This window comes from Amblyomma maculatum, chromosome 1 (genome assembly GCF_055883805.1).
Source record: "Amblyomma maculatum isolate TAMU_Amacu chromosome 1, ASM5588380v1, whole genome shotgun sequence".
NCBI lineage: Eukaryota > Metazoa > Arthropoda > Arachnida > Ixodida > Ixodidae > Amblyomma > Amblyomma maculatum.
Window position 1 is genome coordinate 172,585,615 of NC_139344.1, and position 288,358 is coordinate 172,873,972.

A 288,358-nucleotide genomic window follows, 5' to 3' on the forward strand; every position below is an offset into this window, starting at 1 on the left:
GTAAGGCGAAAGGGTAGGTAGCAGGGCTGGGCGGCGTGTGACATCAGCATAAGTCATCCGCTGGGTGAGGCCCGGGGGTGGTGGTGGAACGACTGTACTTATCGGTGGCGCTAGTGCGTTCTGGACCTCCTCACAGATGATGCTGGCCAGGGAAGCCGCGCCAGGAGTAAATGATTCATGAAGTTGCTGGAGCTCCTCGCGAACCACGGTGCGAATGAGGTCGCGAAGGGAGCTCATATCTGCCCCGGGATTGTAGTCGGTTCGGTCAGACGGCGGTAGTGTTGGTTGGTTGGTTTTGTTTGTGGGATTTAACGTCCCAAAGCAACTCAGGCTATGAGAGACGCCGTAGTGGAGGACTCCGGAAATTTCGACCACCTGGGGTTCTTTAACGTGCACTGACATCGCACAGCACAAGGGCGCCTTGCTTTTCGCCGCCATCGAAAAGCTGCCGCCGAGGCCGGGATTCGATCCCGCGTCCTTGGGAACAGTAGTCGAGCGCCGTAACCACTGCGCCACCCCGGCGGGGCAGACGGCGGTAGTGTGGAGATGGAATTCATCGGCCGAGCGTACTGGCTGCATCGCTGCTGTAGCAGTTTCTCCATGATCACAGCTTCAGCCAGAAACGCCGCGACAGTGGTGGGCGGGTTCCGCACGAGGCAAGAAAAAAGCGGGTCTTTGACGCCGTGCATCAGGTACCGCACCTTCTTCTCCGCACTCATAGACGGGTCAACGCGATGGCAAAGGCGCATGACGTCTTCAACATACATTGCAACCCCTTCGTTCTGACGCTGAACTCGAGAGGTCAGGGCATGCTCGGCGTTCTCTCGGCGGTCACTGTTGGCGTACGTACCGAGGAGCTGGCTTCGGAAGGCCGGCCACGTAGAGAATGTGGCCTCGCGGTTCTCGAACCAAGTCCGAGCAGCGTCTTCAAAGCTGAAGTAGACGTTCCGCATTTTCGCAGCATCGTCCCAGCCGTTAAACGACGCGACCCTTTCGTAGTGGCCTAGCCAGTCCTCGGCGTCTTCAAACTGCTCACCGTGAAATGGCTTAGGGTTACGAGGGCTCTGAAGGACGTGGCAATCTAAAAGACTACTGGAGAGATGCTGCCAGCGGTCCTAGCTTGGGAAAGGAGAGTGAGGTGCACAAAAAGAAGAAGAGATGATGCGGTGGCGCAGCCGCCGACGGGTGTCGTCTAATACGCTCCCGGGCAGGGTACACGCACGTACATAGGCCCGGTCCAACGTTAAAATGGCGTGGAGTTTCTGGCACAAATTAAGGAATGTGTTTTCAAGCGCTCCTCACATCAGAATAATTCGTTCAACGCGGAGATCACAGTTGTCATTAAGTGCCTCCACTAATGCGCGCCATTTCGTGTCTTTACACAAAATTTATACACCCCCCACCCTTTCCCCCATCTAACTGCTGCACCCCCCTCCCCCCCTCGAGTGTTGCACTGGTGCGGACCGCACCCCCCGCACCCCCCTCGCGACGCCACTGCTTCCACCCATCAGTCGCCAACGGAAGCACGCGGCAAGCCTCTCTGCTCCGCCTTTATAATACTTTACTGTGCCCCGCGGCCTTCGAAAACTTTCACCCTTCGCCCCCAAACAGTTTTGTGATTGAAAATTTTCGTGCCACCCAATAAACAATTAAGTGGTGTATTTATCAACACCTAATAGGTTTTCGTGACAAGATTCAGATATGTTTGGCATGCAATGGGCCTGGCTATCCTACCCTGCTATCCCACGTAACCCGACCCTACCCTGGAGGACTGGGAGATGACCCTGCATGCTTGGCTGCTCTGAACTACAGGCCCAGAAGGCCTTGGTGGAGCGCGCCCAGGCGCGTATTGCCGAACCATATCCCGTAGGAGCACTCGAGCGGACGATGCTCTTAGCGAGTTAAACGGCGACTGTTGCTGAAAGGTGTGTCTGAACGCAACCTATAGGTAACATATACAGTCACTGAAAGCGCAATTCTTGCTGAAAGGTGTCTGTGAACGCAACCTAAAGCTAACATACACTCACTGAAAGCGGCGATTCTTGCTGAAAGGGTTGTGCGAACGCAACCTAAAGGTAACACGCTCACTGAAAGCGGCGATTCTTGCTGAAAGGTGTCTGTGAACGCAACCTAAAGGTAACATACACTCACTGAACCAAAAACCTCACTAATGCAACCTAAAGTAGAACACATCCAAGCAAAGTTGTTAAGTTATTTTAACCTTGGGAATGTAAAAAAGAAATATTCAGGAAAAGAAGTGCTACACAGGATTCGAACATATGTTTCAGTGGCATTAGTGCTGAGATGAGCAGTGTGAATTCGTTGGCTACAAATCTCTTTTTTTTTTCTGACATGGTATTTATTACACTTTGTTATGTACAGAAAGGGTTATGTACACAGACTATTTACGATGCACTCAGCCGTTGCTGAGATGCACAACAGAAAACACAACTAAAAGGCAGGCAAAGATAAACACCGTGTCACCAGCGGAAACCACTCAGGTTGAAAATATATTTCATCATAAATGACCTTAGGTTGCAGCATCCTTCTGTTAAAATGGAGTCTAGGTGGAACAACAGGCTCAGCATTGCGATCCAACATGCGTGTTTTCCAAAAGCTATGAAGTCCAATAAGGAAAAAACATGTCATATGGTTCTTAAATAAATTACACACCGAAGCTCTACCTGTTAATACATGGCTCCATATTATAAATATTTTTGTATCTTTTGTAAACTGCCGTGTGTGTTTTGTGCCTGAAACAATTGAGCACTGTTTCAATAATTGCAAAGACGCCATTCTTTTTTGGGATGTGCTGCAAGGAATTCTAAAGAAAGACTTTGTTCTTAATTCGTACAGTTTGCGGTATCTTCCTGTTACACAATCTCATTACGAACCAGTTGCGCTACAAAACGACGGGACCAGCTGCCTTTAAATGAAATCTTATTCGTTTTGTAAATATTTCTACTATTTGTCGCCAGGTGACGCTCCTCATAGGAATCAGACATTACCAGGACTAATGTATGCAGATGATATTGTACTGATGGCTGACAACAGGGTAGATTTGCAGGAGTTGATGGATATCTGCAGTACAGAGGGAGATAAGTTAGGTCTGCAGTTTAGCAAGAAAAAATCTGCAGTCCTTATTTTAATGATAATCAGGCCGGCGAACAGAGGATGCAGGAGGACATACTGGAAGTAGTGGATAAGTACAAGTATCTGGGGATGTGGATAAATAATGGAGCTGAATATCTAACGGAGCATGAAAAATATTTGACAGCTAAAGGAAGCAGAAAGGCAGCCGTCATGAAAAACAGGACACTGTGAAATTGCAATAGGTATGAAGTGGTGCGAAGGATTTGGAAAGGAGATGTCTAACTTTTGCCAATGCAGTCCTGTGTATGTGAAGTGAATCGACAAGTGGCGGAGAACGAACGAGCTTTATTAAATGTTAGTAGTATTTATAGCCGTTTGGCTAGCCACGTCACCGCAGCTACTGTTGTTGACATGTGGCTTGGCCATTATAAGCACGTGTGCATGCTTCACAACAATTCTGTCCCCTTAAGGAGTGAAGCGGTCGGGGCGTCGGGTGTTCCTTTTTGACCCATGCAGTGTCACTCCATCGCTGCCAGTCACCGGTGTCTCGTTTGTACTGTCCTCAGCTTGTGCGCCTGACGGCGTTTTCATGTCAGCGCCCGCTTGACACTTGCTCTCGCTGCTGCCGTGCGTTTGAGACTGCGGCTCTACCGATAAGCTTGGGCTTTCGTCAGCCATTGATGCTTCCGTGGGGGCCTCGGGTTTAACCTTCGCTCTTTCCACACTGGTTCTCCTGGTCTTTAGCTGGTCCAGGTGGCGGCGATGTTGCTCCCCATCTGCGATCTTTACGGTTGTCATGCGCGAGCCCTCGGTGAACTCTACCACACCTGGTTTCCACTTGTCACCTGCTCCGTAGTTCTTGACTATAGCCAAACGGGCGAGTTGGTGGAACATATTGGATGGAAAAACAGCGCGACAGACGAACGCCACAGCAAAGGAACACAAGACGAGCGCTATTTGTCTTGGTTTCCTTTGCTGTGGTGTTCGTCAGTCGCGCTGTTTTTCCATCCAGTAGTTCTTGAACCATACTTACTGGCGGAGCGGTTTGCTGTTGTTGCATGCACATGCAGAGTGAAAAGTTTGTGACACGATATTGCGCAGTAAACAGCGCGGCTCGTAACCGAGAAGCATGGAAGCCGAGGTTTTCCCGTTTAGATGGGGTTTAAGCCGATAATGAGAAAGAATGTGGTCGAGGCGAGCTTGCAGACTCCCGCGCGTGTTCTGGCTTAGTCCTTGCTTCACAGTACGTACCGCCTTTTGCACCAGGCCGTTAGATTGTTGCTTGTAAGGAGCTGTCCGCAAATTAATGATGCCATTGCGCATCACATATGCCCTGACCTCCTCGCTACTAAACTGCGGCTCATTATCAGTCACAAGAGTCCTCGGCAAGCCGAATCGGCTGATCATTGTCTGCAGTGCTTCAATTGTTTTCGTTGAAGTGGTAGTTTTCATAGCAGCAACCTCGATTCATTTCATATGAGAATCGACCACAACCATCAACATGCGACCTTCCAGCGGCCCCGCAAAATCGACATGGATTTTAGACCAGGGCTCTTCCGTTTTCGGCCAAGGAACGGGCTGTTGGGCAGCGGGCATGCTGCCCCATTCTATGCATGTTAGACAGCCGTTGACAGGCTTCTCAATGTCCCGATCGAGTCCTGGATACCAGAATACAGACCGAGCCTAGTGGTTCATGGCCGTTATACCTTGATGCGCGTCATGCAGCATAGGCAGCATTGGTAGCCTCGCAGCAGTCGGAATTACCGCACGATGACCCGAGTATACAATTCCATGGCTGCAAGTCAGTTCCTCCTTCCTGTGCATATATGCGCGTAATGGCTCCTGACTAGGCTGAAAGTATCGTGGCCAGCCTTTGTGAATGTATTGGCGGACTTGCGCGAGGTCGCTATCACTGCCCGTCATCTCGGCCTAATCACTAGCTTAGAGCGGACCAGAATTTAGGTGATCTGCTAGAAGAACGTACACACACGCATCATTTTCTGCAGTCTGAGCGTCGCACAGGCAAATGGCTAAGGGTGTCGGTAGGAATCGGCGACTTTCCTGCCTTGAACTGAATTTTGTAGTTGTAGGCGCTCAGCAGGAGAGACCAACGCTGAATACGTGCCGCGGCCATGGCTGGAACGGGCTTGGCGGGGTTGAAAAGGCTCTCGAGAGGTCTGTGATCGGTGACGAACGTGGACTGATACCCAAGCAGATATTCCCAGAACTTTGTAACACCGAAGACTACCGCCAATGCCTCTCTTTCAATATGCGCGTAATTGCGCTCAGCAGCTGAAAGAGTTCGCGATCGGAACCCGATTGATAGATCTTTCCCATTTACTCTATGGTATAGTACAGCGCCAACGCCACACGATGATGCATTGGTTTCCAAGAAAGGGGGCTTACTTCGATCGTAGTGTGCCCAGAACTTCGCTTCCCCTAGCAGCCGCTTCGTTGTTCGGAAAGCGTTATCTTGTCTCGCCCTCCCCTTCCAGCGTGAGTTCTTTCTTAGTAGTTCATGCAGCGGCTCAAGAACCATAGCCAATAGTTTCCCAGAAATGCGTTGTAATAGGTTACAAATGCCCGGAGTTCCGCAACACACGTTGGCTTTGGCATCTTTGCTGTGGTGGCAGTGTTGTGTCTTCGGTAACAACCCTTCCGCGCTTATACGATACCCCAGAAATTCAACTTCTGCTTGCCGAAACGTACATTTCTGGGGATGCAACTTCACACCATGCTGCCGGAAACGCCTGAAAACTTCACGCAGCGTGTCAGAGTCCCCGTGCTTTTCCGCGACTACTGCGTCGTCCAGGTAAACTTGAACGCCCGGAATGCCTTGCAAGATGCCTTCCATACGTCTCTGAAAAATTGCAGGAGCAGAGAACCAAACGGAAGTCGATTGAAGCAAAACAGGCCTTTTGGGGTGTTTACGACTAAGAGCTTCCTGGTTTCCTCGTCAAGCGGCAACTGATTGTAAGCATCTTTCAAGTCGATAGTGCTGAAGATTTAACCCCCGTTTAGGTTGGCGAAAATATCCCGTATTTTAGACAATGGGTTCTGCTCCGTAACGAGTGCAGAGTTTGCGGTCACCTTAAAATCGCCACACAACCGAATGGAACCATTGTTCTTGATCACGGGAACCAGAGGCGTGGCCCAATCGCACTGTCAATAGGCGAGAGAATGCCATCTGTAAAAAGTCCTCCCGCATTGCATATGGCACAGAACGAGCTTTACAGAAGCGCGGATTCGCATTTTATACAACTGCAGATGAACAGCGGGACCGTTAACGCGCCCTAGACCTTGTGTAAACAGATCACTGAACTCTTCTAACAGTGCGCTAACCGAAGGTTGGTGCGACAAATTTTGCTTACCAGGGGTTTTATTGCTGGCAATGCTGAGGACGGGTCTTCCGCTTTGCTCAAATGCGCTTCTGATATCACGTCCGCACAAGTCCGGGCCAGCGCGCTGGAGCACGGTCACCGTCGCTTCCAAGGTTTTTCCCGCGTACGAGACAGGAAGCTTGAGCTGGCGGCCCTTCACGGGGAGCTTGCCCAGAAAGCAGGACAACTGCAAAGACGTCTTGAGTAGCGCAGGCCAGACATGTCGATGATTGCAGTAAGTTTTCCACGTAATGATGGAGACCTGCGAGCCTGTGTCTACTTGCATCTTGATCGGAGTCTCGCTCCAACGGAATGTGCGAATAATGGTCGCGGTCAAGTTAACAGACGCAGTGTAAAAACTAAGTAGACAAAGCTCGTTTCAGTCACTTGACGAGGAATGCTCTTCACAAAGTGCCACTCCTGGTTGTTTCAAAGCGCACATTTTAGCTAGGTGCCCTTTACGTCGGCAGCGAAAACACTCCGCCCGGCGAAACTTGCACTTCCCTGCCTTGTGATCTGTGCTACCGCAACACGGGCAAGCGTCACCTGGGCTTGGTTTAGATGCCGTGTGCGTACGAGTTTTGTGGAAATACGGTTGGCCACGCTGATTTCTCGTCACGGCATTATTATTGTTATGATCCTTTGTCTCATCCATGTGGTCCACGTTAAGGGCTGCCATTTCTGCCGCTAACGCCGCATACTCGGCGTCTTTCAGCGTTAGCGATGCTTTCGACAAGAGTTTCCGCTGAACGCCGGTGTCGTGCAGACCGCAAACAAGTTTGTCTCGTAACATCCTGTCTCTTGCATCGCCAAAGTTGCACCTACAGGCTTGCTTCTGAATTTCGGCAATGAAGCCCTTCACTGTTTCGTGCGGACGCTGGCATCTTGTGAAGAACTTGTAGGACTCCGCAATTTCATTCCCTTGCAGCGCGAAATGCTCAGTCAGCAGCAGAACCAGCTGTTCGTAGGTTAGCTCTTGAATCTTGACCGGCGCGCAACGTCCCGTTATTATGCCGACTGTTGCTGTACTTAAAGCTGCCGTTAGAATAGCCCGTCGTTTCTTCGAGTCATCCATTCCGTACGCTTCAAATGATTCCAGACGCACCTGGTAGGCTTTCCAACTGTCTTCCGCTTCGTCGAAACCCGGCGGCCCGGCGTGGGCCGCCATGGAGCAGACAGTGCCCGGCTGTGGGCAGCCTCGTCGCCACTGAAGTGAATCGACAAGTGGTTGGCGAAGAACGAACGATCTTTATTAAAGGTTAGTAGTATTTACAGCCGTTTGGCTTGCCACTTCACCGCAGCTACTGCCGTTAACATGTGGCTTTGCCGGTATCTCGGAAGATAAGCACGCGTGCATGCTTCACAACAGTATGAGATTAAGCAGCGCGGGGTGCGTAGGCTTGTTTTGGGAGCTCATGGGAATACGCCAAACCAGGGTGTGCAGGGTGACTGGGAAGGTCTTCTTTTGAGAGCAGGGAAGCTGGCAGCAAGATAGCGTTTGAGCAACGATTGAGAAAAATAGGAGAAAAGCGGTGGGCTGAGAATGTCTTCAGCTACCTCTACATGACTAATGTTGACGCAAGATGAAGAAGGCGGACAAGCAAATTGGCAAGCAAATATTTGGACAGCAGTAGGGGGACCAGTCAGGAATTATCAATTAAGAAAAAGGTTAAAGAAACAGAGAGGGGTAGGTGGAAAACAAGGATGGAGACCAAATCAGCATTGGAAATGTACAGAACTTTGAAGCAGGAAATACCCAAGGAAATCATTTACGATATTTCTAGGGGCAGCTCATTGTTGTTCGAGGCTAGGACAGGAGTGTTGCAGACTAAGACGTACCGAGTCAGTACCAAGAGATAGACACGTTGTGCAGGGTGTGTGCGGAGGTTGAGGAAACGGCTGAACACTTAATTTCCTATAAAGGACTCCATCCTATAGTTCAAGGCAATGGGGCAGATTTAGCCAAAGCATTGGGGTTTAAAGATAATGGAGGAAAAATAGACTTTAAAAAGGTAGAAATAACCAAACGAAGGTTAGCTGATTAGTGGCTGAAAGCAAGACAAGAATAGGTACAAACTATATCACCAAACTATATATCCAAACTATATCACATCCCATGCCATCCCATCCAGTCCCATCCATCCATCCATCCATCCATCCATCCATCCATCCATCCATCCATCCATCCATCCATCCATCCATCCATCCATCCATCCATCCATCCATCCATCCATCCATCCATCCATCCATCCATCCATCCGTCCGTCCGTCCGTCCGTCCGTCCGTCCGTCCGTCCGTCCGTCCGTCCGTCCGTCCGTCCGTCCGTCCGTCCATCCATCCATCCATCCATCCATCCATCCATCCATCCATCCATCCATCCATCCATCCATCCATCCATCCATCCATCCATCCATCCATCCATCCATCCATCCATCCATCCATCCACCCACTTAGGATGGATGGATGGTAGGAATATATGAGCGTCCCCTTTGAAACGGGGTGGTAGCAGTAACTATCATGCTCATTTTTCTCCCTATATATTAATTATTGTTTTAGATTGGTTAACTATACCATCATTCTATTTATTGAATTTTTGTTTCTACATTACTAACATTACGTCACTTTTCTGCTTTTAAGCCACAAATCTTCCAGTCGTTTTTTGCTAGCTTAAACAGCCGGTTTATTCACCCGGCCACTGGTACCTCTAAACCCCAGAGCTTCAGAAAGAGTGACTGCGCCTGCATCGACTTCCGGATGGATACCATTATATTCGAGTCAATTGTTTCACTGGAGTTACTACATATAGCACATGCATTATCTTCATTGTTAAATTTCTTAGTGTGCGTCGATACCGTAGGGTGCCTCGATACCAGTGCCGCGCTACATCGAGGCACCCTAGAATTACGTGCCTGAGCGTCGTCTCCTCTAGTCTGCATGGGTGCTCCTACACCCGGGCAGCTGCCCACGCCACTGGGGTCCGGTACTAGTGACCCCACCTAGTGCTTGTGAGGACCAGCCACTAAAGGGTTGATTCAATCGCGCCTCCCTGTACAGACTAATAGACTAATACGAATTATTAAAAATCTATAATCATAGAGGTGAGCGACAGGGAGAAAGGACAGTTTAGGTTGAGAGGTAAATGAGTATAATACAATATTGTAAACTCCACACAGTATGAGTTTGTTTGAGGACCGCCCGCGATTTACTTAGCACGCTGGAGCACTCGGCACTGCTGGCGAGCCTCCACAATGTGCATTACGTGAATAAGTACAAATAAACACGCCGGCCGCACGTGTGCTGTGTCTGTCACTAAGAGGTGAAACACACGCGCACGGAGCATTGCACTTGACGGCCGGAGTGGGGCGTCCAGTCGTTACCGTCCGAGATAGCACGCACGGAGCGTTCGGTCACGACGCGCACTACCTGGCAAGGTGAAGCAGACTGGCCTCCACACCCGACTGCTCGGAAAAACGCGCACAGGCTCACTTGGGTTCGCTCGCGAGTGCGCGCACTGCCTGGCGGCCACAGGAGCGTTGTGATGCTGTCCGCGATTACGGCCTGCGATCTGTAGGCCGGCAGGCCTGCATCTCGCCGCGTGGCTCAGATAGCGCGGCACAGTGGAGGAGCGGATGCTCGAGGGTTTCCACCGCACAGCAGCCGTCACACGCGTCGCTTGTTGTGAGTCCGTGGCGCAATCGTCGTTCTCCGGGCCACATGATCAACGATCGGCCGCTGACGCTGTGTATGCGCTCACCTCGTGCGATGTAGGGGTCGGGATGCTGCTTTCGGAGGTGGTCGTTGATGACCGCGCGCACGTCCTCCGGGGCGAGGGGCTCGTCGCTGGTAAGGAGCTGGTGTGCTGCGGTCGCGAGTTCGTCGGCTCGTTCGTTGCCCTCGATGCCGCAGTGGCCGGGAATCCATTGTGCGCGGATGGCGCAACCGTGCTGCGCCAGGGGCTCTAGGCGCGCGCGGATCTGGCACAGCAACGGTGTTCCCCGGCCAGTTGTTCGAAGGCGGCTGAGTGCGGCGGGAGAGTCACGCACCAAGGCACACCTGGGCGGCAGCGGAGCGAGCGTGAGTAGCAAATCGAGGCCGAGTCGCAGCCCCAATAGTTCCGCCGTGGTGGAAGAACCCAGGAGGGGCACATGCTGTTGCCTGTGCAGTTGCAGGGCGGGGATGGTGGCCGCTGCTATAAACGAGCAGCTTTCGTTGGCTACGGAGCTGTCAGCGTAGACGAGGAGATGGTCACTGAGTTCCTCGTAAATGACTGCTCCTGCCAGCTGCTGCCCTGCACAGAGGGGTGTGGTGCGCTTTCCCGCGATGCCGACGATTTCTCGTTGAACCTCCGTAGCAGCTGGCCAGGGCGAGCAGAGGCCGTAAAGGGGCGTGGAGTTGGTGCGCTGCTCGTACTCGAGCAGGGCCGCTCCCATACGCGAGCGTGGGTGTTGACGAAGCCGCTGTAGCAGCGGGCCGGCGTCCGCTGCGCGCTGGAGCCGGTCAATGTAGGGTGCCACGATGTAGCGCGCCGCAGTACAGGGGGGAGACACCGCCTTCGACGGCGCCATGTTGGGGCAAGACCAGATACGGCGGGCTATGGAGCGTCTGCCCGATTTCTTGTTCAGCACGCGCTTGCGTTAGCAGACTTAGCTGTGTAACGTTTTTTACACACATACTCGCAATCCTGAGCGCTTTTTTGCTAGAAAAAAACAAAATGTGAAAGCAACCACAGCTTGCTGGCATGCGTAGTTCTAAGAGGAAGTGATCAAACTGCAGATGGTAAGAATTTACTCTTTCGCCATCTCGGATGTTCAAAGGCGATTATTTTGACGACTGGCTGTTTCATAAAGCAATTTATTTTGTACTGCCGGGCATGAATGATTTTATGAGATGCATAACATTCAGTTGCGACTATTGCTATAGATCAACAACCGTGTCTACGTTTCAGTCAGCCGTATATCCAAAATTATGTGTATCGCAATGGCCCATCGTAAGCCGTAGAAACGACACAGCAAAAAACGATGCGTAAATCAACCTCGAAGAGAGGATAACCGATGGTCGCTGAGGGTAACAAACTGGATTCCAAGGGAAGGAAAGCGTAGCAGGGGGCGGCAGAAAGTTAGGTGGGCGGATGAGATTAAGAAGTTCGCAGGGGTCAAGTGGATGCAGCTAGCACAGAACCGGGTTAAGTGGAGAAATATGGGAGAGGCCTTCGCCCTGCAGTGGGTATAATCAGGCTGATGATGATGATGATGAAATCAACCTCTGACACGTGTCACACGCTGATGCACACGGCATTTTATTGCAAAACAATCCTCATCAAGACTTCGAAGCTGATTTTGGATGCACCCCTAGGCACCCCGCTGCGTGGCCTGGATTTAATGGCCACGCGCCCGTCTCGGCCAAGGTCGCCTCGCATTGCGAATTATTCGGTAGGCCAAGACATACGCGAACGGCTTTGCGGTATTTTTTTATCTCGAGCTTCTACTCTCTTTTATTTATTTTTTATTGGTTTTAAGCCTGGCAAAACTTTTGCTGTTCCTGGCTCCCTCTCGTTTTTTTTTCTCAGTTCGTGAGGACGAATAAAACGGTAAAATGGCTTTGCGGTACTGGACTTCCAGCTTCTTCCAGCTCGGTTTGCGCAGCGTGGCGAGAGTCAGCGCGTAGAGAGGTGCTCCAACTGCTGCGGCATTGTAGAGCCGCAGCGCGGCTTGCTGTGAGATGCCCTGGCCTCGAGCGGTGAGCCTGACACTGCGGCGGACGTTCTCTGCATCTGCAGGCAGGCCTTGGTCGCCGCAGGACGGAAGGAAAGGCGCTCGTCGATGTCCATCCCCAGGCACCGCACCGAGCGACGCACGGCGGGGGAGTCCCGTCCACTCTGAGCGGCAAGGGGCGTTTGCGCGAGCTTTGGACGCAGGCCATTGCGACGGACTTGTCCGCGCTGAGCGACAAACCGAGGCCGCGCAAGCAGTCGCTCACTGCGGCCAGAGCTCCCTGCAGCTACCCTCGCACGCGTGCGGTCTCGCCCGGCGGACCCAGGCACCACGAGGCGATGTCATCTGCATATATGGAGATGTGCACATGGTGTCGGGCACCCGCAGGCAGGCAACCCGCCACCACTGACATCGCCACATTGAACAGAAAGGGTTAGTAGACAGAGCCCTGTGGATCTCCCAGCTACACCTGACGAGGTGCCGAGAGAGCCCTCGCGCCGCGAACGCGCATAGAGCGCGTCCGCAGGAAGCCTCCGAAATAGCGCAGCAAGTGCCCGCTCAAGCCAGCCCCCTCTAGCGACGCAAGAATGGGTGCCCGGCAGACGTTGTCAAACGCACCCGATACATCCAGCAGCAGCAGCAACGCTACGTGCCTCACCGCTTTCGCGTGCTCGAGCGCGCTGACAACGTCGGAGATTGAATCGGCCGTGCACCGCATTCCGCGGAAACCCGTCTGCCTTCCTTAAAAAGCTCCGTCGCCGCGGCCGGTTCGTTAAGGCGCTGCAAAGCCATGTGCTCCATGAGCTTACCGGCCGCAGATGTTAACACCACTGGACAGTATCACGCGAGCTGCGTTGGTAGGCGTCCGGGCTTGAGGATGGGGCAGACGACCGCTGTGCGCCAGTCCTCGGGAAGGCTCCCGCATTCCCACACCGGGTTGATGTGCGGCAGGAAAAGCAGGCGTTGCTCCGCGTCCAGGTCGCGCATCCTCTGGTTGGTTACCCCGTCCAGCCCTGGCGCCGAGTGGCGGTGGCAGCGTTGTAGCTAGTTGTTGAGCTCCGTCGCAGCGAACGGGGCGTCGCAAGGGTCGTCAGGGGTAGGGGCAGGGACGCTGGCGTTGTCTCCGGGGCTCTCCGGTGCAGCCAGGCTGGTTGCGCTCGCGGGGCTTTGAGGCGCAAAGCGGTCGGCAAAGCGCTCAGCTAGTTGCTCGTAGCTGAGGCCGCTCGAGATGGCGAGAGCGGCCAGCAGTTGCGAGTTCGCCTGCAGTGTGGTGATGCGCCGCAGAGTGGTGAAAAGCCACCGCGAGCTGCAATCTTCCTTCATCCTCCTGCAGAGTGATGTCCACTGCCGCCGGTACAGCTTGTTGTAGTGCCTCCTAGCTGCCCCGTCAAGCTGGTTGTACCGTCTCCAGTCAGCTGGCCTGTCCGTCCGCCACGCGCGTCGCTCGGCTTGATCTCGTTTGGCGCGCAGGTCGAGCAGCTTGTTGTCGGGTTTGGGTTGTCCAGCTCGAACCTCTGCGTGCCTCGTAGCCGCTAACGCGCTGCGGACGAGACTCGAGAAAAATTCGGCGCCGGATGCAGCCTCGGCGTCAATTTCGCGGCGGAAGCGGCTTCAACTAATGATGCTGTAGGTGCCCTTTGCACTCGCCTCCTTGGCAGTGGGCTGGATGAGGATGGAGTTGTGGTCCGAGCTCCAGAGTGATGGTGCACGATGCCAAGTCGCCTCAATGCCACTGGACACGAAGGAAATATCTATGCAGGAGCCAGGTGTACCACGTGGTCTGAAGGTGGGCTCGCCGGTGATGAGAGCGGTGAGTCCCAGCTGCGTTGCCATGGCGTGACGGTCGTCTCCTCGAGTGGTGTTTCAGGCACTGCCCCGTGCGCAGTGATGGGCGTTAATATCCCCGACGATTATTTGGCGTGGAGCGCAGATGGAGGACGCTGCACTAAACCATTGCGTGTTCCACAGCACAGCTGGGCGCACATAAACAGAAGCCACCGACGTGTCCACACCACCGACGCGAACTGATATCACTACGCACTCCTGCGCGTCACTCGTCGCCGCCGCTGAACCGACGAGAACGTGTTGGATGTCACGCCGCACATACACCGCACAACGCGATCTCCCGGGCTTGTGCTGTGGATCACAGCACGGCACTGTAGCACAGAACACCTCTTCGCAGGGTGTCGGGGAGTGGTATCCAACATAATCAGGTAGCCGCATTTGGGGCTCCGCCTCTTGTGCACTAACGTACGTCTCCTGTAGCGCGACAACCTCGGGTGTTTCGGTTGAGACTCGTGAGCGAAGCTCAGAGTAACGAGTCACAAGAGAACGTACGTTCCACTACAGGATGGTAGGTACGCGGGATGGGGCAGACGACGGAAACCTGGTGACTAGCCGTGGTTTTGGGTATCGTGCGGAGAGGCGCCTGCTGCATCTAAGCAGAGCTGCCTGCCGGGTGAAACCTCCGGGAACAACGAAGAGAGAGCGAGTATTGCGTACAGCATGTTCTGGCTCTGCTGGTCTCGCGCATCCGGAGGGGGGGGGGGGGCGTGGGTGTTGTCCGCTGCGGGAACGGGCTGTGGGGCGCGGTTGGTGGTCTGGGAAGCCCCCAGTTGCAGCCGCCGCTCTCCTGCTGCTGGCGTGGCCGCAGCTGCTGTTTGTGCTGGTGTTGGTGGCCTTGCTGCTGCTGCCCGGGAGGGCGTTGTCCTCCGCGGGAGGTCACCCGCGCACAGCTGTACGCGCGCAGCTGCTGGTGACCACCCGCGGGTTCGTCTCCTCCTGGACTACCGCGCGAACGGCCCTCCGGAAGAGAGGCACAGCAGCGGTAGCGAGGAGGGTGGCCTCATGCCTCTCCCGCTGCCATACGGGAGATGCATGAGCGCGGGAGAGTCCGTGACTCGTGCCGGCCGCCGCAGTTGGAGCACCGCGGCCTCCCGCTGTCACATCCCTAGCTCGGTTGCGGTTCACCACAACGAGCGCAGCGCTCCGCAGCCTGGAAGGTTTCCGTCGAGTGGGCAAGGCTCGAGCACCGGGCGCACTGAAGTGGGCGGCTAGGCTAGATCGGAAGCACGCGTCCGTGGATGGTGATGCACGGTGGTGGTGTTGGGGCTGCAAACCGAAGGCGCATGATTCTGCGAGACAGTGAAGCCGCGGTCACCCCCACCACAGAGTTCACCGCTGCGAGAAGCTGCTCGGCCGTGCGACAGGTGTCAATGCCAAAAACTAGCCATCTGCACTCATTGCACGGGGCTGGTTCCTTGGTCCACACGGCCAGGCCACGGATCACTGTTGTAACCAGGAGGACTTTAAACGTGCCCTCGTTGTCGACGTCCAGAGCCACTACGTTGCGGCGCGTGTTCACACGCACCGCTAGCACACCGGGACGCAGACGCAGCTCCTCTGCCAGCTCCCTTCCTTGGTCTTTCGTGACCTGGTGCCCCGTCCGGCAGGGCGGACCAGAATCGTTTTGTGCGATTGCGCGATGGGTGCCACGACCACGGCCGCTGCCATGCATAGGGCCGCCTGTCGTCGCCTCTGGGCCCTGGTTGTCTTCTGGGTCCAGGGTACCAATTTTGTGGTGTCAGCAGGCTGCTGATCAGCAGAGGGAGGCACCTGCAGAGCGTGCGAAGCGAAACCGGGCACAAGTGCAGCGTCGTCTGTTTGAGCAGATGACAAACGCGCGCCCGGTGGCTGCTGCTCCCCGTTGACATTGCCACAGCGACGGTGCGCCCGTGCGTCTTGGAAGATTGGTCACTTGCCACTCGTGACGTCAGGTCATCTTGGTCAGCGGCCTACGGTGACGTCACAGGCGAAGATGGTGGTTCAGCGGGCACCTCCTTTCCTGGATGGGGTGAAGTGGGGGCGGGTTGTCCGGCGGCCAAGACGCTGGGGGACCCGTCCAGCGGATTGGTGTCGCTCGCTGGTGGGAGGGAATGGGGAAGGGTGTCCAGGTGAGGTGGGCTCTTCCCCCCTCACCCGGCTGCCTCTTCCCCACTTCTGCTGTCGTCTTCTCTCAGCGACCGCCATCTCTTGCGAAGGGCAGATGTGTCCACGGCGGCCCCCTTCTGGCTCTCCTTCCTCGCTTTCGTCCGCCATGCTGGGTGCCGGGGCCGCCACTGCGGGAGGTCGTGGCGCATCTCCCAGTTCGGGACCGCCGCGCGAGGCCTGTGCGGTGTTATCGCTCGTTGCTGGCTCAATGTTGGTGAGCTGAGCTCGCGCGGCAATCTCTACAGGGATGTCAGGCATGCCGAGGGATCGGAACGTACCCTTGGCACCCTCTGAGGACCCTGTTTCCATTTGCGTCCGTTGTGAAGCCGTCAGCAGCTGCTCTATTATGTCCAAGCGTTCCTCGGACAGGGCGGCAGGCGCTCAGGGCTCTACTTGCTTGGATTGTCTGCGCCTTCAATCTTCGGGCCCTGCCACGTGTTGCCTGGGCAGGGTCCATAGTCGGGGCGGTGAGAGCGGGGCCTCCCGCGTGGGTGGGGGAAACCAACGGCGACGAACAAGCCGGGCGCCTGGCGCACGTGCTCGAGCGAATGCTTGACGAGAGGAGCGGAAACGAGCCACCGTCCCCCTCTGTGGTCAAAGGCGAACTCTAAAAGGCGCAGTATCTGTCACACTTGTTTCTGTGGACACCTGAACCACGCCGTAAGGGAAGGGGGGAGGGTGGGAGTGAAAATGGATAGAAAGAGGAGTCGTAGAGGAGGGCTGCGGAATAATTTCGAAGACCTACTGATATTTAACGTGCGCCGACGTTGCACAGCACACGGATGACTCTTCGTTTCGCCTCCATCGCACTCCATCCATCCATCCACACATCCATCCATCCATCCATCCATCCATCCATCCATCCATCCATCCATCCATCCATCCATCCATCCATCCATCCATCCATCCATCCATCCATCCATCCATCCATCCATCCACGTATGATGGATGGATGGAATATAGGAGCGTCCCCTTTGAAACGGGGGGTAGCAGTAGCTATCATGCTCATTTTTCTCCCTATATCTTAATTATTGATTTAGATTGGTCAACTATACCATCATTCTATTTATTGAATTTTTGTTTCTACATTACTAACATTGTGTCACTTTTCTGCTTTTAAGCCACCAATCTTCCAGTCATTTTTTGCTAGCTTCCACCGCCGGTTTATTCACCCGGCAACTGGTATTTCTATATCCCAGAGCTTCATGAAGAGTGACTGCGCCTGCATCGAATTCAGGATGGATACCATTGCATTCGAATACAATATGGTCAATTGTTTCACTGGAGTTACCACATACAGCACATGCGTCGTCTGCATTGTTATATTTCATAGGGTGCCTCGATACCGTAGGGTGCTTCGATACCAGCGCCGCGCGCTACATCGAGGCACCCTAGAATCACGTGCCAGAGCATCGTCTGATCTAGTCTGCTTGGGTGCTCCTACATCCCGGGAAGCTGCCACGCCACTGGGGTGCGGTACTAGAGACCCCATCTAGTGCTTGTGAGGACCAGCCCCCAAAGGGTTGATCCAATCGTGCCTCTATGTACAGACTAATAGACTAATACGAATTATTAAAAATCTTCCCCCCCCCCCCCCCCTTCTTGCCGCGACCATGACGCCGGCTTTTAGCATGGTGCGCTTCAAAAAACGTGTGCGGTTATTGCGCGTTTCAATGATTGAGTGGAAAACGAGGCTTGCACAGCCAGATGAGCGCTGGAACTCTGCCAAATCCCCCACCGCCCCCTTCTCATTGCTAGAAGATAACGTCAAAAGGTAAGCACACCGTGATGACATCGCTGTGCAGCATCTTGGCGCACTGTCAAGAAGTTCGCCTCGTCGCGTAGCGATGCCTCTCCTAGCACTATGACCTTTTCTAGCAACCGCCGCAGTGTCGGCGCACCGAGCGGAGAGCCGACCGCGGAGCTCTAGCGGAGCAGCTGCCGCTCACTTCGCCAGTTGTCCGCATGCGCGGTAGGGAAGACATGTTGGCTAGACGTAAAGAAGCGAGACTTCGGCTTCAGAACGAAGCAAGAAGACAGCGTGCCGAAGAGTGCGAAGAGCCTATCAAACGGATAGATAAGCGTCGTAATGACGAAGCGGCTAGACGACCTCGTTTAGCCTCAGACAGTGAATCCGTGACGACGGTTGAAGATAGTCGAAGACGACGCTTCAAAATCCGCGACTCTGAAGGCAGCCAGAGACAAAAGATGGAACGGAACCATGAAGAATCGCCGTGCCGTAGAGACTGACGAAGAGCGTGCCAGTGAGTTGAATAGAGATTAGCGAAGTTAATAGCAGCATATCAACGCCTAACAACAAGCGAATCGTAAGGGTAGCCAAGCAAGTTGCTTTTGCAACACCATTCGGTTAACCAGAGTTAACCACTAGCTCATTGTTTTAAGGCGAAAACATTTCTAGGCTTATGAAACAAAATCCTGTGCTCGAGAGTTACGCGCGAGATCTGTCATATTCCGCAAGATATGTTCTTGTCTAGCGTTCCTGCCATCTGCAATGCCCCATTTGAACGCGCACCAAAGAACGCCACGCGACAGGAGCGTGCTGTACCGTCCAAACACTTGCTGGAGAAAGTTACAGATACCGCGCCTTTCCTTTCCTGTAAACCAATTATATGTAGAATTTCAATGAACACGTTAAAAGGCAAATGATGAAAGGCAAATGAAAATAGAGGAAGGGTACGCTTTAACTCTTTTTGTAGCGATAGCTGCACTTGCGGTAGGTTTTCAAGTCGCCGGCGTGGCACCGTGGAAGACGAAGAAAAAAAGAAGACATATGTATGTATGTATGTATGTATGTATGTATGTATGTATGTATGTATGTATGTATGTATGTATGTATGTATGTATGTATGTATGTATGTATGTATGTATGTATGTATGTATGTATGTATGTATGTATGTATGTATGTATGTATGTATGTATGTATGTATGTATGTATGTATGTATGTATGTATGTATGTATGTATGTATGTATGTATGTATGTATGTATGTATGTATGTATGTATGTATGTATGTATGTATGTATGTATGTATGTATGTATGTATGTATGTATGTATGTATGTATGTATGTATGTATGTATGTATGTATGTATGTATAACTTTATTAGGGAGCCGGAAAACGACGAGTTAAAGCGTCGTGCCGCTGGCCAAGCGTCTACCCGGGGTTAAGCCCTACTCTGCACTACCTCATTTGGCCCGTTTGTGGTGGGTTGTGAGGCTTGTGCTTTTCGAGTACATCCCGGGCCTGCGGGACGGCCCATAGTTGCATGTCCTTGTCTGTATTCTGCACAGCACTTTGAAGTTCCGGCGGGTATGTCCTGGATGCAGCTTCGGTCGGGAACCTGGCACAGTCCCACATGAAGTGCCATTGGTCCGCCGGACCCACTTGACATACACTGCACATATCACTCGTGCAGATGTCTGGGTGGAGGACGTGTAGCACTGCCGGGGCTAGGAGTGACCCGGTTTGCATTTGCCTTAGGATGACCGCCTCCTCCCGACTAAGTGCCGGGTGAGGCGGCGGCATTGTCCGTCGAGCTAGGCGGTAAAATTTTGTCACTTCCTCGTAACTGGTGATTCGGTCTTTTGTTTCGAACCACCATTCGGAACGGTCCTTCTCGGGGGCGTGGAAGGTAAGCGCTCGCGCCGCCGAATGGGCCGTCTCGTTGTGATTAGGTGAGGATGAACAATCTCCCGCGTGCGCCGGGAACCACTTGATGCGGATAGTGTTGCCGCGGTCTTGAAGCTGGAGCTTACTGATGATGGCGGCCGCCGGCGCGCACACTCGCCCCTTGGCAAAGTTGCGCACAGCGTTCTTCGAGTCGCTGAGCACGGTGCGACACTCGGCCTCCGAGATCGCCAGAGCGATGGCAACCTCCTCGGCGTCTGTGGCGTCCGTGCATCGCATGCTCGCTGCCGTTGGTTTGATGCCGGTAGCCGCCGCAACGGCCACTGCCACGAATCCTTCTCGCTTGTATTCCGCAGCGTCCACGAACCGGGCGTGCGTGTCCTGGGCGTGTTGCTCGACGAGGGCTTTGGCCCGCGCTTGCCGCCGTTCTTGGTTGTACTCGGGGTGCATGTTTTCCGGGATGGGGTCCACGTGGATGTGGGCCCACGCCTCATCGCTGATCTCGCACGATTGCCGACTGGGAGCTCGGGGATTGTAACCCAGGTACGTCAGTATACTGCGGCCTGTCTTGGTGGTAGAGAGGCGCTCCATTTGAGCCGCGAGCTGCGCCTCGGCTATTTCTTCTAAGGTGTTATGGACGCCGAGCTGCAGGAGCCGAGCCGTACCCGTGGTCCCCATTAATCCCAGCACCGTCTTGTAAACCCGTCTGATCAGCGTGTTTTTCTTTGTCCGGTCAGTGACCTGCCAGTTGAGGTAGGCCGCAACGTAGGCGATGTGACTGATCACGAACGACTGGACGAGGCGCAGTAGACTGTCTTCACGCATGCCTGCCCGTCATGTCGAGACTCGGTGTATGAGCAGGATAGCGCCCATTGCCTTGGTGGCAATCTTGTTGATGGTCTCGTCGTTGCGGCCGTTCTTGTTTAGTAGCAGGCCCAGGACCCTGATCTTGGGAACTTCGGGGATGCGCTGCCCCGATGCAGCCACGATCTTTATGTGATCGCACTCCCGAGGGGGAGTGCGTTTCCGTCCCCGTTGTAATGGTGTGAGGACGAACAGCTCGGACTTGGCGGGCGAGCACACTAGGCCTGTGCCGTTAGGGTGTTGCTCGATGGCAGTAACAGCCTCTTCGAGCTGCTGCTCAATTCTGGTGTCGGTGCCGAAGTTTGCAAGGTATGCGGCAAGATCGGCCACAGGCGCGACGTGTGTCCTACACCAAACGCACGTGTATGCCTTGCATGAGGTGCTTCTAATCCAAGAGAGGGCCACACATGTGTCCCCAAATGCAAGCTCTGCGGTGAGCAACACCCCACCGGGGACCGCGTCTGCAAAGCCAAATACAAAGAAGGCATATAATTCGGTAGTTGGTGAACGACGACAGTGAGTTGCTAGACAGAAGATTCGTTCAAACGTTGTGATGGCGGTGTGCCCCGGAGTTTGACGTAGAGACGATGCCGTACCACTAGAAGCCTTACACCCGAATGAGACGGTCAACGACGAGAGGCAAGGATTGCTCATGTGTGAAATGATTCCTTTATGGCGTAAATAAAGCTGAGAACGCAGAGTAGACTGCTATGCTCAAAAGCCATGTTTTGAAGCCGAACCTAAGCGTAGCCATGCAGATTGTTTTCGTGTAACTCCAGGTTTAACCACAAGCTAAATCAGAGCTAAGTTTTTTTTATTCTTAGGCAAAAATCGGGAGTGGGTGGGTTCATTATGCATGGGGGTTTGTTAATCGAGTAAATATGGCACATGCACCATAATGCAAAGGGTTCTTACCACCAGACCTTCGTTATATGAATGCTCCGTCGCTTCTGCGCATGCACCAGAAGAAAGAAATGAGGAGGAAAAACGTACTCGACGTGATGTACAAATTGTTTATGTTTTATTTGTAAAATGTCTGCCGCTCCTTGTCGCCGTTTTTAACAATAGGCCGATAGCTCGTCGCCGGCTCCGCGGTGTACGGGACTTTGCTGTGGCGATGGCGGCACTGGGGAGACGATTTTCTTGGCGTCGAAGCGTATGGTGAGTGCCTTAGCATTCGCTATGCTTCGGACTCGCGTACTGCTGTTCGTTGAGCGGCATTTTGTGATATTACCATGCGTTCCCTTGGTTACAAATATCACCGTCTCCGACCTGTGGACTCTGCGACGCTAGTTCTGCAATGCGTGTCAGCCCGCCCTTGTCGATGGGACATGCCTGCAGTATGATCCAAGTAGCTGGTGTGATAAGCATTCCATGTACTTGCATTTCCCGAAATTTATACGAGTCCCTGCCTTTGGATCATCTGGAAGTATAATCGGGCTAAGAAGCACAGGGCAAGTGCCGTAACACATGGGACGAGAAAAACGCGTCTCCGATTGAGTGCGTAGTTGAGTGGAATCTCGCTGTCACTTTTTTCGTGGTCCTCGGCTTCGACAACAGCGTACAGTAGCAGCAGCAAACTTTCGTCACCTGAAATCACCAGTATAAGAATGCCAGTTGGAGGCTGTAATTCTTACGAAGCTGTCTCTCTTTCCTGGCTTTGCAAGATACCGGTTAGTGTATCAGGAGGGGCCATTTTCGTTGCCTTTGGTACAGGCAGCTCGGCGCAGCTGATTGATTCTGAAGCTCTGGTGCAGTACCACGCCCGAGACTAACCGAGAAATAGAACCTCGAAAAGCAATGCTTTTAGCGCGAAAAGAGTAGGAAGCGGACGAGGACGAACAGAAGACTCGTCCCTGAAAAGTTGGGCGAGTTAGCAGGTGTTCATGCTAAAGGAGCGCGAATAACAAACACGGAAGAAAAGACAGTACAACACGAGCATGAATCGTCCGTTTTGTAATTGTTTCGCGCTAAAAGCATTTTTCGAGGATCAACCAACTCGCCCAGCAGAACGTTTTATTGAAATAGAACTTCAACTGGGAAATTCAGCCGTTCATCACTGTGAGCTCTGAAGCGACTCGCTGCCTACGTTCTAGTCTGCAACCGTGGCACCCAGGTATCTTTTCAGGTAAACTTTTACGGAGTGTCTAAAGGTACGTCCGACGTACCCATTCGATTCTGGTAAAGATACGGTGGACGTCGATATGCAGGCTCATGGCTATATGCACCTCGAACGCGTATGTCGGCGCATTCCGCTTTCTACACGTGAATGAATCTTATCGCCGCGACTCTCGATGAGGTGCTACGAAGAGTTCATTCGTTAATTCTAACTTAGATCACGGTCTTCACTCAGGATTGTGTACGGCAAGCATCGCTGTCACACACATAGCTGCAGACGATGCGACGTACTGCACCAGCTGGCATCGAGATACGCACATTCACGAGCAGCTTTCGCTCCGCGCTAAACTATCACCTCAATCTGCCCGTAATGCAAGCGAGCTATTCCTAGCATTTATGCTGTCTTAGGTCCTGCATCGACCTCCTAAGGTCGAGCGCCGGCACAACACACACACCTCGCCGTGCAGAATATTCGGCCGTCCAAAGTATGCATTATGCTCGTTCCTCAAATGGAGGCAGGGGAAACAGGATGTTTCTAGTTAAATTCTTTGTTTAAATTCTACCTCAGAGCCGTGATAAAAGACATGCCGAATCTACTAGAGACCTACGCTGCTACAGCGGCGAGCTGCACATCGACTCGTCGAGGCGAAGGCCTGCTGCACCGCAATACATGAGTGGACAACCGGAAAGCCGGAAGCACGAATGATCCGAATTCTCTACGAAGAACAATGTTCTTTGGTATTTAGGGGAAGACTAGACAAGTGCTCAGCCTGCATTTTTTTCTTGTCATTGAATTTTGCGTACATGTAGATTTCTCTGTAACAGGCGGTGACAAATTTATGAAATCAATGTAATTGATGAATTAAAGGAATAAAAGAGATGACAAATTAAAAAGGGGGTTCAAAGGTGTAAAAATGCTCAGAATGAAACACCAATGCTTAGTGATGCTAATTAAGAATGTAATGCGAAGGCGCAAATGTGTGACAGATAATTAATTAATTAAACAAGTAATGGAAAAAAATGAAACATGCATTCAAAGGTGTCAACCTGCTCAAAATGAAAAGCCAGTGTTTGCCGATGATAATATCGGTGTATAAAATTAACATTGAATATAAAGTAAACTAGTAAAAAAAAAACAGGAAAATAAAGAGTGTGAAACGCCCTCCTTGTGTGTGTGAAACGCTATCACATCATACCCTCAACGGCGGAGCTTAATTGTCCCCTAATTTTTGGTGGATTGGTTTGGTCTATGGGCTTTAATGCCCCAAAGCGACTCGGGCTATGAGAAACGGGATAACAGAGTTATCTGGAAATTTCGAACACCTGGGGTATTTAATGTGCATTGACGTCGCACAGCATACGGGCACCTTGCTTTTCTTTTCGCTTGCGTCGGAAGTCTAAATTTTATTATATGCTCGAAATACTGAACTCCCTATAAGCACTACGAATCAAAGTTCTCAATGGCGCACTCGATCTATGTTCTGCGCTGTCGAATATGAAGATAACGCTTTATTTGTTTCATATGGCATCCTTAATTGTATACGTAATCGTGTTCTCTTTGGAATGAAAGTTAATTGCTTGATGGAGACATTTTTCTGGAGCAGTGGTATCTATCAAATGAAAGCCTTGGAAGGTAAGAGGTACGCGCTTTCCCTCCATTGAAATATTCCCCACGTAACTGTTCATGACCAAGCTGAACACTTAGGCTCAGCAAAGGTAGGCTAGATTAGAAGCTAGGCTCGGAAGCTGGCTCTGAAGAAGCCTGTCTCATCTATTTCGGTCCTCACATCATGTTTCGACTTGGACTTTATGAGAATATAGACTGTACTGACGCGCAACAGGCTGTGCAAACGCAGTGTTCAGCGCCGATGGGGCCAAACCAGTGCTTGCGTAATAGAGCGCAAACACATGTGCAACAATGTTCAGAAAATTTATAACAAGTTTTAGTGCTTTATGTTTCTTTCTATCCGCTCCCTGAGGATTGGACAGGGATGCTACCAAGTTTAGCATTTGCTGAGGAAATTTTGGGAAGCTAATGGCACCTTCAAGATCGTGACCGATAAAAGTCACTGCTAGCTCACAATTGTTTGTTCATACCAGGCATGATCATCCCATGTAAAGTGAGAGCTTTCTTTTCGAGATGGAAGGTGTCCTTGTAAAGCCGGAACTTACGCCCATTTCAAAACGGAGCTGCCGTGGCTTTCATTTAAATTATTACGAAGTAACTCCTACGAAGTGCATCAGTAGGACAATAGACAAGGTTTCGACCTTTTCGACCGCGAGTTGGAAAAATATTCATGCTATAAATGTAGTGCTTCGGAAAAATCAGTTCTGAAACCATTTGAAATGCCTTCCGGCGAGTAACAGTTCATTTTTAATTTAATGAGCAGCTTCCACTTTTTGAACGAACTGTTATCCTGATCACCTTCATCTCACCGTTCATAGCTGGAAGGAGACCAGAATTCTTGGATGGAAACATAATGAATCAAATATTTTTACTTTTTTCCTACAAAGGCATCCACTGAAAGAGAGCGCGTCTGGCGCCCCTCCCCTCGTACTCCCCGCTCGGGTGCGTACGCGGCGAGTATTAGGTTTGGGTCGCGTGCGCCTCGGTAGCGTTGGCCTGGCGGCTCCGTGGCTCGGCGGACGGCATCAATGGTCCCAGCAAAGACGAGGCGTCTTCTAACGAAACAACCTTTACTACAACATCATGAAGAAACGGGCAGAGAAACTGACCCGGAGAGAATACAGAAAGTCTCACACAGCTGGTGTCTGGCGTCGTGTCAACGGCGCGTCAAAGTAGTCTCTGTCTCAGCGGAGTCGGCCGCTGCTTTTTATAGGCTTGCCAGTTCACAGGGAAACCCCTGCATGTCCCGACACGACACGATGACTCAATCGCAGATGGCGCGACCACATCTCCTCCACCTCCTGCAGACGGGCGAGGGCGACGCACTCTCTCTCGAGCTCCGGGCTTGGCTGGCGTTTGCACACACGCACGCACACACATTTGGCGCGTGCCAGGATCACGTCGAAACTTGCCCGCGGGAGGAAACGTTGGGCGGCCGATGAACGGCGCCGAAATGGCCGATCCACTCGCGGTTCTGCCTGTTGCTATGCAGTGGCCGCATCAGCTGTCACACTTGTCGATGGAGAAACGTAACAGACTGCCCCGCCGGGAAAGGGAGATCCCGAAGGGCAGGGGACTGCATCCGCTGTCCGGAGGGATCGGGATGTTGCTGCTAGCCGGGGTCGTCCGACTCTGCTTCTCTTGAGCCAGTCAGCCTGAAGAAGTCCTTGGCAAGTCCAGTTTCCAAGGCACTCTGCAATTTGTCTTCGGAGAGTTTGCTGACAACCCGCAACGTCACAACCACGCTATGGACTCAACCGTTCAGCCAGCAAGCACGGCACAATCTTCACTGAGTTATGCCAGACTATTTCCCTCTTATGCCCCATATATTTTAAAGGGCAGCTCAGCAGCACTTGGAATGCGTCCACAAATTTGAAAATTGCATTTTCAAAACACCACTTTCAAACAAAGATATACAATACGATATGTTCAGAATCCTATGCCAGGAAGAAAAACACCAAGAAGTGAAAACTGAGGCTTCCAACATTATGGGCTCCGACGTAAGCCATCGGCGCTACCATTGAGATCACCCTTTTCACTAAAGCTTCGGCTGTCCGTTTCACGGAACAACCTTACCTTCCTGTTTCTGCGCAAAGAAACATACGAGCACGAGTCACTCGCTTTTCTAAACAACCTATCCCTCTCCTTACGCTTGGCGCACCAGTGACGCGATTTCTCGGCACGGGCGCATTTGTGCCCTTGGGATAGTCGCTTCGCGATAGCTTACACTTGCTGCATTCTTTCTCGCGCCTGCCTTTCCGTTTTTTTCTACGGCAGCACTGAAACACAGGCTTTCTGCTTTCTTTTCGCAACCGTATGAGTTTGCTCTCCTTGCGATGGCAGCATTCTTTCTCGCGACTGCTTTTCCGCGTTTTTCGGTGGCAGCATTTGAATACTCTAGTCCTACTTTCTTTCGGCTTGAGCTCTGGCAAGCTAGCGGTAACCGGAGCTAGTAGGACACCGGTGTCGTCGAAGTGGTCAAAGTAGTCAAAGTGCGGCGCCGCGTCTGCATCGCGGCCAGCACCGCAGAACTCCCTTTCAGTCAAGTCCGAACGACAACAACGGCTGACGTCAGTCGCGTCAGTCGCCCTTCAAGGCATTTGCTCTGGCGGCTCGCCACTCAGTGCGTCGCCTCGCTCAGAGCTAACCGACGCACGATCAAGCTCCTTCGACAGCTGGGGCGCTTCGGATTGCGTGAGGGCCATGTGTGCCACGTCTGCGTTCGCACTGGGGTTACTTTCGCGAACAACCTAGCGTGGTATTGGGGCACGAACGATTCTGACTCTGCTCTGGTCGCTCGCTGTCGCCTTCGCAAGTCTCGCTCTTTACAGAGTACGCGCACTCCTCGTCGGTCTGCCCTGGCTGATCACAACTCGCGGGCTGCGCAGTTTCCCTGATCGGCACTTCGTTTTTGGCGTGCCTTGCTCTATGACACAGCTGATTTCGGAAACCACAATTTTCTCATTTCCTAGCTGGTTTCCATCTCCCCCACGCTCTACACAAGCTTCTGCTTTTAACTCGAGAGGCGGTTCAGTTACTACCAGTTCCCCGCACTCATTTGATGGAACTGTATCTCCTACAGCTACTTGAGTCGGCGTGCAGTTCACCTCGCTTAACGGCGTCACTTCGGACTTCTCGCCGTTGAAGCCGGCGCTAACCTTCTCAGCTAGTGGCTCGACCAAGGTAACACAATACTCCTCTGTTCGAGGCTCGGTCGGCTCGCTACTGCAGTCACGTTGCTCGGCCGCTTACCCAAGCTGTAGTTCACTCTCCGGTGCATGTTCGATTTGCTCCGGATCTTCCGCACTGTCTAGCCATTCGCTTACAGCGGCTTTCAACTGACGTTCACATTCCTCTTTCTCGTGACGTTCTCTACGTTCACGTTCCTCTTTCACGTGACGCTTTCTACGTTCACGTTCCTCTTGACGTTCGTCAATGATCTCAAGGCATTCCGAAAGCTCGTCATCTTCAGCTTCCAACGCAAGAATAGCCTTTAAAACTTCTGGTTTTCTGAGTTTGTCTGACAAATTCAAACCCAACTCCTCCGCATGCTCCAGCAATTTCGGTTTGCGCAACGACTTCAAATCCAAATTCAAGGCTGTTCCGAGTGCTGCCTTCTCTACTGCCCACTATTTCCTTGCTGCAATTAACACAACAACAACGACAACACAATTACCAGCTCTGTCCTCTACTTAACAAAAGCCTGGCAAAACTCAGTAGAAGAAAGTACCGCACTCACCAAACCTCGCAGCCAAGAATCCAACGCAGTCGTTCCGCTGCAGGCAACCAGTCACCACACAGGGCTCGTTGCACTGCTCCCGGCTTTCCGCTGAGCTGCTTGGTGCACGGGTCACGCCTGGGACATCTCTGCTTTTCCCACCAGATGTTGCACCTCGTTCAGGCCTGGCTTGTTTCCCCGACCATGGTCAGTGCTTGGTCGTCCTCGTCCCTCCGCTGTTCACCAGTTGTTGGACGACGGTATCGCTTGGCTCGTCCCTCCGACCACGGTTACGGCTTGGTCGTCGTCGTCCCACCGCTGCCTACCAGTTATTAAGTTTGGGTCGCGTGCGCCTCGGTAGCGTACCGCTGCCGCCAGTTATTACATTTGTAAAGCGCAGCCCCTCGGTAGCGTTGGCCTGGCGGCTCCGTGGCTCGGCGGACGGCATCAACGGTCCCAGCATAAAACAACCTTTACTACAACATCATGAAGAAACAGGCAGAGAAGCTGACCCGGAGAGAATACAGACACTCTCACACAGCTGGTGTCTAGCGTCGTGTCAACGGCGCGTCAAAGTAGTCTCTGTCTCAGCGGAGTCGGCCGCTGCTTTTTATAGGCTTGCCAGTTCACAGGGAAACCCCTGCATGTCCCGACACGAGACGATGACTCAATCGCAGGTGACAGACCACATCTCCTCCACCTCCTGCAGACGGGCGAGGGCGACGCACTCTCTCTCGAGCTCCGGGCTTGGCACGCACACACATTTGGGGCGTGGCAGGATCACGTCGAAACTTGCCCGCGGGAGGAAGCGTTGGGCGGCCGATGAACGGCGCCGAAATGGCCGATCCGCTCGCGGTTCTGCCTTTTACCTTTTATTCCGCTCAGATCATGACGAAAAAAATGTAAAAGAAAGAGAGAGGGAGCCCGGACCAGCAAAGCTTTGCCGGGCTTAATCCAATTTAAGATAAAAGAAAAGGAGCTAAACGCCCAAAATAAAAAAAGTAATTTAGATGAAAAAAAAAACAGACATAAAAATGTAAAAAATGTACATTAAAGATACAAAAGGAAACAAAGATCACAACTGCCTAGTTACAATAGATAGATATATGAAATGGAAAAAGGATAAAGAAAGAAAGAAAAAGCGAAAGAAAAGCACAAAAAGATAAAGAAGTCCAGGAAAGAAGGAAGCAGAGAAGAAAATGTCCGTGGGTAGCCAGAAACTGCAAAAGAAGAGAGAACAGAAATATAAATATTGTGCATTAAGGATTAGCCAGTTCGCAAAAAATATAACTTTAAAGTGAATATGCGAAACACACTTCAGCCTAGAAAAAATAAATATATGTATATAAAGCGGTTACCAAAGTCTGCAATGAAATGAGAAAAAATAGTAATGAAAAACGTCGCGAATACGAAACTAATGGAGGCACAAAGAAACACAAAACAGCACGCATAAAATCCTTGACAGCTTGAGAAGACGTCCATTACTATGAAATTATAGAATACAATTCTGTCCGAATCGGTTGGGAGAAAGCTGTGCATACGTACACACAAAAAAGAAAAAAACTGAATTCTGAAATCTGAAAATATAATATACCGGTCTATGGAAAATAATTAAGGCAACCTGAAAATGGAAAATGCGGATAAATGTATACATAAAAATTGGCCACAAAGAGGTGAACAGAGAAAAGAAAAGTAATAGTAAGTACATTAGTAAATACCAAATGACTGATTTAAAAGGAAAAGAAAACAGAAAAGAAAAAGACAGAAGAAAAATGTTATACAATAGAGCTGATATCAGAAAATAGTCCAGTGCTGCATAAGAAAGAGGAAGACTGCAGATGCGCTGTAAAGGGCATGCCCATTAAGAGCCTTTGTCGATCTCTTGGGCTCAAGCCTTGGTGAAGAAAATTGCGTGGTGTCGGTATGACTCTGCGGGAGGTGGTTAGTTCGAAACCCACCGCCGGACACCCACCGGTAAAAATGGGTACAAGCGTCCCCCGGCCTGGCGCTCGGCTTTTCCAGGGGTGTGCGTTTGGGAGAAGCTCCGTAAACCCCGCTGCGCGCCCCGCTATGCGGTGGCTGAGTCAGCTGTCACACTTGTCGGTAGAGAAACGTAACACGAGCTACTGATGCTAATAGCTACCTCCGCCGCCTGGCCGTCAGAGCCCGCCGCGCTCCTCCCTAGTCAAAGCCCTAGTAGCCTCGACGGCTCGCCGCCAGTTTAGGTGCGGCGCTGGCATCGCGCGGCGAAACTAGAGCTTGGGTTCCCTATAACTTCTTTGGTTAACTCTACTGTATGGTCCCTGTCTACGGGGTGGTCACGCTGTTGTGATGATGATGGAGGAGGAGTTGTGGCTGTACCCTTTGCAGCGGCGCTACAAAGGATTGCAACACGAAGATTATCGCCATCATCATCCCTATTGATCAATTAAAAGGCCCATAAAAAGCTAATTATGAAATGTAGAGAACGCGAACGAGAAAATTAGGTATTCCATCAATCGTCACCACAACGCAAACGTTTTTAAGCTACTTATATTAGCACTGATATGAGGATCGTAATTGATGCTCCTCAACAATGGTGTATAAGAAAACAACAAGTAAACAAATCGCGACGACGTCCCATTACGCCCTGTCCGCGTAACTTGGGAGCGTCCAATGAGCGGGCGCTCCGAGCAAGTCTATGGGACGTCACATGAGAGGAAGGCGCGCGGTGCGCGCAGGGATGTGTCACCTCAATCGGTAGCGAGCGGTCGCCAGGACCACTTATGTAAAAGTATTTGTATACGTTCCCCTTAAAGTTTTCGAATATGACTGGAACGCTTATAAGGACTATTTCTACGGACTTCCTGATGTAGAATATTACCACATGTAGGGATTCAAAGCTGCCAGAATGCCCCGAACGAAAAGCCAATGCTTCATGCCAAGCAAGAGATAAAGCTTGAAACTAAGGATAGAGCGAAAGCTTTGAGTGTTGCAGCGATAGCCTCTATAACACCCACTTTTAAATCCGCTGCTTTATTTCATGATATTTATTTAAATTAGGTTTTGGGGAAGGAAGGAGGCTGAGCGGACGGCACGGATTGTTTACACCTACCCCTAATCAAGTCGAGATCAAGTTTTTATATTTTATTGTATATTGTACATTGGTTTATAAGAAAGTAAAGGCGCAGCATTTGCCTGACTTGAGAAGGAAGAGGAGTGTGCAAGTTGAGAGAAAGAGGTCTCCTGATGGAAGGCAGCGGAGTAATTTGGCCACCTTTAGGTCATTAATGTCCACAGACATTGCACAATCCAGGACTGCCTCTCCATTATATTTGGCTCACAGGAAAGGAAAGGCGCAGTATCTTAGCAAAACTTCAAGGCAGAATCATCCCTCTGCACTCTTCCTGCTTTCACTCTTTTCACAAGTGTTTCAGACACATCAGATAAGAAAGTAGTGGGAAACCCAACAGATTTCGGTTTTTGTGATCTGCCTATCAAAGCTAGTTCTTTGCATATGGCAACACGACCTATTGAGGCTGGATTTCAGGCAGAGCGATGCTATCGCCAGTTTTACTGTTTTAGAATGCGCGGAACCGAACGGTAAAAGTTTCTTTCTGTCCCGACTGTACATCCAGCATATCTGGTCTTCCATGACAGTGGTATGTATATCTAAAAATGTAAACTGTTAATAATGGGAACTTAATGTGTAAATTCTAATCACATGCTGCGCTGTTTAAAAATAGTTAAAGCTCCACAGCGTGTCATTGGAATTGAATGTGTGTTGTCCTTTAGCGCTACAAATCCTTCTAATAAGCGCAGTATCTGTCACACTTCGTTCTGTGGACGCCTGAACTGCGCGGTAAGGGAAGAAAGAAAGCTGAGAGTGAAAATGGAAAGAGAGAGAAAGAGGAACCTTAGTCGAGGGCTACGAAGTAATTTCGACCACCTTTGGTTTTCCGCTCCACCTCCGGACCACGTCCTCATCTCTGGGATGCGGTTCCGAGTCCGCCCCCTCATGGCCCCCTTTGCGGCGGATACAACCATACCAGGTCTGCCTGCACCCGTCCGCCACGCTGCACCACCTGCAGTGGGTCCCACCTCCGGAAGGACTTTACGGCCCCTGTTCCCAAGTGCATCCACTGTAGTAGAGGCCAGAAGGCCTCGGATCCGTCTTGTTCCAGGTGGAAGCAGCGGAGCAAGCTGACCACTGCTCTACGAAGGAACCCCAAAACAGACGCAAGGCGGTCAATCCTCACCGAGCTGCACTCACAGCAAACGAGCCAAAGCCTCCTTGGACCCACAGCTCACCTGGCGGGAAAAGTATGCAGGGGTCCTCAAGGCGCCAAGCACCAGACCACCTCGTCCTGCAGCCCAAGCCCCTACCAAGCCTCCTGCCACGGTGGAAGCAGTGCAACCAGGCGTGACCGCTGCCATCTGACTGGCGGTCCAGACTCTCATCTCCCAGCTTCCCCCCAACTCGGGGGCACGAAAGCTGTATGAGGCAGCTCTCGCTGCAGAGAGCTTTTCTCTCCTTAATCATGGTGAGCCGTAGAGGAACCACAGAGAGGCCACGCGTCCTCCAGTGGAATGTGAATTTCCTATGCGCTCGCCTGGCTGACTTACGAGATCTGATTTTGCAGGGAACACTACACTTCGACATCCTGGCACTTCAGGAGACTAGATACATGCGGAATCTGCTCGCCTTCCGGGCTACACTGGTTACTCTGTGCGCAGACATGCACAGACGCCCCCTGCCTGGATGCAACCCATCCTCAGGACCGACCTCGCACAGCCATCTACGTGTGCAACTTCATCCCGCACATGGTGCTCGATGTCGCTGCAAAAGACCTGGGCCGCCTCGAAATCTGTGCCATCCGAGTCCGTCCTTGCAATACTGGCACTTCGGTGGCCTCGATCTATGTTCCCCCCGGCGTCCCATGGGACCCTTCCTGCCTCACGGCCCTGCACTGTCGCCTAGGTAATGATGCTCTAATCTGTGGCGATTTCAACGCTCACCATAGGGCTTGGGGCAGCCAGACGTCCTCAGCCAGGGGCAGGAAGCTTCTGGATGCCATCTCAGCTGCCGGCCTGCGGTTCCTGAAGCCGATGGCCCCAACCTTCATCAGGCCTCGACGCTCTTCCATTCTTGACCTGGCCCTGCTGACGGAAGCCTGCTTCTTCACCTGGGAGCGAGCAGCTGACCCCCTGGGCTCCGACCACTTCCCCATCTACCTGACACCTACTAAGCAGCATCGACAAAGAGGCAGGGTGTATCGGGTAACGAGGTGGTCACAGTTCAGGGAGCTGACCAAAGGTATTCCACTTGCAGGTGACTTCCTGGCCCTCCTGGGAGAATGCGCGCAGAGTGCCACCGTGTCCGACCACGTCCTCAGACTGACCCCGGTGCCTGACCTCCGTCTTCTGGGCCTTCGACTCTTTCGATCCCTCCTCCAGGTGACCATTAACCGCCATCCTGTCCTGGGAGCAGCCATTTCCAGAGGGGTGTCCTACCAGGTGTTAGCCGAGGAGCTCGCAGACCACCTGTCCAATGCCGCCCACCCGGTCCCCGGCCCTCAACCCAGCCCTCCGCTACCTGAGCACCAGAGCCGCCACTCCCTCCCTGCTGCAGTAATCTTCAAGGTCGTTGCCTAGTGATCGGATCCCATTACCACAAACGAGCTTCTTCGGGCCCTCAGTCGGTCCCAAAAAAAGACAGCCCCAGGTGCAGATGGGATCACCCTCCAGATGCTACGCAACCTGGACACCCCCGAAAAGGCTCGTTTCCTGCAGGTGTTCAATGAGATCTGGGAGAGCGGCACTCTTCCCGAGAGCTAGATCATGACCATCATGGTCCCCATCCGCAAGGCAAAGAAGCCGCCCCCCCAACAGCTCTCCTCCTGCCGCCCCGTGTCCTTGACGTCCGCTGCCTGCAAGACCATGGAGTCCGTGGCCCTGGAGCGTCTCTCTTGGATTGCCCGGGTGAAAAACTTTCTTCCTGAAAGCCAGTACGGGTTCCGGAGACGCAGGTGTACCGCGGACTACATTGAAGACGTGGTGTCCACCCTAGAGGAGGCAAAGCACGTGGGGAGATCATCCTTCTCGCCCTCCTGGACATCCAGTCCGCCTTTGACCACCTACCACATCAGGCCATCCAACAGGCACCGGACGACCTGGGGGTCACAGGTAACCTGCGGCATTTCATACCAGCCTTTCCAATCGTTCTTTGCAGGTCCGGGTTGGAGTCTGGACAAAGCCTCAGCTCGCCTCGCCCCATCAACGCCGGAGTACCCCAGGGGTCTGTTCTCTGTCCCTTCCAGTTCAATCTGGTCCTGGCTGGCCTCCCGAGTGCCATCAAACATGGTCGCCATCACAGAGTGCCGACCTCTGTCTATGCTGACAACGTGGCGCTTTGGGTCCGTGCCCAAGGAGACAGATGGTCTCAGCCAGGCTAGCCCTGCAACGAGCCCTCGACTCAGTGCAGCAGTTCCTCCTAGACAAGGGACTCAAGCTCTCCGCCTACAAGTCGGAGGCCCTAATGGTCCACCGATTGGGAGAGCGAGCCTCAGCCCGTGCAGTCACCCTCGTGATTGACAGCACCAGCCTGCTCTGGCGACGCCAGGTCAAGTACCTGGGGCTCGTGATCGACCACTGCCTCACGTGGATCCCTTTGGACAAGGCCTACCTGGATCATCTGAACCGGGTTGGGCAGTACAATGCCTCCTTGCAGGTGGCAACTGCTGCACAACATCATGGGCGATCCGGCTATTCGAGGCGGTTGTCACCTCATCCATTCTGTATGATTTCCCTTTTGTCTCCCTCAGGCCCACCAGAGTGAACGTCCTGGACGAAGCCAGCAGGCAATGGATCCGACGCCTGCTGGGAGCAGCGCGGTGCTCTAGGATTGCGGCAACACTGGCGGAAGCCGGTGTCTACCCCCTGACCGGCTGCTCCACTAGAGAGGACTCACGCATGTGCACCGCCTTCACCACGCCCCTGACGGAGCTTCCCTCCTGGCGCGGCTGCCCAGTACCCCTCACTCACGGATGGGACACCTGATAGCTGTGTACAAGGACCTAATCGGACCAACCCCAGGGTATTCCATTCTCCCTCCACCGCCAACACGTCCCCCTTTACAGGTCACCCTCGACTTGGATGGGGTCAGCAAGTGTCGCTCCCCTGTTGCTGTCCTGGGCCAGGCTGCCGCAGCCTTCTTAGAAGAGTGCAAAGGGAGCAGCCTCTTCTTCACCGACGATTCGTTCCTGCCTTCCACGGGCCAGGCTGCAGCGGCTATGACGGCCCCACAGATAGGGGTGTCAGCTCCTGCAGGCTTTTCTTCCCAGGCAGCTCTACTGCAGCCGAGTTGGCGGGATTCCACTTGGTGGCGGACTACCTTGAGACCCGCCAGACACCAGGCCCCCATGCCATCATGTGCGACTTGAGGCCGGCATTGCAGCTCCTGATCAAGCCGTCCTGCTCCCAGCTATCGGCTTGCAATACACGCGCGCCTCCAGGCCTGAAGGATGCCGGCTTTTTTCCGTCACTGCATCGGATACCTGGCCATGCTGGCATCCAGGGCAACGATGAAGCCGACGCACTCGCCAAAGCGACCCACTTCAATCAGGTAAATATATCTAACGATATCTCTATTTTTGACTTTTCCAGACTCCCCCTCAAGAAGGCAGTAAAGGCCCTGCACCCTGATCGGAGCTTCACCGAGGGGAGGACCTTCCACCGCCTCTCGGACAAGCTTGCCTGCAGGGAGCGAGCTCTCCTCCCACGCCTCCGCATCGGAGGGTCCTGGGCTCCCACGGAGCTGTATGTCCGTGGCAGGGCTCCGTCCCCTGCATGCCCCTCCTGTGGTGACGCGGGAACGCTGGGGTACCTCCTTTGCGTGTTCCCAGCACTCGCCCACCACCATCGACGGATGGAGCAGGCTACCGGGCTCTTGGTCTCCCTGCTGCCATGGAGGACCAGGTGCTTTTCCCAGCCAGGAACCCCCTGGCATCCCACCGGCTCCGGCTGGCCTTCCTGGAAAAGACCGACCTGGCTGCCCATCTCTAGTCTTCCACCGGACCTGCGGACCACGGCGCTGGCGAAGAAGCAGACAACTGCAAGAGCGGCTCCATGACGATGACCACACCCCATCCCCCTCCCCACATCCCATCACCACCTCCCTGGATGCCAAGAGTGGCGCCACGACTTAGGACAGCATAACCCGCGTCCAGTATCCCCACCCGAAGAATACCCCCCCCAACCTGCGGACATTTCACATTCACTGACATCGCACAGCACACGAACATCTCTGTTTCGCCTCCATCGAAACGCAGCCACCAGTTATCGGGATCGAGCCTGTGTACTCCGGCACAGTAGTCGGGCAACTTAACCACTGTCCCACCGCTGCGGGGCAACTCCGTTTAAGGTTTGTTTTCGGGGTTTAAGGTATGTTTTCGGGAACGGAATACATAGTATACATTTGGATGAATACCACAAAACCGTGGACACCCACTTAATTAGGTTAAGGTCAGCTGAAGGGCAAATTTCATGTCACAAGAAGACTTGCTATACCTAACGTAGTGAAGCTATCGCTTCCATTGTAAACTGGTCTATAAGAAAGGGAAGGCGCAGTATCTGTCAAGGTCACTTGAACATAAAAGCCTCCGTGGTCGCCGGCTCGAAAAGCTGGCATAGTGCAACTTTCGCTTGGAAAGTTTTCAAAATGCTCGGAATGGAAAGCCAATGTTTGCTGACGCTAATTATCGCTGTATAAAACATTAATATAGAAAGCGAATGCGTTGTCCGTGCATGTGAAATGCTATTCGTCATACTATTTATGGATAGAGCCTCCGGCGTTGCATTGAACGCAAACAGCGCGTTCCGCCGAACGTGCATTGGGATGCATCAAATTCCAAGCGGCGGTTGTACCTGCTGCAGGCTGTTACTGAACCCGCTACCACTTCAGTGGCGGACGACGGCTGTGGATGATGATGATCTGAGACAAAATGGCACATATGGCTACGGCGGGGGATTGGCCAGGGTACATTGTAGATTCTAGGGCCATTTTTTAAAATCTACACCAGCTACACCAGTGCAGCAAAACTCCATTGTAGGTATAGATTAGCTAGACTGGTATAGCTGATGTAGGTTAAACAAATGGCCCTCCTAAATATATATGACGGCTGTTGCGACGCGCGTCTTTCTGTCTCCCTCTTCTTCGCCGAGACAGAAACGCTGAGGCAGAAATTCACACTGACGCAAGCAGTTTGGGCTTAGGCGCTGTTCTCATTCAGAAGAGTGCCGAAGAGGAGAAAGTTATCTCCTACGCTAGCCGCTCCCTGTAGAAAGCTGAACCCAATTATTCGATGACGGAGAAGGAATGTCTTGCCATCATTTGGGCCACATCAAAATTTCGAACCTATTTGTACGGACGACCATTCAGGGTTATGAACGATCACCATGCTCTGTGCTGGCTCCCCAACTTGTAGATCCCTCCGGACGTCTTGCGCGATGGAGCCTGTCCTTTCAATAAATCGGGATGGACCTCCTCGGCCCCTTCCCAACTTCATCAGCGGGAACAAATGGATCATTATGACTACCGATTACATGACCCGCTACGCCGAAGCGAAAGCTCTGCCCAACGGTACCGCACTAGAGGTTGCTAAGTTTTTGGTCGAATGAATTCTCCTGCTACATGGCGCTCCTCAGGTGCTCATCACGGACAGAGGAACTGCATTTACGGCTGAGCTCACGCAGGCCATCTTGCACTGTAGTCAAACGAGCCACCGTAGGACAACTGCCTACCATCCCCTGACCAACGGACTTACGGAGAGCTTCAACAAAACGATCGCAGACACGATCGCCATGTACGTGGACGCCGAACACAAGACCTGGGACGCCATCTTGGCGCACGCGATCTTCGCGTATAACACGGCAGTCCAGGACACGACCAGAGCGACCCCGTTCAAGCTAGTGTGCAGCAGGGAGCCCACGACGACGCCCGAGGCAATGCTGCCGCAAGTAACCAACGAGGACATCTTTGACGACGCCGCCTACCTGCAGCGTGTAGAGGAAGCTCGACGACTTGCACAGCTGCGTATTAAAGACCGACATCGCACCGACACCCGACGAAACAACTTACGACGACGCCACGCAGAGACCAAGTGTGGGTTTAGACTCCAATTCGCCGCCGTGGACTAAGTGAAAAGTTGCTGCTTCGATACTTTGGGTCACACCAAAATTCTTCGCCGCGTCGGAAAACTCGACTACGAAGTCATTCCCGACGGTATACGACAGTATCACAACGGCGACGCGCACGCCCACAAATCGTACATGTCGTTCGTCTGAAGCCTTACTACGCGCGGTAAAGAATCCGTGATGTTTAAACTTTGTAATGTTTATGTTGAAGTTGCGTTGTTTATTTTGGAACAAATAGCATTGAGGCGATGGTTTTTAAGGAGGGATTAATGCCGCGAAACCTTCAAAACTGTGTTGTTTTTAGTAGCCGCCGGCATGCGGCCTTACCACTCTGATCCTGGCACGCATATCAATTCTGTATTTGTTTGTTAATGCTCGATGTCGCGAGACGCACCTTTATCAGTTCCTTTGTCACACAAGATGCGCCGAGATTTGTTTTGAAGGTTCTGGCCACTCGCGTATGTTTCTACATTGTTCCAGATTGTGTTAGTAACAGTTTTCGACGTTATATCGATAGTTCTGAGCCGGCTTTAAATTGAGCGTTGACGTGTGCGACAGGCATTCTTTGTTCCACGACCGCAGAGCACGTTTGTTGCTATCGCCGCCGCCGAGTTGCTTAGTTCTTTTGCGGGCGCAAGGCAGCCCAATAAAGAGTTTCATTCGAGTGCAAAGCCAGTGTCTTCATTTGTGGTTGCCAGCCTTGTCACCACCACGTGGCAATATGTTCAAGCAGACTCCCATGTTACTTGCAGGGACAGGAACATATTGGGGCCAGTATTCGGACTTTCATTTCCGCGATAACATATCTCCCGAAGCGCGATGGTTGGCTGAATCAACAAAAAATTACGAGGACACTTAAGCTGCTAATTTACGGGTATGACGCGATAGCGTTATTTGGTCCCTCGTCGGTGGCACGTCGCACGATCGGCGCCGGCGCTGCGGAACTTTCCGCTTCCCGTGGTGCTCTATGTGCAAGGTATAACGGACCTTCTAGGACCACGTGGTATATCAAGTCAGCGCGCGCGTCGCCTGAAAAGCTCCCGCTTCACAAGATGCATCGCGAGTGCCTTACGCGATGTAGAAAGTCTGGCAAAAATGTCTGGCAGATACATCCTGTAAAGGTGTAGAATGTCTGGGTGCATGTGTCCACGGATACATACACAACTGGCTAACTCGCTTATTTCTACTTCACTGTTCTAGTTAGTATTTCACTAATTAACACGTCTACAGCCCACTATAATCGTCAACAACACATTACCAAGCTTAAAATACGCAAACATCTATCAAACGTGACCCCCGCCGTCCAGTGTTCTTTCTTTTTTATTTTTTTTTTGTTCCAGCAAAGTCAACCTACCGGCCTGCCAACTTGACCTAGCCGGTAGTTCGTCTTGTTCGTTCAAGACCACAGCTCGCACGCGACAGTGGCGACATCAAGACTTTCTAACCGTCGCGTCAACGCGCGCAAGTGAAAGAGCGAGTGCGAGCTCGCACCTTTGAAACTTCAAGCGAGCGTTGCGCTCTACGACAACCTTCACCGCTGTCTGCGCCATTCAATGCGAGCTGTCTGATGTATATCATTAGCTGCTCGGCTATCAGAACCAGGTTACAAGTGATACGGCAGTAGAAGGTTTGACTGATCTGGTTAAGGGTCATTGCCGAAATAAATGGTTCAGTCTTTTTTTTGCCAGCAACCGGACGAGTGTAGGCATATTTTTTGTTGACATGTCATGCCGAGTTCACAGGACATAACGAATAACCAGCACTAAAGACTAGGACGAAGAGCGAGCAGCAAACAAAACGGGCGCTGTAGTTCTTTTTTTTTTGCTATTGTGCTATTGCTATTGTGTCAATTTACCTTCTAATACTTACTGCTGCGAAAACTTGACCTTCGCATACTAGAGCAAGAAATAAACAGCTAGCATTTTGGTGTTGAGTGTGTCAATGGTCTTCGTGTGGCTAACGTCATCTGAAGCAGCAGGCCCTTACCAATATCATAGAGCAAACATTTAAAAAATGCCCCGAAAATTCACGTGGAAGAATCCTGAAAGTAGTGCATGAGGCACGCCCGGTGCCCCAGCTATGAAGAAAGCGGGGAGATCGAAATTTCGGTGGCCGGATGTTGACCTCGATATTCATCGTGTTGCCTCGGAACACCTGAGCTGTGTCCACGCTTTGCCAAAGCACCGGCAGTCAGTTGGCTGCCCCTCTATCAATGAATAGTGAGCACGACTGCAAACAGACTTTACCGGATCCACTAAAGGCCATATATTGCTTATCACTGTTCAGGTAGAACGAGAGGAAGAAGATGGTTTACACGGTATGAAGGAGCGCTGAACAAGGGTAAATGGGGTACGCCTCAGTTCGAAGGTCGAGCCAACAAGTGGACTTGTCTTCGTCTGGGCCATATCACTATCCTATCACGGCATATCACTGTTCAGCCAGTGCAGTCTACCAGCTCCGCTGTTGCGGATGACGGCGCGTCACTTGCATGTTCAGAAGTTTCCCAATTTATGCAACGAACCGGCACTGGGCATATTGGAACATTAGCCGCAAAGAAATATATTCGCAGAATGATATAGCGGCCAGAAAATAATAAAGAGTGGATTCCAGACGTTTAGAGTGGATCTTGCAACTTTCCGCGCTGTAGGACTATGAACCAAATATCCCGCAAAAGTCCGGGCTTTCACTTTCAGAAATGATTTCGGAGTAGCGTCTAATCATGGGACTTGACATGTGTCTTCCTCCCAAGAAGCAGCCAGCACAGAGCGAATGATCTGTGAACGACGCCGGCCGCAGTTCTGGCCCAGGCGACGCCGACTTTTTTTTTCTTTTCTCGTAACTACAGTGTGGATGACAAATGGCCACGCGCAGGTAAAATGAAGGGGAAATGAGGGTGCTCGTTATAATACATGAAGGAAAGAAGCCAACAGTCGGCGATGCCAAGGAAAGCATTGGGGATTATGTTTTATGTCTTTTTTTTAATTTTTACTTGGATAATCACAGAAATGAGTAATGTAATCTGCTTAGGGGAAAGATAATTAAACACAAAGTAGAAGAAAAGACAACGTGCCGATGGTAGGAACCGAACCCACGACCTCCGAATATCGCGTCCGGGGCTCTTCCAACTGAGCTACATCGGACGCTGTCCCACCTGCCACTTTCGTGGGTATTAATGTTGTCTGTATACGAACCTAGAGAGTGTTCACCAGCGCCACCCTCAACCATAGCGGTGGACGTGGAACGTCCTGTGTTACCGCCGGCGTCACGTAGAACAAGAGCGAGGGCGAAAGCTGTGCTAGAACCCTCTACACTACCTATGGCTTCAAGACTGCCAGAGCCGAGACCCCCGTAAACTATAAGCAGATAAATGAAGGGGAAATGAGGGTGCTCGTTATAATACATGAAGGAAAGAAGCCAACCGTCGGCGAGGCCAAGGAAAGCATTGGGGATTGTACTTTGTCTTTTTTTTTTAATTTTTTACTTCGGCAATCACATAAATTAGTAATGTAATCTGTTTAGGAGAAAGATGATTAAACACAAAGTAGAAGAAAAAACAGTGTGCCGATGGTGGGAACCGAGCCCACGACCTCCGAATATCGCGTCCGGTGCTCTTCCAACTGAGCTACATCGGCCGCTGTCCCACCTGCTACTTTCTAGGTATTAATGTTGTGTGTATACGAACCCTGAGAGTGTTCACCAGCGCCACCCTCACCAATAGCGGTGTTATACCGCCAGCGACCGATATAAGGAAGTATAACATGGAGAAAATTGAGCATGCTGTAAAGGACGGGGAAAGCCTTAAAGCGGTAAAGAAGAAATTGGCCATAGGCAAAAACCAGATGTAGGCGATAAGGGACAAGGCGGGCAACGTCATCACGAATATGGATAAGATAGGCAAAGTAGCCGAGGAGTTCTATACAAATCTCTACAGTAGCCAAAGTAGTCAGGACCGTAATGAGATTGGCGGTAGGGAAAAACATTCAGACGTTCCACCAGTGACGAAGAACGAGGTCAAGAAAGCATTAGAAACTATGAAAAGGGGGAAATCAGCTGGAGAGGATCAGATAACTATGGATTTGCTGAAGAACGGGGGGGGGGGGGGGGGGGGGATATCGTGTTAGAAAAACTGGCCACCTTGTATACGCAGTGCCTGGTCTCATCGACGGTACCGAAATCATGGCAGAATGCAAACATTATCCTCATTCATAAGAAAAGGGACTCTAAGGACCTTAAAAATTACAGACCAATCAGCTTACTGTCTGTTACGTATAAGGTATTTATTAAGGTAATTGTTAATAGAATCAGGACAATTTTAGACTTCAATCAAGCAAAGGATCAAGCAGGGTTTCGGAAACGGTACTCTACTATCGATCATATCCATACCATCAATCAGGTGATAGAAAAATGCTCGGAATATAACCAGCCCTTATACATAGCATTCATTGATTACGAAAAAGCATTTGACTCAGTTGAAACCTCGTCGGTTAAGCAGGCATTGCGAAATCAGGGGGTAGACGAGCCGTACGTGAAAGTGCTGGAAGATATATACAGTGGCTGCACAGCAACCATAGCTCTGCATAAAGAAAGTAACAAAATTCCCATAAAGAAAGGTGTTAGGCAAGGAGACACAATCTCCCCAGTACTATTCACAGCTTGCTTAGAGGAAGTATTCAGAGACTTGGAATGGGAGCAGTTAGGGATAAGGGTAGATGGAGAATACCTCAGTAATCTGCGATTTGCTGATGACATTGCCTTGCTAAGCAACTCGGGAGATGAACTACAAATAATGATTGATGACCTAGACAGGAAAAGTAGAAAGGTAGGCTTGAAAATCAATATGCAGAAGACTAAGGTAATGTTCAACAGCCTCGGGAAGGAACAGCAGTTTACATTAGGTAGCGAAGTACTGGAAGTAGTGCGAATATGTCTACTTAGGACAGGTAGTAACCGCAGGTCCGGACTATGAAAAGGAAATAACAAGAAGAACAAGACTGGGATGGAGCGCATTTGGCAAGCACTCGCAGATTACGTCTAGCAGCTTACCGGTATCGCTAAAGAGGAAACTATATAACAGTTGCATCTTACCTGTACTCACCTATGGCGCTGAAACGTGGAGGCTAACCAAGAGAGTTCTACTTAAGTTGAGGACAACCCAGAGGGCTATGGAACGAAAAATGGTTGGGGTAACATTAAGAGATAGGAAGCGTGCAGAGTGGGTCAGAGAAATAACTCAAGTTACCGACATTCTAGTGGAAATTAAGAAGAAGAAATGGACATGGGCAGGACATGTAGTGCGAAGAGAGGATAACCGATGGTCGCTTATGGTAACAAACTGGAATCCAAGGGAAGGAAAGCGTAGCAGGGGGCGGCAGAAAGTTAGGTGGGCGGATGAGATTAAGAAGTTCGCAGGGGTCAAGTGGATGCAGCTAGCACAGAACCGGGTTAAGTGGAGAAATATGGGAGAGGCCTTCGCCCTGCAGTGGGTATAGTCAGGCTGATGATGATGATGACTGCCAGCGTCACGTAGAACGTGATCAATATCGAGCGCGAAAGCAGTGCTAGAACCCTCTTACACTACCTATGGCTTCAAGACTGCCAGAACCGAGACCCCCGTAAGCTACAAGCAGGTAAAATGAAGGGGAAATGAGGGTGCTCGTTATAATACATGAAGGAAAGAAGCCAACCGTCGGCGAGCCAAGGAAAGCATTGGGGATTGTAGTTTGTCTTTTTTTTTTAATTTTTTGCTTCGCAAACCACCAGGCAAGATAAAGTTCTGCTATAGGAGCTCGGCTGGTGGCTGTAGATACGGATGACATGGTAATTCGTCGTCATGTGACGGAGTGTAAGCGTCACGTCAAGGATGCGGATGCCCCGGTAGCTGAGCCATTGGAGCATTTGCTTATTTCTAGCGACAGCGCGCTACGTCAGGAGACAAAACAACCGATGCATGACTGGTTTCAATGGCTCGCAAATAAGTAGCAGAAACATTTTTTGCTTCTAAAGGAGGGAATTCAGAAAAAGTTCTTAGCGCACGAAAAACACACACAGATAGCAGAGACTACAGAAACAATCTGTGTGTGTGTGTGTCTTGTGTGTTAGGTACTATACCTGAATACACTCACAAACTCTAGCCCACTTTAATAGCCTTGGTTGAAAGGAGTAAGATCGGAAGGAGTCTTTCCTTCTTTTATCTCTTTTGCTCTTTCGGTGTGCCGTTTGCGTATGTAGTACGTGTGTCATCAGCAAGAATGTTTTGTGACCTTGCGGTTGTCCTGGTATTTTATATGAGAAAACAGCACTTACAGTTCAAGAAATATATGGGACAATATGACTACCCTCCTCCAAGAGTTATCCATAAATCCGCCAGGTTTCAAAGCTGAAGGCTTTTGAGGGGTCCAGGCGAATCATTTCAGCCTGTATGCACAACGTTAGTAGTCCCTGACCGCAGGCCTTGGTGGTTCTCTACAAGCACGAAAAGTCACCGACGTTGTTAAGATTTTTGACGCACCCGTCATAACACTCACCTACAGACAGGCAAGTCACAGTGATATAAATATATCGCTTCCTGCGGTCACAAACCTAGCACCAATTTATTACTCCGAGTTCTGCATCAAATCTTGACTATACCACACCACGAAGAAGAATCTGAGATGGAAATGCCCTGCTGCAATTGGTGAATCTCTAACTCATGTTCATCATTCTACTTTATTATGCGTTCCTTGACTGTACTCGACATCCAAGAAAGCGCGAAAAATTAGTACAGGTCCCAACATCAATGCCGTAGCCATTACGTCACCAGCATGTTTTTTTTTTTTTTCTGGTAAAAATTCATGAATGGTCTGAGAACTGTTAACATTATTACGGTTAGCTTTTACAGATGTGTTCTCAAGAATCCTGATACGTGGCATTTTGCACTACGCCGAACCGCCATCAGAAACTATTTGTTTTCTGATGGCGGTCTCCATTTTTGCGGCCCAATCCATTAAGACACCTACGGAGTCAGGCATTTGGCTTCTGTACCGAATCACACCGATCGTTCAAGTTTAAGTTCTCACAGAAACGAACCGACGTTGTTATTAAATTCAGAACCCGGGGTATGAAGCTGCTTTAAATTCTGCTCTTACACGAAAACAGCAAACGAATTCCTCTTTGTTAGCAGTGAGCATGCTCAAATGACCCTCGAACTAGTCGTGTGACCTTCTTAGTCCCCATTAGAAATCTCTTAGCCTGCTTAATAATAATTAGTTGTACATTCTTTTTTTTTTTTTTTTTTTTTATGCCGGCCGTCATCGCTGGTAACATTTATGCTGCGAAAGCTATCTTCATGTCTCAAAAAGCTTCTTCAATATTTCTGGTGGCCTCGCTAAACGCATTACCTAATAGTAAAATATGCACTCTTTCGCGGCGCGTGCAGACATCTACAGCGACGTTACGGGGCCAGCTTCATTAGGCAGACAGCTTTTCTAAAATACGCGCTCTCCAAGAACGGATGTATGTATATTGAGTTTGGAGTACAAAGCAGCGTAATAAGGCTCCGGAGGATTTATGAGCACATTATTTTCAGCTCGGGTTAAGATCGCTACCAAGATAGTACATTAGGGGGCAAATTAAGTAGTTATTGTGGTAAGGCGACAACCGCTGAAAGGAAATCCGTGCCAAGAGAAGCGCCTGAAATGGCCCTCTCGTGAAACGCTATTAGTACTGATTAGGCCTAGGATAAACTTCACTGCAGTAGAATTGACCTTGCGGCAGAGCTTGTTTTGCAGGAGCTGCGAACCCTATTCGTCTCGGGCGAAGGGAACACGAGGGGCATTTTTTGCTTTCTTGCTTTTGCATTACATTTAGAGCATCGCCGCGTTTGTCTAGGCATGACTTATTTGAAAATGACCATAAAACACCAAACAACGTATTTTGCTTTTGAAGCAGTTCTATCAGCCTTATCGGATAACGCGAATAGCACTGCTACGTGTGGTTATCAAGATTGTCTCCGCGTTATATTCACTTAAGTGCATGTAATGTGTCAATCTGTGGAAAGTACACTAAAAGAAACTAATTCAACGAGACCAAGCGCAACAACAGAGATGCAGAAAAAAACAAAACCGACAATTTAGTACTCGTTACTACCAGCAGTTTATTTCAATAGTGCATAGCTGAGTTGTTATGCTTTGGTTAGCATGTAAATTATTGCTAGTTATGAAGCTTCCGACTCCTCTAGCCCATAAGCTTTTTAAAGCACCTTGCGTACGTAGCACAGTTATAGGTTGTCGTTATTGACAGCCACCGATACTTATTCGTGCTTTATTCTCTGTAAGCGTTATTCAATCGTTGTTTTTGCGAGCTGGCTGTTCTGCTACTTTATATTTGTCATCCCTTTCGCCTTCATCGGCTTCGTCGAGCTGAAGTTCACTGCAACCATTGAGGTACCCTTTTCTTCTTCTTGTTTGCTTTTCGCAGCGCGAACACCGCTGTTGCCTCACAACTACAAAGCTCGAAAATGGTTGGTGCTTCGAAAAAGCGAGAAAACATTTGCATTTTTTCTTTTTCTTGGTTCTTTTTATTGTTTGGAGCCAGTGCTAGTGAGGTACGTGTGAGACATGAACAGCAGTTTCTGACCGTGCGGATTATCTTGGCCCGCACTTACTTCAGACTGGGATATTTCCGAAGAAGTGGAAGAGCGGCTACGTGGCTGAGTAGTGTTCTGAATTTACAGGCGGGTCAACGAACCCGCAGGTTTGCCTAATCTGAAGCCTAAAAGATTTTCATCCTGGCTGAACTCTGCGATGTTTTGCTCTTACGGTAGTTATGACCGAACTGCCGCGGTGGATCAGTCAGCCTACTGTTCTGCCTGTTGAACATGAACTTGGCCGTTAAATGCACTCCAGGTAAGGCGGGGCATTTTCTTGTATAGAACGCTTCGTTAGCTTCGCCATTTTCGAGCAGTTACGTTAGGCTGTGTCCTGTCGCTTCTCTTATATTGCCAAGCAACGCGCTGGGCGCCTCTCACTGCTTTCGCTCTTTGTCGTGCCATAGCCCGCAGTCTTGAGAAACATTCGCAGCGCAGAACGAACAGATGGACGACGATGAAGACAACTATTTTCAACTCATCACGCGGGAGGAACCCGTTTAAAGCACGAAACACGAGAGACTGCACCGAAGGCTTGAGTTTGGTGGCGCTGGCCTTGCGCACCTGTTTGTCCAGCAACTGGTTTGACGGTTTTAATGTGCGAGCACTAGAGCTACCACTAAGCTTCCAGTATGTTTTTGATATGTTAAAACTTGGCACCGACTGGATGGTGCTGGTGTTTTGTTTGTCGTGTTCCGCCTTTGTAATCTGTACCCTGTATCGCTCCTATCTTGGTCCTGACCGGACTGATAGTATCTATAATAAATAAATAAATAAATAAATAAATAAATAAATAAATAAATAAATAAATAAATAAATAAATAAATAAATAAATAAATAAATAAATAAATAAATAAATAAAACATTGTCCATAACTTTTTTTTTTGTTGCAAAACGGGTAACCACCTCCTCCTTGTAGTTGCGCTTGATAGGCGACTATCAGCTACTACTCTTCCTTTGTCTGTTTGCACCGACCGGAAATGCCGTAACAAAGATTTGCGGGGTTCTCTTACACAAGTTACTGAGACATTTTATTCCCTTTTCCCCGTGTTCGGCCTCTCAAGAATGCAGATGACAAAGCATCTGATGAAGTCCCTGATTGCTCTCTTCCTATGCCATTGCACCGACAGCCTTACCTAGGATTTCTTGGCATAAGACTATTAAAACAAGTGCATTGAACGTGTTTTCCATAAACGATTTCTTAAACTCCGGAAGCCGACCTTACCGGTCTAGACGTGGCTTTGAGTTAAACAGACTTTTGTGTCATAGGTAGCGAATTGCAGCTTGTGTGAGCAGCAATAGACCGTCGATTATTGCTTTATGTTGCACCGTAATGGTGCGTTCTTCTGGGGCGTACTCCAGTGAACTCTTGACAAGGAAAATGGGATCACGTCCAACACTGTAGTATATTTTATTTAATAGAAGACTTAAGGATTCCGTGCTCTTCCTTTTTTGTGTGTGAGTGATCGTGAGACTGCGAAATTCTAAAAGCGAAAGGCACATATCTCTACCGCGTTACGTAATATAAGTGCGCAACAAAGACGTGACAAAGAGGAGAAATGGACAACGACGGCGTCGTCGTTGTCGTTGTTGTTGTGTCTGTAGGAACAAGGAAAAGAAAATGCACGGGTCTGCTACTGGCTCTGCCGCTGAGCCACCTCCGCTGCCTCGTGCAGACAGAAGAGAAAATAGAGAAGAAAGAAAAGGATGAGGGAGAGAAAGACGCGCGCCGCAACAACAGCCGTCGTCAACCACCGAAGCGGTGGCGGGTGCAATGACGGCCTACAAGAGATAAAACTTCGGTGGCAGGCAAGCCCCCGCCGCAAGCAGCGGTGACCTACCTGTCCCAGCCTTATCAGGGGAGTACTAAAACCGCAAGGGTGGCGCGCCGTCCTTGTCCGCTTCTCCTTTTTGTCACGTCTTTGTAGCGCACTTATATTAATGTCCGTCATGGTTCACCAACTCGCGCAATAAGCCGTTCTTCTACCTTGGGCTACGAACGCTTTCTTTGGAGAACAGTGCTCTTTGGTGCAGGCGGTATATGCTGCGCGAGATCGACCTTCTGGCTGGTTCCCGTTTCTCGGTGCATGCGTGTGTATTCCGTAGCTTTGAAGAATAGGCGCAGTAAAAGCGTGATAATCGTCATCGCATTTATTTTTATTGGAAGTACATGTGCACAAAGTTATCAGTATTGCTGTAGGAGCTATTACTGTCACTGCAGGAGGCCAATGTCTGCCTGAAGCATGACCTTGAAACCCTATAGCCTCGAACCGAAAACGAAATGGAACGTGCCGTGCTCGCGCTCATACTTAGCATTTGACCAATAAAGCTAAATCTGCTGCAATTTTTTACGGATAACTGGCGCCTGATTTCGTTGCTGACAAGCTACGCAAAGATTTCGCCTTAAACGTGGATAGTAACTGCTTGCGTTGCAAAAGAAAGTCGTGAAGGGCGCGGGTTCCCTAGCTTGGTAATGCCATTGTGAAACTAGAAAGCGCTCTTTCTTTTTTCATAGCATTTGCGTCAGCAGGAATACACTGTACGTCCGGAAGTACTAAAAATGAACGTGTTATCGGCTAAGGTTGCGTGGGACTATTATCTTGAATGCATAGCGAACGGCGCAATATATTTCAGCAATAAGCGAATAAGCTAAAACATTTTTTAATTGTGTCCGAATTACAACGAATTTAAGGCGTTAAAAATGCTTTCAGGGCTGCCCCGATCGGAACAAACAATAGATAACCCAATGTCAGGTATTATACGACGTGCAGAAATCGAAGAAGTCTCGGCGCGCTACCAGTCGATATAGCCAGGCGAGTGTCATGCGAATTCGTGGAGCTCTGCGAAAGTTTTACATGCAGCTAAGCTGAGCCACGAGAATACAAGAAACCACACACACACACACAAAAAAAAAAAAAAGGCCCTGAACAGTCCTTCCGATGGGCACCTTGCACCAGTCGTGCATAGGCCGCTTGGGTTCGCGTTCAATGCATGCATGCGTGCATTCCCCTTAACTTGTATGTTAATCCTAAGCTGGTTTTTGCTTTTTACACCCCGCTTCACTCATGAGTCCCGCTCCTAATATTTCGAAATGCAGAGTCCATGCACTTGAAAATCAGACAGAAAGCTGAAGATTCAACGTTCGAATTATTCCGCGGCAGGAGTTTCGGTGTTTGTTCTTAGGTATAGATATCAGTCAAGCGCACTGAGCTAATTCCACTGCTCGACTGCCAACTACCTTTAACTTGTGTCCTTGCAGCTCTCGAGCAAGAGCTGTTGCCTGTTGGCGCAGTGGGGACTTTGCATATTTAAGTGCGTTGTCAGCTAAGGAACGCGATGCATTTAATAATCAATATGTTATTTTCGCCTTCTTAGTAATTTCATATGAATCAAATACCGTCTATTGCTGTTTCTTCTTGAAAGTGAATGGCTGCTTTCAATGAGAAAGCAAAAGTGTTAAGTTTGTTGCCCTCATCTTTAGTTGCTTTACATTCGCACGCACAGGTTTTACTTGTACAGCTGCCGAAAACAGTAGCATAACGGGTGGTTTCTCTCGCGATCACGAATAAGCACGCATACCATAGCTGGCTGTATTATCTATATTTCAACTTTGAGCCCGCGGAGTAGCCGCGCGACATAGCGCGAACGCCATTTCTCCTGAGCCAGCGCATGCACGTACTGGATCTCCCGTACCACTCACACCGTAGCCCCGTTTCATGCGGCTAAGAACGACAGCGGTAGAATCGAAGTTGTCCGTGACACCCTACGACGCAAGCGGCAGTAGCGGCGAGGAGGGGCACACTGCAAGGTCGATGCCGCATTCCTTGAACCTTTCGCCGGAAGGCAGCCGCAGCGCTTTTTTTTTTTTTAATATTAGGCTACTGACGGTTCTCAATGATGTCCATGATACGTGACAAGTCTTTTCACGCTCACGAAGGGGCAGAAAGAAGCGTGAGTCGACGTAGAAATCGTGCGGGATACGCGCTGCAAAAAAAAGGCAGAGCCGCCGTTGTACTACCCAGCCAGGTTTTTCTTGGCCGCCATGAGGCGGCGCCACCCTTTTCAAAACTCCAGCGCAAGGCTCCTATAAAGTCCTGTTTTAACCAAGCTGTACGAATGTGCCTGCGTGGCCTAGGAGTAGTAGTTTTGTCTAGGGGACCAAGAGCCGCCGGTTCGATTTTCATCTCCCTCTCTCATTTCAACGGAGCGACCCGAGTTGGCAGCTACGGCCAATTCGGTCATATAATGTAGGCTTGGGACGTCACACAACTATAGTGGTCTAAACCCGCATAGCAGTCAGTGCCATGCCGTCTCACCATATAGTAACGTTGGTTTCACCTACAAACTACCACCTGTTAGAGACATGCTCGTATTTTTTTCGCTAGCAGCGCCAGCACCTAAACACAAACACCGGCCAGATTTTCTACAGGATGTCTTTAAAAATGAACTTCTCAAGCCTCTTACAATTTGATTGATCGGTAGACACTAAAAATTCAGCGAATCTGATTCCTCGAAGCAGCTTTGATAGAGTTTTTCTTACCTCCATGCTCGAGGGAAAGCACGCGCGCGCTCGCTCCCCCTCGAGACCGGCCGTAGCTCTAACGTTGCGAGTCCACTGAATGGACGACAGATGGCGGCAGCTTTCCGCAGGTTGCCTCGATGTAGCGCGCCGCCGTGCTGGTATCGAGGCACCTTAGCAGACGGCAACCACTGCAACAGTTGTAGCTGGCAGTTCAGGAGCTTTCCCCTGCAGGAAGGCGAGCAGCAGGATTACAAAGCGGTGGAATACTATGCTATCTCGCAAATGAAATTGATATCACTTCCAACGGTTATGCTTTCGCAGTCGCAGCCTCTCCATTTTTCACAGTGCAGCCCTTTTTCAGAACGGTACAAGCAGTGCTTAAAATCTGGCTCCATCGGAGGGGGGTCTGTTGTGATTCGAGCCCTGCTAGAAAGGGCAATAAATATGGATAGAGAGAAAGCGGCTGGTTGCCTGTTTTGCAAATCGTTTTATACGAAGGGGAGTGATCATAATTTTTGTCCATTTCTGGTTTTCTAAAACGTGTTACTAGTTCTCATTAATACTCACTACGAAATTGTCAGAACGATAGAAAAGACATCTTCCGATTACACCACTGACAAGAAAAAAAAAATGCTTGCCTGCTTTGTATTCATACAGTCCTTACACTTTCAAGCTTGGCAGCTCTTAAATATTACTGGGGGGTCTCAGACCCCCCAAGGACCCCCTGACTCCTGGGTACAAGTCCTGGGTACAAGTGTACTGCCAAGGAAGGTTTGAGAAGAAATAAACTGGCTAGAGCTCGTCTGCTACACGCCCGGAAGGAAAAAAAAAAGAAAAAGAAAAAACCCCTCGCCTGTGCGACATGGGAACGGCGATGATTTTCACTCAAAGCACTCACGGATACCTGAAGGCTCAAAAACACTTGGTAGTCAATACTAAGCTACCTGTTTGTTTTTTATTAACCATGCTAGTGTTTTTGATAGTCGCTTGACATCGTTGCGCTGTTTCAGTGTCTTATTTTTATCATGAGAAACAAAATTCCTTTGAACCTGCAAGAAACCTATTTTGGGGCAGGAAATCAACAGCTGTTAATTATGTTAGAAATATAATGCTGTGATTGTCATTATTCCGCACTTTCCCTTTTTTTTTTTTTTTTTTCCGAACAAAACTTTTCTAGTGGCTGCAGCGCAGTTGAAGCGGTAGTTTGAGGTAGCTGCAATTATGATACTTGTTTTATTATCAGGGTTATCGAAGTTTTCCCAGGAAATCCGCAACATTTAGGTAAAAGAGCCATTCAATTCTCCGAGAATGAAGTGCATAACTTTCGCTATTCCTTTTCTCGTTGTTTAAAGAAGAACGCCGGTAAATTATTGGAACGAAGAAAAATTTCCGCAGCAATGCGCAAACTCATCTTTCCTTGTTTACGTATGCTTTGTGTCTGAAATTTATAACAGGATTCACTTTCAGTGAACAAGCGTGCATGCAGGTTAATCGATTGCATCTAATTATGTTTCTTGGTATTCCTACATGAATCCATGGCTACAGACAAGACTGCTAAGGACCCAGACGGACCGTTTGGACTAGGTGCAAAAGTGAGCAATCTTCTTTCTTGTGGAAACTACATCGCCGTCGAATACCCGGAACTGCTCTCTAGCGGAGCTTTTCAGTAGAGTGCGCACGTAATCATGATGGACTGGCGCAGTGGTTCAGATGAAATCTTTCGTTGGATTCGTCTTTCTTTGTATAAATTAAGCATGGACAAGGATAGTATTCACTGCTTTGGAACGTCCTTTTGCCCTTTGAGCAATGCGAACGTTTGATTAATCACCCGCTTTCACTCGGCCGGAGCTGCGGCAGCAAAGTGTTAGCATGCATGTCTTTTCTTTTTTTTTTTTTTCTTTCTCGCAATAAGGACTAACGTAGGACTGCACTTGCACCGGATATTGTTTTCTAACGCATATGCGAGAATAGTACTTCAAGAAACTTAGGTTTCAGCATTGTCCTCTCTTTTAGGGATTCTCCTATTCAGACAGCGCTGACTGTGTGATCCTTTCTTACTGGAATTTTTCACATAGAATCCTCGACGATCATTATTACAGTGCCTCCTCGCAGTCCAATAACTAAGGGTGGAAAACAAAATGGCACCCTGTAACGAGAAATCAATGAAGGCAAAGAAGGACAGATAAAGAAAGAAACAAATGACAGTAGGAGAAGACAAAAAAAAAAAAAAAGCTCTTCATCCCTTGCGCGCATTCACGTAGGGTAAAACATTGGGAGGTTTCTTGAGCTTTCTTGAGCTCAAGGGCCGTCGACGGCCGCATCTTCTAGCTCGTCTTGAATGAATGGGTTTCATGGCTTTCTCTGCACGTTTCACGAGAAGCTTCTTAGTAAGCTGCCCCGATTCGCTGTTGCGCAAAGTGAGTCTAGCTACTAGAGCTTCACTGCAAAACAAATAGAGAGCCAACGAAGAAGGCAATACAGGAAGCTTATCCGCACCTACACGGCGTCGGATTACCCACAAATGCAGGCAGTGGCCAAGATAAAGCGGGCTGCCGTATTGGTCTGCGCATTTTCACGGTAGGCAATGCCTCCATGCGCCCTGGCCGGAAAGCGCTGGAATAAACTGCTCTATTCTCCGAGCGGACAGATGGCACTAGAGAAGCACAATTTCCGGAGAATTTGAATGAAAAAAACAAAGTTCTTGTTTTAAGTCTCCGTCATGAAAAATTGAAAATTTAGAAGAAAAAAAGTGAAACCCATGGCAACAACAGCATAGATTTATTCACTATAGGGCCTGAATTATAATTAAGGCTTTAGCATTATCAGATATTGCATAAGCAAGCTTAGGCTGTGAGCCACATACCCAATGCACCTAATATGTGAAATTACTTGCACCAATAAGATCAGTTTCTTGCATGTTTCTGGCGCTTTCCATGACTAATGCCCCTCGCTTCACTCAAAGTTATTGAGAAGCCCCTAAGGCAGCTTCAATTTGTATTTGCAGCTATGGAATTATCCATTCTGGAAAAAACGTAACCCCTATGGTTTTTATCGGTAACGGATGTCATTCTGCGTCATTGCAAAGTACCGGCACACCTGTCTGACTCGATAGCTGCGGTCATAACAACGCTGATGCCTATCATTTCGTTTCATTGACATAAATTTTCTGATGTCTAGCCGAAGTCTCTGAGACAACAGATGATGCCTTGTCAAACGTGTCGCATTAGGGAAGTCATGCTCAAGTTTCAGTGCTTGAATACCGCTCGCTTTCTTGCCTCCAGTAGCCGCTTCACACACAGTGCTTCCACATGTTAAACCACGGGCGAACCTTTCTCAACATTAGGCAACCATATGCCACTCTAATTGACTCCTAGCACCACAAGTACTCCCTTTATCGTGTTTACTTTGTGAAAGCGCACATGACAAGACTGCACAGCCGTTTAGGTTGAAGCGTTTGCCTGGTTCATAAAGTTCGCTACGTGGCAGCGCGAATATATCTCGCATGCGGTTATTGTAGAGCCTTCCCGAAAAGAACGCGTACCACAACCAATGTTGCTTGAAAGAAGGCCTGTATGCGGAAAAGTAGTTACACGCGGGCAGAAGTTTGCGGTTTTGTGCTGTGTGCATCAAGCGGCAGTGCGTTCAGCCATTTTGTTCTACTTGAGCTGCGAGGTAGAGCATTAAAAAATGTCTCGTTGCTTTCAGCCTGACGCATCCGTGTTGTCTGCTTCAGCTGATTTCTGCGCAGTATGAAAGCCTGAAAGACGCTGTCTTTGCAGGCGATGACAAAGGAGCTCGGCTGCGAGAGGCGAGTTCGAACTCGGAAGCGGCAGCCGCGTTTCGATGGAGGCGAAATGCAAGGGGCCCGTGTGCTGTCGGATATCAGTGCACGGTAATGAATACCATCTAAACAAAATTATTCGGAGCTCTTCACTACGACGGCCCTCATATAGCCTCAGCCGGTATGGAACGTCAGACCGTTTATATAAAAAAAAAGAAAAGGCTATGACAATTTCTCTCTAGTCTTTCGCCGAAGAACGCTGTAGCGAAAATTAAGCCTGGACTGAAAGTAAGCTCCCATAAAGATTTGAAATCGCATTAGGAATTTTCAAAGTTTATTTCAATTTTTGATGCACTGAAAAAAGGAAGTTTTTTTTTTTTTCTTTCACAATTTTAGGGTTTTTTTCTAGCCTTCGCATGTCTAGTCACGGCATGCATTTCGCCGAGCGCCTTCACTATTGTACCTTGATGTGCGGGTTTTTTTAGAAAGCTGGGAAATGGAACGATCAATAAACGTTAACCTTCCTTTCCGTGGAGAAAGAGAGACAGCAAGAAGACCCATACTGTTAGAGGCCAGATGCCTGCACTGCTGCTGTTTTCAGGCAGTTTTTCGCTTTGACCTGTTTCCAAGAGATTTAGGTTTTCGACGACCAATCTGACGACCGCTTTCAAGGCCGGCGCTCAGCAGTTGTGTAACAAAACCATAAATGAAACAGTGCAGCAAGATGAAGGAAGTGACTTTCAGGTACAAAGCGCTAGCCCAATGGGCACGAAAGTGAAGGTCCGAGGGGGACAGAGAGGCGAGCTATACTGTTTCGAAGCTGCAACCGTCAGGAAGAAGAACCGAGGATGAATCCATGGGTGAGCTTAATCTGTCTGCTAGGTCAACATGGCCTGAGTTGCGTTCAGTGCTAGCCCTCGGACATTGGTTGCACGGACGTGCACTGCTCGAAAATATTTTAAAACGACGTCGAACGGTAACGTGAACGGCGTGTACTACCCTGAGTGGTTTCGGCGCCACGTGGAAATCGAAAAGAACTCGTCCAGCTACCTGGTGGACGGCGTCACGAGAAAGTCGGAAAGAGTTTATACATTACTGGTGGAAGAACTGCCGAAAGAGGGCGCATTGTTGATCGTCGCGTGTTCAGTGCGTCTTGGTTCAGTGAGATGCTACCGGTAATTGAGGAAATAAAAACCACACCTTTTTTCACTTTGTAAATCAACGATTTTGTTAAATGGAATGGTTTTTCAACTTGGCGTGATCTAGGAAGCACGCCCAAAAGCGAGTCTATAAGGAATATTAATACTTTGTTTGTCTGCGTGCAATTTCTACAAAAAATAAAAAAAGAAGTACTTAACGTGATTCATGCTTCGCTGATTCCGATTCCATATGTTGACAATACGATGAGCATAGTATGGTACATCAACTTCTTGTGCCGCGTATGTGCATTATGTCATTGTCGGTCAGCAAATGGCTCGATATATAAGGAACAGTTGACAGAAAAATGAACGGTCTCGATGGTTCGATTGACAATTTATTTCGAGGCTCTAGTTTCGTAACCTTTCTGCATCACATCGTAACTTCGGCTAGACGAAACCGTTAAAATAATTACGTTGAATGATTTCATTAGCCTTTGTCTGCTATATGATGAACATAATGTCATAACACAGGCCCTATATTACGATATTACCGATAAACGTTCAAAGATATTAGCCAGCATAGAATAGCTTCAAAACTTGCGAAAAGAACGATGGATGTGCAGTGTTGTAACGTCGCATTTATGATATCATTGCAATGTTACATTAACGACATTTTTTTTTATGCAACAAGCGCTGAACGACGCGTATATAAGCAGTAAATTTACGATTAAAAAAAATGGGACAGCTTGCCTTTCTTTAGATACAGGAGGCATTCTTATCAAAATCTGTCTATTTACGCGTGACGTACGCTTCACGACTCAAACACACATGCCCTATTCGGGACTGAAGCGACAAACTCACAACGCATTATGGAACCAGCTGCACGCTTTGTGCGTATTTTGCGTTGTACCGCGAAGCGCGAACGTTTTTTGCATGCTACAGAGTGGCAGGTAAAAGCTTTGCAACTTGTAAAGGAAGTTTTATTTTTGTTTTTCTGTTTGTTTTTCAGGGAAAGGAAGCAAAGGAAATGCTCTCGTTTTGCTTCAGCACTAAGCGGGCCTACTTCCGCAAGCGCTGTCATAGAAACAGACTGGCAGAAAAACATTTACGCACGTTAACGCTGACTCGACGTCCTGACAGCGCCGCTGACGGTTGAGCGGGTAGTGAAAACGGTTTGGTTCTTGGGTAACAACATGCAGGAGTCACGTAATCTTGGTTTTGAAACAGCATTTGTTTTTTTTTTGTTTTTGTTTTTCAGCTCAAAGTTCACGCAGTTTTTTGAATAGCAGAGGGGTCTAGCCTGTCGTGAGCGTTGAAGAAAAAAACAAGAAGGTATCGAATGTAGTGGGCACAAACGTTTTCTTTATCCACGAGGGGTCGCAAATACTGCTGTGGTTGGCACGATGGTCGAAGGGTTAATCCCTGTTCCGCATAGCCCACTGGTCATTCTTACGCTCCTAGGGACTTCTCTATTCAACAAGAACGCCTTGTTTTCTTGAATCCTAACTCCCGTTCGATCGAGGCTTGTTGGTTCGAGGCTTCAGGTGCCTGTCCCTATCGTGCAGTCAACAAGAACATTTTGTTTTCTTGTCTCTGAAATGCAAATATTTCCCTAGATGCGAAATATGAACGAAAATTCCAGACGGGACTTTTGGTTCATATGCTTAGAAGGGTCTTTTGTGGCGCAACGGGGTGACGCAAAGCAGAGCAGACACTAGAAATGCTGTCCCCTTTGTTCTCGAAACGGACTTGCTCACTTGAACTGAAATAAGCACCATGAAACGCTTTCTTCATTTACAAAAAACAGTCACGAAGAGATCATTAAATTTCATTAAACGCCATTATATACAGTTTGAAAATGTGCTGATGAACATGTTAACTGTAATGTTACAGTACCTGCCCGTATACTGTCACTCTTGCAAATTTCGCATATGATTTATGGTAGCAATTATTCGTGAAGTGTCATCGGTAATATAACATAGTGCCTGTTTGAATTATTCTGGCTTCATCATAAAGGCCAAATGCTACTGGGATGCTTGAACGTAATTCTTCTTTAAACTGCTTCGTCCAGTCAAAGCTGCGATATTTCGTCTATGGGCTACGAGCCGCGTGCATCGTAATAGATTGGAAGTTTAACTTTTTTGTTTTATTACAGATCCCGTTGCCTCTCCTTTCTGACGGCACAGTCCATTTTTTGCGTCATCTGTTTTGAGTTATACCTCGAACAGCTTACCGACCGACAATATAGTGCACATTTCCTCAACTTAAGCAGTTAATGCCTGAGTGCGTGAGTCATATCGCCTATATATTTGAAAAGAATTATCAAAACATGCATCACAATCAGATATTATACTCATTTTTTTTTTTTTTTTGCTTATAACTACGCGTAGGCGAAGAAATAGGCAGCTCTCTATATAGGCCTGCTTGCTAGAGCGTGCTTCCAAGATTCAAAGAAATCGCAAACGTTAGCCATCTAAGATAATATAACTTTTATAAATCTACAGAAAGTAGAGCTGTCCTGTATTCTTCTCTACTCTGTCTTGTCCCCTTACGTTAAAGAAGGCCGTTGAGGACAAAACGTGAAAGGCCGTCATTTTTTATCGTCGGGCAATGAAAGATAAAGCGCCCAGTTTGTACAACCGTCAGATGGACTTTAGTAAGAGTGCAGAAGCCGTTCAAACGGGTTTCAGTGTGATGTAGACATGCACCGAAATAAGAAAAAAAAAAAAAAAAAAGAACAGCGCATGACAGGCACGATTCCGGAAGGCGGAGTAGAATATTTCTAAACGACTGTCCTCGTCTACCGGCCGATAGGACGTAAACTGCCGATATGAGCCCTTCCGCCTCCACGTCTACCTTTCTTATGCCCGAGGTCTTGATCATGGCGATGTAATCGCTGGCGATTACTAAGCACAGCGTTTAAAAGTAATAGTTAGTTAAAACTATTTCGTTTCTATTTGAGCGCCAGTAGCGATGGCATAATTTTTGATCGGAGCGATTCGAACGAGAGAAAGTCCTGAACTCAGTACCCCGGCGTTTGCGGCAGCCTCAGCGGCTTGGTGCTGTCCTGCAAGCATGGCTGCGCGTGAGCAACGTCACGCATCGCGACAAGGGTATCGAATCAATTATTATCAGCCATACGCACGGTCGACCGAACGCCAGATTCGAATGCCGTAATGAGGTGTTGCCTTACCGACCATACTGCGCGACGCCGAAGGCGCGAAGAAGCGTCGTATCTCCCGAGGGCTGTAACGACGCTCACTAAGCCTTTGTTCTCTCTCAGCAGCACGGCGACCGTGAATGCTACACGCGTATGTTAACCACTTAACTACCAGTGTAGCGAATTCACGACATTCTATTTGCGCGCTTTACACACACTGATACACAAAGCTTGCAAACATTGTTTGACGCCAACATGTGCTCAGTAGCTAGCGCTTTTGAGAAAATGGGGGTACGAATGATACTATTGCATCCAGCCGCCGTTAAACAACTTCTTGCCTCTGACTTTGGGGCAGCTTTTGCGCGAGGAATGGTGATATATATATATATATATATATATATATATATATATATATATATATATATATATATATATATATATATATATATATATATATATATACAGTTTTTTTTTTTTTTGGGGGGGGGGGGGGGTGAACTGGCGTCATTACGCTTGTACCTTCGAATTGGTTTGTGGCCTTAATTGGAGCTTCTCTTTCCCATACACGTCAATCTAGATGTACAAAATGAGCCAAATGCTGATTGTCGACACATCGATTTTTCAAAATTTTGGCAATGCTAACAAATTTTCAGTATTGTCACAAAGTGAAGGTAATTCTTTTTTTTTTTTTTTTTTTGCTGTCAGTGTGATGTCGGCGCCGTCAGCAATGTCGCCACGAGAGAAAAATAAATGATAGATCACAGCTGCAACTCTACTGCTCCTTAAAAGGAGTTCCCTTGTAAATACGACCGCGGACGCCAGGATAACTGAAACAGCGCAGCGAAATTATGTAGTTTGAAGCAAGAACCGCATGCCTGCGTTAATCCGTTAATCACTTCGAGAGCAATTATAGGCGCACCGAGCTTCAACACACGCTAAAAAGCACCCATATATCGGTGATCTGTCCCCATCTTTCCGCTTTATGCCTCTGAGGAGCGATACTTTGGAACGTTTTTGCGGAACTCACCTCGAAAGGATTATAGATCACGAGCACGTGGCGTCAGTAAAGATTCAACCAAGGCTAGGTGGCATTCAAAATCATAACGTATTTTATTATTACTTAAACTACAGCAGCTTCACTGCGGAAAGTGGTGCGCTTCATAATTTTTACTACGTCGGCAAAGACGGAAGAAGTTATAGTTATAGTGCGATGCGTGTGTCTTCTTCCGCTTTTTTCACACCACACTACTTAATGAGTAAACATCTTTTAGTTGTTGTTTTTTTACATATTCCTTTATGCCCTGTGGTAATAAACAACGTTATTAAAAAGGAAAAACATCTTGCACTGGTAGAAACTATGAGCATACTTATTCGGCAGTTTTTGCCATTATATAACAGCTACGTAGCGCTCGACCTGGGCATTTATCTTGGGATAGACATTAAGCGCGGAATTATTTAGGCTTATTTGAAGCAACTATCACAAAAGCGCGTCTTGCAGGCCGCAGGTCACATCATCAATAAAGTACTGTCAGAAGACCACACTCTACTCAGGTCCCTACATGAAACAGCTATATAGCCAGATAGTTCCTAAGAACTATATAGCTGTATAAGCATGTATATATTCATGTAGGACACGACAGGAGAAAGCGGCGCACGTCACACTCCTCGTCACGCCGTCGAAGGCATCGCGTCGAATGTCACCGATGATATCTCGCACCTAGGCGCTCGCGATGCAGCACTCAGGGCACGACGTAAACAATGGTTGCCTAATGCTCCTCATGCGATGGAGGACGCACGAGGGAGCTCCTTCAGTGAGCCGAGGAAACCCCGACCATTACGGGGCCACGATGGATAGCGGTGCGTATCGCGTGCACCTCAACCCGCTCACTTTCAGTTCTCTTGTGACGTGACTGACGCAAAAAGAGACACCTCGTCAACGCGGAGGCGTCAACGGGACTGAGGGAAGGCGAGCTAGCGCTCAACGAGGGTCCGACCCGGAGCGAAGCGCCACCACGGTACAACCCTGCGCTCGAGCGCGCGCGCGCGCGCGCGCACCGTACGTCACGTGGCTCCGGACCCGGGCCGCCAGCATCGAACTTCACACGGCTCGGGCCGCAGAAGACGACCGACGGCCGAGAGGCGAGCGTCGGGGGCGCGGATTTCTAGCCCCTCTCTTTCGAATCCCCGCGAACTTCTTCCGCCGCGCCGGACGACAACGGAAGCGCTCGCCTCGACTCACCAGCCGGCCCACCTACGGCGCATCCCGAGTTCCCTACGCGTTTGTCCCGTGCCATCCCCCTCGCTTGGACAGTGCGGAGAGGTTTCAGTTCGCCACATGCTGTAAAGTAACTGCCACCTTTTCCTAAAAGGGATGAAACAAGACGCGGTGTAAGGATGGCGAAAAGAGGAAGAGGAAGCAAATGATGCGGCGACAACAGCAACGCTCTAGTAGTCTGACCACTGATTCCCATTTCATAATTAACTTCAAAAAGTGCATTACAGAGACGAATTCTCTCAAGTGAGCTTGGAAGAGCTTGTAGGACAACATCGGGAAAGTTCGTGCAGTGTCATTCATTGCGGATGAGCCTCGGACTCACGTAACGTCAGCGACTCGACAAGGAGTTGTAGGTGTGCTGGGCAGGAACTTGAACTGTCTGGCGAACTGTGCTTATTGTTTTTGCTTCTGAGAATCGCTGGACTCTACGTGCAGAGAAATTGGAAGCGACAACAAATTCGATGCTATTTGCACTCTATTCTCGTTGTTTTTTCTTCTTTCACGGGTAACCCGGAAGGGCAGGCCGAGGAAAGGGAATGGCTTCTTCGCTATTACTGAGTCGCCCCATGGACTTTGAGCCGTACTCCTCCCGGCAGGGTGACACGCTTGCTCTGAACGTGAGCTGGGCTGCACCGCCGAGGAACGTGGCCGACGTCACGGGTTCCTCGGAGTCCCCGGCGGTCGAAGAGCGCCTCTACAAGGTGCCGGTGGAGGTGATCGTGGTTCTGTCCATCTGCTACGGCGCCATCTCGCTGGTGGCCGTGATGGGCAACACGCTCGTGCTTTGGATCGTGGCTACGTCGCGCCGCATGCGCACCGAGACCAACTACCTGATCGCCAACCTGGCCATCAGTGACATCATCATCGGCCTCTTCTCCATCCCTTTCCACTTCCAGGCAGCGCTGCTCCAGCGATGGGTGCTGCCGCGCTTCATGTGCGCCTTCTGCCCCTTCGTGCAGGTCAGAGAATCCCCGCACTTTGCTCGCCAGAGTGCTTAGTCGTGGTTAACACGAAAGGCCGCATTCAGTGAGGGGGAACTTTACGCACAAGTGTACTGCGGGAGCCTGCTGGTTGGCTTGTTGGAGACACACCAGCACTTTCCTGTAGTATGAACGTCGAAGATGGGTTGCCGGTGCACGAGCATTATAAATCAGTAGTGTGAATGAACCGAAAAGGAGTAGTGAGACGAGAGGAGAGGAGGGAGGGGGGGGGGGGCTTTGAAGCTGTGCCCGTAATCTCCTAATGAAACCTTTTTCGATTTTTTTTCTGTACCATGGGACTTTTTACTGCAAGCAGCGGGATTTTTTGTTACAGCTTGAATGGAGTGAACTTTAAATAACTCTATTGATAGATCCCGACATTCTTTCAGTGTTTGAGGCAGCACATCACATCAACGTTTCATGTGGAGAGTGAGGAGAAAAAGGCCGTACTCCATTAACGGAAAAACAGGACTATTTAATTAGTGTAACAGAAATTCGGTGCTGAATATCATGTTTCGCTCAATGCCTTTTTTTTTTTTTTTCATCCTGAATTCGGATAAAGATTTTCCGGCCCCAATATAAAGTTGCCCTCAAGCAGAGCGGTCTGGAAACCCTCGAGCGCATCCAATGTGCTTTGGAAAACGCTGTAGTGCACCGTCAATGTGACTACTTGAAATAGGTTTAATTATAACCAATCCATTATGAAATGTAACAGGGTGTCATGTAAAGCGCTTTATACGTCGCAGTGAACCATGAGCGTGTACGATTGACGCTGCGCAGATATCCATATGAAGTGCTGTTCTGTGCTGCTTCTGTTGTCCTTCAGCCTGCATGCTACGGTGCGTAGTAAGGAAACGAAAGCGATAGCAGCAAAACAAGCGCCGACCTGTCTGACAATTTCTGTTCGCTTCTTACGCTTTCGTTTCTTCGCGCTGTCGCAGCTTGGCCGGCCGTCGATCCTTCAGTGTTACTCGTTCGTTTGTGCTGTGCGCACTCCTTCCTCCCAAGGACAGAGCTCGAGAGAACGATCTTAGCTGACGTGGGGTCGTGAACAACTCGGGTCAATTTTAACGGCTCATATAGCGAACCCCTGGACGGTCACTGGTTGCAGCTGGTCGAGTTGAATAATTTCACTCGCGTGCCAACGGTAAGAGATAGTGAGCGGTATGCCGCCGTGCTAAACTTGTAATTGCATTTACTATTTTCTAAACATAGCAGTATCTTCTCAGCGTTGACGTAGACATCGCGCTCCCCATAAAAAGAAGAAACTCTGCAGTGAGCAAGCTGCCTCTTAGCTCAATGAAAGGCATATATGTAAAACTAAATTAAGAAGACATGAAGGGAAGAAAATCGTTCGACCGTCAGTTTGCGGGCGACAGCTATAGGGGGCACTCCATGTGGGAAAGTAAAAGCCATTTCGTGGAAATCCAAGTGCCAGCAAAAAATTTAAATAAGGAAGTGCAGCTGTACGAATAAAGTGTAAACAGGAGCTGCATAAAACAGATGCATAGGCAAAAAAAAAATGAATAAAAGCTAGCGCAGTGTTATGGCCGACAGACCTGCATGTTCGCTGCAAGCGAACCGCAACTGCGTGCGTCAATCGCCTCCTCCCGCTGGATTTATTTCTCTACGCATCACTGCGTCAGGTTGCAGGTTGCAACACCGACTCGCCCAACAAACAGCGTCGCGCCTCTATATGTTTGTGGGGCAGTAGGCAGTTCTTTCCCCTGGCAGTGGGTATCCCATTTGAAAGGTGCTGAGTGTTCAAGAAAAACACAGAGAGATGGTACGGCGTCGACACTGCCACGTTAGCGTTGGCGTCAAGTTTGGTTATAGCAAATATTACGGCCCGCGGAATGGCATCCGCGATTTCGTAATGCATTCGCGTTAGCGAGCTGGAAGCGCATACGTCAGGGTGCTTTGCACTAAAGGAAGGAGAGGGTGGGGAGATGGGAAGAGGCTCTTTTATTCTGGAAAGAAATGCACATCGGACAGCGCGTTGCGAGCGAGCGCGCGCGGGCACACACACAATAACAACAAAAAACACCGATCTTCATTTCACCGCAATGGTTCGGTTAGTCCGCAGGCATTACATTCAGCGTGAATAAAATCACGCAATTTCAGCGCAAGTACTGGAAATGTCAGTTCTTGTCGGCACTGAGTGCTGAGAATCGATGAAGTGGTCAGTACCTCCTATTCCTGCATAGAGGAAGGGTGACGCAAATTTTCTCAAAACTTGAGAGAAGAAGCAAAGTAAGTTGGGTTGGATGGCTTAAATAATTTAGGAATTTGTTCGGGTCTGCAAGATTCCATGGAGAAATCAGCGAAAATCGTCATGTTACTAAACTAGCACCGGCCCATGGAGTTCTGAATAAACTTGTAGCCTTCAACGACACTGACAGAGACGCATTCCAGAACATGTATGCAAAACTTTCAACTTGTTCTATCTATTGAAACCGCAAGTTTTTATGCACTGTGGGTGCGTGAACATGATAACAGGATAACAGGATAACAGCTGTTGAATAAACATGGGTAGAGAAATGAGGGGCTTGTAATGACCTATAGAGTACTGCAATTTGAGGTTGATCATCTCAGGGTGAACCTGCTAGGATTAAACTTCTTTCAAACGGTTAATTTACGCATGAAAACTGCCCGAGCGTATAAGCTTAACTATTCAAAGGATTTCGCTTTCCTGCGCCATCCTGTTTGTTTAAAACTTAGTGGGCATCAAACTAAGAAAGAAAGTTGTTCGTCCGTTTTCGCCTGAACGAACGTGATAACTTTCAAATCACGCTGGTTTGTACATACGAAGGAAATCATTGAAGCAAAGGAATGCGGAGGATATTGTTAGCATATATTTTATTTAATTTATGACTTTGTTGACGGTAAAATATTAGTGCAGCCATCCTTTTTGGCTGAAATGTAATTGAGTAGACGAAAAACAACCACACGCTGCCTGTTGGGTCCGAACCCATGACCTTCGTGGTCGTGTACTGTGCGCTACCAAATTAACTATACTGCGGCGGCTGTCCGTTCTACTTTCAGAGGCATTTATTTTACCTTAGGAGTAGAGTGCCTCGATGGCCAGCGCCGCTTTGCAGGGTGGAGGCACTGCTGTCTCCAGCGGGATGTTTGTGCTCCACACTCCCGTTCGGCTCCATTGAGCTCAATGCGGCTGGCGGTACAAAAAAAAAAAAAATGCTACTGTCACACAGGATCTTGAAAATTTAGTGTTCTATCGATGCAGACTGGTGCCAGAAAACATTACAGAAGGGAATCGGAGCTAGGTGCGTTAAACTGAGTCGTGGTTAGTAGCCCATCTGCCGAGGAACTCGGCCCGTTGTGAGTCGTATATACATTCGGGGCAACGAAAGTATCAAATTCCTTCGCGATTTATTAACCTCGGGTACTCGGAACTACGAATAGTTTTTCTACACTAGGGATGATTTATTTGCAGCTTCAGCAAAGCCGCACCCTTCCCCCAGTTTACAAGGAAAGGTGAAAAATGAGGGAGAGAACTCTTGACTCCATGTGGGCTTATGGCGTGAGTAAAAATAGCCGGGATTTTTTTTATTTGTGCCGGCATTCCACAGTTGTTGTTGTTTTTTGTTTCATTTTGTGCCGACAGCAATGGAGATGGGGATTTATTGCCTTGGCAGAAGAACATGACGACGGGAGCAGGTTTTAGGGTGGAAACCAGGGGCGCGGCCTTTGTTCCCCAAGACTTCCCTTTGACAGTTTAGAGTTCGGGTTTGTAAATCCTCCGAAAGACGGGAACTAGGGTATTACGTCCTTTGCGGCGTTTACTAATTTACGCTTTTATTGGAGCAAATTGCAGCTAATTGGCATTCGTATTTTCTCCGATGGTGTTCTTATCTGTTCAGGCTCCATGTGTTCCTTTTGCGGTGGTGTGAACGAGTATGTATCAACAAATACCAGCTACTGGCGTCTGCACGGAGGGTGCTGAATGGCCGACAGCATATTAGTTAGGTTTGGGAATGGAGTTTCTATGAGCCAGATTAAACTCCATAGACGCAAGCTGCGTCTTGGCGAACCTGGCCTATTTACGTCACATGGGAAATCTTGCAGGGCCGGCGGTATGTTTGCACGGTAGGGGAAGTGAGGTGAATTCCAGAACCCATGAGACAAAGTAGGTATGCCTAACTGGTTTGTAGGAAATACTTTCTGTTTACCTTTCATGTAGACTGACAGGTTTATAACAGGACTAGGATATTTCGTCTTTATTTATTTATTTTTTTTTGACGAGGGAGGACTGGGACGGCTTTTTGAGGTGTTTATTGAAGAACACAAGTTTCGCTTGTTTTTTCCTGCGAATAGACATATTCAATTAGTGAGTTCCTGACATGTTTGGCGATTTAATGTAGCAATCCCCTGTGATTTAAAGGTTATCTCAGTGTTTTTTTTTTGCTGTTTTCTTTTTTAACGTGGATGGTTTATTTACCAGCAATTAGGTCCCAGCTTGGAGCTTTGTTTGCAGACAAAATAGCTATCGTCGTTAAAATGGGTTGTCGTGGTTGCCATGCTGCATAGAGCCACAGAGCTGGGCGTCACGTGGTCTGCTTTTTGATAGCAGCTATGAAACTTCTCTGTTGGTGGGGTAGCCAGGACGTGTTATTTCCCGCAACTCACACTCGCGATTCCGCACCTATGTCCTACATGCAGTTGGTAAATCTGTTTGACTGTATTAGAGCTTTGGCGTTTTTTAATTGTCAACTTTCACTGAGCGTTAACTCGCACTAAACAATCAGCTAGCTCTACCCTTTTCATATCAGGAATACTGAGCTTTTTTGGTTAAGGCCGAATATGAAAACCTGAATTTGGCTCAAATTTATCTGCTCTTTACGGTTTCAACCCGGAAATTCAGTCGTTCGTTGTAAGCCATATGATATCCAAGAAAGTTAGTCATAGTTGATTTCGTCAGGTTTCTTAGTTTTTCACCTTCTTTTCCTTCTTTGTCGTAAACAAAACGATGGCCTTTAAATGAAATTGACCGACAAGATTTCTCGCTACAAAGCAGCAAGATGCCACCGTATCGAATTATCAACCTACCTACAGTTCCCTCTATTTATTATTTATTTGTGAAATAAATTGAAAAAAGTAAATGCACAAAGAATAACAGTACAAAAGTGGTTACTACTCGCAGCTTATTTTTTTCCTGCCCCTAAAACACTCGCGGAACTTCGCGTTCGTACAGGGAGTGTAGCCCAATTCTACTCAATTCGGTAAGATTTATGCTATACATTGCAAATACCAAGGGCGATGAAATAGCGTGGTCAGTTTTCAGCGTAATCAGCTCACTGCGGAGCATATACAAGCTGTCGTCAGACTGTCGATTTATTTCCTGTCGAATAGATTCCATTACGCATAAAACGGACCTCGAACCTCCAGATCAAATTACTGCCACGAAAAATACAAAATGCATTTTGTCTTTTTAATGTCAATTGGTTTATTGAAGTTAGCAGGCCACCTCAGAGAGACCACGCCGAAATCATTGATCACTGCACGCAACTGACGAGTGGGGCTCAACACGACTCCGCGAGTGGAAAGCGATGACGCGGGGCTATACAAACGGTTTTCCAACATTGAAAGCGGAGGCAAGGTCATCGAGGCACCCTGTTTTAAAGTGTATATACTAGCACCACCCTCGTTCACTGGCGGATGTAGTAAGGATGAACGTTACGCAAAATTCATGCCGTACACAGCGCACACGAAATTCTAAGGTTGTGAGTACGGATCCCAAAGACGCCGTGTGGCTGCTCTTCAAGCGAAAGCTTCACTAGCGTAGCAGCGCCGATTTCGCAGCGTCTGCACAAATGGCCTTGAAAGGATGCGCCTGGCCGCGTGACTCACTCGCTCGGCAGCTTCGCCCAACCACGTGATCGGTAGTTCGCCTGATATAAGCATGGGCGCTGCTCGGCGCTTCGCACAGCTATGGAAGAACAAGTTGCAGGTAGTACTAGTCTTTGGACTATGAATCGGAGACGCCAGTACGAATCTGACCACCCTGCAATGTTGTGCGCCGGGAACAAGCCCTTGCTAATGACCGTGAAAGGAAGCTTACTTTCAAGACTAGCAGCAGAAACCGAGGATGACAGAGAGGCTCGTCTTGAGAGACAGTAGGAAAAACTTGTCAAAAACACAGTGGAACGCTGATTTGGACCTGGTGCTCCACAAGTTGCCGCTTGGGTGTGACCGGGAAATTTCGAATGTTCAAAGTGTGGCGAACTACTTCACCGATCATAGGACAGTCTTTGCTTTAATCGGCACAAAAGACAAAGCTTTACCCAGTGTTGAAAGATAAAGATTGACCAAGACTTGAACACTAAATGATGAACTAAGGCTAAACTGCGTCTAACCAGTGCACGGATAACCTATCTTTCGCTCCGTATAACCAGGTTTAGCCGAGTTGATCCTCTGCAAATTTTCGCTACGGCGAGCGAAAGATGTAATTAATAATGCATGCCTAGCAAGGCCTAACCAACCACCGCTGAACAGAAGCTTAACCAGGTGAGCCCAAAGCTTTCGCTTGTATAACCAGGCTTAGTAGAGCTAAGCCGCCGTCAATTTTTCTTCTACTTTCTAATCATTTGTCTTCAAGCCATAAGTATTGTTACGCTATATATTTTTCATTGATCAACGAAACAAACTAAAACAACTGAATATACTTCCCTATCCTTTACTTGGTTTCGGTAGTCGTTGGCATCCTTCATACGTAGGATACCGGCTAGTTACAGCACCACAAGACACGTATTACACAGCTCGACTTTTGTTTCTAGTTTCTATAAAAGCCATTTATTTCTTTGAGAAATAGATAGAACCCTCAAACGCTCTCCTTTCAACTTTATTATTTGCTTCTGGCTTCCCCGATATTATTCTTGCAATATTACATTCCTTGAAAACCGGATGGCACCCATACAGCTTCAACTCCGAACAGTGCTGGGCAAGGTTTCCATTATTGTTTTCAAGATCTTTCTCATGATTTCTAAGCATCGAATTCAAACACCTCCTTGTCTGACGGATGTAGAATTTACCACATGACATGTAAAACTTCCCAGAATTCTTGTAATGCTTTTTTTTTTTTTGGTTACATATACTTCTTAACAAACAATGATCAGCCATCCTACAAAATTTCGGAAGTTTATCGGGTGCTGAAAACACTACTCGAACTTCGCTGCCGTATCGTTTTTTACATCATGAGAAATCTTGCAAAGATATAGACTCATAATTACGCTTTGACCTACAGAACACCTTTTTACTAACGAGTCCTCTGGCCACAGACTCCAAAAGTACATTAGGACAACAGGCTCCTCGTAATTGTTTGGACTGACGATCAGTAGTTTCTACGAAATGGTAAAAAAAATTGGTACTAATGGAGACACGACCAGCAAATGAAGGTACAAGACTTGTCAGTAACAGCAAAAGCGGATAACTGGGTACTGGTCAGAACTTTAAAGGTAGAAATGAAATTGAGCTATATTATAGAGTCGGATTTGAAATCCCAACTCTTTTCACATTTTAAGCCACGGCTTTATTTTTTCTTATAAAACAGAAAATTTTCGCATTGAATATAGCATCTGTGCAGCTGGTGAATTGAAAAACAAAAGAACAAAAAACGCATTGCTACTTTTCAATTTTTCCCTGTGGAATGCTGCAAAAGCAGGAAGCGCCATCATACGAGCTAAGGCACAGCTATCCTTCGACCATTGCACTAACACCTGGCCACTGACATCTGTACATAAGAATTTCTCGTCAGGAGCTATGTGTTTATTGAACGATGCTACGTAACCGAGGAAGAGAGAAAAGATAACTATCGGCTTATGATTTGGCGGCATTGCTTGCGTAAACGTTTCGAAAGCTAAATGTCACGAAAGCACCCATATCTGTAAACACGCTTGCAAAAAGGCTTGGTATCTGCGTTTTCTGTTCTAACTTTTGTCCAAAAGCTTGTATGTTCAATTTTCTCTTAATCTGCAATCCACTTTCAGCTTCTACTTCGACTGAACAAGCATATACAACTCCCGCGCGCAAGCACGCACGCACACGCACACACACGCACACACGCACACAAACACACAGACACACGCACACAAACACACGCGCACACGCACACACACACACACACACACACACACACACACACACACACACACACACACACACACACACACACACACACACACACACACACACACACACACACACACACACACACACACACACACACACACACACACACACACACACACACACACACACACACACACACACACACACACACACACACACACACACACACACACACACACACACACACACACACACACGCGCGCGCGCGCGCGCGCGCGCTGGACGTACTACGGTGAGGCCGGAAGCATTTCAGTTTTTCCTGTATGGTACTAGCGTGTACTGAAAGTTTAGTGCGCTCTTTTTTCTGTGTGAAGACGTCTGCGAACGAGCTAGAAAACAAGGTTGGCTAAAACCCACTGAACGTTTTTTAACAATGGGCGCCAGTCCTGCTTCTTTACACGTCTTTTTTACGGGCTTGCGACCGTGTTCTTGAGTGATTTGTGTTGCGCGGAAACTGAGCGCGCACTCTGCTAATTTAGAGGCTTCTGACAAGCCATAGGCTGCTCCAAGGTCCTTGGACGGAGGGGACACTTTGACCTTCCGTTTGTATGCACGCCATGCCCCTCACGAAGAAATCTGTGCAGGATCCCCACGAGACAGCAGTGTCGTACAGCGCAATACTGACATTGATTGGCTTAGCAGAGCTGTCAGGAATGGCGCCCCTGCAGGGATACGAGCTGGGAGGGGACTTCCCTCTTGGTTTGCTCTGAGGAGACGGAGAGAAAGCGCAGTCGGTTGTCAGTTAAAATAGAGGGTATGGACAAGGCTTGGCAGTTGGTTTACACTAAGCTGAAACGTCAAATCTAACTCGCAAGTTATGTCCATGTGCCATAGTACGCAAGAGAAACCCCTACATCGTTTGCTATCAACCGTTGTGCCACATAAAGTAACATAATAATTTTACGCTACCCTAAGCTGTTTCTGTCTCAGGTTTGAGCCTAACCTTATGCATTTGGTACTGTTTAAACATTTTATGCCATTTTAAACACATTATCGAGCGCTATACCTATTGACCGCCAGAGCTGCAGGTAACAAATGAGACATTGAAATAATGTTTGCGCAGTTGAAGTAGATGTAACACGCAGGTATGTTCGTATGAAGGTCATATTACAAAAGTGAAAAAGAAAGTATTAGGATCAAAAAAAAAAAAATCTGATCATGCTATGGGGGTGCAACTGAGTCTTTAGAACTTGTTTGTTAAATTCAAACATTTTATATGCCTCTTCGCAACGAACGCTCTCCGTAAATATTTTCACAATGCAAAAATAACACAAACAGAAGACCTGAGTGCTGCAGCAATGTAGGGAAACACCCGAGATCTAGCCTTTTGTGACTGAGATAAAAGCGCCTGCAGTGTCTACTCCCATGCCTACAATAGCACAAAATATGAAAGCGAAGTTTACCTCCCTCGCCCCCTCCCTCGCCTCCTCCCCGTCCTCCTATTTTTATCTACCGGGTCAGTTTTCCGAGTTTCGGGATTCCGAAACAATCGAACGTGACAGAGTAAAATATGCCCGAAAGCCAGACAGCGCTGTCGTGGGTCGCGAAACTTGAGATATTGCCTGTATTAGAAACCCTTTGCTGCTCCAGCCATAGGTGTACGCCGCTGCGCCGTCTATTTTTGCGAATTTTAAACTTGCTGCTGCTCCTCTGGAGACGGAAGGTGTCCGGGCCTTAGCAATTTCCGCCAATTTCCGGATAAAGGTTCAGCTAACCGTGTCCGCTCACATGTTGGCCCTTTGAGGCTTTCTTCATCCGCTTCCGTTGTAAACAGTCCCCAGCAGGGGCTTATACTGAACTGATAGACCCACAGTTGACACCGAACTCGAAGACACGCTGCAATCGGATTCCTTGCAACTTCTGAGCACATGAATGGCACCCCGGAACGCATAAAGAAGAAAAATTGTTGGGAAGAATGTCAGCCGTAGTGTAAGGGTTGCTATGGTCGTGTATCGAACACTGAATATTTGTGCGCCTTACGTATGGGCAGCTTCACGGCAGAGAATCCTGACGGCCGGAGGGATATAAGATGTGTGTTTGTTTTAAAGCGATGCTTTTTGTGAAAATGTAATACGTGTTTGGTGAATAGCATTGCAAAATAAGACAACAAACTAACTTCAAAACGACTAGAAAAAGGACGCCGCTGCAAAAATTACACAAATGGCAATTTTTGTGACTGTTTGCGACGTTTATTTTGGTAGTGCGTATGACCATGGTTTAAACATTCAATTCATTTCAGGCAGTAGAGCAGGGAAAAAAGATAATAAAACGAAAACTTCTGGGTGCGCCAGGCTATCATAAAAGCAATCAGCTAGCACCAAAAAAGAGTACTTTTTTTTTTTTAAATTAAGGGATAGTGGCTTTTAAACATTTTCGCTGTGTTCAACCATATTTGAGCTCAGATTCAATTCGTTTCGTTAATTCAATTAATGTATCATAATTCTGGGCGGCGTTCAAAAAGGACATGACAACATACGCTCCAATCAGGTAAGCATGATTATGTGCAAGCAAAGATAAAAGAAAAAGATTCAGTAGTAGGCTGAGCCACACACACACACACACACACACACACACACACACACACACACACACACACACACACACACACACACACACACACACACACACACACACACACACACACACACACACACACACACACACACACACACACACACACACACACACACACACACACACACACACACACACACACACACACACACACACACACACACACACACACACGTTTCGACTTTATATTCAGCCTTAAAACGCACAAGGACCACTAAACTGCAGCGAGATGGGGGCATGCTGCGTGGTTGATGCGTACTGCCTCTTGTACCTGTTTCCCATTGCGCTACAAGAAATAACTCCAAAAAGTATTGAGAAAGGTGGCCAGCGAAGTACTTTGAGTAAATATAGGTTAAAGCATGAAACCGATATGCCAACACCGCCCCTCTCCTCCCCCCCCTCTCTAATTATTACGGATGTTTCAATGACCAAAGATGTGTTTAGAAATGCGTGCTTTACTTCAAAGTGAGGAGAACGGAATAATTAATTGTCTCGCATCCGTCTTGAACAGAAATATCCCTGTTGGCTCATCGTTTTCAGCAGTTCAAACAGTTTAAAATCGGTATGATTTCTGACCTCCTCTTGCGGGTTCTGGAACTGCGGAATGTTTTTTTTTCTGTGTTTATATATATATATATATATATATATATATATATATATATATATATATATATATATATATCGACAGGACTGCTCCAGAGCTTGATCCGTTCTGAAGGAACAAATTTTTGTCTCAGACGACCAGATAATAGCACTCGCAAGGTAAATTTGGGGGGCGCAGGAGCTTACGGCTGTGTGGCAAAATTCTTGCGAGCTTCCGGAAATAACGCACCGGTGATACAGGAGGCGAAGCGTTGACTGATAACACCATCGCAGTTTCTCTCAGACCTGTCCTCATTAAACCAGGAACTTTGGCTAGTTCTAAAATGCATGATAGAAAAGTAGCAAGCATAACAACGGACAAGGAGGGAAATAGAAAAATTTAGGGGGCACTTTGGCTCACTAAAGTGCTTCAAGGCTGAAGCCTTCTCCGCCGCGCTGCTTAGCCATTAGAGACTTTTAATTTAGCGCTACCGCTTACCGCTACCGCTTACCGCTACCGCTTACCGCTACCGCTTACCGCTACCGCTACCGCGCGATGGCGACAGATGGCGCTACGTTCCTGTGAAATTTCGGCGGACGCCGCACGCGGGGATCAATCAGCGCGGGCTGTGCTGACGGTGCGCGGTAGCGGTAGATGGCCGCGGTAAGCGGCAGCGCTAAACTGTAAGTCTCTATTGACTGCGAGACCGTTTCTGATTGACTAGAATTGTGACAGATACTGCGCCTTTTCTTTGCTGTGAACCAATTTTGAATGCCGCTGATGCCTGCTGTACTTCGTCTGTTTCTATATATATACTCTGTGGTGCGGCGTTCGAGGAAGCGCTAAATGAAAGACGCCGCGCGGACTCCTGAATCGAACGCCCGGCGGGGTCAGCTTTGCATATGCGTGAATATCCTAGTGACATCATCACCTCTTAGTGACGTTATGGCCGGATATGACGTCATTATCACTTTAGGTTATTAGACATGACCGGATGTGCCGTCATAATGATGCCACACCCGTTCATGACGTCACGGCCGTTGACGTCACCATGCGACGGCTATGGACATCTCTAAACGTCTAAACATTACTATTGGTTAAGGATAGTTAATCATGACTTGCACTTTCTGAGTGCTAGTTAATGTCTGGTTAGTGTTAAACGTCCCTTAACTAGTAAGTGATAGTGATTGTTACGATGACCTCCAAATGCATGGGTTCCTAGAGGCATCTACTTAACTATTTTATTATTGGCCGTAAATTATCATAAAATTACCTTGAAAATGCCCTAAATCATGTTCCAATATCATCCGATTGCTATTGGGTAAATATTAATTCAATTGTGATTGGCATATGATCATATAAGGCATGCACCCGAAACGCGGACACATTTGCTAACGACAGTATGAGGCATTAAAGGCCACTACACTCAGGTACAAACGCTGCAAGAAAAAAAAAATTCGATGTTATAGAAATCACTTTCATTAGAGAAGGAAGCTTGGCCTCTTGGTTAATGCACACAGTAGAGAGAGAGAGAGTAGTAGAGAGTACAGAACATCCAACAAACAACAGGAAGAACGACAGGGAGAAGCTGTGTTCTCGTTCCTACTCCGCTGTTCGTAATTTTTGCGCGCGTCCTTTCTACCTGTTCTCATAGTTTACAAGAATAACGATAGACGGCGCAACATGTTTGCCGAGCGTATATGAGCGCATGGGGCTCAGGTCAGGACAGCGTTGCTGCTCCCAGCGACATTCGCCTATCGACATTCGTTCCAGGTTTAGTTTACAGCACTTACATAAAACCATACATGCATGCAAATGAACCGTAACCCAATACGAGCACTGGTCTGTGCTTTTATATGAGTGCTACATACATGAGAGATCACACATATTCACATTTAGGAGAGATTCATCATTTCAATGCGGTAGGTGGTATAGTTGGACCTTTGCTGGGTGGTTACGTCTGCCGAGAATTTCAGGGCAGAGATAGATTTTTGCGCCCCACATTTGCACGCAAATACCAGGTGTACTCAAACTGAAATGTAAAGAAAATTATTACTGCGCAGTAACAAAACGATGTCCTGTGAAACCCATACTCGCAACAGCAGTCGCGATTAGCGGTCCTGCGTCAATCATGCTACACTTCGACGTGGCTGTTGGAAACTTTCAAGTAGCTAATAATAATAATAATAATAATAATAATAATAATAATAATAATAATAATAATAATAATAATAATAATAATAATAATAATAATAATAATAATAATAATAATAATAATAATAATAATAATTATTATTATTATTATTATTATTATTATTATTATTATTATTATTATTATTATTATTATTATTATTATTATTATTATTATTATTATTATTATTATTATTATTATTATTATTTAAACTCAGTCCCGATACAACATCGGTAGACCTTACCAACCATCTAATGTCAGTGAATATTACCCCCATTTCCTGCCGGCAGCTGAAAACAAGGTACGACTCTTACTCGTCCTTCCATATTGAAGTTGATGAAGAATCCTACAGTAAGCTTGTTGAGCCTTCGATGTGGCCGATGGGTTGCATATACAAGGACTTTCGTGGGAAGCTTTACGACGATATGCTTCATCCCTCAGAACACGCAAAATTGCAGTGGCCCCTAATTTGGACATCTATTATCAAAACGCCCGAGGTCTTCGGACTAAGGGATCTGAATTTTTTTCTAGCGTCTTGTCCTGTTGCTATACCGCTGTTGTAGTTACCGAAACCTGGCTGTCAAGTGATATTCCTTCCAATGATTTCTTTCCAAATAATTACTCTGTTTTTCGTAGCGACCGCCCCGAAACAGGTCCCAAATCAAGAGGAGGTGGAGTGCTCATTGCTATTGTCAGTTTTGTGAAGTGTGTTCGACGTTCCGATCTGGAAACTGTTGAAGAATGTGTGTGGCTTGAGCTCACTTTAAATCGACATGAAAAACTTTTACTTGCAGCTTTCTACATTCCTCCGAATCTTCCACGTCCAGCCTATGATGATGTTCTGCTCTCAATCGAACATGCTATAACCCGTCATAGCAAACACAAACTTCTTATTTTAGGCGATTTTAATACTCCTGGTATCAACTGGAACTCATTTATTTCTTCTCACAACAATCATTACATATTACGTAAGTGTAACGCTCTACTTGATTTTATAGCCTTTAACTCTTTGCAGCAACACAATTTCATTGAAAGCTGCTGTGGTAATATTCTTCACATCGTGTTTCCTGTCTTCAAGTCTGGAAACAAATCTGATGTTTCCAATTATTGTCCGATTTCTCTTCTATGTGCAACCTCTAAGCTTTTCGAATTAGCTTTGCACAACGTACTTTCCTTCCATCTCAAACCTATCATAGTACCGAATCAACATGGCTTCATGTCGGGTCGCTCTACTTCTACCAACCTAGTCACGTTTATGACGTATGCCTCTGCAGCAGTTCTTCAGAGGGGTCAGGTTGACACTGTGTACTGTGATATGAGCAAAGCTTTCGACGTTGTTACTCACTCACTACTTCTTGAAAACTTCTACTCTCTGGCGTTGGTCTCACTCGTAGCCCTCCTACGCAACTATCCCCTTGATCGCTTCTGCTTTGTCAGTGTCAATGGACAGACTTCTTTCGTTAACCCTGCAACGAGTGGAGTTCCTATAGGTTCAGTACTAGGCCCGCTTCTCTTCTCCGTTTTTATTAATGATGTTTCCTCGGCGATAAAGAACTCCTCGTTTCTTCTTTATGCTGATGATATAAAAATATTCAAGGTAATACAATCTTTTCAAGATTGATTGTTGTTGCAATCGGACATATCTGCGTTTTCTGATTGGTGTGCGAAGAATCGACTTACCCTCAATTCTTCCAAATCTAGGGTTGTATCCTTTACTCGTAAAACACATAGCTTTCTCTACCATTATTCTGTGAATTCTGTGCTGTTGGACAGGGTTGATGAAATTAATGACCTTGGTGTACTTTGACCGCACCCTCAGCTTCTCCTCTCACATTAAACGCATTGCTCAGCGGGCTATGCGCACACTCGGATTCGTTTGCAGACTTTCGAGAGAGTTCCATACTCCACTTCCGTTCCTAAAACTGTACCTGTCCATATGCTTGCCGCTCTTGGAGTACGCGTCGGATGTTTGGAATGGCATTTGCAGATCGAACTTGGACAAGGTTGACAGAGTACAAAACAAATTTTTACGGATATTTTATTATCGCTTTCCTTGCGCAACTTCCCCCTCTCGCTCCGCCAGGAGCGCCCAACTGAATCTTCCTTCTCTTCACTGCCGTCGTATCAGACTTGATATCATTTTTCTGTACAAACTCCTTCATGGCCACATTATATGTGCCCTCAGCTCTTAGAGTACATCCTACTGCCCGTTCCGCGAAAGAGCATGAGGTAATTCAGACCATTTCAAGTTTCTCCGTCTCTTCATTCCCATTCCCCTCTGGACAGGATGCAGTGGTTATTTAACTCTTTTTGTCCTCACCTTGACATCTTCCAAAACTCGCTCTGTTCATTTACATTGGATGTTCGTAGCGTTGTACTCTCAATAGTACTTTATCACATATAACTCCCGCTTTCTAGCCTTAATATTGTATTTACTTCACTGTTTGCTTTTTCTCCTGTTCAATGCTGTCTGTATCTTGAACTGCTTTTTATCCGTTTCTTACTTATATTTCAACTTTAAACTTTATATTCAAATATTACTGTCCCATGTTCAATTCTATTTCTTTATTCTATTATTCGGGATTTCTACCCTGTGTTTTAAGTACGATGCGCTTGTTGCGCCTGGAATGGTTGTTTATTTTATGTATATTTCTATATTACTATAATCAATGTCAGTTATTTGTTGTTGTTTTTTCTTTCCTGATGTGCTCAAATATTCTCTCACTGTGTATATAAGTGATGCTACCCATTGATTGCTTACTTTCCGTAATTCTTTTCGCCTCAGTTTCATTTCATGTATTATTTATTTCTTCTTTTGTGTTCTCTCTGTGTGTGTAAACATGCTTGTGCATTTTCATTTTTGTTTCTTTTTTTTTATCTATGCTGCAGCACGAAGACCACATGGTTGTTCCTGCGTACATTAAATAAAGATTGATTGATTGATTATTATTTGCACTCAGAAGGAAAGGGGTGGGGGGTGTAAGAGAAGGGAAGAAAAAGAAAATGAAAGAGAAGGGCGTAGATCAACGTGCGAGGCTGAGTCGAAAGGTGATATTTTGTGCGCTGATTTTCACGTCAATTCCCCGATATTAGAAGATTATAATGACAAATATTTCTGTCTCATATTGCAGCATAAAGGTAGTTTCATTTCAAAATAAACACCCTAAGTGGAAAAAGAAAGAGAGGGCAAATAAAGGTCCTCCTTCTCTATCGGCGCAGGTGCTGTCGGTGAACGTGTCCATCTTCACACTGACGGCGATCGCCGTGGACCGGTACCGGGCCATCACGATACCGCTGAAGGCGCGCCTCAACTCTCGCCTGACTGCGCGCGTCCTCATCGGCGTCATCTGGGTGGCGTCGGCCGTGGCTGCGGCTCCGTATGCGCTCGCGCTCCGCGTCACCCTGGTGCACGACGAGCACACGGGCGAGCGGACGCGGCCCTTCTGCCACAACGTAGCCCTGCCGCCGAGTGCCTGGCGCGTCTACAACAACGCGCTGGTGTGCTCCCAGTACTTCGCTCCCCTGCTGGTCATCTGCTACGTGTACGAGCGCATCCGCCGCCTCCTCAAGGACTCCACCATCCCGGGAAACCCGGAGACAGTGCGCGATGCCATCGTCGTCAGGAACAAGAAGAAGGTGAGCTTCAGGCCGTCTGGGCGCGGGGGTTGAGGGGGCTGGCTGCGCGCTTAGGACGCGGCGGGCCTCCCATCCTTCCCGTCACATATAGTGTCAACGTGGCCACGAGTGTGCGCATGCAGCCCTAGGCAGAGTCCGTTCTCGGCACACGATAAGCCGACGAATTGGGCTGCTACGATGCCGGAAGTAACCAGACATGCGCAGGGACATGTGGAAGACGTAGGGGTTCTTGTACGAACTGCGTTCGTATTTCCACTGCTTTCGCGACCGAAATCAGGTCCACTCGTCTCGTTTTGGCAGTTATTAGTTGCTGCACGCGCTGTCGGTCACACCACCGCTAAAATTACTTAACTATACGCCTGCAAGACGACCTACGAATGCGGATCTGGGCTGCTTAGAGGGTAAAGTTAATTTCTTGCTTTCCAGCACTCCTTTAGGGATACGTAGAATAAGATATGAAGTATTGCCTGCCTACAGGTGTCACTAAACGACTGGAGCACAGAAACTGACTCGACATGGAAAACAAGAGTCTTCAAACCCTACGAGAATGCGCTCCAAGTGTGGCACATAGCGAGCCCGTTTCTATTCGTGTGCAACTTCGAAACGTTTGCAGGACGAGTCCTGTAAGTAGAGGGGAAAAGCTACGAGAGGCGAAGTCTGCCGATTATATAGTCTGTCTTACCGTCATGGCATCTTATAGTAGCAGGAGTAAGAAAGACAGTTTGAGGGTTTACTACGTAAAACAGGCGGTAATGGCATGAATGGCGCTCTAAACGATTTTATAAAGTCAATGCAGACATCAAATAAATAATTTTGTCTCTATTTTGATGCCGCCTTTAGCGCTATCTCACTTGCCCAGTGAGCGTACGAAAAATAAAAGCGCTGCGAGCGCGATCCACGTGCCGGGATACCAAACAGTCGCTGCCATATAAATAAATTTTTGCTCTTGAACTGGACGTTCAAGAGCAAAAATTTGATCGTGGAGTTCTCAGATGCTGGAGGAGAGACCGCTCTCTCTGTGGTATAAATAGGTGTGCCGCACAAACAGAAACGAATATCTTGCGTATTCAGACGTGCAAAATCAATCGGTTTGTGCACACCACAGAAAATTCACATATGCACTCAGTATCGCAGTACGTATAATTTGCTACAGTCTTACGCGGCCGACGCAGTGGATTTGAAGCAGCTACTTTATATTACGCCTTTCCCCTCTCTCTTTTCTACCTCTAGACACATAAATTTCGCTGCCGGCTATCCTGGAGTGCAGCCAGAGGAATAGCAGCGTTTCAGTATCACTCGATCAAGGTCGAAATTCATAAAGAGCCGGGCATGGCACACTCCAACTGCTTGCGGGTGGTTCGGTAGCCGCTATTTTGGGCAGCGCCTAATGATAGTGCACCAAAGTGAACAAAACAAAACAACGAAAAGCAGCGCGCAGGAGCTTCGCAAGCAAAAATGTAGTAGCGAACACAGCTACTACCTTTTTGCTATAATTTGATTGTTGTTTTGACTTTATTAAAAAAATAATAAAAAAAGAGCCGCAACACTAATTGTGGGGTAAGTGCTATACGTCTTCCGACTAAAGAGAAGACGAACACCAGACTACCGGAAGCCTACTTCGCACCTGCAGTCAGTTGCCGCTGTGGCGGGAAACTGGGAATCCTGTGTACGTCGGCAGGGCTAAAAAAAACAAAAAAAAAAAAAAAAAACGAAATGGTCAAATGCGCTTGCGCTAGCTACTTTGTTGTCCGGATGCATCAGCGCTGGGAATAAAGCCACTTGCACCGGCGCTCCTTTGTTGTGCTGTCAGGAGCCGCTTGATTTTGATGCCTCTGCAGAAAGCGCCTTTTCGCAAGCAGTACAGAGCAAGTACTTGGCTGTAGGTGGTTGTCAAAAACGCTTTCCAGCGCTCCCCTGTGCACTTCCCGAACTATGATGACGAAGTGTCCGCCACGCGTGTACGAGACGTGCACGCAATAATTGCGAGAGCCCACAGAAACTTGCATGCAAGCCACCATACAAGTGAATAACTTCTGATGGACAGTGAACTTTTTGAAACGGGTGGACGTGCTATTCGCACTCCCCTAGTTTCGAACTACTGCACAGGGCCTGCCTAATTCTTGCGCATAATTCCAGTTTAACAAGCTACCAGATGTCGTTTACAAATGAGGCAATTACGCCGTTGTACAAAACTTGAAATGTTTTTAACATAAATTCACAGTAGCGAAGCTCCATTCATTCGTACGCTCAATTTTCCACTGTGGTTGCCACCACTTACGATTTCAGTTTCTGCATGCAGTTTATTTGCGCCGCTTTTGCATTTGTATTTATACTATGTTTAGAATGGAAATTGCTTCATACGCAACCGATGTGCACTTACACGGGAAACCATTCAGGCAACTAATCGAATCAGCTTACATCCTTGCTCATTTGGACAAGCTTACAAGTTTGCCGGTCGCTATGCATTCGTCAACGAAAATAGGTATTCGCATAGTGACATTCGGTCCGCTTGAGAGTTTCAATATATTCACCTTAACAAAGGCTGCGTGTTACGCCGAGCAACAGCTCATATACATGCACTGCGAAACTACTCTAGGAGTACTGCTGAGCGACGTAATAAATACTTCTATCCTCGGGCGGAGAGCCGTTTGCATGCTTTAAAGAAAACTGCTTGCTTGCATCTATTGAAATAATTCTCCAAAATTTAATTTGGTTGGGCCATATCTGTTCTTGTTTGCATTGCTTGCTTTTTTTTGTGCAGTACTATCAAGGGGTGGAAAAGGCTGCCTGTGCAGCACACTATCGCTTTCACATCATTTTGTTTGACTCCATGCCTGGAAAAAAAAAAAAAAAAATAACTCGCACGGCAATAAAGGGGGAATTAACTTGTTTCATTCAATCTGCTTCATTGTTGATTCAGCGAAGAAAGCAGGGAACGATTCTATTGGTTGTCGCTCACCGTCCCAACTGGGCCCGTTTAAAAGGCTTCCGGGTATATATATATATATATATATATATCCTCACGTCTGAACGCGTTCTTTGTTTACAGACTCTTTCGGTGCGACGCGATACGCTTTCTTTCTTGACAATAGCGTTGCTCATCTGCAAACACGCTCAGATTTACACAACACTCCGTCGCGAATGTAAGTGCCTTCAATTTAATCGCCGGGGGAAAACAAGTTCGCATTTCTTGTTTGTATTCGCTCATGCTTGTTTCTGTAAAATAACCTACTGGGCTAGGACGATGACTGCTAGCGGGAACGCCTTTTTGCGATTCATCGAATCCAATGGAACTCTTCGGCATTTAAAAGCAGCCAATGTAATCGGGATTCAATAAATTTTGTTCGCGTTTCTTCACGCGAAAGCTTGGGACAGGGTCAAAGGCACCTTCCAACTTGTTTTGCTTTGCAAAATTTTTGTTTCTCTTCCTATTGTGGCAACCTATAATGCTGAGCACAGTGATGTATTCCCTTTTAATTAATACCAATTAATCTTAAGGTGCGTGTCCTCCTTCTTGCCAAATTTGTGCCAGCCATCTTACAAAATGTCACTGCCATGATATTTTCGTACCTTTTCCAATAGAATAGAGAAATGCGCTGCCTCTCCTGTAATGAAACAGCGCCCTTAGTTGTTGAGGGTTCTCGCGGATGGCGCCCACGTCTGCATTTATGGTACAGTCAGGAATGAGCCACTGGGGAGGAGATGGCGCACGGAGAGGGTTACCAGTAATACTGCCGCAGGGAGGCGATATTTTTAAGTTCCCAGATGTTCTATGACAGCGCACACCGAGCTATAGGTCAGGTAGGTATATGCAATTACGCCGCAATTGCGTTTTGTGCACTGGCAGCTAGGCACCAAGCAGAGGCCGAAAGGAACGGCTGTGAACCCCTCGAACTTTTCTTATATTCTGACCTTATAGATTTGTCCATTCTGATTTGTGGGGGAAAAAAAAAAAGAACATAGGGCTTTAACGTGTATAGTTAAACCGAGTAGGCCGTGCGAAAGCTTTTGCGCACAAATGGCAATTGATAGAAACGACGACGTGCGAGAGTATGTATTGCAGTCTGCAAGAGGCACGATCGGCTGCAGCGATATAGCTATGCGACGTTCAGTACTGGGTTCGAATGTTTGGTTCAATCCACTCCGAGGATTTTTTTTAAGTGTTAAAACGCGACAAACGAACATGTTAGGACGATTTTGCTAGGCTCTGAATTACTGGATTTGTTCTTTCGTTCCCCTCATCCCCCTCCCCCCGACAAAAAAAAAAAAAAAGAAATAGAGAAAGAAGGATTATTTTGTGCGCCGAGGTTTCATTGCGTGTTGCCGATGAACGCGGGAAGCACTAATTACGACGTACTCAGTGTGGCGCATTTCGCCACAGCTAATACAACTTTTTGGTTGCTAATTCTGTTAGAGGGACCAGTGCGCTTTGTCCACACGAATGAAGATGATAACAGTTCGAAAAAGGACGCGCATAAGCCGGCTTGCAAGCCTTCCTAGCAGAAAAGCAAAAGGGCGAAATTTAAGCGAGTCTAGAAGTGTGACGAGGGTAGGCCGAGTAATCAGGGCGCGAGTCAATTCGAAGGCTAGATACTGGGCTGACAGAAAAGAAAAAATATGAGGCTCGAACCCTTCTTCTTTCGACGCGGCTTAGCACGTACTATATCGTGGTATGCTGTATGCCATACACAGGTTTGCACAATCGAATGAATGGAGCACAGTCGAAGAACCTATAAGCCGCTGTAAATGCTCCCGGGACACTGCGAGAAACAAGAGATACGTTGTAGCTCGCTGAAAGCGAGGCTGCTCGGACGAACCGGCATTGCTGTCGTGAGGGGCCATCGTTTTACCACGCTGCCTGTATACATTCGATAGCGCCGTGGTTGTCACCACTGCGTGGACCGGACGGAGCGGATAATTGGACGAGAGAAGGCGTTCGCGAACGTGGAGTGAGCGGAGAGGTGCGAAATAATGGCGGTCGCGCCTAGTCGCGTTTGTCGTCGTGCATAGGAAGTGATCGGGCCCTTGTCCCTAAGCTCGCCATCGCGTTTCCCGTTCCTTCACCGTTCGTTCCCCGTCGAAGCGCTTGGAAGGATTATTTTCCGAGCAGCCCCTGGGGAAGGCGCTCTTGCACGAGCCCGAATAAGCCTTTCGTGCTCTGGAGAAATGCCGTATCTGGCCGCGTTCGGCCGCTTAGCTGCGTCGTCGGCAATAGCATTCTCAGTCCGCAGGAACAACCACCGGCATAACCATACGCGGCCCAGCGAAAATACTGTTGTCGCCCGGAGGCATCCGCGGCAGAATGCGTTTTCCCTCGTCTGCCCAGATGGCGCGCTCGATCATTTGGGGTAACGTATGCAGATTATCCCGATGGTCGCTGGAACCCTAAACGCCGCTTGCCCCTGGTCGCGGACAAGGAGGCGCTCTCTTCCGTGTCTCACTTTGCTCACTCATGCGGTACACGGTCAAGCAACTGTGGCTCGGGGTCTCATTTGGCGGCCACAGATGCTCGGAGGGATCGCATCTCATCACGACGAGACAATTCTCCCTCCGCGAGGTCGACTGCTGATTACTACTCGCCGCGTTATTATTTGCCCGTACGCTGCTCTTACTTTCATGAGGGAGGGCGCGGAGGTGCGGAATCTGACACAATCGTGTGCCGCTAATCTCACTCGCGCTTTCTTGTCGCGCTGGCTTTAGCTATGTGCGTGCCATTGACGACGTATTACGTGTCGGCTGAAGAAAGCCGGTCAGCGATGCCGTTTCTCTAAGGGAGCGAGAAAAAAGAGAAGAAAGAAATGAACTAAGGCAGGAAAGAGTGAGATTTATGCTCGGCTTCAAAAAAGGATCCCACGAAACACCACCACGATGTGTTCGTGGCACCGATATGTAAATGTCGTCTTGTATCCTGTTATTATCTATTTATTTTCGAGAAATGTCGCGTCGTCACATTTCAGTAAGCAGTGAAACGGAGACGAAGCCATGGGTGTTTTTCGCTCAGAAGGGGAACGCCATCGACGTGCCAGGGAGCTGGTCTTAAAGCTTCAGCGTGGCTCTGGAAAAAACGTCGTGCGTGCTGAAACAAGCGGAACCCCGTGCTGAGACGGCGCTTGAGCGGAAAGTGGATGTCGTTATTTCGCAGTTCTCTCGCGTAGGGTGCCTTTTTCCAGGGTGGCAGGGTTTCAGACGGCATTTTATTTCTGGATTATATACAGAGAGAAGAAAAAAATGAGGTCATGCATTTTCTGACGATGATCGACTACGGTTTGTCGGCGGGACTTTCTGAAGGAGACAGTTATTTGCAACTATTTTTCTCTAGCACACAAAAAAAGTCACGTAAAGAAAAAAAAAAAGACACCCGACCACCGAAGCACGACCGGAACAGCAATGAGATCTTATTGGAATCAGAGAACCAAAACTTTAGCAACGGAGGTGAGATGAGCAGTTACCCGAGTAGCAATAACAGCGTTACCTTTTCAGATGAATCTTAAATGCGACTGCGGATTTCGATGCGCTTCCTACTTTCGTCAGTGTGGCAACGGCAACTGACCCGATCTGTCTTCGAATCACGTAAAATCGCCAACTTCACTGCGCGCCGTATAGGAAATGAAAATTTCAGCAACGGCGTCCGAAGAGCAATAACGGGCGCGTGAGAGCGAAAACATGGTCTGGACCATTACGTATGGCACGCATCGAAGGGGCCTAAGCCTCACAAAAAAAGAACAAAAAAAAAAAAAAGAGAGAGAGAGAGAGAGAGAGAGAGAGAGCAAACGCATTCACGCTTTTTTCAAGTCCACGGCAGAAAGACACGTTTGTTTACACTGGGTATGTTCGGATCAAAGGGCATGAAATCGAAAAGCCTTCATTGAGCCCATGCGCACAGGCCTACGCCCGACTGTTAGGCTTGGACACGAAGGAAAATATTCGGTGCAAGGTGATTTTCATGCCAGTGTGCCATGTAACAAGCGTGCTATCGGCGGTGTGTGAGACGCTGGCGGATGGATACGTCGTCGGGAAATGCGCATCGAATGTGCGCAACCTCCGCTTTCTAGAACGCGTAGGACGCGGTACGCAAGCGAGGTAAGGTGAACGAGATAGTAAACAAAAGCTCCGGCCAATCGCGAATGATTCCTCCGTGATAGAAAGTCGTCCGCTGTTAAGGCTTCTCTGGTTACCTAAATGAAAAAATAATCATCATATCAAAATAAAAGCATAGGCATTTTGATGCCGCTGGCTTCTTTATAGTACAGTTAAATAATATAAATTGATCCTGGTTACTCTTCAGCGGAGTAATACACATACCGCGAACTACTACTCATAGTTAGCAACTGCTGCTCTCTCTTTTTTTTTTCCTAAGTTGTATCCGACTATAATACATAAAAAGCGGTGCTTATCATCCCCCAAGTCTATATAGTCGAATATTTGTTTTGCGAAGATCCTGAGCAAACCGGAGTGAATTTCGGGAAAGTTTTGTAGGAAGCAAAGATGCGTATCTTTTCCTTTTCGCGTCTCTACTGTCATTTTTTTTTAAAACACATGCAGTTAGTGTTATTTAATCCGATACGTACTTAGTGTTAACAGACTAGGAACGCCGTATCCTTTTTGGAAGTTAAAAATGTGCACGGCATTCCGCGACAAACTTTGCTGCGCCATATCTCCCCATCTACTGACTCACGGGGGGGGGGGGGGGGGGGGGGGGGCGTCCAGTAACAAGTGCCATATCGGGGCAGTCAGCGGTGTGTATTCCCGAAGCACAAGCGCGCAGAAAGTGACCCATTTCCACTACGCTTGTCACTCTCGGACAAAGCGCTTCCCGTGTTTTGCGTCAATCGAGGGCTGAGCACGTAGTCGTCTCGCGCAAATGGCCGTTCACATCGCGCCAATCTTTGTGGGATGGAAGGCAGTCACGCGACCGCGATAGTAGCTTCGCGACAGCCCTCACGATAAGTCGACGCGTTTCCTGGCTGTAATGTCAAAGGTGTCGGGGGTTCATGTCCTTAAGTCTGCGTTGTACGTACGGTACACACGCCAGCGCTCAGAACTAGGGCTGTGTTTGGTGAAAAGGTGTGTAGTTTCGCCGTGGCCACGTGATGCTTTGCATTCATGCGGGGTTAAGTGGCCACGCCATATTCTGATTGAGGCCTATAATATATATATATATATATATATATATATATATATATATATATATATACATGTATTATAAGGAGTACCCTCATTTCCCCTATATATATATATATATATATATATATATATATATATATATATATATATATATCCTCAATCATTTTCATATATATATATATATATATATATATATATATATATATATATATATATATATATATATATAAATAGCGAATTAACACTTCGTGTATTCTTCGATTCTTCGTCGACGTTTCGACCAAGAATAAACGAAGTGTTAATGATCTTCGCTATTTATATTTTTTCGCAAGTATATATATATATATATATATATAAATAGCGAAGATCATTAACACTTCGTGTATTCTTCGATTCTTCGTCGACGTTTCGACCAAGAATAAACGAAGTGTTAATGATCTTCGCTATTTATATTTTTTCGCAAGTATATATATATATATATATATATATAGGCCTCAATCATATATCCTCAATCATTTTCATATATATATATATATATATATATATATAGTTAAGTGCAGAAATATGGGAGAGGCCTTCGCCCTGCAGTGGGTATAATCAGGTTGATGATGATGATGATGATGATATATATAATAGAACGTAGTTGAGCGAAATCTTGCCTACTAAGCTGATGGGTAAGGGTCGTTCTGCAGATAACGGAAACGTATGGACTGCTAAAGCGCATGGGCAGTTACGGATGAGGCTGATGTCAGTGTTCTATTCCCTTGAGCGTGATCTTCGTCCAAGCTAACATGAAATGGGAGGGGTGTACTTCCGAACAGATAAAGCGGTATGTCAGTGCAGCTGCTCCTCTAAAGATGCGGTCCCCGCGTACGTGTCACTCACTATAGGGCGACTATGCAGCGGCCCTCGCGGTGAAACCATTTTTTGTTTTGGGAACCCAGCGATAGCTTTATACTTCTGCTTCGTTCGTACCGTACATCACTTCTGGAGCGTTGCTCACGACTGTATGAGCAGAGGAAAGTTTACTAACGCAAGGCGGGAAATCAGGCCCGGAAATCTGACACTGTGCACAGGGACGGAGTCGCTCGGTAGCGAAGGAAACTAGGGATCACAGAACACGTACTCATCCGACACTGTGGATTTGCTTGGCGAGTTACGCTCCGTTACGGAGCCGCCCCGCCCGTGAGTCATCTTGGCAGATAGGAAGAAAAACAGGTAACGCACGCAATAAAATGAAAGGTCTCATTGCGCTCGAGTCACGCAAAATGACAGGAGAAACGGAGCCCTCCTTTCCTTCCTTCCGACATTTATTCCTGCGTGTATATGAGCAGTAGAGTTATCAGCAAGGAGAAGGTGATCTGCGTGGTGAACGAAGTTGATACGAGAAAATTAAATCCTTGAAATCTACCTTATTCGTGAACGCATCACGTATTCCATTAAGACACTTTTCTAGTTTTCGAATTCTCTCTACTGTATTAGAGTGCAGGTTTTGTTGAGATCTGTCCAGGAAAGCGCCTTTCCGCAAGTTAATTAAGCCTCAGAACTGGAAATACGTTACGGTGGTGAATAAATCCAGAGTGAAAGTGAAAGGAAAGGCGGAAAGTGAGAAATAGAGAAAGAGAAAGTCAAAGGAAAGGAAAGGAACGATAAGCGAGAAACGCAGAGGTTGTAAAGAGGAGCTATATATAGGTCGGGAACGGACTAACGTTCAGACGTGTCATTGCTCTTTTAATTGTAGATTTTCGCTTATTTTAAAAAAGGGGAAAAAAAGGATAGAGAAATAAAAAAAAAAGGCCCGTCCCATTGAGCTCATTCGATTTGCTTATCTCGCTTGCTCATTTGTGCGCCCGTCAGAATTTTGAAGAACTTCATTTCGCTCTTGCAGCTTTGGAAAAAAACAAACAAACAAAAAAAAAAACAGCATGGGCGATTTAGCTCGCAGTGTTTTTCTATTGTTGGTGATGCAGCTTACGTCAGCTGGTATGGCTCAAGTGCAGCGTTCACTTCTTTATCAGTCACCGTTAACGACACGATTGTGCGATTCAGCCACGATTATGAGCCTTCATTCCCTGGTCTTTAATTAGACGTCGAATATATAGATGCCGTCAGCCGTGCCTTAAAAAGTATAAGGAGCTCACTGTGGAAAAGAAAACAGTCCCAAATGCAACAAAGGATATTTTAACGTTTCTATTTAATCATGCGAAAGTACAGCTTTGCCGAGGAAACAAAATGCTTCTTTTCGATAGGCCCAACAGATAATCGCCTTGATGCACCTTCCTTGTATAACCTTCTGTTCCTTATCGGAGACTGCGCACAGCTGGCTGACTGGGTAGATGGATGGATGGAAGAGCGTCCCATTCAAAACGGGATGGTGATAGTCGTCACCACGCTCAACCTTTCTTTTTTTTTTTTTTTTTGATGGTGATTAATTTAAGCAGCTCTTTAGCTTTACCAACTTTTAGACCCGGTATAATTTCAAATACCCCTTTTCAATTCTATTTAGCACCCTTGCGTCCCCGCTTGCTATTTATCCGCCAATCTTACAAACGTATTTTGCTAATCTCTACCCCAGATGCATTCACGTTTCCTTTGTTATCACTAAACCACAGGGTCTAGGCTAGAGTGACTGTGTTCGCTTCAACAAGTAGATGGATACGGCCACACTCCAGTAAAAGATGTTCAATTGTGTCTGCGCATCCACCACACATAACACAAGTTTCTTATTCTTAATTAAACTTCCCAGATGGCAGTGTGCCCCCTGGTGGAGATTAAGAAATGATGGCCAGGCGCCGCGCGTAGCGAAGATGCGCCGCAACGCTCCCTCTTCCCTGCCTCTTCGTGCGTGTCGAGTATCCTCCGAACTGTGACCGCTGTCGTTGGACAGCTGCCGTAGCCTGATCAATGAGTCAGAAAAAAAAATACTTTTAAGATTAGTTTATAGCCACACGGCTGTAAAGAATGCACATAATTGCGTAAGGCCATGTAACTACTGGCCTCGAGATCGAGCAGAGTCGCCACCTTGCGGCTCAGCGGCGAAACCTACTCAGTGTGGATGCGTTTTCGCGTCGCGTACCAGCCCGCAGGGATTTACGCTCGCGCATGCGGCGTGTACTGGAGTGTTTTTGTTTGTTTCACAGTTCCTGTGAGCTTTTGCTTGCCTATATGCCTCTTGCAAAATAAATATGAACAGTCTATAACACCACGTTTCATTTAAAAAAATATATACTTGTCCCTATAGAGCATGTCATGCTTGGATAAGGACATCATCCATCGCGGTCTTCGGCGCTTGAGATCCTTTGACATGCAATGTCTCAAACAAAGTGGTACTGTCGTTACCACAGTGTCAAAGCAAAACAGGTCGTTGCCGTCAATAAAAGTTAATGCAAACGCCCAAAAATCGCATATTCCCGTTTCTGTTTGGAATACCGCAGCTACTAAAACATATGCCACCGCAAACTGCTTTATATAGCAGAATGCAGAATGCAACAGACCACTATGCCTGCTATGGTTTGGTTTGTGGGGTTTAACGTCCCAAAGCGACTCAGGCTATGAGAGACGCCGTAGTGGAGGACTGCGGAAATTTCGACCACCTGGGGTTCTTTAACGTGCACTGACATCGCACAGCACACGGGCGCCTGGCTTTCCGCCTCCACCGAAAAGCGGCCGCCGAGGTCGGGATTCGATCCCGCGTCCTTGGGAACAGTAGTCGAGCGCCCTAACCACTGCGCCACCCCGGCGGGGCTATGCCTGCTATGCCGTCTGTATGCAAGATAGAGTTATGTGAGTACTTTTTTTTTTTTTTTTTTGCTTTTAAACCTTTGTCGCGGTGTCTCAATGGTAAGGGCGCTCGACTGCTGGTTTCGAGAACGGTGGATTCAATCACAACCGTTTCGAAAGGCGCTCCTCTGCTGTAGTATTTGACTGCAAATAAACAATCCGACGTGGTAAATGTGGTGTTAATAATGAAAAAAAAAAAAAAACGACACCAAAACCAGCCTCTGCAAACATCCGCCAGCCCCGCCGGGGTGGTGCAGTGCTTAGACGCCCGACTACTGTGCCGGAGTACCCGGGTTCGAACCCGACCTCGGCGGCTGCGTTTCGATGGAGGCGAAACGAAGAGGCGTCCGTGATGCGAAGATCCCCAGGTGGTCGAAATTACTCCGTAGCCCTCCACTACGGCTCCTCTCTCTATCCACTTTCACTCCCACCTTCCTCCCTTCCCTTACGGCGCGGTTCAGGTGTCCACAGAAACAAGTGTGACGGATACTGCGCTTCTCCCTTCCTGTGAACCAATCAATCAATCAATCAATCAATCATCCGTCATAGCCGATGCCGCTTTCATGCGTTAAACCCGGGCCAATATGCATTCCTTTTCTTTTGTTGTTGAAGGCTTCTGTGCATTCGTAAAAGTTTTAGTGAGCACATATTGCTTTAGAGAAATGCTCGAATGTGTGGGAAACATATTCCCTGCACCTAATTGTTACCCTAAATATTACATAATACACCTAGATCAATGTACTTTACTGGTAGCCTATTATAATCATTATAATCCCTTTTCGTCCAAGTCCTGTCTTCCGACAAAACTCGTCATTTCTGACAAGGGAAGTAAAACAGCTTCATGCGGGCTTAAATATCAGTGGTTAGTTCGGGAATAAATACATTTTTATAGTCGCATGATAAGATGACCTCCATTTCTTTCGGAATAGTTTTATATCCGGCATCTATTCTGGAACCAACCCTAATATTTTACTTCGCATAAGATTTAGTCATTGCTAAAAAATTAGTGATAAAGAAATTTTCACCCTGTAAAATTGCTTCCCACCCAGAACATGACAGTGCCCATGCGCAGTTTATAACGATGTCTTCGCAGCGAGTAATTCGTAGCTTGCACTTTAACGTTACTTAAAATTAATCGCCGATTATTGGAAATTCCGTCAAGTTGTCACCCGTTAATAATTAGAGGGTATTATTAACGATGCGCCCTTAACGGTGCGCACACTCCCAGACACCCTTATAGTGAGTGAGGGTGTTCCGGTCGCAAAGGAGATGCCCTCGACCTGCGTGGCAAGCTCAGCCGGAATTCAACTACATTGTAGTGACAGAAGGGGGTGGTCGTTTGGTGCCCAGCGGTCGCCGGCTCAAGCCAGAATAAGGGTCGGAGCCAGAAGTAACAAACAAAACAAACTTTATGCACAGCAAGAGACGATACAGAGGAATACACAAACACTAAAATTGCACAAACTAGAGGTTCACAGAATAACAAACGCTAAGCATGCAACTACAGAGGTATTCAATAACATAGAGGCTTTACAACACAGATGAAACACGAGAGAGTTACAGATACAAACACCAAATTGTTCACCGGGCACTGTTGCAGTCCGACGCCTCGAGAGTCACGATGTGGCCGCCATAAAAGACGAGCGCCGCTCCCTCGCAGGTCCGTGTTTGCCAGCAGCGGGTGATCCCCGGGAGTCCAGTCGAAGCACGGGCGAACACGTCGCAACCACTGACTGACTGACTGACTGACTGCACAAGCGGCGCGGTCTCTTTAAATAGGGCGCGCCGCGTCTGTCTGTTAACCCGCACCAAAGCTAGCGCGCACACACACTTAGCTTCGTTCGCTGGTTATAGCGCTCCCTTCTCCTCCCGTCGAGCCGTGCGTCGTCATTGGCTAGGTCCCATAGAAAGTTCTGGATTTTTCTGCCATATTCCAGCTTGATGAGTCCGCGTGATCGCCGGGTGATGAGAAAGAGGGCGACGGCGACGCGTACAAAGATACGCGCTCTCTCGCGCGGGGAAGGAGGCTTTTCTGGAGCTTTCCACGCGACGCCGCGCGGGCCTCGCGCCGTACCGGCTTGATGAAAATGTGCGCCGATTTCGTGACACAAGTGTGTAAAAGTTCTCTCACAGGGTGAAATTTATTCGCATTGCAAAACAAAATAATTACACTACTAATTTACCGTTACATATTAGCATCACACACACCAGAAATCCCTTATACTTTCCTCGGTTTCAGGAAATCATTTACAGTTAGTGACGCATGAATTAATATACGGTCACATTCTATGACAGTGGCCGCAAAAATCATTTCGGCAAATTCAATCCACTCAGCGCTGTACACGTGAACAATCAGCTTTCCTGTGCGGCGAGGTTTCCTGTATAGTGTCGGCGTGATCTCAGTTTTGGGGAATACTTGTGCGTGGTTGTCTAGGCCAGAGTTGATGTGCACTCAGTCTAAAGCAACTCGTCATGCAGTCCGCTGCCAATGCTACATTTAACCTGCTTAATCCTCGAGTCAAGTACGATATAATGAACCAGTCTGCCTCGATTCAATCTAAATTACTGCAGGTCAAAGCACGAACCTTGTATCAGCTTAGGCTTGACACTAAATTCGCCGGTCTCACTCGCATGAGGCACACGCAAACTGTTTAAAAGTCGATAAGAAAAACAAAGGTGTCATTTGACAGGCCCAAGCATTAGGTGCGTGAGCGCGGTACAGCGCAAGAAACGTGCAAAGTAAATCTAGAAGACTGGTGGTTGCGTGCTTTGTTTTCCTAAAATCCGCTCTTCTTCTGCTGCATTGGCGAAATCCTTGGATTTTTTTTCTGCAATATTGCAGAAATACTGCAGAAGATACGTTTTCATCGCCAACAAACCCGCCGTCAACTCGGAAGTAGACCTATGCAGCGTGCGTTTCTGCGAGCGCCGCCTCCTGCCGATCCACACTACCGGAGTGACGGTGGCGCCACCTCTAGGTCGATCTCGTGGCGAATACTGCAAATTATTTTGCTTTATTCCTGCACGTTTACCGGCCAACTATTCTATGTCTACTTTGTGGTGTGCGGTTTTCACTTATGTGCCTTGCAATCAGTTTTTTCTTTTCAAATCACCCCCCCCCCCCCCCCCCATTTTTGTGATGCCCAAAAGGTTGCTTAGAATAAATAAATAAATGAATAAATAAATAAACAAGTATATAAACAAAAAAGCATTATTCGCTTGATCGAATAATGCCTATATATGTCCTAATCGTCAGCAGAACAAAGACCACCTGGAGGTCTTTAAGTACGGTTATGAATACTAGGGTTCACAGGGAGCAAAACTACAGAAGCTTAGAAAGGGGTAAAAAGAAAATATTGGCTTACTAATAGCGTTTAACAAGAACGGAATAGAAGGCTCGTGGGATCATAAAGGCATAATACATAATAAGAATAAAGCAAGAATTTCATAATTTTAGAATTATGAAAAAATTCTGCCATTCAAAGGTTTTGCTTTTAACAAAATGTTTGCTGGAGGACGCATTCTCTTCATTGCAGGTAACGCGTTTCTGGCCAAAAAAAAAAAAAAAAATGATTCTGCATGTCTGCAGGCAACATCGAAGCAGGTTAAAATCATTCTCAACATAAAATAATCAAGTTTTGAGATACAAACCTACGTCCAAGCAGTGAAGCAGGCATATGTGAAAGGTTATAATTGCCTAGGACTGCCAGGGGTTTTAGATGGGAAGCGAGGGCTAAGTTGTAACTTATAACCATAGACTGATTGCTTTTTGAGTTGAATGATTCACCGCCAACTAAAATCATAATTCACTGTGCACAACGCGATGACGTAACTTAATTTATCTTGTTAAGTGTAATAAATGAGTCGCATATAAAATTATGCATTGAAGAAATGACTGAGTATGAATACGGGATTTTGTAGACTATCTTTAAAAACAGAGACCTAACAGATGGTATTTATAGACTGGGTGGCTTATCGCCGATCTAGAGTGCTGGGCAAAGGGGATGCATTATCTGCAAATAATATCAAAGCTTGATCAGGGTGGATGTTCGAGCGAGTTGGCTGCCCACTCTATATTTGATCCCGGTCTTCAAAGCGCTGCATTTCTATGGTAATATTAAAGCAACGACGTTGTTTTAATTTGTACCAATGGGTATACAGTCAGTAGGTGCAATACAGGGAACAGAGGGTGGACCTGACCTGTGCATTGCTGGCACGAAGAAATGAATCACGCCCCAAGAGCGTGAGCCCAATAATTAGCCTTCTACGAATAATTTCGTCTAGGCGGTCTCTGCTTAAGCATTTTTTGTCATTGTTCTATCGTATATAGCTTTCGTTTCGCGACGTGCGCTTTGCTCTTCAATGCCCCAATCTGGCCGCGACTGGGTTCACATAATTAACTTTTTAAAGGGACAGTGAGGACTTAATGAAGTTGTCTTGCGTTGACATTTTAACGACAAAGCAAAACAACGCTTCTACCTAAAATTAAGTTTTTTTTAAGCTAGAAAAGACCAAGAAACGAGAACACTTGGCTTTTCCCTCGCGAATGCCGGCGGCTTGGCTGCACCGCTATTCGCGTGGTAACATTAATCTCGGAGCTCTTTTTGGGGCAGACGGGGCAAGCCGGGCAGTCATCAGTACCCCAGAAAGAGCGATGAAATTGATTTTCACAAAGAACAAATATTGGGGGGAGTTGTCTTTAGGGTGCCTTTAGTGCACGCGACCTCATATATCCTCTTAAAGGGACACTAAAGACACCCAAATATGCTATCAAAATCTAATAAACGGCATTTGGTGACACTGTCGCCGCATATCCGGCAGAAAAAAAAAATCGAATTATTGTTGAGATATTGCGATAAGAAGTTGAGGTTTTTTTTTTTTTTTTTTTTTTTTCCTCCGGTCGAATTCAAACTGTTTTCTCCTACAACGTAGTAGACTAGGATGACGCACACTATGACGGAAAAGGAGACTCCGTGATTGCTGGCGCGCGGGGAGCGGAGAATACATCGCAGGTGCGTGCCGAGTAGACGCACTGTTGATCCGAGCTCGCGCCGCAGGCCCAAACCAAACTATCCGGGCATGTACGAAGTGTCTGAGCCGGAACATAACAGAAACTGAAGAGACGCCTGTAGCGGCGTATTAGCTGAGAGACTAGCGGCATCTGCCAACAAGCGGACGAAATGAGTATATTTTTATATTTGCCTTACAATATTTATGTTGTCTTTTCACCGTCGTTTACGTGTGATAAATGTATGTTATCATATTCGAGAAAAAAACGGCTACCGCATTCAAACGGTCAACGCAATTCGCATTTGTCAGCCTCCGGGATCCCTTGCGCGTCACGTGATTTGTAGTTGCGAGCCTCGGCCGTTTTGGCTGTGGCGGCGATACCCGTGTTCCTGCTCTTCCTCGTTACTACCTTATAACAGCTCTGTTTTCAGTAAGAGTGGCTTTTGTGTAACCAGGAACTGACACTCTGTCGATGCAAGCCCACTTCATTTTTCTCTTTAGTGTCCCTTTAAGGTATTTGCGCTGCATGTTTATTTTGTGCGGTTACGCGCTGCATTACAATCTCCTCGCAATTCCTTCCTTCCGTAAATTTACGCCTCGCTCTTGATGCTTCTATCTTCTTGAAGTTCGGAATTAAGCTGAATGACTATGGTCGCTTGTTCGAGTGTTCTCTCTCTTTGACCTTTAGAAGACTGTGAATAGTAGATTTTTTTATCATCTGTTTATTACTTGAACCTCTTAGTAAAAGGGGCACCAATAATATATTTCGGTTTGCATCACAAGGCACGAGGGTTAAGATAGGAAATAGCTTTTGTAGGACCGCATGATAAACCCTTACCGATTTCTCGGTCTTCGCCTCACACCAGTGCAATATGCAAGGCATCAGCCAATTCTGCCAAGTATGTCTAGAAAAGAGTCTCGTGTTACTAGGCAGGTAATGAATTCTGCTCGTTGCATTTTGCAGCAGTTCAATTGCTATAGGAAGTCGTATTCGTTCCTGAGGAGTGATGACGACCAGAGGGAAGCAGCCGACATCCGATTTGTGAGGCCGCAGGTTACAAGCCTCTGTAGCATGGCTATGATGATTATGGTGACGATTATGATGACATGGAGTGATGTCGATTTCTGCTGAGATTCTAATGCGATGACATTAGAAAACCCTGCAGCGTCTTGTGCCTCTCATAAAAATCCCTCACCGGTCGAAATAGGTCACGCAGTCAAGCCACGTAACGCACCTCGACAACCAGTTAGAGCTCGACCAGGCACGTGATGGCTGCCAATAATATCGTTACGGTATTATATACCGGTATAAGCAGACTAAGAATAGCTTATTACTCCTTATCATTTGCAAGTTTAGATTCCTGAATTGCAGCCACATTCAGGCTACCTTTCAAATAAGGTTAGTGACTTAAGAGCTGTGACGCTCGCTTTTTGTGCTTGTACTTTATTCAACTCCATCCGCTGGAGTGGGAAGGACCGCCTGGAACTTGCGGCCTTTAAGGCTGTCTTTGCCTTCTTATGGGAGCTGTTACGTTTCTCCACCAAGAAGTGGGACACCTGACGCGGCCACCGCATAGCAACAGGCAGAACCGCGAGCGGATCGGCCATTTCGACGCCGTTCATCGGCCGCGCAACGCTTCCTCCCGCCGACAAGTCTCAGCGTGTTCCTGCCACGCGCCAAATGTGTGTGCGTGCGTGTGTGTGCAAAAGCTGGCCAAGCCTGGAGATCGAGGGAAAGTGCGTCGCCCTCTCCTGTCTGCAGGACGTGGAGGAGATGAGGTCGGAACACCTGCGATTGAGTCATTCGTCGTGAACCAACATGTTTGGCTCTCCCTTTCCTGTGAGGGTTTACCCTTTCCCTGTGAACTGGAAAAACTATAAAAAGCAGCGGCCGACTCCGCTGGGATAGAGACTACTTTGACGCGCCGTTGGCACGACGCTAGACACCAGCTGTGTGAGAGTGTCTGTAATCTCTCCGGGTCAGCTTCTCTGCCCGTATCTTCTCGATGTTGCAGTAAAGGCTGTTTCGTTAAAAGACGCCTCGTCTTTGCTGGCACCTTTGATGCCGTCCGCCGTCCACGGAGCCGCCAGGCCAACGCTACCGAGGGGCCGCGCGCCGCAGCGGTACGCTACCCCGGCACTCGCGACCCAAACCTAACAACTGGCGTCAGCGGTGGGTTGAGCACGCGACCCCAAACCTAACAACTGGTGGCAGCGGTGGGATTCGAACCCACGCCCCCGAAGAGACTAGTTGTTAGGTTTGGGGTCGCGTGCTCAACCCACCGCTGACGCCAGTTGTTAGGTTTGGGTCGCGAGTGCCGGGGTAGCGTACCGCTGCGGCGCGCGGCCCCTCGGTAGCGTTGGCCTGGCGGCTCCGTGGACGGCGGACGGCATCAAAGGTGCCAGCAAAGACGAGGCGTCTTTTAACGAAACAACCTTTACTGCAACATCGAGAAGATACGGGCAGAGAAGCTGACCCGGAGAGATTACAGACACTCTCACACAGCTGGTGTCTAGCGTCGTGCCAACGGCGCGTCAAAGTAGTCTCTATCCCAGCGGAGTCGGCCGCTGCTTTTTATAGTTTTTCCAGTTCACAGGGAAAGGGTAAACCCTCACAGGAAAGGGAGAGCCAAACATGTTGGTTCACGACGAATGACTCAATCGCAGGTGTTCCGACCTCATCTCCTCCACGTCCTGCAGACAGGAGAGGGCGACGCACTTTCCCTCGATCTCCAGGCTTGGCCAGCTTTTGCACACACACGCACGCACACACATTTGGCGCGTGGCAGGAACACGCTGAGACTTGTCGGCGGGAGGAAGCGTTGCGCGGCCGATGAACGGCGTCGAAATGGCCGATCCGCTCGCGGTTCTGCCTGTTGCTATGCGGTGGCCGCGTCAGCTGTCCCACTTCTTGGTGGAGAAACGTAACAGACTGCCCCGCCGGGGGAGGGAGATCCCGAAGGGCAGGGGACTGCATCCGCTGTCCGGAGGGATCGGGATGTTGCTGCTAGCCGGGGTCGTCCGACTCAGCTTCTCTTGAGCTCAAACAGCCTGAAGAAGTCCTTGGCAAGTCCGGTTTCCAAGGCACTCTGCAACTTGTCTCCAGGAGAGATTTCTGACAGCCTACAGCATCACAACCACGCTAAAAACTCAACCGGTCAGCCAGCAAGCACGGCACAAACTTCACTAAGTTTTGCCAGACTATTTCCCTCTTATGCCCCCATCTACATTAAAGGGGCAGCTCAGCAGCACTTGGAACGCGTCCACAAATTTGAAAATCGCATTTTCAACAACAGCTCTTTAAACAAAGATAATGCAATACAAATATTCAAAATCCTATGTCAGGAAGAAAAACACCAAGAAGTGAAAACTGGGGCTTCTTCTCAAGTTATGGGCTCCGACTTAAGCCATCGGCGTTACCATTGAGATCACCTTTTTCACTAAAGCTTCGGCTGTCCGTTTCACGGAACAACCTTACCTTCCTGTTTCTGTGTGAAGAAACACATGAGCATGAATCACTCACATTTCGGAACAACCTATCCCTCTCCTTACGTGTTGCGCACCAGTCACGCATTTTCTGGGCACGGGCGAATTTGTGCCTTTGGGATAGTCACTTTCTCTTTCGCGATAGCTTCAACTTGCTCCATTCTTTCTCTCGCCTGCCTTTCCGCTTTTTTCTGCGGCAGCACTGAAACACATGCTTTCTGCTTTCTTTTCGAAATCTTTGGAGTTTGCTCTCCTTACGATGGCAGCATTCTTTCTCGCGCCTGCCCTTTCGCGCTTTTCGTCGGCAGCGCTGGAATACTAGCCTTCTGCTTTCTTTCTGCAATCGTTTGCGTTTGCTCTCCTTACGATGGCAGCATTCTTTCTCGCGTCTGCCTTTCCGCGTTTTTCGGTGGCAGCACTTGAATACTCTAGTCCCACTTTCTTTCGGCGTGAGCTCTGGCAAGCTAGTGGTAACCGGAGCTAGTAGGACACCGGTGTCGTCAAAGTGGTCAAAGTGCGGCGCCACGTCTGCTTCGCGGCCAGCAGCGCATGACTCACTTTCTGTCAAGTTCGAACAACAACCACTAATGCCAGCCCCCAAGCTAGGCATTTCCTCTGGCGGCGCCGCGGCTGCTTCGCATGACTCACTTTCATTCAAATCCGAACAACCGCTCATGCCAGCCCTCAAGCTAGGCATTTCCTCTGGCTCGCCACTCACGTTACACGGGTCCTCCGATGAGCCGCATCGCTCAGCGCTAACCGGCGCACGATCAAGCTCATTCGACAGCTGGGGCGCTTCAGATAGCGTGAGGGTCATGTGTGCTACGTCCGCGTTCGCACTGGGGTTGCTTTCGCGAATACAACCTAGCGTGGTATAGGGGCACGAACGATTCTGACTCTGCTCTGGTCGCTCGCTGTCGCCTTCGCAAGTCTCGCTCTCTACAGCGGACGCGCACTCCTCGTCGGTCTGCCCTGGCTGATCACAACTCGCGGGCTGCGCAGTTTCCCTGATCGGCACTTCGTTTTTCTGCGTGCCCTGCTCTACGACACAGCTGATTTTGGAAACCGAAATTTTCTCATCTCCGTTGCGCTCTCCACAAGCGTTTGCTTTCGACTCGAGAGGCAGTTCAGTTACTGATAGTTCCCCACACTCATGTGATGGAACTGTATCTCCTACAGCTACTTGGGTCGGCGTGCAGTTCACCTCGCTTAACGGCGTCACTTCGGACTTCTCGCCGATTAAGCCTGTGCTAACCGTCTCAGCTGGTGGCTCGACCAAGGTAACACAATACTCCTCTGTTCGAGGCTCGGTCGGCTCGCTACTGCGGTCACCTTGCTCGGCCGCTTCCCCAAGCTGTTTCTCACACTCCGGTGCAAGTTCGATTTGCTCCCGAACTTCCGCACTGTCTAGCCATTCGCTTACAGCGGCTTTCAACTGATAGGCCAAATCAAAGTATGCCTCGTTACAATGTTTCTCGCTCTCATATCTCTTCCGAAGATCCTGAGGCGTTATCTGATATCGTATCAGCAAGGACTCTTTTAGTTCATCGTAATTTTTCAAGCGGTCGCCAACCAATCGCTTGATTTCTTCCGACGCTTCAGCGGAGAGAAGAGCTACCAACATCTGCGCCCAACTATCTCGCTCGAAACGTTTACTTCTGCAGACATTCTCAAAGTCTGCCAAATACTCGGCCACATCCTCGGCAATGAGGAACGGTGGCGGACCATTTCGCGGTATTGAACCGTTACACTGAATGGCATTGCAAGCTTTAATCCTTTCCACGCTCATTCTATGTGCTGATATCTCCAGCTGCATCAGTTTCCTTACGCGGGCGTCCTCTTTCTCGAAACGTTCCCTACGTTCACGCATCTCTTTCTCGTGACGTTCCCTACGTTCACGCATCTCTTTCTCGTGACGTTCTCGTTCATGTTGACGTTCGTCAATGATCTCAAGGCATTCCAAAAGCTCGTCATCTTCAGCTTCCAACGCAAGAATAGCCTTTAACACTTCTAGTTTTCGGAGTTTGTCTGACAAATCCAGACCCAACTCCTCTGCAAGCTCCAGCAATTTCGGTTTGCGCAACGACTTCAAATCCAAACCCATGGCTGTTCCGAGTGCTGCCTTCTCTACTGCCCACTATTGCCTTGCTGCAATTAACCCAGCAACAACGACAACACAATTACCAGCTCTGTTCTCTACTTAACAAAAGCCTGGCAAAACTCGGTAGAAGAAAGTCCCGCACTCACCAAACTCGCAGCCAAGAATCCAACGCAGTCGTTCCGCTGCAGGCAACCAGTCATCACACAGGGCTCGTTGCACTGCTCCCGCTTTTCCGCTGAGCTGCTTTGATTCACGGGTCACGCCTGTGACATCTCCGCTCTTCCCACCAGATGTTGCACCTCGGTCAGGCCTGGCTCGTTTCACCGACCACGGTCACTGCTTGGTCGTCCTCGTCTCTCCGCTGTTCACCAGTTGTTGGACGATGGTATCGCCTGGCTCGTCCCTCCAACCACGGTTACGGCTTGGTCGTCGTCGTCCCACCGCTGTTCACCAATTGCTACGTTTGAGGTCGCGAGTGCCGGGGTAGCGTACCGCTGCGGCGCGCGGCCCCTCGGTAGCGTTGGCCTGGCGGCTCCGTGGACGGCGGACGGCATCAAAGGTGCCAGCAAAGACGAGGCGTCTTTTAACGAAACAACCTTCACTGCCCGTTTCTTCATGATGTTGCAGTCAAGGTTGTTTCGTTAAAAGACGCCTCGTCTTTGCTGGCACCTTTGATGCCGTCCGCCGTCCACGGAGCCGCCAGGCCAACGCTACCGAGGGGCCGCGCGCCGCAGCGGTACGCTACCCCGGCACTCGCGACCTCAAACGTAACAGAGCCCGCTATTTTCTCCTCTGCATCTGTTACCTGGCATAGATCTCCGCCGACACCCGGCTCTTCACCCGCTGGACGTTTCAGAGACGTGCTGCTGTCCATTGATTCCTCCAAGGCGGCTAAGACTTCCGCCCATAAGGTCTGGAGTACCGCATAACTGGCAGTTCGAAGGTTGGCAGGCAGGTGTTCGCAGGCGTAGGTGGTTGACTCCAGAGGCGAGACACTAACACTCTAGCATCACTGAAGGAGCAGCTTGAACGTAATCCACCGACTCCTGGGCAGAACTTGTCTGTTCAGTCAGTTCGAGGTAAGTTGCACCATGAGCAGGCGGCTCCGAGTTCGGAAGCTTCGGCTCGGGAGCTTCAGAAGGTGGTGACTTGATATCTTGTGATTTATGCATGGGGATTTATTTTCGTGGAACCGCGGTGATGAGCTCTCCAGAAACATCCATTACCTCCGGAATATGCATGATGTGTTCTTACATTACGTTTGCCGTGCTTGGACCAGTGGCCCTGACGCAGCCTATCGGCGTACGTCATCACAGAATTCACTACTGTGTGACCAAAGCGACAACGATGGGTGCGTCGAGGCGTACAGCACTGCCGCCGAACACACTCAATCCTTCTGCACCGAAGGCACAGTGAAGGCGTGCCTGGTATAACTACCAAGGTCTGAACCCTAGGTACATTCAGAGTATGGTTAATGTTAGGTGACGAGCCCCCATCTTTTAGAGTGATGGACATTTCTCGGTTTTCTGTTTCCATGTAGTCCACCCCACGGCAGCGGCACTTTCCACGCTTCACTTACTGGACAGTGGCACATGGCTACAATTCTTCCACTATCAAGCGGTACTCCACGTGTCACGGGATCCAGTGCAACTTCAACTTTTCTTTCCACGGTAAATTATCGTGCATTTGATCCCTTTAACACCCTGCTTCACGATCTCATCAGCTTCTGCTTTGATACACTAGTTTCAAAATTCACCATCCAAGCATAGGTCATTTGATATTGTGCAATGCAAACATTATAGACTATAACACCGGCGAGGGCTTCCCTGAACTCAGGAGCTCGGTATGGACCTGTCATTCAAGTCGTAATGGAAAGATACGGTGTTGTGCATCACACAACCGAACGGAAGACGAGGCAGCACAGCCTTGCAAGTCCATGATGATTCCAAAAGCGGAATGCCCCGGTCAACGGCCGATGCACTGTTTCCATCTACGAGCATACACTGAAATGTGGTCATTTCAGACGGCCACTAATTACACCTACTAAGCAGCCCTCCTTGGTATCTGTATTTGCTTAGCTGTGCTACTTAGCTCTGCTATTAGGTACTAATAATTGGCATTACTAGTGAGGACTCCTAATTAGCGAATAATTATGACATTTACTTAGGAAGAATACACAATATGCGTGCGGCAATGCTATCGCATCAACACTTGAAGATACTTAAGTGTTCCTCAAGTTGTTTAGAAGCGTTAGGCGAGTCATAGGTTCATTAGTGGTCCTGTATTTTTCCTTCCTTCAAATGCGGTAGCCGCTACCTTACGGACAACTTTCGCATGGGAGTAAAAAATCGCGCCATTGGTTGGAACTCTACGAACAGACGTTAAATACTGCCACCGCCGGCTGCGACCGATATTTGCTTTTTTTCTTTCAGTTCCCTTATACTTGATTTTTTGATTTCATAGAGCGTGCCATGGATTCTTATCAAAGAAAAATCTTCCGACAGTCCACTGTCTGCCCCCCCCCCCCCCCCATTTTTTTTTTGTTTAGAATAAACCCCAACGCAAACAGCATGTGGCTGAATTAGAAACTGAGAAAAAATATACGAAGTAGTCAAGGCAATATTTCTTCTCCGCTTGGGCGACGCCACTAAAAGGCAGATCTTAAAGCTCGCCGGTTTCTGACAAATGACTACGCCAGTGAAAAATGATTTTCGGCAATTCTAGAAAACGGCTTTCGTTGTGGCGTGTTTATAGCATGACTATGTCTAATCAGTAAACTTTCTATGTTTCGAGAGAGGTTTCCATCGGGCTGGAAGTTTTAAGTTTTACACCAGAGGAGGTCGGCGAAATTTACGGAAGCCAGGCCTCCGCTGGCTGCGGTTATTTACGTTTCTAGGTATTCTTCATGCGGGGGCGCTGTGGCAGCGAATACTCTCAGCAGTGATGTAGTATTCAGCAATAAAGGATAGTTTGTAGCTTGCACACTTCGAATGTGTATCATTAGACAAAAAAAAAAAAAAGAAGCGTTTTGTTCATTGCTGTTTATAAATAACACTTCCTCGCAGTGCCCAGGAAATTTATTTATAAGAAACTTTCTTCGTTGAGAAGAGCATACTAAGGCTGTTGCGCTATGCGGAATACGCAAGTCATGGATATCCACCTGACTATAGTTTAGCTACGGGAATCGCGTAGCGCAGCACTGCGCCAACTTCATCTTTTCAAAGCTACGCCTTTCACTCCTAGGTTACAACTATAGCGCTTTCATCGCAGAAAGTGCCAAGCATGAAACCTGAATGTGTCTTCGTAGTGAGCCAACTACGCTAGCAAGAAAAAATAAAGTGGCATCAAGGAAGTAGGTTCCTAGCAAAAAAAAAAAAAAAAAAAAAAAAAAAAGCCTTGTGGTTTTATCAAGCAAGCCTCAGAATGAAGTAAGTTGAATGATTCCAAACACATTCTCATGAATCAATTCGCCAAGCACGTTCTCCCCTGTGTGAAGCATAAAAGTGCCTATAATAAGCGGAAACTTGCAATTAAACTTCGTTTTAAGTAATGGTAGGGCTACCCGCAGTTTCGCATGCGTAAATGCTGCAGAATTGTTTACGACCACCTTAAAATCGTCGACCAGGAGATAGTTTTGCAACATTATCGATGGAGAAGAACAGCCGCCTTTTTACGGTAAGGTATATCAGCACTCATAAAAAGTGACAAATAAAATATCCGAACCAGAACATGCAAGTGTCTAATGCAAACATCTTGACTATTATTATTAGAACCGTAACCCCTCACTTTCTCCATGCTTGTTAAGGCCGAGGGTTTTTTTTTTCTTTTTTTGAAGGCTGCTTGGCTATGTTAAGGTTCCTTGAAGTGTGGAGACAAATTAAGTTTGAAAAAAGTAATTGTCCCATACGTTGTCATTAGGAGACAAATACTAGAATAAATGTTTCTAAGTTATTGATGATGACCCCATGACTGATCGGGCGCGAAAAAACCTTCAGAGATAGCGCTTATCACCGTAATAATGCAATAATCTCTGAACATTTTGACTATTTTGCCATCAATGTAAAGAAGAAATAAGATATGGGCTAATATTTTTTCCTCTGTTACGCTGGACATGACCTTAATATGTTATGATGCGCGACCGTCATATTGCACGTACTGGTAGCGGTCAGAAAGATAATGTTTTGACCACTTTGTTACTTTATTACAGCCGAAAAAAATCACGAGGATTAAACATCAGTTTCAGGTGTGATACGCAATTAAACGCTTTGAATAAGTCAAGGAATAAGATGCAAACATGCCTGCGTTTATCGAAAAGTAGATGCGATATTATGGATTGTTTCTAATAACTGAATTGTAGTTGATAATACTTTCCTAAAGCCATGCTGGTTAGGACTGGGTAGATTATGTTTTTCAAGAGATGTTACAATGTGCTTCAGGATGATAAGCTCAAAGATATTCGATGCATCACAGGTGTGTGAAATAGGGTATTATATGTTTTTGGGGCGTCTCCAGATTTATGGACGGAAACAGCTTTCGGGATTTTCCAGTCTTTTAGCATTTCTACGTTCTCAAGGAACTTCTTATAAATCATGAACAAGAATTCTGATACCCACTGTGCATATCTCTTCAGGAATGAATTTCGAATATTATGTAAGCAGCTAGATTTCGTTTCGTCAAACGCCTTGCTCCCGAGGTCGGAGCTTGCGTTTAACAATACCTAGTTATCCGGAATAGATCCGGGGTGTGCTGCACCTAAAAGTTTCGAAGGTGCTCTTCATTCTGCATGATACAAAAGCGCGCGAAGATATTAGTCTTTGTGCGCTTTTCCATCAATCAGAATGAAAAGAAAATGGGAAGAATCCTTTCAGCTCGAATTTTCTTCAGCAAAGAACAAAGGGGATGGCTGAATACGTCCCGAGTATGCAGACGGCGCGTCTAGTGACATGTTTACATGCTCTCGTCCGAACTATCACATGCGAAAAGTCCGAGGCAGGCCCCGCCTTTCTAACGACCCAACAGGGTCTCGGCGTGCGTGAATGCTGTCCCCACCACAATGCGACAGGCGTGCGCGCCTGTTCGCAACGTCCAGATGCGCCAGTTCCGTTGACGCAAAACTCGCTCGTTTGAGCTCTGTGACAACGCTCGACCAAACTATGGCGGGAAGCCGCAGGGAGACACCCGCGGGCGCGACCTTTGTCTGCGCCCTTTCAACGCTGCCAGCTGAAGGTACGAAGCCGCTGGAGGACCAGCCCCGACTTGTGGGGACATGGGGCCATCACCCTTTGTTCGTCAGCGACACTGCCTTTGGATGTTCAAGCTGCATCGTTCGCGCGACTTAATTACACCGACTCGGCATGCACGCTGGAAGCGCTTTGCTCGGACAAGGTTGCAACAATAAGCGCGTCGATCTGCGGCACTGATAAAGGGGGCTACACGGCAATGCGTATTTAAGGTTAACGGTCGGTGTGCAGCGGTCCGTTGACCCGACGACAAGTTGTGACGCAGGGATGAAGCCTTTTTCCGCTTTGGAGGATATAAGTATTAACAGCACCTCTGGCACACTGATGCAACCTGACGAGGCAAAGAAAAACTTCCTGTAGGTGTCAAAATTTACAGCTGAGTGTTAAAAAGAAGGTCAGGGCTCAAAAGGTAGGTATCGGAATGCTATCGATCAAAATGGGCCAGCGCCCAGGTCCATATCCGGACCTTTGTCATCTTATCTTCTTCGTTTGTGTCCCGGTTAAATACCGGTGGTGCGGCTGTGGGCAACGCTCGGGACAAGCCACGTTTTGTGGTCTTAGCCAACAGGTCGCATTTCACCCACTTAATCTCTGGCATGCTTTCGCACTCATACTCTTACATCCTCACTCCCGCAACTGTATATAAGGGGCATGAGGGGAAATGAACAATCTCCTGATACAAGTCCCAACATAGTGTCCTTGAACAGCACTCGGGCAGAGTATCTACCTCATAGCCTTCCACGTTTCAAGACTGTATATATTTTAAAAGGCTCGTCTTCGTGAGGCTGCGGTCGAGCAACGCGCGCACACGCACGCGCACGCGCACGCACACGCACACGCACACGCACACGCACACGCACGCACACACACACACACACACACACACACACACACACACACACACACACACACACACACACACACACACACACACACACACACACACACACACACACACACACACACACACACACACACACACACACACACACACACACACACACACACACACACACACACACACACACACACACACACACACACACACACACACACACACACACACACACACACACACACACACACACACACACACACACACACACACACACACACACACACACACACACACACACACACACACACACACACACACACACACACACACACACACACACACACACACACACACACACACACACACACACACACACACACACACACACACACACACACACACACACACACACACACACACACACACACACACACACACACACACACACACACACACACACACACACACACACACACACACACACACACACACACACACACACACACACACACACACACACACACACACACACACACACACACACACACACACACACACACACACACACACACACACACACACACACACACACACACACACACACACACACACACACACACACACGAGGTATTTTTTAAATTAAGTGGGCTTTCGTTTTTGCCAAATAAAATGGGCTAGGCTAAGGCTAATCTCAAAAGATTCCATAACATATTTCCTGAACGGTATTTGCCGATGTGTAAACACTGCAATATCCCAGCAGACTTCCTTCATATGGTCTGTACTTGTCCACAACAGCACACGCCAACACCTACACAAACTACCTAGGAGGCTTATCTACGCAGCTCTACCCTGAAAGACCAACGAGCGCTTATCGGCCTCGCTCTAGAGGATTCCAAGGAGTCTCGGCCGACCCCTAGATCTGGGCCTTCGGCCCCTTGACTGTTTTTAATAAATGTTTACCAACCAACAATGGTCAGAAGCACCTGGGTCGGGCTATTATTTGTGGTGCCGGACAACTTTCCTGTTCACTTCTGGGCCTTTCGAGCAATGTTTAAAATCTTATGCAGTTAATGTCGAATAAGTAAGTATTCGTGAAACCTGCAACAAAAAAAAAAAAAATAGAAAGAAACAAAAGGGTTCAACGCTGCTGAACCAAATGTTGAGCGATAACTCGGTTGACATAAGCCATAATTCTGGTTGTCATATCTATTTAATTGATTTCTTTCACGCTGTAACGATTATATAGGAACATTATCATGCGTGTGAAACTACCGCGGTTTCCATGTTTATTAGCAAAATCGCAAATTGATCTTCAGACAAGGAAAAGCGCAGTATCGGTCTCATTTTTGGTGGACACCTTACCGCGCCGTAAGGAAAGAAAGGAAGGGGGGAGTGAAGGAAAAGAGAAAGAGCTGCCATAGTGGAGGGCTCCGGATTAATTTCGACCACCTGCGGCCTTAACGGGCTCTGACAGCACATCATTATCACCCGCGATCGAACCCAACCGCTGTGGCCACGCTTCGATGGAGGCGGAACGCAAAGGCATGCTTGTGCTGTGCCATGGCCTCCGAGATGACCTCCGCGCGAACACGCGCGTGGGGGTGATCTCGGAGGCCATGGCTGTGCGATGTCAGTGCACGTTAAAGATCCCCAGGTGGTTGAAATTATTTTGTATGACCCCACTACGGCACCTCTTTCTCTTCTGACAGTCCCGCATTCCTCCATTCCCTTAAGCTGGGGTTCAAGTGTTACTTCCAGAAGTGTGTCAGATACAGCGCCTTTCCTTGGCGTGGTACGCGGTGTTGTTGCATGATTGATTTGCACCGTTGTCATGACGACCGCCGCTCGTTTACGATTCGCCGAATAACGCGACCTCAGCGCAAGTGAGAATTGGAGCTAACGTTAGCTCTAAAATACTCGGGGGTACTTTATAGAAATCATAACAACATTCACTGGTGTTGAGTTCGGTAGAACGCTTCGGTATGAAAAAAAAAAGAAAAAAAAACATGCTCTACCTTAGCTGAACCATTGAGTAAATAATAAATAAATCGCGTACAGTCTACGTGGTCGGGAAGGTTTCTGTTTGTGTGGCGTTCTTAAAAAAAGTTTCTCTGTAGCGTTTTTCGAAAAAGAACCGAAGTGAAGTCTGCATTGGGAGAGCCACTGAGTGTCGGCGCTTCTCTAGGGAGAAAAGTTTTGCTCTACACGCCCCCGAGCCAAAGCCCGAGGACTGGAGTGAACACGCTTCATGATTTCTTAACTGAACGCACTTGCAGCGACCCCATAACTACTATATGTATTGAAGTTTGAGACACCAGCTTGAAGCAGCTGCCAAATATCAACTATGTAGACGCGCGGCGCATAATCTTAGTTGGCTCAGATTGTTACGCCCGGCCACTCTGCGAAACGCTAGGAAACAATTCAGGACGATTACAGCGCGGAGTGTTAGAAGAACGCTAGTAATTCGGGCAGCGCCATCTCAAAATCTTCGCTAGGTAGGCGCCGGAGGCAAGAGGCTTAGCGTTACCCGCGTGAGAAGTGCTGACGTTGCTCGGCCTGCCTATTTGCCCGCCGGCCTGCCTGTCTGTCTGTTTGGGTGCCAGTCGGCTCAAAGTGCCTGTGCACTGAGTTATGCAGCCGCGTTAGGGATAAACACTTCTCCGAGGAGGATTTAGTGGGACCACCGCGCATGGGAGAAAAAAAAAAAAAAAACGGAATCAGCGCGCTACGACAGTGCTCGCGATGGCGACAGTTCGGCGGCAGAAGCGCTCACGAAGCAAAGAAGGGCCCCCTCTTCCACCGTGCCTCTCCGATAATTGTTTTCGGCGTGCGCAAGAAGGAAAGAAGGCATGGAGACTCCAAATTCTGCAGACTAAGCCTGACGAGATTCCGATTGCTCGCTGGGCGTGTTTCTTCGGCCTTGTTTTAGATTACTATGTACACTCGTCCCGCTGACAAGGTCGATGCACTTTCGAAAGCTCCATTTTGTTCCCACTTGTCCTGGCTTGGATCATAATTGGCAGCAGCACGTGCCGACGTGAAACCGGGGCTGCGATTGCAGCGCGTGATAATTCGGCATGATCGGTTTCTTATTCGCGCTGGCACTGAGTATCATGTGCAATCCAGCCTGACCGACAAGACCACTAACGCGCTTGATTTTCGTAGCTACTCAACCGTCAAGAAATGCAGACAAGGAGATATATCAATCTACAAGCGCTAAAACTGGCTTACAGTGGGCGTTTGAGAGAAGCTTAAGATATTGCGTGTGCAGCCTTGGCGGCCCATCAGCTTAATTGTATGAAACGAAAGACCAAGCAAAATAGGAATCTATCTTCTGTGTTATCGCGCAGCACTACATAAAAATTGGAGGGCTCGGGGAAAGAAAAGCAAGAACTTTGAAAAAAAAAAAAAAAAAAAAAAACTTTTTTTCCTTATTTTTTTCCCGAGGCATGGAAAACAAAAACAAAAACAATAAAAAAACAGTATGATGCAATTACAAAGACGTAAAGGTTGTGCTAATTGATAGATGACTGCTTCTAAATAAGAAAGAGCACTGATAAGGCAGCAGAAGAATATAAAGTATATGCTGTTATTCAGTTTTGGTTGCACAATTCAGGCTTACTTGAGAACCTTCGTGATAAATGCTTATCTACTGAAACAAATTATTATGCCGAATTGCTGAATTTTTGTTTTTCCCTCTTCCGTTAAGTGTCGAAACGTGAACATATCAAGTGTAGTCGTGTTTCACTTATTCGCATTTCAAATAAGGTACAAAGAGAATCTAGCCAGGTCGTAGTCCCACCGCGGAGAAGGTTTCGATCGGGCACTGATGCCGGCTCATCAGCGGCGGCGTCTGCCGGCCCGGTAGACCCATCGAACGCCCATGCAGCGGCTGGCAGTTGTCACGTGTCGTTGCGCCGCTGATAGTACGTACGTAACGTGACGTCCCTAGTATTCACAGATACCCTTATGAGCTTCATACGTCATTAATTATGGGGCTAATGATGTGTCCCGATCGGGCGACAGAGCACTTACAGCTCTTTGGAGCTGAATTAAGATCCATGTAAAAGGTTTGCTGTGCCTAGAACTTGGCCGTGGGTAACCTTACATACAGGGGAAACAAACCCAGAGCTTTATCCACCCTAATGTGAATCACTGTAGTTCTCATTTCCGGCGCCATTCATCAAACTAGAGACTTTAAGCTGTATATTAGAAGGAGTGAACACAGCATCAGTACTCTATGTCCCGTGAGCCTACGCCTGCAATTTGTGTGCACACAGTTGAGTTTTGGCCAGCTCTTCTCACGTGCAGCAGGGGTGGTTGCAACACATACGACAGCAATCTCCTAGAACCATCAAAGGTGTCTAAAAGCGGCGCATCACTTGCACAAGCAGCACTCTGCTAGGAAAAAAAAAAAAAAAAAAGAAAGAGACTCTTTGCTCTTTTGATGCAGCTCTAATTTTTGATTAATATAAATAATTGATATATTTGAAATTTTTGCATTATTTCCAAGAAAAAAAAAGCGGCTGTATTCCTTTTTTTTTTTTTTTTTTCAGCCTTCAAAATTTTCATAAAATTTGCATCCTTATAATGTATAAAATGGTTGGGACCACACAACGTCGACTAGATGGCCGCTTTCTGCATGTGCGGCCCGGATAAAGTTGAACGCCGCCGAAGATAACCCGTAACCTTTCGTACATGACTGTAATGTGCCATTCTATAGAAGGGTGCGGGGACACACTGTGGTGTTGGGGAGCATTTGTCGAACTTTACAGCTGCTGCACGGATGTTTTAAGTACCGCATCGCTGCACACTATATACAGTAAGCAACGAGAAACGGAGTGTGTGGCCATGGCATTTAGTAGAGACCGTTGAAAGCCGCTCTGAGATAAGGTGCCATTCGGTTCAGGACTGCCCGAGAGTAAGGGTCAACTAACATCATTTGCAGAAGTTGGAAGAAGTGCCGCATTTCCAGCGCACTGGACGCGACGATGCAGACGATGTGATCGTTTCTGCAGTTTAAGCGACGTTGGCGCCAGCGATGAACTCTGATATTTCTCCTAACGCATTTCAAAAGGAATGTTTGTCGCCTTCGGATTTTCTTTCGTTACTTGAACCATATTGGCGACCATACTCTCGAATAATCTTTTTTACATCGCCCCGTAAGAACACAATGCCGAGTTCTGCTTCGAATGATCAGTTTTATGAATTTTTGAGTTAAATTACGCCTCCTGGCACAGCTATAAACCGTGAACGAGGTCAAGCGATCTTGGATGGACTCAATCTAAATCCAACATTGCAAGCTTTATACACATGAGACAGTCATTAGGTCGGGTCTGGCCTAAATATATTGAAAAGTGATTAGCCGAAGCCTGCACCGCTCAAGTACTGCGTGCGACACACGAACAAACCTGCACCACTGCTAATAGAATCGGAGTCGCCAAAATGCGCGTGGTTTTTGCGTGGCGCCTCTGCTACCAATTCTTTTTGAACCGGTATGTCCTTGCCTCCTAGGGCATATTTCGGACCATTCGCGCTTGCATCAACCACCGAAAATAGAAGCGTCGCTGTTTTTTGCAGTCTGCGCCAGTGGTGTTGTGCGTTTCCTTCCCCTTCGTCGTTGTCGCGTAGCGCAGCTTCTCCTTTCTTTAAACATGAACCAACTGAAACGCAAGAACTTTCTTCTAAGTAATATCACTACAAAACGTTTTTCACGGTCAGTCAATGCAAATCACACACTATTACGACTATTTGACAAAAGATTCGAGAACAAGCACCGTACCAAGTCGATTTAGCGCGACTTGTAAAATATTTTTGGGGGCGTGTTATTCGGTGCTTTCGCCGTCTGTAGTGTATGTTAAACATTTAGGTTCTTTTATAGGCCGCTCGACGTTGTTATCTTCTGGTCACGTGCCACTAGAAATTCAGTGCTGAAAGAAAACGCGCATTCTAATTCGAGAGTGTCCATGAATTCAATCCGCTTTTAGAACTGCAGAAACTAAACAGAGGGCCGCTGATGACCTAGTAATGCCACTTATCGGCTTCTGATCTCGCAAATAATAGCGGCTCTTTGACGATATTTTAATTTGTTTTGTAAAGTGGAGATTGTTTTAAGCTAAGAGTGCAGTGGCGTTACGGGTACGCGCAAAGAACCTAGTCGTAGCCAAGCGACCGTATTATATTACCCTGTACAAGCTTATCGAGCCTATTTTGATGATCTCGGATTTGGAACGGCCATTATAGTGCGAAATCATCGCTTAGAGCAGCGATGAGAGGGAATTAGCGAGACGCTGACAATAATTAACCAATAAACATAACCAGGAAATGACTGTATTTTCACAACGCGATATTCGGCTCGTGTCGGCGTGCATTCGGCCTCGTTTGGTGCTAGTTTTATCGCCCTTCGTGTTGGGCAGCTTTGCTGTGGTTTCAGGACACCGTCTATACACTTCCCATGAGGCCGCGAGAACTGCTGCTCGTACAGCACCAAATGCGATAAAATGAAGATGGACGGGTGTGCCACTTTCTCCACCTTCGTTTCCCTTTTGATTCAGCGCTTCTGCACTCGAGTGGATCGGCTTATCGCGCATACGTAGAAGTGCTCGAACACAGCGCGCGTATTTTGTTCTCGCGCGAGCTAAAGAAAAAAAAAAAAAATAAACAGCGCTAAATTGCGTTTAGCGTGGGCGATGAGCTACGAGAATAGTCGCAGTGGATCGCTCCGGTGAATATTTAGCCACATGGGATTTTTTAACGAGCGCTAGCAGCGAACAGAGCACGGGCGCCTTTTGTATTTGGCCTCTACCGATCATCGCAATCTGTATATCCGCGACCTTGCAATCAGCAGCCAAACGCCAAGATCACAAAGTGGCTATACACATAGAGCAGTTTCATTTGGAAGCGTGTGGCTATAGGACACTGACGCAAGTGGTCGCCCGGCCTCATCCCTTATCCTTATTTCACATTTCTCTGCCCGTAATGCCACGTCGTGGTTCCCAGACAATTGGCCTTACAGCGTTTGTATGCCTCTCATGGAATTGTCACGATATTGGCGAATAGGACGCAGCGTTCTGCTTGGCTTTCGTTTCGTACCTCTGAACGCCGGTACAGTTTTAGTCAAGTGGTCAACGCTCATCGTTTGTCTGCAGCAGCCAAAGCGCTTACTTCTGGTTTGTGGGGTCTACCGTCCCAAAGGGGCTCGGGCAATGAGAGAGTTCGTAGTGAAGGGTTCCGAAAATTTTGACCACCTGTGGTTCTGTAACGTGCACTCAATCGCACAGCACAGGGGCGCCTAGGTTCCTGCCTCCATTGGCTTCGCAGCCGGGTTCGATCCTGCATCACTGGGCACAGCAGCCGAGCGACCTCACCACTGCGACACCGCTGTGGGAAGGCGCTTACTTCTCATTTGAGTAATAAAACAAAGCGCGACCATTTTATTTTTATATGGTAGGACAACTACAATGGTGCTTCCAAAAAAAAAAAGCGTGCTAGTAATGAAAAAAACAATTTAGCCATTCAGATATTGTGCAGCCTAAAGATAACCATCGCTCTCTCAAGGAGTACCGCAGTGTGCAATCAACTGGAAAACACCAGCATAGTCGGGTTGCTCAAGGCCAATCCACTCCTAGGCAAGTAAGCGGAACTAACAACAAAGTAATGTCTGTTTAAACTACCTGAAAGGTGCATGCAGTTGCGATGTTGCTTCCGGCAGCGTCTCTGTGGTCTATCGCGTCTCGAGGGACTTCCACGCACGCAAGCCGGATCGTTGTTCGAGACGAAAGCCTTGCACAACGGTGGCAGCGCGTGCCCCATTGATCCCCAGCCTATATGAATATTGCATGGGCGAAGTGGGAAACTGATAGGAAGCGCACCCGAAAACCGACGCAGAAAAGCAAGAAATTTCAAGACTATAGTCATTGAATCTCAGGCGGGGTACTGACGTCAGACGGCTATTTACGGAGGCAAATTTCGCCAAGGAAAACGTTTTCCCAAGTACTTCGGGAGCTTTAGGCCATATTCTAAGCTTGAAACCATTAGAGCAGCGTACCCAATCTTATACGGTAAAAGCACCCTATACGTTTTAGCTGCCCAGCAAGCACGTCTTTCATGCTCTTACGGAATGGCGCCCTCCCTTAGATAGATGCCCCAGGAAAGCAGCATTGATACCTCAAGCGGTATCACGCTAGCTTTCCGAACAGTCACACAATAACGCCGCACGTTTTAAGGCGAAAACCTTTAATGTCTCATACTGTCGGTGTCCGCTCGATCATATTATAGCTGTCGGTCATCCTGATTTAGTCACGCCCGCCACGTAAGAAACGTGTCTTAGATTTCCTTATCTAGCGTCATGCCAACGCGGTTGCCATGGAGACCACCGCCGCTATTTACTTTTAAAGCTGTCAGCGAAGAACTTTAGTCAGTGGTAAATAGTGGCCGATAATGATAGTGGTAGTTAGACCGTTGAAAGCCGCTCTGATATAAGATGGCATTCGGTTCAGAACTGCCCGAGAACAAGGCTACTAACATCATTTGCATGACGTCACATTCGATCATATCTAATACCTGGACCTGACGTCCATGACGTCCCATCCGGTCATGACGTCATTTACGCACATGGGAACTGCACAAGAATGTTGAATTGGGCGAGTTGGCGCGTTTGCATTTTAGGGAACGCTCGTGTGTGTATCCCTCATTTTGTCCTTGTCTTCTTTGCGCTACGTTTCCTAAAATGGAAACGCACATAGGAGGCTGACCTCGCCTGGCGTCCGATCCAGGCATTCGTGCTGAGTCTTTCCTTTGGCGCTTTATCGAACGCCGCACGAAACAGCGTACAGAAGAAGACGCAGTAAAGCAGGAATCAGAGGCCTTTCAAATTGCTTTACAGGAACGAAAAGGTGCACTTTTGTCCCAATTCTTCGCGAACACCTGAACCGCGCCTTAAGGGAAGGGAGGAAGGTGGGAGGGAAAATACAGATAAAGAGGTGCCATAGTGGACGACTTCGGACCATCGCGCAATAAACGGTTTCGCCTCATCGCACTTGAGGGGTCCAGTGTGCCCCATAGAATTTTTTAATCGATTTGCAGGCGTAGAAGGCATATGCGAGAATATTCTTTTTTCTGCGAAAATAGGCCCATTGGCTGCATAGTCGACCTAGATGGATTCTTATCAGAACAAAAAAAAAAAAAAGACAAAAAGAAAGAAATGCACTAACATCACGTCGCCAGTTATTTAGATTGGCATGAGCGAAAATAATTGCTAATGTTACTTTGCGATATCCGATCATCATCATCATCAGCCGGACTACACCCACTGCAGGGCGAAGGCCTCTCCCATATTCCTCCAATTAACCCTGTGCTAGCTGCATCCGCTTGACCCTTGCGAACTTCTTAACCTAATCCGCCCACCTAACTTTCGCCGCCCCCTGCTACTCTTTACTTCCCTTGGAATCCAGTTTGTTACCCTAAGCGACAATCGGTTATCCTCTCTTCGCACTACATATCCTGCCCATGTCCATTCCTTCTTCTTCATTTCTACTTGTCAGTAACTTGAGTTATTTCTCTGACCCACTCTGCGCCCTTTCTCTCTCCTAATGTTAACCCTACCATTATTTGTTCCATAGCCCTATGAGTTGTTCTCAACTTAAGTAGTACCCTCTTCGTTAGCCTCCACGTTTCAGCCCCATAAGAGAGTACAGATAAGATGCATCTGTTTTATACTTTCCTCTTGAGCGATACCGGCAAAACTGCTAGTCATAATCTGCGAGGGCTTGCCAAAGGCGCTCTATCCCAATCTTATTCTTCTTGTTATTTTTCTTTCATGGTCTGTATCTGCTGTTACTACCTGTCCTAAGTAGACATATTCACCTACTACTTGCAGTGCTTCGCTACCTATCGTAAACTGCTGTTCCTTCCCGAGGCTATTAACCATTACCTTAGTCGTTTGCATAATGATTTTTAAGCCTACCTTTCTACTTTTCCTGTCTATGTCATCAACCATTATTTGCAGTTCATCTTCAGAGCTACTGAGTAAGGCAGTGTCATCAACAAATCGCAGATTACTGATATATTTTCCATCTACCCTTATTCCTAGCTGCTCCCATTCCAAGTGTCTGAATGCTTCCCCTAAGCAAGCTGTGAATAGTACTGGGGAGATCATGTCTCTTTTCCTAACACCTTTCTTTATAGGAATTTTATTACTTTCTTTGTGCAGGACGAGGGTTGCTATGCAGCCACTATATATATATATATATATATATATATATATATATATATATATATATATATATATATATATATATATATATATATATATATATATATATATATGAAGGAAAGAAGCCAACAGTCGGCGAGGCCAAGGAAAGCATTGGAGATTGTAATTTGTCTTTTTTTTTAAATTTTTACTTATATAATCGGATAAATTGGTAATATAATCTGTTAAGGCGAAAGATAATTAAACGCAAAGTAGAAGAAAAAAACAATGTGCCTTCATATATATATATATATATATATATATATATATATATATATATATATATATATATATATATATATATATATATATAGATATATATATATATATATGGCTTCTGGCAGTCTTGAAGCTCTGGCAGTCTTGAAGGTTCTGGCAGTCTTGAAGCCATAGGTAGCGTAAGAGGGTTCTAGCCCAGCTTAAGCCCTCGCTCTTGATCACGTTCTACGTGACGCTGGCGGTAACAAAGGACGTTCCACGTCCGCCGCTATGGTTGAGGGTGGCGCTGGTGAACACTCTCAATGTTCGTAGACAGACAACATAAATACCCAAGAAAGTAGCAGGGGGGACAGCAGCCGATGTAGCTCAGTTGCATAAAAAACTATTGGTAGTCCAGGGTACGAAGATGCCTTTGCTAGCCTTGTCTTAACGGGTAGCGTGTTAGTGTGCAATTTAAAGAAAAAAGTTTTGACTGAAGATATTACCGGCATTCTTTTAACTCTTTTAAGGACGTCTTGTCCGGGGCCTCCACGGTATGGCAAACGGTACAATGGCTGGGGAAGCATGATGTCAGTGAGGTCTCTATAGAGTTTCTTTTTGGTGACATTGCACAGATATTCATGAGAGAAACGCACATTTAACGACCTATAAGCAAGCATAACTTCACGCAGATATCCAGTCACGGCACCGCACATATTTTGACATGACGACACCACGAACCCTGGAAGGAGTCTGCTGAGCCTGACTTGAATCACTCTCCGGAGAAAAGGATTGTTTTGGTCGCGTAGATAAATAAAGCGCGATACAACCTGGCGCATAAATATATGCACAAGCCCTAGTCCTCCCTTCTTGGCAGGAAGGAAAAGATTGGTTCGACTTGTTCTCTCTCATGTCGAAGCCCAAATAAACACAGCAAAAACACGATGAATTTTTTGTACACTGATCCTCATGGCACCCAACACATTCATTACATACCAGATCTTAGATACAAGGAAGAGATTGCAGATTGTGGCTCGGGAAAACATCGACAATTGCCTTCCTTGCCACGCGTCAGCCTTTTCTTTTGCAGCGAACGCTTGATTAGCCCAATATGGCTCTGGGTCGCGATAGGCATCAAGCGCTACACCAAGATAACATTTTGGAACAGATGCCCAATTGAGCCGACAAAAAATGTCCGACGTGGTTTACCAGTCTCCATGCCAAAAGCCATGACTTTTCCCAGTTTATATGGGCCCCGGTTTTTCTTGACTGCTGGGACCCAATATTTCACTGGGTTGTTTTACAGCGCACGCTTAAGAAACAGTTACCACTCGATCCATATGGAATAAGGTTCTTGCCGATAGAAACATCACAGGATATACCATATGATTTGATTATGCTTCTGGGCCTGCACTCAATATGGAAAACGAGGATGCAATTTGAACATGCTGATCTTGTCGTGCGTTCTGTTCGCGAGCATTTTGTTGAAAGTGTCGTTTCACTAAGAGAGTGTTACCGAGCACTCCCTGATCCACCAGAATGGATTACCTTGCTTGATGTTCTGTTGTTGCTGAGAGTATTTTAATTCGTGTTTGCCGAAGCCTGGCTTACGCATTTTATGCACTGTATTTCTGATTTCACTTTCAAATGTCAAAGTCTGCAATAAAGAAAAAAAAAAAAAAGCCGATGTAGCTCAGTTGGAAGAGCACCGGACGCGATATTCGGAGGTCGTGGGTTCGGTTCCCACCATCGGCACGTTGTTTTTTCTTCTACTTTGTGTTTAAGTATATTTCCCCTAAACAGATTACATTACTAATTTCTCTGATTATCCAAGTAAACATAAAAAAAAGACAAAGTACCATCCCCAACGCTTTCCTTGGCCTCGCCTACTGTTGGCTTGTTGGCTTTTTTCCTTCTTTATATATATATATATATATATATATATATATATATATATATATATATATATATATATATATATATATATATATATATATATATATATATATATATATATATATATATATATATATATATCGCTATGTTAACTTTGGACTCGTCGATTGTTCGCTCCTTTAAATTGTATGATAACGAGCCCCTCATTTCCCTTTCAAATGTTCTGCTATATATATATATATATATATATATATATATATATATATATATATATATATATATATATATATATATATATATATATATATATATATATATATATATATATATATATAACTTTGGACTCGTCGATTGTTCGCTCCTTTAAATTGTATGATAACGAGCCCCTCATTTCCCTTTCAAATGTTCTGCTATATATATATATATATATATATATATATATATATATATATATATATATATATATATATATATATATATATACCTTCCAGTACTTTCACGTACGGCTCGTCTACGCCCTGATTTCGCAATGCCTTCATGACCGCCTATGTTTCTACTGAGTCAAATGCTTTTTCGTAATCAATGAATATAAGGGCTGGTTATATTCTGAGCATTTTTCTATCATCTAGTTGATGGTATGGATATTATTGATAGTAGAGTACCCTTTCCGCAAACCTGCTTGATCATTTGCTTGGTTGCAGTCTCAGGTTGTCCTGAGTCTATTAGCGATTACCTTGGTAAATAACTTGCACGTAACAGACAGTAAGCTGATTTGTCTGTAATTTTTAAGGTCCTTAGAGTCCCTTTTCTTATGAATGAGGGTAATGTTTGCATTCTTCCATGGTTCCGGTACCGTTGCTAACACCAGGCACTGCGTATACAGGGTGGCCAGTTTGTCTACCACGATATTAACCCCAGATCCTTCAACAATACTATAGTTGCCGGATCCTCTCCAGCAGATTACCCTCTTTTCATAGTTTCTAATGCTTTCTTACCTTCGTACTTTGTCACTGGCGGAACGTCTGACTGCATTCCCCTACAGTCAATCTGATTATTCTCCTGACTTCTTTGGCTACTCTAGAGATCTGTATAGAGCTCCTCGGCTACTTTGATTATCTTGTCCATATTCGTGATACATTTCCCGACTTTTCCCTTACTGTTCCCTTTTCCGACTTTTCCCTTAGCGCATACATCTGATTTTTGCCTATACCCAATTTCTTCTTCAACGCTTTAAGGCTTCCCCCGTTCTTTACAGCACGCTCGATTTTCTTCATGTTATATTTCCTTATATCGGCCACTTTCCGCTCATTGATTGGCGTTGAAATCTCTGCCAATTCTATCTGGTCTGTAGGATTGGAAGCTTTCATACTTTGGCGTTCCTTAATCAAATTTTTCGTCTCCTGAGACAGCCTATCTAAAGCACACCCATCTCTGAAATTATTGTTCATGGCTTCTAGGCTAATGTCGTCATTCTTGGTTAGAGCTGATTATCTATCTGTTGCGAGATCCTGAACTCTTCTGCCCTGCCCCTCACCGCTAATTCGTTGATGGACTTCTTTCTTACTAATCTGTTTCGTTCCATCTTCAGATTTAGACTAATTCGACACCTCACCATCCTGTGGTCACTGCATGACACTTTCCCGATTACCTCTACATACTGCTTAATGGTGGGGTTAGAACTCATTACGAAGTCTATTTCATTTTTAGTCTCCCCGTTAGGACTTCTCCATGTCCATTTCCGGTTCTTCCGTCCGCTGAAGAAGGTATTCATGTTTCTTAAGTTATTGCGCTGTGCAAACTCAACTAGTATCTCCCCCCTGCTATTCCTAAACCAATGCCATAATCGCCCCCTGCCTGGTCTCCTGCCTGCTTTTTTCCTAATTTGACATTGAAGTCACCCATTAGTACAGTATACTGTGGCTTTCCTTTCCACATTGCCAATTCTACATCTTCGTAGAAGCTTTCAACTGCCTGGTCTTCATGACTACATGTAGGTGCGTAGTCCTGTACAACCTTCAGTTTAGACCGCTTTTAAGTTTATTTACGAGGCCTGCCACCCTCTCATTAATGCGATAGAATTCATCTATATTACGAGCTATAGATACTTATTGATAAGGAAACCTACTCCTATATATTATCGCCTCTCCGGTAAACCTCGATAACACAGTGCATGCCCGTCCTTGAGCACAGTATATGCCTCATTCGGCCTCCTAACCTCAGTAAGCCCTATGACATCCCATTTCATGCCCTCTATTTCTTCTACCAGTACTGCTAAACTAGATTCACTAGCTAGGGCTCTAGCTTTAAACGTTGCCAGGGTCAGTTTCGAATCAGGCCGCCATTAGAAACTGACCCTGACTATGCCGTGGCATGATGCTGAAATGTAAAATGTTTCTCAGTGGTTTTTTATTCGGCTGTCGACTGCTTGCGTTTCAATCAGAGAAGTTGAACTCTAGTGACATTTACGCGTGGTCATCACTTCGGTTGCGCAAGCAACGTCCTTTTACCTACAGGTGCTAAAAGAAGTAAAATTGGGCAAGAGCTTATTGGAGAAAAAATGCACTGCCTGAGAACAGGAATTTTTCAGATTTCTTCAACTTCTATCGGTTGCGAACGATTTTTTTTACCATCTTTGATTTATTTTACACGACAGTCTTTAGTTTTGAAATCATCCAAAATGAGACTAATGAATTCCGCTTACAGTCACCGCGTGCTGTTTGCTACTGCGAATTGACGCCCTGTTGAAACAGAGGTGGTCACTGGTGACGGTGTCCACTTCGCTCAGCTGTCAGTAATTTTAATTAATAGTTGTCCTTGCACTGTGTTGTCATTGCGTTGTATAACAGGTTCTGAAATTAGAAACGCTTTGTTTTATAGTCACCATATCTCTTGGATTGTTTATTTTTTGCTTTATTTTTCGTATTGTTTTTAGTATTTGCACCCATTGTCCTGCTGTACAGCTTCGGCGCTGCAGGATATGTTGTAAATAAATAAAAGGTTCGGTTCTGTGGCTGCCATTGTTGGTAACTTTGCGAGAAATGTTTTACTTCGTTTTGCAGCCCTATCATCTCAGTCCGCCTGCAAAGAGCTAAAGAATGCTTTGGATTTCCTTGATTCATATGTGGATGCGAGGCAAAAGGGCAGAAAACCCATTGCAGAAAAAAAGCGAACGACATCAAGGTTCCCGTGCCATGACGGGTTTGCTCCGGCAAAAAATTAGGAGAAGGATGTGGTGTACTAACTGATGAGAAACAAAGGAGACCTTTATGCAATGGTCAAAATAAAATAAAATAAACTGAAATAAAACGTTATAAAGGAAACGTGCCACCAGTCACGAGGGGGATTTAATCATTAAGAGAGCAAGTGTATATTATTTCCTGCTGCGAACTAAGAAAAATGTGCCCTCCTTTCGAAATTGCCGATCCTTTACGTTTTTGCGCCCAAAGTCAATGCACGTGATGTAATTAAAGAAAAATAAAGCGCCTCTTTTCAGGATTGAGGGCCCACTAAAGCGATTACTGGAGAAAGAGAAAAAAATTCCTGTCATGTACATGACAATCAAAAAAGAGCCCCGGATACTAATGACCACCTTTTCCAACCGAACTCGTTTTCGTCTCCAGGCAAGAAGAGACAAAATGTATTGCATTGGGTTCTTCTTTTTCATCTTTTTCTATCACTTTATCCGCGGGATACCCAGTCTACGAATTAAAAAGAAATGAACGCGGTATGAAGTCGTTCGCGGGGTAACGAATCGCCTTTCCCCGTGATTTCTTGTTTTCTTCGAAGAACTATATTTCTCGTTAGTTTATTTCTTCAGTTATGGATAGAGGCCTCGTGTACTTGCTTGCTGTCATTCTTCGCAGCAATCTTCGAGATATATCACATGACGCACGCAAGTGGCTTCCAAACTAGGGTCAGCTTAACCGCGGCTCTTATTTTTCGCTTCAGCGATGCATAGAATCACGCCATCACACACATAACACCTGTATTGCATTCCACGTTTTGTTACATCTTGACGTGTTTCGAAATTCTGCCGCGGCAGGCTGATCCGGCTTTGATGCCTTCTGGGAAAAGAATTGCCCAGCTGCTGTGCCGGTAAGAGAAAGAAAAGTCGTTTGAGACGATAAGATTAAAATTTGAAAATACGGAAGAAAGTAGAGTTCCATCTGCAGGGATTAACGACACGCGCAGAACCTATACGACGAAATCTATGCTTTCGCTCCCATCTTTATTCCCTCATTTCTAGAGACTGACTGTACTGAGCTACAGGTCGGCCTCAAGCAAGGATGAGGCGTAACATATAATACTTATTCCTTAAACCCACCGCGGTAGCTTAGTGACTGCGGCGCACAGTTGCTGAAGTCAACAATGAGGGCTCAATCCCGGCCCAGGCGGCCACTTTTCGATGGAGGCGAAGAGCAAGGCGCTTGTGTACTGAGCCATGTCAGTGCGCTCTGAAGCATGTCAGGGGGTGGAAATTTCCGAAGCTTTTCAATGTGGCATCCCTAGCCTGAGTCGCCCTTCGACGTGTAACTCCAAAAACCAAATCAAACCCGCTATTCCAGTAGAAAATTGTAAACCCCGAGGATTTTGCGAGAAAAGAAGAAAACGACCAGGCCTGAAAAGAAAACGAGAGTCGATGGTGAGTGATAAAAGCGCAAAAAGGAGATTCCTGGTAAGAGAATAAAGCTGCCCCTACGGTTGCTTTTAGCCTTTTACTTAGCTCTTTATCTTACGCCTCGCCGCGGTGGTTGAGTGGTTACGGAGTCTGACTGTTGAATCCAAGGGCTCGAGATCAAATCCCGGCTGCGGAGGCTTCTTTTCGATAGAGCGAAAAGCGAGGCGCCCGTGTGCTGTGCGATATCAGTGCACGCTAAACATCCTCAGGTGGTCGAAATTTCCAGAGCCCTCCCCTACGGCGTCTCTCATAGCCTGAGTCGCTTTGGGTCGTTAAACCCCATAAACCAGAACAAACCTGTCCTTCCCCTTATTTTTTTTTTGTTTGTTCCTTTTCTTATTGACGTACAATCTGGTCTAGGGTTTTCAAGTTCTCGTCCTAGATCGAGAGCATAATTTGCTGCGGACTCAATTTATTGGAATAGCGTTTTCTGCTACGTACTGGCGTCTGTCTTACCGCTTAATTTCACGTTGTAAGCAGGCATTATGAATATATTCTTCGGTGCTGAGCTTGATGAGCTTGTTACAGCATGCGTATCGGACATCAATGGGTTATCGATTCAGTTCGCTGAGAAATTACAATCAAAGCCACTGGGAAATCACAATTAGGGTCCTAAATAAGAAGAAAGCGCACAAAATATTTGTATGATCATGTTCGCAAAGCCCATTTCTGTGAAATAAAACGAATAGTTCGTTTACAGACGCCAAGTATTTACGAAAATAAAAGCTAACTTGAGCAAGCATATCTATATGTGAAAACGTTCCTCGCTAAATTACTATTCTTAAACTACTGAACATGTCGGTAAAGAAATCGAGAAATTGATTGCATTCCACAACGTCGCAGGATTCATATGTTCAAAAACAGAGTCGTTCTCCTGACATTCGTTACGAAGTGCTGGATGGATGATTGATAGTAATCACAGAAGGCTTACCTCGTTTATCGATCTGACTGGTGTTTGTGTTCGTCAGAGAAACCCTTACAATTGGCAGAAGTTCTGATTTTCTTATATCTCCTTTTCATGGTAATACTAATATCATGGCATTCCGTCGTCAGAAACCCACTGAACTCGCGATGCATTGAGACTATTAGAAGCACAATTGTTCGTAACTGTAGAGAATGAAACATTAAAAAGTGTTTTTTGTTTTAAATTTTGTACTGCATGATTAACAACAATTCTTTTTTTAGCAAGAGAGATAATGATTCATGGTTTTCGAAAAAATACATGGACAAACGTAAAATTTTGAAAATTGGGTCATTTTATTCGGCGTGTCTCCTCTAGTAGCCTCGATCATTTTGATGAATGCCGCCAAGCTGCGACAGTGCCGCGAACCAGGCGAAGAAGGACCGGCAGCACGCGGAGCCGGTTGCCTTTTTTTTTTTTTTTTTTCGCAACTGCTTCTTCGGCACGGATTCAGGCGTCGTTGGATCGACGGTGAACTCGCTCGCTATATCCGTGCTGCGGGCTGCTAGGGCAATACAGCAAGTACTTTCGGATGTCTGCCGACAGCGTCGCGGCAAATAAAGGAAGCTAGGAAGCGCCGCTGCGTACCTTGGTATGCGTCGACAGGATCGAAAAGCCGCGAGGTATCATAACTTTGATCTGCCACGGCCAGCAGCTCAGCTCCGGGCGCAGAAAATGCGGATTGGCAAGTCAATCACAGCGCTACTGTTTGTGTTCTGGCATCATTATCAGCGAGACAACCTCCTTCTGTCCGATAAACACTCGACGCCATTATAGCTAGTCCCTTCAAATGAACGAGCAGGGTATAATAATCTTCGCTGGTGGTTTTAATTTCGGCTGCTATATGCAACCGTAGCGGCATGACTCCTGGTAACACGAGGGGCAATTAAAAATCGCCGCAATTAAAATTTTCCTCTCTCAGCGTTTTACACTTTCTCGTTTGTCCCTGTTTATGCAGAGACTTGTGGCTCAAGATACGCAAAATAAAACATCAAAGTGAAATGGTCGGAGCGGCAATAGACGAGCGCATTTGAGCAAATTGGAGCCGTCAAGGAGCAAAAATATATATAAAACATCAAAGTGAAATGGTCGGAGCGGCAATAGACGAGCGCATTTGAGCAAATTGGAGCCGTCAAGGAGCAAAAATGTATATAAAAAAATAAAACAAAAGAAGCGGCGCGGCAGGTCGAGCCAACTCGCCTGCAAGGGTACGTTTACATACTACACACAAAAGGTAAATTTCGCTTGAGCCGTTTTTTAATCTACGAATTGATTACCTGCAAGTGAAAGCAATTGGAACAGAAGTCCGCGGTATAGACTACTATACACGCGCCGTCACGTCTCCAAAGGGGCGATATCACGCGGGGAGGTATCGGCTGAAGCAGGTTTACTTGAAGCAGCAGTAAGTTTTGTTGAACAGAGTTTTTCTCCAAGACGAACAGTATAGTTTGGGTTGGTTTGTGAATATTCATGGGGACAAACAACGGGAACCAAACGGAACACGCAAGACGTAGGATTTTCTTTCTTGTGTGTTCCGACTAGTTTCCACGGTTTTTTACCTTGTCTCGCAGCGCTCGAGCAAAGCGAGCAAAGCGAAATTTTACACAAGGTATTTGGCTTCATGATCAGTTGGCGCTGAAGGGAAGCTGCATAAATGCAAGGAATGAGCTCTAGTTCCCTTAACGCAGCAGCTGCGCGCGACATTTGCTCCGCAGCGCAGCACACCCCTACAGCGCTGTAAAAAAAGCCTGTTCATCAATGTACGGGGGCGCAGAAAGTTGAACTGAGCACGCGAATAGACAATTTTTTTTTTGTTTCTTTGCGCTGCGCTCTACCAGCGCCGGGTAAAGCTCTGGCGGCTTGCGTGCATGTGGAACATCCGGATCACCTCTTCCACGTGCGTGATATTCGCGTCTTTAGGAAGCCGGATGAAGCAAGATATTGAAGCGAAAGCTTCACTGGGCCAGCTGCGGCGCGCTTCGCCTACGGTAAATGTTTTTCACCACCACCACCTTCAGCCGCGTGCCTCGTGGAGCGCGCACTGCTCGTCGTCCGCTTCTTCGCACGCGTGGTGCACGGAGCAGCGGTGCTCCATCGTTCTCCTGCTGCTGCTTCGCTTCTTCTCCTACATCGCACACCTGCTTCTTCTTCTTGAAACGCCTTGCAGACTTCATTCGTGCCGCTACATATCGCCGGTCTCCGCGGAGCGCCGCGCGTGACGTCATCACTTAGCTGCGCGCCTCACTGCGCATGCGCGTTGCTCCAGCTGCTGCGCCGCAACGGGGGATACATGCCATAGTGCAGCTGCTCGCTTGCGAAGGCGTATATATACGTTTATAATTGCGCCGAGTGTGTAGTGCTATGGCATGAATGAGGCAACAATGCTTGGTGCATGCGAGCGCTCGCTACGCTCGCCTAAGAGCCGAATCCACTCATCCTGCCGACATCGCTCGCCATGGATAAGCGAGAAGAAGGAAAAATGAAGCTGAGAGAGGTAAACAAACGATGGAAACTCCCGAAGAACGAGATGAGACACTTGCAAAGCGATGACGCAAGGAGGAGGAGAAGATGAGAAAATATAAAAGCAGTGAAACGATTTGGTCCCATCCACAACTACTACTGCTTTCCCTCTGTATATCTTGGCTTAGCTGAGTTAAGCCACTGCCATTTTTTTCCCCATAAGCTCTTGCCCAATTTTACTTCTTTTAGCACCTCTAGGTAAAAGGACGTTGCTTGCGCCACCGAAGTGATGACCACGCGCAAATGTCACTGTAGAGTTCAACTTGTCTGATTGAAATTCAAGCAGTCGACAGCAGAAGGAAAAACCATTCAGAAACACTTTACATTTCAGCATCATACCTCGGAAGTGTGGGGTCAGTTTCTGATGGGGGCCTGTCCGCTGGACAGGCCGCCATACAAAACTGACCCTGGCAACGTTTAAAGCTAGACCCTAGCTAGTGAATCTGGCTTAGCAGTACTGGTAGAGGAAATAGAGGGCATGACATGGGATGTCATAGGGCTTACTGAGGTTAGGAGACCGAAGGAGGCATATAAGGATGGGCATCTACTGTGTTATCGAGGTTTACCGGAGAGGCGAGAACTATAAGAGTAGGTTTCCTTATCAATAAGTATAAGCTGATAATATAGATGAATTCTATAGCATTATTGATAGGGTGGCAGGCCTCGTAATTAAACTTGAAAGCGGTCTAAACTGAAGGTTGTACAGGCCTGCGCACCTAGATGTAGTCATGAAGACCAGACAGTTGAAAGCTTCTACGAAGATGTAGAATTGGCAATGCGGAAAGGAAAGCCACAGTATACTGTACTAATGGGTGACTTCAATGCCAAGTTAGGAAAAAAGCAGGCAGGAGACCAGGCAAGGGGTGACTATGGCATTGGTTTAGGAATAGCAAAGGGGATTTACTTGTTGAGTTTGCACAGCGCAATAACTTAAGAATCATGAACACCTTCTTCAGCAAACGGAAGAACCGGAAGTGGGAACATAAAAGTCCTAACGGGGAGACTAAAAATTAAATGAACTTCATAATGAGTTCTAACCCCGCCATTAAGCAGTATGTAGAGGTAATCGGGAAAGTGCCATGCAGTTACCAGAGGATGGTGAGGTGTCGAGTTAGTCTAAATCTGAAGAGCGAACGAAACAGATTAGTAACGAAGAGGTCCATCAACGTGTTAGCACTGAAGGGCAGGGCAGAAGAGTTCAGGATCTCGCTACAGATAGATAATCAGCTCTAACCAAGGATGACGACATTAACCTAGAAGCAATGAACAATAATTTCAGGGATATCATTACTGAGTGTGCACTAGATAGGCGATAGGGCAGTTATAGAGGATACCGGCAAGCTGTCTAAGGAGTTGAAAGATTTGTCAAAGTATGAAAGCTTCCAATCCTACAGACCAGATAAACTTGGCAGAGATATCAACGCTAATCAATAAGCGCAAAGTGGCCGATATAAGGAAATATAACATGTAGAAAATCGAGCATGCTGTAAAGAACAGGGGAAGCCTTAAAGCGCTGAAGAAGAAATTGGGCATAGGCAAAAATCAGATGTATGCGTTAAGAGAAAAGTCGGGAAATGTCATCACGGATATGGACAAGATAATCAAAGTAGCCGAGGAGCTCTATGTTGATCTCTACAGTAGCCAAAGAAGTCAGGACAATAATCAGATTGGCTGTAGGGAAATGCAGTCAGACGTTCCGCCAGTGACAAAGTACGAAGGTAAGAAAGCATTAGAAACTATGAAAAGAGGGTAATTAGCTGGAGAAGATCAGACAACTATAGTATTGTTGAAGGATCGGGGGTGATATCGTGCTGGAAAAACCGGCCACCCTTTATACGCAATGCCTGGTGTCATCGACGATACCGGAACCATGGAAGAACGCGAACATTATCTTAATTCATAAGAAAGGGGACGCTAAGGACCTGAAAAATTACAGACCAATCAGCTTACTGTCTGCTACGTGCAAGGTAATTGCCAAGGTAATCGCTAGTAGATCAAGACAACCTTAGACTGCAACCAAGCAAATGATCAAGCAGGTTTTCGGAGAGGGTACTCTACTATCGATCATATCCATACCATCAACCAGATGATATAAAAATGCTGGAAATATAACCAGCCCTTATATTCTTTGATTACGACGAAAAAGCATTTGACTCAGTAGAAACCTCGGTGGTCATGAAGGCATTGCGAAATCAGGGTGTAGACGAGCCGTACATGAAAGTGCTGGAAGGTATACATATATAGGGGCTGCACAGCAACCATGGCTCTGCACAAAGAAAGTAACAAACTTCCTAGGAACAAAGTTGTTGGGCAAGGAGACACGATCTCCCCAGTGCTATTCACAGCATGCTTAGAACTATTGATTGACTTGGACTGGGAGAAGTTAGGGATAAGGGTACATGAAGAATACCTCAGTAATCGGCGATTTGCTGATGACATTGGCTTGCTAAGTAACTCAGGGGTTGAACTGAAAATAATGATTGATGACCTAGAAAAGCAGAAAGGTAGGCTTGAAAATCAATTTGCAGAAGACTAAGGTATTGTTCAACAGCCTCGGGAAGAAACAGCAGTTTACATTAGGTAGCGAAGCACTGGAAGTAGTAGGCGAATATGTCTACTTATGACAGGTAGTAATCGCAGATCCGGACCATGAAAAGGAAATAAAAAGAAGAAAAAGATTGAGATGGAGCGCATTTGGCAAGCACTCGCAGATTATGGCTATCAGCTTATTGGTATCGCTCAAGAGGAAAGTATACAACAGTCGCATCTTACCTGTACTCACCTATGGGGCTGAAACGTGGAGGCTAACCAAGAGGGTTCTACTTAAGTTGAGGACAACCCAGAGGGCTATGGAACGAAAAATGGTAGCGGTAACATTAGGAGATTTCAAAAATGCAGAGTGGGTCAGAAAAATAACTCAGCTACTGGCATTCTAGTGGAAATTAAGAAGAAATGGGCATGGGAGGACATGTAGTGCGAAGAGAGGATAATTCGCTTAGGGTAACAAACTGAATTCCAAGCGAAGGAAGGCGTAGCAGGGGGCGGCAGAAAGTTAGGTGGGCGGATGAGGTTAAGAAATTCACAGGGGTCAAGGAGATACAGCTATCACACGACCGGGATGATTGGAAGAATATGGGACAGGCCTTCGCGCGCAGTGCGTATAGTTTAGACTGATGATGATGATGATCATGCCACGGTTTTGCAAAACCTTGTTCGCGTGTAAGAATGCCGCATCCAACACGAGACATGCTGGCATTTTGCGCGATAGCGCGCACAATTCTTTCCGTCGAAAAGCTGCCGCCGCCATATAACGCAATAAGGAAAAATACTAATTGGTCGACAGGGTCATGGCGTCACAACCACGTGGCCTCATGGTAGCTGAGGATAATCTGCAGATCACAAAACACTCGATATGGCACCTGAAAAGAAAAAAAAAAGCGATGCGGGGCATTATCACGTACTAATGTCGTTATTTGTCCGCCATTCAAATGTATTGTGTGCATACAACGTCACCCAGTTTCAGATGCCAGGTCGAGAAACTTGCTAGAGCCACGTGGAGCGTTAGCAGCCGGTATTAACGGCACGTGCGCTCCGCCGCCATGGTTCTTCCCAGGCGGGAAATTGATACTCATTTTTACTCACACGTACTCAGATCCTATTATTTAGGCGCTTAACTGACCCTGCAATTTGCACGCTCTGTGTGGTTTGGAAAAGCGTCGAAGCTGCAGCCCAATTCGAGTCGGTTACCTGTTATGTGCGCGATTGTCGTACTCGGCAAACAGTGATAAAGTATCACGGGTATCTATAGACACGCTCTGCGCTGTTACGAATTTGTCCCGGTGTGGACAGCGTTCTGCCTATAGCTGTGCAGCTCGGTTGCCGCGTGGATAGTCCTAAGCATCTAGCCGTAACACACTACCGTCTGAGCAAGCAATAATTACTTGTTTTTCCTTTCCTGCTCTGCTGATGTATCGGCCTAAGTGTATCCAAGCGTGCACAACCCCGTACTGGTCGGAATTGTTTATTCCATTATCGGGCTACTTGCATGTTCTTGTTCTCTAAAGTATCAATTTATGATCGAAGCCTGCTTCCTTTTACAGCATTTGCTTTGGTCAGCACAGTTTTGATGTCCAACTCTTAAAATTAGGGCTAACAGCTGGCAGACGACAGAAAGCTAGCTGCGCGTTGTTTTTCAAAGTTTCTTGCGAGCATCTATCCGAATTCGCAGGATATGGCTCCTGCTGCTTTAGAAGGATAAACATTCGTGCAATAAGGAAGATTTAAAATGGAGCAGAAGTCTACATCTGAGTTAAGTTGGTATGCTAAAAAGTTTTTGATATAAAGGCTATAGTTATTGGGACTTTGAAATGCGTGATTAGTTTTGCAGTGACAAAGAAAATGTACAGTCGTGAGCAAAAGTGGAGAGACCACGCTAACTGCTACGATTGCTTTTTTGATGCATAAAAAGATGTGCCAGAGAAAATTGTTTGGGCAAGGAGGCAAGAATATTATGCATGGTACCTAATGCACTTCTCAGAAATAACTGTTTCACTTTCAGGAAAAGCTGGCGGGCAGTTTTCTCAAAGAGCATGGTCTCTCCACTGTTGCTGTACTTCCTTTGCCTTGCACAGTTTAGGGCGTTAACTTCGGAAAGTATATCGATGCACATTAAAAGTTCTAAAAAGACACGAGATGCGTTTGATGATAGTTTAAGCCTTTTAGTTAGGGCAGTGCATATCTTTGAATCAAACGTGCTAGTCGGAGCTTGAAACAGAATATAGAAAACAAACTTCGGATTTTGAACGTCAGAAAAAGAAACAATAATAATAGAACAAAAAAAATAATTTTCTTAAAGCACAGTGAAAATTTCTGCAGTAAATCTACAAAGCATTAACTCTGACCTCTATACACATACGGGAGTTCTGGTGTTCGATCCCAAGTGTTCGCGTCGGTGGTATAAATTGGACACACGCGATTCCCCTGGCCTGCATGTGCTCGTCTTGTTAGGGGGTGAAGTGCTCGGGAAATTAGTATCTGGCTTCAGGAAAAGTACTCTGTGGTATGGGCGCCCTTTGGCCAGTGCTCTCTTTACGCAATGACAACCCTTGTCCTCGTCATCATTCTCATCATTACAAACTTTTTTCCTTTCTTGGCGACAGACAGGAAACTTATGAACGGTGGGGAGATAACACACTGCATTAACTGAAGTTGTAATTCCTAAGATTAGTCTATGAAAAATATAGCAAGAAAAATTTGCAACATATATTGGCGAAAAGCTCCCTCAAGAAATCAATCTACAGGGGAGGGGAAACATGCTTTGAAATAATCTTTGAAAATGTTTTTGTATAAATTCTGCTTGCAATATTATAAACTATTTTTAATGGTTTGACAAGTCCTTTTCAAACCACGGAGGAAACTAGAGAAACCCGTTCCTGAGCGAGCTTCTTAACTCTAAGCAGCAAATAATGCTGAAGTCACCCAGGCGGTACCTTCTTTCTTATTGAAAATAAGTGTTCTTACCTTTATTCCGCTCTTCTTTCTTTTCTTTTTTTTTACTTCAGTTCATGATACAGACAGGAAGTTCGTTTCTTGACTTAGAAGAGGAGCGCTTGTAGTGTTTTGAATGGTCCGCTCTAGATCCGGTGTCCACATAGGCACATTGCTTTATTGTGTATAATGTGTGGCTGTTACTGAATAGGTTCAAGGGTATTCCATAAATCATCGTAGGAATGCTGTCCACGCACAGCGGGTTCTCTTTGAACAGGACGTTTTTTTTTTTTTTTTTCTTTCCTTCATTCCGCCACCATTTCATGGGTCGTCGTTCAAAGTATTAAGATGTTGCGTAGAGGTGAATCGGCGCGACCCGGTGCGAAAAGAGCCACGAGGAACAGAGGAGACAAAATATCCGTCGCTAATGGTTTTCTCTTGGTGCATAGCCCTGGCCGCGGCTCATCGCTTCCAAACTGTTGCAGCAAAAGCCTCCCAAAATGAAAACTATACACATAGAAAATTCTGGTTACGAACCAGGTGAAGTATGAGCAAAGTAGTTCGTTTCACCAGAATGAGTAAGAATTGCTGTTGAGTCTTTCAGATGATCTAAGCTCATGCTCAGGCATGCGAGAATTTTAGGCTCATCGCGCTCGCTTTGGCAGGGCACGCGTGTAACCTGTCCAGAATGCAGTCATTTTCTTTGCGATTATCACCGGCTGCGATCCTTCATCGCGGCGTCACCGTTCTTACCCCACCTCGCCTTCTCTTCTTTCTCCCTGAAGAGTGTCGTCGCTGTGGAAGCCACGTCCAGTGTCAGCAATTCAGAGGTCCAGCCCTAAACTGCTCAACTTCTTGGCTATCGTACTCTAGCTTGTCATGATCGTCCCCAGTCACTAAAGCGACCTCCTACAAAACTACGTCCGAGGAGAAAAAATAAAGTACAGTGAAAGCGATGCGGCTCTGTTTTTATCACTCCTGCCAACGAACAATACCTCATTCGACAGCCCATCGTTTCGCCGCGACAGCCATCCAATACCGTTTACTGCACGTGCACCCATAAATGGCATTTCAGCTCCCACCCCTGTTTTATCTTTAATGCACAATTAAAAGCCAGTGCGACTTTTGAGCACACTTTTCCACCATCATCAGCATTTTAAAGGGCCCCTAAATTGCTACTTTATGGTAAAATTCTAATACAAGACACCCATAGAGGTGGCCTTTCTGAGTATCCGAGACAAATTTGAAAACTTTGCGTGGAGCCCATAATTTGCAAATAATTTTAAAAACGTGCTCCTGGCGAGCGCTCGCAACCGATTGAGGTGACACATATTGGCGCGCAAATCTCGCCACTGACGTTAGTGGGGCTGCCGGGCGCGCCAGCTCATTGGACGCTCCCAAGTTACGCGGGCGGGATGGGACGTGGGAGGGGTGCCGTCGCGACTTGTTTATTTTTTTTTCCTTTTTTTTTTTTTTGTGCGCCAGCGTGGGTTGAGTTGAGGGTTAGGAGGAGGCGTATCATTTTCGATTGCCCATATATTCGGGGCTTAGAAAGCTAGTTTAAATATTTTTTGCGTAGGACTGAAGGGATACCTTTTGCTCCATGCACGTTTTATAATATAACTGGCTTTTCATGGGCCCTTTTGAGTAAGATATCGAGGATAATCTTTAAGCGCAAACTGCTTAAGGTAAGCAGAACCCTTTACCTCGTCTTTCAAAGCCTTTCGGCTTTTAGATGTGCCACACAGGCGACGTTATAGCGATGTGAAGAATATGCCATTGCTCGTTTACTGTTGAAAAAGACGACAGCTACGCGAACTGTCGACTCATGAACGCATGGTACAAATACATTGTTGTGAACGGTTTCTTGTTTCGTTTTTTGCCATGAGGGCTATATTCAGCGAGGATTCCTTTCTTGTTTCCCATTTAATTTGTCGTGGCGTTTAATAGGATGATGGCAGCATTAGACGAAAACAGCCAGCGGTCATTCACAGAAATCACAGCACGGAGGGGGGGGGGGGGGGGGGGAGGCGATCACTTTGGACGATAGCCATCGTCACTCGCCTCACGTATGCTGTGGTCCGGTCGCCATAGAGCCAATGATCTGACCCCTTTCCACGGAAGCTTTAAAACAGGCGTTTTGTCACGCAACAAGCGCCCCAAATGGACACGAAATGGGAAGTGGATTATTATACCTGATGTTCCAGCGATTACTTTCAAAAATTCCTAAAAATAAGGAGTTCAAAAAAGAAAACAAAATATGATTGTAGGAAGAAACTCTCAGCCTCGGCGGACATAACTTTCTGCTAAGCCGTTATCGTTATGTAACTAATTATATAACAATTTCTATTTTACTTAATGCACGCTGGTTGTTGGTGCAAACGAGGGTTTTGAACACGTGGTCAAGACGGTGTCAAGCTCAGTTTCTGAAATCACGAAAAACCAATTATTTATTTAAAGCCCCGTAGCGCGAGAAAAATCGCATGTTTTTTTTTTCTTTTTTTTTTTTTGCACGAAACAAACAGCGCATTGGACGCCCACGGATCAAGGTGCAGACACGACGTCCACCGCTGCTGTATAGAAGTGCAGCGTGACTTCCAAATGCGCGCTCTACCACGCCTTTTGTTCCGTCGTCCTCAAAAATACTGACCACGCAGTTGGCAATGACGGTGCTTTTCTTTGCAGCAAGCTGGAAAGCAAAATACTGCACATACGTGACACAGTACGGCTTGTAGTTCGTACTGGGCGCCGCAGTCTCTGCAACGCGTTGTCAGCGGACATCACATCTGCACCATGCTTCCCGCTTCTCTAGTTGGCTCAATTTCGCTTTCATCCGGGTGAAAAAACAAAACAAAAAAAAACAAAAACAAAAATGAACGCTGAAATTTCTAGTTTGGAGATGTTTCGAAAATTAGCTTTTCATTATTTCAAAAAGCGATGTGACAACGTCTTGTCCATGGCATGAAACTCCCCATCATCACTAACACCCAGACTGGGTTCAGTAAATGGAAGTCAGTTTGAAAGCTGCAGTTAATTGTTTGTGTGATTAGAAGTGTTTTCCAGAAAATTGAATGCACTGAAACTGACAGTTTGTATCTACAAATATCTTTTTTCTTCATTCTGAGTCACTTATTTTGAGGGATTTTTCAGTGTTCGCTGAACCGCCCAGTAGTATAGGCACGCTGTACCCGCTAGGCGCCGGCACCATTGAGGCTGCATCCAGCGCCCCACGCGGCTGGTTCCTCATCCCTGTCATGAAGGCTCCCTCCGCATCTCCGCAGAGATGTCGCCTGGTAGCGGTGTGCCGCTGATTGTAGAGGTGAGATTTAGAGCTTTAAATGGGGTTGAAAAATTCCTTGCAGGCGCAAACATAAGGAAAGGAACGAAGCTTTTTTGAAGCAGGCCATGTACACGAGGTGAGGGAGATAAGTGCATTGAGGTCCAAGTAACAGCCCCGGTGCGTTGCGCAGACACGCATCAGTGCGCCATCGAAAAACAACAAATTAAAGGTAAGGAATATATTTATCTGCTGACTTTTAGCGTCCTGGATGTTGCACTACTAGCTTTATGCAATGTAACAACCGGCCCGGACTACCGCTACATTCTTGCAACCGAAAGTATTAGACAGGAACAGCGACAAAAAAAAAAAAAGAAAGGATAACATGACGTTTCGAAACCTACTCGGTTTCTTCATCAGGTGTAACTGCAATCGAGTTTTTGGTGGTGGTGGTTCAATAAAAATAATCAGAGGAAGCAAAGGAATGTTGCCTAATATATCCTAAGCATCGGAATTGCGGACGGCGGAAAGAAAAGGGACAGGATGCCGGAGGGTGGCAGCCTACCTTTCTCTTTATTCCCCTGATTAGACATCCGCCGGGTCACAGAACGTAGCCCGTGGGTGTAAGATGGGAGGAGGGCGGAGGGGGGGGGGGGGGGATCCTGGGTACAGGTTTATGTTTTCTTGCATCTACTATGATTCCAGCAAGTCTCCTGTGTGAACGCTCGGCTCTGTGTCCAGCATAATGTATTTTCTCTTTTTTTCCAAGCTATTCTTGCGTTGGAATGTCTCGCAGTGTATAGCCACCGCGCTATAGTCTGCTCTTTAGTGTGTCGTCCGCCTTGTGCTGCTGCACGTTTTGGGGGAATTTTGCTCTTTTTGTAGACTGAGGGGAAAATACTTGGGCCGTAGGAAGAGAGCCCTTCTGCTTTCAATTTTTCATTTCCCACGAAATGGTTGCGCATATCTTAGATTTCGCTAAAGCCACCCAATCCGTGCCATCTTCGATGCTGAGGTAAACATAAACACAAATAAGCAGTATACTCTGCTATGTGCATGCAATGAACGATCTATACGGTGCCTTTATTCAACGTCATGTATGTGCAGCATGCACGGCAGATGCTAAGAAACGTCCCTTGTGAGCATTTTAAGACTTAACAAGTGCCTACTTCTACAGCATGATGTGCATAAAAAAAAAACGGGCCTTAAACTTACTTTTCGCAATAAACAAAGCGAATCCAACGCTGCCGTCCTTCCGTCTACCAATGCCGCGTTGGGAAGCCGTAAAAATTTTGTTCCATCAGGCGAATTCATGTAAGTGTTGCTGCAGCCTACAACACAACAGTGTGTCCGGCTGTTTTTATTCCGCATTTGTGATCGAGAAAGAGGCGCTGAGCTCATTCGGGATGACGCGCATAGCACGGCACAGCACTGCGGGCGCCGTCGTCTGCTCTAGCCTTCATGACAGGGATGCGCTCGCCGCCGCGAGTGGCGCGCATGTCGCTCCGGAGTTAGATGCGTAGGATGCTTATACGGATCACTACGGAAAGTGATTGCGACCAGCGCCAATCAGGATGGGGCGTACAACATTATTGCTCCCACCTTTCTGTGCCGCCGACGAAGACAGGAGAGTGGCAGCATAGTCACAAAGTGGACGCCATCGTGATTGGTTCAAAGCGCCCGTCCCCTAAGTAGTGCTGCGTATGGCTTGGAATTGAGAGTTTAGGTTTCAGTGTGGCGAAAATTTCGAAAGCGCGCTAGCTGTCATTGTGTTTTGTTGGCGTCAAAGTTGTGACCCAGTCATGGAAAAGCTGGCAGTGACGCGTAGGGGGGGGGGGGGGGGGGTCGCGTAAAGAAAGCCCGGGGGAAAAGCACGGCTGAATAGATCAGAAGCTGGAGTGAGGCACACTTATTCGATCTTGTTCGACTCACTCGCCCGTAGCACCTGCATACTTATCAGAGCGTGACGGAAGTGGGTATAAAATGCCTCCACTAACGCTGACGAGAAGAAAGAACCGACACGCCGGGCAGGGAGAAACAAGAGAACAGAAAGAAAGAAAAAGCTTTTAGAGGTACACTATGACACGCACGGCGGATTCTGAAGCTTTTCCCCAATCATGGCCCTTTGGTCTCACTACGAAGCAGCATTCGGCGAGAACAGCAGCCAGGGCTAACAGCAGCACACGCGCATTGCGCTTCCCGGAGTGAGTAATGCGCCAAGGCACTGGATTCCGATTTGAAGGGGATATTGCATAATGTCTAACCGATGAGGGCAGCGCAACAGAACACTACTTGGTGCATCGAATTCCAGCACAGAGTGGAAAGGTCTCGGTCGCCATCTTTTCTCGATCACCCAAGTTTTTCTGCGCACAAACTGAACCATGCCTGCAGAGAAATTTCGTACGTGCACTAAATGTTAGTTCAGTTGATGCCAAGTTTGCGTTGGATGAGGCTAAACAAGTTCCACTAGAAGGTGTGGTCGAACGTTAGATGCTGGCACTAAGAGAATCACTATACAACTGGTTCTAAAACTCAATGTTATGTCATACGTTAGTGATGTTAAGGTTATTTTATGTAAAGAAAAAAACAACCGTCGTTAAGCTTTTACGGATTATCTACATTTATTTCACTCTAGCGGACCACCGACAAGGGCAAGAAGTTGCACGTCGCATGCCTTTTTCCCAACGGGTCGTTCATCGATGGGGCAACGTGCGCTGTAATAACTGTAATAACAAAACAATACATAAAACAATCAACGAATCAACAACTGTAAAACAAAAAGATTGACGTCTAGATCAAAGAGGAGAAGGACAGCCACAATTATATATGGATTACAAACGTGTAAAGAACACACGACCACTTTTGTGCTAACTACTATGCACCTCAGGTCCTACTAGCACACAGAAGGCTTCCATTCCATTTCGGTTCAGTACTTCATCCGAAACAAAGTGCACCCGCGTGCACCCGCTGAAAAATTATTGTGGAATTAGATCATTACTTAGAAAAAATGCTTCACCCCAAAGCTTTTAGAGCTCACCTCAATAAAAACCTAGGTAAAAAAATGGGAAATAGAAAACCCGGTATACTTAAATAAAAATAAATATATAGAAACTAAACGATACTGCAAATCACGTAAGAGACGGATCGTGCCATTAAAAAGAACTTTGACCACCGAAGCGAACCCTGTAGCTGTGAGGCAAGCCGGCTTCTACGGGTCAATGTTACATACACAACAACCTCTAGACACACATAATAAAAAAAACATGCATTTAACACTGCAGAAATTAGAACTGAGGAGAGCAAGACTCCAGAGAATAAATTTATTAAATGCAAAGTTTAGTAAAAAAAAATCCAAGTGCTCTTTACCCGAATATTTCGGCTTTTTTCCTTAATACCACCAAAGAAGACGAAATGTTTCAGAGAAAGAGAAGGAAGGAATTACAGGAAAAGAAGAGAGAAAAAATGTAAAGACTGAAGGAAGACGAGGAAACAAAACAGAGCGGTAAAGGACTCACAAAATGCTTCTATGGGCCGAGTGATTTCACGTGGCTAAGGTCACTGTTGGCGATGGTGCCTATTTTCCTCTCACCTCCATTTTTTTCCAGTTCCGTATATTCATTTGCAACAATTTTTACTCACAGTCTATTTTCGGCATTAGGCCAGTAAAGATTAGGTTCTTCTTCCACCTTGATTCTTGGAGGTGAGAGTCAATTCGACGGATGACGAGACTAGTCATTAGGCCATGGACATTGAGACACAGACGCGACTCTTCTCCGGCTTACTGCCCTGAACACCGAGAACAGCTGGTTAACTGAGAACCTCGGTTAACCAGGATTCAGTAGGCGGGTCATCCGGGAGCTTAAGCGCGTCAATAACCTCCGTGCAATGTGTGATCCGAGTCTAATTGCGATCGAATGCGGTCATCCGGGTATGACCCCGTGGCAGTCTGCCCGACACACTCCAGCCCCAAATAGAGAAAGGGAATTTCGCAGTGGGAAGTGCCGTCCGCCTCTATTTGTTTTCTACGGTTTGCTTCTTGCACTTCAATCCTTTGAACTTCTGCTTCAATTTTCTGAGTGGTTATCTCTAGTTCTCGAATTCTCCACCCATAGTCGAGCATTTCTTCGTCTTTCACCTTTCAAAGAAGCCAATCAGTCTGACTACTATTCTCTAGAAAAGAGCGCATCCTCCGCCGCTGCGCGAAGGCCGCATCCCTCTTCCAGTGAGTGCACGAATTTTTTAGTACCTTGGTTCCGCGCGTCTCGCTTCGTCAAGGTCGCAAGAAGATGGCAAAACACCGCGATGTGTTCTGGACGCGGACGTGGGCGAACGTCGCCTCCAGACTGTTTGAGAGCCTTCTCTTTTTCGGCGGTGGACGCGCCGCGAACGCCGTGCGCTAGCTAAAATGAAATTACAAAGCCATTTTACTTTACCCGAAAAATGGCCCTTTTCCGAACAGGGACACAACAGTGCATATGGTGCCGGCAAAGTCACACTCTCTCTTCGACCTAAATTTAATCATTATCTCTGTCCACATGCAGTAATAAAGCGACCGAAAATGGCCTTTTGCGCGTCCCTTACCTTGGTGACTTGTTACGGTGTAACGCCAATTGCGCATGCTAGTCATGGGGAGCGTGCCACGTTCGTGGTTTTAAAACTAAGCGTACTCACTTGTCTTAGGTTGAAGAGCCTCGTGTGGCTAAAGTTTATCACTCGTGCGAGCTAGGCGTCAATCCCTCGCTATAGCTTAAATTATTATGCAAGGCAGATCAGATGTTGCTCAGGATGTTTTATTTAACTCGCTCTTCGCGCAACCGGTGGTTCCTCGATAAAAAGCGGCTTCGGACAGACATCGGCGCAATCTGTGACTGCTGCTATTCTACGCATTAATATCGCAGCTCTTGAAAAACCATGCAAGCTCGCAACTTATTATGCATCTATCTACATTTTTTCCAAGATCGCAAGTGCTTCTGAAACCCCATGTCGCGGTCTTCAAAGTTGTAAAGTTTAATATCATCTGACCGACATTCCACTAGGCTTCAACGTTTCACTAGGCGCAGGAAGTTCGTACTCGAACTATTGTTAATCTGTTTTTTTGCTTACTCAATTTTGTTCCTTGTTTTAGGAGTTTACCGTCGTGTACAAAACCAAACGAAGCACTTTGCATTACAAAGAATAAAAGGAATATAAAAATCCCCGAACAGTTGCCACTACTCTGTAACACGAGATTCAGCAGTAGCTATTGAGGTATTTTCATTCTCCAACATATTGATGCAAATAACTCAGCGTCACGCATGTGTGTGCAGTTATAGACGATTTGTTTTTTGTTTTTTTTTTGCATGCTTTCCCGCAGGAAACATCTCCGACAAAAACTGCCAAGCCGCGCTTCCAAGCGCCCGCTCCTAATTACATCGCAGCCGCGCAAGGTACCCGCAGCGGCGGCGGTGCCTGCCTGTTAACTTGTTGCAGATGGCCTAACTGTTTACTTGATGGAGCAGGCCTGTTTACCTGACGGCGCGCCACTAACTTTGTCCGCACGCGCGCGGCCAAACAAACTGCCTCAAGAGCAGCGCTAGTCCGGCTAGAGGGGTATAGGCAGGCATGCCGCTGCTGTGTCTGCTGTCGCCTGGCGCGGCTGCGGCGTTCTGAGCGCCGTAGCCGCCGCTTGTTCAAAGATCCGCTTTCCAACCGACCGCAAGGCAGAAAGTGTCACGCGCAAAGAAGCTAGTACCCGCAGCAGTGGCGAGGGAGTGCAGATCCGCCAGCCTTCACGGGTATTTCGCAGCGTGGTGTACAAGGCGCCTCTAGTAACCCGCTCACCCATCCGACGGCGTGTCTTCTCATCCATCATACAGCCAGGGCCCAGTAAGCCTCCCTCCATTAAAAAAAAAAGCTTAAAAAAGCACTGCGCTCTTTCCCCTGCACCGGGCGCTCTCTTCTCGGCCCAGGCGTGGACCAAGAGTCATGTCTGTCCACTCGGCTAATGCTAGGAGCACGGATCACAGTCTGAGAGCCTACAGTTCTATTACGTAGGGAAGCTATTACAGTTTTTGCGGCAAAAAGGTGTTTTCGTAGAATGAAGTCTTGGGGTATGCCCTATTCACGGTGCGGCCTAAATAAACACGATCGGGAGAACATACCGAGCTAGAAATAAAATGGTTCGGGTTGGTTTGTGGGTTTTAATGTCCCAAATCGACTCAGGCTATGAGAGACACCGTAGCGGAAGACTCCGGAAATTTCGACCACCTTGGGTTCCTTAACGTGCACTGACATAGCACAGCACACTGGCGTCTTGCTTTTCGCCTCCATTGAAAAGCAGCCACCGCGGCCCGGATTCGATCCTGCATCATTGGGCACAGTAGTCGAGCGCCCTACCCCCGCCCCTCCCCGCGCGCGCGCGCACACGCGCGCACGCACACACACACACACACACACACACACACACACACACACACACACACACACACACACACACACACACACACACACACACACACACACACACACACACACACACACACACACACACACACACACACACACACACACACACACACACACACACACACACACACACACACGCACGCACACACGCACGCACGCACGCACGCACGCACGCACGCACGCACGCACGCACACACGCACACACGCACACACGCACACACGCACACACACACACACACACACACACACACACACACACACACACACACACACACACACACACACACACACACACACACACACACACACACACACACACACACACACACACACACACACACACACACACACACACACAGAGATGATTATTTATTTATTTATTTGCAGCTACTGTTCATTGTCGCGAAAGTCTGGTATGTTTTGCAAGCATTGTCTATGTCAAGGGTTAGCGTCCAGAAATTTCGCTGATTGCTGGCGGTTTTAGTCTGGAGTTCAGTTTGGGAGGGAACAAGTCGTACAAATTTGTTTCGCTCGGTAAAAAGTGGAGGACTTGGTTTGGCCCATTTATTTTTACGACAAATACTATCCAGGTTTATGTTCTCACGGAACCAAACCGACCCTTTTTTGCATACGGTTTTTCAAGTTAGACTGAGCCAAGACTTACCCGAACTTTTGGTGTTCTCTAGCAACTTTAAACACAGAAGACTGAGTGTTTGTTTGCGTGAGGTTGTGGCTTCCTTTAACATTTTAAAAGTGAGATTCTCAATGGAATACCTAAGCGCTGTAACCCAAAAGCAACTGTATAAGGACCTGCATGATGTAATGATGCCAGTGCCGTTGCATCGATCATTACAATGTGGAGGGGAAGGTAAGGATATCTTAAAAAGAGTTAAAAAAATGCCAGCACGGTCGTCAGCAAAACGTTTTTCTTCCTATTACGCAGTGGTACATTACCTGTTAAACCATGGTTGAGGGAAAAAGGTGTGTTTGTTCCGTGGTCGGTGGACTGCTTGATTTGTCATAAGCCGGAAACCATAAACCATATTTTTCTTGACTGCTGGAATGCAGTCTTTCTGTGGGATATCTTGCAAAGGACTTTAAAAAAGGACTTGCCAATTACACCCTATGGTATACGGTTCCTGCCGGTCCACAATCAAGGGGGTGTGCCATATAACTTATTCATGTTGATTTGCCTCCACAGTGTATGGAAAACGAGAATGGCTGTGAGATACGCGGACTTGGATGCTCGCTCAGCGAGGGAGTATTTAATTGAGAGTATCAACAACCTGACCGCCATCTATAATACCCAAAGTGAGAAACCTGAATAGTTGCCAGTTTTGAGTGAACTGGCCAACTTAAAGTGTTTTTTAACTTTGTGAACCCTTACTTTTGCTAGAGCGCTTTGTGACATTATACTCTGACTTTGCCCCACTGTAAATATCATTGTTAACAGGAAATAAAGAAAAAAAAAAGTTCCATAGCTGAGTTGTATGAAGCGTGGGCATATTTGTTCATTCTATGAGGGATCGAAGTTCAAATCTCAGGGTATTTTTGTTTTTTTCTTCCAACAAATTACTAAGTCGAAAGCCTAAATTCGAGTCTCATATAACTGCCCGCTTGTTGAAATTACTTCCTTGAAAAACACAACGCTGTTGACTTTTTCCGAATGGAAAATGCAAGTGCAGTGAGAGTTGGCAACGAACGCGATGAGAGGCGTTGTGTTTCGGTGTTTAATTGTTTTTTTTTTTTTTTTTTTTTTTTGCAAGCTGCACGCAATGAATTATTATGGCCTGACAGAATTCAGTGCGGCTTCGATTATTCGGAGCAGCCTCGTTTGGAGGGCATGGATTGGTGATGTTATTGGTTTATGGTAAATGAGTATCAAACGTCTTAAAGCTCGCTGTTCGTCCTCCTCACAAATCACTGCAGGGCAAGCTCGTCGTCGTCTTCTCGCGGTAAAAATATAAACTAGCGAAAATTCGGGTTTCTACACAAATGAAGCGTGAGTACAGCATGAATGAACGGGGTGGCCGGTATAGTTAACATCACCTCGCGTTTTTGTTTTAATATTTGTAGATATCACTAATGAGAGAAATCATTTTTGCAACTGGAGGTGACTGTTTGTGCTCGATCGTGAGCTACTATATTTTTTTCGCTGCTGCCCGAACTTACAAGGGTTTAAAAACTGATGCTGCACATTATAGAATGTGCATGTAGACATTTGTTACGCATCTCGTGTGAATGGCCTACAATGTTTGTACGATCTGATTTTTACTGTAAAGAGAGCAGTGGAATAAAATTGTCTTGTTCAAGACTGCTTTTTTTCCTTTTAAATGCTTGAAAAAGTTAATTTTTATCTACTAGCGAGTGCCAGCACAAGAAAAGGAGGGGCTAGACTTCAGGTGAACCACTGAAGCATAAGTCCGCAAATGCTACAAGTCCACAAATACCACTTCTAAATTTGTTTTATTAAAGGGCACCCTCTCAGTCTCTTCTGTGCCATTTTCTCTGACAGTTTCGTAATAGGTCACCATTTTAGAGCTGAAGCATCGGATAAATACTATATAACTTCAGCAGGGAATAAGCATGCAAACTGCCAAACTCTGGCACACGGAGACGCACGCAGTGCAATGACTAGCAGAGCAATGTCGTCAACAACTTGCGACAAATAGCATATATAGGAGCAGACATTATGCAGTGAGTGATAAAATAGCAAGGCTAATCAGACAGACAACACTAAATAAATCTTTGTTAAGAATTGTCTGGGACGCCAGTTCCAGAAAATGAAGCCATATGGGTCATGTGGTGTATACAGAGAGGACAGGCTGCAAGGCACTTAGGAACCTTGCAATATTTAAACACAATAAATAAATCAGAATTCGGGTTCAGACACCAATGAAACCGGCACAAAGCACGATATTTACAAAGGAAAAAATGATCATAATTATCAAGATTTTGAACAGACTAGAAACGATGGCGATTGCTGATGCAACATACAACATACACGGCATCTTGCTATCACAAGTTTCTCAGCGGCTACGACGCTAGTGTCTCCACAGTCTCAATTGCTTGGGGCGTTTAAACTCAGTAAAACAACCGAACTTTCTTAATGTTACAAATCAAATCAAATACCAACTGCTGCACAATAAAGTAGGGACAAGAGAGCAACAAATAAAAAAAAATCAAACATGATGATGACTGCAAACATGGAGAATTCTAACACTGCTCAGAAAAAAAAAAAAATATTTGTATATCTATATATTAGCATCACATATTGCCGTGTATTAACATATCTGCAAAGAACTTAAACGTGGAGAGAAAATACTGCACAGAGCAGTAATAAGAATGGTAACCAATCTGCATTTAAATAATAACAATAATTATTTTTCACATCAAGTGCATGAGGCAGTACTGGAGGTGAACAGAAAAAACTGCCTTAAGACAGCTGGACGAGCCTGCACCCCCCCCCCCCCCCTCCATTGGCAATGCGACATCATTGCACTTCATTATAGCATATATAAAAAGTGGTATCAAAAACCACATTATATAATAGTCAAAATATGGAGGGGAAATGACATGGGTAGGTTCATAAAGAAAAATTGGTAGAGGTTTAATATAGGTAAACCAAGTAGGACATGTAGAAGAGCACCTTTTTTCCCTAAACTTTCCGCTTTTTTTTTATAACAATTTTGCTAACAAAGGACATGATAGATGTGGTTACCTATGACCAAGTGACAGAGATAACGCCTTTTTTTTTCTTAATGTCTTTTTTTATCTCTTTTTGGCACACAATTTTCTTGCTCAGGTTTCATAGGTCTGGAGCAGTGCTTTTGCGGCAAAACTCAGTCCAGGTGCTCTCACAGAAGACATGACATCCAAATGAAAATAATGCATAACACAGCATATAACACACTGGACATGATTAATAGTATTATATAAAAATCAGCAATGTTGCACAGTGAGAATGTCATAAAGTAGAGAGAAAGAAAGGACGAACAATCATCTGGACGTTAAATATTTCCATAGTTCTTTGACGTGGGCGCTTTTGCTTGATGGAAAGTAGTGATGCTGAACACATTTATGGTAGAAGAGAGCACTGAGTATAGGCTGAATGCCTCAGTTCGCTAGCCGAGCTGACGTTTCGACAAGAAAACTTGTCTTCGGCTTTCACACGTTACCTGAAAATTTGGGCAGAACCTATTTCACAATAAAAGTCAATGATAGTGTGACCAGCAACCAAGCTTTAACCAGATGCTGTAGCACCACCCGGATAGTGGCCAGAGAAATCTTCAAAGGAGGCGAGTAATGGTATTCACATCAAATGAAAAAAAAAAAAAACCTGCAAAAAATAGCGTTATATTCAGCTCCTCCAAGCCACTCAATTCAGAGCTATACCCTTCAGACGAGCTGATTGAATTGATTGATTTGCCAATGGCGAATACTGGCTCAATTTCGCCATAGAAAATGATGTCCCTTTCCCAGGCTTCATCCTCAATGCGCTCAGCATGGGCGCATAACTTTTGCCAGTCTTCCTTTGACACATGCGACAAAGCCCGAGGCAGAAGCTCCTCAACTTTAGCCAAGGTGAAAGCTTTCTTTTTTTTTTAGGTCACGAATCCTTACACCATGCTCCACACCTGCTCAATGAGATTAAACTTGAGGCGAATGAAACACTTCGTGGCCATGTTTGTTGGTCGATCGCTTACATAGTGTGTCCGCGCGTTGCTTTTTCGCACAAATCCAGCAGCTCAGCTTGCACCATGTCGGCTGACTAGGATATGCCCTTGATTGTGAGCCATGCCTGGATTTCAAACTCATTAGTTGATGTTGTTGGTAGCTTTTCGACCGCAGCACTATGGTAGGGGGCGTTATCCATAACAATGATGCTGTTCTTAGGAATGCCTGACAGCAGCTTGCTCGAAAACCACTCCTCGAAGTACTTGCCGTCCATCTCGGAGTGGTGCTGACGAAAGAATATATTAGCCATTATTCCACGATGAATGTATACGATAAAACCTATAAGCTCAATGAATGTGTACTCTACTACACTTCACTGTTCCAGTCCAACTATTGTTCCCCTTTTGAGTTGTACTGTGCAGCATCAAAGCTGTGTCTTTCAGGCATTGCTCTTCTGATAAAAGGAGGCGCCTCTGCTTGAAAAGCTTTTCTGGACTGCTGTGTGACAGGAATATGATGCAGTTGCAACGCAAATAGATGCCATACCAATTTGATTAGACCGTGTGCTAATCAATCGCATGTCTAGTGCGACGCTTGGCAGACCATCATTTGAATTTCACATTTCTTTTATTAACTTGGCCATTTTTGAATGGTATCCCTGGCAGTTCCCCATTTTCCCAGTTGCATAAGATTTATGCGACAATTGCAGGTGGTTAAAGATGCTAGACACCAAGCAGCAGCAAGCTTAGACGGCTGAGCAACTAGAATTTTTGTAGTATCTGCACTTAAAAACTTTTGTGGACTCCTACGCCCACTGCAAGGCCTCTCCCATACGGCCATACCACCCAAATTAACCCAGTCATGTGCCAGTTGCTTCCATTTGATCTCTTTAAACTAGAATTTCTAATCTAATTTGCCAGTCCTGCCGGCCCCTGCTACGCTTGCCTTTGTTTGAAATCGAGTCTATTACCTTTAGCGACCAACAGGTACGTTGCTTTGCATTAGATAACTTACCCATGCCCATTTCTGCTCGATTCTTACTATATGTCATTAAGTATCGTTTGCTGCCTGCTGCATGCCTCCTGCCAATGTTGCACCTATCATATTCTGTTCCAGAGCTCTCTACACTACAAATAATTCTAGCTTAATCCTTTTCATTACCCTCCACATAGGTAAGCAACGGTAAGATACAGGCATTGGTAAGCTGTCATTCACGATTTGAGAGTACTTGCAGAATGTGTTCCAAACCATGTTTATTCTTGGAATTATTTAACTTGTGTTGTCTGGATATGCAGTCACTACGAAGTAGATATATTCCCTTATCACTCCCTGGGCCTTGCTATCTGTCACATCAAGCTAGAAATAAACATGAACTGAAAATAAAATGCAATATGTGCTATTTCCACTATGCCTCAATGAGTAGTGTGGCTGATATTGATATCTAAAAGTTCCAGCAACGCTCATCAACACGACCTTAACACTTGTCGTGTTCCACAATTTAGATACAAAAAATAAACGCTTTCACTAACAGAATCCTTCCCTGTTTTACAAAGATATCAACTGTTTTCATGACTCTACGCCGGGCAGACTTCACTATGTAAGATATTAATTTCGAAATTACAACCGCTGCAAACACCGGACAGATGGAGGAGACAACTATTTGCTGCGGTTTTCATTTCCAAATGTATCACCAACTTGCCTACTTATCCGCCCTCCTAATTGATATTAATCATATGTGATATAAGCAATTAGACAAGCATTTTTGAGGCAACCTGCTGCAGCAACCAGAAATACATGCAACTGCCATCACGTCACGCGCCGCTGTATGAAATGTAGAGGAAACGAAAATCCCGTTATGCACTAAACAGTCGCTCTCATGCTACAGACACAAAGAGAAACAGGGGAAAAAAATGTCACAAAGCCAGCTTACACGGAGGAGGAAAATTATTTTCTTCTTCCATGTGGTTTTCATAGAATGACATGGCTGCAGCAACCCTGCCGTCCCTAACTAGGGCACGGGCTGAGCACGCTGTTGCTTGCGCTGGTTTGCCTGGATTTGCCGATTTTTTCGGCACTGCAGGCCGCACCTTGTTGTGCCGGTGGGGTTATCACATAGTAGCCCACCGTCAACAGGGCTGTGCCAAGGAGTTGGTCGCGTAGCGCTCGTCACTCTTTCAGGTAATCGTAGTTTTTCAAGTCACCGTCTAACACGCGCTTGATTTCTTCCGACGCTTCAGCGGAGAGAAGAGCTACCAATTTTTGTGCCCAAGTATCTCGCTCGAAGCGTTTACTTTTGCAGACACGCTCTAAATCTGCCATATACTCTGCTATATCCTCGGCGATGAGGGACGGTCGCAGACCCTCTCCCGGCTTCGAACTGGTACCTTGAATGGCAATTAAAGCTTAATGCCTTTCAACACTTAATTATTTCATGTGCCGAAAGCTCGAGCTGCATAAGCTTCTTTAAGCGGGAAAACCGCTTTTCGCGTTCTAACCTTTCACGCTCATAGCGCTCTTGGCGTTCTACCTTTTCACGCTTGTCGCGCTCTTGGCGTTCAAGCTTATCGCACTCAACGCGCTCTTGGCGTTATAGCTTTTCACGCTCCTCGCGCTTTTGGAGTTCTAACCTTTTTGCTTCCTCCTTCCTTTTTCTCTCTTGAATATTATCCCAGGCCTCTGCGGCTTCCTCAGCCGTCCCTTCCTCTGCCTGCATGATCTCAAGAATTTCCTTTTTTCTTTTTGTTGAGCCCAAATCGATGCCCAACTCATCACAAATTTGGAGTTCTCTGACCTTGTAACTTTCCATCTTTCACCGGCCTCTTGTTGTTTGCCTTTTTAGATTAGTGTAATAGACGTTCGCTGTCTCGCTCCTAACAAGAGACGCGAAAGCTTTTCTCACACTGATTGTCCTCTCAGCATGCCTTGGTTTTCAAAACACTACCTGTAGGCTTGAAACACGCAAGGTTAACACAATGCTATGCTCAGCCTTTCTCTAAGCTACCCTGTGTGTCAGAAAAAGTCTGGCGTTTGAGGAAAACTTCAGGTACTCACCGTGCCGAGGTGCCTGATGCCAGTCCATCCCGCAGCTGCCATCCAATGTTGTGCCGGTAGGGTTATCACACAGTAGCCCACCGTCAACAGGGTTGTGTCAAGGAGTTGGTTGCATAGCGCTCGTCACCCGTTTCGTGAACGAGGGCTGTCAGCTCCCTGGGCAGTAGCGATGAATCCGAGTCGGCACTGGTGAGATGAAGAAAAAGCTTTATGCACTATTTACAGGCTATTTTACTATTTACATAACGAGATCGGCTGTGGGGCCGAAAGCTAACATAGCCATACGCGACTGTTCTCGCGCAGCGATGGCCGGGGAGATTCCGCCACGTCCGCTCTCTCAGGGGGCGAACTGCTCCCGATGGACGCTATAGTGACGAACTCACACTCGGAGTCTCGAGCTGAACCAGTTGAGTCTCCGTAAATCGAGAAACCGTTGACGCTCAAATGGTCCAATCCGACGGCAGCACTTTCGCAGGGCCAATGGGAGAGCTTGCTGCGCTCTTGCTTCAAATATGCCGCGGGGCGAGAAGGGGTCCACCGCCAGGGCCACGGCGCCGAGCTGTCTGGATGTTCAGCTCATGTTTAAACACGTCGCTTCTCTCCCCTTGACACGGCTCGCCTCCAGTGCACTAGTGCTTTGCAGAGAAGTATCGAAATTTTGTGAAGGAGGCGTTCGCCGGAGAAGTTTGGCATCCGGCTGAATTTCTGGGCGTATTTGGCCGGACACAACAACCATAAAACTGAATTCGTTGGACATATCAGCAACGTGCTGAAGCGGTCCGTCCCGTTCTGTCGTATACTTTTATTCGGCACCGGACCTATAGTCCGAAATGAACAATTGTTTTTAGCAGCTTGAATCAATGACAGTGAAGAAACCACTCATAAATTCTGACACAGCTTCAGCGCTTGCCGCTTATAGTGCAGAAACTTGCTACAGCATGAGGAGCAGCCGTTATCTAACACTGCGCACCGAGAAAGTTCCCCTGCCTACTGGGAGGGGCGCAAAAGGATTTAGACTGACTACCTTACGAAGGAGCCAATGTCTTCTCTCATATTGAAGTTGGTCCTGCTGCCATCGCGTTGGTGTTGACGCGACGTCCTCCACCATGTCCGCCGCCATCTTCTACTTGGCCTTGCTTGGCTTGGCCAGTAGGTCGTGTGCTTGGCTCGGTAACTGAGGTCCCGTAAAGTGCTCCAACCGCTGTAATGGTCGCGCATGCGCAGATGTCGCCCGCCTAGTCCGGTAAACTGTACACGGTAACGATATGCTATATCTCTCTATTGACTGTTTATATTTGCATTTAATTTCTGGGATCCTCCCGCTTGCACTTTCCCCAGATTATTCTCCGACTTCATTTTTTTTACCTTCACCAGCCTTCCCCTGGTCTTATTTTGTGCATGAAACCGTAGGACAGAACAGAAGGTCACACGGTCGGATTGCGCCAGTCGGTGCAGCCAGTTGGCAATTGGATACGCACGAATGCAGTTTCTTTTTGTGTGTGTGTGTGTGTGTGTGTGAAAGCCATCCATGAAGTTGAGTGGCTCAGTTTTCAGACGAGGAAAAAGCCTGAGGGAAACAATGGCCCCTCAATAAATTAGTCCCGTTGAAAGATGCATATAATTCTTAATGGCCCCGTTAAAGGACTGCCTTCTAGCATTCTGCATAATGACATCTGGTAGGACTTCAGCTTTGTTGGGAGAACAACCCCATGCGCCTTCCATGCTTTTTTTTTTTTCTTTTGTCTTTTGGGTCGGACGGATGCATGCGAATGAGGCCGACATACCCTACGGCTAAAAAGGGGCCGTTTAATGTTTCGTCAGACGACGCGAAGACGAAATAGTAAAATTCAATGAGGCCTGCAGGAACGTAGGTGGCAGCAATAAGCAAATGAAATCCTTTTGTATTCTTTATTCTTACCTTTCTTTATTCTTTATTCTTTCTTTATTTCTCTTTCAAAAAATGAAAGAAGGAACTGCGACAAAAGGCGGTTAGGCCTGACGGGGTCACGGTTCCCCATACAGTTCACAGCAGCGCGCAACACGGAAACCAAGCGATAACGGAGCATTACAGCAAACGTAGTAATTAAACATACTGGAGTAAAACCTAAAAAAAAAAAAAACAGTGTACACTATACACTCAAAAAGAAACAACAGCACATGGCACACAAAACACGGGAAAAAAATTTGTACAGTAACATAACATAATAAAAATTTGCATTTGCCAAATACGAAACCAGACTAGAACAATTATTCCACTTCGGAGACTATCAACTGCTTTTTATGTCTCTTTTAAATCTGCGTTTAGAGAGATGGAGCATTGAACATAGGGATGGGTTTTTAGAATAGTTGGAATCTGGTAATTAGGCTTCTGTGTATTCAGCGTCTGTATTCCATAAAAAATAAAAAATAAACCAACGAACGGAAACATTTCAAGCTGACCTGTATTATTTCTGTTTTGCTCCGAAGCGCGTAAAAAAAAAAAAAAAAAAAGCCCGCAAAGAAGAGGAAAAGTCAGAAAATGATGGGATTTCATTCTGTTTTTGCATAGAAGTTCCCGGGCCTCCACGCTAGCTAAAAAACCCCCTTAAAGAGGCTCGCGGAATTTGTAATATGAAATCATTTTATTTTTTTGGCTGTCATATATAGACTAGACATCACTGTATTTTCCTAGGGCCCAGAGGACTCAGAGTGGCAGAGGACTCGGAGGAGAGGTATCGGAACATAGCATACATTTGTACAGCTTCGACTTGTCGATTGAATCGATTTACGATGAGTGAATCTGAAGTAATTCGAAATCTCGCGGCCTGTATGCCTACCTCTCACTTCCGCTTCCATGCTAGCATGAAACGCTTTACTAACGAAGTTAACAGTTCGTGGACCTTTACGAACATTTTTCCCGATGATACGCTGCTATGCGGAATGGAGCATTGAAGTAATTAGGAGATGCAACGATGCAAAGGTGCGAGCGTATTAATAAGTGAGTTGCGAAAACTTTCAGCGCTGTCATCAACATGCCTATAATGCTACCAAATCCCCGTACGAGCCGGGTGGGTATGGAGCCGAAAACTGGCTACCAAGGTGCAGGAAGCAGACCTAACGACGGAGAACTCCAAACTTCGAAGCCTGAATAGAATCTTGGCGTTTTTGTTGTGACTTCATCGTTTGAGACCAAGCCAACCTTTCGAAGGCCCGTGTTTTCATTAAAAATTTTGTGCCTACCGTGGTGCGGCGCTAATGACGCCGTCGAGCAGTTTATCGACATTGGCTTAGCTGACTCAAGGTTTGGAGCATTGGCTGCATTTACAAGTCTGCGTCGGCTGAATAACTGATGCGCATTATTTGCATATATAGATAAACGTCGAACCTGTCCTGTGTGGAATTGCGCCGGCCAAAATTGTTCTAATCAGAGATTGGAATACCTGATTATTCAAGACCGAACCGGAAGCTAAGACACTCGAAATGACGAACACATGAAAGGGTGAAGCGATAGGAGCAGCTTCTACGACTAGAACATGTGCCTTCATTTCGTGCATTATACTTGTACAGGGCACTGAACAGAATATTTCTGTTCTTCGCAGTCGCGATGCGTTCATTTCCGAGTTTCGCGTTATTCCTGCACCCAGTACCTCTTGAGTTCCACAGATGGCGCCGTGTACTCGTGTGCTTTAGGGGAACACCCAGTGGCAAAGAACACCGAGGCTTTCAAGGGAACATCAAGAGGCAAAGAGAGCACAGGTATCTCAGGAGGAAATCGACCAAAAATGGGAATCATATCGACAAAAGAAACTTGATGTACAGGCCCTCGTCCAAAGCAAAAAAAGCAGTCCACCGATCGCTGGATGGCTGACGTACACGATACCTCTAGAGGCGGACCAAGAAATTTCTGGAACCATATAAGCTGGCTAGGTAAAAATAATCAAAGAAAGAAGGACCAGATTCAAGATAACGAGGGAAATCGTTTAAAGGGAGACAACGCAGTGAACTACATTACATCAGTTATAGCCGAGTCATTTAAGAGCAACGATAGGGTAATCTCCGCAAATCAGGAAGCAACACAAGATAGCAGAATACAAAGCTGCTTAGAACTGACCAATCTAAACTGGAAAAAGGTAGAAAAAATATTCCTAAAAACACATCTACAGGAATAGATGGAATTCCGATCAAGCTGATTAATGAATTTGGTCCAAGAAGTAAGGAAACGTTGTTAAAAGCTTTGGAAATAGTCATAACGAATAAGCAAATTTCGGACAGCTGGCGGCAGAGTAAAATGAATTTGATTTATAAAGGCAAAGGAGAAAGGATGCACATATAATCCCACAGGCCGATTACCATAACATAAGTTATGTACAGGTTGGCCATGCAGGCGGTGAAATTAAAGGTGCAGGCATGGGTAGAAAGTAACAAGATAATCGGAGAACTTCAGAACGGCTTTAGAAATGGTAGGCGCTTAGATGATAGCCTGTTCGGGCTTACCCAATGCATTGAAATATCTAGAGTGGAAAATATACCTTTGCATTTGGCCTTCCTGGACATAAACGGGGTGTACGACAACCTAAACAGGGAACTTCTGTGGAACATATTAAAAGAAGAAGGTATCGGTTATGAGATAGCAGAGTTCCTACAGGAAATATACCTGGAGAACAAAGTAGAAATTACATGGGAAGGGATAAGAAGTACGGAAGCTAACAAGGTATGCAAAGGATTAAGACAAGGTTGTCCTCTATCACCGCTGCTATTCATGCTTTATATGATAAACCTGGAACGGAGGATACAAGAAAGTAACCTAGGTTTTAACCTGTCACATAGATCAGATGGAAAGGCGGTAGAGCAGCGCCTCCCCGGTTTGATGTATGCAGACGATTGTTTGCTGCTAGCTGAGAGTCTGAAAGAATTGAAAACTCTAGTTAAGTATTGCGGAGACGAAGGGGACGCTCTAAGCGTCCGTTTTAGCGCAGTTAAGTCGGGTCTGATGATTTTCGACGGCTCAACTGATCAGGGCCTTAAAATACAAGGCCATCCAATACCCAGAGTAGCAGAATATAAATATGTGGGGGTATGGGTAAACGAAAGATTGGCATACATTGGAAAGCATGAGCAATCCCGTGAGGCCAAAGGGCGAAGAAATGCCGGGGTAATGAAGCATAGGGCATTGTGGGGATGCAACAGGTATGAGGTTTTGAGGTCTATTTGGAGAGGAATTAAGGTGTCCGGACTTATTTTTGGAAATGTGGTTTTGTGGCTAAAATCAGAGGTACAGTCGACATTAGAAATAAATCAGAGAGCCGTTGGACGATTAGCACTAGGTGCCCACGGCAAAACCACAAATGAGGCGGTACAGGGAGATATGGGCTGGGCATCTTTCGGAGTACGGGAAGCTCAGAGTAAAATATTGTATGAGGAACGCCTGAGGAAATTGGACAGTAACAGATGGGCAGCTAAAGTATTTAAATACCTATACCTAAAAAGCGTTGACTCACAATGGAGGAAAAAAACTAGGAAACTAACAAGTAAGTATGCTAGTCACAAGGACGAAGAAATAAAGAGCGTTAAGCAACAGGTGAAAAACACAGAAGGTAAAAATTGGATAAATTCGATGAAAAAAAAAAAAAAACAGAGTAGTGTTTAGCGGAGATCCAGGCACTGGTAGCGGGCACTGGTAGCGAGCAGAACCGGAGCGGTGGTGGCCTAACTTGGAGTCAGCTGGTCTGCAAAAGCACTTCCTCTTCCTCTTTCTCGGCTATCTGCCCGCCTAATTGGAGCTTCTTCTTTACAATCTGGCCCCCGCGGAAAAGAGGAGCCACCCTGGCGACTCAAGGAGACGAGAGGATAGCAGGATCGTAATAAGGCTTCAAGCGGTCGACGTGAACGATCCCACGCCCACGGCGGCGAAGGTCGGTGGAAGCGGCTAGCGGTTCAACTAGGTAATTGACGGGAGAAGTCTGTTGAAGCACTAGATAGGGTCCGTGGTACTTGGCAGTAAACTTGCTGGTCAGACCTGGTGGTGTCGATGGGACCCAGAGCCATACGTGAGAACCGGGAGAGAATTGGTGGACAGAGTGGCTGCTGTCGCTGTGCGCTTTCATCTGGGCTTGCTCGTCCGAAGTAAGCGAGCGAGCCAACTTGCGGCATTCTTCGGCGTGCCTGGCAGCTGCTGAAAGTGATGTAAACTCTGAGATATCAGGACGGTAGGGGAGAATGGTGTCGAATGGAGACGAAGTTTTACGCCCGTACAGCAGAAAAAATGGCGAGAATCCGGCAGTTGCTTGAACAGCGGTGTTGTAGGCATAGGTTATAAATGGGAGAACCTTGTCCCAATCGGAGTGGTCGGAGGCGATTTACTTGGACATCATGTCACCGAGTGTGCGGTTGAAACGCTCTGTGAGGCCGTTGGTTTGAGGATGGTACGCGCTGGCTGTCCGGTGGATGGTCTGATATTCACGTAGGAGCGCTTCAACAGCCTCGGATTGGAAATATTTGCCTCGATCATTTAGAAGTTCACGAGGGACCCCGTGCCGCAGAATGAAATGATGAAGAAAGGACGTGATATTGGGTTCGATGGCATTCTGAAGGGCTGCTGTCTCTGCATAGCGAGTAAATTGATCGACAGCCACGATGATCCAACGATACCTTGCACCTCCGCCAAGTGTTAAGCGGGGATCCGGGCACTGGTAGCGGGCACTGGTAGCGAGCAGAACCGGAGCGGTGGTGGCCTAACTTGGAGTCAGCTGGTCTGCAAAAGCACTTCCTCTTCCTCTTTCTCGGCTATCTGTCCGCTTAATCGGAGCTTCTTCTTTACAGTAGAGTTATACCGACTGTGGAAAAGGCAGATCAGGGAGGAAGCTTTCTTTGATAACTCAAGAGGCAGTGCCCTACTTTTTAAAGCTAGATCAGGATGCCTTAGAACACGCATCTACAAAAAGAAATTTAACAAAGAAGATGACGTACGTGCTGTATGTGGTAACTCCAGTGAACAATTGACCATATTATACTCGAATGTAATGGTTATTCATCCGGAAGTCGATGCAGGCGCAGTCACTCTTCCTGAAGCTCTGGAGTTTAGAGATACCAGTGGCCGGGTGAATAAACCAGAGGTGGAAGCTAGCAAAAAACGACTGGAAGATTGGTGGCTTAAAAGCAGAAAAGTGACAATGTTAGTAATGTAGAAACAAACATTCTCTAAATAGAATGATGGTATAGTTAACCAATCGAAAACAATAATTAATATATAGGGAGAAAAATAAGCATGATAGCTACTGCTACCACCCCGTTTCAAAGGGAACGTTCCTATATTCCATCCATCCATCCATCTTTAGGGAGCCTACATGTTGTACCGCGGAGCTTGGCCCAGATTCCGTTCTCTCAACGATAGGGTCTTCTAAGCAGCGTCACCTGGCAACAGGTAGCGGAAATATTGTAAAAATGAATAAGGGCGCATTTAAAGCTTGCTGTACTCATCACTTCAGCGGCGCAATGGATTGACACTATATACTTACCTTCGCATTGAGCGAATAAAACATCTGTTCTAATCCTGTAAGTGCATCTTTTTTCTACTTTTTTTTAAATTTCAACATTAACATAAGCTACCGAGATGTTTCCGGGGGGCTCTTCCCGTTTAGGTTGCATTATGGGATGCTTTTAATTTTTGATAGCCGCATAACCAGCCGTGAACAGAGCCATGAGGTGACGGCATGACAACGGTAACACTATTCTTTTAGCTTCACCGCAATCATTTCCTGCCTTCAGTGTGTGTAGGTTACCTTTAGGTTGCATTCAGAGTACCTCTCGGTAACAATCGCCGTTTAACCTGATCAGAGGCAACCGATGAGCAGAAAGAAGTTGTGGAACTCTACCGTTGAGGAGATGGAATTACGTGGCGCCCGGCTAGTGCGCTTGTTTTTCCATCTGGCGCTGTGCAGCAAACATCGTCGTCTTCATCGCCGTTACCGGGTACGAGAGCATTATGCTGTAACCGCAGCCGATCACGCGTCGTGTAAAACTGCAACACGCTCTTGCGCTGAGCAATAAACATTGTCGTCTTCATCAAGTTCGAACTGCAAAACATTCTCGCGCTGTGCACTGAACATAGTCGCCTCCACAAAGTTCAATCTGCGCTGCTGCTTCATTTCACTTAGGTAAATATGCCATACACATACGCGATTTCGCTGAATAGAGACCGCAGCTGTGCCAGACAGGCTGTCAAGGCCATCGAACAACAAGAAGCCAGAATAGCCCGTTACCGAGAAGCTTACCGACGCGGAAGGGAGGCAAGATCGAAGCAGCAACAGCTACTGCGGCTGTGACCGACGGCTAACGCTCGAGAAACTTGAGCCACAGACTCGAGGCCATCTAAGTGTTGTGCCCACATATTATGCAATGCTGACAATAACTGTTTTCCAATCCAATCCAATCAAGAACAGCTGAACCTCTACAATTTTTGAAAAATTTTAGAGGGCACTTTGGACCACGAAAGTGCGATGAGGCGAACGCCATTATAGCGCGGTGGATCGTCGCCCTCTACTACGGCACCTCGATCTCCCTCTCTTCTTTCCCTCCCACCTTCCTGCCTTCCTTTACAGCGTGGTACATGTGTCCGCGAGTTGACAGATACTGTGCCTTTTCTTTCGTGTAAATCAATTTCAAACGCCGCTGATGCCTGCAGTACTAACACCTCCTAGACATCTGGGTCTGCTTTTGTTTGCAGTGTGATGCGGCGCTCGAGGAAGCGGCAATTGAAAGGTGCCGCACGGACTCCTGGATCGGACGTCCGGCGGGGTCAGCTTCGTATATGCATGAATCGCCTGGTGACGTCATGACCTGTCGTTACGGAGCATCGCGCGCGCCCATTGTCGAACACAACCAGCATTTCATTGAACGCATCAAAGTTCACCGGCGTTCTATAATTCGTTACAGGAAAGGAAAGGCGCAATATACGTCACTCGCGGAATCCCGCTCTCATCCTCACGGTAGATAAGGGTATTATGAAGAGCGCTTTACGATCCGGGGCGTGGCGCAGTTGGTAAAGTGCTGAGCTGGGGATTTAAAGACTGGAGGCTAGATTCCCGGTGGGGACAAAGTTTATTCATTGATTTTTAACTCTTGCTCTCGAAAGCGCGACACCTCTGCTGACAACCTTTTGTCGACAACGCGATGAGGCTTTAAAGGCATTCACCTTAAAATATTCAGCACTTATGGGAGATTGTGGATCCAACCCAGCTCGGTCATGTTTCGCCACGAGCATATCTGCCAACTGCCAGTGCGCTTTCTAATTCGGCCATGTCACATATTATAGGCGCATCTCACATCCCGCTAACCAATAAGCGGTAGGGTACATCAGGGGACATTGTGATAGCGCTAATTTTTTCCACTGGATATTTTCCCTCTTGTGGACTCTAATACGATTTGACGAAAAGTATCGTGCGATGCTGTGGCGGGAGCACCTAAACCGTGAACACCACATCGTTCTACGGAGAGACCTTATTAAAAGATAGCTAACGGTTACAGCGTAGCTCCTCCAGCACTTCCCAGGCTGCATGTTTTGTTTCTCATTTGTATTATAAAGCCAATAAAGATTCCCACTTTATCACAACTATTCAGAAGTGAGTACAGGTGCTCACATTTACATTGCAGAGATTTAGAGCTTCAGACGTGGTATGAATCTGCTACCACATGTCTGAGAAGCAGATCCTGCAGCCTGGTTAATTTTGGCAAAGACGGTACAGCGGATGGACGTGGATTTTAATTAAGAGCTTTCCTTAGCCGTGCAGCCAGCTTGCGTCACCAGACCCATCTGTTTCGCGACTGCTGGTTCGTGTTTCTTTTTACGGACTAGAACAACATCTGCCTCGAAAGCTGCGCACTCTGGCAGTGTGTGAGTTTTCCCACTTCTCCAGGTAACTTGAGAACGCACAGTCTGTGCTTGTAATTTTCACACCTGGTAATGTGCTCGCAATCTCGCACCGTTCGAACTCACAGAAAAGGTCACACTTTTAAGCGAAAATTAAACGGGCTCTCAATTTTCACTTTGTGACAGGTAGCAATTAATTCGCGTCCTATCCTGTCGCAGTCGTTTGCGGGAGGCAATGATTGCGCTCGCTGCCCACAAAGACGACGCGGATGAAACCGCAAGGCCATCGACGGCGGCGGAAAAAGCTGGCAGCGATAAGGCGTTTGTTCACACACAGCCAGCATTCTGGTGGGAGCGGAAAATTTCCGCTGCTTCGTCACTGGCACGCCTTGTCTTTCTGATTAATAGCTTAGCTTTTGTGCCACGTACGAGGTGAAAATGAACTGTGTACCGCAAATTACAGGGCTTTTTTTGTTGCGTTGACGCTTCAAAGGCCTGTCTAAACGATCGATATTAATGTTGTGTATACTGCGTTGCCTCAAATGATTTCCTAATCATCTAAAGCAGTCATTTGGTGAGCTGTGTCGTAAACACGCATTGAATTTTTTCTTCCTTTAATAGCCTGCGAGAACAAAATGATGCATTTTATATATTAGAGACAGTGATAAATACACGTAGCGCATTTATACAAAACCAGCTTATAGCCCATGCAGTAATGCGTTCTCTGAACAAACACGACACTCCCTGTTACGCTTCACGGTTGCGTGCAGCGGCCACATGAATATCTCCTTTTCACGAATAATTAATCTGCAGGCATTTCTTCGTGCTGTTTAGTTTTCGCGATAAATGAAGATTACGTCGAGCGGTTAGAGATTACAGAACACGACAACAGATATTTCACATTCCTACAAGGTGTATCCGAGGAACGGGGTCGTCTAGAATAACGAGTGCCCTCAAGTATGCAATAACAGACTAAGCTGTAGTATCGGCAGTCTAGGAAGTAAGTCACCTATTCCACAAAATTGTTTTTGGCGTTATTTTCGCATAACAACACTGCGCTTATTTTTTCTTCCTGGCCAAATTACTGTAACTACACATGCTAACGTTATGTGGCGTCTATCCTGGTTTAAAGAAGAGCAGTTGAAAATTTACATCTAACTAATATGGCCATAACTTTGAGGTTAACGAAATGGCTAAGGGCGAGGTTAAGGAAAGTGCAAGCAAGGAAAGAGACATAAAGAGCTGCGCACGAGGACATAATTATGGAAAAAAAGCTGCTTCTGAAACATAATGATGATCAGTAGACTATTAGAAGACGAAGTGCGCACCACATTACGGATGCGTTAGTCAGTGAGGTGGAGGCAGCGGGGGCGTGCAGGTAGTATGGCGGTGTAGTATGACGTGGAGTAATTTCATGTTTTCAGAGAGTCATTCGCCTTGAAGTGCGCTCAAGTCAGTTTATGATGATGATGAGGAGGATGACAACGTCCAAAATAAAAAAAAAAAACTGCACATAGCTAGCGGTATGTGCGCCGTACAGCGGCTACAGGGCAAAACGCATCCGAATCCAACTTTAATATGATATATAATGTGCAACACGCAGTGTCACGAAAACCACGTGGTAAACGTTTTGTCCGGAGACAAAACACACGCTCTAGTATTGTAACGTAGTGAACACGGTCAGCGCGGACCGCGCACAGTTAGGACGTGCGGAAACCGAGCAGTGAATTTGGCCCGATATACTCTCCTGAGGCCAGCCTTGCTTTCCACAAAGGTGCACGGCGTTAACCAGCGGAGTGAAGAGCTTGAATAGGAGAAGCTGTCGGGCTAGTTGGTGTTGATCCATGGTTAACAGCGCTTAATCACACGGACAGAGTAAAGAACACATAAAAGACGACGACACAGGCGCCGAGTATAGAGAGTCGACGATAGAATCGTCGTCGCTAATGTACCTACATCCTTTTGTGTGCGTCTGTGTTTGTCAGCGTTTGCGACCGCCGGCGTGCGTAGCACATTGTCTGGTGCCAGTAATATACGGGCATTCAAGCTTCCGATTCAGATTAAAGCGTTGGTGAACTGATATTCAAATGAGATGGGGACTGAACGCTAAAAGCCGTTTAACCCCCAAAAGACGCCGATGTGCAGGCGTATTCACGGATTCGCATGCCCCACTGTTGAGGTCGCGATACCTGCATGGAAATCCGACCAAAGCCGGCGCATTTGGCTTCCCTCATTTCCGTGCTGTACCAAAGCGCAATGCGCACTGCACTTCCTCGATTCTTTGCTTCGAGGCCACTGGATTGGGAGCGCACCTACCACTGCGCATTAATGGCTGCTCACCAGCAGGTCACGGAAGCGAATCGCGCATCACGTTATGCTGAAACTATACATCGATGCAAGAGTCGTGCTAGGTAGCGATCGCCTTTAGAGTGTGACAGTACGTACTGCACCACCCCAGTACGTTGAAACGAAGAAGCGCGTTACAGCAGTTGATATTCGAGCCACAAGTAGGATTTTTTGGCAGAAATGATGGTATGATTACTTTCTTTTACAAGAAACAAAGGCTGGTATAAGTATCTTAAGAATTTTCCGACGAGTCGTTGAACGCCTCCTCGTTCAGAGTGCAACGTGTCCTTTCCTTAGAACGGTGAGACCGCTTTCTAACACTGGGTTAATGAGGGAGCATCTTGAGGACAGCACCTTTGTGATTGTTGATGCGTCCACAAGCACCGCCGTAGTTCAGCAGCAGCGATGTTCTGCCCGGTTTCACGAAATCATGGGATCGGCTGTCGGCCGTGGCGGCTGCGTCCGGTGCTGGTGAACCGCAAAAATAGCCTTGAGTTAAATTTCAGACACGTTAAGGACCACCAGAGGTTACGATTAACCTGGAGGCCTGCGCTATGACCTACTTTACAGCAAACAAGGTTTCTTTTCTGGCAAGTAAACGTCGACAGAACATAAGTGTTCTGCTTTCCGGTCGCAGGAACAGTATAAACTAGCTGAGCAGGTGCCTTATGCACGACATTACACAGCTTCACCAGGAGGTGAAGTACCATTTATTCTTACTATTGATTACTGAACGCTCCCTTAGGTCTAAGTGTTCGAGGAGTAATACTTCGAGGAGGAAGTTGCTTGCTGACGTTGTTTACGCAGGTTTCGTTCCTAGAGTGGCAGCTAATAGCATGCATTGATAACTTATACCTTGCTGAATTACTCAAATTTGACCATGCTGTGGAGTGTATAAGTTAAACGTTGCACGAAAAGGACGAATGCCGCAATCATGTTTTATGCTGACGACTATGGGAGGCATGCGCTAGTGAGACTGGCGAAAACTGAATCATCGCCATCACTCTCCTTTAGAGTGTTACTGCATTCATTTGTGAGTTTCGCATTATTCCGCGTTATTACTGCATCTATTGCATTCTTTCCACGGATGGCACCACGTACCAGTGCGTTGCGTGTGTTGAATCTTCCACTGAGCAGCAAACATTGCCGCCTTCACGTGCCCAAGCACGAGAGCACTGTGCTATCGCCGCAGCCGATCACGCCTCGTGTAAAACCGCAACACACTCGCGCGCTGTGCAGGGAACATCGTATTCTTCAAGTTCTATCACCGCCGCTCCTTCATTTAGCCTAGGTAACTACGCCATGCGCATACGCCATCTCGCTACAGACTGAGACCGTTGCCGTGCCAGACAGGATGCTGAGGCCATCGAACACCAATAATCCAGACTAGCCGGTTGCCGAGAAGCTTAGCAAGCGAGGAAGCGAGACAAGATCGAAGCGGCAGCAACTAGGGACTGCGACGGCCGGCTTGGCTAACACTAGTGAAACTTGGCTCAATGATAGTTGAATCGCTACAATGTTATTTTTGTCGTCACTCGTGTTGGGGGGGGGGGGGGGGGGCGGCAGACATAGAAGTTCTTTTTTTTTTCCCTTTTTCTCAGTCTTTGAGTTGCAACGCTGCACCCGTTCATTAAAATACATTTGGTATAATTCTTACGTAAACAGAGACCACCAATGCGTGCATTGCCACTGCTCAAGTTGTCTGTATCCTTGCTGATAAAAAGAACGCTAACCCAGCGTTTCTCAAGAATATAGTCTGCTAACTGGCTTTACTAAGCTAACCCTTGTTCGTGACTGGCATGAGTCAAGAACAGAGGAAATGAAGGACTCGTTGATTGGACGACCGAGAGAAAGTGCACTTGTCGACAGATGTTAGACTGGGCAGAATAAAAGAAAGAAAAATAAAAGTTCCGGGCTCGCACCGTGAGGTTGCCCAACGGGATACACTTGTTAACAACAAGAAGAAAACCAAGAAAGTTTTTCGGCTCTGATGTCAATGATTCTGGTCCACGTCTCGAAGCCAAGAAAGGCACGTTGTACAACCTTCCCCTTTTGGCTCCCCCCTTTTGGCCTGTTTTTGCTCGCCTTACATGCAGTTTTTGTCTCAAAATACTCTCTTTTAATCCCGAAACAAGCGCTTCACTCTGTCGTGCTCGCTACGCACTTACACTAAACTACATACTCAAAGAACCAAGCTAAAAGCAGGAAAAACGAAATGCCAAGCTGCGCAACGGAAACAGCCACCTTCCACGCCCGAAATGTCTCTGAGACACGGAAGAGCTCCTGTCGCGCTTGTTTTTGACCGTGGATGTTCCGAGCCCCTATACGATCTTTTTGGAGCGCGCTTTGATTCAGCGCGAGCCATACAATGGATATTCATAAATCTGCGTTAGGAACCCAGCGCTAATGAAAAATGGACCGCTGGTTCGTAGTCCAGCCATCTTTATTATTATTATTTTTTGCGCTGTGTCTGCGCTTCCCGCTTTCTCTTTCGGCCGACGGAGAAAAGTCGCAGGACAACGGAAGATAGAGTCGCTCGCTAGCTCATGAATGTCGGATGAGGGGCGGTGTTCGGGTGAAATATTACGGGCCAGGAATGCATGCAGGTAGACAGCTTCTTACACAACATGTGTCCCAATTTCGTGAATTTTGGCAGGTAGTAAATAGCTCTCGCTTACCTGAAAGGCATAGAACAACGGCGCCTTTATTTCGTTTCCGTTCACGAGAGCCTGTGGCTGTCGCACAATCGTAAGTGCATTTTGTAGTTATTGACGTTGTTGTGCTCCAGCAGTGGCCCATACTTCTCTGTCTGAGAAGCAGGAGCAAGACGGCTGCTGTGTGCTTTGCATTCCCGGTGTGTGACGGGCTGACGCAATGCATTAATTTCACTCCAAGAGCCCCTCAGTGGCCCCCGGGTTCAAAGTGATACCACCGAATTAGAGGCCTGCATCCCTGAAGTAACAGAGAAGGAAAAGCGGTGCTGTGGTGGGCTTCAAGGCACGTAGCCAGCTAACGCTGTCATGCGCCAAAAAGGGAAGAGTAATGCGCCCTAATCTAGAAACTACAAGCAGCGAAAGGGCAACCAAACATCTTCAAGAAATCAAGCAAGCATGCGGGCAAAGAATCGAGTCTTGGAAAGAAAGCGTTCACGAAGGATACCATAAAAAAAAAAAAAGTCTTTCACGTAGATAAGTTCCAGGAACTTTCTTAATTCGTTCTGTTCTTTCATAAGCTAGTTTATTTTGAGTGAACTGTATCCTACGAACCGAAAATATATCCAGAATTCAAGTCACCGGCCTTCATCTACCGAGCCAATGCAGTCACAAACAGTTATCTAATGTCGCTTACTGAAGAGCTCAGGACAACAGCAACAACGACGACGACAGCAAGAAATATAATAATGATAAGAAGAACGAAGGCGTTAGTAAATTTTATGTGAAAACTCAGCTGAAAAGTGCACCACCAAGCATACAGCACCAAACTGTTTCACTGAGTAGGAAAAGTAGGGCGCTCTACCTGCAGGTTTCACGCAGAGCCACCTGAGCCAGTGTAAGGGACCGACGGGCACAACGGATTAGCGCAGGCCCCAATGGAACGCTGTGGCGAACGCCTAACAATGGCACTGCACTCGTGACGACCGGTGGGTCGTGACAGGACCACACTGTTCTTTTCTTTCCTTTTCTTTCTTCTTCTTTTTTTTTTTTTGTACACCGGGTTGAGCGCGCTGTCTCGACCTCGCGGGGGCAGGTGAGACGCTCATTCAATGTAAGCGCCCAATGGAAGGACGTTACCCTAGGAGTTTTGCCTTTCCTTTTTTTTTTTTTTTTTTTATGAGAGAGGGTTTAGTCCTCTTAAAGTTGAAGGGGGCGCTGGACGTCGAAACGAACCAATCAAGTTGACGTTGGTTGTGATTGGTCGTTGCGGAAATTAGGGCTGAACCTAAGAGGGTTTAAACCGAGCCCGAGGGCACGGTCCGGCGTTCCGGGCTAGGTTGTGATGCTCTGCATCGTCGGCTATGCCGAGGTGGGAATATTTCCCTTTTAGCCGGTTCCAACCTGTATCTCTGCTGTAGATGTTGTAAATATTTGCTGTGTGTGTATAAAATTCAGTTTTCCTCTCGTCAACTTCTGCCCTCAAGTCTTCGCTCATACCGCGTACGACGGGGCGTCTCTGGCGCAAGGAACCTCTGCTGCAACACGTATATACCGTCTCTGACGGCGCATCCCTGGTGCACAAGGTACAAAGAACCCCTATCGGAACTTCACTGCCAGATTCTGCCCTATTTTGCGTGAATATCAATGAAAGCTCTCGCTCCTGTAAGAGTAATGGTTTTTAATAATTCAGGACGGCTTTTCTTGCAAATAAGCAGCAGCATGATCGCCGCGAGCGCTATGCACAAACCTGCTTCTTTTTTTTTTTTTGTACCTTCGTATATTTTCTACTCATCCAAACACACGTGTACTTAAATCGCCTTCCCTTCCGTCCTCCGACACTGGCTCTCGAGAAGAGAAAACTATCGGCAGTGCGTGGTTCGCTGAAAAAAAGAACAACATGCAAACACGAGAAGCTTAGAGCTGTCGCTGGCGCATGATAAATGAGAAGCGCCCATTCGCGTCGTCGTCTTCTGATCGTGGCCTGCATCCGTAAGCGGTGTCAGAAGAAGAATGAAACTGTCGCGAGTGCCACGCCAGTAGTAACGTGCATTGCGGACACGAACGGGAAATGCCGCTGACTATGCAGGCGTCACCCGAGAATAATGACACCGGAGCTGGCTGTAAAAATGCCGTGACAACAAAAGTGCGCGGTTCGCAAAAACAGGCACGAGTAACTTTTGTTTTTCTTGACTAAGACAGGCCACTACACTTTATCAGTTTCCGTACATCCGCAACAATATTGTCAAGAGACATCTGTGCTTCTCATCTTCTCTGGCACCCAACGCTGTATAAAATTTAAGTGTTTCATGCGCAGAATCTTGTTCTCTTTGCTCGCTCTCCGTGACTGAGCCTGAGCTTGTCGCCTGTTTTGTTATGTCGGTAGATTGCATAACATAGAAACGGGGTGTCGAGCAAAAAGCAACTCCAGGAAAGGATCTTGTGCCAAGTCAGGGGTGTAAATGAACGCTTTACGTTTGTCTACTGTGGTTTGAGTCCGCTCACTTATTGCTGATACCGCATAGCTGGAGTTGCTGTAGCGAGAGCCGCAATGTAACTACACATTTGGGTTTTTGCCAGTACGGTTCAAATTTGCTTCGCCGCAATCACCGTTACGATATTGTGCTCATAGATGAAAGACTGGCCAATAACTGTATGATAATGCGGCAAGATATGGCGGTAATTTACATCCCTGATACGAAAATCCCGCCAAAAGCATTGCGACACGTACCTGCAGAAGAGGTCTGTATGCCTTTTTTTTTTTTCTTTTTTTTTGCTGCTCATTACACGCACGGGGAAAGCGCACAGGTTGTTACAATGCCCGAATCGCGTGGGAAGTCAAATATCTGGCCGGATAGTTGTGCCAATGAAATTTAAGTCGGCATCTTGTTTCTGGTATACAATGGCTGAGCATTGGCACTTCGAATTCTGCACGGCATGCTAACAGCACCGAGACTCATAAGTCGGCAAGAACGAGAGAAAAAGAGAACAAATCTAAGAAAGAAAACTAGAAACAGGGAGAGATTATGAGGCAATGGCGCTATATATTGACCGCCATTCCGCTCGATAGTGGTGGTGAAATCTCAATGTGGTCTAGTTTGCGCACGTTACTGTTCTGAGCGTTCTAGTAACACCACCTAGAAGAGAGAGAAGGAAAGCGGTGGTGGAAGGAATGCAAGCAGTATTGTGCGTGAACAGGAGGCTCACAATATTTTAGCCTTCAGAATCGGTCGGAAGTAGGCGAGAATCTGTGAACAATCTGACGCCTGGTTGGCCCATCCAGAGTCAGCGAGAACAACGTGTACGAGTCTGCGAATGCGACCCCCCCCCCCCCCCCCCCCCCCCTTGCCACTTTTGTCTGTCCCAATAGGAGGTCGCTCGCACGGGTGGTGTGCGTTTGCAAGAAGGGCTGGTGACAAACATAGTTTCAGTGCGCGCGCTCCAAATTAATTGCGCAGCCGTCGCGATGCCCAGCAGTTTGCGCGATGGCGTTCTGCCGGGACGTGCGCATGGCTGCGCGGGCGCAATATGACCGAACACTGCATATAAGAGGCAATTAAATTCTGCACCTTGCAGCCAGAGTAAAAAATATTGATCACAGCAAGCAGTTGCAACTCCCTAGCATTCTGCACTCTCTGTTCAAATATGACAGCTGTTTGCTGGATAAAGCCCTTCTCTTTCGACCTTAATTTCGTCTGCAGTAGTAAACTAATAATTGCGTTTCACATGCGGAGCTGTTTTTGGCTTCGTGGGAGGCTGTCGAATATAGAAAAGGAGAATGCCGTTACAGCGCTTTACTTCGTTTGCCCGTTGATTATCGCGCTCGGTCTCATAGACATTAGATAGTGCCCGCGTACAGAAAACACGCTGACAGAAAACTGGCGTTCTAAACATTGCTGGGGGAGAAATATGAATTGGATTTTTAAATTCTATGTGCGAGAACTTAGCCATCGCCGTAATATTCCAGATATCTTTTAAAGCAGATAAATATAGAACGCCCCGCACAAATATTTGGCTGCTCACGTGTTCGATCAGTAGATATATTAGAACGTGCAACTCACAGCGATATCGAGCGTGAATGCCTAGTTGATGACACATGCAGCTGCAGGCTTTTACGAGTCAGGAATTTAGATTTATGGCCTCCGAATGGTTTCGCCACCCTTCAGGCAGCACAGCTACGCATCATTTTCTGGCACCATTTGCTCTCTGTCAAGTGTTCAGTTTTTGTTTTACTGTATTTAGTTTACAGTCTTTTTTTTTTTTTTTTCGAACGATCAGCCTCAAAATACCTCCTAAACGTGTTTTCAAAGATTTCTATACAGCACTGAACATTTGCGTTGTCTAGCCTTTGTTTTTCTTTCGCTTTGCACAAGCACGTACTTGCGAGCTCCTGGAAATATGGCCGCCATACTCACATGCAGCATTACCTAGCAGTAAAGAGTTCGATTTACTGCCGAGAGTTTTCCATTTGTTCAATTTCATTTTTCGCATAAGCAAAGGTAGCATTCACATATAATTCGTTAAAGCAGGCACAAAACGCAGCTAGTGCAAGCCAGCGGTTCTGCAATCACGTGAGGGAATTTTTCTAGCGTTTATTATTTGTTATACTGTTTGTCGCTGCGTCTCCCTTTACGTGGTCAGCAGCCGAAGCAGCCGACAACAAGGTACCCACCGTGCGCACATGTCGTCACGGGCACGGTCGGATGACGACTGTTTGCCCCTGCCGACACCTTTGCTGCGCCAATTAGCCGCACTCGGCTGCGAGCAGCATCTCATCGGGGCTTTGCTTCAGGCGACATCCTGCTAATCTCCGGTGCGCGCGCCGCTTGCACAACCGATAGGGACCCGGTGCCGTCAGACTTGGCCAGCGGGGGAAAATGTGTCTTATAAACGGGGATTCGAGCTTGGTTGCTTCCGCGAGGAGAAACGCTGCTGCTGTCCACAAGATGGAGCCACGCTCTACGCTACCGGTACTTAGGGCAGTCCCTAAGAGGCTATACATTACGAGGACACTTCCCTTTCGACGAGAGGTCGTTTGTCATAGACTGTAATATTCGCACGTTTCCTGGTCCCGAAATCAGCAGCTACGCTTAACAATCTCCAACCTAATGCGTTGCAGTGAAGAGCCGCAAGTATGAGCAGTTTGCGCACCAGTATGGCTTCAACACCCTCCTTGCTTTACGCGCCTCGTGTCCGCACTGTCGTGTTGTGTCTGTAAGATGCCAAACTGGGTGCAGGAGGATGTAAGCTGCAGCGCCATCTGGCTGTATACGGACGTCTCTACAAAGTGTGGGAGAAAATTTCTTCGGGCGTGAAATGCCCAGGAATGCTACGGTGAGTCGGTCACGGCCCAAGCATGATCGCGCACAATGCTTGTACGCAGCCGGTTGCTGTTTCTCTGTTACGAAGGGCAGTTCCCTGGTAGCATATGTGTTAATAGCGAAGTTAAGGTTGTCTATAGGGATGGGAGGGCTCTAGAGTAGGAGGGAAATAAAACAGGAGTTTGGAAACAAGGAAGTTTTTTTTTTCTCTGTTCTTTGTTCCCCCCCCCCCCCCCCCCTGAGGGGTGAAAATAGGAAACAGAAGCCTGACATGGTGGACAGGGTATATAAATATGGTAGTGGGCAACTGTTTCATAGAACACTGCCGCTGTGATGAGAAAGAAAGAAAGAACGCGAAACTGTGTCTTATTTAGTATTACTTTTCTGGTCCGAAATAATTCGGAGTTCGTGGAGTTCAGCTGCTAAAAATGGTTAGACGATATACGCTGCACTGTTTTGTTCTATCTAACAATGCGGCTAAATGCGGTGGAAGTTTTCAAGCAATATTTTCAATCAGCGATTGTTTTCTCGCTTCCGCGATCTATGTCCAAAACTTTTGCCTCAGTGCAAAAAAGTACTGCTCATTTATGGCCTTGACAGCAGTAAAACGCTCTATTTCTCCTTTCTTAGAAGAAAAAAAAAAAAAAAGAGAGAAAGCATTATAAACGCGTAGCATGGCGATGATAGAAAAGCAAAGCGTGTATGGTTAAATCAATGCACTTTCTCGTATTTTGGAACTTGTGCAGATCTCACGTTAGAGTCCTTATTATTTTTTCACGGTTTTTCTACTGTCCAAATGCCTCATCTTTCTGTGATACTTGTCCAGAGTCACCCGGCTAGGAACGGCAGCTCTATGCAGAAAAAGTTGCCTCATAGGCAACTTTTGTCAGCACCCTGGCAAGCGTCTTCAGGCACTCTATAGCGCTGCTCAGCAGGTGTTTATTAAACGCAGAGCTTTTTGTCAGGTTCCATATTTCAGTGTTGAACAGCATACCCCCCGATTTTCACAAGGTTAGCTTCTCGAGATACCCTAACCAGATGGGATATTTGAGACCCCACCGGGAGGTACTAAACAGCTAAACTTCCGGCGGCCCACTTCACGCGCCTCAGCTCCGCATGCACCTTTATTGCCTCCGTGAGTGCACACAAAAGTCTCCACCACGGCTACCACATGCCATCAAGTCGCAGTATTTTCGGAAGCCAAGGCACAGGAAAGAAAGCGCATATGTGAACAGAATCCATGAACAAGTATTTTGAGTGTCACACTTAACGCGTATCTTGCATGTAGATCAATTTTTTCTGAGAATCATCCCAATGTTTTCCAATATTGCCGAATGAATTTTTACCTTCATCCGTATTTTTTTTTTTGCTTTTTTTTTTTCAAAACTCGACATTTACGGAAATTTTACATCTCTAGTTCTCAAAGGTGTCGATTACGAGTTTTGTCGACTGCGTTAATTAAAAACAATTGAATCACTCGAACGTTACTGTTTGCAAAACTTATTGTATCAATTACGAAATTACAGAAAAATTCAATTTATTGCAATTACGTTTTTCTGCAATTTCGTAATCGTGTCGCATAATTGATGGTAATAGGCAATCAGTTATTTTTAACTTGTTACGTAAAACTCTGCTTTTGATGAGCCGCGACGGAGGGCGCTGCAAATGCTGCCAGACGTGCCTGTCAGCACTGAACAGCTGGTAGCTAGGGGCGCGTCTGAGTTCGGATACTTGGGATAACGGACAGAATAGGGAGGCCTTTTCATTCAAAAAATAATAATAAATACTGCTTTTCAGGGTAGTAAAAAAACAGAAGGAAGCAAAAAGAAAAAGGGTTCAGCTGTGATATTACGACGTGACGTAGTAAAGCCGCGTTTGACGCTTACTGGTTGCAGGCTTCCGTATCTTTATTAATATCGAGCGTGCGGTCGACTGCCCAATATATGGCGGCGCAGAACAGAAATCGGGAGAAGAAACGGAGCATGCGGCTGGAGACAGCGTCGTCTGCTTAGCTGTTCTGCTTCATGCAAAGCAACCCCTGCGGAACGATCATTATGGGGAATTGTTTCATGTTTTATCTGCTGCGTGCCTGTGGCTCTGCATGGAGCGGTGTAAACGCATGACGTTTCATACACAATGGCGGCTTTGTTTCAAATACCGTACCAGGATGAATTAATCGTAAACGGCGAAGTGTCTGTGAGAACCGTATTGCTTTACTTTGTAGCTGTATCTCTGCGCTTGGGTGGAAGCTAATGAGTAATCACTCCCCTATAATTAAATCCATGCCCCTATACCGGGGGCCTTCTACAGTGAATGTTTCTAAGTAACGATTGTAAGTTTCTTGGAAGCGCTAGGATATTTATCACAAATGTGGGACAATTAGTCGCTACGAGGGTTCTGATGCACAATAGCCGATGGTGGGCAACTGTTGGCACACATTAATCAAAACAGTCTTACAGATCACTCCAGTAGCAGCAATTGTGGGCTCGCCCTTGCCCTCGCGTACCTTCTGCTCTGCGTATCAGAATTATGCTATGCTACTGGTTTTCCGAGCCGTTAGGCTGGAGTCAAAATTCAACGAATGGCGACAATTAAAAGAATCGGAGTAATTATTAGAGAATTTTCGGCTGTATGCAGCTCGATTATCAGTGCGCTGTTATATCGGTATTATTCTCAGCGGGTAGCACAACAACTAGATGGCTTTCTCGGGTACCGAAGCGCCGCGGAAAGGCCACCTCAAGGGTGCGCAGTATCGCGACTAGTAAGCAGCATTACAAGGCTCGGTACTGTTTTCACGCGAGAAAAAAAATTGGGAGGACGCTTATGCCTAGCCTTAAGATAGACGCGATGTAGCCTTTAACGCCACCGTTTCATTTCGAGAATTTTTAAAACATGTTTTGTTTAGTTTAGCTTTCGTGTAAAGGAACACGGGCGCAGTATCTGTCCTCCTTCTCTGTGGGCACGCACACTTACAATTAACGGCATAAATCTGGAGGTACATATGCGGTTAGCTGGAATCCCTATCGCAAACTAATATTCTACTTAACCAGAAGATGAATGGTAAATGGGAAACGGAATGGCATGACGCCATTCATGAACGTTGCACAAAGAACTGTTGCGTCACAATTTTGACACGAAATCAGGCACGTATTTTTCCGAAACGATTTTTGGCATTGTTTTGGAAGTGATATCTAAATTCTGGGGTACTGCGACGGCTTTTCACCCTAGCGAGCCCAATGACAAAATCGCATAAAAGGAAACAAGCGGTCTTGGCGTGTCAGCAACACCGCTCAGATCGACCAGAGCGACTCGCGATGAGCTTCGAGGGCATAGTATAACAGTAAAAATAAGATCAGGACAAAGAGTTGGTGACTTCCAGTGCGTATAAAGAATCGAGAAATACATTTTAACCAACTGAATGAGCCGTAATAAAAAAAAAGGACATTTGGTTACTTTGTCGCATTTAAACGCTCATGACACAGCTTTCTCGCCACCAGAAAATTATTTTGGAACCGGCTTCCTCGCGTTGCTTTTTCCGTTTTGGGTGAGACGGTCCGTTTTATAAGAATGCCTCTAGTACTCTGCCCCCATGGGTTCTAGCGAGTTCGCGGAGAAGTTTCACACTCACTTCGCGCGTGTACGCGTCCACGCCTGCTGGTGTTGCTGTCGGCCCGACTGCTGCCGACAGGGATGGCGACAAGCTGGACTTTCGCCGCCATTCATTATAGATGCCTAAGACGACGCGGCAGGAATGCCATCTCAATCTGCTCCTCTCCCGCCGACCCGTCAGAGGCATAAATCTCCCTCGCTCGCCTTCTCTCCTTCTGCCAAACAGCGCGTTGATCACGTCGACGCGTAAAAGAGCCGGCTATAACTGCTTTTCGGCTCTGCCGCTGACATCGCGGGACTGTCGACGTACAGTGGAATTGGAGTGGCCGCAGTCGGCTCAGCTGTGCTGGGGACGGCGGCAAGAAGCACTGTATACCAACAGGAAACGGTCGCGCCTTGGCGCCTTCGGCCGCTGTCTGCGACAAACAGGTCAAGAAAAAATAAAGATGGAGAGTGCAAGGACTGGATGTTGTTTTCATGGCTTTTAGGGGGCTGTGCTGCGTTAGTAGCGCAGAGCGGGAGTAAACAGTTGGCTCGAATGAGCAACATTCGGTACCACGAAGAAAGCAAGACTAGAAATATTAGGAGGATGCTTTGCCTTTCACACCGCCTTTTCATTCCACACATTTTTGGCATTCAGAGAGTGGCACAGAGTATATGGTAGGTAAAGTGTTAAACGTCTTTAGTTGGCTTGGTCTTCGGGGAAAGCAGGATGGCGTATTTGTCCCACTTCCCGGCGAACCCCTTACATTCCTCGAAACTAGGGTGCGGAGATGGCTCTTCAGCACGGCGTAAAAGGGAAGGTTTCACATGACAGTGAATACATGTCGTTCGGTCGAAAGGCATTTCCGTGACCCAGAATTGTGAAACATGTCGAAAAATGTGTCGAAAAGAATAAGACACACTCGATTTCGTATTAACATTGTGACGAAACAGTTCTATATGCAGCGTTCAATGCAGGGTGGCGTCATAACATTTTGCTTCCCATTTATCATTTATCTTTTGCTCAAGTGGCGCCTAGTTTGCCAAAGGAGGTCAAATCGACAACACACGCGCGCGCACGCTCGCGCACGCGCGCACACGAACACGCGCGCGCGCACACACACACACACACGCACACACGCACACACGCACACACACACACACACACACACACACACACACACACACACACACACACACACACACACACACACACACACACACACACACACACACACACACGCACGCACGCACGCACGCACGCACGCACGCACGCACGCACGCACGCACGCACGCACGCACGCACGCACGCACGCACGCACGCACGCACGCACGCACACACACACACACACACACACACACACACACACACACACACACACACACACACACACACACACACACACACACACACACACACACACACACACACACACACACACACACACACACACACACACACACACACACACACACACACGCACGCACGCACACACACACACACACACACACACACACACACACACACACACACACACACACACACACACACACACACACACACACACACACACACACACACCAATCCAACTAAAGAATCGTAACACTGCTAAACTCTGGGCCAGTCTCGCTATGCCAAAAATTTGGGGAATGAACGTGCGGTGTTAAAAGAGTTTTCGCGTCTACTTTTGAGGTGTAGCTTGAGCGTCCTCCTAATTTTTGGACGCGAGCTTCACAACGCCTTGAGCTGTGTATATCTTGCCTTTCAAAGTACGACAACACTGCGCTCTCGCCCCCCTCCTCACCTCTCTGAAAAGAAACTCCTTGTCTCACTGGTTTAAAGCATGAAATGCCAATAAGCCAACCTCTGCCCTGGCACATAGCAAGTATCCGCTGATAGCTTGGTGATGCGTGTATGAGCATGCCACTTATGCTGTTGCATTCCTCACTGCCCACACTGCTGTTATCGCCGTGTTTCACTGAACCCTGCGCCTGCATCAGAGGATGTGGTCGTGTGCTCGTAACACTCGTAGCGACATCAGCAGAAATTCTCTAGGAGTCGAGAGATTATTGGAGAGCAAGGAGCCGCGTGTGTTGCATTTCACACATTCCACTGTCAGTTCATACCCCATGAAATGCCATATGTAAGCCAGTGACAGGGCTGGAAAGAGCCCCAATTTTCTACGGAAGGAAGAAAACAAAAATGACGACGTCATATTCTAGCAAGCATACCGCATTTAAAAGAAAAAAAAAAGAAAGAAAAAACCTAGCGGTAAAAAGACACGGACGCTGAAAGAAAACGCTCCTTTCTGTGTACGTGTCTTTTTTACGCTACGTTTATTTTCCTCTGTGATATCTCGAACCAACAAGCCTAAGCATCAATCTTAGAAGCTCGTCAAGTTCACAAGCGGTATCCCTCTAAGAGGGAAGGCTGGTTCCTGATGCCGCGAGATAGTTACCGCACGGTTTGGATGACCTCTATCGGCTGCTGCGCCGAATCGAGAGTTGGCGCCGCCACGTGAGAATAAAATGCACATTTTTTATTGCTCACCGCAAATCGAGTTTGCGTATCCTCTATTAGTGTGACTTATTCGAAAAAAAAAAAAAAATGCGCTGCTCCCTATAAGTTTCCGGGATTAGAGAGAGAGACTATACCGGATGTTTCAGGGAAGGTGAACCAGAATTTAAAAGGAAAGCTTCAAGATATCGAGATGGCTTCGCCGGCAGTATGGTACTATAGTGTTGGCTGACACTAGAAAACAGATGATTTGTGCTTATTAAATATGTAAGCTGGTTGGCTAAATTCTAATAGTTCACTTTTCAACTTTGACAATTCGGTGCTTGAATATATTTGGATAATTCTAGGTTGCCGTTCGTAACAGCCGTGCCGCTTTTTAAAATTTCGAAAACCTGCTTTCCTGGGCGCTATGGCTGAACAAATTTACCACCGCGCCGCGGGCCGTGAAACGAAGTCGATCACCACATGTCACTAGTGGCGTACCTGACATGTGACTTGCCCTGTCCCGTTTGCGCTAGTGCTTGCGACTGCCAGCTGCTCTAGCTCCCACAGGAGACGGGCTTCATTACAAGTGTCCCACCGAGTGATATGTAGGGATTGACGCTGCTTCGTGGCCCGCCGAACACGCGCGCGTTTTGAGAAAGAAACAAAGAAAACATTGTTGTGATAGCGGTCAGTGTTACCAGATTCTTGAAATTATAAGAATTGATATGGCCCTTATTTACGGCCGGTTGTATTTTTTGTTTTAACGTGACACCTAACTGAAATAGGAAAAAGGTAACTATTACATATTTGTTATTTGTTCACACTTTACTAATTCACATAAGTCACTGGTCCACGAATGTCCGCCAAAACTGCCACTACAGCGCAGGAGACCCACTTTAGTATCTCAAAAAGACTATTTTAAAAAAATTCCGGTTTACCTTCGCTGGAATATTCAATATATATCTTCACTCGGGTACCGGAGCTTATAATCTCAGGCGCCATGCGAAGCTCCCCGAAGTGCTTGTTGCTGAGAAAGTGGGCGCAGCCTTCTGCGGGACCCCCCCGTCACGCAGCTCAGAAAAAAAAAAAAAAAAAAAAAAAAAAAAACAGACACATGGGATCCTTATTCCGTTTTGCTCTTACCTTGCGCTCTGATTCGCTTCCATAGTTTTCTTTCTGCTGAAGCCAACGCGGATTATTTGCTACGCGGAGCTGAGGACAGAGGCAGGCTGTGTAGTTTTCAAGGAAACAAGGCCACTAAGGGGAAGCACCTGCCGCTGAAGAAGGTAGCCCGTTCGTGGCCTGTGAGAAGTGCGTGCCGTCCATCTGCTTGTGCGCGCCATTTCAAAACTCGCCCTACGCGTAGTCCTCTTTAGGCAGCACTTTGCTTTCTGGTCGTCCGTTCGTCTTGGCTAGAGTCGCGCGTTCCCGAACTCGGCCACAGTACGGCAAGTTCGATCGCCGCGGTCTCGGTGGAACGTTCCTTACGGTATAAACGGAGCGTGCCGCGGCACTCCTACAAGCTCCCCGAGCGTGATCGGCCTGCACGATGCAAAAGCGGCCGTGCGTGCTGGAGGGTGGCGTATGCCAAGCAATCGCATCGATCACTGATATCATCCAAGTTATGGCTGGATAGCGCACTGCATCGCGATGCCTCACAACTCAATCAGTCCTGCGTGTGTGCATGCTTATATAGGGTGGACCTCAGGGGACGGCTAACTGTATACGTTGGACTGTTCAATAGCACCACTTTGCACGCTGCTACTGCCATCTGAAACGCCACTCGAGAAGGAAGAGAAAGAAAATGCAGATGCGGCAGCTTATTCACGCCAAACAGCTCAAAGTATAGGTGTCCACAAATTAAATAACATTTCAAAGCTGTCGTTTCACTAAGTGTAGTTTTTTGCTCCCTGTCGTCCATTCATCAGGGCGGGTGCGTTTGGCTAGTTGGACGTGCAGCTGAGCATGGGTTGGGACAATTTACGCGGTTGTTCGTGGGTCCCGCCCCGGTGGTGTCGTGGTAAGACGCCCAACTACTGTGCTGGTGTACCCGGATTCGAACCCGACCGCCGGCGTCTGCATTTCGATGGAGGCGAAGCGGAATAGCGTCCGTGTGTTGTGCGATGTCAGTGCACGTTGAAAAACCCCAGGTGGTCGAAATTTTCGGAGTTCTCCACTACGATAGCCTGAGTTGTTTCGGGCTGTTAACCCCCCCCCCCCCCCCCCCCCCCCCCCCCCAAAAAAAAAAAAAAAAAAAAAAACCAAACCGGTTCTTCGTGGCGCTTGCGAACGTTGCGAACGACCGCGAGGTCAGTATAATAAAAATAAAGTTGAGCTCTACAATTGCGGTATTGATCTACAGTTTATTCAAGACGAGCGACGCTTGGCATCAACGTAGCGTGCGGGAGGGATCCGTTGACCTTGACTTGTTTCGGAAGTACATGTGACATGTTTGCGGGTTATATATGAAACCTTCTAGTCCTGTTCTGCTGCTAGCTAGCTGCTTGTATAGGTTTTCGGGCTTCATGCAGGTTTATGGCCGTACTGCCCTTCCACATGAGGTTTTCGTGCACTGTAGCAATTTATGTATTAAAGTTGGCCACTGCTGACTAATTCTAACTCCGTGAGAAGTGCTACTTCTACTTAGCTTCTTAATTTCTGCCTGCCCGAATTATTTATCGGCTGCCGCGAGAAACACTGGTCGCCTGTAAAGACTGCCAAAAAAAGTTATACTGCACCTCTGCTTTCGAAGAGAGAGAGAGACAGAGAAAGTTCTGCTTAGAAGAGCGGGCCTCCTACATGCATTCGCTGGAAACCTTGATGAGCACTGGGAACATATATCGATACAGCCGCTGTCGTATACATAACGTGTCTGTTACCCGATGTTCTCAGCATAGCAGCCGGCAGTCAGCTCACTGGCGCTCAAAATCCCACGGGCCTTAGAGTGCTTATAAGATGATGGATTATGCCGGAGATAGTTTTCGGCTTCCCGACCAGCCGCTACCTGTTCCGTGTTGCCGGAAACAAACACGGAAATGCCATAAAAGGGCTGGCGGTTTTTCCTTTTCTGCTTTCGCGTGCCTTAACAGGATATTCTTACCAGCGCTGCTTACGCGGCAGACATGAGAGGCAAGTTGCATGCATTAGACTAATGGTTTATTCGCTTTCTTTGCATCTCTGCCATTGATTTGCCTGATCCAGATAGGAGCGCCGGGAAACTGATTATCATTTGTCAGAGAGACATGACGTTAAATACCGGTACAGCAATGCTGAGTGCTGGTAATGTCTGCTGTTTTTTTCAGTCATAGTGAAGCTATCAAACTCTAGTGCAAGATGCCGGGCTGTGTCTTTGTCTCCCTTTCTTCGTGTTTCGTCCCGTTCGTAGCGCTGTTATATCAAACTCTAATTAATTTTTTTTCGAGCTTAAACGAAATGTAGAAAATTTGATATATATATGTATATATATTTTTAGGGCGCAGCTGATTTTCTGTTCTTGGGCTCCAAGATTACCTCGGAAGGAGACTGCAGCCATGAAATTAGGAGACGCTTGCTTCTGGGAAAGAGAGCAATGGTTAGCCTTGACCGCCTAGTAAAGAGCAGAGACATTAGTCTGTCAACCAAGATCCGTATAACTCGTGCTATGGTCTTTCCAGTTGTGATGTATGGATGCGAGAGTTGGACTGTGAAAAAGGCTGACCGCCGAAGAATTGACGCGTTTGAATTGTGGTGCTGGCGAAGACTCTTGAGAGTTCCTTGGACTGCCAGAAGATCAAATCAGTCCATATTGTCGACCATAAACCCTGACTGCTCATTGGAGGGTCAAATTCTAAAGTTAAAGCTCAGCTACTTTGGTCATCTGATCAGAAGAGAGGAGTCTCTGGAGAAAGATTTGATGTTGGGAAAGGTTGAGGGTCGCCGGGGAAGGGGTAGGCAGCGAACGCGATGGTTAGATGGCATCCTCGAGGCACTGCAGATGAAGTTATGTGATGTTAAGAAGATAGTGAGAGACCGGAAAGCGTGGCGTGACATGGTCCATAGGGTCACGAAGAGTCGGATACGACTGAACGCCTGAACTGAACTCAACTGAGTGAAAATAGTGCTTACAGCGAAACCTTTAGTTTGTTGTCAAGATGTCTGCGATTATTGAACTGAAGCTAATAAAAGGCATTACCCGTACATGCAGCCTACGCAACAGGACCGCTATGAAAGTGAATGGTTTAATTGGTTTGCTTTTTAGAGTTTAAAGTGTCAAAGCGACATCGGCTATGAGAGCTCAGCAAATTTCGGCCAGCTCACTGACATCACACAGCACTAGGGGCTTTGTGTTCCAAAACCATCGAAACGCGACCCCCGTGGCTCACTAAAGTGCAGGATCTCTACACCTCGTTCCTTCGAGTTGTGCGTCGGTTTAGCGGAGGAAGAGTAGCGGTCGGTCCGCCCGTGCCCCACCGTCAAGGTCGCATAAAGGGTTGGTTTTTTTGGGAACTTTGGGATATTCACGGCGGGGTGGGGGGGGGGGGGGGGGGGGAACCGGACACGGGTTATGCCGGCCTAATGTCGCGGCGGCAATCTTGGTGTCCGGGGGATGGGGAAGTGGGATGTTGGGAGGGGGGGGGGGGGGGGGGGGGGGGGGGGGGGGGAGATCGTCTTGTCGTCGTGGCCCGCACCAAGCAAACAGCCCGATGAGCGTCGGCAGGTCGGTGGTCCGGTGCGCAGCTTCCGGTGCAGCAGCGCTTGCGGGTGGTCCAGGCGAAGCCTGGTACTGCGCCTCTGCGAGGCACAGGAAGGACTGCTAGTTACAGCAGGACACCACGGCGATTGGGGCAACCGCCGCAGCAGGGGGGAACCGCGATAGACTGCTGCCAAGGCAGCAGTGCGGCGGGTGGCGCTGTGGAGACCGTCCGTAGACAGCGCGCCGAGGCCCGCGAGCAGGGTGCCCACGGGAAACTGTGTCGCTGGAGAATCCGGGCGGCAGCAGGGAGGACCGCTGATTTACCTCTGCCGTGGCAGAGGTGCGGCGGTTGACGCTGGCAAGCCGCTGGCAAGGCGGCGCGTCGAGGGCCGTGAGCACAAGGCCCACGGGAATGCTGGCGAAGCAGCGGGGGGACCGCAGGAGCGGGAGGGGACGCGGGTGCGTCAGGGCCCGCGGACCGTGAAGTCCGCGGGAGACTGGCAGTGGCCAGCAGGGCTGCGCCCACGGAGGAGCTGCAGTGGGCCGCCGCAGTAGCCATGAACCCGGTCCAACGCAGGGGCGCGCCGCAAACGTGAAGGCAACGAGGGGTGTGCCGCGGGGAAATCCAGGTCACCGGCACAGCACTGGGTCGACGCCTCGAGGGCGGAAGGGGCGCACTGTGAGGGTCCGGTGATCCTGGAGTCGGATGCAGCACTGGATCGCACCTCTCACGCAGCAGCTACGAGGTGCGCGAGGGAAGTCACGGGTCCGGGGCACCACGGCAGCAGGAAGGTTGGCAGAAGCCAGCGAGATGGGAACGATGACCCAGGGAATATGCACCAGCGGGCTGGAGGAGGGAGGACTGAACCCCCGAAGGAGGCGAGCAGGACGCACGAATACGTGAGGGACGGTCAAGGCTGACGAGAGCGCGGCGAGAGCGGGAACGCACGAGCTCGCCGGAGCGAGCGCCGCACGCACCCGCTCTCGCCGAGCTCTGAGAGCCTGAACCGGCACCGGGAAGCGGGCACAAGCCGCATGCTCTCTCTCTATTTTGCCCAACCTCATCACTCCTCTCGAAGTGCAGAGGTTTTGGGCTTCGCTGCATATAGCTGGCATGTGCCCGCAATTGTCATCATCATCATCATCATTATCAGCCTGATTATGCCCACTGCAGGGCGAAGGCCTCTCCCATATTTCTCCAATTAGCCCTGTTCTGTGCTAGCTGCATCCACTTGACCCCTGAAACCTCTTAACCTCATTCGCCCACCTAACTTTCTGCCTCCCCCTGCTACGCTTTCCTTCCCTTGGAATCCAGTTTGTTACCCTAAGCGACCATCTGTTATTCTCTCTTCGCACTACATGTCCTGCCTATGCCCATTTCTTCTTCTTAATTTCCACTAGAATGTCAGTAACTTGAGTTATTTCTCTGACCCACTCTGCACGCTTCCTATCTCTTAATGTTACCCCTACCATTTATCGTTCCATAGCCCTCTGGGTTGTCCTCAACTTAAGTAGAACGCTCTTGGTTAGCCTCCACGTTTCAGCCCCATAGGTGAGTACAGGTAAGATGCAACTGTTGTTTACTTTCCTCTTGAGCGATACCGGCAAGCTGATAGCCATAATCTGCGAGTGCTTGCAAAATGCGCTCCATCCCAATCTTATTATTCTTTTTATTTCCTTTTCATGGTTCGGATATGCGGTTACTACCTGTCATAAGTAGACATACTCGCTTATTACTTCCAGTGCCTCGCTACCTAACCTAAACTGCTGTTCCTTCCCGAGGCTGTTGAACATTACCTTAGTCTTCTGCATATTGATTTTTAAGCCTACCTTTCTACTTTTCCTGTCTAGGTCATCAATCATTATTTGCAGTTCATTCCCCGAATTACTTAGCAAGGCAATGCCATCAGCGAATCGCAGATTACTGAGGTATTCTCCATCTACCCTTATCCCTAACTGCTCCCATTCCAAGTCTCTGAATACTTCCTCTAAACAAGCTGTGAATAGTACTGGGGAGATTGTGTCTCCTTGCCTAACACCTTTCTTTATGGGAATTTTGTTACTTTTTTTTATGCAGAACTGTGGTTGCTGTGCAGGCCCTATATATATATCTTCCAGCACTTTCACGTACGGCTCGTCTACCCCCTGATTTCGCAATGCCTGCATCACCGCCGATGTTTCAACTGAGTCAAATGCTTTTTCGTAATCAATGAATGCTATGTATAAGGGCTGGTTATATTCCGAGCATTTTTCTATCACCTGGTTGATGGTATGGATATGATCGATAGTAGAGTACCGTTTCCGAAAACCTGCTTGATCCTTTGCTTGATTGCAGTCTAAGGTTGTCCTGATTCTATTAGCGATAACCTTAGTAAATACCTTATACGTAACAGACAGTAAGCTTATTGGTCTGTAATTTTTAAGGTCCTTAGAGGCCCACAATTGTACAGTGAGCGAAACGTACTCTTGCAGAGCTCATCGTGTCCACTAATGCCACAGGTTCGGCATCATCGAAAACAGTCAAAAGCGGGCACTAGGTGACTAAAGCGGCTTTTATCTTGCGCGTGACATTGTTGTATTAGCTTCGGGGGTTGTATTAGTTTCGCCATCTGGTTGAGTGGTTAGTGATTGCCTCTTCCCCGAATGAATGTGTTACACCTTGAGAGTTTCAGTGAGAAAGTGAACCTCTAATGCACACGGTCAAACCGGATCACGAATCTTGTGTGACGCCTGACCTTGGGGATGACCTTACCATAGCACAGCGACAGTCTACTCATACTATGTCATATACAGCATGATGTGTCTCTTGCCCACCCAGGGCCAGCTGGGTGGAAATGACCATTCTCCTTTTGGTTGGCATTTGACCCATGAATGTCGGAGTATGCCGCTGGACGTCGCCCTAAGCCAAACTGCCGACTGACGTCAGCAGTCACGTGGTGTAGCAATGTAAAGGAGCTGCGCTGTCCCGGGCTAGTCAGTCTAAGCCAAAATGGAAAGCGAGTCGGATATCTCTGCCCATGTTTTCCGCATGGAATCAGTGGTTTCTGCATGGATTCACTGCTTTTCTTTCTTTTTTTTTTTACCAACAACACAAAGAGGGCTTAGCTAACGAGCATTTAGTTGTTATCAGCCGAGGTTCCCGAACCTGTGATGCGCGCAAAGAGTGCCTTTAGCATAGCTCATCACCGCTTGAACTACTGCACTGCACAGAGATGAGCAAGCCACGGTCCCTCTTTGCGAGGACGTACAAAGAAAATTCACCCGCGGAATGAACGGGCGTTAGGCTTCTGGAGTGCGACGGTTCCGCTAAAGACTACAAGCCTCCCCCCCTCCTCCTTCCTTCTCCGAATAAAGAGGAGCCCACATTCCTCTCCTTTGCAGGCACCCAACGATCCGCTCATAGAGTACAGAACTATCGGTGACAGACGCTGTGCGGTGCACTTGAATTTCAACAGCATGCGGGCTTGTAGAGAGAATCTTGTGGCTGCTGTCATAGCAAAACAGATCAGAAAAATGCCCGCGGCTTCGTTGCCACAGCGACGCCACTGTTGTCGAGGTTCACTCGTCATTTGAACCACGCGGCGCAACGACCCGACCCGTTCTGGCTTTTCCGAGCTTGCGGGGCGGTGCACAGAGGATTTCCGAATAGCGTGCTCCGCAACTCTTGCTGCCTCCGTGCGCTTCGAGTGCATCTTGCAAATTAAGTCCGAAAATAGAACGCGGATGAAAGAGTGGCATGCGTCTTTTGAGACTGCACGTTCTCTCCTACGCGGCATAGCGCATTCGTTGCGATCACAGGGGAAGGAGTATATCGCGTACAAGACACACGAATTGGATCTAAGAGACGGGCTCCGAAATACCCTGGGGTCTGGAACGCATGTTCGTCTGGTGGAGGCTTGCCCGTTAAAATGCAGATACCATCCCATATCGCTCGAAAAGCGTTCGCCGAGGAGCCCCTGCGTACCGAGCTTGTACTCGAACGCTTACTTTCCGTAAGAGCGCCCTCAGACTCCTACGAGCTCGAGCGTGCATTTAGCCGCGCTGTCCTCTATTTTTATTTGGCAAACTCCTCCTTTTTGCTTGTTGTAAAAAAAAAAAAAAAAGCGCAACGTTTGTAGCGATGAGCCTGATTACGTGTTGCGCTGCTAAAGTGCTTCGTCAGCATTGCCGGGCAAAGTGGGCTCAGGAAGATACCCATCAAGCGAATTTCTCGGCAGCGTATATGCCAGCCAGTCTTCGCCGAAGTGGTATTGAAGAATTCATGGCTTCATTGAGCACTTGCCTTCGCTGGTACCTACTCGCGGGTCCGCCTGATGCGGCCTCGATATTTTATTCGTGCTCCTTTTCTCGGGATCCGGCTTGTCGCCGTCTTCTCGCGTTTGCATTCCCATCGCCTCGATGGGATCGTGAACGAAGCGCACTTCGCTACTCGTTATATCGTTAGTACACGGAAATGAGTACCATTTCCATTTCGCAGAAGTGAAAGACACTTCACTTGTGTTATATTTTTTTCTTCTTCAGGAAACTAGAAAACACACACTTATGCTAAGCACCGCTCCCCTCCCCCAACCACCTACCAGCTTGCGCTACTGCCCCCCCCCCTCCCCCTATACACACCATACACACATTATTTAAAAGATTATGGGCTTCATAGAGTTTCTGGCAATCATACATAAAGCATCGTAAACAATGCGTCGGAACGTAACTTTCCTGACTAAATGTCACTTCAGGCGTACCACAGGGCAGCAGGCTGGGATCGGTTTTAATGACATAATGAACAGTAGCAGACTTGCGACTTATAATATTTAAGCAAACGGCACAAGCCTTTTTTTTTTTTTTTTTTTTCAGTCAACTAGTATCAATGAGCTCACCGATTTTGCAAGTATTACCGTAGAAAAACTGCTTCAATGGACTCAAATGAACGGTTTAGTAATTGACCCTGCCGAAACAAAAGCCATATTATTTGCGCTTCTACAGAATGTTATTATTTATTTTATATATAGAATGTTATGTTTTATATAGAATGTTATTTAACATAAAACTGAGTTAATAACAAATAAAAGTTGTTGAAGAAGCAAAAACATTGGGAGTGACCTTGTCAGCATCTTAATTGGAATGGTCACGTGGAACGAGGGGCGAGAAACCTGGCGATAGCTTGAGGCGTACTCGGTAAGTTTAGACTGATTCTTCCAACTAAAAGTCAGTTGATGCTTTGCAATGCAATAATTGTTTCCCATATTGTATGCTGTAGACTGATGTGGACAGACACATCGCAAATTAACCGCACCAAATTGTTGCTATGGCAGAAAAAAAAATCGTCTTGTAGCTGGTGCCCATTATGACGCTCACACAAGACAAGTTTTGCCTCGCCTAAATATACCCATACAGCACTGTCACAAATTTAATATTGTCAGGAAGTATAAAAAAAGTATCAGAAGTAATAGAGCCCTTTTTCTCAATTTTGTGTAATTTAAGAAGACATTTAGAAATACTCGTCTTATTAAGGAACAGAGAGTTCTTGTCTATACTTTCTTCCCGTATTAATCAGAGCCTACACATGCTGCACTACCACATGCCTACTTATTTGAATTTGCTACAGGGAAAAATATTGATATAAACAAGATTAGCATAGATAACCGGAGAAAATACCTTATTCTAGAAAAAATATGGGCTTAATCCTGATTATTTCTCTGACACCATTCGCTTTTGTACTGCTGATGTGCTGCAACGTTTTGTAACTGCCCACCTTGCCGCTGCTCATACCGGAGCCTGTGTACATGCAAATGTATACGTGATTCTTTAGAGCCTCTAGCTGGATATTTATTTTTCCTGTTCGTATATGGTTCCCTTACATCTTGTGCGTAGAGGCTACTCATAATGTGCATGAAAATATTTGTGGCGAGTGAATGAAAATGTACATTTTCAGCGTCAAAATGGTCTCACACTCAGCACCTGTCTATATTGCACATTCCTCTGGTTGCATTTTCGGTTGTTTTAACGTGGGGAAACTGTAAAGGTGTTACTCTCTGTAGCCCATACCAAACAGGGATAGGAACCTCGTCAAGGTTCTGTGTTAGCAGCTTTTTGTTCCTACCCTAGCATTTCTTCTTCTCTCATCGGGAGACAAAATACTCAATAAATCTGAGTGATTGATTGCTCGGTCGACACAAGCATGCCTGCGCGCTGAAAATTTCAGCAAAAATTTTTGAGTGCGTGATTAGCTCGTTAGAGGCCGTGTTTCGGTCATCCTCACCTTGCCGAACTAGATCGGCATCGCGCGCATGCTCCCGTTGATCTGTGCCAATCAAGTTGATCTACCAGCACTCTTATGAATATAGGGTCGTATTTTGTCATGTGTTCTTGCCACGAATCAGTAATTTGCTTCTTTGCCTTGGGTCAGCACATTCTTCAAAAATCGGCGCCGGCAACGCAGGTTGATTGTCTAGTTATGGACTCTGGCACACAGGGATCCAGCTATCGTTGGAAGGAAGGAAGATAAATATAACAACGAATCGGGAGTTCAATTGCCACGAAAAAGGCCCCGATAGAACCACCGATATGTCATTTATAGCTGCTGTCTGCGATAACATTGTTGACAGCTAACGGGCAAACAGAATGGAGCAGACATGCGATCAGGCATTGCGAATTCCAGAAGTCGTAAAATCCTTATCACTGACAACGCCACCTGCCTTATCGATCTGTGAGGTCGACGAAAACACTGACTTTCGTTTTTCCACACTCTCCTCCTACCCCTCGTCCCACACTCTACAGATGAGTAAGAAAAACAAACAAACAAACAAACAAACAAACAAACAAACAAACAAACAAACAAACAAACAAACAAACAAACAAACAAACAAACAAACAAACAAACAAACAAACAAACAAACAAACAAACAAACAAACAAACAAACAAACAAACAAGCTACTCCGGTTTTTTTTTTTTTTTTCTACGATGGAAAATTTCAAGGTTGGTCCGACACTACACGTGAACATGACGGCATTGTGTGGCAGCTTCCGAGGGCAAACAGCAGTGTTAGACGTCGATATTCCTGGTTCTTTTCCGCTGGGCTGTTGGTGTAGCCGCGAACTGGAACAACCTACTAGCTGCTGGCGAGCTTCCACTTTCGGCTGTGCTTAGCTACGCCGTTTTCAATTTGTTTCTTTATCGGGCCCATTGCAGTTTCCACGATGATGGTAGAGCGGGCGTCACTTTATGCGCCACTGCTAGATAGCAATCGGCTGCAATATCAGTAGGAGTTGATACTAGCTGCAGGTTTTTTGTAGATTTAAATGAAATTAGTGTTTGTTCGCTCACAGAGAGGTAATAACGATACCGAGTGTATTTGCTGGAAATCCTTAATTAAAAAAATAGGAAATTTTGCATTGACGGATTTCTAGGAAACAACTGCAGGAACGTTATTACCTGCTTGCGAGTGAACATTGAATGGTTTGCGTTGAACGTTAGCATAATGCAGTGGTTCAGGGGCAATACTTGAAGTTAGCCTGCATGCTATATTGAAGGAAGAAAAGAAAAGCAAGAACGATGGCCGCAAATAATTTGACCTTATAATGAATGGGTAAATGGTGCTGCGGCTCTGCTATAAGTACCATAAGAGGGCCTTACCCTACCTGTACTGTGACCATGCATCGCAGTAATTTTCCGTACCAAGGCTGCTAAACGAGTACATATTCCTTGTTAACTCCGTTTATATGCAGCCTTTACTTTAAGTTCATATTTCTTTCATGAAATTGATAGCAGTGTATTCTTACTTCTTATTTGGACACAAAATATTGCTCTTAAGGTCGTCGTCTTTCGACATTACTCAACAGCGACTTTGTATCGAACTACTTAGGACACATATTTTCGGTGGTTATAGTTGTGTTATAATATGATGTTACAGGTGGGTAAATAAGACGCAGCGCCGATTCTTTATTATGTATCGTAGTTTCGAAACTTCTGTCACCAATAGATATAACAGGGTAAGCTGTCGCCCTAGCATGGGAAAAGAATTGACAATTTAAACACTGCTTAACAATCTCAAGCCTTTCGCATGGGCAAACTTGAAACCCATTAGTGGCCACTTCGTGGGTGTAAAAGAACTTGCAACCTTGACAAGTGCTTTCTTGACGTTTTGTGCTATTCGTCGGTGCTTCTAAATGCCGAGAAAGTGCTCGGCGGTGCGGAAGAAGCGTCTCTGCGAAACTCTTAGTCCGGCGTGAACCATTTCTCTGTCGGTTTCCGCATCAGCAGAAGGATGCGGCTGCTGAGACCACTCATCGTTCTTGACGAAGATACGCTGGAGGCGCGCAGCCATTTATCTGTCTCCCTCTACCTCGCTACTTCTGGAAAATGACCGAAGTAACGACTATGTGAGGCGGGAAAAGAATGTTGGGCACTGCATAATCAAGATGAATGACAGTGGAAAAAGTATGAAAGCCCTCTCCAGAACATAAATAACCCCGCCGTAAAGACGTGCCCAGGTACTCGCAACGCAAAGCCTTATCAGCGCTGCGAACCGCTATGCATTACACGCTGGCAAGGAGAAGCGCGTGCTGAAGTGCTTGAAGTACAGGTGCGCATCGCACGCTTATAATGGGACGGATATACAATCGCATCAGCGATCAAAAAAAAAGTAAACATGAACACGACTGTTATCGCTGTTTAAATCTAGAAAGGAAAATTCTGAAACCCACGCTGTCGTGTGATTCCGCTTAAACTTAGGCAGGCGTAAATGACGAAATTCTTCGAGCAGTTACCTCATCTCGCTGCGTTATCGCATGTAGTGCCAATCGATTACCCAGAGTATCGATTCTCTGACAGTCATAAAGAGACAGGGCCTCTGGTAGGAATGTGCAGTTGAGTACTCAGACACGATATCGCATTACGCCGTAAGCGAAGGCACTTGCGTTAAATCAAGGGACTAGTTAACGCGATGCGAAGTGTTGCTCGTTTTGAGCGCTGTCTCCTTTGTGGCATAGGCGATTTTTCTGTCGTGCTTCCTTTGATGTAAGCTAGTCCATGGATGGAAATGAAGGTGCTGAGCATAACGGAGACGGTGGGTTAGGAATTTGCCGGTTTGAGTTCCCTTCCCTTTCAGCTATAGGCTCGTACATCGTGTTAGCTCAACTATTTCTTTCATGCCCTTCGGCAGTGCCTCGACGAAGCAAGCTTAAAGCGTACTTGATGCCTGCCGGTCGAAAGCAAGAATCAAAGAATAGTAAAATCAGCGATAACATTCGACTGCGCACAGTCGAACGTTGTCGTCGTATGGATTGGTCGTTCATTACTGCGTTAGTGCGAAGCTTAGGCATGGTCATGACTTCAGACGCTTTTGGCAGTATACTATTTCAGCGACTTAAACAGCGAAATGAAACTCTGTTGTAAAAAGAAAAAAAAAAAAGAAATGTGAGAGGAACATTTATGAAGGTAAAATAATGAGTGAACCCTTCGGTCATTTAATAGGGGTAATAGAGGATACCAAGAGGACAAGTTACCGCTAGCGGTGCATGTTTGTGGGATCGTAGCGACCTATCGTATAACAGCGCCTTCTTCCTACGCCATTTTAGAATTGCAATTTAAAAGGTGAACCCTAATGTATTACAGCCATAAATTCTTCACGAAAGGAAACTGGCTATGGTTAAGAGCTGGTGATGAAAAAAAAAAAAACAAAAACTGTCGTTCTGCTCCCGTCTGCAGAACAAGGCGACGAGCTTTACTACTGAGGACACCGTAGCAAATAACGACGTCCATGTCGTCTCTGCTATCGCTTCTAAGCTCGCACAAGGAATGGAACGCGACTGCAAACATTTTCCGGTGAGATACGCACAAATGATTCAGTAGCAAGCGAATTATATAGCTGCTGTCGAAATGATTTTGGCGCTGGAATGAGGATGGCCGATAAGAAATGTATTGCAGGTGCTCGTAAAAGGCACAATGTTTATATAGCGTCAAACGCTCATCGTCTGCTGAAAGATATCAATGGTTCGCGAATCACGCGGAGCGCTAAGGGCTTTCTGCCTTGTCGAGGCGCTGAAAGCATGAAGGCACACTGAGATTGAAAAGAAACCATTAAAATGCCGGTCTGCCACAGGCAAACGGAATTGAGAACAGAAAGTTGAAAATAATCAACATCACGACGTTATTCCAGTGGACGTTACAAGAAGCGTGAAAAACAAAATCAGTACACTTTGGGCGAAATGTTTACAGGCCTATAAGCAGCGATCGCACGCCGAAAGAGGCGCTCTTCTTTTCAATCGAAGAGCTCGAAAGGAATGCTCTGTGGAAGCAGCATGCCCATGAATAAAACGCCTTCAGCTATACAACTAAAGAGCACTACAAATCACATTACTCGCTCTCAGCCGACGTTTCCCTCGGCGTTGTTTCGCGTTTCGCTATTCGCCCACGACATGCGCGCTCGAATCTTAATTTGATGAGAACCAGACGCGGCGCTCATGACAACATTGTAACAAAATTACCACATAGAGAATTTAAAGTAATGAAGTTGGGAATTTAATTATTGAATTACGCAGACATTTGCAGTGCATTAAAGCAGCTGTTTTCAACACCCAGCTTTAGAAAAAAATCACACCTTACGTTTGTGGGTGGTTGTCTGGTATTTAGGTGTGAGGTGATCGAAGCCATTCTTGCGTGATAAACTTCGAATCAAATACCGATTTTAGTGGAGAAAAGGAACAAGCATACACATCAGCACAGCTGAGCGCAGTGCTGGTGGCGAATGATGTTATGTCTGGAATTATGACTGATGCCCAATTATGATTCCTGCCACTGTCTATATTTTCCTCCCCTTTACATAGATGGTGAGTTAAAGGTATGTGCATGGACAGTGAAGATCAGCCAAGGTCGCACGGGCGTATAAACTAAGGCGTTAGCGGGGTTCGAGAATCAGATCGCTAGTTTCACCTACTCCTACTATTCGTCTTGCGGAAAACAAGGGAGGAAGCAATACCGAAAACATCAACGTCGATGTATATTTTGCTCTTTTATTGACTGGCATAGTAGTCATGGCTGCTTGTATTAAAAAGCAAGCGTGTAAACTTAGCTGAAGGTCGGAGCTCTGGAACCATATTAATGGCAATAGGTTTGATTTAGCTTGTGTGGTTTAATGTCCCAAAGCGACTCGGCTTATGAGAGACGCCGTGTTGAGGGCTCTGGAAATTTGGACCACCTGGGGTTCTTTAGCGTGCACTGACATCGCACAGCACACGAGCACCTTGCTTTTCGCCTCCATCGAAAAGCGGCTGCCGTGGCCGAGATACAACCCCGCATCCTTGGGCATAAAAGACGAGCGTCTTAACCTATGCACCCACCGCTGCGGAGAATGGCAATAAGCTGCATAGAGCAGCCTCGAAGAGGTGACGTATAGGATAACAAAGAAAATCAAAACGAATTCCCAGCTGCAAAATATTTGGCCTAGTCTATAACAATGTTATTTCTTGAACGAATAGCGCAAGACGTTCGAAAACCGCCTGCTTTAGTACTAATTCAGGTCAATAGCAAATATATATACCGGGTGCTTTTTTTTGAAGGTCAAACAGAAAAGGGTAACTGACTTTAGATTAATTTTATCCCTGGAGCTATATTGAAATCTTCGGCGGACACCAATTGACGCAAAGGGACTCAATTAGCTTGCTAATTAACTAAATACATTAATTAATTTCTTAACATTCCATTGTAGGGGATATATTGCATTTGTAAAAATTGACGTCGTCCTCCGATCTATATTGCGGCTAAAAAAAAAAAAAAAAAGGCTTTTTTTTTTTTTCTAAAAAACTTTCAGCGGGCTTTACAAGGCCTACAAATCTGACCCTAATAGACGGTTTCATCTACTAACTCAGCGGCGCGTTGGGCGTTTATAGCTCGACTAATGGGCACATTGAGGCCGGGCTGCAAGTGCAATGACTTCGCTCATTGGGCACCAAAGGGGCGGTTATCAGCGAGGCCGACGTCGAAACGAAATTGACAACAAACCGCCCTGCGCCCGTCTGGCTCCCATGTGATCCCAGCAGAGTGACGAAATTATGGGTGGAGCGATAGACATCACATTCGCTGCGCTAATGTGTGAAACTGCCTATCAGGGTAATAACCGAGGGCCTTATAACGCGCGCTACATCTTTTTCACTGAAGTGGACTGGTTAGTTGGGCTTGTTGGTGTTGTGTTCTCGCTTCGTCCTGTGTTGGCGCTGTTCCCAACATGAACTTTTTCACGGCTATACTGTTTGGATGACGAGCTCTGATTCTGCAAATACAACATGCCCCCTAAAATAATAACGTATTTGTTAATTAACGAAATAATTGAAGCAGTCTGTCTGTTACCTAGTGTCCGCCGCAGTCCCGAACCTAGCCCCGGGGCTAAAATAAATCTAAAGCCAGTTACCGTTGCCTTAAAGTTTTGGACCTTTTTTGTGTAAAAAAAAAAAAAAAAAACAAAAAAAAAAAAACACTCGCTATATATGGGTGTTTTCAGATAAGAACGGTAGTCGAGGTCCCATGAACATTTTTCGTTTGCAATGAAACTTTTATATGGGGTGGGCAAACGTTTCGAATCAAAGGAATGAATATTGGTTTTAGAGATACGGCGTAGTTTTTTCGGGAAAAAATCGAATAACACTAAATGTGGAAAACGCCGTGCTTGCCATTTCGAAAGGTTGCAAGTTTGCAGACTTACTGCTTGTACACTACCATTTTGTCGTCTATTGTTTTTCAGGTGAAAGACTTTCTAGGCTCAAGGAACGAAATTCCGTGCGCGAGAGTTGCGCGCGAGATCTGTGCTCGAGATTTGTCATATTCCGCGAGATTCCGCGAGATGTGTTCTTGTCTATAGCGTTCCTGTCATCTGCAATCCCACACTTCAACGCGCGCAAAAGAATGGCTCGTGCAAGAGCGGTGGTGTACCGTCCAAACCGACACTTGCCGGAAAAAGTGTGACAGATGCGTCGCCTTTCTTATCCTATAAACCATTTACAATTATATGTAGCACTGCAACAAACGCCGATAAAAGGCAAACGATGAGAAGCAAATGATAGAAAAGGAAGGGTAGGCTTTGCTTTCGCCATTCTCCTCTTAAAATACGTCTAAGAGACAATCTAATTTTTGCTCACACATTTTATGCAACCTTCGCTTTAAAAAAAAAAAAGAGTTTAAAACGTTTTTGTTTGCTGCAGTTGATTTATAAAAAATCGCAAACATTGCTGCATGAACGACGTAATGCAAAAAAAAAAGAAAATCAATTTTCAACCTGACATTCTGGCAGGGTGCATTACGTTGTTGCCACTGAAATTTTTCTCGTTATTATGCGGGTTATGTTCTTAATTTTAGGCCAGAGATGAAGTTCTATACAGCTAGGGGCGTTCTTCACAACGCATCAAATTCGCCCGAATTTTAAAAACAGCAAAGAAAAAAAAAGTCATCTACGATTTTTATTTTACTGTCCTTCCAAAATCTTCAGTACGTCAGAAATATTTCGACAAAAAAAAAATGTTGCATTATATTGTTTAAAATTATTACAGTAAATATATACAACTGAGGGCTTGTCCCGAAAATTGTTAATATTCAGCCCTACATTCTGGCACGACGCACTAAAGTGTTGCCACTGAAAATTTTCCACTGTATTAGTCAGACCTTGTTCATTATTCCTGGAAACATTTGTCCCTCTATAAGTGTCTGTTCTTTCTCCATATTATTTCGAAATCGGCCAAAATTCAAAATGTAAACAAATAGACAACTTTGATTAAGCAAAACAGAAATCTACCACATCTTCAATTTTTATCTAAATCATCTAAACATAATCCGAAGTACTTTATAAATATCAGGCACTAAAAGTATTGCATTATGTAATCTAAAATATAAATATATAACTGAATGCACGTTTTTATTCCATAGCAGTGCTTCCTCTTAAGGAGTAGGCGTCAAAAAGTATTTTAGTATTTGCTGAATGTCGTGGCATTTTATCTAATGCGATGTCCAATGCCTTCTGAACGCTTATAATGTCGTTTGCCGCTTGGTAGCAGGGTTGATGATAGGTTAAAATTGAATAAATTCGCTATTTCTGGAAATTTCATTGGAGAACGCAATTGATGGCTGAACTTTTTCTCTATCCTGTATTTTTTTTTGTTTAGTAAAAGTACAGTAGTATTATGGTGGATTTTGTAATGCATGGCACAAGTCGGCATGTATATATATATATATATATATATATATATATATATATATATATATATATATATATATATATTGCATTGTTCTTTTGCCGCCCTTTTTTTTTCTATCTGCCTCTACGCCCTTAGGGAACGCCAGCGGCCTGTTGAAACACACGAAATAAGATTCTCCGTTCAAATATTTGATTTATCTTGGGAAAGGGACACACTATATTTGAATAATTTTCCTGATTGCTCCAGAACTATTTAAAGGTAACCCGCTCGCTTTCGCTTAAGTGCTTTTTGTACTGAGAAAAAACGATCGTATACGGCCTTATGAAGTTCAGTATCTGAGTACGTGACGAACTCTTCGAGGTGCGATATCCGTGCTTGGGCAGCTTAATAGAATCATTTTTTTTCCCTTCCACAATATGGTCACAGTTATCAATGATGATACTCATGTCGTACGGGTCAAGAATCATCAGATTAATCATCAGATTAATCGTGCCAGTGATGCTTGAGAGCGGGAAGATATTACTACAGGCCCTAATCGCGAGCGCAAGTGGAAAGAAGAGGAAGACGGGAGGTTTGCAGCTGTTGTGGTCGGCCTACTTAGAACACGGAAATGACTGCACACCGACCCAGCCATTCGATTCTAATCCTCTCGATGATGTAAGCAAATGCGCGCCGTGAGCTTACATTTGTGTGGCTACAAAAGGCGGTCGCGGCAGCGGAAGAAAAGAAAATCTGCGTATTACCGCTGTACGCAGCACAGCTTGCGAAGGAAGCTTAGTATGTTCTGCCCGCTTCGCCGACTTCGCTCCACGTTGTGAAATCTTGCGCGCAGATAATTACTTTGTGACAGTGAAATCAGAGCTCGGAGAGGCCTTAATGACACAGACTTACGATATTACGTAATGTATTGCCTGCATGCGCATCTAACTGGATGGGTAGATGGAATATAGGAGCGTCCCATTTGAAACGGGGTGGTAGCAGTTGCTATCATGCTCCTTTTATTTTTTTCCTATATCTTATTTATTGTTTTAGATCAGTTGGTATACCATCATTCTATTTATTGAATTCTTGTTTCTACATTACTGACATAATGTTACTTTTCTGCATTTAAGCCACCAATCTTGCAATCGCTTTTTGCTAGCTTCCAGCGCAGGTTCATTCACCCGGCAACTGGTATCTCTAAACCCCAGGGCCTCAGGAAGAGCAACTGCGCCTGCATCGACTTCCGGATCGATACCATCTTATTCGAGTGTGAGATGGTTAATCGTTTCTGTGGATTTACCACATACTACACATGTGTCATTTCCATGGTTAAATTTCTTTTTGTAGCTGCGTGTTCTAAGACACCCTTAGCTAGGTTCAAAACGTAGGGCACTGCCTCTTGTGCTAAAGAAAGCTTCCTTCTCGATCCGCCTTTTTCACTTTCGGTATAGCTCCAAACTCTCTTTCTTTTCCATAAAATTTATCCAATTTTTACTTTCTGTTTTTTTTTTTAACCTGTTGCTTAACGCTCTATATTTTTTTCTCCTTGTGACCAGCATACTTACTGGTTAGTTTCCTAGTTCTTTTCACCTATTACTCTCCAATTTCCTCAGGCGTTCCTCATATAATATTTTACTGTGAGCTTCTCGTACTTTGAAAGATGCCCAGCCCATATCTCCCTGTACCGCCTCATTTGTGGTTTCGCCGTGGGCACCCAGTGCTAATCGTCCGACGGCTCTCTGATTTATTTCTAATGTCCACTGTATCTCTGCTTTTAGACACAAAACCGCATTTCCGAAAGTAAGCCCGTTCACCATACTTCCTTTCCAAATACCCCTCAACATCTGATACCTGTTGTATTCTCACAATGCCCTATGCTTCATTATCCCGGCATTTCTTCGCCCTTTGGCCTTAAATGATTGCTCATGCTTTTCAACGTATCCCAATCCTTCGTTTACCCATACCCCGAGATATTTATATTCTGCCACTTTGGGTATTTCATGGGCTTGCATTTAAAGACCTTGATCAGTTTAGCCATTGAAAATCATCAAACCAGATTGAACTGCACCAAAACTAAAGCCTAGAGCGTCCCCTTCGTCACCGCAATGCTCAACTAGAGTTTGCAAGTCTTCCTGGCTATCTGCTAACAGCACAATATCGTCTGCATACATCAAACCGGGGAGGCGCTGCTCAACCACCTTTCCGCCTAATCGATATGACAGGCTAAAACCAGGTTACTTTCTTGTATCCTCCGTTCCATATTTATCATATAAAGCATCTACACCGGAGCGATGAGCGCGCCACTGACTGCCCTGCGATGGCGGAACAGACATCGAGTTGGAAAGCGGCGGAATATTTGCGCGCGGCATTGTGTCTTGCGGTTCGTTGCAGACCTACTTTGAGGCGCTTATCAACCTTAAACGTTATGCTAACTGCTGCGTTGTTGACAGCAACAGAACCTAATGGATTTCGCCAGGTACCAAGGTTTTAAATGAGAGCAAGATCGGAGATTAATTGTAAACCGCCGTTCTTGCTCTCGCTTCGCCTTATACCTTATCTCGAACACCAAAGTTGATAAAGACGTTTGAGACTTTGTCAGACTCTGTGGCAGTTTATCATTGCTAAGCCGCCGAGAAAAACCGTGACAAATCATGCAAAACCATTTCAAACCGTTTTTAGTTGTTGGGCTTATCGGTTCAAGCGGAGTTAAATTCCGGCCGATTTTTAATTCCTTAGGGGTGTATGGGACCACGTGGTACAACGCTGGCACATGCAAAAAAAAAAAAAGAAGAAAAAAAAACACATCGCGTGGGATGCATACATAAACTGACGAGTGCGATTCCTCGAAAGCTGTTAAGATGCAAGATGGGTTGTTAGTTGCAGGTCCTTCGTTCGGAGGGTCATTTCAATCACGGACAGTGCTAACGAAAATGGCTGCTCCCATGCTGTGGTACGGGCACGTTCAAGGCAAACAACGTTAACCTGGTTGTGGCGGGAAATGTAGCGGGCGCATGTGATGGCTTCATCGGCTTCCTTCAATATGTGAGGACCTTACCAAGCAAAAAAAAAAAAACAAAAAAAAAACAAAGACGAGCAGACTTAGAGAAGCGAATAAAGTGAAGTGTTGTTGAGATTTTGGCATAGATATGCCGGTATGGCCGTAATCAGAAAATGAGACCTGTTGGCATGGTTCTCGTCTCAATATGTGGTATTAATCTGGTTAGGCGTTGAGAGTCCCAATCAGGGCTCTATCATTTGAGTTTCGGTTACTCAAACATTCCGCAACCAATGAAATCAAGAGTTTGACGAAAACTCGTCTGGTCGGGATGGACTATTAAACATGACATTGTTGACGCCGACCAAATGCCTAAAAGAAATACACAAAAACATTGTTGGTCGGCGTCAACAATGTCAGGGCCCGCTTGCACAAAACAATCTTAAGACTGTCTTAGCTAAGTCCAGACTTAACTGGAGTCTAAAGAATAGGCCACTAGCATGGCCGCTTAAGACTGGAATCAAGACTGGGCTTCAGTCCTGACTTGAATAAGTCGCTTGTATGATTACGACTCTAGTGCTGTCTTGGTTAAGACACAAGGGCGCCAGGTGTCTAAGTAGAGAAATTAAGGAAATACAGGGATGCGCTGGCACTGTCCCTGCTGTAAGATGTACACATTCCGTCAATTTTGCGTTGTTTAAAATCCGTGCCATTGCTTTTTGCGGCTTAAGATTGTGTTACGAGAAAAAATGCCCCAAGTGGTTGCTGAGGCCGTTCTGGGAAGCCACACTGGTGAACATGAACCCGAAGCGTTCGACGTACGGAACACGAGCCGTCTTAAATAAGCTTGGTCTTTCTAAAGACAGCATTAAAGTCTGGACTTAGCTCGGACTTCATCGCGCAAGCCGGCCCAGGTTTAACATTCCGCAAGCAAGCAATTTAATAAGAATGGTGTGTTTACGCGATTCTACAGTGCAGATAGGCGAAGACGCTATTTACAGTATTACTTATGGGGTTAAAATGACTAGGGCAGTTCAGATGCCTGGAAGTATCAACGGCTAGGTACACTAGCAGTAGTAGTCAGATAAAAGTGCTGGACTATCGATCTCATATGTAAGGTATCGAGGTTTGAAAGACGAAATCATTTAGGTTTGGCGGTATTACAAAAACAAGAAATGCTTTAAAGTAATGCTGCACTTACAGAAGGTCATTCTGGCGGGCTGAACATTTTGACTGGTTTGTTGCGTGGTTATCGGCAGAGATTCAAAATTTAGAAGTGAGTGTGAGAGGGGTAGTCAAGTAACACACACACACACACACACACACACACACACACACACACACACACACACACACACACACACACACACACACACACACACACACACACACACACACACACACACACACACACACACACGCACACGCACACGCACACGCACACGCACGCACGCACACACACACACACACACACACACACACACACACACACACACACACACACACACACACACACACACACACACACACACACACACACACACACACACACACACACACACACACACACACACACACACACACACACACACACACACGTAGCAGACACCCGCTAGTAAGAACTCAATTAGGGCAAAACCTCAGATGTAATAAATTTAAGAGCACTGAGTTAGTTTTCCGCACATATGTTCAACGTAACACCCCGCCGGGGTGGCGCAGTGGTTGCAGCGCTCGACTACTGTTCCCAAGGACGCGGGATCGAATCCCGCCCTGGCGGCCGCTTTTCGGTGGAGGCGAAAAGCAAGGCGCCCGTGTGCTGTGCGATGTCAGTGCACGTTAAAGAACCCCAGGTGGTCGAAATTTCCTGAGTCCTCCACTACGGCGTCTCTCATAGCCTGAGTAGCTTTAGGACGTTAAACTCCACAAACCACATATGTTCAATGTAAAAAAAATACATACTCAAGATAAATTGCTTCGCGGCGCAGGTCCTAGGACAGCTTCCGCGCGGCGCTATGGGTAAAGCAAGAAATTAAACATCACTACAAAAACTGCATCGGGAGGAAGCGAAAGCATTAGCGCCACCGCGACGTTTTTTATCACTACTTATTGATAATTATCTTATCACTGCCATCACTAATTGTCGACCATTATTGATCTTATCACTACCTGTCACCGATTATATTATATCTGATTATTTATCGCTAATTATCTTTACCACTAATTGTTAAACTAGTAATCATAAATTTTATTATTATAAATTTATTATTATTAATCACTGCTATTAATGACCAATGATTCGGTATGACATCGCCATGGGATGACGTCTCATCTGGCGACACATTTTGGTGACAAATTTTGAGGGACGCAACATAGTCGCCTTAATAAAAAAAATGGCTGCAGCTTAGCTCAGCTGTGCCTGGTTATAAAAACGAAATCTGCTAAGCCGTGGTTATTTGATTCATCAGCTTCGACTGCCAGTTTAGCGCGTTTACGCTCCCTTCGATTTGCCAAATCCCTCACACGGACTGCAATATCGGCCGGATGACCAGATTCGGCCCATCGTCTGCGATAACTCACTGTCGAGGACGTCGACTCCGCTCGACTTGCTCCGTCCATGGCGATGACGAGACACTGAGCAGGCAGCGCAAGAGGGTTGCAACGGCGAGCTCTTGCGACAGCGGCCAGTCACATGTCGTAGCGAGGCGATGGTCGACGCGGCGGCGCACGTGTGGCTAGTCACGTGATTGACACACCCCCACGCTCCCCCGCTTGAAGGTCAAACCTGGCCCGCTGATGACGTTTGTTCCTGCTAGGCCAGTAAAGCTTTCGATTTAAAACGCTTCACGACAACATGACCGCGCAGGAGCTTTCCCTCACATTTGTGCTAAGCTGCGGTGAGGCTTTCTTGCACTGATATGCGTTTATGCGGACAAACATTCTTGTGGGAATGGAAGGGAATCCATCTCTACCCTGTCTATAGTTGCTACGTGTTTATCACTCGGCAAGTAAGACAAAGTGTCTGTAATCATTTATTTACGCCATCTTCCTGCCTTTTCGATGTTGACTGTGAAATTTAATTTTAGAGCCCAAGTCACACCATTAATTTATATATTTATTTAGCGTCTCTTGGATGCCGGAAGAAGGCTTACGAAGTAGTACATTGCCTGACTGTAATTCCAGCAGGAGTATTTTCGCGCTCAGCATTCGAGACGCTGACGTTGAGATTGTTTCAAGCTGCAGGTGGAATTAGGCGAGCGGATTTTGCCGGCAGCTGCTCAATCGTAGAGAAATTTTGATGTTAATTAAGACCCATAATTGCAGATGACATTGCCTTGCTAAGTAACTCTGGGGATGAACTCTAAAGAATGATTGATGACCTAGACAGGAAAAGTACGAAGGTAGGCTTGAGAATCAATGTGCAAAACACTAAGGTAATGTTCAACAGCCTCGGGAAGGAACAGCAGTTTACGTTAGGTAGCGAATATCTAGAAGAAGTCGGCGAATATCTCTACTTAGGAAAGGTAGCAACCACAGATCCGGACCATGAAAGGGAAATAACAAGGAGAATGAGATTGGGATAGAGCGCATTTGGCAAGCACTTGCAGGTTATGACTAGTAGCTTACCGGTATCGCTCAAGAGGAAAGTATACAATAGTTGCATCCTAGCTGTACTCACCTATGGGGCTGAAACTTCGAGGATAACGAAGAGGGTTCTAATTAAGGTCAAAGCAGAAGGCTATGAAACAAAAAATGATAGGGGTAACGTTAAGGGATAGGAAGCGTACAGAGTGGTTCAAAGAAATAACTCAAGTTACTGACATTCTAGTGGAAATAGGTCTCGTTAGGACATGTAGTGCGAGGTAAGGATAGCCGATGGTCACTTAGGGTAACAAACTGGATTCCAAGGGAAGGAAAGCGTAGCCGGGGGCGGCGCAGGGGCCATGTGGATGCGGCTAGCAAAGGATCGGGTTAATTGGAGATATATGGGAGAGGCCTTCGCCCTGCAGTGGGTATAATCAGGCTGACGATTATGATGATGATGATGATGATGATGGAGGCTCATAGTTTAGGCACATGTAAGTGGCCTGGTCGCCATACACGCCATCACCCACAAAAGTAAACCGCTGATGTAATTCCCTTTGGAGTCCACATCTGGGCTCCGAAATAAGAAGGTGGAAAGCTACTGTTTACATGGCGTTCTGCCGCGCATGTTAATTATGTCCAAAAGAGAACCATTTAGCTCTCCTGCTTTGGCTAGGAAAGCGAATAAGGCATACTTTTGCGGAGTGTTTTGGGCAGCAGATCGTAAATTTTGTATATCCGCGCACATATCACATGACGGACAAAGCAGCGACGATGCCAGGCTCCCCTTATACATCCACGCTATAAGCAAAGCCCATGCGAATGCGGTGTAGTAAAGTGGCTTGAAGTCTTCTTAGTCTCTTAGTCACACTGGGCTTGTTGGGTGGACACCACAGGGTTCTGAAATGGTTGAGAACAGACGGCAGCCTTAAGGCAGCGCATATTATTACCACAGCGCGTACTACTGGTAACAACAGCAATATTGCTGGTGTTAGAAACAATACTCCCTATTACTCGCGAGAAAACGGTAGTAAACCTTATCACTTCTGTTTTTGTCTCATTGATTACTTGCAAATATCACTTAGCTCAGGCTTGATGCAAAAGCGATCGTTTAGCACCGCTAATGACTATTATTTCTATCCGCATTATACTTGGTGTATACAGTGTGTATAATCGTATCTTTCTGAAGAACACCCCAGTGTCGTTGGAGTCTGTCCCCGAAGAAATTTGGTCCTAGAAACGGGGAAGCATTCCACTTGTTTAGTTGCTCTTTGGCGTAATTTGGACTCGCCCGCCTCCAAATTTAGCTTTTGTGCGGTCGTTTTCAGAAAACTAGAGTGAAACCCCTTGATATTGTCACCGAAAAATAGTTGAAGTCATCCAGGAGACTTACTGAGAGGTGCCAGGCAGCAGGGAGCTCTAGAGAAGAAGAAAACCACTGGCCACTAGAATCATTACGTTCAGCCAAAATGGGAGGCAGTGCAGTCCGGCCGCGAGCATGGTTAGGAAGGTGGCAATATATTTAAAAGCACTGGCATTAAAGTAGGGGCAGAACGAATGGGAAGAACACGATCTGGACGAATCTCTGCTTTTGACTGCTCCCTTTTTGAAAGAGCATTGAATATGCGTATAATTCTACGCCACACTAACCACAGGAAATAATAAAACTGCACTGTTAAGAAAGACAACATGCACATCACGGCAGCGTAAAGTTATGCTCTCTCTCTCTCTCAATATATATATATATATATATATATATATATATATATATATATATATATATATATATATATATATATATATATATATATATATATACCGGGTGTCCCAGCTGACTTGAACCAAGGGGTACAAAATAATATATTTGAGGTAGGTCAGGGAAACCAATTGCATTCAACTGCCAGCCTCCTTGGGCACTACAGGCAATTTATTGTTTTGCAATTACTTAATTAGCTAATTATGTTAATTTATCTAATTTAATAAATATCGACTTTAGACCAAACATGTAAATTGGAAAGTTGTAGAGCACCTTCAGAAACCCCCATTTCATTAATTGCGATAAAGAAAGTCTCACGTGTATCGTTTTTTCCGGGCTCAGAAGAAAGCCCGCGAAATACAAATAATACCACGTGGCTAGTGCATTTGTGCGCCGCGATTGTGGTGCTCTCAGTCGTGGTATATATACCGGGTGTCCTAGCTAAACGCAACCAAGGTTTAAAAAAATACGAGCGTTAGCGCAGCCAAATCAATGAAGAGCGCTTCAGCGTCGGCTATGCTAACCTGCAGTACTTTTTTACGTTCACCATAGTTATTTAATTAGTGACGACTGATTAGCTATGTTTATAAATCATTGACTTGAGAGAAAAAAGAAGAGTCATTGCAAAAGTTGTAGACCTTCCCAAACGGCTAGCTAGATCGTTTCCATCAAAGTAGCGCTTACGTCAAGAGATTTGTTTGCCAGCCGCAAACGACGCCTGCTGCAATAAAAAAAAATAAAAAAAAATCCTTGTCACTGCGGCGTCACTTCAAAGCCCCCGATACGCATCTGAGATAACAGAATCCGTGTTTCTGGGCCGTGCTCTCTATGATGAAGGTGGTCGTACGCACATGGCGAATGATTTAAAGTAACAGCTGGTCACGTGACAGCATTTTTTTGGTCTATACATAGGGCGGCGCAAGCCGCAGCGGGATGGAAACAACGTGGCCAGCCGTTTTTCGAGATCTACAACTTTTGTATTCAGACTTTTGCTCTAAAGGTAATAAAAATACCTAATTAGCCTTTACTAATTTATCAACTTTGGTGATTGAAAAAATATTGCAGGTTAGTATAGGTCACTGAACAGCTGTGATTTGGCTTCACTGGGCTGATATATGATGGCATTCAACTAGCTAGATCCCATTTATCTATTTTGACATGAATTCGTTTACAGCGGGCTTGATAGTTACTAACCTTCCTCCCCTCCTAAACAGGAATACTTAACAAGGTATATATACTATGGTAGCGAAGGCTCCATAGACGCCCATACGTACAAAACATGGCGGCTCATGGGCTCCAGCGACCAATAAAAATTGGGGGGCCATGACGTCAAATGACGTCACGCATACGTTCACTTTGACGCGAATTATAAACAAGTTCTTTTAAAAAACCGCCGCGTTGCATTCACGAGCCTGCATCTTTTGAAAGTTGTTGCCTTTCAGCGCGCGCCAACCTTTGCCATCTAAAAGAACTCGAGTTTCTGTTGTTTACGCCCTTGTTCATAAGCAGTTGTTCCGGCACAATGAAAGGGGTTGGCAAAGGTGGCGGCATAGAAAGGCAACAACACTTCCAAATAGAGACCACGCATGCAAATTCATAATACAAACACTGCTGCAAGTCATGCAAGTACTTTGGCCATTTGCTTTGCCCCGCAGCACAGTAAAGTGTGGTCAAGAAACACTGCCGCAACAGGGAAGTCGTGCCCAGTTCGCAACAGAGTGTACCAAGTGAACAGTTATGGTGTTCATACTCATGGTTTATTGCATCAACCAATAACATACAGCAACAAATCAAAACACTAAAAATGCATGTCGCAGACAGCACAAACATTAGCGCTGTTTAAGCGGGCTAATCATCTCAATATGATCACAGCCGAGACATGGAAAAGGCTTGAAGTGCCTGCCACAAAACATCACCAGATAAGAAACATGCACGTACAGAAGCCAAAGCTATGACAGCTGCAATTGAAATAAAAATGTCATTAAAGTAGGTGCATCAAAACATACGTGGAGCATAGAGTACTCGGATTACTCTTCAGATTTAAATTATTAGGCAGAAAGTATACAGCAGTTTTCAAGGCAATTTCAAGACTGCACCAGTACAGACAGCTTTAGCATTAACAAACGTGCTTAACACAGGAGCATTAGAGCATACATTGAGTCTATGTGCAATCTCCAGATCTGCTCACCGGTGAAAGTCAGCCGGGAAGCGGTGTAATAAGACACAGACGGTTGAGTCAACGCTGTCGCAACGTGCCACAGAGCATCGCTTCCTCCGTTTGTGCGGGCTCATCTTGCGATAAAACGCTGAGCGCAATACAATGCTGCTTTACTTCGCACTGCAGGCACCACGAAGGGGAAGAAAGCAAAAAAAAAAAAAAAAAACACGGCTGCAGGGGGATATTAAATCTCATCAAACGGCGACAAAGCAGCGACCAGCAAGGACGTCGAAATCTTCGCAAAAGGAATATTTTCAGACTTGCGAACTAAATTTACACGCTTTCCCGGGCGCACCAACTCCCGCACCACAGCAGACAAGCAGCAGACAGCGATAAGAAACCGTTTCGTGCTCCGTCAGCTTCGTTATCTCCGTTGCTTTGGTTACCTCTCGTTGCCTACTTCGCAAGAACCCACAGCAAGGCCCGAAAAGTTTCGTCACGACCGATGCAACATCAAGGGGGCGCGATAAGAGCGTTGCAAGATTTTTTTTATTTTAATTAAGAATGTCTCAATAAAATGCCTTACTTTATTCACAAGCGAAGTTATCAAAATGTCTATTATTTTTATGTTGACTGATATTTTTTAATTTGTAGTAGTATAATTTTTTAATCTGAGTGGTTGGCCCCCCGACCTGTGGCTATGCTGCGGTACCACTGAACCGCTTTTGGGCCCAGCCTTCGCCACTATTCTACTTCCGCCATGTACTTAATACTTCTCTAAGATAGTTGCAGAAATAATGCTCCAAATCCGCGCCCTTATGTGCACCCTCCCACATTTTTAACCTGAACGCACTAGCGTCGACCGTCGTGTCGATAAGCGCCGTACGACGGAACACAGCGCCGAAATGAGCGAGAATGCGCGCGTGCGCGCAGTGAGCACTCCGGTGCAGCTGTGCTCTGCCAGGCTGTTCTGGGAACCGGACCTCACCCCTGCTTTATTTGAGCACCGTTATCGTTGTCATCCACTTTCTTTTCTGAACGCATCCATAAAGTTATAAATAAGCGGTCAGGTGGCAGCGCTTGGTGGAATGCGATATACGCCCGCTGATTATACTACATGCCTATCAGCGTCTTCTTACTTTTTGATTATCAACTCACGTCTTTCTCTTATAGAGGAAAGCAGGCGGTATCACGTGGCCTTTTCTAATCCTTTACCAGCGGCATGCAGAAAACAGAAGGCAATGCGATAACGCGCAATTTTAAAAGCGGGTGGGGTTTGATCCGCTTCCCGTAACCGCCTGGCAGAGGACAGCTGCATCGGAGTGTTCATTGCGCGGACACTTGTGTTCTCGCTCATTTCGCCGCTGTGTTCCGTCGTACGGCGCTTATTGACGCGACTGTCGACGCTCGTGCGTTCAAGTTAAAAAAGTGGGAGGGTGTACAACCTAAGCCAAGGTCTTACCAACCCAGTCCTGGAAGGACAGCTTAGAAACGAATTTAGGATGTTTTGTAAAAATTGTTCGAACAGAAAGCTGGCGGCAGATAAGGCTCTAGAAGGTTAAAATCAGAGCAATTCAAAAGTCCTCGACGAAGGAGCCTCACGGCAAAGCATATTATCGAACAGTCCAAAGTATACGATAAACAGGTATGGAAAGTAAAATTTTCCGGTCTTCCCCCAAACGAAAGAACAGTTCGCTTCTAAAGAGCACGGAGGGGTCCACCTATCTTAATCATTCGTCATCACCCTCGAATAGTGATCAAACCAAGACTGGGCTGGCTAGGATTCTCGCAAGGACAGAAGGGATTGCCGACAGATCACCGGAAGGCACGGAACCATAAAAATAAGGATAACGACGCTATTACGATAAAAAAGAAACAACTGTTGTCTTTTGATTTCGGACAGGACAGTAAGGTCACAGTAGTCATTGACAAAAATGAGCAAAATATCAAAGCGATCGAATAACTTAAAAAAGGAACTGTGACCCAGTTAAAAGGGGCCCGACAAAGTTGACAAAAAAAATTTGGGGCACTTAAGCTCCGCCTTAAGGGTATGACGCGACAACGTTAATGGCTCCCGTCAGCTGGTTCCTTTTGCGGATCCTCGTTCGCGCACACTGCCCACTACCGACATTCACTGACGATGCGCTTCCAAGCATGGCAGTCATAGATTAAATTGCTGGTCAAAATTTGCCGTTTCGTATTTTTCGACATGTTTGCGAGGTGACTCTTTCAAGCACGCGAATATGAATTCAAGCAGTTGGTTCAAATACTCCGAAAGTTAGGGACTTGTGCGTGCTTTCGAGACAGCGCTTACTCCCTTAATTATTGTCTCTACAGTCTCGCACATACTTATCAGCTGAGAGCTATAACTGCTACCTCATTGCATGAAATGATGCACAGCATGAATACAAGGGCGCTTTAATCGAGCAGCAAGAACATGTCTCCGGGTAGAAAGGACCTGCGTTCAGTTGCCATCTCTCTTCCCCCCCATCTCTCAACGTAGATTTCTTTTCCAACGCTTTTCTCTCAATTTTCAACTCAGGATTCTACCCCAATTTTACCAACACGCCATCGGGTTTTCCTCTGAACGAGAGTCCGAAAGCTGTCGCGTTAATAGGGACCAGTGAGTGTTGCTAAGAAATGCTGGAACCTAGGTAACGAAAAATTGGGAAAACAATGCATAGCTTACGTAGAGTCTCGCGTCAAGCAATTCTTCAATATCAAAGCGCACAAGGAAGGCCTGACTTGTCGGGTGATCCGCCGAGGACAAACGGACATAGGAAATATATTCGGCTTGGTTTCTGCAAGCTGACCTCTCAGCCCTTCTTGATTGAAGACACTTTTTGCATTCAGAGTCGGAGATCACTGTTTTCATAATAACAAAGATTGCAGTAGATGCGCGCTGGGCATTTACTACTATAATACGAAGGGCTGACTTCAAGAGAGCATCCTGCATGGGGCCCATATTATTTAATTCTTATGTCAATGATATCGTAAATATTAGTGCAAGGCCAGAGTATATAACATACGCGGATGACACAACATTCTTATTTCGAAGCAATGACTATAGCCAGTTTGTAAAGGACATAAATGAATCACTAAATCATATGAGCACATGGAGCAAATTTAATTCGTTACAAATAAATGTAACAAAAAAAAAGCAATGTTTTTTTTTTCCGCAAGACAGTCGTCGTTGCCAATCATGTATTTAAATAATAGTGTAACTTTTGGCTATGCACCTATTGAAATCGTTGATGAAGTAATAGCACTCGGTGTTTACTTTCACAAAGTTATGTCATGGGATAGGCACGTAATTGAAACAATTTCACGCTTGTCGAAAACAGTAGGTATATTAGCAAAATTCCATTTCTTTCTACAGGCCGAAATAAGGCTCCGTATATACAATTAATTATTCTTGTCTCAACTAAACTACAGTTTTCTTGTATGGGGTAAAACTACACAAACAAATTTAAATTTAACAAATTTAAATATGCACTGCAGAAAAAGGCGGTTCACCCTATAGCAGGAGCAGACTACTAAGCTCATACCATGCCTCTTTTCAAGAATTTTAGAATAATGCCAGTGGCCCATCTCTATAGGTACAACTTGGCCGTTTGCTACAAACAACACATAGCTACCTCTGAATGTACACTACGTTCCATCGCCAATTCAAGAGCACTTACACGCACTTACATTTAAGAGCACTACATATGCTTGGATTGTGCCTTTCGCGAGAACAACATTTGGCCAGCAAATGCTCGCATATGTTCTTCCCTGTCTGTTAAATTGTATTCGGAATATAAAGTTGATATTGAAAAGGGTAATGGAGAAAACAATACATTTATGTTTTTTTTTTATGTGACAGATGTAAATATGACGTGCTGTTTTGTTTCATTCTTTTATATTTTCTGGATTTCATGCCACATTCATTTTGATGGTATTCACTGACCCTGTTGATATTTCATGTTGTGCAGTTATGTTGAGTTTTTTCTGCAGACTGAAATATGCAGGTTAAGAAAGACGATGTTTGTAACTCTTGTTTGAAATCACAGTCTGAATTTTGGATGCACTGATATTGTTATCACTAACACCTCGCTGTTGCCATGTAATGGGACCCGAGCGCCGCCAAGTGAATTAACGTTCACTTTTTGTCTCGGGTCCTTCATTTCTTCTTGTAATGAAGACAAGCCTGAAACTTCAAAATTCAAATTTCAAAGCTGTAAAATGCAGCAACAAAGAATTTGGATACGTTAATTTCCAAAAGCAATGGAGGAATGAATGTGCAACGGTTTCTAACTTTGATCGGCTGTTGCCTGAGTTTCTGGCATGCTCAGGAATGAACGAATGAATGAATGAATGAATGAATGAATGAATGAATGAATGAATGAATGAATGAATGAATGAATGAATGAATGAATGAATGAATGAACCAGTGTGCGAAGGTTTCTGAAATTGATCTCTTGTTACCTTGTTTTCCTGTATGTTGAACTGGAATGCGAGATGTTTCGTCAAATGACTGGCTAGATGCGTGTGTCCACATGCACATCTAGCCCCCGTTCTATACCTCTTTCGAAATCCACTTTTCTCTTCCAACAGCTTTGTTTTACTTTGCGGTTCTTGTCGCTGATGTGCCGGTTTGATTAAAAATCTCACCCCTGCCCGCTTTCTTGGGCGGTAACTTATAAAGGAAAAATCTGAACCCTTTATGAAGTTGTTTTTTTTTTTTTTTTTGCAAAAAGAAACAAAAAAGAAGAGCTCCCACTGTTCCATACCTCCCCTTAGCGGCCAAGTGGCAGACACATGTCTGAACTCTTAGGGCGGAAAGAAGGGGAGGGGGGGGGGAGGGATTGCTTCTATTCCCATCCTCTCCTCTTGTAGTAATACGAGCTCAGCACCTGCTGCCGAAGAAAAGCGATCAAAAAGAACAAGGAAACAGTAACCAAAGTGACTGGGATAAACGCGTTATTAGGTTTCCTTTATCTTAAAATACTTTGCTGTGATGACACGTGCATGGGTCAGAAAGTGCACTGAACACGCGCGTGATACTGAGGAAGTGGGTCATTTGGGCCCGCTTTCTGGTCACGGTGGATCGCGTGGGTCGCAAGTCGAACGTCGCAAATGAAAGTAAGGCATGTGATAAACTGCAACAAAGCTCCGCACCTTTGTCTCACGTTGACCCGCTATTTCGAATCTTCCGTATTGGTTCTGTGCTGAGAAAGGGCGTTGAGAGATTTTGAGTGAAATTTAAATCGCTCTGTCAAGGTTAAATTTGATGCGGCCTTACTAAAGCGAGCAGCTCAACGAAGCCACTCCGGCAGCGGAAACGGCACCAATTTGTCTATGCTTGTTTAATGTTATTTTAGTTGTGCTGGAAATGAAATGCCTAAATAATTTCACTTCAATAAATTAATTTTCTCGTTATTTTACTTTTAATTTGGTGACATTAAATCTTACTGAGGATGTTGCTCTTGCTGAGAATGAAGTCGAAAGAACGGAAATGCGTGTCATATGTATCAGATAACGGCAGGTCCACTTTTTTTTGCCACAAATTATTCAGATGGTCTTGATATTTATGAAACCTCGGTTTGTCTTGCTAAACTTGAGACAGTAAACAATCGCTTTGGCTGTAGATTCATTTCGAGCTCAGGAAGCAAGGCGAAGCAACTCGAAACAACCTTTTCTCTGGTCGCTCTACTAACCACCTCTTCCAGCAACTCACAAGTTAAAACTGGTCCTCTTTCTTGGTCCTCTCTCGTTTTAGCTTGAATGGTAAAGAGATTATCAAGGACCAGATCATACTTCACTTAACGCGAAAGAATTTTTTGTCATGTGACGAAATATATATTGCTGTTTGGGGTGGGTCTACGAGATATGTCTGCCTCAGCGCGTCCGACATGACGGCAAGTTGTCATGGTGCAAGTGCAGCTGCATGCATCACAGAGCATGGACGTCGCAGGAAGGGAAGTGGTAGCTTAGATATGCTCGCACGTTAGCAAGTTGTAAGACTACTAGTATTGCTACTAGTGTGTGAGACTACTGGTATATGTTTTCTTTGAATCTATTGGAGCAAAATAGTACCTAACACGAGTAAATACAAAATGTAAATTTATTTGCACGTAAGGAAACTCGGAAAATATGTCACACTTCTCGGTGTACACCTGGAACGTGCCGAATGAATGCGAGGAATGTTGTAGTGAAATAACAGTCGAAAGAAGGGAAAGAAAGAGCTGACGTAGTGGACAGCTACGGAATAATTTCGCTTGGGATTTACGTTGTCGGTCCCGCTTCTACTCTCCTTCGGTGCGAGTGCGAAAGGATTTGCGTTGCCTCAAATTTGTCAGTACTTACATAATTACATCACAGCTACGGACAGATTCCCTTGCTAATTACATTCCACATTTACAAAACTCAAAATTTTTGCTTCATATTTTTTCTTTCAATAACTTTGGTGATCTTAAATCTTATGTTTTTGTTTAGTTGTCAATTACTTTAATACACTAATTCAGTTTGTGTAGGACATTTGGCAGTCCACACTGAACCCTAGCCAATCCCCCTTCGTGGGTATGTGCCAAATATCAAGGAAGAAGAAGAAGAAGAAGAAGAAGAAGAAGAAGAAGAAGAAGAAGAAGAAGAATTTCGACAACTTGGGAATCTTTAACGTGTACTGACATCGCACAGTATACGTATACTCTGACGCCTTTGCGTTTCGCCGCCATCTAAATGCGGCCGCCGCGGTCGGCTACGAACTCGGGTATACGATTCAGCAGGCGATCGTCTTAACCACTGAGCAACCGCGGTGATTACCCGAGAATTCCCTCTTTTCCGCTCTCCGCTGGAAAATGGCTGGGATTACCCAACGTGTGGGGAGCTCAACTCTACTTTCCATTAAAAGCAAGTGTCGAAGCTTGTTGACTGTGTGCCGACGCTTTTAGCAAGACTCCCAGTTCTGACCGCTCTCGGCGGCTGTGCGACGAGCAGTGAGGCGCAAGCCACTCCTGCCCAGCTGGCAGCGTTTGTACTGGGTAAGAGGTCGCGACCAACATGGCTAACAAACTAACGCATCCATTACTGAACTATGCTTGTACAGGATAAGAGGATCGCGCCCAACAACCGAAATACATAAAGGATGATGGCAGGGCCTAACTTTCATGCAGAGAGAGAGAGAGAGAGAGAGAGAGAGAGAGAGAGAGAGAGAGAGAGAGGACGCAGTCAATCACAAGGCCGCACCAACGTGGGAAGCAAGAGTTAAGAGAAAGACTGGGGAACTGTATTTCGCGTCCCAGCGCTGGGTCACTCATTGGAGTAATCGGTTTTAGGTTGCAGCTCGGCTTGATGTGGTGTCTATCAGACTGGTAGCTGGTGGTACCACCAGAAGGCATCAGTAGTAGTGGGCCACGTTTCCCTCCGGGAATAGGGTATGGGGTGATGAGAAGAGTAGTAATCTGCGTCGCAGGTAATGCGGGTAAGACGGATTCCACTGCCGCGCCCCCGCTTCCTTTCGGTCGATAATACGAGTTTCGCGTAACCTCATTCAACGAAGGGTAAACAAGGACTCTCTGCAATGTGGCCATAGGCCAATCCGCATGTGGGTGCGGGTAAACATGTAAAATCGGTTTATGGCACCCAAGCGGGTTCGCCGCGAGCAAGTCGCTACACTTTTGAACCAGTCGGTGCGTGAGGGGGCACATAAGGTGCTTCGTCCGTTCCTCCCTTCGAAGGAGACGAAAGACCCGAGGAGTTAATTCTTGCGTAACGTGACCGTGTAGCCCATGTCGGCCAACTTGAGGGACAAACGAAAGAGGAAAACGAAAGACAAAAATGAAAGAACGAAGGTAGTAATGCCTAACGACGGGGTGGCATGAAACAATCTGCCAGACGCCGTTTCGGGTAAGGTTGGCGGATAGGGCACCCCGTCTAAATTGAAGCCGTGAAGGCACTTGGCGCAACAACTTCGTGGTGTGACAGCCGAGAAGCGTGATCGTGGCATTGTAGAATGGTGCCGCTGTCACCTGAGTAGCTGTCCTCGCGATAATTACTGTCCCTACCTATTGCCTTTCTTCTTGAACCATGTGAGACTCAGCCCAAATTACGAGACAAAGTACGCGCCCGTACTTACGCAACGAATGAACGTTCTATTTATTGATCCTTCCAAGAGCTGAGCTCAGATCAGTTTAAAAATCCAGAGTTTTGGCCTCTTTGCAAGCTTGTACGGTACAGCGCTCAGTGAATTTCTGGTTCACTGTCGAGTTGTTGCTTTATCTTCTGCAACGAAAACAGTTAACAATATTGAAGACATTTCTCATCAATTAGCTCGGATGCCACAAGCATCCGTCTAGCAAGATTGAAGGCAATTGGAGTCGTTCGATGCAATATTTTTTTTTCTCTATCTTATAAGCACTGTTCGCAAACTGTTGCCTTCACATTTTCTGACACAGTGAACATAGTACGGTTATATTTGGAATAATCATAGATATTACTGAGGGTTGATTATGCACCAGGTGTTTAAGGGAATATACCGCCGCTAACTTTAAATAGAAGATTTTCGAGACAGTAAGTGACTTTTGAGAAACCAGCAAGTCGCCTAAATAAATTTTAACATAATTAAAGAAATTATAATATTATTGGTTAGTATAGATCGGCGCCTGGTTGAATAGAGAGGTATGTCGCTTACCGTCGGTAACAGCCATATCAGGTTTTATAAGTTCGAAAACGCAGTTACATTCGGCGTCATGGTTCAATCAATTTTGTACACTTTTCATGCAATTCCGTAGTATACAGTCCGTTGACAATGTACAGGATAAGGCTACTTCTCCGAAAGCGGCCTGAATCGCGCAGAATGGAAATTTTGCGTCATCGTTCAAATTGAACGACTTGAATAGGCGCGACAAGGAAAGAGTGCAGGAAAGATAAGTTTGTCCCAGGGTTGACTAAACATGTACGAAATGGGCATTTCTTGGCCTTATATTTTCGAATATCGACCACAAGTCAGACACCATTGTCAAACCCCTCAGCAAGAATACTTATGGCGCTGTTTCTCAGTCGCCGGCAGCGCGTCTGTGAATATCAGTTGCTAAGGCTAGCCCGTACATTTTACGAGCTGCGCAACAGAACCAGGCTGAAGCCCCATCTCAATGCTGAGCTCTGTTGGATCCCCTTCAGGCAAAAAACGCTTGCGTATTGGGCACGTTTTCTATTTACACACAACCACGTTTTCACTTTTCAGGTTGCTATATCTGGCAACCATCCAGCTAAGAATAAGAACTGATTTGCTCCACGGAACTGTTTCTTAGCCGGTTCATTTGTCACGCTCAATTCTAATCCCTTCCATAGAATAGGTGCAGCTGCGAGCAACCTATTGCGAGACGCGCATAGACCTAAATCCCTTATATTTATTATCCTGCAAACGGCAAAAGACGCAGACGGTACGATACTCGTTCATGGTGCGCAACGGAAGCTACCGCCCCTGTTGCTGTACTATCTTATGTATATTGGCCATCAGGGAGCAGTTATTTCCACGTCGCGCTTGCAAAACTGTAGCTGCAGAGGTTGGACGCTCGCACTCATGGCGTCATTCCTTCAAGGAACATACGTTTACCGCGTGGTCCATTTTCGATACCTCGAATAAATGAAAGCATCAAATGTAGTTGCTATGTCTGCGGCATACAACAGTCTAGACTAGACTGACAGTGTGTTTCACGGGTTTTTATGTCGTTTGGTGCTTACTGATGCAGCGTTGCCAGATAAATGCTGCCATATTATCTTCCAAACTCTCTCTGCTTTCGTGAAACTCATAACGAGGTGTTCCCAGAAGCGAACTCAAACATGTGGTATCGGCAATGACGTTACGCCATCTATTGCGCAGTATGAGTTTGAAAACTTGCGTTGCTTCTGCAACGAATCAAGTTTCTCACAATACAGCACGAGTAAATTTAAACGATGACCACTATTATATGTGTGCCTCTTTTCGCAAGCGATGGCGGAGTCCTCGTGGATATGGATGTTCACAATACGGCTATGAACATCTTTTTGGGCCACTTCATATACATATACGCGCTTGTATGTATGAAAGCACCCAATAAATAGTCGTGCGAACTATGTATTTCGCATGTATGCGCGTGTACGCCAGTACTAGCCTGCATGCAATTTCATGCACAACATTTGCCGAGTGCTCCGAATACTTATGAGCAACGAAGAGCTAATAACTTACCCATTACTCGGCCCGCCCAGTCTAATCTGTCTACGACTCTGCCCGGTGCGGTGGCTGAGTGGCTTGTGCATTCGGCTATTGATGCCAAGTTCAGGGTTCGATCACGGTTCAAGTAGCTGTATTTCGGCGGAGGCAGAACAAACAAACAAACAAAAAGCCCTTGCGCTGTGCGATGTCTGCGCACATTAAAGAAGCTGAAGCGGTCGAAATTTATCCGGAGCCGCTCACTCTAACGTCCGTCATGACCTTAGTGGTCCTTCGAGACGTTAAAATCCCACGATCTACAATCCATAACCTAGTACTTGTTTGGGCAGCCGTTAGCTTACCGGCAAAACATCAGTCTAGTTACTATCCCTATATTATTAGTGAATGCTAGGCTTGTTCTCCGCAGATTAGTCAGGGACAGTAGGACATGCTGATCCACACACCCGGAAAGGAATCCTTGCATAAAACTCGATGAAGATTGTCTACCATATAGGTTGGTTTGGTTTATGGGGTTTAACGTCCCAACGCGATTCAAGCTATGAGACGTCGTACTGAAGGACTTCGGAAATTTCAACCATCAGGGGTTTAACGTGCACTGACATCGCACAGCACATGGGCCAAGCTTTCCGCCTCCACTGAAAAGCGGCCGCCGAGGACGGGGTTCGATCCCGCATTCTGGAGAACAGTAGTCGAGCGCCCTAACCACTGCACCACCACGGCAGGGCTGTCTACCATATATGTCGGCATGAATCGCAATCGAGAGTATTAGTTCTGGCTGTTGTCGATGTTTTACATAAGTTCCCTAGTTTCCTCATAATTATTTGTTTTTTCGCGCTGTATACCGACCAAGATCGGACTTTCGCGGTGATAGCTTCCAGTAGCATAAATTTTTATTCGGACTGGAATATATTGTTATATCTTGCTAGGGGTCCCGCTAGGCGCCTGGCGACAACAACGAAGTGTGCGCGTGCCGAGAACGTTTTGGTGCGCTGGATTGCCCAGGTTTCGGTCATTCCAGCTCCTATAGGTGGCGCGGCGGCAGCACGACATAGCGGCTGAGTCGGTGATAGCACCGCTGCCATGTAGCGCATGTTTTGACAAGCGGGCCTGCTTCTTGATGTTGTGGCATCGTTCGTGTGAAATTTGGCGTTTAGATTAGCAGCAGTACGTCATATCAATCATAAATACGAAGCTATCTATCAGCTTGGCTACACAAGTTTCAACATAAACGTTCGTTGATACGAGTGCGCATGTATTCGCTAGCTCGCAGTTGAAAACTCCGCCAGTATTGTCACATGTACCAAACATGCTGCATGAAAGGTCGACAAACTCTTTAAGCGGCAGTTTTTCAGATATTCATCTTTTCTTTTATGGCATGTTTCAGCGCGGCAATTGGGTGTAAATTTTGTTCACGTGCTCATATACCGAGTATATAACAGCTTGTCTTGCAGCCTGCATCATGAGGCAGTCTAAAAAAAAAAAAACTGTATGCTACTGTTCGAAACAGTAGCGAAAAGGCCATTTGATCTTAATGAAACAACCGAAATCAACACTCGAGATCTGTTCTTTGCGCTACCGGAAGCAAATCGCGTGATAAAGTAGGGAGAAGACATTTCTAAAGAAATGATTGCGTTTGTTCAGACCCATTGCTCACCCGTTCGAAAAAGTAAAATACAGCTTAAAAGCTTAGCATTTCAATTATATAGCTCCCATAGCTCAACCCTTCAAAAAAATGAAAATACAACTGAAAAATGTGCGCATTTAATATCGTTATGTCGACGCGATATAGCCAGGAAGCCATGCTTACAAATCTTATCCTTCGTTTTTATCTTTTTTTTTAATTAACCTCGTGGGGATGAATCAGAATAAACTAAAGCTAAACGACAGCCTTAATGAACAGGTGCACGCGGAAAAAATAAAGGTGGTTATTAATGAGAGAAAGAGCTCCCTCTCTCGCAAGTCCACCTTAAAAGATATTGCCATACGTTTCATATTAGCTTGGTGTTTAAACACTGCAGTGCTTTCATGCAACTGCGATGGCATGATATTAAGGACAAATGTAATGCAATTTGCGAGCATGAATGCACTGACGACGCGGCTTTTTGCTTCAACAAAATACGTCGCTCAGAATCCACATGGGTAGCCAAGTCAAAACGTCTCACAAACCGGCTCAGCGAACCGAAACGCTGCTTCTTACACATTTGCTCTGTGGCAGGAACATATTTGCTTTATCAAACAGTTTATTGATTTGCACATCTAGGAATCACAAAAATATTCGTTTTATGCTCGCATCTCCACGCTTCAAACCAATGCAGTCGCCCGAGCCGCGAAGAGCGACCACTGGCTCGCTGCTTCAAAAACAAGCCGCGCTGCGCCGCCACCATCGCAGGAACGACCGATTAGGCTACGGCCAACAGTCCTGTGTTCTTGGAATAAATCCTGAATCGGCCTCATCACCGCCGATACAGCATATATGTAAAAAGGAACCATATGAACGATACGTTGCTCAGTTCACTTGCGCTTAACTAAAAAAAAAAAGAACACCGGTCAGGGAGCGGTAAATTGATGTGCCGCATTGCCTGTTGTCAGTTTTTGTTGTCTGTTTCTTGAGGGCGTCGGGTCTTTGTTAACTCTTGTGTCGTATCGAATAAGCGCCTGAAAGCACAATCGGTAGGAAAGACACATAATACATGCAAGTCTTTCGCTATGCATATAATAACCAGTGTTCTTTAACGGCCAGGTCTTGACGTATTTACATTGTGCATGATTTAGTAACCACCTATGCTGCGCGTAAGTCGATACGTATGGTGAATGCGTACATCGATGAGATAATAATGTGCATTATATTTCTCAAGCGGCGAGACGAACTCTTAGTTGTGCAAGAGCACGTCTGGAACTACTGCTAAAATAGGTTGTTGCCTTATCTTGGCCTTATCCTTTATGGAAGCAGAACATAATGGCGTGTTCTGCGAGGGGCGCAAATGCACTGAAAGCTGCATTCTTTTTTTTTTTTTTGATCAGCGTACAGTAATGTCTAGTTGGCTACGCTCACGGGAACGGCATTAAGCGGATCGAAGTCGCAGCAAGAAGGCCAGCAAAGTCCATCGTGTCTGCTGACGCCCACTCGACATAAAAAAAAAAAAAAAAAAGAGTGATCCTTCTGGGGCTTGCTCAAGAGCTGTAGCCGCATAATAGTTTGCTATATGCTAAGGATAGCTCAATGTAGAGCGGAGGCCTCGTGTTTCGATCGACGTCGTAGGAATTCGCGGTGGCATTATGAGCGGGCTGCTTGGACTACGGGGAAATGAAAAGGGCCTTGATAAAATTACGCGCAGCGCACTGCCATCGACTACTAATTCTTTACAACACTTTTTCTTTCTTTTGTTCCAGGTGACAAAAATGATGTTCATCGTGGTAGCCATCTTCGCTTTGTGCTGGCTGCCCTACCAGACGTACAACATCCTCACGGAGATATACCCAGAGATCAACTCGTAAGTATATTTCGACACAACGTGTTCTGAACTGCATTAAGTGCTTTTCTTTAAGGACTCAGAGTGGCTCTTTGGTTTAACTTTTACAGTTGTTGCTGTATGGGTATTTTATTCGTGGAAAATGACGCCGTCGTTGATGCGACATAGCTATAGCTGTCAGTTATTCGCCCCACAAAAGGAGGAAAAGCATCTATGCATTTTGCTTGTCTAAATGTTAGAGCTCTCTGTATCGCTACCTAAGCCCCAAGTCAGCCCAGCTTTTTGCGTAACGACGGAATAATCTTGACGCGTTTACAGGCTCGGAATTTCAGCCGAGTACAGCGTAGCGTTCATGTAGTGGTTGACTGGTCATATAGGCCGTCATAGAGCAGCATACATATGAGGTATAGCCAATGGAGGGAAAATGAACGGCCAAGAAAAGCGCAGGGCATTTTTATATAAATATTTATACTTCTGCTTTTGATGCGAATGCGTTCTGTAACCATTTTGGTGAAAGACAAATAGATACAAAATGCAAGAAAAACAACCGTGCTGCTGGTCGGATCCGATCCAATGATCGGGGCTCTTACCAACCGAGTGGCAGCGATGACAGTTCAATATTCTATATTCTATATTCTTGTGTATTATTCTTGCTTCTAATCCCACCTTGAGACTAGTTTATTGAGGGTCTTTACGTGAGAGTGTTCACCAGCGCCATCCTCATTCATAGCGATGAACGTAGCGTGTCCTGCACTACCGCAAGCGTAATGTGGAATGCTATTGAACAGGGAAGGCAGGAGCTGTGCGAGAATAAACGTTTTCACTACCACCACCAGAACTTTCTGATACGACATATGGCTTCAGTATTCCCAAGACATCAGAGAGCTCTCGGACAGCTCCCACCCTCTCTGCTCAATCATGGTCCACGTCACACTAGCGGCAACACAGGACGTGCTATAGGTCAGCCGCTATGAGACAGCGTGGCGCTGGCGAACACCGTCAAGGTTAAGTTACAAGCAACAATAATGCACAAAAAGTTGGCAGAGTTCAACATGAGCCCTCCGAATGGCGAAGTCTGATGATCTGGCTGCACAATGGACGTTGCGGGATAACATGTCAACATAAGAAAGCGGGAACGTCCTCTTTCCTTTCCCGGTCATGCATTATTTTATACATATTTTGTCAGCTGGTAAAAACAGGAAATAGAAGGGGCGATGGCTGATTTGTCTAAAGCCGCGGCCAGCAAAGCTGACCTCTTCGCGCCGTCGGGTTTCAAATGCCGTTCGAGGCTATAAACATGACCAGCTTTTCCTTCCTGCTCCATGCTGTGTTAGATACACATAGGCTGCCACCGAATTTAAGTTCACATAACCGTTCTAGCTCTAACGCATTAAAACACTCAATACTTTCATGAACTATACTGAAACGGCAAGCAAGTTGTTGCCGGTGCACGCTATATGAGCGTTTCAAATAGACGTCCCACTCGCGCTCTTTGATATCATAAATCATAAGTGCGTGCACGTATCAACATAAAATATACAGACGACAGGAGCCGATTTAATACATGACGGCGTATGCTGCGCTGGTACGCTCTGAGCAGGCATCCACGTGCACCATGAAATCCGCCGCTCTCTCTCCCCCCCCCCCCCCCCCCCCCCCCCCCCCGCCTTCCATCTCCCGGCATTCGTCTTTGTAGGCAAGCCGTAGATCGCAATTACTGCAATCTCAAGCTATTCTGTATGAGGATGTCGTTCTATAGGAAACGTCCATCAATATGCTGTTGTTACGCTCATGTCGCAAGACCTTGCGGTGGTCTTGAAACATGAACATGACACGGAGGAAAAACACTCATTTTAACGCCACATTGCGGGAAGTGTAATGAAGAGAAAGTCAGGCTCCCTCTTTCACCGTTCCGCAATACGGTAATGGCGCCGAACCTCGCGACGAGGCTTACTTTTTAAGATTAATTTGCTCGAGGCATGAACAGCGGATCACACCGCTCGTTCATTGCACGAACTGAGTCGCCAGCTTAGTTTACGTACAGGAGAGTGAAAATCTGGGCTCTTGTCTTCTGTTCTCTTCCCCTCCCTTCCCTTCACTTCTCTTCCCTTCCTTTCCCTTCCCCCTATTCTCTTTTCTTGCCATTTTCCTTTTTTTTTTCTGCACGTGTTCGTTTCCTAAACAATCAGTTTCTGCGCAGTACGCAGACGGACTTCGCCCAGACTGCTACCTTGGAGGAAATTTCCGAAAGCGGAATATATGCGGGAAGCGTGAAATTTTTTTCATATCCGGGAACATAAACTATACATTTTTTTTACAGCGACTTTTTTACAGCTGTCAAAAACAAAACAAAAAAACAATCCGAATGTCCTGTCATGTAACAAAAACACTAGAACGGGCTAGCGATCATACCATTCGAGTCAACTACACCCTACACTGGAAGTCCGTTGCTTCGAAAAATCAGAGACGGCAACGGTTGGCCATTGTGGTGTGCGACCAGTTTAGTGACAACATTTCGCAATTTTCCTGCTGAAAGAATATTTTGAAACTCCAGTCCATAGTTCTGTGAACCTTTGACCTCTATTATGTATTCATTCTCGGTACGTTTCCAGCGCTGATAAAGCCTGCTGTGCGCTCATACTAGGCTTCGTAAATGTTCTTCACATTTCCCATCTTTGTAGCATTATGTTGATCTCTACTCATGCTCAAAAAGATTCGCTCAAGAGGATTTCTAGTTGAGCGGATCTTAATAGCGGAGCCTTTTTTAGAGCTTGGTTGCAAATAATCCTTCTCGCTGAGAAAACCATTTTATGGAATAATGACCCAAACTTTTTTCCAAGCATTTCCCTCTTAGAAGACTGGAACTCGACGTTAATGCCCCCTTCTTCCCCCTTTATGTCGCTACCCCAAAGATGATCCTGGGATTCTCCATTACACCAGCATTTCATTCAACCCATTACCTCCAGCATACCAGACATATGTTCAATTTATACTGCGTTGAAGTGAGTTCTCTGCCAGAACAAACGATGGAAAGAACGTATTGTTACGACACTTGGGGGTTTCGCACGCTATAACTTAGCACGCTGCTTTCTGAGACCCATACATCAGAAAAAAAAAAAAAAAAATCAGAGGCTGTCCATCGCACAAAACGAAAAAAAAAAAAGAAAAAACTGCAAAACCTTATTGCAGTGCAGAAACAAGATGACAGGCGAGGGAGTGAAGGAAAATAAAATTTAGGAGAGTTTCTAGACGTGGAATTCAGTTCTTTCGTACTCCACATATAATGCAGTCGCTACATTTTGTGCTTTATATGTACTGTGTGATATTTATGAACGTCATGCCGCGGTTAAGCAGCGCTTACTGGCATCAGCAATTTATGGTCGAAGTTGCTTTTCGGCGGCGTGCTTTTACTACCGCAGTATTTCGCCGCTGTTATCAGTCTTAAATGTGTTCTTACATTTCTCCTCATAATTAGCGTTTTTATGATTGCTTTCGTCCTTTTCTTCACCACCATGTCTATTTGTTATATTTATTGTCTGATATCGCACCTTTTAAAAGGTAGTTTCTATTCATTTTCATGCGCTTCCAAATGTAAGAAGTAACGAGTCCTCAAGTATTTTCCTTCCCGGTAATACAAAACAGTATTTCTCGTCTGCGGGCAAAACATTAAAGATATCGCTTTTTTGTGTCAACAGATGTGCGCCTGCAGGCGAAATTATGATGACAGACGAAAAACGTTATTTGAAAACCGATAGAGGCGCTAGACACATTGTAATTTATTTCAACAAGAGTCATGGTGTGCTCAAAATCGCGATAACGAAGGTGCGACTCATCATTTAGTGAAGTCCTTTATCATTCTGATGGCCTTTACCCTAAAGGTCTTTGCCCTAACGGCCTCTACCCTAAATGACTTCAACATAGAGGTTTTCCTCCGAAGGCCTTTATCACCGCCATTATTGACCTCATCAATTTGTGACGTTCTTTACCACTCCAAAGGCCTTCATCCTAAAGCTCTTTACCCTAAAGACCTCCCACTTAGAGGTACTTATCAACGTCATTATTTACCCTCATAATTTAGTAATGTCCCTTTAAGGCGAAATTCTTTGTAGGCCCATAAGATGAAGGAATGTACGCAGGAAATAGACAGTTAAGAGAAAAAAACCTGCCTCCACGGGAATAGAACCCCTAACCCCCAGAACCGCAGCCGCAAACCACTAGGCCGCGCTGGACTCGTAAGAAACGTAACATAATTCTCCTTTTTTAGTATGAGTAGCGATGTTAATGACGATGTAGTCAGTGTCTATGATAATGATGACAGTTGTGATGATAATGACATTGTAGTTGATCGCGATGATAGTACCGATAGCGATGATGATTATAGTAGCGATGACAACGACGATGTAGTCAGTGACAATGATAATGATGATAGTTGCGATGACAATGACAGTGTATTTAGTTGATCACGATGATAGCGCCGATAGCGACGATGATTATAGTAGGGATGACAATGACGATATAGTTAGTGAAAATAGTCCCTAAAGTGGCTTTCGCCGTTTCCGCTCTTAAGCAGACTTAAGCACAGCCCTGTATTTTTTTTACTCTATTTACGCCAGTTATAACTACTTTCTACTAATGATCACCCACTGACTATCTAATGAGTGCTGGTAATTTCATGAGTCTTCTTGGCGCAGCTCTTTTTGGACGACGCCGGGTTTCGTTGCAAATGAACAATATAATGTGTTCGCTTTAAAACACGGGTTTGAAGCGAGAGCATCACCACCCCAGCTGGGACCAAGATCAGCGACGGCTCACTTTTGGCCTTTGATGAGACAGAGGGCAAAATGTGGCTATAAGCAAAGACCATCCACCACTCATATGGTGTCACCCACCTCTGATCTGTCACATTTGATTGGAAGTGTGACTATAAGAAATACCATACTGATATTTAAAGAAAAAAAAAGCTCTCCACCGCAATCGAGCCACCATCTCTCCGATTCCCATCCGAGTACGAGAACCACTACTCCTTTTTCGTCTTTATTGTCAACTTCATAATCTTACTTAACACACACAAAATGATACGGGGCAAACACAGAACACAGATAAAAAAATCCATGCCACACTCGCCTCGGGCTGCGTGAATAATTAAAATTCGCGAATGTGCAACAGTGCTTCGATCCTCGGAAGCCAGTAAGGCGCAGGGCCTTGTGACGTGAAGCCTTCCATAACGCCGCCAATGCATTCGCGAAAATAGTCTTATTTCCCTCGCATGTCTGCGTGTATGCATGGTTGAAAACCATCCTGGATCACCAGGTATTGTGCAGGCCTAACACCATGATCATGTATCCGCTCCGCCGGTAAACCTGCCCTCCATTTACCTCGTCATACCAGTACGATTCGGCTTCTTCAATTAGGCATACATAACAATGTTGAGGAGATCATAGAGGCGCACCTCTCCAGCCAATAACGTCGACTCCGCACAACAACTACAGGCACTCATCTCCTGCGCTCAATGGGCTACAATACGCGTGATCCCTCACCTTACGCTTATACAGCCCTCTCCCCGCATCTGCGGAGCCTCCTCGAGCTCAAACCCCTCCTTCGAAATATGGATCCCGAACATCACAAAGGTCCTCGCGCAGCCCGTGCCTCATATTTTTCCAAGCAGTACTCTGCACGCCAGGACATCATCTACACAAATGCTTCACGTAATCTGGACAATCCTCACATCTGCGCTGCCGTGTTCACGGACATTCGCCTCTCAACGTTCAATGCCGCCTCCATCCACTGCACTAGCATCGCCGAGGCCGAATGCATGGCCATTGCACTCGCTTTTGCACACGTCAGTCAGTTGAAAACTCAGCACACCACAATATGCACAGACTCCCAAACAGCATACAGATATCTCCTGCGAGGAACCCTCCCACACTCATCTGCTAGAATAGTATCTAATTATACCTACCCCTCCCGATCCCATCACCATCACATGGGTACCTGGGCACGAGGATATCCTCGAAAATGAGTGCGCTCATGCGCTTGCCCGAGAACTGAGCTTCCGGGCGCCGGTGGATGGCCTCCCCAAACCTTCATCAGGCACCCCCATCGAACCTCCTGACTACACTACAGTTGTTCAACATTATCGTGGTTGCCTTGTCACGTACCCGCCACCACATCACACGCTCTCTCACATCGACAGCACGTACTGGCGACAACTCCAGACACATTCGTTCCCCATACTGCACCACATGCAACGCCACCCCACCCACCCTCTACCATTACTTACGGGAATGCCCACATCCCATCCGCGTTCCTCTCGTCAGAACCCCATCCCCTCATCCTGGGAGGCTGCCCGAAACGAGCCACGAAACGCGCAGGTCAGTTACAGCTGGTCGAGCGGGCTAAGCTAGAAGGAACAGCCAGAGTGCTCCAGGACTAAGGGATCCTGCTGGGAATGTTTACATTATTTTTATTAAAGATTTTTCATCCTCCTCTGATCCATGTCCAGCGGTAGCCCATCATTATTTTTAATGGGCAAAATCTAATCCCGAAAGTATCCACGGGTAGGTATTTTAATCGTTAGTTGTAGATTGCCCCAAAAGAACTTGGCTTCCCAATAACCTAAAAAAAAACAAAAAAAAACGTGTTCGATACTTTTCTGCTTGCGGCATGTAAAGCAGTGGTTTCCTTAAAGTGCAAAAAAGCCTTTTGCATCTAAACAGAGGCAGAGAACATTTCTAGGCAGAGAGCATCTGCCTTTTTCCCTGTCATCCAAGACCAATTGTGTCTGAAAGAATTCTACAATAAATAAACAAAATAAATACATAAACACGTCTTAATCTTTAGCATATTGTTATGGAGCTAGAAAAACAAGATTTTTTCTTTCTCTGGTATTGTCATTTTATGGACCTGCACAGTTACGACAATATGTACAATGGGATCAAAAAAAGAGAAGAAGAAATCGCACAAGTTCTTACAAAGTTGCTCTCGCAATACAGGGGACAAATATTCAAACGAAAATCGGGCTTACAAGACAAGACATGCATGCACCTACATACTCTTCAAGGCAAAAATGCTCCCTTGAACAGTCGCCGAACTTACAACTAAATTTGGCAAGATTCTGCCCAACCTAACCTGACACATAGTTTTTAAAAAGGGGTCCTTCGTATCACGAAAAAAAAAATCATAATACGGTTAACCACCAGGTGTAAATACAAATGCGCAAAACCAACTCCCCCAGAGCGGACGCGATGAAACAGACTGGTTCGTCGGGTCCGTTCCTAAGTACTTCCCCACACAGATCCGAACACACGGTGTAACTCTGCACATTCACACGAGAATAATGAAGTACTTGTAACATACCATATTTTGGTAGCAAAAAATGAATTGCAAATTGTAGCACGTCTGAAGATAGACCACCCGAGTCCTTTTAGTCTCTCTGGCTTCTCACACACTTCAAAAACTAGCTGGTTCCAATATGGCTCACTGTCCCGGTAATATTGCAGTGGCGCTCCTCAATATTCCACTGCGGTTGCTACGCAAGGCATGTTCGCGAAATTGCTTGAGGTTATGGGCTAGTCGCCGTGCCATAACCCCATGCACTTATCGCAATTCACAACACTGCTGCTCCCAGAACAAAAGTCCTCCACCGATTGAACAACAGTGCGTATGGTATCGTAGTCGGCTCCGAAGACGGCAATGTAATCGGCATACGCGAATATACGAATCTCGAACGCTACTGCTCCCAATAATCCTCGGACAGAATGGTTCAATATACAAGCAGAAAAACAATGGTGACAGGGGACAGCCAATGCTGCGTCCGTAGCGTTGCAGTTGGACGAACACCCACCCTCTTATTTACTGCCAACTTTCCCTACACGACATGGCGACTTCCTGGCAAATAACTGAACCCAATTCACGAGCTCTAACACTGAAAGCAAGACATCGTGCGACACCTTCTCGCAGGCTTTCTGTAGGTCAAGCTGGAGCATGGCAACTCTATCGTGCAAAGCGTCTGAACACTCCAGCACTGACCGGGCTATGTATATATTAGCGCATATGGCGCAGCCTCTAATGCCGCAAGTTTGATGTGGTCCTAATAATTCTTGCATCGCTGTTTTCGTGAGAAACAGATCACCACTCTCTTTGGCTAACGTGAGAATAATAGTATAGCGATGATAATGCCGATGCAGTTAATGATAATGATGGTAATTACGCGGCAGTTAGTGATAATGATATTGATGGTAGTAGTGATGACAATGACGGTGCATTTAGTTGATAATGATGATAGTAGTAACGAGTAACAAGAAACATAACAAAGCCTAACGAGGCTTTCACTTCGTCTGGGAAATAAATTACAATATTTTTTCTTTAAATTGCACAATGCGATCAAGTTAAGTTGGCTGCGGAGAACTACTGCCGTTGTGTGCTGAACTACGCTTCAGAAAGATACTACAGAAAGCAGTCGATATATAGTTTTCCCAGGTGGTTTGCACAGAGGTTATACGAAATGATTATAAAACATAGTTGCGAGTGATCGCAAGATACAGGAAATGCTTTTATCAGAAATTGGTGACACATTGTCTTTTATACTTATTTCGGCAATTAAGAGGATGGCCTTGTAGTCCGCGTAATATGCCAGTTGTAGGGTCCCAACGGAACTCACGCCTTCTTGATGCGCCTTGTTCCCGGGCCGCGGAGTCCCCACGCTTTTCTAACGCACACTCTTGTTCCCATGAGCGATAATCAGAGTACCGAGTCCGCCTTTTATGTAGCGGCGCGGCGTCAATGTGCCTGGCGCGTTTAGAGTGTCCTACTCGGAATAGAGGCTTTTAGCAGAGCGGAGACGTACTATAGCGTAAACGTATACCGGCCTACCGGACGCCTGCTAAGCATGCGAAGTGGCAGGGGGGCAAAGTATGGCCACTGCGCTTACGTAGGTGATGATAATAATAATAATAATAATAATAATAATAATAATAATAATAATAATAATAATAATAATAATAATAATAATAATAATAATAATAATAATAAAAATAATAATAATCAATCAATCTTTATTTAATGTGCGCAGGAACAACCATGTGGTCTTTGTGCTGCAGCACAAAAAAAAAATGAAAAAGCACAAACATGTTTACACACACAGAGAGAACACAAAAAAAGAAATAAATAGTACATGAAATGAAACAGACGAAAAGTATCACGGAAAGTAAGCAAACAATGTGTAGCATCACTTATATACACAGTGAGAGATTGTTTTAGCACACCAGGAAATAAAGAAAAAAAAAAAAAGGTAGATAGAAGAGAAAAAAAGAACAACAACAAATGACTGACATTGATTATAGTAATATAGAAATATACATAAAATAAACAACCATTCCAGGCGCAACAAGTGCATGGTACTTAAAACACAGGCTAGAAATACAGAATAATACAATAAAGAAGTAAAATTAAACAAGGGACAGTAAGATTCGAATATAAAGTTTAAAGTTGAAATATAAGTAAGAAACGAATAAAAAGTAGTTCACGATACAGACAGCATTGAACAGGAGAAAAAGCAAAAAGTGAAGTAAATACAATTTAAGGCTAGAAAGTGGGAGTTATATGTGATAAAGTACTATTTAGAATACAACGCTACGAACATCCAATGTAAATGAACAGAGCGAGTTTTGGAAGATGTCAAGGTGAGGACAAAAAGAGTTAAATAACCACTGCATCCTGTCCAGAGGGGAGTGGGAATGAAGAGGAGAAACCTGAAATGGTCTGAATTCCCTCATGCTCTTTCGCGGAACGCGCAGTAGGATGTACTCTAAGAGCTGAGGGCACATAATGTGGCCATGAAGGAGTTTGTACAGAAATATGATATCAAGTCTGATACGACGGCAGTGAAGGGAAGGAAGATTCAGTTGGGCGCTCCTGGTGGAGCGAGAGGGGGAAGTTGCGCAAGGAAAGCGATAATGAAATATCCGCAAAAAATTTTTTTGTACTCTGTCAACCATGTCCAAGTTCGATTTGCAAGTGCCATTCCAAACAACCGACGCGTACTCCAAGACCGGCAGGCATATGGACAGGTACAGTTTTAGGAACGGAAGTGGGGTATGGAACTCTCTAGAAAGTCTGCAAACGAATCCGAGTGTGCGCATAGCCCGCTGAGCAATGCGTTTAGTGTGAGAGGAGAAGCTGAGGGTGCGGTCAAAAAGTACACCAAGGTCATTAATTTCATCAACCCTATCCAACAGCACAGAATTCACAGAATAATGGTACAGAAAGCTATGTGTTTTACGAGTAAAGGACACAACCCTAGTTTTGGAAGAATTGAGGGTAAGTCGATTCATCGCACACCAATCAGAAAAAGCAGATATGTCCGATTGCAACAACACGCAATCTTGAAAAGAATGTATTACCTTGAATATTTTTATATCATCATCATAAAGAAGAAACGAGGAGTTCTTTATCGCCGAGGAAACATCATTAATAAAAACGGAGAAGAGAAGCGGGCCTAGTACTGAACCTTGAGGAACTCCACTCGTTGCAGTGTAAACGAAAGAAGTCTGTCCATTGACACTCACAAAGCAGAAGCGATCAAGGAGATAGTTGCGTAGGAGGGCTACGAGTGAGACTTCAACGCCAGAGAGTAGAAGTTTTTCAAGAAGTAGTGAGTGAGTAACAACGTCGAAAGCTTTGCTCATATCACAGTACACAGTGTCAACCTGATCCCTCTAATAATAATAATAATAATAATAATAATAATAATAATAATAATAATAATAATAATAATAATAATAATAATAATAATAATAATAATAATAATAATAATAATAATAATAATAATAATAATAATAATAATAATAATAATAATTATAATTATTATTATTATTATTATTATTATTATTATTATTATTATTATTATTATTATTATTATTATTATTATTATTATTATTGCGCCTGGAATGGTTGTTTATTTTATGTATATTTCTATATTACTATAATCAATGTCAGTCATCTGTTTTTTTTTTTTTTTTTCTCTTCTACCTACCGTTCTTTTTTTTTTTTCTTTATTTCCTGGTGTGCTAAAAAATTCTCTCACTGTGTATATAAGTGATGATACTCATTGTTTGCTTAATTTCCGTGATACTTTTCGTCTCAGTTTCATTTCATGTATGATTTATTTCTTTTTTTTGTGTTCTCTCTGTGTGTGTAAACATGTTTGTGCTTTTTCATTTTTTTTTTGTGCTGCAGCACAAAGACCACATGGTTGTTCCTGCGCACATTAAATAAAGATTGATTGATTGATTGATTATTATTATTATTATTATTATTATTATTATTATTATTATTATTATTATTATTATTATTATTATTATTATTATTATTATTATTATTATTATTATTATTATTATTATTATTATTATTATTATTATTATTATAGCAGGGGTCGAGGAACCCAGACTAGAAGCTCAATGACACTTCCTGGGTTTCATGCCTCGTCGGTGTCAAGCAGTGATCAACGGAAAATGCTTGCATGCAAAATACTGGCTGTTACGGAATTGTAAAGAGTCAGCTTTGAAGCTGATGCCCCATTTTGCAATAAAAACACGTAACATCGCTGATATATTCACGCAGTGCAGGAAGCAGTTCTTAGATAGATTTGCTGTGGGAATCCGTTGTGACTTACTATGGAAAATTGTGCTGCTGGCTGCTGTTTAAAAACTATGACTTTGCCTTGCCATCGGGCTCATGCGCAAAATTTAGTGCGGTAATCAAATTAAAGTCGTAACAGTGTACTGTCGTGTTTTTGTTCACTTCTGTTACTATGAATGTTCTGACATGAATAATATGCCCAGCTTTTCTACTTCACTGTCAGCAAACGCCTGCTTGAGCGGCTGCTCTTAAAGAAATGTCTCGGCTAAACACGGCGTCCGCCAGCGCGCGCAAATCTCTAAGCCCCGACAATCTGCACATGCAATGACAGAAATCCTAGATACTGGCAAGACAATGAGTCAGGAAAAGAATCTTTCTAAGATACAGCCTCAGATCACTCCTTAATTATTATAATCTTATTAAGACCAGATTTCCTCATCAGATAATTAAGAGAGGATCACTACCTCCTCGGAGTCGTACGTCACTTAGATGGATACCCCTAATTGCTTTAATGCTAGTTATGCAAAATGTTTGCGCCATTGAACTGTTCCCGTTCTTCTATGCTTGTGCGAATTTATATGTGCCGCTAGCTCTACGGTGACGGTGATTTATGTTGCATTGTTGTAAAGAATCGACATAGCTATAACTATGTCGATGCTTCAGATAAGCGTAAAGGAGATGCGTAGTCAGTTTCTGGGATTATTTTAACAACAACAACAAAAAAAAGCGAAAATCATTGTAATGTAGCCGACACGTTTTCTTCTAAGCATTGAAATCAAGGTACTGAAATAAAATAATGTTGTTGCAAGTTGCACGTGCTATATGGCCTGAAAATTGCCATGAGCGATGCATATAGAAGTCGTTTTTTTCTGTAATTTTTAGTCGAGCAGTGTTCACCTGTCTTAACGTTTCTATTGTTCGCTCAATGTGAGAATCAGTGCCGACAATAATTTGTACGCAATCGCAAGAATCAGCTATAGCACTCCAGTGGTTTTCTCCTTGACTGCAGTCTAACCTCGACGGCATGTCCTTTCAAGCGCACTCAGTAAGTTGTCGTAAGCTCAAACTCACACGACAGCTTTTGGAGCCTCAGTACATCAAGAAGATTTCAGGTAGTGTGTGGGCGTACGCCAATTAGGCTGTCAGGAAACAAAATACAGCGCTCGAGGCGATATTACCGGGAAGAGGCGCTCGATGTTCATGTTGGTGCGTGTGCGGCGGCGTTTTAACTAGACAGACAAAATGGCACATGTGCCTGTCTAGAAGCTGCCAAAAGGGCACGAAAACACCGGAATAGGAGGGAGAAGTGCAAGAGAAGGCCTGAGTTTATTATTTTTATTCAGGCAGCTGTATTGGAGGAGGGGGGGGGGGGGGGGGAATTGAAAGCTGCATATACTTCAGTCGCCCGCTATCTGTGCTGGCTGATTTTCTGTTAGCTGTAGAGATATCCCTTTTAATCATCTAATAATTGGGAGAACATACCATTTCGCTGCAAAGCCTCCTCTTATATTAAGCTCACAAAGGAAATACATGTTGATTGGCAGATGAGTACCGCATAAAACGGCTCAACGTCTTTGCTTGCTTATTTGATTTATTCGGCAGTGGACCGGTGGCGAAATTGTTTCGCGCGGTTTTATACCCAGTGTTTGATACGTGTCCTTACTACAAGTATCTAGAATTGGAAAACGCGCGGTCGATATGCTGTTTGAGAATACACATATCTTTAAGGTCCCTTCCACGTTACAGAATGTTTGCTGCTGTTATGTTCGAAGTTGGCTATATCTTTGTGTCTGTCTTTTCTTATCATGAAGCTGACCACCAGGTAAGGGCTATTTCAGGGGCATATCTCTTTTGTTTCAAGCGATGAAGCGCAGAAATACGTTAGTCGTGAATCGTTCATGTCAGGCACGCGTGTCTTCGTTACAATGCTCTGGCTTCAAATTCATTTCGGGCCGCGAGTCACTTCTCGCGCGGTGCACCAAGTCGGAGTCTGAAGATCAGTTATATTCTTAAGGACTTGATCATTTATGTTCTTAAGGACTTGAAGTGAACGTTCACTAATTACGTTTTTTTTTTCTTGTACGTGCAGGTATCACTACATCAACGTCATCTGGTTTATCATCCATTGGCTGGCAATGAGCAACTCCTGCTACAACCCTTTCATCTACGCCATCTACAGCGTAAGTCTTTCAGTGGATGGTTCGTGTACGGACATTTTAGTCAACTGCGCAGGGAGCGATCCTAGACGCGCGCCGTTAAAAAACGTGTTTATTATCAGCTTGCATTTGTTGATAAAACTTTGGAACTGTTTGAAATGACATTTTACTTTACTGATGACGGACAGTGTAGCAGTAACAGCCTACAGCTTTAACTCTGGGAAAATTTCATCCTACATTTGTCGGCAGATCATCAACGAATGTGTAGAATGTTCAGTGCAATAGCCGTTCGGCACCTATGAATTCTCCAGATGTCCATCTAGCAGGATATGTCCTTCTACTTGGATATACTATCCTGCTACCTGGACCTGTGTTTATTTCATGGGTGTACTCATGAGACGAGAAGAAATTATGCTTACTAAGGTAGCAAAAGAAAAAGTGAACTTTGGCGCAGTGTAAACATAACGTAAGAAAAAAACGGAGTCAGACAACTTCTAAAGTGTTAGCGATGATGACGATGGTGGAAAGCGGTGAAGGCAACCTTTTTTTATCATCAATACAAGCTTTTATTGCCACAAAAATTTGTGCTGTTTACATCCTCTGTCATCTCTCTCCTAGCCATTTTTGTATACTCATTCCCTCTCCTCCTTCCGTCCTTCACCATGCATGACTTTCTGCGCGTACGTGGCTTCAGCATGATTTCCAGTAAAGTCCAGTGATTGGACATACAACTTATTCTTTGTGAGACGTTCACGGCATCTGAAGCTATAAGTCCTCTATCAACTCACAATGTTCGACCTGAACCAGATGGTGGTTTTGACTGCAGGAGCCACATAGACGCTGCTGTCGATGACTTTACATGGTTGATTAATGAACTACAAGTAATTGCGTCGCATGGTTCGATGGTATTAACTGAAATATCTTGAAGCATACCGTGGCTCATTCGAGCAGCGTACTCAGTCATATCTTTCGACAATCACTTCCCACATTTGAGATATCATACGAGTGGGATATCGGAAAAGGATTTTAAATTTTGAAACCAGGTGACTGAAGTAGCGTTGACATCTATCGCCCAGTATCGCTGACAGGCGTATCTTGCAAACTTCTTGACTACCTAACGGATTCTAATGCTCTACTTTTAGAAGGGAAACGTTGCTTTTCAATTCAACGTAAGTTGAGAAAACGGCAACCATGAGAGACTTAGTACTAAATAGCATCTCCACAAATGACCGGAAGTCTTCATATTGAATGTATATTGCTGGAATTTGCTAAAGCCTTTCATTGCGTTCCACCATCGTCATTTATCCACAACACTTTCTTGGATGCAGAACTCTTCACCGTTTCGCAAGGAGTTCACTTCTGCTGATATTTATTTTGCATTTCAAGTGGTGTAACATCTAGCTCAGCCTAATACAATGTAATATACCCATTACTACTTCTAATTCCTATTAATAATCTATTAATAAACATTACGTCACTGTACTTCGCGTTTTACTGTATTGCTGAACAATAGCAACTATTTGCCTCTTCTACAAAACTGTTTATAGCCACCATCCTTTCCCACTACGTCTTTCACAATAAAGTCGCAAATCGCCCCGATTGCCATAATCCCATTTGCTTCAAAATCTTAAAAAAAAACCACCACTTCTAACCCATTAGCCTTACCACGTGTAACCCTTTATGGGAATGGTCATCCAAACAACATTGGTCACATATCGGACCCCGCTATCTTTATAGAAAACAAAAATGAGCATTGCGTCATGAACTGCTTTCTATTCATTGAATTTCGTGGTCGACTGATATATTTGAAGTTCCATAGCAATGCTCAAATAACGGTGTTCTGCTTGCTTCAGTTCTTGCCCCAGTTCTTAATGGAACCTCCCCTCAAATAATACTCTATGAAGTTGGAGCCTATGAGGTATTGAAAAACAAACAGGCAAGCAAAAAGAAATAAAAAAAGCCCCTAAAGCTGTCTGCACCGTGCTCTCCTTCGCGCATCCCCATGTGAGACAAATGCTTATGTTTTCTTTTGAACCTCATAGAACCAGTTCTCCGTTTTCTATGATTACCACTGCGGCTTCGCTGTGGTTTCAAGAAATTTCATATTCTTCTGCACCCAATTTGTTTTCCCACTTTAAGTTTCTGATTTCAAAGCTGTTATTATTTTGCAGTTCTGAGGTCATTTTGTTTACGCGCATTTTTTTTTTTTCAAGACACAAAAAGCAGAGCTCGATGAAAATAACTGATTGTGATGAATGAACTATAAGTGGGTTACTCGTCTTTTGGCCCCTGTCATGTCCTTACATAAATGATTGACTTTGGGCTTGCAAAAGTGTCATTCACTGGGCCCTGATGTATACGCCCTAACTTAGAGTTTTCGTTTGATTTCGAACACTTTCGGAGCTTTTTGACAAGCACTGGAAGCTGAATGCATGGGCGTTTTTGCATTTAGGCTTCATTGAAATGTACCGCCGCGGCTAGAAGTGCACCTCCTATCTTGGTGCAACACCACAGATTCTCTTATGCATGTAGTTCGTACACATAACTTGCCACTGGCGGACCTCCATGTGGCGCTAGTCCTCCCAAAATTTGTATCAAGATCGTGACGCAATCGTTAGTCGTACTGCATTCCGGGGGGTGTCATACGATTTCTTGTGAGATACGGCATGCATGTGCTAATCATGCTATAGGCTAGATCGCGACAGAGATTCAAACCAGCGGCTTATGTATCTTCAAATGCGTTTTCAACCTGAGAGTTGGGCGAATACGGCTTCTAGAAGCCGCATAAAACAGCATGACTGTCTACGGCGAATACGCAAACACACACACCGATTGTTATACCAGCAGAAATAACATAAATGCTTGTCTAAAACCTCACTCACTCGTGTGAGAGAGAGAGAAAGAAACAACCAATATTTTCTTCACTTCAATAAAAGTTATAGAATTCATCGGGGTGCTCTCCTTGGCCACGTGAGGTCGACAAGCGTCCTTGATTCTCGGCGACCTTAGTGTTCGCGGTTGTACCGCGTGGTCCGACCTGGACGCCGCGTCCTCCCAGTCGAAAGCTTTATTTAGGTGGAGTTCCTTCCTACTCTTTAACTCGAGGCAGTTACTCACTCGAGAACATTTAGCCCGCGGGACTATAATGTTTCCGCTTTTATAGAATTAAGCAGTCTAGAGTGTCTGTGTTAAATATTTTAAGGACATCGAAACTGTGCGGCATGAAGATCAAATAGTGTGAAGCGTCGTTTTTCATTCCATAAAACAGAACGTGCGCTTAGAACTTTGCTGGGAACTTAATATCGCGAGGGATTATTCATTTATGGTGCAGAAGTCGCAATCATTCGAAGACGTGGAAAGAGTTCGATGGAGTGAGATAAGGACAGTGGAGAGTGTTGTCGTCGCACCGGACGGTCGACTTGAATCACCACCTTTGCTTGCAGTATAATGAAGAACGACTCAGTAGCGCTTCAGACGAGTTGCGGAGAAAATCTAATTTCCGCCTCTCACCAGCGGAGTCAAGCTCCTGCTTCTTTGAATAGTACGGCGCGTGATGGGGACTTCGCACTTTGTAATTACAAAGTTGAGTAATGTATCGGAGCATGCTTGTCGAGGCGGTCTTCCTCACGTATACTTTTTAACCCGCGCCCGCTAGAACATGAGCCTTAGAACTAGAACATGATAATTATATCCCTGTTCTGTGATAACACTCTAACGCGACAGAAATAAAAGACACAGAAAAAGGGACAAAAAGGGCGCTCGGAGTTTTTCCACTGGATTCAAACATTTAGAAAAGTCGACGAAAGCTAGTCATGAAGCTTCGAAGGTTATATTTGGATCACAACATAGAACTTCTTTTCTATTTCTTTTTATTATATATATGGCAGCCTTGCTGGTGATTTTTTATCTTTGTGCTTATGCTTTATCGCGATAATAGGCGGCTCCTCCTTTGTTGAGCGCTCTTGCAGGTTATACTTCCGGCGCGAGACTGAATAGCCGCGCCTATCACTATAGCAAGTTAGCAAAGTCCCCGGCGCATGAGCGGCAAACGATTATCGTATGTCGTGATGTCCGCGGAGCTGCTTCGCTGAAGGGACGCATAGAAGCTGCAGCCGTGAGCCGTTGCGACATATATGAGTGCGTAGTTATAAGGCGCGATGCCTTATATCGCCAAATATGCACCGGTATAACCTGATCAATAATATTCGAGCACATACCAAGCTTTATTTTCTCGTTTGCTGGCGAAGAAGAATGACATTGGTTCTATTTCTTTAAAGCTGTGTTGGGGGAGCTCCAGTTATTTCTTGAGTAATGTTGGCGAAGCCACGTTTCTGTACAGCTTGATGAATTTAAAACCTGCGAGTTTTTCTTATTGTGGCTATCACGTTAATGGACTGGGGCACCAGTAATGGAATGAGAGGCGAAGTGGAACATTCGCCATGGATTGACGTGTGCTGCGGGGCATGGCTGTGTGCGCTTCCCACAGGCGCCGAGGGCAATTTAGTGTTCTAGACTCTAAATGTATAATTGCAATTAGGTGTCCAACTCCATTAGTTAAATGGCTTACTATTATAATCTAGTCAACTAGCTTAGCATTTTTATCATGAATCTTTTCTTTCAACTAGGATTACTATTCCAGAAGGCTATCTTTAAATCTTATAAAGCTGTTCTAAGAAAATTATTCCTGGCTTCACTGAGAACACCGGTGTATCGACCATAATCTAGATCTGTTCAAGTGCAAAAATGTAGTTTTTTTGTAATAGACTAAATATCTGGGCAAGTTGGTACGGTGACATGATGAATAACCAGCGCTGGTTATTCATCATGTAGTTTTTTTCTTTTACCGGGCGACGCAGCAAGTGTCGCCGTTCGCGCATGCCTAACCATCGACCATTAGTTGAATATATTAATGGTTGGGTAATAAGCTGCTCTTATTTACATTTGAGTAGGCATGCACCGCAAATAAGTTGCTTCACACAATATATGAACCGATCGCATACATGTTTTTTCTTTTCTCCTCTTGTTGCAGGAAAAATTCAACACCGAGTTCAAAGCGCGCATCCGCTGCTGCGCCCGGCGACACCACGAAGAGATTATCTACGGACACTCATCCATCATGACGCAGCTGTCGGTACGACTGCAGTCCTGAAACGTGCGAAAAAACACCGCGGTCGTTCTCGGAGGCCTGTGATCCTGCCGTGCCAAGCGAGCTTGGGCGTCGCGTCCGCGTGTGGCAGTCGCGGGTGGGCTGCGTGCCACGCACCTGAGGAATGCGGGACATTGGACGAGCATGTCACCACTCGTTGTTGGAACTTAATGCACCCGCATCGTAGCCACAACCGCGTTAATTTGGGCAAATATCAAGATGAAACTGGCTTTGGGTGCAACGGCTGCTGAATTTTTTTTTCCTTTATAGCACGGCACGCAGCCTATATTCCTCATGTGTAGAACAGAGCTGAGCTTACCATCTGCACTTCATATTAGCTGCTGAGAGCATAGGTGTCTGCTTGATTGCAAATTAATCGTGGGAACGTCATTGATTAAGCATAAAAAACCTTAGAGAACGAGTGGAAGACGGCGATCCTGTCGTCTCTCAATTCTAGCCAACACGCGGACAAGCCATGCCGGGCCGCTTTTCAGATAAACTATTCTCGGAGTTGAAGGGGAAATACAGTGCATTGTATCCAAATGGAAAGGTTTTGTATTCTTGGCGAATGACGTGTACATTATGGCAAGCAGCTTTACGTTCTTGCAGTCGAGTGCGCTGGTCGCTTAACTCCGTCAGCCCATCAAGCTACATATTTTCCGCGACACATGTACTTTCTTTAATAGGTGGCTGTCTGTTGAGCATTTAGCCTGCATGACCAGCAAGTTCTGAATAAAAAATGGGGGGCACTGCCCGTGGTCAGACTGCTGTCCACTTGTTGAGGGCAGAAGCAGGCCTTCAAGCAGAAAACGCGGTTGGTGATGAAAACCTTATTGCACGGGGCATTTCAGTTACTGGTGCTGCATTAGGTCAGGAACGTTGCGTGCAACTGTGTGAAGGACGATAAATGGCAACAGCAGGTGTCCCGCATTCCTACAGACGAGCTTTGTGGTTCATGGAACTTGAGGCTGTCGAACACGGTGCCTCCATGGACGGTGTTGTGTTGAAGTGGTTCCAGCAGCTGCGCTGCTTCCCTTCACTCATGGAGACACGGGACAGTTGGCCTATCTCCGTGTAGCTTTGCCCGACCGCGGTGTTTTTTGAACAATGCTCATGCTATGATTCGCTCACGACGGCTGTGGAACGGCTACGACAATGGTGAGAAGCGGGTGTCGGTGCTACATCCGGATACATCTGTGTTCTGCTTTGTCTTGCCGCGCTTGTACAGATTGTTCAATGAGGATGACAGCAAGGTGGCTGTCTGACCAACTGGTGAATTTACCCATGGGTGACAAATGAATCAATTTCTTGGCTATTTGCTTGGCGTGATTGAAAGGCGCCTGTTCGTTTATTCTAATCAGCCGAACCAACTCCAATCTGATAGCATGTCATTCATTTGCGTTGCTGGATCACAATGTTTGTTGATACGTTGAGTGGGTGAATCATTCATATCGGACGAGTGTGCTGCAGTATTTTGAAAGCATTCTCTAAGCGTGACTGTGTTTCGCACTAAGAAGCTCCAGCGGATTCAGGTGCGATGCTCTCTTTTGGTGCTCTCATTCTGCGTGTGCCTGCGCATATCGCGTTAGTGCATGTTCGTGAGCAATGAAAAAGAAATCATCGTATTAAATAACTGTCTCTAATGTTAAATAAGTTTTAATTAACTCCATATTCTTCGTAGATTACCTGTATTAGTGGATGTTGCTGTAATGTGATCTTCAAATTGAATGTAAGAGGTTGAAATTGTAATTGTATACCCTGAAATGCCGAAATTCCCTACGACAATAATGACTATTTTTCCCGCCAGCTTGAGCGCACCTAAAATAATTACTGAGATATGATCTGAGAAGTAGGCGTATATTCCTCGCCACTTTGCTGCAGGCTTGGAATTCCAATCCTAATGCTGTGAATTGAAAGCAATACGCAAACAACGCTCCAAGCACGAAAAGAAGCAGTTTCGTGGGGATGTTCACCGTTAACAGGTAACCCAAATCTGAAGTATGGAGTTGGCATTCATATCCAAATAATATGCCCCAAGTTGTGCTTCTCTCCAGAAAAAACAACACGAACAAAGCGCTAATGGCGTGCACCGGCTTACTGTGCATAAGAATGTTTGTAGAGGCTTTGCATGAACGGAGCAAAGTCATCAGTGGGCTCAAAAAAAAAAAAAAAAAGCTCAGCGGTTAGATAAGTACGAATTGTTACGTTATTAATCGCCATTAAATGAACAGCTTTATGACAGCGTTTCCAAGGCATATTTGCTCAAGTCGCTTCTATATCATTAATTTATGAAGGCATGTAAAAGATAAAAAAAACTGCAACATTTTACAACGTGTGCTATGTGTAATTCCCAGCCTCGATGTTAGTCTATCCGTTTTCTCTTCCCCATGTAAAACCCTATATACGGCCGTCTTTTCTAGTGTCATTCATTCATTCATTCATTCATTCATTCATTCATTCATTCATTCATTCATTCATTCATTCATTCATTCATTCATTCATTCATTCATTCAGGGTTTTCTTGCTCGTCCCCTAACTCAATCCGTAACCATGTGAAGATTTAATGGGAGAATGTAAGTTTGGCAACAATACCACTCGCGGTTTGCTTTTCCTTCTTGTTGAAGCATGGTGCTCGACAGAGCGTCATCATGCATCTGTTTGCTCCGAACCTATTCACTCTATTTGGACAGTCAATTGGCCCCAAAAGTGTTTGTCTCTATGTCGTATTATCTGTTTTATTGAAAAGCAAATGCCTCTATGGACCAATCAATCACGCAGTGATTAATAGCGACGCATGGATTATGTGGAAAATCTTTATACAGGCGACGTGAGTAAATTAGCCATCTTCTGCTATAACAAGAGGGAAGCATTAGTTAAACGCCGCAAGTTGGTTGACACTACCTGAACGCAATTTAAAATACACTAGGGAATATTTTTGTATGAGGAAGAACCTTAAAACACTGTGTTTATATTAGCATCTAACGTCTTAGTTATTGAATCAGGATTCGAAAAAAACCAAAATCAAAGATTAGCTTTATTAGCACTGGAGCTGAAAAGTGGCGAAATCGTTAACGCTGCACATTTAAGGACTCAGGCTATAAGAGCCACCAAGATAACCTAATCTGTGACAATGCGCTGCTTTTGCAGTTTACAACGTTGATATTTAATGAAAACCAGACGTATTGCTACAACTTTCTGCAGGAATAGAGCACAAGAAGCAGCCGACTTTATGTCTATAGGTTGCCGACGACAGACATATTTTCTCAAAGATGGAATCAATGTCTTATATTTCTGCTCAGAGATGAGCTAAGTTTCATTATAGAACATTTTGACGCGAACTTCTCTACCCAGACGGAAGCATAAAAACTGGGACGAAAACTGACCATGGCATTCAAGAAAGTTACCTAAACTTTGCTGCAATTGAGAATAAAGCACCCCGCTCCCCCCCCCCCCCCCACACACACACATACGCACATATTATATATATATATATATATATATGTATATATACAACACACACACATAGGCATAAACAAGTGACACCAACTTGAACGCGCCGGCCTAGTTTCGTTGGCCAAGGTTGCTGAATTGGTAAAGGTCACCAGCTAACTTTCAATTATTGGCTTGGAGAACCAATTGTCTATAAGGACAGCTGTAGATCGCTTCGACAAACAGCCAGCTGCGCGATTTTCGTTAATGTACAACTTTCCTAGATCACACCTTTCCCCAGAGCGCACGCAAATATACATCGGGAAGAGCACTCTAGAAAAAATCGCATTTTGTTTGCTTCGACACGTCTCGGCACATTGAACTGATAACGCTGTTCCGTAGGTTTTATTGCTCAACATTTGGTATGAGGCCGGTAAAAATCTACTTTCTACGGTAGCTTGGTGCAGACATTTCAATCAGCCGGCTTTCATGATGATTTAGAAATTTTGTATTGACAATATACCTTTTGCATTGAAAATTGGTTACTGAAGGTAAATCTTGAAAAATTAGGTAATTACTTTTTACCAGATAATTAACATTGGTGAGAGAAACAAAGTACTGCAGTTTAGGCCCCGTGACTCTAAACAACACTCAGCTGGTTTCACTCGGGTAGGACATGCTGACTTTTAAAAGTATTGGTTACGTTTTGCTGGGATACCCGGTATAATATAGCATTTATGCGGAAACGCTAACCAACGCCAACCTAATAAATCTTTAGTGGGAAAAGTTTGAAGTCGTTATGTTTTTAAGGTGTATGGTCTCAGCAACGAGTCATTGTCTACCAAACAATCTTGCACAAACTTTCCTCGAGTGTCGCTGAATAGTTTGGAATGCATTTGTATCGACGAGAGAAAGAAACCCTGACAGCGAAAATGTTTCAAACCGGTTGAGTTACACATAAAAGGAAGTGCAAACTTCTTTACGACTTCTTTTTAGCAGTGTTTGCAAAAATTCACCGATTTACCCCTCCCAAATACCCCCGTTTTAATTGCAGCTTCTATTACAGGGTGTAAGTGCCAAAGATAAAATAAAAATAACTTTGTCGTAATAAACTTTAGCTCAACAACAAGGCATAAGGAATAAACAAATGACATCATGGTAGACATATGTGTCTGCATCCAACGCTATCAAAGTTTGCCATAGAAATTTTGCTGGGTACGCCAGTTAAAAAATACCGCACTAGCCGCACTCTGTAACATTACTGCTCCAGACTCCTAATATTGCGCCCGATAGAAATGCAGGATGCTTCAAAACAGAGCAAGCAGAATGGACCCCAACGTTTCCGGTCTGCGATCATGGCAACTTGGCCCATGAAGCTTGTTCTGTTTCAATCGCTCCAGAAGTTCAGTTGCGGTTTATCGAGCGGAGCCATCTTTGACAGAATGAAGCGCGAAGAATCATCTACGAATATTTCCGGAGAAGAATTGAAGCCAGTTAGCAGAGTGCAATAGCTTTCTGCGGTGTTCGGTATGCCACTTCCAATATAGAAAGCATGCGTGAGAGCTCATGACGATAACTTAAAACGTGTGCGATTACTGATGATGTTTCAATTTGTTTTCTTACTCTTACTGTAAGTTTACTGACTTGACTTTGCTGCAACTTGGCAAAACGGGTGCGTTGCATTAAACGGCGCGTGTCGAAGCCGGACAATACGCATTTTAAGCACTTTCAACGGGATTTGAAATGCCAGATAGGCTTCTGGTGTTTTTAGGATTAGATTTTTTTTGTTGTTGCCTGTAATACATTATGAGCTCTCCGACCTCTGCTTGGCGGTTAGCAGCGATAGCCGTATTTTACGGCATGATTCCGCATATAATCGTGGTAAGTGTGAGAAAAGCTTTATCGTTGATATTTTGCCAAAGGAGTAAACTTGTCGTCGAGCAATGATGCTGCCTTTAAATGTTTCTTTCTCATCTTGCGCGATAATTTGCCGAATACTTACGAAGCTTGATAACTCCGCTGTCCAGAGTCATGAGCAAAACCTTAATATGGCATGAAAGTTATTAGCAGCACATTTAGTGTGTACAAAGTGGTGCGTTGTCAGTAAAAAAAAAAAAAAAAAGAGAAGAGCAAAAAAAAAAATGTAGTGACTAAGTGTTTTGTAAATATGAACAAATCCGATATTTTTGACACTTCCTTGTAAATACATCTCTGATGAATATAAAAAAAATGTTATCAATGCACATGTATTTTGTCTATAGTGGATACCCACACGTAAAAAAAAAAAGTCACAATCTATACTTGTTCATGTAATTTTGTGTGCACCGCCCTGCCTCATGCAGTCAGAAGTCTGGTACTATTTTTGTCTAACCGGAATGTTCGAAGTGTTCTTATGAAGAATGTTAATAAACTTAACTGTGCACTATAATGCTTTTTGTCTTCTTCCATCCTATTCACTGTGATGAACGAGTGCCTCATGGCCTCATTGGTGAAATCTGCACGAGTGACTCAGAGATTCTACCGAAACGATCGCACACTATTGTGTGATGATTGTGACAACAGGCACGTGTAATGTCATGCACAGAAGACGGGTAAAGTGGAGCAGTAGACATGACACCATAACGGTTGTGCTACGTTACCACGATGAGTTCCTGATCCCACTGTGCGATTACGTCACAACTGTTAACTGTCTCATTATTAACACCACACGTTTCTGCTGTATCATGATTATGACTTCCAATCAGTACTAGCCATGACCGCTCACGTGGCTCATAAGCATGACTATTATATAGCTTATATACATTGCCATCACCATCAAATTAGCCATGATGAGTCATGACATGAGATGCTTGTTGTGACCTGCATCACGTATCATGCTTACTCATGCGCCTCATCATGCCATATAAAGCCACCGCTATCCGCGACACCACTGGTTTCCGTAGCGGTCATCACCACCAATCAATTATTTATGCTTAATCGTGTCCTCACACGATCATCCCCTACTATTCTCATGTGCCATGCGTAATCATACGCCGCAGTGCAACCACTCATACTATATTGCTACCACAAACATACAACACACCAGGTCCCAGCTAAATGTGATAGAGACAGAATAACAACAGCACCTCGACGGGGCCATATGCTTCCGAATAAAAGTCTACAGAGTGTTTCAGGGAAGGTGCACCAACATTAAAAAAGAACGATGATATCAGGTAAGGCGTTTCTATTTGCCATAGTGTGTTCTGGATGTTTGTGATATCTTATAATGCGCCACATAATCGAAATTTAAACTGCTTAGTTTAGGGTCGCTTTGCATACGCAAAATCAAATTGCCCCTACCCAAATGCTCTAATGTCAGTGTTAAATGCGACAAAAAAATAACAGCGGACGTGGCATGATGCTGAAATTCGCGTCTGTGCGCACTTCTAATTCGAAACTGAAAGAGAGCCCCTAACATTATTGACTGCGCCTCTCGTTTCGTAAGAGAGCTGACGTCAACAGCGCGGGGAGCACTGAGCGCCGAGTGCCACCGCGGCAGGCTAAGACTTGCGTACAACTGCTGCTGTATATTCGACAGACCGAGACGCTTCGCGCCCAGCCACAATATCGGCCATACATTGACGGTGCATGTTTTGGTTTAGTCCTTCCCCGGAAGAGCGAATTCACTGCTATCTGAATGAGGGGCCTGTAGAAGTTCGCGACAGCCATGCCCGCTCAGTACTCCAGCGCACGGCTAACGTCAGTGGCGCGATAAAGGCGGAGTCACTGAAGCCAGATGTGTTCTTTGCCCATTGAGTTTTAATTTGGAGATGCATAGGCGCGGGAAATTCCGCACCATGTTGCGGGCGCTATTATTTTTCTTGTATTTAACGGAGAAACATGGGACATATATGGAGGGCACACAATTCTAATGAGCAGTAGCCACCTACTTTTATTAGTAGTAATTTTCAGTGTTTCAATTATGTTAGAAAGTAGTGCTTTATGCAATATTATGATGGTTGCACACGCCCACAACACAAACATGACATCAGGAACATCCTAGCTGATTTCAAATCCCCCCCCCCCCCCCCCCCCCAATATATCGGCTCGCCTTCGATGAGACACCACGTCTAACAGATGGACTGTGCATTGTAGGTACTCAGCTACAGGATAGAGATATTGAGGCTAGCAAAAATGATTCATTTTGAGTCCCACTCCCCCCCCCCTCCACCCCCCCTAAAAGAAAGTTAAATTAAAAAGAGATGCTGGCTGTATCACCTGGGCATTGATATCGCTAAGAGGCAGGAAGCGTACAGAATGGGCCAGGGAACAAACGAGATTTATTGATATTCCAGTCTGAATCAAGAAGAAATATGCATCGGACGAACATGCAAAATGAAGACAAGATGATCAGTGGCCGCCATGATTAGCTAACTGGATTACAAGAAAATATAAGCGTAGAAGTGGCGGTAGAAAATTAGATGAATGCATGAAATTAGGAACGGTGGTCGCCGCTGGTACAGGATGGTGCATATGGAGGGTTATGGACATGGCATTTACCCTGCAGTATACGTAGGCTGGTGATGACGATATCGAACACTCTCTTACTACTAAAACTGCAGAGCTAGGTTCCATATTTGCATTGAGACATTGGCCTTACGCCACAGATAAAACGAGCTGTTGCCGTGATTTAATTAGAACAAACGAAGAGACGACTAGGGGAGTGGGGAGGCTTCCTAATCTCCAAGCTTCGTGAATTCCTCCCAATCCTTCCCTTTCGAAAAAAAAAAATACTTATCGATCACTAAAAAGGGCAGTAATATAGACGGAAATATATCTTTAATTAGCCATCGGTCAAACTTGCGTCGACGATCTACGAATTCATTGAGTACGTGCATGTATGGCGGTTGGGCAAAGCGTCCAAGTTGAAGCAGAAACGAGTGGACGCAAGAGAGGACCAGCGTTGGAAACGAAACTACTGCACGCAGTCGGTGACGAACCAAGGGCAGCAATCTGAGAAAGCTAATGCCAGTCATGTGGGGTGCTTTGGTAGCCCAGCCGCGGTCAAGTCCTGTGCGCTGTGTTAGAGTCGCTTCTGCACTTTCTGCACTGCAGGCGGTGTATGGCAGCTGACGGTAAACCTGACGTGCAGATTTACTGTGCTACCTTCGTCGCTTCATCCGTGCAACTTTGCTGAGAATCGGACACGAGGATGCCATTAGTATAGTCATGAAAACTACAGGTGCGATAACTAATATCAAGTCCCTAAACTTGTTCTTCGCCATCAATGGGCTCGTATATAGAGGAGAAGAGGACCAGGGAACTTGAAACATTGAGACAAGGTCTCTCTATGTGCATGATATTTCTTTTAATAATGGATGCCAGTTTTGCTTGTCTTTGTATATTTGGCTAAGTATGAGAAGTCCACTTACTCCGCACCTCGAATGCAAGCGGAACGCAACCGTCAGTTTTGTTAGAAATTGACTTGATTGAATACTTGGTCTTCAAGTGATGGACTGGAGGTGAGATTCGCTAACAACGAGGAAGCACTTGTTTACGAAGTGGTCCTAAGAACACGGAATGTCCTCTGCTTGCACTTTCTCTATGCAACCATCTGTTCTGTGTACATGAGAATGCATAGACCAGATTATCAGCTTTTGTACTTATTTTTCAAGCAGTCACAAGTCCAGTTTTCTTGGAAATTGTGAGGTACGTGTGAAATATTGTTGGACACTGTTATAAATATAATGATGGGAATAATCTAAGCTTCTAATGCATAGCAAATGTTTGCTTGTAAAGTATGTCCTGTATTAGAACCGAGTAGTCAAGGCTGTCTAGAAAACTAATTCTGTGCGTTTTGACGATAAATAGCAGAAACCTACTTGCGTCCCGGGCGGCGATGATGATCTCCGGAACTAATTTGATAGAATAGGGGTCTCATCAAAAAAAAAAAAAAAGAAAACCTGTTTTGGTTTACTGATTAGCGGAAGCAGTGATGACGTCATAGGGTAAGGTTCGCATAACTGAGCTCTGATTGGTTGGCTGTGTGTGCTACTTCATGAGGCCACATGACATGGATGAATTGTCAGATGCGCGAGCAGGCAGCAGTTACAGGTGACGTGACCGAGCACCAATCAGTCACAGGGTTGTGTGACGTCATATACCACATGACACGACCGAGTCGGCATGCGCTTCGTAACGGGTCATCGCCTAGCGCGACAAGTTCGGCAACAGGTGGGAGCGGCTTGTTTATGCCTGACGTGCCTAGACAGTTCCGCGTGTCGGGTTGGAATGAAGGCAGAATACTACTTCGTGTGGCTGCCGTTGCAGGAAATCCTAGCGAGCATAGAGAGCGACCAACGAGGTATGTTGCTGAAGATGAGGTATTGGCGACAACACAGAATCAGCTTACGCACAGAGCAGCAATGAAGGAGGAGAAAGAGGCTTTGACGAATTCAAACAATGTTATCGCAATTATTAGTAGGTGATCTAATTAGGTGTAAGCAAATTTTTTTACTGTTAAGCTTTTTTCTACGACATGCGAAAAATAGACTTCGTAAGGAACTTTTCCTTGACAAATGTACTTGTTCAAACTTTCGGTCTGCGCAATAAGCAGCACTCAACCACTTAGAACGCTTGAGTTATACGCGGCCTGTGACTTCGGTTGTGACTTCCACTAACATCGAAGGCTATAGACCAGGCAGGGTAACATTATACTGAAGCTCTCTGAAGGGACAGCAAATAAAAGAGTGAGAACAACCTGTCGAACAAAAATAAGTGTTTTGACAGTAAGGCACGCAGACAAGAAGCAGCTTACATAGCTCCGAGTGCCCTTTGTAATTCAATCTCAAACACTGGTGACAACTAGACGCCTTAACTCCGGTATTAAAAGCCAGGTAGGCAAGCACTGTTTAAAGTCATCTACCTTCACGCAGGTGTACTAACTGTGTCGTGTAAATCGGTAGACTCAGAATAGATTAAAAAAGTATGCTCTTTTCTTTGCAACAACTCTTCAGGGCTTGCAGGTAACACGCAGCTTTTATGTTTATTAAAAAGTTGATACAGAGGAGAGACTCTTAATCAATTACCGCTGGACGATTATGAGAAAGAGAGAATGAATTGTTGCATTTCACTCCGCTTTGTTTGATTTGTTGATATTCGATTAACGTCGTAATGACTGTATAGGCAAGTAACTCTGTTCTGCATGCTTGTCTGACAGAACTAATGCTTCTCATAAACATAGTGACAATAGGCTCCATGCCGGATACAGCGTCTTCATGCGCTGCGGGTGTCTCCTATCTCGCAACGCTCTAAAAAGCAAGTGAGAACTATGAAAAGTGCTTTTCTGAGAGCGGCGGTAAGACAAAGTCGGTTTCCGTGCTCTCCTAATTATACTGTATAAAAAAAAAAACAATTTGCGCAAAACATCTTTAAACTAAAAAAAAAAAATGTACTCAGGCTCGACTCAAACTTTATATCACTGTAGCTATTAGTCTCAGCTTCTAATGAACTACCTGGAGACATCATTAGGGTAAAAAGGGCGCTTTGTATTCAGCAGATGTCTTTTTAAGGAATATAAAAAAGATCTAATGAAGGCTATGCATGGTAAATGCAAGTATCATCAAAACCTAAATTTACAAAGTCGCGCTTTCAATGTTTCATTGACAGCTGAAAAAGAGCTGGCGAAAAAGCGGTAGATATATAATAACAAAGCTGTCATGTTAGTTTGTGCTCGGCAACATACTGCGTGGTCAAGGTTTTAGTATAGTAAGCCTACGACGGAGTGCAAAAGAAGAGGCTTGGAGAGAAAAACTAGCCAACAGAAATAAAACACTTTCATGGATCAATTTTTTTAACTTTTGTCTACAATAGAAAATCATTTTAGACTTCAAAAAAAAAAAATGTTCTAAACGCAAAACACGCTCAGAACATCTGGTCAAGTTACGCAAAAGAGCTCTTTAGCCTACCCTTTTTCATACGAGTATGTTCTATAACTGCACAATAACAATCAGTATATCCTCAGATTCTCCTTAAGTGGGCGTGAAGCTATTTGCTTTTTATTTTCAGAAACCCACTCTGGTTGGTTTTCTATGGCAGTCTTAGTTGCTTGTTATGTGCGCGGGGCAAGCTTAGAAAGTAAAACCTTGCAACGCGTTGGAAACTAAGGCAGTTTCTATCAATATGTTCACAAAAATATTTTACAATATTCCGAAATTGCCTCTCAGTTATTTTCTAGAATGATGCACATTGGATTTATATGGCATCTTTAACAACACCATAAAAAAAAATCAGGAAAATTTTTTTTTTTTTTTTACCGCTAATAGGAATAAGCTTAGGTCATTCCCATTAATACATGCATAATAGTATTTTATAATATGGCACAGTTGCTTCAGTCTCAAATGGTGCCCAGAACCCTGCACTTGAATATATATAAGTATTATTGGGTTTCCTTGGCCTCATTGGACACTGTTTTATTGCTCCTTTAATTTACTAACTGCTTTACCCACGTCTTCCTACTGCCCGAATTGGGGGGATTGGCTTTCGCAGCGTTCTCTTGAAGCGCACGAGCAATTAATTGTTTATGCTCATGACACGTCGTGCAATTAGCGGCATGTGAGAAATTCAAACTTACTCCTGGTTATTTTCATGAAACGTGAGATACGTGTAATTTTCCTTTCTGTGCTGAAGTCCGCTTTATGAATGTTAAGTCATTCCGGTTCTCCAGTCGAAGTTGAGTGGTTCCAGTCTCTTTGCTCTTGCGTGGCAGCAGCTTAACCAGCTACGTTGGGCTTACCTCGACCTCAAGGGGATTTTACCCTTGTGTTCGCTAACTTCCGTGAGAAGGCGGAGCTGCGAGCTGAGCACTATCTTAGAATTCCGTAAAACAGCGTCGTTTACCCTCAAGCGGGTCGTTCACGTTTCCGGTTGCGCCCTGGAGTGATGCGGTGGAGCAAATTTTCACCCAGGCGGGTTCGCTGGACTAACATCGCCGCTATATTAGCGTAGGTTTCGAGTGACTCTGGATCTCTCGTTTTTGATTGGGATATGTACCATGACTGCACGGTAAGCCACTACACCTTATATTATCATAAACCGAGGGAAGCGGAGAAAACGAATTATTTGACTAGGCCCTCTCTTCGCTACAAATTGGCAAAAGCCGTTATGTCCCTAAATTTTCTCGCCTGTCTTCTCTCCGTTTTTTTTTTCCTTCGCGGGTTCGATCCAGGTCGAAGTGGCCGTATTTCAGCACCGGTGAGAAACAATGCCTCTGTATTGTGTGATGTCAGCGAGCATTCAAGAGCTTCGGATGGTTTTTAAAACCCCCAGATCTTAATACTGCGTCCCTCGTAGCCCCTGTGTCGCTTTTAAAATATTGAACCTTCTAATGCATAATTCTATCTGATGCAAAATGCCTACTTTTCTTTTTCGCCTTTTCCCCGTCTTCTTTCTCTTTCTATTCTCTCCCACGGCTTGGTTGCTGTCCTCCTCAGCTCTCTTCTTTCTCTTCTTGTTTTCTTTCCCTATGGCCTGGATCTAATTTTGACTTGCCCTTGGCTTGCCGCCGAAAAGCTGGGGCCATAAACTTAAGCCTTTCCAAGCCATGTCCTGTCTCTTTTTTTCTCTAGGTTTCCTTGTTTAGCTCTTGAATTAGCTTACCTTTGCTTGCGAATTTCAACAGCAACTTTTTCCACAGACTTCATTTACGCAAATATTCGTGATGAACTCCCACGAACATATATCGCAGTAAAATGTTGCACAAGCATTTGGGAACTGCTTCTTTGTGACTCGCTAGCCAGTGAGATCAAGGTAAGATTAAACAAAAACTGCTGAAACCTGATTTGAACTTAGGAGGTGTTTCTGGAAAGCATACGCATATGTTTTAAGTCGTGAAATATTAGCAATACGAGGCACTGATGCTTAACTCTTTTAAACGTACTGTATCAAGAGGCTTAGGTTTACTTAGCGACATGAGCAGCGCGAGAGAATAGCCAGTTGTCACTCAGGACGATGAGGCTCTCACTTTGAGAGATGACAGTGTGGCTAGCGAAGAATGCCATTCTTGTTCTTCACAATGTCCAACGTGAAACCTAGACATCTGGCGCAGTGTTCATTCTGCTTCAGAAAGCGTAGCGGCAATCCTTTCTTCGATAATTATGGAATACCTGTCAATGCTATATTTTGTGTCTTGTGACATAAAAATGGTTTGATTAGGTTTGGCTTAAGGGTCTAAAGTCCCAAAGCTACTCAGGCTGTGAGAGACGCCGTAGAGCAGGGCCCCGGAAAACGTTGACAAGGGGTAGAAGACTGAGGCGCAGAAGCTGATGCAAGTAAAATTCGCGCAAAACACTGGAATGCAGTAATCGACATACCGTACTTTATATGACTTTGTCTACGGCCGCGGAACTCAAAAGATGTTTGAGCGCCGTATTTCTAGGAGAATTCAATGTCCCGTCACAATATAAAACATTTGCTTGGAATACTGAGGAAGCTCTTTGATGAAGCTGCACTCAAATAAGAAGGAACGAGGGCATAAGTGCGCACCGCTGCAACCTTCATTCAAAACAACTATGATAAAAAGGTCATGGCTGAATGCGAACCATTGTTTGTTGAGGCTTGAACACAATGTCGTTAAATCAGTTACTTCGAACCATGCAGTATCTCGACCTGTCAGCGACTCGCACAGCTGTGACCAACTGGACAGGATTGTGCTACCTGTACGCCGACTGCTCTGATGCAAGAAGGTGAACGCCAAGCTTCTTAAATCGGGCTATATAGGTTAACAAGCGAATCGCTTTCATGCATTCTCTCTGCCAAACGTTCACTGCGCGCTTTTGTCTTCTATTTTCTTCACTTTTTCCTCACTTTTTTACGCTTGTGTCCTGTCTTGCTCCGTCTCTGTTTAATGCCCGCATTCCTGTTTGTGGCGTGACGGCTGCTTCGCAGATATGCATCAAATGTATTTGTTTGCTAAGGTGTAAGGTGGGAGAGTGCAATAATTATATCTAGTGCAGGAAACCCGCACACATAGACACATTGCAATATCTGCTTGAAAGCGTTAACAAAAATAACCTTTAGGTTACAGCACTACTGCACAATGCGGTATCTAAACTTTATGTCATGGTTTGATTAGCGTGAAGGTGCAACCACGTGCGGTGGTAAGGGGAAAAATTAGGAGGGTGATTAAGCTTCATCTTAAGAGTAGAGGCGATAGCGCCTTTAACAGCGCCCTTATAATCTAAAAATATTTAAACGTTTAGTGTAAATTGTTAAACGTATTTAAAATACTGTTACTGTAACATCAGTGCACATATCCTGAACACAAGTTAGTAAGTCATACACACCACAATGACCTCACTAGGGGCCGCCATATTCCGCTTGGTGCCAACGGCCCTTCGTGGCCTTAGTAAAAAAAAAAAAAAAAAAAAAAAAAAAAAAAAAAAAAAAAAAAAAAAAAAAAAAACTTTCGTAGCCTACGCGTTGCGCGCCTGCATCCATACGGAGGGCCTGGGTTCAGACCTCAATGGTGACAAATTGATTTTCTTGAATTGCTTCTATTTTCTGAAATGCTTCCAACAGAGAAACCACTTCGCCAATTTTGGCTCCCTTTTGACTCTTCCCCATTTCGTTAGCTGTATGCTAGAACTTCTTGAATTTTTCCCATGAATAGAAAACGACGGCGATAGGCGACAGCGACGCTGGGTTTTCAGAGAACGTGCTTCTTATAATATAGCAAAATATAGGAATTTCTTGTCGCGATATCCGACGCCTAAGAAGCTGTTCAACCTGTCCTAATATTGCGCGCCTTTCAGCGAGCGATATTAGGCCCTTTCTCAAAGTCCTTGTATTGGAAATGAGAAAATATGACTAGCTTGATTAATGAATTATTATACTGTCAAAAAAAAAAATACTGGACTGTAATTTCTCTTTTTATCCTCAGCTCTATAACAGCCACCAACAATTAGGCCATTGCCAACATGAGTTGTTTTTGCCGCTAAAACACACGGCTTGAGACATAGCACGCTTTACAGGTGATAGTGGGTTAGCTGGGCGTCGCTGGTTGTCATCAATAGCAGTACATATCTCTACGGGGAAAAAAGTAAAGCCCCTCACGTATTTTCCGTAGACATCGGGTGCTAAGCCAAACGAAGCCACAGTATCCTTTAGAATTCCAGATTTTGTCCCACCGGTGGGTCCTATCTCGACTGCCAGCCTGCTGCCGATTCCTCCGCAAGTAAACAGATGAATTCGTTGGCGATAAATGCATATATTGCACTGGCGAAGTTGAATAAATAATGGTGAACTCGGAATGAATTTTCGCATTTGCTCACTGAAAACGTGCCTAAGTATATGAAGCTGATCTACGCGAAGCGTCTGCTTTCCCACATTAGGAAAAATGGAGTTCGACAATACCAGTTGTTGGGCGAGTTGGTGTGCACGGTGATCCATAACTGTGCGACAGACGGGACATAGAAGAACGGACGACAACACAGAGCGCTGACTACAACTACAACAAAAATGGGCTTTTTTTTTTTTGGCGCCACATTAAAATGCTTCCAGCTTATATTCTTGAAAAAAAAAAAAAAGGAGAACATTGTCTAAAAATTGCAGCACAGTTGACGTCGACACCGCTGCTGAAATGGAAATCTATCGCGTTTATGTTTGATTAGGTCGTCCGAATGATATGTGCAGGTAACGGCATTTTTTCGGCGCGCTGATTAGGATTTGATCAGGGTAGTTTCTCGATGTCAGTCGACAATCGGCAGGACTGCACGCATTGTGTTCTGCCGAGACGCATTTTGCGCCAAAATGTACGCCTGGCCTTTAGTCAACCAGAGAAAATGAGTTCGCTGCTCAGCTAGAAAAAGTGAAGCGGTTGTATGCGGGAGGAGGTGAAGCCCCGAATGCGGTCCGGGTCTCCGAATTGGCTGTGCAGCTAGAAGATTCTGTACTAACCGAATGACACTAATTTATGTAATAAATTTCCGACAATAAAAATAAAAAAGAAACCTCGAACCTGAAACCTGAGCGATGAGACTGGCTGGTTAAGCTCAGGCTGGAGCACAGACTGGCATGCCCAGCTTGGAGAATAGACGCAGGCGAATGCAGCGGCATGTCCGAACACCAAGGAACCTGGCCAAGGTTTATTCAAATAGCACGAATAGTAGCTCATGCGAATCATCTAGGGCATGCTGCGCCGGTTTTGCGATTGAAGACTTCCACCTGCTCTCACGAAGACAATACGTATCAGAATTTTCCTATGGGTGAAATCTACAGCGTTACGTTGACACGTAGCAATAAAAATGAAGCAAACGAATGTAATGTTTTATTATTCACGTCAAGAAACACCATTTGGCTCCAGTATGCAGTTCTGTTTATCAAAACAAGATTCCATAAAATACGCTAATGCGCAGAATGGTGTGGTAGCAATAAACAGCAATAATAACGTTATGAAATATGGAGAAATAATTTTCCCAGTGCACAAGGCAAGTCAAAGTTTCATTGCTATTCTTTTCAAAGAATTTTGGCCGCAAAATGTTTTTCTTTCCTGTCTGAGGGGAACTTCTTATTTCTTAGAGGCGCGATAATAAGTTTTGTTCCCTCTGAAGTCGTTATTTGAAGAAAGCTATAAGTATATTGACGGAAAACTAAATTCTTGACTGAGAAGTTTTATACAATATATGGATAGCAAGTAAAGTAAACACGGTTGGAAACAATAGGTACTTGAAGAATGATGCAATATTGCAATAGTAAAAAAAAAGTCAAAACTATTTTGCGAGCAGAAAAGTAAATCTTAAAAAGATAAGTACATATCATGTGAAAAGCCAATTGCGTAAACGCATGCGCAGAATGTACAAGTTAATTACATGCCTGCGTAAAATTACATCTTCAGCTAATATAGATTTGAGAGCTACAAAAGATATGTTAAATGACGAAGTTTCAAGTGCCGGTGCACAAAACTGTTGTTTGACCTTATGAAATTCATGAAACAATGTACCTGATCCAAAACACCACGAATATGTCTTCTGGACATTGCGGAAAAGAGGAGATCAGAAAAAAAGACAGAAGAATACCTCTTGTCAGGACGGAGATGTCGCGTAGTCTCGTAGTGTGACAGAATCCGCCTACCAAATTAGCGCTCAGCTACGTTGCCTTTTGTGCATTTTATATTATCCCGGAAGAGAGCCATGCGCACGCAGTATTACTAAATATCTACGTCACACTTTGAGAACATCTTTTGTACGCCATTAATTTACAACCGTTTTATGTTTTTTTATATATAAACAAAAGTAACAGAAATATTGCAATTAAATTGAGGAACATTTTTTGTGAAAGAAATACTTGCAAAAAAGTCAAAGCGAACTCCTCGATTTCTCGATGGCGCTAAACGCATGGCGTGTGCAATCGCGTGTGGTATGTGTGTTATTTCTTGTTTTACCGCAGTGATTGAATTACATAACGCGCTATCTTATTTGTGTTTATATGGGCCTACACCCTTTGCCAGTTTCCACTGACTGATGAACTTGAAATTCGCCGAACCCTCACGACGGCAGCATACTGACATTACTGAATTGCAGTGTGGTGTAGCCCCCTCTAACAATGTGATTGGTTTTTGAAGTTTGCTTCGCCGTAGCATAAAAATGTCATGCAGCAAAGTTTACACCCTCATAATGGTCATCGTTTGTTTGGCATGCGCCTTCTCCTAACCACACGTATGCTTTGCAGTGAAACCCCTATACTAAAAACAAAAAAAAAAAAATTCAAAATGATCATCGTTTGTTTGACGTGCGCCTTCTCCCAGTATGCTTTACAGTGAAACCACTTTACTAAAAACAAAAAGAAATTCTTTATGGTTATGTGGCAAGGTGCATATTGTAAGCTTGCCTTTCTTCTAACGACACCGCTGAGGGACATTGCCATTGCGTTGTGAGGTGCACCAAGACGGCCTGTTGTTGCGTTGACAACTTCGCAATGCTCGACGCCCTACCCACTCACTTCGAACTGCCCTCACGGCATTTGTTAACGCGAAACATAGGAAACCATTCTAACCCACACGGCAAGGGGTAAGAGACAAGAGCCTTTGCTCCTGTGGTAATTGACCATTGGACGGAATGCGCAGCTTGTCATATATGTTATCGTTGTGCAGACGAACACACGCACAAGGTATTCTAGACGGAGAACAAATGTATTTGAGCGGTTTAATATCTGTTTTTTGTTTTTATTTTGTAGACGTTAGCGTTGAATTTTATAGCGAACGCCTTAAATAGGAGAAAAAACGATAGACGGATGGCCTAAGCTGAAGGGAAAGGTTAGCAACGCAGTTGGGTGTGTGTCAAATTTAGTGGGACAAGTTTCGGTGATGCTCTTTTGCGAAAATTAATGAAAAGTCCTCCCCCCCCCCCCAAAAAAAAAAAAAAAAAAAAAAAAAAACGTTCGAGAAAAGTAAGTGTGGACTGGTGTTTGAAACGGCAAGAACACAAAACTTGACAGCTGTTTCAAGTCGAAGGCCTTGCTTACCTCATGTGTGGCGTGGACAGGAAGTGTCCACAGAAAGTGGCACGAAACCCACGCAGCCTTGTGACGTTACACACACACACAAAAAAAAAATACATGTTACACGAAACATACCTTCAACCCTCTCGACATCGAAGCGGCGAGTAGCCTCTGGTGTGCCATTTGCTTGTACAGCATCACTAACGCACCTCTGCATGGCGGCTGGTTTCCCCTCTTTTGCATCAAAATTGTGACGTAACCGTTCATCGTGCAGCGTTGCGGGCGGTGTCATAGCATTCCGCTGCTAATTGGCGCATATGTGCTAGTCTAATTTGCAATAGGAGTCGAACCGACGTGAGATATGTACATCCCATTGTGCGCTCTAATCATTTCACTGTACAACGTGACGTAGCACAGCGGGCGTTATCAGATGACGTGTGGAGAGGGCGCTTCACAGATGCAGAAAGAGCACCGGGCGCATAGCACTACAGGTCGCGTGGGGGCGCGCGCAGCAGGAGGCATCGTGCGCATCGTGCGAGTAAGTTTTTGCCTTCACGCACGTAGGCGGTTCTGAGTGTGTCTGAGGAATTTTTTTCGACTGGACACCTTGTTTTCTGGGAATAATTATTCGCCCGGGGAAAATCATGGGGCTCTCGTTAGTAACAATGACAATAATACTTTATTTTTAATGTTATGGCATGATGATGAAGGAAGCGTGCAGGAAAAAAAATGCGATTACCAGATGAGTTGATTCAGACCTTTCTTGCAGGGGGATGCAGCGGCGAGTTACGGCACTTTCGCCACTTTAGTTTACAGTGCTCGTGACAACCAATATGAAAGTATGTATTAAAGAGGGCATTTTTTTTTGGGGGGGGGGAGCAAATTGCAAAAAATGCCAAGAAGTACAGGCACTGTGAACCCAGCTGGCTCTCGTGCCTCATATTTATTAATTCGATATTACAATGCCAGGATGGCGGTGGATATATAACCTCAATTTCGCTGGTGTGAATCACGTAATGAACAGTATTATGCATGCACCTAATTTCAGTCACGTATAGAGCGAACAATAGCGACTCCGGGATAATATGTTATTGGTTGTGAAGGATGTTAGAAAAAGACCCGCAGGTCGGTGGGGTGTTAAACGAAGATAAATTAGTCGTTGCTGTGGAGCTAGGCAGAGAGGCTCACCTGTGCTAGCATGACGGTGTGGAGGCCGACTAGCCCTTCAGGTACTCAATCTCTCAATCCCTTAAAATTTAATCCCCTGTTATATAAAATATACTAATTCCCATGCCTTCGTAATTTATCATATTATGTGAAAGACCATCCGTCTTTAACCGAGTCTTACGATGGTTCGTGCGTGGCCTAGGGTTAGCACATGTCTCAAGGTTCCTGGGGACCCTGGGTACCATTTCTCATCTCCCCGTACCATCCTAAAGGAGCTACTCGAGCTAACAGCTCCATCGAACTCGGCCATGCCGTGCCACCTTGTGACGTCGCACTACTCGCCGACCAATCAGTGCACGCCAATGTCACCTACCAACTACTACCTACTAGGGGCATACTACCACGAGAAGCATGCAAAACGCCGATGCCGGATTTTCTGGAGAACGGGTGCAAGTTGAGGAGGCTGGTCAACGAGGAGGAGAGCTGTACCTAGGAGTGAGGAGAGGAGCATGGGCGCGCACCAATAAGAAACGAAACTGGGGAACACTTGAGCTCCGCCTTCGAGGGTACGGTGCGACCGCTTTAATGGCTCCCATCTGCGGCTCCCCACCCGGATCCTCGTTCGCGTACATGTACTTTGCTACTCGCCTAATTACTAAAACCTTATTCTGTCTTTGTTATCTCACGCGTGCTCATTAATATACAGCTGCAAGGTAGCAAATTAATGCGAAAGACCACCCTACATATAGGTGACTTTTTGAACCGTTTAAAAACTTGTTAAGAACCGTGAGTGATAGGTTAGTACGGTCTGGCTGGTAGGTTGTGCAGCAAGGTAGACATCGTGCACATGATAGCACTCGATTGTACGGTTAACTGATTAAAATAAAATCAACGTTTTATTTTTTATTTAGGGAGCAATATTATATTGCTAAGTTAAAGGCCGTCCTTATCAAAGGTGAGCTTCATTTTCAAAATTTCTTAATCGGCCTTGTGATCCGAATTATGTAAACATAAAATAAGCATATCAAACCTTGTTGTGCTGGCTATGGGGTATTACAGAGTCACAAAGTACCAATTCATGCGCAAAAAATACCTATATCTTTTATGAATTTAATAATGTTGACAAAGTGACCGTATGTTCCGGTGTGTAAGAGGCACCCTAGTATAAAATGAACCTCTCATATTTAGAGGCTTTCACGAAAAAAGTTGGTCAGTAAGACCGACCGTTCTATAAGAGGCACCTCAATTTACTGAATTACGACACTGGGATTTCATTATACATGCTTTTGCCACCATCGCAAAATGTTCTGTGCCTGTGAGAACACTCCCTACGCGGCGCGATATGATTGAAAAAATACCAGAGGCCACTTTCCGCCCTATTAAATGCTCGCACAGCCAGAGCAGAAACATTTTATTTTTACTCAAAGGCTTCATCTCCTGACGCGCTATCAAAATGTTCGTCGGTGTCTGGAAACAGCGCTGCTGAGACATTCTCCTAACACTCAGAATAGCTGTTTTGATTGTTTCTGGGCTCTGGCGTCGAGCGCAGCAAATACAGGAAGTGAAAAACACACATGCAGTAACAACCAAAGTTGCAAATTGCAACTGGAAAGGCTTGTCCTTGTCTGTCTTGGCAGTGTGCGATCGTGGAGCGCGGATTTCGCTATATTTTTGCATTTACACGCCTATGCTGGTAAGGGGCGGTGAGACGGCGATAGGTTTCGTAATGGTGGAAGTCGTTACCGCCACCGTTTCATGATAGAGTTCATCGAGCAACGGTGCGCAAAATAAAAATACATATGCATACAAAAAGCACCGTTATATAGAATCACTAGCAAATGTTTTGTAGAGAAAGACGTCTTGTACGCCAGAAAATACGATAACCTTTTTTTTTGGCGGGATTAGCGCCCAAAATTACGTCATATAACTGAGCAATGGGAAAGTCAATTCAAGCAGCTACCAAATGCGCATTCGACGCTTGAAATTTCCCAGCACACTGCCGATTAGGAAACTTTATAAACAGCTATCGCCGTTGTAGTGGGCAGTGTTAGATGTCGACAGATAATAATGCCCTTTCAGGTTAAAAAAAAAGTTTATTAGGTAAATCCAGCTAATAATGGCATCATGAGCGCATCATGAACGAATTTGCGGTGAGAAAGAATGTAGAAGAATTCAGGATCTCGCTACAGAATAGATTCCGCTTTAACCGGGATGCAGCATGGGAGGATTAGGTAACTACAGATGTGTTGAAGGATGGGGGCATATCGAGCTTTCAAAAAATGGCCACCCTGTATACGCAATGCGTGACGACATCGACGGTACCGTAATCATGAAAAAACGTTGACATTATCTTTATTCATAAGAAATTGAACTCTAAGGTAATGAAAAATTACATACTCATCAGCTTACTATCCGTTACGTACAAGGTATTTACTAGGGTAATCACTAATCGAATCAGGATGATTTCAATCAACCAAAGAATCAAGCAAGTTTTCAGGAAGGGCATTCTTACTATCGATCATATCCACGCCATCAACCAGGCGATCGAACAATGCTTGGAATATATTAATATAATAGGGACTATACAGAGCATTCATGGATTATGAAAAAGAATTTGATTCAGTCGAAACCTCGGCAGTCATGCAGGCATTGAAAATCAGGGTGTAAATGAGCCGTATGTGAAAGTGCTGGAAGATATCTATAGTGGCTGCACAGCAACCATAGTTCTGCAAACGCAGTAATAAAATTCTCATAAGGAAAGGTTTAGGAAAGGAGACATGATCTCCCCAATACTCCGAAGTAACTCAGGGGATGAATTGCAACAAATGATTGAGGACTTAGGCAGGAAAAGCAAAAATGTAAGCCTAAAACGTAATATGCAGAAGACTAATGTTCAACAGCCTCGCCAAAGAACAGCAGCTAGTTTACAATATGTAGTGAAACACTGGAAGTGGTAGGCGGATATGTCGACTTGGGGCAGGCAGTAATAGTAGTGTAATATCTTCAGACATCTTATAGTTGCACGAAAAAAGACACACACAAGACAGGGTACAGGACGAGCGCAAACTGCCAACTGTTTATTGGAAGGAGGAAGGAAAGGTGTCTGATGTACTGCACCAACTAGGCCGACAACACATCTTACTGTAGTATAATATATTTACTTATAGGACAGAAGTAGTTTTGAACTGTGAACAGCAAAGGCTCTTTTTTTCTGTGTTGCCCTGAGGCTGCGCTCTCGTAGCAGCGAATAAATAAATAAATAAATAAATGATATATATATATATATATATATATATATATATATATATATATATATATATATATATATATATATATATATATATATATATATATATATATAATTTCTTTTAACACTAGCCCATGAATCCTGCTCTGATTTACGGAAATGCTCAAGCCTTCAGCAGGAGGGTTTCATAGCATTATGCGTCTGTATGAACGCTGCTTGGACGAGTTTCGTGGACAACTCATATAGCAACTTCACCTATTGCACAAAAGGTCAAAATATTGAGTCCTCGAGGTTGAGCAATAGTCAAGGAGTTTATAAGCTCTTGCCGAAATACGAAGGCTCGTGCCGGATCGTCCCAAAGCCAGTAGCGTTGAGAGTGTTCAGCTGTAGGCTGATATTGTGCCACAGTGTCGCATATTGTGCTAAGGACAAAACCGAAAAAAAAAACCCCGAAGCAGCTTGGAGAAGCGTTTTCTTTTTCTCCGTGCACGTCCTCCTCAATACTCCGAATGATGACAGCAGCAAATCCAGGATGCGCCTTCTGCGACGGAACGCTATGAGAGTGGGTGCTAAATCGCCCAAGGCGATGCCTCTTCTTTCAGAATTCCCAGGTGCTGCAAGCCTGCGCTGGCGTGACCGAAAACAGAGGGGAAAGCCACGGAGCTTTCATCAGCGACCTATTACGACGTAGTGATGAAGTTGGGAAAGAATCAGAACCTTAGGGAAAATAGTAGTTATCGAAGGCATTGCGCAAGTGGGCTTGGGAAATATAAACGCACTGTGACCTCCTTCTTTTGTTTCCCTGATTGTTCAAGAGCTCAACCGATGTCCACACAGCTAATGTAAATGTTTCGCTTTTATGCCTTCACTCGTCGTCCTGGCTTTCTCGGTGCTACTCTGGTGGCACAACTACACTACTAAGCTAGAGCAAAAAGCCGCCGCAACCAGGCGGTTGCCGTGGTATAGCGGTGTCGTCTGCAACCGCTATTGACAGCCAAAGAATGGGCCTGTACATGTAAGCGTCCTCTTCGTGCCTTTTGCTTAGATAGGCGTTATAAGCAAATGATAAAAGAATAATTTTCTTCCTTTATGGAAACATTTTTTTTTTTCAGGTATAGTTCTGTGTTGGCTTTCCTGCAAGCTAAGCTTTCATCAGAGGGGTCGTATCTAGGCGGTGTTGATCGCAAGGGCGAGCTCGAAGTGCAGCACCTCGTCGAAATTTTTAAGGCAAAATAGTCCGAACGTCGTTCATGGAACGTCAAGAGCACTGCAATGACCTGGAAATAGCTCTAAGGTGCTTAATCAAAGCTTCATTACAATAATTATAAAACTTAAGCGGAGGATCTCATGAAGTAGCGAGCGAGGATTTTATACAGGGAATTGGTGAGGATCATTTACATTCCACGAGTCAAAATTCGTGAGTGTTATTAGTATTGACACTGCAGTATTTGCAGGGAGGTTAGAGGGAGGTATATGAGTACATGATGTGGCCGGCTTTTCGAGGGCACGTTAGTACGAGTGCTGTCTTAGAACGAGAGGAAAGCTTGCATCGGCCAAGCCAGAGCTTTTAGGGATCGTGTTGAGGGTTATGTTAATCAGACCATACAAGGTAGGAACCCCTAAATTTAAAGCAGGTCAAGACATCAGCGGCGTTATTTTCTGAGGCAGTGCTGGTGACCTGGAGGCCATTCTACCCTTGCGCTGTACTCAGAAAGCTTCAACGCGCTCGCAGGTCATATTCACCGGAGCGCAGGACAGATGCCCAATAAGAGTAAAATGAAATGCAAACAGAATAATTACAAAACTAATATAACCCTTGTAGGAAAAATACAGGCAAGATACACGCACTGGTCCATACAATATTCTTCGAGGCAAGGAAGCGAAACTAAAGTCAACTAGTATTCAGTTTATTACAACAGATATTTTCTGATGGGTTGCTGCAGCCACAGTTATCTTGTTCGCGTTTAATTTGACGCTTCCGGCATCTGTTATAGTGCAACAAGTCAAGGCATCTCTTTGTCACTGGCATTCCTCGGCAAGGTGGTAGCTGGCAGGCGACATGGCTGGGCGCTGATGGCCTGGCGGGTCGTGTGACGCCATGGTACTAGATGGCATGGCCGAGCTGGGAAGAGCTGTTAACTCGGTCAAATCATTTCATATTGGAGGGCGAAATATGTGAATCGAGCCCACCGGGACTCTTGCATCCCCTTTTCCCCCCTTCTCCTCTAGTTGAAGGCTAGCAACCTCGAAAAATCACTAGCATGCATCCTGAAGGTGACATGATTGGGTATTTATTGGTCTATTTCCTGAAATAAGATTGTCTCAGAGCAATAAATGAGTAAGAGACGAGCACCACGTCTCTGCCCTCTATTTTGAATAGGTGATAGCATAACGACGCAGCATGTTAAGCTCTGCCTTTAAGGCTGTGACGCACAGCCTTAATGGCGTCTCTTCTGCCGGTTCCACTTTCGGATTCTCGTTTTCGTACATACCCTTTTCTACTCGCAAATCACTTATCATTTAACTCGTACCTTTATTTGCTGGTGCACGCTGATTAGCAGACAGTCGTAAGCTACCAGACTGCATGGCAGACCACTGAACATAGATACAAAGCCCCGCTTCAATCAAACCTTACGAAAATGGCCCACGTGACCTACGGGCAGCCCGTCTAACTAAGGATCCAAGGGTCGAGGAAGGCTGAATTTCGGTCACACTTCACCATGTCAGAGGCGAAGCCCGAGTTGCCAGTGCCTGCCAAATTAGCGACCTAGGAGTCTCACGTCGCCATACAACCCACGACCAATCAAAGCAGGGCCATGTCATCAGAAAACCACCACCTGCGGAAGACATGCCCGTCATTTTTCGCTCACCATACCGACACCGTATTTCCAAAGAACTGGGTCTTTTAAACGGTGCCGCGTTGAAACTGAATCTTTATCGTTTCTATCTGTATTTTTAATTTATTTTGTTCTAATAAATTGGGATCATCCCAATTCTTTGCAACAGAGAATTGGTCTGACATTCTGGTTAGGGCATCGATAAAAAGTGGTAAGGTCCTTGGTCAGTGTAGGTTCCCGACGCAAGGGCGCACCTCTTTTGCTTTGGAAGCACGTATGAATCGTCCTTCGAGACCGGCAAATCTTTATGCCTAACTCAATGCTTCCATAACAAAAGACAGAAGCGCGAGAACCCTTACTTTCAGAAGCTGCACTGTGTTTCTTTTTACTTCAAATCCATGTTTGCCGCCAGCGGAGTAAAGACATCCCTCCTCTTCCGCCAAACAACGACAGCGGACGCACATCGGTTGCCAAGAATCCACGACGTGGCGTCTCACAAAACGTTGTCCGCATGCCAAAAATCAATGATTCGATCCGATGTGGGACTCCCCCTCCTACAAGCTCTTACCTCGGCGTGTACCAAAAGGGAGGGAGGGAGGGGGGGGGGGGATTCTCGGCCTCCAGGTTCTGGGGAACCATCGCTGCGTCGCGCCCAGTACCTTAGGTTGCTGTGTTTGGGAGGGGGAGAATGGGCATCGATATTATTATTAGACTAAAAAGCCACTGGCTGTTGGGCTTGTGTGTGCTGCATACTTGAGAACCCAAAGGCGTGCGCATACACGGCGGAGAAAGAAATGGCACTACGAGTGCTGGTAGTGCTTTTTCGTATTGGATATTTGAGCGCTCTGTCGTTTACACTGTACAGTCGTAAGCAAATGTAAAATATGAAGGCATATTCAGCGTGGCTAGGCGAAATTCGAATTAGGTGCGCTAACACTTTGTTATTCACTTCGGTTTCGGTTTAGGGTGGCATATACTCGTTAGGAAGCAGTCCTTTAAGGATGCCGGTGTTGCCGGTGTTTTCGATTCTCATTTCAACAATAGTGCCCAAGTTGGCAACGGCCAAACAGATACCAGTGAAATCGGCGAGCGGGGGTGCTCACGCCTTCAGTGCGTTACAACAAAGACCCGTGTCAGCGAGTGCGCCGGTCTCGATACCAGGAGTCATTCGCCAGATGACGTCCGTAGGCAGCTCGTCGTTTCGGCACATAATGGCAGTGGTCAGTTAACTAACTTGATTGAAAATAGTAAAAATTACCCTGCTCCTATAAGGTTGCCATCAAAAGCTTTTAAATCATCTGGAAGCATTGCTTGCTTCACTCCGCATGTCTTTTTGTGATTCCTTGTGAACAAACCTGAAGAAACTGTAGAAGATATGTGAAAATAAAATGAGCACACCCAAGGATATGTCACTAAACAAACGCGAGCACTTCTCTGGGAGGCGAAACAGTGGGCACGCTTCAAGAACTGTCGCTTATTTCTGTAAAGTGGGGAGATTAAGTCTTGCTAGAAAGAAAGAAGGCAACACAACCTTTGCTGAGAAATCACTTGATGACGATTGCTTTGGCGTTTTTTGCAAGTTCTGCGATCTTTTTGTGTGTAGGGAGCTTGCACGAACGCGGAGAGTGGCATTTTCCTGCACAGTGCAGCAGTCGACCGTGGAGCGGGCCGCGCAAATAGTGCCAAAGCAATGGTTTACTGTGCGGTCGTGGGCTGTAACAGCTGAAAGCCAAATGAAGCGCAAAAACTAAAGTCCGGACAAGATGACTGCGGGGTTTTCAAAATACTAAAGGTGCGCTTGCACGAAAGCGACAAGACCAAAGAACGATCAAAAAATCGCCGGCGAGGAAGGCTTGCACGCATCAACAGACGTGGCATCCACAGCAGTCCGGAGAAATACCAATTGTGTGCACGTCATTTCGTGTCAGTCACGTAAACGATTATCGATGTGCAGTAGCCCGTCGCATTGGTCAATTTGTTTACTTTTTCGCAGCCACGCGTCTTGCGGTTTTAGTCGGCAGCGGCCTCCGCTGTTGCTTCGTTTTTATGCGTGCACCTAGAATGTTGTACACTGGAGGCGCGAATTGCGGCAAGAGCTCACCATTCTAGCTTCATGTGTTCATTTTGCAGGTCGGCCGTTTAAACTTTTTGATGTCTGCAATCCTGATTGGGCCCCATCGTTGCACCTGGGGTGCATGCATACAAACTAAACAACCTCGGATCCGCTCCCGAGTTCAGATTTAAACCACAAAATGAGCGTCTTGCGTGGCCGCTCCACGGTCGACTGCTGCACTGTACAGGAAAGTGGCGCTTTCAGGTTCATGCAAACTCCCTATACTGCCACCGACAAATAAAAATCACATCTTCGCGAAAAGTGTATGAAATGTTTAAATGTTTTGTAGTAAATTCTTATATCTGCTGCGAATAAGCATGAATGTTCGATTAAAGCCGGATAGATGCCATTGTTCTCTTAGAAATTGTCATACTAGTGATGACAACGTTTTTCTTTTTTTTTCGATACTCGGGTATGACTTTTGATACGTGAATATCTCATTAAGCGGCGGTGGTGAAGCTGTTTATTAGTTAAAGAAACTATGAGATATGACCTCTGGTATGATTTCATCTCTTCGAAATGTGAATGCGAATTGTGTCCAATAGCAACGTGTAACCATATCAGTGATGCTCTCTAGCGGTCTCGTCATGGTGATCATGTTACATTCTTTGCTTTCGCAGAGCCTGTTCCAATACTGCATGACTAACAAGTTTAACTTAATCTGTGGCAAGATAAATAATGCTAACCTGATTTCCGAAGCTCACGAGTTCAGAGAAATGTTATGATTATATGAGAACAATGGCCTGAAAATTATTTCTTCGGCAACAAGAATTTCTGCTAGCTAATCAGCAGGAATAGATTTCGTTCTCCTTGAGTCTTCCATCAAAAAGTTCGCACAGCTTGCAGGCAGTTATCAGTTATCTGTGCATGTAGTCGTTCCACACGACAAAAGCAAATGGCACTGAGATTCCACCAAACGTTTTTGAACCAAAAAAAAACTTCGATAAAATTTCGTCAACAGATCTTAGCTGTAGCTTTGGAGAACGTGGTTCCGTCAACGAATACATATAAATATTTAGACGGCATCTTAAACTTTTAAGCAGCACCTACGCATAAAGCTAATCATTTCGGCATTTTTTCCCACATACCTGAGATTTACTTAGTAAATTAATAATACTAAGAAGTTCTTTTTATCTTTCTTAAGCATGTATATACATTAAAAAGCATTAGTACTCATTTGGCTAAGTTTAGCTTCCATTTGCTTTGAATTGCCACGACTTACCATGTTTAACGAAGTGTTTAACAGGTGGTTTAGGCCTTTAATATGATGACAGTGGCTTAATTAAGGTCCTTAGTGCAACCTTACCAAGTGCAACGCGGGAGACTGGCAGCTCAGCACACCAACAAGCCGGCTACCGAGATGGAGCAGTGCCCCATTGTGGCACATCGTTAAGCCGCTTCACTGTTGTTGTTTTTTTCTACGGACCTAAAGAGCGCAAACATTCTAGGGTAACAGCTCAGCTGTGAGCATAAAATTGGTAGTGCGAAACTTTTTTTTTGTGTGTGTGGGTTGTAGATGACCAGAACTAATGAAAAAAGAAATGGAGGTGGCGCCGTGGTGTAAAGCAGTGGCCGGCGAAGCTGATCTCTGCGTCGGCCTTGGTTCCAAGCCCACTGGAGCCGAGTTTTCTTCGATTGCTCGAAGGAGGTTTCACAGCCACCCCTGAGAAATTCACGAATACGCATAATAATGCCTCTGCAATTAAAATGTACTTGATATATGAAGCGTTTTTTTATTCAAATGGACCATAACCTGCTTTTATCATTTAGGAGATATGGCAATGAAGGGAATAATTAACCTCAGCAAGCTAGAGATAGTTGTCTCAATAATACGTTTTCTAAGACGGTTCGGTAACGCTGCCTTGAAATGAAAAAAAAAAAAAAAAACAAATAAAGCTATAGGCTCCGCATTCTAAACGTATAAGGCTTAAAAAATATCAAATAATTTCAGAAACGAATCTTGATATTTTTAGTCACTATTGTCACGTGAAAGTGACAAGGCAGATGACAACAAATGAAAAGCCTGGGAGTTCACTGAAGACATTCTTTATTGGGCTGATGTATGCCCGCAAAAGAACTAAGCGATTCGACGGCGGCGATAGCCACAATCGTGCTCGGCGGTCGCCGAACAAAGAATGCCCGTCGCACGCGCTGACGCTCAATTTAAAAGCTGCAAGGAAACATTGAGATAAAGCCGCAGACCGTGACTAGCGGAATCTGCAACATTGCAGAAACACACGCGAGTGGCAGGAATCTTCTAGATTCCTCTCGACACATCTTGCGCGACCAAAAAATAAAAAAAAATAATAAAGCAGCACCTCGCGAAAACGAGCATGAACAAAAACAAAGGACAGAATCAATACTCGCGCTAGAATCACTGTGATAAGGCCGTATGCCGGCGGCTGTCAAAAATGAACCAATAAAGAATTTAATCGTTCGAGGCACTCGAACTCCCCTCCCCTCTCCCCCCCCCCCCCCCCACCCCACACACACACACACACTTCTCAAGAAGGCATCGCCTCGGTGCTTACAAATAAACACAGAAAGGTAAACAAAATAACAGAAATCAAAATTACGGTCCTTTAGCGCGTGCGATAAGGCTTTAGGCGCACCACATATGGACGATTTCTGGACGCGCCCGGCGCCGCTGGGATGTGGTCGTGCCGTCGGGGATTCTTTCGTAATCAAGTTGTCCTAGGCGCCGAAGGACTTTGTATGGCCCAAAGTATCGGCGTAGTACCTTTTCAATTAGGCCACGACGGCGAATTGGTGGAGTCCCCTGGCTTGTACTCTGCTTGGCGTCTTCGTAAGTTGTATCGCCGTGTGTAGGTGCGCTGTTGGTCTTTAATACGCAGCCGTGCGAGTCGTCGGGCTTCCTCTGCACGCTGCAGGTAGGCGGCGACGTCGAGGTTGTCTTCTGTTATGTGCGGCATCATCGCGTAAAGCGTTGTCTCCGGCTTCCCGCTGTATCCAAGCTTGAAAGGGGCCACTGGTTATCCTGGATGACCGTCTTGTCGTGTTATACGCGAAGATCATGCACGGCAAAATGACGTCCCAGGCCTTGTGATCAGCGTCGACGTACAAATTCTTTAATAATAATCTCTATTTTCTTTGTACAAAACAAGATACACATTCAGGCCTGCCAAAGCCAAAAAAGGATTGAAAGGCAGTACCTGGCAGTTGGCGAAAGTCGCCACACTTTCTAAAAAGAGAGCAAAACAAAGAAAAAAAAACTATACACAGTCCCGAACAAGAAAAGTACAGTAGCACTTAAAGCAAAAAAAAAAAAAAAAAAAAAGAATATCAACAAATAAGCGCGAAATAGGCAGAAACTGAAGACTATTACCCCAAAACACATTGTTTGATGAGTTTCCGGTTTGATAAAGCCTCATCAGGCAAGCTATTCAATATAAGAGTTAAATAATAAGGCCGCACACGCTCTCCATTTTTGATCCACACGCGCGGCAAAGTAAACCGTTTTTTTGGACGAAGTTCTCTTATTGGTGTGTACACCATTGCAAAATTCTCTATTCTAAACATTTTTATAGTACAAATTTTAATTTGTACAATTGGTCAAAACCAGGGAAGTGAAGGTGCGTGGACAAATTCGCATTCAAATGCAAAGACATACCGTAACAGACAGGCTTCAGCAAACTTTTCAAAATGCTATTAGTTTTATCACGCCAGATGCTTGCCCAGTGGTGAAAACAGGTTGTAGCATATCGCAGTACACTGGAAGCTAGTGCATTGACAACATTTTTACGGGTTTGCAGAGGGCAAAGAAATTTAATAGAATATGACAAGCATGCTACCTTACGTAGCTCGGTTCATGCATGTGCTAACTGTGTATATAACAATAACTATAGCGGCCATGGCGGACATGGCCAGCATGTCCGCTATAGTTTTATTCAGACGTTCCGTGTTCATCTGCGGGTGATAGGCGGTCGTCCTCCAGTGGCTCGCCTGGCTGTACTTCAAGATGGCTTGAGTGAGCTCCGCCGTAAGTGCTGTTCCCCTGTCCGGGAGGAGCACTTCGGTGGCGCCGTGTCGCAGGAGAACGGCTCGACGAAAAACTTGGCTACTTCTTCTGCAGTACCATTTGGCAGTGTGTGCCTTTACTTCAGCGTAACGGGTAAGGTGGCTACGATGTCCCACTTGGTACCTGTAGATGAGGTCCGGAAGGGGCCAAGGAGATCCAGTTCAATTTGCTGAAACGACTTGTTCGGGGGTGGTATGGGGTGCATTAGCCCAGCTGGTCTTATTGGAGGCGTCTTGCGTCGCTGACGCTCACGGCACGTGTTGACGTAATGTGCGACGTCTGCAGGTAACCGAGGTCAATAATACTTCTCTTGGACTCGATGCAGCGTGCGTCTCATTCCGAGATGTCCTGCTGTCGGCTCATCGTGGAGAGCCTGCAAACATTTTTCGTAGTTCCTTTAGCACGACAAGGAGATATGTCGTTCAGTTAGGTGCGAAGTTCTTCTTCACTAGGACGTCGTTGTGCAACACGAAGGACGACAACTGACGCCTGAACACAGTCGGAGGAGAAGTGGTCTTGCCATCTAAGCTAGGGCTTTTAAGTCAGGGTCCGAATGCTGCTGCTGTGCAAAACTGCTGGCGCTTACAGGTCCCAAGAAGGCGTCTTCGGCGTCAGGATGGTAGCGGCGAGGGCCTGGAAAGTCACGTCGAGGCGCAGAACGAGGTAATGCATCAGCGTAATTCATCGCTGTTGCTTCTTGTGCCGAAGCCGTCGGAGCCGTCACTTGAGCAACACCCAGCGCCTGATGGACTTTCTCACGATGACATCCGTGAGCGACGCAACCTGCGGCTGCGCTTGCAGCGGCAGGAGGCGGCGCAGTTCTTCACGAACGACTTCACGAATTATCTCACGGAAGTTATCTCCGCTTGTAGGTGTTGTGTCGTAGTGGCTTGCAGACGCGTTTCAATTAAGAGACCGGTTGTAGAGTCGCGTCCTTGCTTCTAAGGTTTTTTCGATATTTGCTGCTTCCTGGCAGAACTCGGCAACAGTCGTTGGCGGCTGGCGACGAAGACCTGCAAATAGCTGATCTTTCACACCACGCATCAACAGGTTTGCCTTCGTTTCCTCTGTCATGCCGGGCTCTGCGCGACCGAAGAGACGCTTCATCTCCTCAACATAAGCCTGGGCAGGCTCATTTGGGAGCTGAGTTCTTGATTGGAGGAGGGCCTGAGCTCTTGCTTTTCAGACGGAACATGCAAAGGCCGTCACAAACTCCGTTTTGAATGTCTCCCAATCCTTCAAAGAAGTCTCGTGATTTCCGAACCAAACTCGGACAGGTCCCTGAAGAGCAAAGTAGACTTGCCTGAATTTCGCAGCGTCGTTCCAGCCATTGAATTCTGCCACACGGTCAAAGAGGTCCATCCAGTCATCCACGTCTTCATTCAGCAGTCCTTCGAAGATGGGAAGCTCCTGAGGCTGTACGAAGACAACTTGTGCTGTTGACTGGGCCATTGCCAAAGTAGACGCCTTCCGCGGCCGAACGGGGTCCGGCAGAAGACCGTGTTCGAGTTGGAGCCCTTGAAGTAGGCGGCTGGTTCGGTGGCCTGTTGGCTGGTCCCCCAGGGTGAGAGGAACAGGGCTGAGGTCTTGGCTTGAAGGAATAAACCGGGACACGAGGGGCAGCACCTCCACCAGATATCACGTGGGGGTGACTATACCGATGACAACAAATGAAGAGCCTGGGAGTAGTTCACTGAGGAAATTCTTTATTGAGCTGACTTGCGCCCGCAAAAGAACTAAACGATTCGGCGGCGATAGCCACAATCGTGCTCGGCAGTCTTCAAACAAAGAATGCCCGTCGCACACGCCAACGCTCAATTTAAAGGCGGCAAGGAAACATATAGATGACGCCGCAGACCGTGGCTAGCGTAATCTTAAAAAATTGCAGAAACACACGCGAGTGGCAGGAATCTTCTGGATTCCTCTCTACACATCTTGCGCGGCAAAAAAAAAAAAAATGATAAACAGCATCTCGTGACAACGAGCATGAACAAAAACGAAGAACAGAATCAATCCTCGCGCTAGAATCACTGTGAGTAGGCCCCATGCCGGCGGCTGTCAAAAAAGAACAAATAAAGACTACTCGCGGCATGTCTCGGCAACCGCGTTGCGCAACAAAGTAGACGTCCAAACTTTGAACAGCCGGCGATGCATTGCTTCTTTAAAATTTTTTTACCTTCTCTATCATGACTGTATTAATATCAACAAACAAGAATACTTAAAACCACCATACAAACATTCAGCCAGAACAAATCATGACAAGATGATCAGGCCATTTATCACCCGATGTAACACGTTTAAACATTCCTTCTTTCCGTCCATCATAGAAGTCTGGAATAATCTGCCACTGAACATGGTCTCCTCCACATCTGCAGATGAATTCATCACCAAGGTGGAAATAATTTTTGCCCAGCAAACTGCAACAATGTGGGCAGAGGCATTTATGCGGATTGCCCTAGCAAATCACGGAGTGCTTTGAGTGTATTTCATGTGCATACATTGTCGGTACGAAAATGTTCCTTGTTGTCCAATGTTCCTTGTTATTCCTTTTTTTTTTTTGTCTTCTAGGATGTATTGTAAACTGTCTGTGAAATTGTGACTTTTTTACCCACTCCTGTATGAGCCTGTCAAAAGGCTTACAGTATAAATAAAATAAAATAAAGAGAATCGTTCGAGGCACTATAAAGCAAACTTTAGGTTTCTGGAAACGTTAAGAAACTGCATAAGATACCTGCCTAGCAATTATACCGAAAAATTTTATAAGAATAGAGTTTCGAAAAAACATTTTTTTTTACTGTCTTGAAATTACAAAATAGTACCGACAGAGATTTTAAGTACTCAAATGTGCCGAATCTATTTTATTGCTGACATTATATTCTCGTACTCCTTGCCCTTATTTTTCATATGTGAATAGCAAGTGAAATGTGTTCAGAAAATTTCAGTGCACGAAGGTTAAGTTCTGTACGAAAATGGTGACAAAAATAGCGTCAACGTTTACTAAAATTCTTGTAAACGCCTTCTGTTTCCGTCTAGTTTTATTTACCGGTTAACATAGCATCCTAACTAAACCTTGATAGGGGTCCAAGAAAACCTCTTCCAACCAGCTTGCCCTTCTTCATAAACAAAGGCATTCACTCTGGAAAAGGAAGAAGAAAGATAAGTATTGGGTTTAATTTATAGTTATTTCTCTCACATCTCCACATTTTCAAGAAAGATGGAGGAAGCTATATTTTTATTTCTGTATAGTGCACAGCCATCCCAGATGAGCGAGCATCATCACAAGGTCCTTTGGTGGGCTCTTTACTCATGGAACTACATGACCACGTTAAAATGAAAATAATCCTGCTCGTCAATTGCATGCATGCACGTAGCACCCTACCCGGCGAACAAAGGTGGTAACTAGCTGACAAACAAAGTACTTGTCACAACAACAAACATGATAAAGCTTTTTTTATTTTCGAAGCTGAGGTAAGCAGCGGAATGAACACACATAATGAGAACTTTGTCCAATGGTGCGAAGTGCAATATTTCTTACACATTCAGCTGGCGGACAAGCTAGTGTCACGTCAGGGTAAAGCCCCATCGACTTCTCGTGTTTTACAGTTCCTGATTACGCACCGTGTTTTCAATTTATTTTATCTTGGCGTATTTTATTTCCACTAAATGTTTTTCGCTCTTTTCTGTATAATACATCTATCCGAAGGCCCCATTGTAAAAAAAAGTACGATCTAAACCCAAGCTTATCGGGCACGGTACGTAATTCGCCTGCAGTATATCTAAGCGCCTATGAGCGTTATGTTCTCCCGTTGGATACTTGTTCAATATTAGGCTTGCATGCCGGTTCCTAGGGGACATTGTTTCGTTTTCGTAGGCTGTATTTTTGTTTTCAGAAATGTACAGCGAGCGATGCGTGTTTTGTCATCATCATCATCATCTTTATTTTCACTGTATGGTACATGTGCATGGATTATCAGTATTACAGAAGGAGGTCCCGAAGTATAAACTGTCCGGGGGACCTCCTGAACTTCCTTTTTCGGGCGAGCACTTAAGCCGTGTGATACACGATACACGATCGCAGTAGTGAAATTAGTGCGATCGTGTATCACACGGCTTAAGTGCTCGCCCGAAAAAGGAAGTTCAGTAAACATTTCAAGCCGGCATTCTGACATCAGCTACGAACGCTTTGCACGTATCTTTAATCGTGTCAAAGAACACGGATACACTATTCTATTTCACTGGTAACCTTAGATTCTGGGTACTTTTGTAGAAATATAGCTCCCTGACCTTTATGTGACGCATTTAGGAGTAGCTAGAGCCACGCCGAAAGGTAAAATAAATCGTACTTGTAAAACGATTAAACTGTGTCCCCGGTTAATCATCTAATAAAGTAGTGGTGTCATTCTTTTACTCCAAGTGTCACACAAAAGCCTCACAAGTGCCTTTTTGATATGACCGTAGTTAAGAGTAAAAATTAAGTGGTGACTGCCATACAGGAAACTTAACCGTTCACCAGTGTAAGACCGTGAGTTGTGGACTTAATTAAAGCTGTGCATCGACGTTCTGGAATAGTAATTGTAAAGTCGCAAAGCTCCGCTGCGAAAAGCAGTCGGTTTCAATTTGGCCGGAGCTGCAACTCGCACCGGCAGCCCTACCGAAAAGGAGAGGCGCGCCGAGACTCTTCTTCAACAGTAGCGCAAGCCCGATTCTGGGCTAAGGCAGCGACTTTAGGTGCATGTAGTTCGCCGCACGCCTACAGGGTTCATGTGGGACGGAAGAATCCGAAAAGTGAATTATCATTATGGGTAACATTTTGTCGGTGTGGGTGTTATATAGAAGTGCCGCTCACTACAATGTTCTCAGGAAGACTTTGTTTGCTTCTTCACAACAAAGGAATTAGCCCCGTCTCTAGAAATCGCGGACATGTCTGCGTCCTGCTGCTGCCGGATCGAAGGAGATTAGCGAAAGGCCGCCGCTAACGCAGATTGATCGGCTACCCTGCCGGAAGAGGTAGACACGTCCAGACGCGTCTCAAGCTCCTACTACTGAGTAATTAGGGCGCCCTACCGAGACACTCGAGGGGAAAAAAAGAAAAAAAAAAAGAAGCGTTGGACAAGGATGGAGGCACCAAAGTAAGCCTTATGTCGATTTCAAGTGGCGCACGAAGCGGACATTGATGGAAGGAGAGAAGGAATGATATAAAACCACTCTCCTGGTGTTTATTATTGGCAGGAAGGCTTTTCGACTTACCGCAAACACATAACCATACACAGTCATCAATCGGAGCCTATAGCACAGGATGTTACGAATGTGAGAGAGGAAATGCTGTAGCCGGTTCCGCTGGTATCTTTCCGCGAATGATTTGACCCAGACGGCTTGAACTGCTCCCTTTTTCTTGACTGGCCAATATAATTGACTTTCGGACTAATATAATGTGGGTGTTTTATGATTTGAAACTCGCATTAAGAGAAGAAGGAAATCGTGCCCTGACACGTGCAGCCACCCTTTGTAGTGTCTTCTCAGATGTCCCGAGATCATTGAACTTTATACGGGGTCGCGGAATGCGGCTCGGTGCCCGAAATTATTCGGTGAGGTAAGCTTTGACGTAAGAGTTTAAAGATGCACCATACGTTTATCGTTCATTTCGTTCTTTTTTTTTTTTGCCGATTGCCAGTACAATTTTTCATATCTACGGCATAAGCTAACAGCATTGGAAAATCACCCAGCGTAGCATAATTCCAACCTGACTATGTACAGCGGGAATAGGTACTAAAGCATCGTTTGTCTCATGTGCAGTCAAAGTAGGTGTACCACTATGTACAGTTGCAGTGAATTCTTTTTAGAGGTTACAGTGTGATTCCTCAGATTTTTATGGCAAGTTAACGTGCCGTGCTTTCTGGGTGTCTTCTTTGTGTGTGTGTGTGTGTGTGTGTGTGTGTGTGTGTGTGTGTGTGTGTGTGTGTGTGTGTGTGTGTGTGTGTGTGTGTGTGTGTGCGTGTGTGTGCGTGTGCGTGTGCGTGTGCGTGTGCGTGTGCGTGTGTGTGTGTGTGTGTGTGTGTGTGTGTGTGTGTGTGTGTGTGTGTGTGTGCGCGCGTGCGTGCGTGCGTGCGTGCGTGCGTGCTCACTAAATTGCAATCTGCGACGCGCGCGTCGCAGATTGCAATTCAGGGAGCCAAAAGTAGAGGAGGAGCCTGCACGTCGAAATAATTGGAGTGATTTGCTCTAGTATCATTCTTTGACAGCACAACTGAAACAAAGAACATATGAAGAAGGGCTCCGACTGGTGGCTGGCTCCGTGAACTAGGAAATGCTTACATGTCGGAGTCTTGCTAACAATTTATAACTAGTGAACTGTTTGAAAGCGTTCAGCTCAGCGAGTCCAAGAATTGGTATCGGACAAATAATGAAGAAAAAATATCTCGAAAATAAACGTCTTATTTGATGCTAGAGTGAAAAAAATATCACAGATGACAGATTCATATGGCCTACGCGGGTGAGCGTTACGTTCCTGCAACATGTAACATGAATTCGCTATCCTCGATGTACAGAATTTAAATGAGGACCACATCCTTGTAGTGAGAGAAGTGACTAAAGACAGATTTAAAGCTTTAACTAATCCGTATGAATGTGCCTGCGTGGCCTAGAAGTCGCGTGTCTGGATCGCGGTTTAAATGTCCGGGTGGGTTCGATTCCCATCTTAAAAGAGGAGCCCGACTTGGTAGCGGCTGGCTGGATCCGTGTCCTGCGATCTCGTGATGTCACAAAACCCGCCGGCCAATCAGTTCCCGGCTATGTCACCTGCCAACAACTGCCTGTCCTAGGCATGCTCATGATTTTACCAGGTTGACATGCTCCAAACGGTCGACGCCGCCAAGGACGCCGCCGGACAGCCTTTATAGGCCTCGTTCTTCGGAAAGTCTGGCGTGGATGTTGTTCGAGTCGTGAACGAAAAATCACGGGAATGCCTATAGCAAGTGGCAGTTGGCAGATGTCAGATGACATGACCGGGAACTAGCGTGTCGTCGAGGTGAGGGTAGTTATGAGACCACATGACATGGGTGAGTTGGCAGATGTACGCTGCAAACTCAGCTTCGCATTTAAGATGAAAGGGTCATATCTGAATCCAACTTTTCAAGAGCATTGGCTGGGGGTCAATGCCCTTGAAGACAGGTTGCCCGGAGGCCACGCAGGTACGTTAGTACGGCTTAGTTAAAACGGGGCTTTACATCGATGTTGAGCGATCTTAACTTAACCTGACAGCTAACGACTGTATGCTGATGAGCATGTGCGGGATAGTAAAAGCACAAATTAAAAGATTACTTAACAAACGTGTAGAGAGTCAATAACGTTGGGCGTTAATTTCTCTCGGCAAAATGAATTGACGAAAACAACAACAACGCGGCAAAAGAAATTTCTCGTGCACGCTAGTCAACTGAAGCTTACGTGTCACGTTTCCACACAGTTCAAAATTTCTTGTGCAAGAACGAATTGTTGATTTTTAGTTTGTCAAGAACTAGAAGCAACGGGCTTTCGTGCCACATTGCACCGGAGTTGCTATTACGATCCGTCGGTTAAAGACACCTGCTTCGTCAGAAAATAGCGCGATGACTGATGCATTGGGCTCACTGATCATACAATCTTTTATCATCCTGACCGGTGCTTTTCAGGACATGGAGAGGGCTAACTAAGCTTTGTCACACTCTCCCCACTCCACATTTGCTATCATTCCACAACATCCACCTCGGCTTCTGCGCCTCGAATTGAGGGCCCAATGTAATTCCTGGCAAGGATGACTGCATCTGCCCAGATTCATTGTCAAAACGATATTCAACTGTTTGAGACTCGGTCATACGTGTTCTTTGAAAAGACACACTCCTTCCTCTCTCCTACATATGGAGTGCTGGCCGAGTGAACACTACTATTTTAATAGGTACTGAATATGTTTGTTTTAGGAAAAGATCGATCGTTGATTAGCGGCAGCAGCAGCAGTAAGGATAGGAGTGGCAATGGCAGAAGACAACTACGTCCAGTAGAGTGGAGAGCTGGGCTAGGTGGCAGAGATTAACACCAGCGGAAGGACGCATCGTTGTTTTGTGTACCTCTCTGTGTCTGCGTCCTCCCGCTGGTTTTAATCTGTACGTACAACTACGTCCTGAGTGTCTCTTCGTAATAGGGAAAAAAAGTACTTTGAGAGCCCTACAGAAATCTGCGCTCGAAAAATGCAAAGCATGTGCGTTGACTACTCTTCAGTAGCTCCTCGTCGTCTTTGGTGCCTCTTCAGTACTTTTGAGAGTCATGACTAGACACAAGTCAGGATCATGACTTTGATTGAGTTACACAAGTCATGAAATCCAGTCATGCACACTGAATTTCCGACCTGACTGAGTCACAACAGATGACTATGACTCATGAGTAAACTATATTGACTCATATTGGAAGGGCACAACGCAAAAAGACACGGGACGAAAGGAAGAAGACGTACACACGAGCGCTGTGCCCTTCCAATGTGAATCGATACCAACTCGCCCAATTGTCTATCCTTCTTCAATATATTGACTCATATGACATGACCAGGTATGGCATGGCATTTAATACCACTTGTCATGACTTAAATTTTCATGACTACCAGTTTCATCTTAATATGACGTCATATCACACGTTAAATTTTGCTTCCATGTTTTGTGTCCATTTTTCGCTTCCACGGTTTGCGGCCACGTTTTCGCAAACATAGCCAAGTAAGGCTTTCGCCTTGAAGAAAAACACGCGTGAGGAGTGGAAGTAAAAAGATTACTTCTAGAACGCCCCATCTTTAACAGAAATGGAAGATAGAATTTCGTTGCTACTGATGCAATCTGTATACCCCAGTGTCAGCCAGGATGCTAGGAAATAATTTTTTTAAGCATGCTGCCATCCGAATTCGTCTTGTTAGAACTCACTCTGGTTGAACGGAATGGACTGAATGCCCCTGTCGTGAGTTGTGAGTTTAGAAATGCAGCAGCGCTAACAATTTTGTGAACTAAGTTTTTCAATGCGAATGCGTTAAATCGCATAGTGCAGCAATTACAACATCTTCTTTCATTCCTTCAGAATGTGCTCTCTAAAGTGGTGAAGACGAACTCGTACACAATCTGGTAGAATGATGAAAAAGAGTAGCTGGTAAAGGGGTGGAGAATAAAATAGAAAATACTACCCAAGGACAGAATATAATGTGAGCAGCGTGAATGTTAACAGGGCATGCGTTCAAAACATTATAAACGCATAAAAAATGGGTCATGGCCATACACAGTTTCGTTCGGCAATTTATTGTGGTGATGAATGGAAAGAAAAAGGGGTCAATAACGAAAAATGTGTTCCCGTGTTTTAGAAAAAGACCAAACTTCGGACCCAACCCTAAGCGCCGGAAGGATGTGATAGGCGTATTTGATTCAGGATGCTGGGAAATGGTGCCGACTGTTACAAATGGTGTTGAAATGAGACTAATGTAGACTAATGCGAATCAGCCTCCATGCGGAGCGGCCCTATTACTCTCACCGAAAACACTCTTCGGTTTGCCACGCTACGAAAGGCATGATTGCATTACGTTATTTAAAGTGCCTGGCGACTTTGACATGTCTGACTACCACAAGATCACACTTTCTGAAAAGCGGTAGGATCTACAGCTTTTAGCAAAAGTCAGGCTACTGCGCAGAACTTGCTTCTATGAGCATTAGAAAATGGAAGCACGTAAGGGAGAAACAAATGTGATACCCAAAAATGTTGGACGTTTGCTGGCAAATACTTTTTGAACATAATGTTTTCATTTATTATTTGAAGGGACAGAACATTGCCCTTTAAGTGGTCAACTTTTTCGGCGCAGTGGGAAACTTCCTGTCTCGAGTGGTCGATTCCGTAGCAGGTTTGTTAGAAAGAGCTTAGAAAAAATTTACTGAGAATTTTTCGATCAGTGTATGCGCCGGAATTTGTGTAGACCGGTGCTGGAAACTATGACGAACGATCACGATGACGATTGAGCTTTGACGAAGGTTAGGCACAGAAAACTATTATAAATCTCATCTGCCACCGAAACCTAACATAAATCTTACCTGCCAGGCAGTAATTAGACACTTGCTAATGAAGAGTAGAGTGTATTTTAGTTTCCGTACCCAACGCACATACTGAGCAGGAGAGTACGCCTCACCAACGACATTGTGGTGCGCTTTAAGGACAAACTTTAAAAGCACATCATAGGCGATGCGAAAGGTGGGTGGTTTTTACTGACGGGTGTACTGGAGAGAGCGCAAATAAAACAAGACAAGCACTCTTTAAAAAAATGGAGAACACTGTGCACTTTCAAAATAAGTGGTATTTTCCAGAGATGTCACGTAGGGTACCATAGTGATAATGACAGCGCTTCGTCTAAAGAGGTCACTTGAATCGGCTTTATGCGATTTTCAGTGCCAAATTGAAGTCCTAAATAGTAGTTTTTTGAATATTTAAGTGTTCTTTCTGTACGTGCTTTATAAAGCAAGGTCTTTTCATTTCCATTATCACCTCAATACATATTTTGGTCCGTGTTCTGTCCCTTTAATACAACGATAAAAATAAATACATGCGCATATTCTAATGCCTGCTGTTTTTTGTTGTTATATTTTCGAAAACGCACCCACTGATTTTTTATGATAGTCTGACTTAATTTTGTGAGCGCTAGACAAACTTCAGAATCAAAATTTTGTGAAACGTTGGAAGATTAGACGATTCGTATCAATATGTTCATAAAGGCACCTGACAGTATTTCACAGTTGGCTCACAATTAATTAAAGGCCCACGCCATTGATCTTTTACGTAAAGACTTAACCACTTGTTGTGATCACAGGACAAACTTTAGAAGCAAAATTTTGCTACATATCGGCAGCTTAGAGCATTTATATCGATATTCCACAGTTGCAATGATTAAAAAACGGAAAGGCAACCTATTTGTTTTTTTTTTTATGGCAACTTTAAATAATCACTGCGAACTCGGAAAAAAACAATATTAAAGCAACTTTGTGCCACGCATTGGAAGCTTAGACAATTTTCATCAACATGTGCATGACAGTATTTTATAGAATCTCACACTTGCCTCACACTGCATGATTGGGTCGTGAAAGCAAAACACTATGTGACACGTGGTCGTAGGCGTGATGAGCGCTTTTTGTGTCCGCAGCCTGCAGCGCTTTTTAGTCCTTCATACGTAATGACTAATTCGCCAACTTTTTAATTATGGCTTGATATATTCAGATGTAGTTCAGAAATCCCAGATCGTCTTTAAAAACAGCTGACTGAAATACTTGCACCAAGCTACCGCTTACCTAGAGTAGTTCATTGTAGAATAGTTCATAGGGTGTTCATTGTTGTAGAGTCTCATTGCAAGTATGAAAGCTTGGTTGCATTTAGCTGGTACATATCATATACAAGGTGCTCAAAAAATTAGGCTTCCGAGATTAAACAAAAGAATAACAAAGAGCTGTACACAAACTGCAAGATAAATTTTCATCGTAAAATGAACCATGAAGTGAAACTTAATACTTAATAACTGACTTTGGTTTACTGCATTTAGCGTACACGTTTACACGGAGAGCCAAGAGGAATGTATTTCGAAGACTATTTCATTTCAAAAAGGACTATTTCATAAAGGGCGATTTCATTAATGCGCCCTTTTTGTAATACATGCATGCATGTCCAAATTTTCACCTCAATACTTGAAACTTAGCATCCGAAACCCCAGCGTTTCTCATGAAGTTCATCCCTGTTGTGACGCAGCTGTTGCGTATGCGTTCAGTCTGGCAAGAATGTATGTAGGGTGACAGGCGAGAGTGATAACTTTTCGTTATTGACCAGAGAAACAGAAGAATCACTGGGGGGGGGGGGGGGGGGGGGGGGCGAAGTCGGGCGAGCGTTGTTTATATTGGCGATGGGATTGCTTGTGCAGGTGGGGCCAAATATTGTACAGATTGCGCTTGTACAGATTACAGATTGTACAGATTGGAGAGATTGTACAGATTGTACAGATTACAGATTGCGCATCTGAGGCTCGAAAATTTCTCAGTCGTTTCGTAAAGAACGTGTGGTCCATACTATGCAAGGATATCAGGGACGCGTGCTAACGCATGCATATATTTCCTTATATTCGCTAGGTTACTCGTAACAAGTTTTTATCGCTGAGGCATGTTCCGTATTGTTACGGCCGGGACTGCACAGTGTTCTGTAGGATGAGGTGCCGCTTATGCCGCTTGAGACTTACTTGCGGCCAGGAGCAGCTATACTTCACTGCTGGTCAAGAACGAAAACTTATCCCCGTCGCCTGTAACTCCACGTTGCGGTCAGGCATACTGCCACACAATTCTGCTGCTTCAAAGGAATGAGGAGAGTCATGACAAGTGCTGCGGTGTCGCATGCGTATATGGCTGTTAAGTTTGGGCTGAAAGGACACTGGTGCATTACTAAACTTTTATAGAATAGAGTAGTCTTCGAATGTCCTTCAATGTCCTTCTTTGTTTTCAACATAAATCAGCATCAATCAATCAATCAATCAATCAATCAATCAATCAATCAATCAATCAATCAATCAATCAATCAATCAATCAATCAATCAATCAATCAATCAATCAATCAATCAACCAACCAATCAATCAATCAATCAATCAATCAATCAATCAATCAATTAATCAATCAATCGATCAATCAATCAATCAATCAATCAAAGCGATCTTTATTTCTACGCAAAGGAATACCGACAGCCGCGGGGCTAGTAGACGGTTCAGTACAGAATAAACCCGATCAGACAGCCGTAATGAGCACACACAAAAAGAAAAAAAAAAGGAAACAAACAAACAATAAGAATCAATACGCACGGAGGAATATACATCGCAGCAAGCGGTTAATAGGCGAGTAATACAAAACGTAAGAACACACACAAAAAAAAAATGGGGGGAGGGGATCATGACTCTTCTTGGCTGTTAATAAAGAACATTTTGCAACTCATCTTATAGTAATTTGCAAGTTTCACATTAATAGGCAACGTGTTTCAATGTTTTGCTCCAGAAAATTGCACTAAACGTTCCCTGTGCACATTGCAGCAGGCAGGCAAGTTGAAATTGCCATTTAATGCATGCCTTGTATTGCAAGATGGTAACAAAAAAATATCATATGGCAGCGGAGCACTAGTAATAATGATGCTATTTACCAATACACAGATTTTGTAAATAATGTAATGCTAACTGCAGTAAATAAAAAAAGCCAATGAAATCTAGTTTACTCCTGAATTAACGATGGCCATTCCCACAGTTCCTGTCTGTCTGGCCGAATAACCCATTCGCAAAAATGACATGTGTACTTCTCTTAGAATTTTACTTTCGAAACTCCAGAGCATTATATTAGGCACTCTGCTTCTGGGCTTTGACATTGGTGACTTGCCGCTAGTTCATGCAGTGCTTACAGCGTGTGCGTTCTGGCTTTCCGCATTTCGGGTTTAAAAAAGTAAGCGTATTTTACATTGGAAGGATTTCTAGCGTTCTTTATATTTTTCATAGGAATAATTGAGATGCCTTCATGAATATATGACCCACCCCCTCTCTCTCTTTCACTTTTGCAACTCATTTTGTACACTGTATCCGCGGTACTTTCATGTGCAGCGCTTTTTGTTTGTATTTTTTCACCATTTTATCTTCTTTCAACTTCCATTCACATTCCCCGTTCTTGTGCATGATGCTTGCTCTCTCTAAAATCTGGCCAAACGTTGCCTTGGCTCGACCTGCTATTTCGGCACTACCTACGCCACTGCTCTCAGAAGAGCGGCAAGAAGTTACCTTACAAGGAGCTCCGGTTGGGAAATGAAAGCCACGATGGCGCTCGCCTGGAGCTTTTTCTTTACTCCCGGAACTCGAAAAGTTCATTAGTCCCCCTTAATTACGTTGGTTGGAGAAGCCACGTCATCGCAAATTAACTGACATCTGGGTCTGAACTTGCGGTTTTTGCCGTTGTATAAAACCAGGCAAGCTTTTTCGTTTGCATCGCTACAGTTAGTTCATGGAAACGAATTTCGTAACCCGCTTCCTCGCATGTAGTTAAAACGCATAAAGCTTTAACACGCATTGGAGCTTTAAAGCTTTCTGCATGCACTGTATGTCGAGGTTCACCCTCGCAACTAGCGCTAAGGATTTAAAAATGAAAGGCACTCCACACGAGAACGGAAGCAGATGCATAATGCTGGTACTAGTCTAGAGGCACTAGTCTAGAGTAACGATTGATCAACTAAAGTGAATACTGAACCGTTTTATATATGATTTCAAAGATGAAGGCATATTGAGAAAATGAAGGCAGTAAATATCGAAGATGAGCCCAGGTTTTGAATTTCTTCTTCATCAACAACGTGGTTTGAAATATCAAACATCAAAAATACGCATTCCAAAGCATGTTGAGTTGGTGCTTCCACATTACACATGCATAGAATGCCCTTGCTCGCATTTCTACCACAGCGGAAACAAACTCTGATTGTTTATTTTATGACGAAGTAGCTGCTGTGATTTCGGTGACAATATTACGGCCGTAGATGAAGTTCAGAAATGTGCAATACGAAAAATTCGACTTATCGAGCTTTTAAATGCGTATTTCTTGCGATCGATATTTCGAACAACATGGCTGAATAAGAAAATAAAAAACAAACGTCTCGGCGCACCTTCAATAATGACCTATTGGCCACTAAAATAATTAATGACAAAGTTGATTAGCGAAGTTTGGCTAATTAGTCGCATAGCTATTTAGCTCTTTCGAGCCAATGATGTCCGCCCTGCTGTACAATTCACCTATACAGACCTCGCTGAAAATATCTTTCGCAGATTTTTAAATAAAATATGTAAACTTAAACGAACGAAAAGGCCGCTGGAGCCCTTTTGCACTGCGCCCTACAGCGCCGGCACTGCTGCCACTGGCATGCTTATGCATGCGCTCACAGGCGACAATCAACTGACAAAAAAAGTTCGTCGGCGCTTACAACTTGGGTCACGTGCTGAGAGATACTTCGAACCGGACTTAAGTGGCTATTGTTGCGTTACCGAAGGAATCGAGACGTATTATAAGAACGCACATGTTCGTTCTAAACATCACTAATGTCGACCCGGCGTTGTGGCTGTACAGGACCCGCCACCGCGCGCGGAAGAAGCGCCATGACCTGCAAAGAACATGGGGAAGAGGCGAGGCGTCGGCGCGGGACTGCCGGCCGCTAGTAATTTCCAGCTATTCACTCCTTCGAGCTACGCGCCGTTGACTCGTCGGACACACGCGACGCTTTGCGACACCGTTCAGTCATGCAGCCAGACATGTGTTTCATTAATGCCACATAGATTTGGTTTCCCGATACACCCGCTGAGTTCGTAATGCTGCCGGCGTGTGTGTTTTCTGTCACTGCCCGTGTTACATTGTTACATCATTCCATTTCTTGTGCAACTATAGAATAGGACCTCAGTTAGTATTCTACAAACCTTAATCAGTCCCCCTTCTAGATTTGAATATTTTTCCGCGGAAGAAAAAAAAAGAAACAAGGATAACTTGCCACTCAGCAGACTTAAGGTTAGGAGGAGGAAAAAAGGAGAAAACAAAAATGGTGGAAGCCGTAGTGAGAAAGAGGGATTTAGAAGAAGCGAAATGAAAGAAAAAATCGGTTACGAGGGGAACGAGAAGAATTGTTCAATTACAAGGCTTGTCATATTCAGACATAAAAACGACGCGACAAGGAATATAACGCTTGGTGGGAGTTTGCGCCCTGAAGAGAAAGAAAAAAGTTATTGCAACTATTGCGCGAGATCTCAGGATTATAACGCGAACTGGTAACTTTAACCATGCACTGATCTGATCTAACGCAATGTGCGTCACGTAGTCGTGAAGTTTTGTCCGAAACCGTTGTTGCTGTAAAGCAG

At 45.9% G+C, this 288,358-nt stretch overlaps 1 protein-coding gene across 1 annotated transcript; it reads left to right on the forward strand.

Annotated features, from left to right (window-relative positions):
* Nucleotides 1–62,359: 62,359 nt before the first annotated feature.
* LOC146204913 (tachykinin-like peptides receptor 99D) lies at nt 62,360–240,132 on the forward strand. Its single transcript, XM_084589618.1, has 5 exons — nt 62,360–62,782; nt 79,519–79,935; nt 221,111–221,211; nt 234,917–235,007; nt 240,013–240,132. Exons 1-5 carry the CDS (start codon nt 62,360–62,362, stop codon nt 240,130–240,132), a joined length of 1,152 nt encoding a protein of 383 aa, XP_084445744.1.
* Nucleotides 240,133–288,358: the final 48,226 nt, after the last annotated feature.

Coding starts and splice junctions, on each gene's coding strand:
- LOC146204913 (XM_084589618.1), top strand. CDS start 62,360: ATGGCTTCTTCGCTATTACTGAGTCGCCCCATGGACTTTGAGCCGTAC. Junction 221,212..234,916: donor ATATACCCAGAGATCAACTC/GTAAGTATATTT, acceptor TTGTACGTGCAG/GTATCACTACATCAACGTCA. Junction 235,008..240,012: donor TCATCTACGCCATCTACAGC/GTAAGTCTTTCA, acceptor CTCTTGTTGCAG/GAAAAATTCAACACCGAGTT.